Source organism: Hesperophylax consimilis, chromosome 24, assembly GCF_061612785.1.
Source record: "Hesperophylax consimilis isolate HC1 chromosome 24, BYU_Hcon_1.0, whole genome shotgun sequence".
Taxonomy (NCBI): domain Eukaryota; kingdom Metazoa; phylum Arthropoda; class Insecta; order Trichoptera; family Limnephilidae; genus Hesperophylax; species Hesperophylax consimilis.
Genome location: NC_142859.1, coordinates 320,830 through 609,187, shown reverse-complemented (window position 1 = coordinate 609,187; position 288,358 = coordinate 320,830). Strand labels below are relative to the sequence as shown.

The 288,358-nt window shown below is 33.9% G+C and overlaps 1 protein-coding gene and 1 long non-coding RNA gene across 2 annotated transcripts; both read right to left on the bottom strand.

Moving 5' to 3' along the window:
• Positions 1 to 30,398: 30,398 nt before the first annotated feature.
• Positions 30,399 to 75,228, bottom strand: LOC149411784 (zwei Ig domain protein zig-8-like). The gene is made up of 5 exons (XM_089646239.1): positions 75,182 to 75,228; positions 72,325 to 72,461; positions 43,115 to 43,274; positions 32,557 to 32,693; positions 30,399 to 31,169 (listed from the first exon to the last, which is right to left on the bottom strand). The coding sequence occupies exons 1-5, from the start codon at positions 75,226 to 75,228 to the stop codon at positions 30,994 to 30,996; spliced, it is 657 nt and encodes a 218-aa protein (XP_089502365.1). The 3' UTR covers positions 30,399 to 30,993.
• Positions 75,229 to 92,883: 17,655 nt separating this feature from the next.
• Positions 92,884 to 241,940, bottom strand: LOC149411783 (uncharacterized). The gene is made up of 3 exons (XR_016304728.1): positions 241,655 to 241,940; positions 94,212 to 94,381; positions 92,884 to 93,730 (listed from the first exon to the last, which is right to left on the bottom strand). It is a non-coding gene; the product is annotated as an uncharacterized LOC149411783 (long non-coding RNA).
• Positions 241,941 to 288,358: the final 46,418 nt, after the last annotated feature.

Here is a 288,358-nt window from a genome sequence, read left to right as displayed (position 1 = left end):
CTATAATTTGTACTACGATATCAGTTACAATATAATGGTAAAGACAAGGAACATTACAGTCGTATGCGAAGATTCACCACTATGCTGTCTCGTTTATGTATATGCGTATTCATAATTTTATACTTATTTTTCCTTTCAGATAGAAAGTGTACTGTTAGCAACTATTGGACAAAAGATCACCATTCAGAATCAAAACGTTGCTGAAAATAGCCGTAATCTTATTAGAAAACTGATTTGGATGGACAGGTAGGTATCTACATCCCAATCTTTATTGTCATGCATTCAGTGCTAATATAATGTCAGTATCAATTCTTTTATAAACTGATTTATACTATGCATACACAGCTTAGCTAACCAATCTACATAATAAGAAGATTTTTTTAAAAATAGTTATTAGCTTACATTTTGTTTCCTGTAGCCTGATTGTAAAATTGAGTAATCATATTAGTATGTTTATACTGCGTAACTTTTTATATTGTAATCTTTTTTATTAAAATAATGTTCATTATGAATAACTGCTTCAGCCTCTACCATAAATAAATGAATAATTTCTTCAGCCTCACACAATAAATAAAAGAATAACTTCTTTAGCCTCACACAATAAATAAATGAATGAATTCTTCAGCCACACAATAAATAAATTTATACCTTCTTAAGCCTCACCTAATAAATAAATGAATATCGTATAAAGTATAAATAAATGGTTTCTGAGAACAACTACATACTTAACTCAATTACAACTATTTTATTTTGAAAAATTGCATTTCGTTCATTCTTTTATAGTTCATTTTTTTATATTATTAAAAAAAAAAATTACTGAGTCCACTATTGTGGGTGTGTGTTACTGTTTGGTATTGGAAACGGTAAAGACAAGGTTAGGTTCAAAGCGTTGCCGTTTTTTGACGATTTAGTGTAGTCTCTGATTATAATTTGTTATCTAATGCCAACCATCTGTATGAAATCGTTAGTACGAAAAATAATAAATGTAAAACTAACATTTTTCATATTTTTCCGATACAAAACGCACATAAGTTATGTAATATTATGGATATCTCACTCTCGTATATCTGCCGCTTCATGTTTTCGGGCAAAACATTTATTTTAGCTACATCGTTGCTTCAAAGAGCCCATGCAAGAGAAGGCAATAAAGGTGTATTTCTCTATTAAAAATGATTTTTTTAATATGATTTACAGCAATCTAGAATATTCTATACACTTTTCAGAACCATTGAGGTTTTCTTGAATTCTGAGAATATTGTAAATTTGGGCAACGATGAAATAAATACGGATTAGTCTATTTGTTAAGTCCAAATTGGGGCAGTTATTATATTTACACGTGTTTTTTTTATATCACTACAAAATAATTCATTAACAATTCTAAGAAGTTCAAGAGAATCTTTCAACCCATTTAAGTTAATTAGATAGATACTAAAATACATACTCTGTACTAAAAACCACGTCGATCGGTTGCTACATTGCGAAGTGAAAGAAAGACAAACATTTTTCTTTGATCATTTTATATTATAATATATGTTGCTCGTTATTTATTTTTCTATGCAATATCTAACGTATCTTTGTGGACGTTTTGTAAATGGATTGATTGATATTATATGTTGTTACTCTGTTACCTGATAAACAATAACCAATTATATATTTTTCTTTGCTTTGTAGAGAAATGGGGTGTGTATAAATTTTTTTCTAAGTATAACATGAAATAGAGTTTTAAAACCAAAAAATAATACGATAAAAGGACATTTCCAACCTCTTGTGATCACTTGTGAATATTTTAATTCCAGTTTCCGTACGCGGCTTGTTCCTTTTAGCGTCGTGGTAAATGAAAATATTAATTTCAGATGTCCGTTAAGAGTTACTGCATCTCCGGACACATTTTATATTCCTCTAAGAGCAATACTAATTATCTTGAAAATATGTTTATAAGAAAAAGCTGCAGCACGTTTAATAGATTATGCTCTGACATTGATTTGTTTAACACGAACCACACTAAATTCATAACATTCTTTAAAAAATAACATTCGATCGAATATGTCAGAAGACCATAGACTAAATTAGACTAGACACGGCATATTCATTTAAAAATAACCCCCAAACAATTTTGGTTTGGTTCACGTGCACATTTATGAAAAGACCCACGCATTGCGTTTTACCTTTTGTTGGTCAAGAGTAAACTATTTTGCTTCTCAGCTATGCTGGGCAAGTTCATTTTTTCAATCACAAAAATAACCCAGTTCCAAATATTTAAATTTGAATTATGTCCATATTACAACACCTCTGACAACAAATTTTCCGTGGTTTCGCTTACGAGTTTGAACGCTTGTACAAGGAGTTTAAACAGAGTTTGGTTGTTAAGTTCATCTCCATATTTTTGTGAGGTACGCTACGTGGCGTTATTTTTAAAATGAATTTAACTAGACATGGCTAATCTAGTATAATACATCAATGCAGAAGACTGATTTCCTATTTTGTTCTGTTTTTCCTATGCTGTTTCCGTTTGAATTGAATAGCAGAATAACAGCACAATAGAATAATAGCAGTTTCAATTGAATAACATCACCTTCTCTCATTATCGTTATGACACCCCCTCCATGTTTAAACGTAAAATTATAAAATATTTAAAACAGTTAAATAAAAACTCCTATTGTATATTTAAGCAGTTGCACTTTATCAGAACTGCTAAAATTATATTGTTAGGATTTTTTTTTAATTTGGTCTTATTTTTTACTGTCGTTATTTTATTGGTCAATGATATAATAATTTTCTAATACTGTTAAACATAATGTGTAAAGACCTATAACGCAAATAAATAATAAAATGACAAGGGATTTTTATTAAAATTGACAATTCAGTATCAATTTTAGTCACCTTGAGGCGGATATTAGAAGCTTAACTCCTTCTCATATGTAGTACGTTTTAATAATGTCATTTTAGATTTTTTGTATTATAAAATTGTATGAAAACTAGGAAGCGATTTTCGCGAAGAGATTATTAAATCTAGAGTGGTAGATCCCATCAGTATCGTTCTGGTAAAAGATCATCATTAATAATAAAAACTTATTATTATTATTATTATTAATAGCCAGATATGAATAGCCGTGAACTTTACAACCGTCTTCTTTCTTGTCTTCACCCCCTCCCCACTTCTTTAAGCCTTGAAACACACTCAAATTGGGTATGGCGTAGTCCCACTAGTCTAGGCAGTTGGGACTTTTGTGCACTGAAGAGATAAACCTGTGAAAGTTGTTACCGAGCGTTTCTGTAAGCTCAAATTAACCTTACTGAACAAACATTTTAAAATAACTAAAGTTCTTATTGAAAGGCTACGCTGGTCGCACATGAACGGTATACTCTCATAATATATATGAAACAGGCCGACTGGCATAAATGAATTTCGTTTCTCTGTCTGTGACCAAGAAGTCAAAAGGAGTGTCGCTGAGCTACGACCAAGCTCATGACTATCAAAGCTCTAAACAATGGAAGTGTGTAACACATTGGAACATTACACCTGGCATTACAATAATATCGACATAAACGCTGAATATTGATCAAACAGCAGTCAGTATTGGTGTGAACGGGACATTAACCATGACTTTAGCGAGCGGGTTCTCCGGGAGTAAAAAAACCTCACCCCATGATCCCAAACGTAGAGAATCACTTGGGGTGACCTATGGCAGGGTGTTGGATATCAAATAAATGGTTCCAGGGCGGCGGTACCCTACCTGCCTCCCAAATTGAAAATCATCTCCTGTCTAAATATGTATTTTTATATTACGTGGTTCATTTTTAACTCTTTCTGATCAGGCTGTGCTTAAAGCTAAGGTTTTATTTATCTGTTTATTCGTATCCTTTAACCGTAAAGGTTCTTGTCCAATAGTTCCTCCCAGAATCCTTAGGCCAGGAAAATTTCAAGATATTTTTTAATCCGACTCATAAATTATTCTGTCTTGTAAAGCGAGTGTTCAGAGGCAGTCTTTGAGAATATTTAAATGTTCTAAAAGAAAACATTTAAAAATAATGTACTTTTCAGAGCTATTAGCGTGAATTATGTAAATAAATTCGCTGTCGAGTTTTTTTGTAGGTAAACTAGGTGTTCAAATATATAAGAATTTTTAAAGTACTAAAATTATGTGAAGGAATTAAAAGTATTAAAGAATGAAGTCATTCTCATAAAAAAACTTTAACAGTTTTATATCGGGTTTTGTTCTGACCAGAGATTATGCAAGAATCTAATAACTAAAAAAAGTTATATTTATTTTGAGTACTTTATATACACCGAGAAGATAAACACTGGAGTTAGCTTGGCCACATTTTGACCAGTTTGTAAAACTCCCGAGCTTAACCCTAGAAGCCTTATCTATAGGTACATAAAGCCTTAATATACGTCTCAGAGGCGTACACATGTAAATGACACCCAGTAGGCCAAAATATACCTACTTCTGCCCTATTTTTCGATGGAAAGTTAAGGTTGGTATGTAAACTAATAATAAAACACAGTGTTATCAATGAAAACTACTATCACAGGTATTTATTACAACGAATCAAAACATTATGCTTATATTCAAACAAAAAAATCATCTTCTTAAAAATCAACTTGAACAAATGTTTTTTTTAAATAATCATATATTTTTTTAAGATTAATTTTTTATTCTTAGGGCAAACATTATGAGTAACTATGCTTTTAATTACTATTTATAATTTTAGAGCAATCTACACAGACATCAACTTTGTGCTCAGAAAATAATGACTTTTTGCACTTACATCACACTAATTTCGATATTTTCTTTTTTTTTAGCAGCAAAAAGGGCAGTATTTGGGATTTTCGGGCTCTGGTTCTCCTGCCTGAATTTTATTACCTGAATCAGTAGGTTTTGCGAGAATTTGGCTTATATTTTTAAGTTTGAGCTTCAAGTCTGAATCTAAGGCTTGACTAAATCTGTGCTGAGTTGTTTAATGAATTTTGTTTTGTTTTGAGAGTTTATTTGATCATGTTATGGCCATAAATTACAGCAGCATTTACAAAAGCTATGTTTAAGGTGCCATAGAATACACCCAGGAGCACATTTTATCAAATGCACTGCTGAAAACCAGCTACATTCCCGGAGAAATCCGGAATGTACAGCTGAGCAGTTGCCCTTTTGGCAATATAATCATCTAAATGTATGTGTACAAACTATATGCAAACATGTAAAAAAAAATTATTGTCAAATAAACGTTTTTATTATTATTATTATTATTATTATTATTATAAATAAATCTACTATCTTCCTTTTGGTTGATTGTAGAAATGAATCATGTCTGGTTTGCCACTTGAATTATTAATTATTGCATTTTTATCACAAGAAGATAAACGGTAAAATATACTTGCAGGTTTTGGCTTGTACAATAAAAGTGTCAGAGGGCCATCGAAACAAAATGCAGAACTGCCAACAGGTCGAGATCTAGAATTCTACAATTATTCGTGGATTTCTCGCCTATTTGATCGGAAATTGCCCACTAGATTTAATTTGTAATTTGAGCTGGTCTTCGAGAGGTGCGGACTTTATTCATAGCTGAAGTTCTGTGGCATTATTGACCCTTATTAGTTGACCAAACATCCTGAGTCCATTCTTACTGAGAAGAGTATTTCTAGGATTATGATAAATTCGCCCTGAGTTGGCAGATTGCGAAACATGAGCAGAATCAGATGCTAGGTCAGATTCTGCAATTTAGAGTCGGCTTCTTCAGTGGGAGAAGATTCTTGTTAAGAGAAAGCCTCTTCAGTTACATAGTTATTCTCATCTTCTTTGAATTTCGTCCACAAACTGGCTGTCCTCGTCTTCAGAAGCTGATTTTCCCAAAGAAAGACAATCTTCTTGGTCTAAGATTTTCAAAATATCGTTATTGTTTAATATATTAGACCATGACATGTTGGTATCTGAAACAATGTCAAAATAATCATAAAATGGACGAAAAATTAACGGAAGTAAAAACACACAATCTTAGTTAAAAGTTACACAAAGCCTAAACATACGTCTCGTAGGCGGACTATACCTCAAAAACTCAGAAATGGCTGGACTTACCTTAGTGATACAGGTACCATCGGCGAGCTCCCATCGGCCACTGGGTTGGTTAAGGAGCACGAGGCGGTAACTTCAACCGTTAGAAAGAGAAATAGAATTTAAGATTTTGTGTACGCCTCGTAGGCGTAGATAAGGCTTCTAGGGTTAAGCTGGCCAAAATGAGGCCATTTTGAAGAGAAATATATTTTTTAATTAGCTAATTTGCTAATTCTAATTCACTGAGATAACCGTTATACACAGCGGTTTCACAGCGGATCAAGATATGATCTAAAAGTGCAGTTTTATTTTTACCTATGAAAAATGTTCCTTTCGGTGCCTTACCTAAATTATCGTTAAAATGACATGTGATTTTTTTTAAGTATCATAGTTAGATTAATTCATAACAAAGAAAAATGTACATTTTTATTATTCTAAGCTAAGTTTTAGTCGCCCTATAAAACATATTAGAACAATGCATTCATTTTTTTAAATTAAAATAGTTTGACGTAGTGTTTTTATAAATATTTATTTTTAATCGTTGTTTTTATTTTTATCGAATTTTAAATAAAATATCGCAAAATTTCCTTTAATGCTACGTATACATACCCGAGCCGAACTAGCGAAAATTTTGCATTAATGCGTTCTACGTAAGAGTCGGCATACATACCTTGGTTTTACAGTTATACTAGTTGAGTCAAACCCCGGTTTTACTTCTGACTTCACAGGGCAAGCTTAACCTGCTGATCGCGTTTTTCCGAATACCGCTGGAGGTCGCGCAGCAGGTGTTTCATAACTCTTCTTTTGACTTAATTTGTGTACGAATATTAAAATACACATCTGCCTTGGTAATAGAAACTGTAATGGTGTCCGAAACGTTGGTTAAAGAAGCATAGCGTAGCACCGACATAACACAGTCATGAAAATCTCAAATCATATCCAAATATTAAAACTTTACATAGCGTAAATAAATTGCAACATTGCAATCATTAAAAACAACTTCATACAACCATTCAAAATCCATTTTTTTAAGGAACTCGTAAATTTACACATAAACAGTTTATTGTGAAATATAGGATTTATTGGTACTTCTTCATTAATTTGGTGATAAGCTTTCTTCCATTTTTTTCAGAAAACAAATGTGTAAAAAACGAGTCGACAGCCAATTAGCGACTGAGTGTGAGAGTGGACAGGAAGTACTATGTAATAATATATTTTACACCCCCCAAACCAATACTAAATTAATGCAGACGCATAGCAGTTTCATTGGTCCTCGTACATTTAACCTTCTACCACTACAAACTCAAATGATAAATAAAAAGATAGAATATATTAAAGAGGTAAAATTATGGCTGATTGACGAAGATATTGAAACGCTTTTACTATAAATTTGTTTATCCTTTCTACAACTCACTTGCTGAAACTTTATAAATTATTGTACATAATGTTTTTCTCTTTACTTTTTATAATAACTATAAACAAAAAAACTTTTTCTACTAATGTATATTATACTTTAGGTACTTGAAATATAGTAATCGTTTTATATTACCCACACTCAGGCAGTCAGTGCCTTAGTGGGTTTTCATTTCTTTTGTAAACTATTTGGTATTATATATTATGTTATTTTATACTATCTATTAATATGTATAATATGTGTAAAGAAATGAAAATAAATAAAGTAAAAAAAAATATATATATATATATAATAATTTGTGATAAGTTTGTATATCCTTGAAGGGCAAATGCGCTAAAATGTTAAAACTGAAACAGCATTAAATGCAAGCTCCCTTTACTTGGACAAGAAATAAGCTTTAAGGTACCCAGTGGAATTGGTCCATTGCTCTCTCTCTCTCTCTCTCTCTCTTCTCACATTATGTTTCCCTAATTGTATCTAGAATGTCATCTGGACGTCTTTCTGCTAGAAATTCCGATATAACTAATAACATTTCTGATCGTTAGTCTTCCGTTGTTCTGCCTCCCTCAACCTGCGAAAATTTAAAAATATATATTTCAAAGACAATATTATCATTACTCATTGATTCTGCGCAAAGGAAGACGGTCTATCTGATAGATAATCAGTTGTTAACTAACTAACTAACTAACTAACCATCACGCCGTTTCCCCGCAGGGGTAGGCAGAGATGACGGACCGCCAAACAACTCGGTCTTGGCACACACTCCTTGCCTCATTCACATTCATACATCGTCTCATACATACTCTTCTATTATTCTGACTAATCAGTTGTTAAAAGACCGAAAACTATTTCTAATGCACAGGCGCAATAAAGGCATGCTGAGTCAGTTCTACGAGTATTTCAATGCAGCCTGCTCGAAGGAGATAGCAGCATTTATTTTCTATCTACCGGTATAGTTTCCGTCTTTACTAATTGTAATTTTCAACCTCCCTTCTTTCTGGTTCGAAAATTCATTCTTCTGAAAAAGATCCCTATCTTGAGCTTCTGCGTGGCCTCAGTCCAATATAAGTTCAGTAATTTCGGTAATTTGGTAATTAATTAAATAATACGTTTCCCAGTTTTGTCTGTACGAAATATCAGCACAAGTATTAAGTTATTTAAATGATGGCCAATAGTTTCTCCGAATTCAACATCTGTAAAGTAAACAAGGGCTTTATCTTAAAAACTAATACATTAAACTGGATTAGTTTAGCCATTAAAAGACAATAAACTTAATAAAATCTTTCCGAGTTCATATTTCAATGGCATGTTTACTTTACTAATAATGTGATTTGGTAAAGTACACTAAATTAGGCGAAGATAAAAAATATAAACGGTACATCATTGTATTGAGAATTTCACTTTTACAGCAATCGAATTTAATCGTCCAAATAAAAGTCAATCTACTTAAAACACTGTAGCATTTTTTTTCAAACTGCTGCATAAATCTTGGATTGCCAAGTGTTTCAAATTAACGAGGAGTCGTTCATGAGCCATCCGCTCAATTGAGCTAGCTCTTTTTGATGAGCTTATTCGTACGACTTCCAGTAAAGCGTACCACGGCTCCATTGAACGGTTAGTCTTTTTTATCGGGAGATATTTTAGAAAAATAGCGTCATTAAATTATCAAAGTATTATTTGTTTTTACTTACTACCTAGCATCGAATGATCTTTTCCGATACCAAGAGTCATACGCTGAGAGCTGGGAAACCGGATGGTGGGAGGAGCCGTATTGGGGGAGCCGTACAGGGGAACCGTACTGGAGGAAACATATCGGGCGAGCGCAATTATCTCATTGCTCTTTGAGCCGTACAAAAAGATTGAGCTGGTGCCGTGGCTCGAGTTCTTAATAAAATGAGTCATTCTCAGTCACCCATCGCTATTTAAAATACCTTTTTGTGAAAAACAGCTCATTCAATATTTTAACCTTTAATTTAAACTTTTCAGGTCATTTAGCCCGGCTGTAAAAACTTTCATTCCGGTCCAACAATTTCTTAAATCGAAGTCATTGTTAAGCAGGCTATTCATAAAATACATATTGAAAGTAATATGTCCAACTAGAAACGGAAAGAAAATGAGATAAACGGGGGAGAATTAATTTTATAAGACATTTTCTGCTTGATTTATTCAGTTATTTTCGATATCTGCATGATTAAATGTAGTTAATAGGTGTAATTCAGATCAAGACTGATATTGATATCTTGGGGATTTTGAACAACCTTTGCATTGTCGTGATTATGGTACATGGTGTTTGCTGCTTAACTATTTCGGTGGAAGTCACGTTAACTGACTAACGTTAGGTAATTCTTTGGGAACATGGAAGTCAAACTTATTTCTAAGCCAATGAAAGTTTTGAATTCGATGTGAATATAGATAAAAAAAAAACTAAACCGAGGCGCCGCCATGTGTAGATGCAATAATATGCAATAGTAAATATTGTATAGGTTGTTGATGTTAGCGACACGCATTGTGCACGCAATTTAGTCCTTTTTTAGTAATTAAAAAAAATATATTATTATTATTTTTTTATTTTTTTTTATTTATTTATGTCTATTCTTGAATACACATTTTACAAATGATTACAGTGGTTTATATTGTAGTACAGAGAAAAAAGTACAGAAAAAAAGGTATAAAAAATAAAGAACGTAGGTTGATATAGGTAAAACTGTGTGTGGGTGATATTGTATGTTACGTGAACACCTCACTAGGAGAACCTGTGCTGAGGTGGTAACGTGTTTGTGATTAAGTGTGACAGGTATTTTTGTGTCGTAATAGAAAGTTTTTTTTTTCACAGACATATATTGAAACATGAAAACACACATTTATATGTGAGTGTATGTATTTTTGGATAATTCTTGAAGAACGTGTATAATATTTAATTTTACTTTTCATACTTTGGTTCTGTTTGGTTTGGAATTATAATCTTTTGAATAAAATGAGTATCTTGATTTTTTATCCAGGCTACGATACGTTTTTTGAAAAAGTTTGTAAATGTATTTGTAGTCATTAATTGTTTCAAAGTAATGGGCATACTGTTAAAAAGTTTGGTTGCGTAGTATTGAAAGTGTCTTTGTCCGTGTGTGGTGTGTGTTATCGGAATGTTCAGTGTTTTATTTGTTTGACCTGGTTTTTATTATGGCTTTTGGTTGATTTGTAATATGAAGATTATTATGGATGAGATGTAGGAGAGCAGTTTTGGCGTAAAGTTGTCTTATTTACATGACGTTTTATAATGGTTCATGTTCCATCTCCCTTGTTTCAATAATGTGAAACAATCTAGCAATCCCGCAGTTGCGGTTTTAAAGCCCAACGTGCAATTTATTTTTATTTGAGTAATTATTAGCACATTTAATTAATTATTTAGCACATTTTTTGCGGAACGTTCCAGAGTGGAAAACACGCTCTGTAAATTCCTGGTGAAAGACCACAGAATTCAAACGTTATTTGAAATAGCTTAAGCTGTGTTTACGGAATAGATCTTAAGAACCAGGCATTTCCCCATCTTCCTCTTCTTCATCTTCTTTCTCTCCCCACTGCCTTCATCCACTCAAAATGCCCCACTTGGGGAAGCCGCAGATGGCAGACGTGCTCCAGACAGTTGAGAAAACTTGAGGCTTTTGTCCGGTATTTACATTTTAAAAAGTAATAAAATAATTTGTCCAATGTTGCAATTGGATGAACAAAATTGACTTAATTTGTTTTTACAGCAGATTGGTTCATAAAGTATGGAGACTGAGTATCCAACTATGTACCGTCTGGCAAATAAGTTCAAATAAAAATGAAGCTATAAATTTTCGCCCGCCACTCTTGGAGAGTCCGTAATATCACGCGGGCGAAAAATTAATTTAATACGTGAAAGACGAAGATGTCACACTTCATGGCTTCGAAACTTACGTGACTGGTACGAGTGTACTTCCTCCAAGTCGTTCCGAGCGTTAGTCAACAGATTAAAGATTGCTCTGATTACAGCCAACCTCTGCCAAAAGAAATGCATTTCAAGAAAGAGATTAGGGGAGTAATAATAACACTTAGATATAATATATTTGTACGGCGCCCTTGAGGTGATTTTTCACAAAAAAACAGCGCTATACAAATCATCCAAATATTATTATTTTTACTAAGAATAATTCTACCAAAAAACAAAATCACAAGAGAATTGACATAAATGAATTGTCTATGGTTATCAAAAAAATGAAACCTTTGACTATAATAATATTATAATATAACATCAAAAAAAATAATGTTTTCTAAATTATCATTGTCAAGAAATATTTTTTTATTGTCATTGGTTTTGTATATAATTCTGTATTGAACTTAATTAAAGTTAATTTTTTATTTTTTTTATTCTTATTTTAGTCCGAAATTTATTTGTACAAAGTATAAACATAGTACAGTAATAATTAATAGTATTATTTCATTTTCATAATAATTATGTATCATGTTTCTATTTTTTTAAATTTAAATATGATTTTTACTACTGCCACTGATTTATTAATTTATACTTAAAATTTATTTGAAACTTTTAAAATTATTATTGTTTTTTTTTATTCTTTTAAATATTACACGATTTCCCTAAAATTAATAAATAAAATTCAAATAAATTTCTTGTTCTGGCAAAGAATTTTTTGAAAAATTTATAAAACCCAGTTTAAAACGCAAAAAAAACTATGTCACTAAACAGTTTCATTACAATACCGGTGTGTATTTTTTCTATATGAATCCTTTATTAGAATTACGTAAAAGTAAGACATCGTATTAATATTTTCACTTCTTACACACTTTAAGGCATTTTAACATAGATTATTATATACAACTCGGTCTTGGCACACACTCCTTACTTCATTCGCATTCATACATCGTCTCATACATAACCTTCTGGTAATCTGACTCTTGAAATGACCCGACTCAAGTACTCACAGTTTGTCTGGCGTTAACGGGCGTCCCAGACTACCGTTCACGTTCGCATTCTAAAATATCCTCTTTACAATCCTTTTCCCGTTGATCCGCTCTACATGTCCAAACAATCGAATCGTCGCTTTCTTAATCTGACTCACTATGCTTATATCAACGTTGCGTTATTTGTGGATCTTTTCACTATTCACACTGTGATACATGGTTTTAACCCTTCAGGCTTATTTAGTCGCTTTTGGGAACAACACACACCAACACACGGTCACATGGTCACAGAAATCCATGTATCTCCCTTACTATTATGGTGAAAAATATGATCTATATGGTTTTAGATAGAAAAAACTCCACGTTTTATATTCAAATCTAGATATGATCTTTATAAAAAATTAATTGTGCAAGCCAAAGGTTCCAATCACAATTTGAAAAAAATGAAACTTTGTAAATTTTTCATGAATGATTTTTTTATTAAACGCCAAAAAAGTGTGATGATAGTAACGTTTGTAATTCAGTTGTGTAATAAAATAAGAATGTTTTTTTCCTTATCAGTAATTTTAGATACAAAAAACGTAAGGTGAACCATTTTATTTTTTTTATGATCTTCTTTTTTTACGTTTTTATTTACAACAATATAATTTGAAACATATTTTACATTTCATAGCAATTTTAAGTATTCGGATGCGTTCAAAAATATTCCAATTATTTGGATTTTATCCGTCCGTCCGACTTTCTATCAAAATATGGCTGAGGCCTGAGAAGTTAAAACACGTTCACCTCGGGGATTTAATTTCTACAACATTCAGTCTATGTTCATTTTTTATCTGCTAGTTCCACGTCCACTGCCATACATCAGAGTTGGCATCATCACTTCATTGTGAACAGTTAATTATGCCTGGTTGGATTTTTTTGGCAACATCTGCTTTCAATCCTCAATTAATAGAGTTTCTGCATTTACCATTAAATCAATATAATAATCAGTCTTTTCATCTCTTGTAAACATACTTCCTAAATGCCCAAAAGACGGATCCACCTGCCCCAAATATTCACCGTTCAATAGTACACACTAGTTGCACACTGTTTTGTACTCTTTTTTTAAAACACCATTGCTTCATCCTAGACGATAAAATAAAATATGAAAATGCTGGTCTCTGTCCAGTACATTATACACTTACATATCTATAGGAACCTGTGCACCGTTCATGACTTTATAATATCCTGAACGACGTTCTAAAGAATTATGTTAAAAGTCCTGAAAGTTTGCAGCGCGGATAAGGGGATTTTGCGAAGGCTTTTCCCAGGCTAAAAGGATGAGCCCGGTAGTATAAATGTAGCGGAGCATCAATTGATGTGACGACCCCCTTATATTGTGGATAGCCAGAGTCACTTGAAGTTTTGTCTGGGACGATGGTGTCAGGTTAGGTTCGTGACAAAACATTCAATAGAGGTAAATAAGCAAACATTTAAATAATTCTAATAAAATTCAGTAGAGTGTAAGATAATTTTAAAATGGCATTAAGTACCCATAACTCATACGTTGTATTACCCGTAATTCAGATTTGTTAATGTAAAGAATTCATTTTATTCATATTACCATTTTTATGTGAATATTGCATAGGAGTCCTCATAGGAGTATAAAATGAAGTTTTATCACTGCCGTCTGGAGATAGCGATACTATGGCGGTAGTAAGGTGGTAAGGAAACCTGAACTTAAAAATTCATTGCTCTATTCAATTAATTGGGCATTTTAATAACTGTCCCTCATTGGAAAACTTTGACCATGTAACTTATCTAGGTGTAAAAATTGATGAAAAAGGACTGAGCATATCAAATATATTTATCTAATAAGAAATAAAATGTGTAATAAGAAATAATTACTGTAATTTGTAATAGTATAGTTGTGTATTCATCAGCAGGTGTTGTTATGAAGGAAACCATTCTCGTGTTTAAAGTGCAGTTTCAAAATTCTAGTTGCGAACTTTGTGCTGCAAAAACCAGAAGAAACCATTTTTGTGTTCTGTGTGTAATTTTAATTAAAGTTGGTAACTTGCAAAAGTATGCACTCTTAACTATTTAAATAATAAAATTTAAAAAATGAAGTTATATCTTCAAAAACATAAGGAATGTTTTAGGTAAAAGGGATTTAATAAAGAACTACATTGCTCTTTGCCGATCGCTCCAAGGACGGGTTGTTTCGGAGAATTTGAACAATTCTTCAAATTTCAAAGTAAATTTTTTGTTCTAAAAGATTTTTTCAAGTTGTTATTATTTCAGTTCGGTCAAGCAACTAGCCTATAATGATATGGTAACAGAACTCGAATAGGAATTTCACAGAACCGGAAAATGAACGTTGAAATTTTATGAACTGTTCAAATTCTCCGAAATAACCCGTCTCACGAATATGGTATTATAGGGTGGGGCAGGGCAAATGAGAATATACCAAAATCACTCATTATAACCCAAAAAGCCATAATGAATTTATTATTCTCAAAGTCTCTGTACGAACTGTCGATGACGAAATCTTCAACATACTTAACATCATGTCACTTATACAACTCTATTCTAAAAAACACTCTTTTGTATTCATAAATACAAAACACTAGAAAAAATAACTAACACACATATCAGAAACACTAGATCTCAGGGTTAAAAACATATCCAACAAGTAACTGTAAATAGAACATTTGGGCAAAAAAGGTTCCTTTATTATGGTACTAAACTCTACAGTAAAATCCCACTCTCATTCAAAACTTACAAAAATATTGTAACATACTGGCGTGTGTGTTTAATATTGATGGTGTTTTTTATGTCAAATTACTCAAAAGACACATTTTAATAGGATAACGTAATACAAAATCTCATCACATACTTTTCGCCGTTATAATTTGTTTTTATAAACTTGTTTTTTTTCTGGATAAAGACGAAAGTCGGAAACAAGGTGCACTGAGTTTTCCTTCTTCTCAATAAATCAACATTCAAAAATTTATTGTGATGATCGTTAGCTAGTTACGGTAGCCCAGTGGATAGGATACTCGATTATCTTTTGTACGGAAAGAGTAACTCACTCTTTCACAAATGCGACCCGAAGAAAATACGTTTTATCTTTGGGGATATTGTGTGGAGCGTCTTTTAAGGAAATGGATTAAAGCAGATTCTGGGAAGGAAAACGGTAAAAGGATAGGGTAGGAATCTGGGGTTAATGTGTCCACGAGTGACAAGTGTGAGAAGTATGAATCCACCACTGTTGCGGTTCAAGGCAATGGGTTGAGAGTCTTCTGCTGTAGAGGTCAAAGGGTCTCTTTCAACCTCTCCTCATACCTGCCAAGTCACCAAACATAGCGAACTACTCAAATGGTCTATGGCAGAGATGTTGATTGTCAAATGAATTGTTCCCGAGGGGGGGCGCGCGGTATCCATATCAAAATGTTCTGCATATTGAAAAGATCTTCTGTTTTATAAGTATATAAAATTCGCTCAGGGAATTTTATAGAACTCTCAAAACACTCCCTGCAACTAAAACTGCGAGTTGCAGCAGTTTGATAGTCCAAGTTTTAGTTTGTATGTGTCCCGTGTCGATAGGTACTGCGAGAAATTTATTGCATTCGTTCGGAATCGGTATACGTACAATCCCCCGGCGAGGAGCGTACCTAGTGTACCTACGTGTTCCTCTCTCTACGATCCATTACCTCCAATAAATATGCAATATTACTGACATGAGAGGTGCTGCAGATTGCAATGCAATTTAAAAGCTGATATAGAATATTGTAGTCACGCCAGCCCGGAAATCATTTCATTGAACGCTAAAATAATAATAGTCTGAAAATTGCTAAGCCACTGAAAAAATTATTACGTAGGTAATGTAATTTGTGTAATACAATGAAGTCATAAATTATACGTTTTATGTTTGGGGCACGATCGACCCAGTATTGCCATATACTCTCAGTAACATTCAAAAGTGAAATCTCTTTTTAAATTTAACCCCACACAGTAGGCCATAAGGAAAATAAATTCCCACGGGGTCTATGTCATCTTTGGGGATGCTATGTGCTGAGCTTTTTTAAGGAAAGAAAGGAGATGAGGTTCTGGAAATGTAATGGGTATGGGGGATCTGGGGATCAGTGTGTCAAGGAGTGACCAGTTGAAGAGGTCACTCCCCATTCCAGCCTCTCCCGATCTGGCATGCAATGCAGCAGTTGGGCAGATGCATCCTCAACACACCTCACCCGATGAACCCGAGCACGCCTGCTACATCACCAAACGTAACAAACCATTTAGGGTGACCTATGGCATAGGTGTTTGTTATCCAGTAAATGGTTCTCGGGGAGGCAGTACCCAAATTTAGTTGCTTTAAACATAACGTGTAAATGGATATTGCCGTATTTTGTGACAAGATTTGAATCCCCATCTCATGCCCTTACCCACAGCTCCAGATGCTTGGGAGCAGTTTGGACAAAATAACCGTTTTGCGCTTCATCCTCCTTTTTGGGAATAAATTCGTGTAGCACCGCTGGGCATTTCGTCCGAACGTCTGCCGTGAGGATGTATGTTACGTGGCTGTCTGAAACATTTGCTTCAAAACGCAGTATGGATTTCAGCTAAGAAACGTAATAATTTATTGACTCTACTAACGGTCGAGTATTTATCGTACATAACTAAACTGCCTCAGTAACAATATTTTGTATTTGTTTAGTAATAAATTGAAGATGTCCACCGAGTAAGTTAAATTATTGGCTCTATTAGTTTTCGCATACATATTATAATGATAATTATTTGTTCAATTATTTTTGTTTAACATTTTTACCCTAAACTCTAAGCCGTTGTTGGTCTTCAGATTATTGGTCATTTACCGAACGCCTCATGTAACTTTTCTAAATTATTTTGCAGAGGCCATTTGAAATTGAATTATATGGCGCAGGCACCATTAATATATTATGTTGCAGATCGTTGAAAACAGCACTCCTCGTATAGATACGATAGAACACATAACATACCAAACGATACGGTCAGGGGTTTGGTTACCGAACGAAGCTATGTCTTTGTGCTGTACAATTTATAGAAATGGTTTAGGAAAAGAATAATGTAACCATTAGCACTACACCATCAAACGAAATCTTAAAATAATATATCTACATTTTCATATCTCAAACAAATCAATTAATTTTCTTAAACATTTTCCCTGTTCTTTTCAGTATTTTATGCCTAAAGCGGGTTTGTATTGAAGTATTATTAACCACTTTTTATGTTTGAATAAAATATGAATTGGTAAAGCACGCCGGGTCTGAAGGTTGCAGCGATAGCTCAGTGGTTAGACCAGAATGGCTGAAGGTCAGAAGATAAAATCTCAACCGCGGTAAAAACGTATTTTTGTTATTAATTGGTGAGATAGATAAATTAACGCATTCGCAAACCGAAGATTATTTTTTGTGATGTTTATTGTTTTGATACTGAGAGAAAATCAAGCATTTCTTATAAGTAACTCCAGTAATTTTTTAAAATACTTTTTTATCAACCTTCTAACTTAAATAAAAAACATATTTTTAAATACATAAAATGATTATCAATGTTTTAATTATTTGAGTATCCCAAAATCGCACTAAATCTATGGACGTGGCGTGTGACTTTACCAGTCTCAAAAGGACAAATTTATTTTGGATGGGAATCGAGACAATTTTTATTCTTAAGATTACCCGCTTTTAACATTGAAGAAAACTAGGCATACTGTTAGCATCTGGCCATTGGTATATCACTCACGTAGACTGGTTGTGATGTCAGAAACAGCATTCGTAAAAACCAAACGTTGATGTATTTTAGGGCCCCCGCACGCTAGAGACTTTTAAATCAGTCGATAGTTTGGTCGGATTGTACTGCTAGTGCTCACACTGTGTCAACTAGACAGTCAGGTTGGTGGTAAGTGCGAAGACAAGTCTTCTCTAAAACGATTTGCTAGTGGATAAGCGGCTTTTGAAGAGAACGATCGCATAGTAAAAGTTAATACAACATTGAAGAAATGTTTTATTGCTTTTATACAACGGAGGAGAAAGACCAAGAAGAGAAACCGATAGTATTGGGTGCATCTCATCCACTGTGATAGATTATTGCTTGAAAAATTTTACACGGGTGATTTTTTCACCAGTTGAGATGTTTTCAGGATGTGCTTGTCACATGCCAGATCCAGAGAGGCTGGTTTGGGGAGAACCTTTGACATCTTCTACTTGTCTCTCGACCCATTCATACGTCCGTCACTCCTGGACACACTGATTCATAGATTCCTACCCACCCCTCATACCCTTTTCCTTCCCAGAACATATTCTTCTTCCGTTCTAAAAAAGATCCTCCACACAGCATCCCCAAAGATTACATAGGCCCTGAGGGAAATTTATTTCCCCAACCCCTCCTGTGTTGGGTTAATCTAAAAAAAAACACGATGCATCCCAAATTCCAGATGAAACGAAAAAATGTTTATCGAATGAGCATAACCAGCTTCAATGAACTTGTCAAATTAGGTTATTATTATTATTTACTATTATTACTACTATTATTAAACTATTGGCCAAGGTGGCCTATTAAACAATTGGCAAGATTTGGCAGTGCTGTTGGCTGATAGTATAGTTTGAAGGCAATCGTGTAGTCACTGTAGTCCATCAAACTTATTCATTGGCCGATACCGAATCGTTTCAGTTTGCGCACTTGCTTACTTCTTCATACTGGTTAAAAGCCCGACTCGGCTGATAGAAAGTCCGTAGTGTGAGGGTACTCTTAAAGTGATGGTGTTTTACTGTTTTTTAATCGACGATGTATAAATTATACTTATAATAATATAAAATAAAACTTAATTATTCTAAATCAGAGCTTATTGAGCCGCATGAGTATATATTTCTTAAACCATAATATTTTTTAGTGCAGTTGGTTATTGAAGTAATTTCATTGTTAAAATAGTTCGTTTTATTATTGCAAACTAATGTAAAACATAAACATAGGTGTGAGTTTACATTCCACCTATCCTGAATAGATAATGCATGGAGTCTTATTTTATTTATTTTGTTATTTGTTAAAAATAACATATTACCATAAAATAATAAGCCGCTCATCTCACTTGAGAATTCCTGTGTTGAGATGTACAGCTCAACAAGTAATTTGAGAAAAATATATTTTTAATTTTGAAAAATATGTTCAAGTAGACTTAAAAACATCGATTCTGAATAAACAAATATAATTCTATATTTTTAGTATCAAAATTATTAAATAGTTCTTGAAAATTTATTAAAGAATTATACTCTACAAATGCTCTTGTATCAAACGTCATAAAAAATAACAATATCACCATCATATCAATATAACATGCACATCAAATATTTAAAAAAACACAAAAAAATGCAATCACATTTACCGCTTGAAAACTATTTAAAACCTTCCATAAACCAAGGCTGAGCCAAAACGACCCTTACCTATAACGGGAATCGTTAGCTTTGGAACAAACTTGACAGAAACGGCTCGCTCCAACGAAAGTGAGAAGAAATCTGCTTTCATCAAGTTTGTAGAAATCAACCTTTGAAAGCATTTCCTCTTGATTGAAATTGGCTAAAATATTAGCTAACTAAGTTCATACAAAGATACTAACATGTTAATTAAATAAACTGGCATAGAAATATATAGGTCAAATAATACAAAATGAAACAAACACTTAGTTTTAAACCACTTTATTTTGAGGTATATTCGTCGACCGGTTTTGATTGGACTCAATCTTCTTCAGGACAATAAAATTTATTGTCCTGAAGAAGATTGAGTCCAATCTAAACCGGTCAACGAATATACCTCAAAATAAAGTTTTTTAAAACTAAGTGTTTGTTTTATTTTGTATTATGTCAAGCCACAAAGTGTTTGTTTTCTTCAATAATTTAGGTTAAATAATAGGTTACACATAAAATATTTATGTACTCAGCAAATTCTCAAGATGTTAAGAGATTTGACGGCTTATCTTGTGGAGGGTGATTTATTATAACCAAATTAAAAAAAATTAAAACACCGTTGTTTTAGCAGGGCGACAGAGGGAGATGAGGACTGATATTATAAAATGTTTACTTTTTTCTGAGATTAACTGAGTTCATGCTACAGCGTAGCAATAGCGAAAAACCTAAAGCTTGTTACAAGACATGAATCTTGAGATTACAAACAAGGGTCGGTGGTGCAGTACTAGAACTTGTTATAAATAGTCTAATAGCCTCGCATCTTTGCCTCGAGCCCTGACCTACCGCTGCTTTCTCTGCCAGCACCCACCTCACCACTTGCGATCCAACTAATTTCGGTGCAAGAAGTTTCGCTCGCAATAGAAAACCAACCGTCTTTATAAAGGCGTTTTTATTTTATGCAAATAACAAATATCGAATATGTCGTCTTTCTCAAGACGTATACGCAAACACTACAAGAGTCGAAAATCCCTTTGTTTTCTTGGTGGTTTAAATAATTTTGTAACCATTCAAATAAAATACCTCAAGTGCTTTATTGAGATCATCACAAAGGAAGAAGGTGAATGTATACCAGTGCTTACACATTCACTTTCTTCCTTTGAGATCATGACAAAGGAAGAAGGTGAATGTGTACCAGGCTTACATCTTAAAGTGTTTTCTTGTGCAGGCCTACAGGTCCCGTACAGCTCCCATGATTGGTCGAACGAAATCTGACGTCAAATCTACTCCGTGTTAATTTTGCACCTACAATATAATAACTAAACATCTCTGTGCATCTCTGTATCTGGCATAGAGTACTTTGTGAATAAGCGGGAAATGTTGTCTTACAGTTTTGTGTTGTGTAGCTTTATATTTCGTATTTGTATGATTTGAAGTTTTGAAAAGACTTTTTGTGGTTGTGTTTTCAGATTTATCGATGGTAGTGACTGTGATCTTCAAAGTGTCCATTAAAACACACAATTATTGTAAAACAAAAATTACTGTTAAAGACAAGAAATACAAATTTCAAATATGGAATTATGATTTATAAAATAAAAATGTTATACCTACTTTATCGCTTGGTTAGTTCCCACAATTGGTTTTAAAAGCAAAAGTTAAAAAAAATACAGTTAAAATTTGATTTAAAATCATTGAACGCGGATATTTTAAGAGTGCTTAGAGAGCTTTCATATGGAAAAATCGTCCTCCTTGCAGGTACCAAACCCAGAAACGTTTATGATTTTCCCCAAATATTAAAATAACAGGAGTGTAATTGATTCAGGACAGATTCAATAATTTGACGGTGGAGTCACATAAGTGGTATTATAATAATAATACGCGGCGATGTTTGACAAATTTTAACATGCTTTACATTCGCTCATTCATTAGTTCTATAGCCCTTTGGGTCGCCATGGATCAGTTCGTGTGTACAGTGAACCCTTCGTAAAAATATAAATTGACAAGTAAATAACTTCTTTTCAAGTTTTTTTTTATTTGATATAACCTCTGTTACCGATGGATTATATTATGAACCACTTCTCCTGTTTTTGCTCTTCTTGACTTGCTGCCTTTGATTTTGCCCTCCATTTCTTTCTCGGACAAGGACGGCCATTTACTACCAGCGACTGCAGAATTGACCCTGGCCACTCCTAGCACCGTTTCATAATCCAACAATTGTCAATGCGGTAATATAATAATAATATTTGGATTATTTGTATAGCACCGTTTTTGTGGAAAATTACCTCAAGGGCGCTGTCACCTCAATAGCAAAACATCTCCATCAAGTTCAATCGAAGGCAAACTAAACGTCTTCCTGGAGGTGTTTTCTTTGTGTAATTGTAAAAGTGGAAACCTTTTATGATGTTCTTTTTAACATTACACAAGTCGGAAATAATCACTTTTCTCGAGGCTTTCTTGTATTTAAATCATTACATAAGTCGAGTGTCACTGTGTGCCAGTGTTATTATTATTTACAGTTTTTTTTTACTTTTGCAGGCCTACGTGTCTCGTATATTATGTTTAAGCAAATATACAAGTATACGCAATCGATGTGGAAGCTTTTTATACTCCTCATTCAAACGAACAAAAAAATAAATATCTAGGTGTACTTTTTTAACACAAACATCGCAATGTCAAAATTGCGTACTATTTCCCCCACGAACTCTAATTAAATTTCACAATTCATTGTGACAGCCTTACAGTCTGAACTGATAGGCCCATCGAGTGATGACATGATTATTATGATTTGTTGGACCATATTGGAAAGCAATTCAAAACGAATTATGGCTTATTGGTGCGACAGCAGTTAACTTTTTAATGGCAATTAGGACGTCATTGTATCGAGTTGCAGATGATTCCCAGTGACAGAAATTTGATGAAGGGTGACACATGACGTCATCGCACTGTATCTTATCTGGTTACTGTGACAAATGCAATATCAAAACCATTGTTGGAGATATTATTTGAAACATAAAGCCATACGAAGACTTTATGTTGGGCTACATAAAAGGATGGTTATAAATCAACACAATCTTCAATGTGAAAATGCACTGGTACACGAGGTTTTTTTAAATAACTGTAAAATACTGAAATAATCGTTTTTTTTTGTATTCGCAATGAATTAGTTTAAAGTACGACGGCATAAACTTTTTGTTATTGTTCTCTCTTTTTGGTTTAGTAAATTTCTTTGACGGTTTGTGTATATGTAATGCATCTCCCTGTTCATTACCTGTCTAACTCTAACACTGTTGGAATACATACTTGAGTGACTACAAGAATTGTACCGACCAGTCTTTAACAGAAACATATGCAGTGATCAAACCAGTGATCAACAAAAACGCGTAGGTAGTGTAAAAAATAAGACATGTCAGATTCCTTCCAAAATCCACCGTTGTGTCACTTTTTGATTACAGTTCACACAAATGAATGAAAATCACAAAAAAGTTCCCAAAAAAACATTGCGACTGGAAATAGTAATATTTGTAGGTAGTTACTTTTATCCATTTGAAAATTATACAAACTTAACTAACATTCTAAATAAGAGTAAATATCATATATTAATAAAAATGTTGGCCTTCGAACATAGATTGTGTATTTATAATATTTATCCCATACGTAGTAGGGGAGAGTGGGTAAGCATTTAATGAAGTACAGATTCTTTGCTTATTATTCTAGACAATTCACAAACGTCTAATTTTTATATCTATGTGTTTAAATTTAAACTGGGTTCTTAGAGATATTTTCACTAACTTGATAACAATGCAGTTATAATGACTTAGTTTCTACAAATAGGTGGGCACATAAAATTACCAAAACCTACTCATTCAAGATACATAGTACCTACAAAAAATAACATAATTATGCGAACTCACTCAAAAAGACTTATAAGACAAATATAAGTAAGAGACATGAAAATTATACATAATATAAAAAGCTCAAAAATTATTACAGATTTTTAGCAATTAGGAAGACATTTTTCTGAAACTGTGTAAATAATCGATGAAAATATCTGCAATTATTATTTAAAAATTATAAACTATCATAGTAATTTTTACTTCCATATTTTTTTCTTAGTAATGTAGATATGAGTCGCACTAACATAAGCCTCAGATTAGGTTTTATAAATAAAAATATAATGCTCTTTTATCAGTTTAAATCCGCATCTCTAGTGGTCGTTTCCACAACATCACTTCAAACATTGCCTCAAAAATTCGAAAAGTTGCGTTCCTATCCACATTTTATTTCGAAAACGCAGTGTTCGTGTTTTCAGTGTCCGATGTAAAACATTATCCGCGCGAAAGGAAAAGGGAATTCGAAAAGCGAGATAAGGGGGATTATTTATTTTTTTTACAGCCGTTATAATTATGATTTTAATTAATTGTAATAAATAAATAATGTCATATGGATGATTTTTTTTATCATGAACTCATCTACAAAATACTGACAAAATGTTTATGGGCACGCCGCACGCCCACCATGCCCCCATGTTTCAACAAAGGAGACAGATTGCGAATGAACACAGACATGTTTCAGGTAATGTTTGACGTATTGTTTCTGGAAACGTTCGCAGGAGAGCCCGCTTCGTTTGGTTCCATTAATCGGATGAGAATTTGTTTTTATGATAATGCTTTGCTTAAAGTGTTTAAATAAAAAGTTTCAAATTGTGTTAATTATTTATTAACAGAAAGGTTGTAGCAATATTCTTATATTCTTACCAGTAATTAATACTTCCATATAAGGAACACGACGATTCAGGTGGGTAGATTAAATGCTTGCACCAGTAATAAAACTCTTATGATAAATTTAACATTTATTATATAAAAGCGGTTTAAAAACACATAGCTCTAGGAAATTAATAAATGAAGCAAGAGACTCATTATAAAAGATTATATCTCAAAGCGTGTCGAGATAGAAATCTCGATAGTTAAAAATGCAAGTCATGTCAGTTGAAAATTATGAAAGAATAAATGATGCTATAAGAATTAAATGGGCGCCAGCTTTTGACGGCCGGCGTGGTCTAGTGGTATACGCTTTTGACTACAGATCCGAAGGTCGCGGGTTCGAACCCGGCGTGCGCAAATAAATTTTATTTGATTAATTTGTGTTATTTCCCAATTAATTAATTAAAAATAATATATAGTATATTTGCGGCACGTTCCAGAGTGGAAGATACTCTCAGTATCGCCCTGGTGTAAGACCACCATTCAGAATTGAAACGTTGCTTGAAATGGCTTTAGCCGTGTTTGGTGACCAGATCTGAATAGCCAGGTACTTCCCCACCTTCCTCTTCCCCATCTCCCTCCCCTCCCCAATACCCTCAGCCTCACAACATACCCCAATTGGGGATGCCATAGTCTCACTGGCTCCAGACGGGAGCAGTTGGGACTCTTGTGCGGTAATACTGTAAAAAAAAAAAAAAAAAGCTCAGAATTAGATAATTCTGAGCAAATTTATAAATTATAAGTGTAATCCCTAAGAAACTAAAGTATATCAATCTCAATTTAAAGGGCCTCTTACGTATATTCAGGGTCCGCCAAAGTCAGCAAGTCTTTCAGAACGTCTCGTGCCACCGGAACTCGAGCCACAACTGACAGAACCAAATCCAAATGCTGCGCAACGCACTTCAGACTCGATCGCCAAACAAGACGGCAACTTGAGAATGATGACTATCAGTGCGGTAGGTACTTAACGGGCGAGACTGCTACAAGGTGTTTTTACACCAATACCATTTCGGAAAACAACTAATTCCATAGTTCCATAACTAATTGTCACTGAAAAGGGGTAAGTCGGAAGAGATCTTGGAATAAGTAGTTATCGTGAAAATTGACTGAGTTCGTACCACCCACTGTATAGATAAACCGATAAAAGTATGTTGAGGTGGTGTTCGTGAGTATAATTTTTCCTTACTGCCATGCTCTGAAATTGTTTGAAGATCTTCAAATATCGACGAAAACATACCTTATCAATTTCATTGGTCTTTCGGGGGATTTTCTGTTCAGTGATTCCGCCAGGCTATCAACGATCGCTTAATTACTTATTCCCTATCAAGAGATACTCCGGCATTCTGGTACAAACTAAATTGAGTATTTGTATTTACATTGGTATTTAATAATTCAACTTCTTATTGGTCAGAAATTATTAAAGAGGTGCTTTTACAACAAACTCTGACAAGTCGATTTAATACTTGATATTGCTTGGCGAGCAAATGTTTTACTTAAAATTTGAAGATCTTGTGATAGATAGATATCAACAACTTACCGTTATATCTTCTAAGAATTTGCTTGGATTCAAAATATTATCTAACTGCAAATTGACACAAAAAAGCGTAATTGCAAATATATAATATTTATTTGTTTGATGTATTTTCATTTTATTTTTTATTTTCTCCTATGATTTACCGGATGTCCACCATTGCACAATTTTCAAAACTCTTTTGTCGAAATTCGAAGTTGTTTTTTTTTGTGCCAGTGAGGGTTTGAATAAGTTAATTTAATTAATGAATCATACATTTTATAACAGTTTCTCCGAAAAATGTGTTTTTGGTATTGCTTATTAATTATATCGTTTTTATTTTTTTCGGAAAAACATGATTTTTACGAAAAAAGGTAATGAAATTAAGTGAGGATTTTTAAACAAAGACGAGCTCTCAGCGTTAAAGCAAACATGCTTAGTAGAAGATTTCGCCTTTGCAGAACCGCAGTAAAAAGGACGCTCTTCCTTTCCTTCTGCGCAACGTTGTACACGTGTGAACTATGGGTAAACTACAAAAAGAGTAGCATAGAAAGACTACGGGTCCAATACAATAACGCCTTCCGCACAATGTTTTGTCTCCCCAGACACTGCAGCGCTTCCCGTATGTTCACGGAGGGGCGAGTTCCCGGATATGCAGCCCTTATTAGATCCAGGGTGACAGGAATCAGGGAAAGGATAAGCAACTCTTGAAATATCCTCACGATGGAAGCCCTACTCACTCCATCCTCCAGCATTGACGCACACTGGAAAAAATACTAGCGCCTAATATAGTTACGGCTCCCTAAAGGCTGCAACTTTCTATTATTCTATTATTTTCATCATTTTATGTTCAATTCATCTGTTTTTTTATTTCTATGTTTTCCTGTTCTATTTTTTGTTTTTGTAAAATCTTTTTTGTATCTCTATATGGAATGTGTGGGACTGCACTAACCTCCCCACATACCTGAATAAACATTTATTATTATAATTATTAAAGTTTATTTTTTCTGTCATCTGATCAGAGTCTATTTTCCATTTAAATAAATATGAGTGTCTGTGATGTGTCTTTGATTTTTATGCAAATCTACAGTTTTATTCTAAACCTATAGAAAGGTCAAAGTAACCACCCTTTAGCAACCCCTTATAGCAGAATTTCGATTACATTTTGCACACTTGATATGGGAATAAATATTTTTTCTAATCGCTTTTCAAATTTTTGGAAGTATTTGTTCATTTTTTATTATACTTCTTTCCTTTGTCCTAGTTGGGCCAGTGACATCGTGGCATCTTGCCTCCAGGCATCCTTGTTCATCGCTTCTTTAGCAGCCTCTCCTCACATACTGTACAGGGCACAGTACTGCACAGCCCTTGACGTTGCTTTGATCAATAATGCCCCAGGCGGAGCCCCCGGGCGTCGTTTCTCTCGAAATGTAGTTTGGACTGGGTCTTCTGGCGTTGTTAGTACATCACTAAGCGTCCTCAATTAATTCTAAATTATTCAAATAATTTACTTACGAGTATTTGAAAGCACAGTTAAAAATGTGTTATTTATTTAGATTTTTTATAAGAATACTGCACAAGAGCCTCAACTGTCCAGAGCCAAAGATTTAAAGCTATAGCATTCCCATTTGAGGTATGTTGTGAGGCTGAAGATAGCATTTTGAGGAAAGAGGCGGAGAAGAGGAAGGTGGGGGGAAGTTCCTGACCATACAGATCTGGTCACAAAACACGGCTAAAACTTCCAAGAAACGTTTCAATTTCATATGGTGGTCTTTAACCAGGGTCATACTAAGAGTATCTTCCACTGTAAAGCTTGCCGCAAATTTAATATTTATAATTTTTGATGAATTCTTTGTGAAAAAACACAAATTATTTAAACAGGTTGCTAGTCAAGCGCCATAAACCTTCGACCAATGAAGCCGTCATTATAGTTTATAAAATTGTACCTTATTTTTAAGACAATAAATAGTTTTCTTAACCCTTTAACTTTTATTTCACATATATGCCATATTTTAAGCTTGATAACACCTTAAACAATTATTTGAAAATTTTGGATGAATACATATTTTTCTAACTTGATTTTATTATTTTTAGGGTTATTTTTTTACTTGTATGGAAAAAATATGTCTTCAAAAAATTATGTAATTTAATTAAAAATTTAAATTTATATTTTAACTTGCATAAACAATAAAAAAAATAATAGATCTCAGTCAAAGCAAAACTGCCAAAACGGGATCTGTGATAAAACAGTATTTGTGGATGGAATAAAGGTTGCAACTTAACATAAAAAATAGATACGGTTGAGAAATATCCTTCATAAGCGATACGCAAAATACGAGGTGATTTGTTTGACAAAATCAAGAGATATTAACTTTTCTGTTAATGTTTCTTATGAAGAACTTTGATTTGAAAGAATTTAACCCAAACCGTAATCGAAAAATGATTTTGTCAAAGTTATTATCAGCATAATATTATATATAATATTATATATATTATATTATAGACTGATATAGAACACTACCTACCAGCAAACCACATGACAATCACCTCTCTCTTTTTTTCTGCATTCCCTGTTGGTGGCCTGTTCAGTTTATTCCTTCCGTAATCAATTGGATTATCTATTCAAGTTCAGTCTTGCATACTGTTATGAAATGAACTTTCTTACAATTAAAACATTCAACCCCGCAATATTTTCTTAAAATCAAGTACTTTGTATTTTTAAATATTTTCATATAGTAACCCCTTGGGGGCGTTGACCATTATCGGGGAGGCGGGGCGAAGGCCAGTCCTCAGCTCCGACGGAAGAGAGACCTGAGCGCTTGGGTTCTAGCTTTCGTAACGAAAGGTTGTTACGCTCTCCGTTGGGAATTCGAGATTTGCTTTGATAAACAGTGTTTTGAAAGTGTTTGTCACCAAAAAATTAATTACTAGTATATTTCGATTAATTTTTTCTTCTGCCCGCCACCCTGGACGTCTACGAAAATCCCTGCGGTATCGTTCCATGCTTTATTCTATTAATTTCTGTCTCTGCTCTCAACCCATGAATTTTACATCATTTTTCATTCTTTTAACCGTCCACAAAGAGATTTAAGCTTTTCCCATGCGTAGATTCAAGTGCTGTAATATAGGTCTTCTTGAAGGCATTTAAAAACACCATAATAATAGTGTTTTATTTCCAAGAAACCCCTTTGTTCTATCCACTTCTAGGAGGCGTCTGTTCTCTCTTAATACAAACGAACTAAGAACACGGAACTTGCTTGAGCTAGCCATGTATTCTTGAATATTGTATATTACATTTCCTATGCGGTTCGATTCCGTGGAAACCCATTATCTAACAATACTTACCACGACTTACTTCACTATGTTTCGTCATAATTTCTCTGTCCTCTCACAAGGCAAGGAAACTATTTTCCTCTCAATATCTTATTTACTAAAATTCAAGAGGGTTAAAAATAACACACACTTAAAAATCGTTATTTTTATTCGTATTTAAACATATTTTTATTACAAATCTTCTCAAAACATTTATTTACAAAACATAATTAATCTTTTAAATCATTTATTTAAATGAATCATTTAAAGAAAATCAACACCAAAGTGCACATTTTATCAAAAAATATTGAACCGCCTTATTCCATAAACACCGTTTTATTATTAAGTAATTATTAATATTCATTTTTGATATATTCAGATAGTGATATTGTATTATAATATACTGCTGGAATGAAAATCTATGTTAGGCCTGATTTAACATATAACTATAAATTATGTTTATGTTTTATGGTAAAGTTCCTTATTACGTAATATGTATGTATTGTTTGAAAATTATTTTTCTTTTTCGGAAACAAAAAATAACTTTTTTTTAAATGTTTTGTTTGATAGGGAATTTTGTGAATTAATCTCAAAATTATAAAAATATAATATAAATTATATGATGGTATGAAATACGAGCAAAAAATTTAGTCTTTAAAATTAATGATGCTATTCCACCACGGAGTGTTTAGAGGTTGTCTCAATAGCTTAGTGGTTTAGATAAGTTGTTCGGCTATTTGAGGAAGCCGGAGTTCAAATCACGTTCTTCGCAAAAATAGTGGTTATAGATTTTTTCTATATTCTAGAAATATTTTAGAAGTGTGAATTGAGATGCGTAATACACCAAAAATAAATCACAATGAAGTAATGATAATTCGCTTCGACTTGTAACCAAAGAAAGAATTTAAAAGATAAATTGAGAATTTGTCAAGAAATCGGATTATAATACACGAAAATTCCCTTAAGTTACATGTTATATGCAAAAATTAGAGCATTTAAAACATTCACTAATTTAAATAGTTTATAGTTATATATCGATGATTTAAAAATAAAAAAATTCACTCTAACGGATAATATTTTGAAAGGATCACATATTTATAAGTTGCGGCAAGGAGTTGAATGTGTTCATTTTATTTCACAAAATCTCGACTCACCTTTCTTCCTTTTGCACAAAGATTTTTTTCTGAGTAATTTTGACCAAAACCATAATATTTTTTGTTTTACTTTTTATTCAATGATGAATCATTCCATCTCCACCAAACAAAAGTGAAGAAATGATAAAATCCAGTATTATAAAACTAACATTTATTTTAAAAAATTGTCCTTACAGAGTACAAAAACGACTTCACAAGTTTTTTTTTCTTGATAAACTCTCACTGTGATCTTATAATAAAGTGGAATAATTTAATGAAATAATAATCTTTCTTCATGGAATTATAGAAAATATCATTATTAATAAAATATAACCATCCCATACATTTCTCTATTTTAGATTATGGGCATTTTTTTGGACTCAAAGTACGTAAATGGTTATTACCTTCAGAAGTTAAAATAAAAACTACAATATTAAATAGATTCTTATTAGGAAGTAAAATTTAAACTATAATCTTGGACAGATTCTAGACACAGAAAAAGTGTGCGTATTGCTAGAATAGGATAAGTAATTCGTTATTTGCTGTAGCAGGAAACTAGTCAAAGACAGCAATGCCAAGGTTGCAGGCCGAAAGGGTCCAATTCTTGATACACCGGCCGTTTGCTGCAACTCTGCTAGGCTTTCTCCTAGGACAAAGTTCAATTCCTTAGTCAAATTCATACATTTTAAATAACTTGAAGGGTGAAAACCAAAAACATTTGAATTTTTTTGTTTATTTATTATTCGGTGAAAAATTAATAGTGTAAATATTCATAGTTTCTTCGATTTTCAAAATGCAATGCCTCCATATGAGATTTGTTTGATAATACATATTTTGAAGGGAATAGGGAGACAGTAAAGAATATAATAATATGTTTGGTAAAACCAATAGAACAAAGGTTTATTTTTACATTAATACTGCGCAGGCAACCCTGGAGGAAATACGTGATACGAGGTCTGTCTCATTTGTCTCAGTGCTGCTGGAAAGAGACGGAATGCATACCACTTGACTGTGACCGGTTAAATCATCACAATGATAATCACATCTTTAAAAAGTTATATAAAGCCATGGAAAGTGATGAAACAAAAACATTATTAACTGGGTTAAGTAGGGTAGGTTGGGTTAGGTTAACAAAAAAAAATTTAATCGTTTCTAATGACTTTATATCACTTTTTATGTGTCGAATTGTCACTGTGTTAGTTATCATGGAACCCACTTGACTCGCGATCTGTACCCAACTACCCAGTGGCAACCTGTGAAGGAATTTTAAATTTTATTTTAATTGAAAAAATATCAACAGACAGCAAAAAAAAACATTTAAGTTTTTAACTCAAAATATGCTCAGCAATCGCTGTTAAATTGTAGTATTTCACACTATTAAAATAAAATAAAACAACAAGAGGCCCATTATTATGAAAGTTGCTTGTTCACTGATTGAATGGATTAGAATTTTCCACAAACATACTTGGTGATGATCTGGCTTGTAATCACACAGATCATCAGGGAATATTTTAATTCCCTATGAAAAAAATGGATTGATTATTAAATTCACTCTGCAGTAAATGTAACAACTTATTAACCAGCCACCAAAATACACAAAAACAGAAGACTCACCAAAAAGTAGCACTCGCATTGAGTTTAGCTCCTTGATCTTCAAATTCGGCAGCAGACGGCAAATCGGCACAATAATATTTGCATTCGCACTATGAGATTATAATATGTCAACCAGCTCTCAAGAGAGTAGAATTTTTAATAAATGATGAATTAGCACATTGTAATTCCAAACGTACTGCCAAAAATATTTATATCGTTTTAGTCTTAAATCGACCTCTTTCGACAAATTATATAATTCGGATGAATCCATCTGATTAATGCAAAGATGACTGTAATTCGTTTTCACTATCTATACAAAACTGACAAGAGATGTCTCTTCTGTCCATTATTTTTAATTTTAAAATTTAATTCACACTAATTTTAAGTCGACTGCTTCTCCAATACTTGAGAGAAAACAGTGAGAACTGATAACGAACCATTGAGCACGTGCACGTTGACAGATGCCTGTAGCCCCTCCCTGACGGAACACGTGTACCTGCCCCCGTCGCTGGCAGTCAGACGCGCTACCTGCAGCGTGCTGTCCGCTCCTCCCGCTACAGCCTCTATCCGGACACTGAAACAAATTAAAATCAATTAAGCTGTATTCCTTAGAATTATTTATTTGCGATGCTACCATCATAATTGGTTTCATTCTATTGAATTCCACCCTGGACCAGTACGATAACTTCAAGACCATTCTTTTGAATTTAAGAATTGGTAAGGTCAGAAAATAACCTACTGTTCAGTAAATTTAGGGCGATGCAAAATGGTGTGTTTTCGGTTTGAAAATTCGCCTAGAAATGTTTCAGATGCTTTAATTAAATACTGCGAGTAGAATACATCCTGGCCTTTGAAATAATCGAGTATTTTTTAGTTAAGTCTTTTTATAAGCCCAGAAAAAATAATGTATAAGACCTATGAAAACTGCTTTAAAGTTCGAAATCTCCTACTTACGAAACCATTTCCGGTTATGGTTTTATTGTATAATGTGTCAAATTAAGTTATTTATAAAACGATTGAAAAAATTTTAAATATTTGTGCGTGAACATCCACCAAATAAAATAAAAGGCACTTTTTGGTCATGTTTTTTTCTTGCATAAATCAAAACAGGTGGATGGTGTTAAGCACGAATTTAAGCCTTATTGCCATCTAAGTAAAGTGTGTTATTGATAACGGCTCGATTCAAAATATTACACGACGTAGTGCATCGCCTTAATAGCATCTAATAATGGTTATAACTCCAAATTAAAAGACGACATACTAAACAAAAAAATAAGAAAAAATTTCATTTGTCCTACATTTACCCATTGCTTAGGGATAATATTAAAAAGCAATGGAGAAAAATATTGTTTGTAAATCATCAAACCTCTAATTTAATAGGGAAAAAAATTCCTATTACAATACAGCCAGCTTTTTATACGAATAATAAATTGAAAAATTGTATTCTAAATAACAAGGACAAAGACTTAAAAATGAAAAAATCCGGAGTTTACCAATTGAATTGCAATGATTGTAACCATTTTTACATAGTTAAAACTTGCAGAAATTTTGAAACAAGGATTAAGGAACATTTGAGATGTCTAAATAGCAATAATTATTCGGAATTTGCTAACCATCTAATTGAATTCAACCATTCATTTGACATAATACTGGTTTTAAAATTTTACACACTAATGTTAGTGGTTGACAGATTGCAACAATAACATTTGGCTGTCATCAGTTGTTTTGTTTTGCTCTATCTAAAATTAATTTTTACCATTCTTTTTTGTTTTCTGGCAAAAAAAAGTGTAGTGTGTTGTGCCTTGAGGTTTCTTCTCCCTCCTGATCTTCCAGGAGTCACTTTTCGCTGCTGATTTCCAGATATTTATAAACTTTTTTACTTCTGTCATTTTTCATACTATTATTGTAGTTGTTTACTGTTGTGAATAATGGAGGAAGATTTCCCTCCTGGACCCCCTACAAAGCCCCCAGATCCCTCTCCAGACCCCCCAGACGGGGAAAATGTAGAAATTTCTGACAGTGATTCTGTCATATTGACTTCTACCAAAAAAAGGAAATTTACTCCTTCTTCCCCAATAAAACTTGACTCGCCTTCGACTTCACTGTCCCCACCAGCACTTTCTCAACTTCCTCCAACAAACTTTTATTCTCCTCATTCCCGTGGCCCATTCATAGCATACGCCCAAAAAACTGAGCAAGGAAAAACCATCCACCCTCTCGAATTTGGCAAATTCCTATCAAATAGCAAGAATCTTTCAATCAAACCTGGAGGTGTAAAAGCCGAGGGTCGCTTCCGAATCTCCGTCGAATTCCTCTCAGGGCCAGCTGCCAACAGTTTCATCAAAAATATCTTCATTTCATCTAATTCAAAGTTCAAGGCATATATCCCTACTTTCAATGTCACTCGCATGGGCCTGGTCAGAGGTATCTCGACCGATCTGTCCATCGAAGAAATTCTGTCTTCACTTTCAACCCCCCATTACATTGGCAATCCCATAAAAGCCAGGAGGCTAAATTACAAGGACTCCTCTGAGGGTATAATTACCTGGAAGCCCTCCCAATCTGTTGTTATCACCTTTGAAGGTCAATCTCTTCCCTCCCATATATATTTATTCTTCAACTCATTACCAGTTGAAATGTATACATATCCCACCACTCAATGTTTCAATTGCTGCCGTTTTGGTCATACCAAAGCTGCATGCAGATCTCAACCCAGATGTTTTAAATGTGGAGAAAACCACGCAGCTGACCAATGTCCTTCTTCCTCCTCACCTAAATGTTTTAACTGCTCAGGCTCACATACAGCTATCAACACATCTTGCCCAGAACAATCTCGCCAAAAAAATTTTAAATTTCAATGGCCTCTCAGAACTTGTCTTTTCTGCAGGCTTCTAAATTATTCCCGCCTGTCAAAAAATCATTTGCTGAGGCTTTATCCAGCAACTCCTCATCCAACCCTCTTCCATCCACTACAACAACTTCTTCTCGTTCAACTAAATTCACATACAAAAACGCTATCTCTAAACCGGCTCCTGGATACGATCAGCAACAACACAACTCACTGCTCTTAAATCCCAATGGTTCACCTCTTTCAAATGCCACAAATGGGTGTGCAAATAATTATAATCCGTCCCCAATGAACTCTCTTAAACTTTCTGAAAAACTCTCCCAAGACAATTCTTCATTTATCCAAACTCTTATTATGCTTCTAATTGACCTTATTTCTTCTCAAACTAATCTACCGTCCAACGCTGCTACTATTATTTCCACATTAAAATCATTTATTCAAAATGGCTCTTCAGGATGTCAGAATACTTCAGTGGAATAGCCGAAGTGCTATTTCTAACAAATCTGATCTCCTTAACCTATTAAATTCCAACTTTATTTCTTTGGCTGCTATCTCGGAGACTTGGTTTACTCCATCCACCCACTTTAATGTGGGAGGGTATTCCTGTCTCCGCGACGATCGCCCGGAAGGTTCGGGCGGCGGTGCTGCCCTTTTTATTAAAAAATCCATATCATTTTCCCCAATAAATAATATCAAACCCCCCAATGCTGACTTCCAAATGGTTGCAGCTAAAATAAAGGACACATCCTTTATTTCAGTCTATCTTCCCCCAACAGCCCACTTCAATAAACAAACTTGGTTGCAAATTGTCAACTAAGTCAACTAAGCCCTCCTTTCTTTATATTAGGCGATTTTAATGCCCATTCCCCCGTCTGGGGTTCTGCTTTCTCCGACCGAGATGGTCGAAGTGTGATGGATTTCCTAGATCAATCCAACCTTTTCCTTTTGAATGACGGATCTCCTACTAGGATCTCACGCCCCAGCACAAACCCCAGTGCAGTGGATCTCTCGATATGTTCTACTAGTCTGGCTTCTCTCTCCTCGTGGGTGGTGTCCCCCGACCCTTGCTCCAGTGATCATTTCCCGATCATCATTACTTATCAAACTTCTTTTCAATCGGACAAGTCTCATATTTCGACAAAGATTAAAACGAAACACACCAAATGGGATGAATTTAACTCTCATATGGACAAGTTCCTACTAAATTCACCCGCCACCCATATATTTTCGGTCAAAGATGATTATAATAACTTCAAATCAATGCTCATAACTGCAATAAATAAATCAAATCCTCCCCCTAAAACTAAATCTCTCAAAAAACTCCCTCCAACTCCCTGGTGGGATGAGGAATGTTCCAAAGTAGTAAGAATTCGGAAAGCTAAATCTCTTTCCTATCGTTACAATATGACTATGGAGAACTATCTTATATACAAAAACGCTGAATCCAATGCCAAAAGGGTATTGAGGTCAAAAAAAAGATCCGGATGGTACAACTTTTACAGTTCAGTATCTCCGAACACTCCAATTTCGGAAGTTTGGTCTATGATCCGAAGATTTCGATCCTCCTTCAGTTCACCATCTCCTCGAGCGTCCCATTCTAAATGGATAGATGAATTCTTGGACAAAATTGCCCCCCCTTCTGTTCCTAACTTAGATGAAATAACGCCCATCTATAATACTCCCATGTCTAATCATTGGCTAGACTCTCCATTCACCTTAATTGAGCTAAAAAATTGTTTATCAACAGTCAAGGACTCATCTCCAGGCAGAGATGGTATACCTTACAGCATAATCAAAAATAGTAATGATAATGTTCTAAACCACTTCTCAAGCATCTTAAATAAAATCTTCCAGACTGGTATAATGCCTGATGACTGGAGTTCTCAAATAATCATCCCTATTTTAAAAACAAACAAATCTCCAAATTTTGGATCCAACTACAGGCCAATCGCTCTTTCATCCACCCTCAGTAAACTTTATGAAAAATTAATTAAAAACCGATTAGAATTTTTTGTCGAGAGTAAACAGCTTCTCTCTCCATCTCAATTTGGATTTAGGAAAAAAAAATCCACTCAGGATAACCTTGCCATCATCAGCACTGATATTAATTTATCAATTTCTAAACAGGAAGTTTGTCTTGCCGTCTTTATAGATATAGAAGGCGCCTTTGACAATGTTTCCATCCCAATCCTGAAAAAAAAACTTCTAGGCCTTGGCCTTCCCCCCATGTTTGTCCAATCAATTATTAATCTATTTCTAGATAGAAAAATTTTCATTGAACTTCCAGATATTTCTCCTCAAAGTAGGTCTATTTGGAAGGGTTTACCACAAGGCGATGTATTGTCCCCCTTACTGTATAATATATACACATATGATATGCATGTCACTATTCCCCCACAAATAAAAATTATCGAGTTCGCAGATGACATAGCTTTCTTCTTATCATCCAAAATCATCCCTCTTGCCGTCAAATATCTTAACGAAGCCATGAATGCCCTTTGCACATGGCTCACGTTACATGGTCTTGAACTTTCAATCCAAAAGACTCAGTGTGTCACCTTCTCAAACCGCCATAAAAACCCCCCCGTTCAAATTTTATTTAAAAATTCTCCAATCTCCAACGCTTCTGAAGTAAAATTTTTGGGAGTAACATTTGATAGGAAACTTAAATGGTCTTCCCATATTAATAATTTAGTTACTAAATGCGAAAAAAATTTAAATATCATCAGATCATTATCTGGCGTTTGGTGGGGAGCTCACCCTACTTGCATTAAGTTGCTTTACAATGCACTTATTCGAAGCCATCTCGACTATGCCTGCCCACTTTTTAGTACTGCCTCAAAAAATGTACTTAATAAATTAGACAAAATTCAATCTAAATCTTTGCGAATAATAACTGGAGCGATGCAATCGTCACCCATCAATTCCCTTCAAGTAGAATGTTCTGATCCTCCTCTTTATTTAAGGCGTCAACTATTTGCTGACAAATTTGTTCTTAAATGTTTAAATTCTAAATGTCATCAGGTTATCCCCAGCGTCTCGTTGTTCATTGACTCAAACCATTCATCTACAATCAGAGCTTCAACTAAACCTATTCCTGACATCTGTAAAAATTTTAAGTCTCTCTCAGAGCTCCACATCATCCAAAATGATCTACTTCCCTTATACAAACTAAAATATAGTCACGTCACCCTATCCCCAACAATATTAGAAGGGATTGGAATCTTTAAAAGTCATTCCAATCTCCCGGCCCGAACTGTCAATAATATGTTCAATGACATTATTTTATCTAAATGGCCCAACTTTTCTCTTTTATTTACTGATGGATCCAAATCTCCCGACTCTCCTAACTGTGGTATAGGTATTAACGTTTACCACAATAATTCTAATGATAGAATATTTCATTCAATTTCAAATCAATTTTCAATATTTTCAGCTGAGTGCATTGCAATAATAGAATCTCTCAAATATATAATCAAAAATAATTTTGAACATTCCCTCGTTCTCTCTGACTCTCTCAGTTCCCTCCAAAAACTTAAATCCAGTCCTCTTCTTCATCCTGATGATCATTTTGTATGCCTTATTCGAGAGATGATAGCATCCATTCAAAGCTCTGGTAAATCTGTAACTCTGATTTGGATTCCTGGACATGTTGGTATCATGGGTAATGATATTGCGGATGCCTTGGCAAAACAAGGAGCGTCCAACCCTGTTGTTACCCTCGTAAACCACATTCCCTTATCTGACATTTTTTCCATCATCAAAGAAAGATCCCGCAATGTTTGGTCAGAGTATTGGCACATTGCTAGTCAATCCAAGGGAGCCTGCTATGCCTCAATACAAAGGACTATACCATCAAAACCGTGGTTTCAGCAATTCCCTCATTTTTCCAAAAAAGAAATTTCTTCACTTATTCGAATGAGGATCGGACATTGTTCCGTTCCTTCCCATCTTTTTAAAATTCACGTCCTTGACTCCCCAGATTGTACATTCTGTGGTCTAGAAGTGGGAACTTTAGATCACATATTTTTTGGTTGTCCCTCTCTAAACAAATATCCTCTCTTCTATCAAGCCTTAAATAAAATTGCCTCCCCTCCATTCAACATTTCATCTCTTTTAAGTCTGAACTCGACTCCAATTTTCATTATAATTTTGGAATTTGCCTATTTAAATAAAATTAATATTTAAATTCACCTTTCAATACACCTTTCTCAATAATTTTAAATGATGGCCAAGAACACCCTTGAAGGGTGAAAGCCAGAAATAATGGAAAAAAAAAATGTTAGTGGTTTTCAGTTAGACCTTTTAGAAATATTAGAAATTAGGAAAAATGTCAATAGAAATTTAAATATTATTAATAATCAAACTAATTTTGTGAATAACCCTGTCTTAAACATATTTCCATTATAATTTTTTGTCTTTGATCTTCTAAGCACCTCCCCTTTCCACCTCTCACCCCTCCCCTCAACCCCCCCCCCCACACTACTTCCTTTTCTACCCACACCTGTCTCTATATACTTGACAATTTAGTTTTTAGTACATTAATTGTCCTGATGAAGAGAACATCGTTCTCGAAACATGTTGACTTTATATAAAAAATAAAGATTATCGTGGTAAAAACAAAGTCTTTTAATTAATTTATTAAAAAACTATTTCCTGAATTTTTTTTTTACCATCGACATTTTTTTACTGTGATGGCGTGAAATTTGGACAACTTCGTTTATCGGAATGGCCCGAAAATTACACAAACAATATTTAAATTTCACCATACCTATATTTAAAAAAAAATCTTTAATATTCCTGTTATGGAAAGTTGCAAAAATCATAAATATTCGTATGTATATAAAAAAAACTTTGCGCTATTTGAAATGTGTGAAATTGCACTAACTTGCCTCATATTCCGGAAAATAATAATTTAAATATCATTAAAACATAAGTAATGGCACGCCACTGTTAGATTTTTGTTGGACTAGTCCAATAGTGTAACAACAAAGAAAAAAAAGTTAGTGAAAAAAATCAAGATGAAGAAAAGAAGACAAGACAAGAAAAGAAAGAAGAAATGTTTGTATTTAAAAAGCAATAAGCAGAATCTTCATTTGATTGAAACAAAAAGAGCTGTGCGATGGAGAAAATAGACTTAAAGTCGAACTTGTGTCAATACATAGACAGAACTGGAAAGACTCAATTAAATTATCCGACAGTGGAATAAAGCAAGGATTTTTGTCAAAACATATACGATAACAAGACTCATAGAGTGAAGTGTTTATTTTTTATATGTTGCTAGAAGTAAGCGAGTTGATAGAGATGGATAAAATGAAAATAAATTGAGAAAAAATCTTACTGAATAAATAATATATTTTGAAAGAAAAATGATTGGATGAAAAAAATTTACCAAGAAGTTCAATATTATTCCGCTTTCTAAAGAGATAAAGATTTTGTTGAACTAAATATTGTTTTATGTTGACATATTATGTTGTAATAATGCATAATACATAATAATATTTCAATAATGATAGTCATGATATATAAAATTTTCGTCAAACAAATGGTTGAGTATTGGAGAGCTGAGCGCAGAAATAGAAGGATTTATGCTTGCCATTCAGGATAGAGTCATTAATACTAAAAATTATAGGAAGCATATTATAATCAAAGATACAAATCAAATTGATGATTTATGTAGAAAATGTTTGGCTTTTCCGGAAAATGTTCTATATTAGCACCGTCCGAAGATACATGAAGGCACAATCAAGTTTTAAAAATAATTCACCAAAGTTTGGTTATTAAACATAACATGATATATAATACCATATTATGAATACGAACCAAATTCATTTTTAGAAAACGAATTTTATAAAATATATTATGATAAAACTATACTAACAGACCAAACTATTAGTCATAATAGACCCGATATAGTTTTACATGACAAAATTAAAAAAAATAACTTATATCATTGATATCGCTATTCCAAATTCCTGTAATGTATTAAAATCTGTTAATGAAAAAATAAGAAAATACACAGATTTAGGAAATGAGATAAAAAAAATTGTCATTCTCAGACTATAAAAATATTACCATTTGTTATTTCGGCTACTGGCATTATACCCAGCACTCTCATTAAAAATTTAGGCTTATTAGATCTATCAAAAAATTTCTACATAAAAATGCAAAAATCATTCATTTTAAATACATGCAGGATAACGAAAGATTTTTTTAATATTTATGTTGAGGGATCAGTAGGATTTATAGGCCCTGTTAGGAGTTCTACCGAGCCGAACCCTCTTATATGAAAATATCTGGAGTCGGTGAATTATTTTCCCATTTGATCTCTGGTGATTTGACGTGTTGTTCTTGTATTGTTTTGTATTTATTTTGCTTATATAATGCACTTACATAATGTTGATTGACTAGATGATCATTTGTGGAAAAGTGTGTGGAAGGTTCTAGTTTTTCCTATGGGGAAGATTTAACCCGGACATAAAATCGGAAAGATATATATTGAAACCGGAATGAATTTGTGTGTCGATGCTTCACTGAAAACGACCAAGATATTATAAATAATTTAACAATAACGAGTTAATTGAACCAGGTCTAATGAAAGTGGAGAAGGGGAGGAAAGAATTTGGGTGGTATCTGGATTTTCAGATCTGGTCACTGAATATAGCCGTTTTTAAAGCAACAATGTATCGATTTTGAATGGTAATCGCTCACCCAGGATGTGCGGAAAGAATCTACCACTGCCACGCAAAACTGCGCATAAACAACTAAATACCTCCTACGAGTTCCTACGAAAACATTTCCTCCTATTAACGAAAATGATTTTTTTTAATAACCAACTTTACCGAAAAAAAAAATTAACAGCGGCATCCCTTGGGGCCATTGATTCAAATAAAGCCGCGAATTAAAATTTAGATTCCTTGTCGGAAACAAATCGACACCTTTACACGCTTATTAAAACAGAGAATTTACTGCGAATGGTTACTCGGGAGGGCTTTCAGGAATTAATAAAAAGTAACTTCTTTTGAGATTCTCACGACACTTTGGATTGACATATTTGTCTTGATTGCCTTTGATACAGTATATTATTCAAGTAGACCCTGGGCTTGACACAGTATATTATTCAAGTAGACCTTGGGCTTGACATTATATATATTCAAGTGGACCTCGGGCTTGACACAGAATATTATTCAAGTAGACCTCGGGCTTGACACAGTATATTATTCAAGTAGACCTTGGGCTTGACATTATATATATTCAAGTGGACCTCGGGCTTGACACAGAATATTATTCATGTAGACCTCGGGCTTGACACAGTATATTATTCAAGTAGACCTTGGGCTTGACTCAGTATATTACTTAAGTACACCTATATTATGGGACCCTGGACTTGATGGAAAAAATGTTTGATTTTTGCTTCTTCTTTTGGTTTTTACCAAATTGGAGGGTTAGCATATCCGTGCTCATCATAGAATAAAGGAGAAAACTAGAAGTGACATCCACACAAATTTAAATGAAAAAAATGTCGCAACTGTCTTAGTACCTTTTGGTTCTAGAACATTTAACAAGTCTTTCTCACTTACAATCGCCTGACGTCGTAGATATCCATTAAATTGAATTTGGTAAAGATGGTGAAACATATTTTTTATATTGGAAGTTTAACGCTCAATAAAATCGGCCAAATATTTTATTTACTAAACTTGTCCGCGAGACATTTCTTGTGATCTTCTTTATTCTATGATGAAAACTATCGAAGAAGTCTTTTTATTCTTCCTTAATTATGATAAGGATACGTGGCGTAGTTTATTCGATAATAATATATAATACATGGCTTTATTACAAGTCTTGTATTGCTTTGTTGGTCGTGTCACCAAGAAAGCACTACACTTTAATAATTGTTGTGCATTAAAATACTTCCATCAAATAATGATGTTCACAGTATTTGAATGAAACACCTCATGTGTTCATGGACGTAGTCATAAGGCACTACTTAAATTATCGCCGCGGGGTTAGAGATCATTGCCATAAAAACGCTCTACGATTGTGCGTTAAGTCTTGCTCGGTGGAAAGTTGTAGAAAGATGCTATTAGGCCTGCTCTTCGCTAATACAACTACACAACAATTAACAAATACAAATAGTTGTCACTGACCTGATTCCTCCTCTTTGAGTGTCATCATTAAGCACCCTAGTCTGATGAAGCCAGTTGACAGCCGTAGTGGGGAGATGTCTGACGTGACACCCCAACTCCAGGGTTGAGTTCCTTTCATAATACTTGTCCACCGCGGCCTCCAAGATCTCAACTACTGGAGCTAAAGAAGTTTAAAAAATTTTATTCAAATTGTTATATAAGATATGTTTTTCATACCTCCTCAGACACAGTTGGGAGAAACAAATTCAGAGGCTGTGCGGGGCTGCTTTGGACTGTGGCCGCTGAAGTAACGCAGGGCCGGGGCGCCTGGAGGTGCCTTACTGCCTTGTTGAGGTGATGGACCGACCCGATCCGAATAGTCCAACAGTCCAGGGAACTAGATGTTTGTATGTTACGTACATATTAACGAATATTTTTTCTTCCTATGAATGACATGAAGATGTTGTTAGTAGCTCATAGTCGAAGTATGATATAGTTAAAAATGACGGATGTTGTTATGTTCTAATTAGGTCAGTAGTCAGAGAAATACAAAAGGTTCTGGGTTAAATTCCCAGATGCGACAGAATCTTATTCACGTTTTTCGTTTGAGTGGTTAATATTGTCTTCAATGATTAATAATGGCAATTTAAGATTTTACTCAATAAGTTATTCCACTATACAAATATATAATAAATAAATCTATTGGTTCTCCAGTTGGTTTGAAGTGTTATGCGCCAATGAGAGCTATGATGTGACATTTGTCAAATCCGCAATTTTGAAGCGTTCGCCCCCCGCATTCAGTTCGTCAAATACCTCTTGCTCTGTGAGGTTGTTCAGTCCGACGTTAATCGTTATGGAATTGACTGACATTTCTAGCCTTGTCATTCGCCAGGAGATGATAAATCTTCAGAAGTCTCTGTGATTTGATGAGTGCAAGTGAACTATCCTAGTGTGAGCTCCACAACAGCATGAAGATTTTCTACCTGTGTAATACTCTCTTTGGTGTGGAGTATTTGGACTTGCATCGGATTCATAGGTATTCAAATGGCAGAGAGGAGAATCAAGTTTTTTGCTCTTGAGTTGTCGTGTTTTGTACTGCATTGTGCATATGAAATTGATAATTCCGAATTCTCCATCCAATCGTTAATTAAGTTTAGATAAACTACATGTCTAAATAATTTTTTTTTTAATAATCTTAATTTACTTAAACATGGCGATTAGGTTAATCTTGAGTTTTTCGCCATCTTCGAGTATAAGAGAGATTCAAGATTATGGTGAGACGAATTAGATAGCATTATTGTTCATGGCAGTGACGGCTTGTAAATTCTGAAGCACCTATATATAGATGGTCGTAGTACACTACGGGTCAAGAGGTGTAAATTTTTTTTCACCTCTCACTTACATTTTGGAAAATCTTCCCTTTTCAAACTGATTTTTTATTTATTTATATATTTAATTCATTGTGATATCTATGTTGTAAGAAAAAAATTAATAATCGTAACAAAACCAACATTTTTAATTTAATTCCCTCGACTAAGATCAAATTGATATTAGAAATAGAAACTGAATTGAATCACGAAGTTTTGAAAATAATAATATGACAACATGTATTCATAGTGTACTATGCACGATGTGAGTCAGAATCTTCTAGCTAAATATGTATAAATTTAAAATGTACCCAGGTTTGTAAAAAGAACTTAAACATACATGTACTTTACGACAGTGCGATACTACTAACTCATTGATTATTATGCAGTTGATTTATTTTTCACCCTAAATTTATACTCAAGAACGAGTCATAAAAACGAGGCTGTTGAACGTTTGCACATACCGTGCCATAAGAGGAAGCTACATGCCAAAATCTCTCAATTCTTGATGTGCCTTATATTGTCACGAATATATTGTTTATTGTTTATCGCGGTATTTTAAGTAGGTACATAGTTATCTATGTCCTAATACAATCCTTATATACATTTACATATAATTATAGTAACACGTTTAAAATGAATCAATCACATATTTTCGTAATTTAATTTTAAATTTTTTTATGTTTTCTACTGATTTTATTTCTTCTGGTAGCTCTCCAAATATCTTCAACGCTCCGTACATCAATGACTTTTGACTCTGTGTTTTTTCCTGAAGGGGAGTCTCAATTCATTTCTTTTTCTCGTCTCATGTGTGTGTTTGTTCTGTAGTTTATCAATTTTTCTTAGGAATTCACTAGACGTATGGCCATTAATTATATTGTAGATTAAAAATATGGTATTAAAATAAATAATTTGTTTAAATGACAAGATATTTAACTCCTTTAACATGTTCTTAATTTTTGTGTATCTATTTTCTTCAATATGGTTCTCATTGCTCTATTTTGTAGAATTGTCATTTGTTTCATTAAACCGTCGTTGGATAAGAATAGGATGCTGCTACTAATATAGGTAATAGGCATTAAAATCGCTTGGCCAACGGAGTCTAGAAACGCTCGATTTCAAGCGCAAAAGCGGTTTTTTATTAATTTTGTAAACAATTTTGTAAGAAAGCACAAAAATTAATCAAGAAAAACTGTCACAGATAATCTTAGCTATTATATTGTATTTTTAAATTATTTCATTCATGCGTTTATACATTTCTATTGAAAAAATACATTTTTTAGTAGTTACATTTATGTTTTATATTGAGTAACTAAAATAGTTATTTGAATTCTTTTCAAGGGAAACGTTTCATAATGTAAACCAATCCGTTATAAAAATTAATCGAAAATAGAGATTTAAAATTAAGCTTCGCCATAAGGATCATGTTTGTACGAGATAATAGAAGTAATAAATTGTCATTCGAACAATACATCACGTTTGCGAATTGTTAATTTCCATATTTCCTTTGTCTGACTTATATGTTTGTCCTTGCAGCCCACCCAAAAGCATTTTATTATTTTGTTAAAATGTTTCTCAATTTTTTATTTGAATATCCTTTGTTCTTTATTCTATTTGCTGTTCATTGAAGTAAAATTATTAGCATTTGTTCTTAAGATCTTACTGATTGCCAATAGACTAACATTTTTAAATAAAAGGGTACTTCTGAAGTGAATTGAAATCCCGAGAATTATAGTGAACTATCTGAAAGCATTTTACTCTTATTACTAATACTTTGAAAAAACTAGTAATGAAAAATATATATATACAGAAAGAATGAAAATTTATATCGTAACAAACAAGCTCACTAATTATCACAATGTTTCCCCGCAGCGGTAGTCATTCACATTATCTGATTTACTTGTTCGTGCCATGTCTTCCACGGACGTCCCCAACGTCTCTACCATTCACGTTTACGTCATATATTCTCCTTTCACACTTTTTTCGTTCATTTGCTCTACATGCGTAAACCATCTAAGCGTCCCTTTCATAATCTTTTTCATTACGCTTACATCAACCTTTCATTTTTGCGATCAATTAAAAATTAGAAAAATCAAGTAGAAATGAGATCTCCGAGGCGTGTGTGTTAAAACCATAAATGATCGTGTGGTAAATGTGGAAATCTGCAAATAATACAAGACTGGTGTAAGCGTAATAGTAAAATTGATAAAGGGACTCTTAGATAGTTTGGTTATGTAGAACAATTAAACGAAGAAAGAATGGCAGAAAAAATCGAGGATGCACAAGGAAGACATGGAATGATCAAGTGAATCAGATACTTGTCAGAATAATGGAAGAATATGTATGGGACGACGTATAAATGTGAATGAGGCAAGAAGTGTATCGTGTGACCGAGTTCTTTGGCGGTCCGTCCTCTTTGCCCACCCCTGCGGGGAAACGGCGTGATGGTTAGTTAGATGGGTAGGTACTGTGAATTCTGCTTTTAATGCATCACGATGTGAACCCTATTCTACCTCTTCCTTCTAAGTGCTCCTTATTTCACAAGACATAATAAATTGTTACACTAAAACCTATCTTATGCGAGGTACACTTTAAGTACAAAGTCGTTTATGGGGAAGCATTACTAATAATGAAGATAGGAAACAGCACCTATGTTTATATCACGCCGTACGATAATAATGTCGTGGTAATAAACACATTGGGATAGTCCGATGCTATGTACGGAACCTGCTTGCACAGCGCGGGTAAAAACTGTGCGTCCTGTAGTTTAAAAGGAAGCTACAAGCCAAAAATGTATATATTCTTGGTATACCTTATATCGTAGGTAATAAACATTAAAATGGCTTGACAAACGTAGTCTAGAAACGTGCGATTTCAAGCAAAAAACTGGGTTTTATTTATTTTTTAAATAATTCTATAAGAAAGCAAAAAAGTTAATCAAATGAAACTGCCACAGATAATCTTAGCTATAATACTGTATTTTTTAAAAGTTATTTCCTTTATGCGTTCATACATTTCTATTGAAAAAAAAAATTGTTGTTGTTTGTATTTGTATTTTTTATACAGTAATTAATTTTTTTATTTGTATTCTACTCAAGCGAAGCAATAGGAAAACCTTCAATTTATCTAAAGCATATTTCTTGGTATTCATAATGTACACCAATTCTTTTTAAAAATTAATCAAAATAGTGATTTGGCACTAAGCTTCGTCTTAAGTTTAGACTTACGGGATTCAATACTTTGTTTGTGTACAATACATTTTACAAGGAGCCAATCATAATATTCTGGCCGAAGAGAAATAGATTGATTTGACTAAGAATTATTTTGAATGCTTTCCCGTGGAATGGACACACAATTTAAATTAAATTAAAACAAAAAGTTCTAGCTTTTTAATTTTTTAAATTTAAAATTTTAAAAATTAATTTTTAGGTTTCTTACGGCCAAGTCTTACCAGTCACATGTTATTTAAATAATTTATGTGTATTTAATTATTTTATTAAATACTTTTTTTTTAAATTATTTTTATCTAATAATTTTTGAATATATTTTTTAATTCAATTATTTAAAGTTTATTATTTTTATTTAATAATTTTAATTTAATTATTTTAGTTTAATTATTTTAATTTAATTATTAAAATTTTTGTATTTTAATTTTATTATTTTGAGTAAAAAATAGTTATAATAGAATCATGTTACAGTTACATTTTAAAATTACATAAGATAAGAAAATATAAAGGTAAGGTTGAGTTAAAAATATATGTTCCTTTTTTTTTAAATTTAAATTATTTAATGATTACAGGAAAGAACCAAATGTTGATTTATTATTAATTTTATATTTATTTTTATAAGCAATAATTATTAGCCTGAAACACTCAACCACATTGAACAATCTCCTGATAAAAGATACATGACGCCAACGGGACTTGAACCCGTTTCCTTTCGATTTCCGGTCGACAGCTCTGACCACTGAGCTATGGCGGCTTATCTCTTATCCGCGAAATAATTCAATATATACTAGTGTTTCATTCAACAATTACTGCTTGTTACATTTTTTTCACCTGAAACAACCAATTTTATTTTATATGAGAAAGGCATTGTAAGTGCTAACTCTCTCACTAGATGGCGTCGAGACAAATTGTCTACATTTATTGTACCGTTTATCACATTTTCTTGTTTTTTTTAATTTCACTCTCTCGGATTCCCGAATTCTTGAATATTTTAAATAAGCATATTAAACATTTTCAAGCATAGTACAGATGAAATATTTGCATTCATTTTTTTACTATCCAATTTTTTTTACTAATTACTTTCAACTATTCCAAAAAAGACGTGACTGAATTAAATGGATAAAATAAGAAACGGTACTAATTGCAGGAATTGATTTTTTTGTATTCTGGGCGCGCTAGAAAGCGCTCTGAAAAATGTTAAGTAAGCTATCAGCTTTCAACTCTTACATTTTAATAAGAAAATCTCCAAGCGTCGCCAAAAGCGTTTCTTAATTATTGTGTTTATTCATTATACAAATTGTAAAGCTGTATTCAAGTAAAACCAATATCAAATAATTAAAGTACAAAAATTGGATTAATTACCAAGACGCGGTTAGACTAAATATTATTTTAAAAGCGTAGAGTAAGTACATAGCCTTAAGGTGGTCACCTATTTCTAGAATTTCAACATTTTTGACTCATCCTTAGTAAAACTCACAAACCAACAAAAGATTTAACAACTTTCTTTTCGTAAGTACAAAAAACCTTCGGTAGTATCAAATTATTAACTCTGTGAAATTGCTTTCAAACTGCTTAATCCAGTATGTTTTATTATATTACAACATGCCAAATTTAGTTCAAATCCCTATTCGAAAATTGAATCTGAGATTTAGGCCAGGCGCACACTTGCAACTTTAGTTGCGACGACAGTTAGCGACTGTTTCTAAACCCATACAAACTTAGAAAAGGTCTCCCTAGTTTCGCGTCACACCGTGTGCCCAACTTCATACACAGCAATGAATTTCGATGCAACAACTCAACAGTTAGCGGCAGCTTTAAAAAAAACAATATATGTCACAAATCAGAACAGCGCCCCTCTCAGCTCAAGACAGGAGAACTACGAGTATATCGCCACTCGGTTAAGATATGGGCTGTAGGAAGGAATTTATTGATGCGGGTCAGATTATGAATTATTTATTTGCCTTTTTTATTCCATGTCTCTATAATATATACAATATAAAGTTATAATTAAAATATTGTAAGATAGAAAATAAGATAAAAAAATACATACAAAATAATATTATAAAGAAAATTAATTTACAGTTTAACTTTTAGACATCTATGGCATCAGGAATCGGCCCCATCGCTTGTAAATAGAATCCTGGCAGAAGTTGAGTCCTGCCATCACAAGAACTTTTTTGTTCGTAGCTAGTCACGTGATGTAGCTGGTTATCCATTTTCTGATTAGGGCATGGAATCCGGAAACGCGTCCTTCTTCGAACATCTCAGTGGCTTTGCAGTAGAGGGACAATCCAAAATGCATTTGATTGTATTGTATTCGTATGTATTGAACTCCACGGTGTATAAACTGGTGCAGCATCTGGTGAAAAGTTGCCATTTTTCTTCTGGTCTACACTTGTTAAATCTCGGAGAGACCATATTTGCCCTAATGTACAGTAATCCTCCCTGTCGCTCAATATCCGAATCATTGTTGAGCTGCTCCGCTACTATGATGCATCCCAAGTACTTGAACTCGGATTTTTCTGTTATTTTCGTTTATTTTAGGCTGATAGGTAATAAGTTTAAATACTAGCAACGCAGATTTAATAGCGTTGTAGACAATGTAATGTTTAGCGGCAAATTCTTCGCATATCTGTAAGCTCATAACTTTAATGGTTGGCGACAAAAGTATCATATCATCTGCATTAGCGATGTTATTTACGCGTGTGTTTCCCAGTTGACCTACATATGCCAAAGTGAGATTATATGAAAGATGAAAACCCGATGCCGGTAGCAGGTGCATTCCGCATGCGAGCCGACTTACACAAAAATGACTCGAAAAAACGAACCATTCTCATGAAGCTGACATCAACAGCTGTGAACGGTGTACATAGAAATCTCAACTGAAATACCTTTAGAATAGACTCAGCATGCTTACATTGCGAATATGCATTAGGGATGGCAATCAACCTCCTTTGCACTAACTACATAGTTAAGTACAGATTTTCAGGTATTTTGAGGCAGCAACCAAAGTTTTACGTAAATTTTAAATTAAACGTAATTGAGATTTGTACAGCATTAGCAGCTGGTCACTATTAAAAAAATCAAGAATCTTAATTCAAGTCAGATTTTCCCGGGCTTCTCTGGAACACCGATATTTGAGCTAGTATGGAAGCATTTCAATTGAGTCTATTGGGGAGGGTAAACCCTCAAATAAACAATAATACGCTTTTTATTCTACCTTTTTGCTGGCGAAAAAACACAATTTTTTAGTAAACAAAGAAATGAGTACGTGGCCGATTATTGGCATCAAGGTAATTTCAAAAAATCTATCTTAATTTTTATTTGGAAAAATCATGGTAAAATATACGTGCGTGTATTATACTTCATCACAAATTAGTAAAAAACTAATATATTATTTGAAATAAACATTATAAAATAATAAGTTAAGAATATGCCTGGCCAAAAAAAAATTAAGTATTATTCTTCAAAAAGGTTTTAGGAGCAAACATTGAAATTAAAAATAAAATTTCTGAGGAATCAACACAAAGCAACAAAAGGTTTTTGTAAAAGTTTTGAAAGGTTTTTAAAGAAAGGCACCATTTGTATTTAATTTCCAGGTATTGTGGAAATGGCTTTCGTTTGTTTATTCTAACAGAAAACCGGGAAGTTGGACCGTAGATCTAATTAATATCAACTGTTATGTTTGCACAAAGCTTGCAAGAGCTAACTGCAAAGTTAAGTATATGCTCACGCGTTGCCGGAATTCGATCATACACCCAGAGCGTGTAAACACACTAGTATATACGCATCTCGGCATGTCTACAATCGGGTGAACACCAATACATACACGTACATCCGCGATGTCTCCGACCTGATATTGGTCACGTAGGCCTATAAGTACCTACAACCAATCATATGGCTAAGATGCAAAACGTGTCCTTATAAGGGCATGGGGCACGCGCCAAAGAGTGGGACAAGCCCCCCCCCGCGAGCGACCAAAGCAGGTCAAGTACTCGCGGCCAGCTACCCACGCCTCAGTTCCCTGGGAAGCGCGCGGATTGCAACATGCTGTGTTGGTTCCGAGTTAACTTTTGCCGCTCAAATCTGTGACGCCGTAAAAATGGACCGGCGGAATTGTTTCACCTTGCGTGTCGCCTCTCGAGTACCAGTTCTCCACTTCAAAGGGATCCCCCGAATCACCAGCACCATTACATTGTAGAGCTGTGTCATGTCTCCTCCGTCCGGGCCACATGCTGTCTACGGCCCAGACACCTCTGCTCACCACAGCCGGGTCGTGAAGAACCCCTTGGCGAACCGACCCGTGCTCCAGCTCTTCCTCGCCTGTTGATGCCGGCCGCCCTTCCTACCGTCCACGCCAGGCTGAGAACAGTGAACTCATAGACCCCTGCCTCAGTCCTGGGCGTCTGCCGCTCCAGCCTGTTTGTGTGGAGCCCCTTGGCCCTCCAACCAGTGCCCCCGCCCTGCTCCATCGTCTCTGCGCCTCCAGCCGCCGCTCTGGCGTCCTTTGTCGTCCAGCGTGGCGTGCCCCGGTGGCAGTCCTTCGGCTTCCGTCCTAGGCCCCTGCCTATGGCACCTGCTGACCGTCTCACCGCATCCACCGTAAAGTACACGTGAGCTAATATTATACCTTTGTCAATCAGAGCCCTTAGAGTCAATAGATTGCTAGAAACAAGTCAGGCCTTAAAGAGCTATGTACCTTTTGTAGATCTGTTTGATAACCTGTATTACCTGTATTACCTGTACAATAAAAACTCATATCAAGAGACTTGTTTCATTTGGGAAATTGACTATATATAAATCCACACCCTGAAGATTGGAGTACAAGCTCAGCTTGTGTACTCACTCATATATAGCATATTACTTGGCTGGAATGCTAATGTAACAACTTATAACTATAAGTTACGTTAATAAGCCCTAATGTAACACTGGACGCCCAACCTGGATAGTCAATTACCCGATGGAATGTGTCTTTTCTTGTTATGTGTTACTGTAATATTCTTGTGTATTAATGTTTTTATCCACAGCTGTATGTTATAATTCATTTCTGATCCGGGAGTGTTTGTTCCGTCGCCCGGTACACGTACGCAGTATATAGGTGCCGTCGGTAGTCGTAATGCGCAGTTCCAATTTCTAAATACGCAATAAACAAATACGAGAAATTACGGCGTAATAAACATTAAATGTGGTTGTTTCCAAGAGATAGAGGTGTTATTTCAATTTTGAAATGCAATTTAATTGTTTCGTATAGAAATAATTCCTTTTGTCAGGTTAAGCTTTGCTTATCTGTTTCATTATAATAAGTTGAAATAATTCAAATACTATAAAGAACTTCCAAGTGTCAATTTGCGATAGGATTAAATTCAGTTATTTTAATTCACATTCTTTAATAAATATCGTATTGGTTGTTTTTAAATTAAGATCCATAGACTTTACCGGTCGTTCCCATTATTAAACCATGGATCCTCACAATATTGGTAGAATTTTAAATTTTGAAAAAGCGACGGCGTCATCAATAAAAAAATGGTTAATAGAAAGAGGGATTGTTCCAAAAAGAGCCGTGTCATCTCTAAGAGAACAATGTGTGGCATATAATGCATCTCTTAATTTGAACACAGAAACTCCAATTATTTCCTTAAGTTCGCCAGAAGTTAGTACGACACCTAAAACAAGCAGTTCCGGTTCCCACGATGTGATAAACCCGATTGTGGTGCACCATAACGTTGATAGAACCAATTTAAGATACGTCGAAAAGAAAATCGTTAATTTAAATAATTGGAAAATTTCCTTTGATGGCAATACGGACGTTCGTGTTTTTTTGGATAGAGTTACTGAGTTACAATATGCCAGAGGCGTGGATTGGGAAGACCTAGCTAGAGGGTTCATTGACTTGCTGACCGGTTCCGCTTTATTATTTTACAGGAAAATTTTTAAGACTAACCTGAAATGGGAAGAAATTAAGATAGCTTTTTTAAAAAGATTTGAAAACCCGTCATTCCAAATAACTGAGAAGTCGAAGTTATTTAATTTAAGTCAGAAAGTTCATGAGAGGGCGTCAGACTACATTCTGGAGGCATTAGCGATAAATTCTAAACTAAATATACCTCTTCCGGAATCGGAACTTCTATCATTAATCACAAAAGGTCTCCTGCCGGTATATGCGCAATTAAAAATCGGTCGTGAAATCTCTAATGTTACGGAATTGCAGTCGTTATGTGACGAGATGGACAAGATTAAATTCAATTCCGTCTCGAGTTATGTTGAGACCGATACTGCCTCGGGCTCTAAAATTCTCGAAGGTGATTCCAGAATTAAATCTAAATTACACCATTACAAACAGTTATATAATGTATCTGTTAGACAATATGTAAATTTAATGTCGTCTTTGAATAATAAATTAACATCTCCATTGTCCGAGGAAGACTTGGCTTTAACAGTTAAAAATGGTTTATTACACAAATATAATAAACTTTTCTCGTACAATGCACCTAGCTCTTGTAACGATTTAGTTAAAAGTTGTGAGCTCATGGATGAAACTCATCATGATAATTCTCAACTACGTAACAAAAATAGATTGTTTGGCCAGAATAAAAACTCTCAGTTAGCAATGATTACACAAAGGTCGACTGACTTAGCTAACCGTGCTTGTTTCAGATGCAATCAAAATGGCCATTTTGCAAAATATTGTAATGCAGTTAGCAATAGTAGTGTCCCGCGCCGTAGCCCGCGATGGAAAAAGCCGGATGACAACAGAGCAAATGTTATGCCGGATTTGTCAAAACCACCCCCGTTTCAATGTAATAGGAATCAAAAAAACTGGTAGACGGTCATTCTAATTCAAAGCCATCTTTAAACACTAGGAAAAAAGAATGGAATGACTGGCTAAATTATGTAAAATTATTTTCGTATACTGATTCCCTAGAAGCTTGGAATGTAACTTGCAGCGGTGATGGTCGCCCGCATGTAACATTTTATGTCAAAAATCGAATGTTATCAGGTTTATTAGATTCGGGAGCATCTTTGTCTTGTATTGGAGGCGATTTACACAAACATTTCTCTTCTTATACGTTGTCACCCTGCAACTTGTTAATTACAACGGCAGATAACAAGAGACAGGAAGTGTTGGGAAAAATATCACTTCCAATAACTTATAATGGTATATCACAAACTATAGAGTTCGTAATAATTCCCTCACTGGGTCAAAAAATCATTTTAGGTATCGATTTCTGGAAGAAATTTAACATTGCTCCGAATTTATTCACGTCGGAACAAAATATTTCGTACACTTCTATCTCAGAGGTTAATGTTGTAAAATCTAAAAACGATCTTACACCGGAACAAATGAAATCACTTAGTGATGTAATGGAGGAATTTCAATCCATATCTTTTGCTAAACGCGGTTTGGGTAAAACGAATTTAATCGAACATGTTATTGAAACCGAAGGTTTACCAATTAAACAACGCTATTACCCCTTATCTCCTGTGAGGTTGAAGCAGCTAGAAAACGAAGTTGACAAAATGTTAGAATTAGGCGTGATCGTAAAAAGTAAATCTCCTTGGTCAAATCCAGTGATACTGGTACCCAAGAAGGATGGAACTGCAAGGTTTTGCCTTGATAGTAGACGTCTTAATATGGCTACCAAAGCCCAGGTTTACCCACTTCCAAATGTGCATCGTATTTTGGACAATCTTCGTCATGCAAATTTCATAACATCGCTAGACTTACTTAAAGCCTTCTGGCAGATTCCATTACACATGTCGTCACGCGAAAAAACCAGTTTTGTAGTACCAGGTAGAGGTACATTTATGTTTGTAAGACTTCCTTTTGGTTTACGAAATGCTCCAAGTGAGTTACAACGTCTGGTAGACACTCTTTTCGGTCCAGAATTTGAACCAAACCTTTTTGCATATTTAGATGACTTAATTATTATTTCGCAAACTTTTGAAGAACACATTGAACTTCTTAAAAAAGTATGTGGTATACTTAAGAATGCGGGATTAACATTAAATATAGAGAAATCTGAATTTTGTAAATCAAGACTAAAATACTTAGGTTTTGTTATAGACAGGGAAGGTCTCCGCACAGACCCGGCGAAAATTGAAACTATTAAGAATTTTCCCCGTCCTCAGAATACAAAACAGGTGAAATCATTCTTAGGTTTATGTAGTTATTACAGACGTTTTATTGACAATTTTTCAAACATTGCCGCACCTTTAACTCATATAACTGGGGGTAAGAAGAACCTACCTAATTATACATGGAATGATGAAGTAGAAAAGTCATTTTCCACCTTGAAGAATGCATTGATCTCGGCACCGGTATTAAGTTGTCCTGATTTTAAATTACCTTTTATAATACAATGCGATAGCTCAAATTTTGCAATCGGAGCATGTCTCTCTCAACAGTTCGAAGACGCAGAACACCCTGTAGCATATTACTCGAGAGTATTATCAAAAGCGGAAAAAAAATTATAGCACCACAGAGCGCGAATTATTAGCCATTCTTGACGCCGTGTACAACTTTCGTTCATACGTCGAAGGGTCGAAGTTCACAGTAGTCACAGACCACTCGAGTTTAAGGTGGTTGATGTCACTAGAAAATCCTTCAGGAAGACTTGCCAGATGGGCAACTCGTTTGTCTCAATTCGATTTTAATATTATTCACCGTAAAGGTTCTCTGCATATAGTACCGGACGCACTTTCACGTATAGAAATTACTCAGCTAGACTCATTATTAAGCGCGCCTAATACTAAAGACAAATGGTACACAGAACTTTATAAAAAATGCGTTGATACCCCACAAAATTGTCCTAACTTCCTGATACAAGAAAATAAGTTGTTTAAACATTGCAAAGCTGATTTTTCTTTACAAGAAGATTACGAATGGAAATTAGTGTCCCCTGTAGAAGACCGGCAAGCTATAATATCGGATTGTCATGATTCTTCCACGTCAATACATCCAGGCGTGTTTAAAACCTTTAAAAAATTATCATTAAGAAATTTTTGGCCCGGTATGTATAATGATGTGAAGAAGTTAGTGTCTCGTTGTAATACTTGTAAGGCTTATAAACATTCAACGAAACCAGCTTTAGGGTACATGTCGCATCCCAAGAACGTCGACCGACCAATGCAGAGTTTAAGCATAGATTTGATAGGTCCATACCCGAAGGGTTATGACGGTAACTTTCACATTCTAAGTGTGGTAGACGTTTTCACTAAATACTGTTGGTTATTCCCACTACGCCATGCTACGGCTAAAGCCATAATAGAAGTTTTAGAATATAATATTTTCTTACCAATCTCTGTCCCTAGAACACTGATAATGGACAACGGTCGACAGTTCATATCAAACACCTTTAAAGCCTTCTTATCTCAGTACGGCGTCCCAGATATTTATTACAACACATTCTATACGCCTATGAATAATGTAGTGGAACGCTATAACCAAACAATCGGTACTACATTGGCTATTCTAGTAGGCAATGATCACCGTCAGTGGTCAAAACACGTCAAAACGGTTCAAGCGGCGATAAACAATACTGTCAATCTTACGACTGGTTTCACCCCATTTTTTCTTATGCACGGGTTCGAGAAGACAGTACACGGAACTTCACATTGGCGTATCTCGTCTGGTAGTCGAAATGACGAACAACCAGATACAGTAGCAGAATACGCGGAAAAATTACAAGAACTAATAGCTATTTATGACAAAGTGAGTGATTCTATGGCGGAAGCATATAAACAGAGTGCCGCTCGGTACAATACAAGACACAAGTTGGCTTCTTACGGAATTGGTGACATCGTATGGAGACGTAACTTTGCACAATCGAAAGCTGGGACGTACTTCTCAAATAAACTAGCGCCTCGTTTTGTAGAAAATCGGGTGAAACAAAAAATCTCTAGCACGGTGTACCAGCTAGAAGATTTAAACGGAAAAACTGTAGGAAGGTTTCACATTAAAGACATAATAAAACTAGGTAACAATGTCACTTAATACGTGTCACTAATCGGGCTGAATTTGTTGTTATATTACAGAAAATAAAATCATTGAACAGAATAAAAACTCGCAACAAAAAATATTACACAGAAAATAAATGTTTGGTCAAAAATAAAACACGCTACGAGCAGTAACTTGATATATCTTAATAATTCACGACTATTAAAATACCGACAAAGGATCCATTCCCGCGTCGCAACAGACAATATTTACGCATAATAATAATAAATATGAATTCGTCAAAGGTCGCCGCTTTCATGTTGATACGTATATTTCATTCTCGCACCCAGTTTAATGCGATATATTATGTAAACTATAATACATATTTCGTGCATTTCTAATAATATTATTTAAATAAACAGGGTGCTATGTGTCATCCAATGTTATAACTCAAAGACGTCATGAATCTTTGAGTACATCTATTATTGGCTGGCATAGTAGCCACTCTGTTTATTCTATTGTGTTTCTGTGAGATTCTGACTAGCTAGCAGACATCTTATAGAAATACAATATAATTTTTTTTTTTTTCTCTCTCTCTTTTCACCTATCTCTTCCATAACTATAACTCGTTTTAAAGTAATAATAACAATAAATCAAAACTCAGACACTTTTATGTGATATAGAAGATATAAGTTGTAGTTATGAGATAACTACATAAGTTATATAAAATTATATTTAAAAATATACATTTTTGTATATATTTCGTTACGAAACACGACACGTTACATTGATTGAGGGTTAAATTCAAGAACCTTAAGTTTTAGTGGAATTTTTTTTATTATAGTAAGGAAAAAACCGCCTTAAGCATTCAATATCCTGCCCGGGACCGAAAAATAAACTTAATTTATATTTCGTGGAATTATTGTACTAAGAATATATACCAATTTTTAGTACAAATTAAGGTTATATTTGTATATATAATCTTCTTTTCGTTGACAGGAAACGGCGTAAGAAATGTCCTGTACTTTTGAAGTGATGATTTCGTTCTTCATCACTTAAAGTTATCAGTGGTAGATTAGGAACCCATTTTGTAAATATAACTCAAATATCTTGTGTTATAAATTGTATAGTTCAAATGAGAAACCCCGTATGTGGTTTTTGTTCAGACATTCTCTTATATAGAAAATTATGTCAAATGTTTTTGTATTTAATTGGTTACATACCAATTATTTGTTTTTTTTTCTGAAATTTTTTTTCTTTTCTCCTTCTTGCGCAGTGAATACGTGTCGTTATTTTTAAGGAAGTCAATCTCTAGAAATCGGATTATGTAGTTCTCGATTTTTAAATTAAAAAGACTCGAATAAGTCTTATATAACAGAAATTGAATTATCACACACAGTAGTTGTTGAGTGGTATGTAATATGTTTGTAAATTAAAATTGTGTAATTGTTCCCTAACTAATTATTAATTAGTTATGGGTTGTGTATTGTAATTTCTTGTAAACACGTAATTGATTGCCTCGGTATCAATATGGTAAAAAACCAGCGTGTAAAGTCCTTCATAAAGTTGAGACAAAATAAAATTGTGTTTTTGTATTATATGCTACACCATGTCAATTATGGTGTGAATTTTTTTTTGTAAACACGTATTTGATTGCCTCGGTATCAATAAAAAGAAATAGCGTGTAAAGTCCTTCATAAAGTTGAGACGAAATAAAATTGTGTAATTGTATTATATGTTATGCCATGTCAATTATGGTGTAAATTTTTTTTAATTGTAAACACGTATTTGATTGCCTCGGTATCAATAAAAAAAAACCAGCGTGTAAAGTCCTTCATAAAGTTGAGACGAAATAAAATTGTGTAATTGTAATATGTGTTACGCCATGTCAAGTGCGGTGTGTATGTTCTCATAGGAAGATGAATTATAATATATACCCGGTAAGAAGAAATAGTTTTTGTAAAGATAACGTAATTATGTCTTAGATTTGGAAATCTAAAATTGTTGGTCATTAAGGACAAATGGTGGTTGCATATTTATGTCATTTTGGGACATTATTGAATCTTAACCAATGAATTGGGTTAATAATTGCACTTAAGGTCATTTTGGGTTTTGTCTGGTCATTTGGTGAGAACACTTTATGAGTGTTCTGAAAATTTTGTCGAACGTTTTCGTTACGACGTGCTGGTGTTTCTTGTTAACACCTGGTACAGCGCTGTACGGTTTATAGGAAATAAATCGTTAAATGTCATAGGATAATATTAGCCTTATAATTAATTACATGGTAGGTCTTGGTAGCGTTGACCTGTATAATCAATATGCGATACGAGAGGATTGGTCTATATGCCTAAGAATTATTAGCAACCAGACAAACCATGACTAAATGAGAATATATTGTTAAAATCTTGAGTAGAATTTTTGTTGTTTTCCGTTTTTCAAAATTATCAATGGATAATAAGAAATAACATAACATGTGTATTGATACTTGTGTTGTATAGTGTCAAGAATTTCATTGTTAAAGACGCAAATATGGGTTGATTTCGATCAATCGCATGATATAATCAGCGTACACATTCCATAACAGGAATTTTGTGTATAAAAAAAAAAACATGTCTAGTTTAAGAATTTCATTGTAAAAAACGCGAAATATGGGTTGATTTTGGTCAATCGCATAAGCGTATAATATTCTCTAACCAGAATATCATTTTGTATAACATTGTACAATTGTGAACATTGTTAATTGTTCTTCTTTTGTGGTTTGATGGAAAGTGTAGGCCTGGTGGTAAATTGTGTACATCCATTCGGTAATACCACGTTGTATGCTACATTTGTTGTTTTGGTATTGTCTTTTTTTTAAGAAAAAAAAAAGGAAGCCAGGTGTATTCTTTTTGTTTGGAAAGAAGGTGATGTGTAGTCTTTTCTGTTTGGAAAAATCGTATGTATTCTTTTCTGTTTGGGAAGAAGGCCATGTGTTTTCTTTTGTTTGGAAAAAAGTTGTGTATGTAAATCATAGCGTGTTTTGTATCGCGCCTTGGAGATCATTTCTGCAATTATTTTTGAAAGAGGTTTGGCAACCCTTGTTCAGTGTACTTGTTAGGATTGTTCAACTTGGCTCTCAGGTAGTTAAATTTTTGTTTTGGCTCGTTAGGGAGTGTTTAAATCTTTGTGAAATGAGGTAGCTTTGTACCTCTCGTACGGCAAACAAGAGGACGTTGCCCTGCTTCAGCCACGTTGCCTGGGATCTTGTTTCATCGACAAGGAGGGTAGTGTTATGTTTGCACAAAGCTTGCAAGAGCTAACTGCAAAGTTAAGTATATGCTCACGCGTTGCCGGAATTCGATCATACACCCAGAGCGTGTAAACACACTAGTATATACGCATCTCGGCATGTCTACAATCGGGTGAACACCAATACATACACGTACATCCGCGATGTCTCCGACCTGATATTGGTCACGTAGGCCTATAAGTACCTACAACCAATCATATGGCTAAGATGCAAAACGTGTCCTTATAAGGGCATGGGGCACGCGCCAAAGAGTGGGACAAGCCCCCCCCCGCGAGCGACCAAAGCAGGTCAAGTACTCGCGGCCAGCTACCCACGCCTCAGTTCCCTGGGAAGCGCGCGGATTGCAACATGCTGTGTTGGTTCCGAGTTAACTTTTGCCGCTCAAATCTGTGACGCCGTAAAAATGGACCGGCGGAATTGTTTCACCTTGCGTGTCGCCTCTCGAGTACCAGTTCTCCACTTCAAAGGGATCCCCCGAATCACCAGCACCATTACATTGTAGAGCTGTGTCATGTCTCCTCCGTCCGGGCCACATGCTGTCTACGGCCCAGACACCTCTGCTCACCACAGCCGGGTCGTGAAGAACCCCTTGGCGAACCGACCCGTGCTCCAGCTCTTCCTCGCCTGTTGATGCCGGCCGCCCTTCCTACCGTCCACGCCAGGCTGAGAACAGTGAACTCATAGACCCCTGCCTCAGTCCTGGGCGTCTGCCGCTCCAGCCTGTTTGTGTGGAGCCCCTTGGCCCTCCAACCAGTGCCCCCGCCCTGCTCCATCGTCTCTGCGCCTCCAGCCGCCGCTCTGGCGTCCTTTGTCGTCCAGCGTGGCGTGCCCCGGTGGCAGTCCTTCGGCTTCCGTCCTAGGCCCCTGCCTATGGCACCTGCTGACCGTCTCACCGCATCCACCGTAAAGTACACGTGAGCTAATATTATACCTTTGTCAATCAGAGCCCTTAGAGTCAATAGATTGCTAGAAACAAGTCAGGCCTTAAAGAGCTATGTACCTTTTGTAGATCTGTTTGATAACCTGTATTACCTGTATTACCTGTACAATAAAAACTCATATCAAGAGACTTGTTTCATTTGGGAAATTGACTATATATAAATCCACACCCTGAAGATTGGAGTACAAGCTCAGCTTGTGTACTCACTCATATATAGCATATTACTTGGCTGGAATGCTAATGTAACAACTTATAACTATAAGTTACGTTAATAAGCCCTAATGTAACACAACACTTTCCCGTCTAAATCATTACTGATTACAAATATACTTTATTACAACTATAGTGAAAAACTACACATAATTTTTTTATTAATATTCAATATATAGGTACATATATTATATCATTCTCTTCAAAATATTTCTAAAACACGTGAGAAAACAACTGCAGTCGGTGCACTATCTAAACATTATACCGCGGCCAATTTTTCCAATTTAGATATATAAGCTGACGGGCAAGAAAAGATTATTATGCAATAAGTATTGGTGTTCTGAAACTGCGACCCACTCCATTAGTTGATGTTGCTGGAATAAGCCCTACGCAACACACCCGAAGGACCAGTTTCAGAACTATTTTAATCGCAACGTAATGTGGGACAATTTTTTTAATGCATCCGCTTAACTTGACAGACAGTATTACTCAATGTTTACATCTGGGCTTCTGGAACATAAAATGAGCCCAGATTGGATTATAGGATGAAAAGAGAAATCACGCGTCGCAGTTGGGGCCAGCCTGCCAGATTCTGGATGCACTCTAAATATGAATATTAAATTATTTTCACAATAATTTATTCCACGGCTATGGTTATATTATAGTATTATAAATACAATTAATTGCATGGACTTTCGTTACATGCTCGCCCGTCTGGCCGCCTTATACAAAAACGACGGGCGTTTATAATAATATTGATGTTCCACCCACACACACACAATTCTCTAAATGCCTATCCCTTTCTAATGCGTTGCACGCTAGGCAGTCTGTTATACGTAAATATTTCATTTATTCACGCGTTTTTTTCTTATGCGTTTCGTTATTTGGCTTTGCATCTAGAAACTGGAACGTGCTATATTTATTGTTCGATTAGTATGAACGTAGCACGTCTTTGTATGTTTGTCAATTTGTGGGCATGCATATTGTAGAAGTGCAAAGCATAAACCATTTTTCATCTTTCCTATTGTGATAATTTAAAATTATTGAAAATTCTTTGAAAAGTGCATCGACCTATCTGAGGTTGAGAAGTCTTAAATTTGTTATTTTTTATTTTTTATTTGTTATTTTTTTATTCAGGTTATTATTATTATGGTAACAATTGGCGGGTATAGTATGTATATGTATGTATGTACATATGTGTACTATTTTATATATTTGTGTTTATTTTATAGAAAACTTTTGCAATTTTTATGAGCTATTGAAAACATTTTTTTACCAATTTTCATAATTCTAAAAAAATATGTTTACACTAGACTCAAATTAAAACTAACCATTCCTCCATTGGGCACTATGAAACAGTCAGCTGCCTATTATTTGTTAATCATGTAACATGTACTTATAAATAAATTTAAAAAATAGGTACCGGAACACTTTATTAGAAAACCAAAACCCCTGCCATAGTTCACCCAAAGTCGTTCGCAACGTTTGGTGATTTAACAGGGGTACCCGTGTTAACGGGGTGAGGTTTGTGTAGGTCTTGGCTGCGGATGCGTTTACTCACCTACTGCATGGCGGGTCGGATCGGGAGACTCTTTTTGATAGAGACCTTCTGAAATCTCCAGCCGTACTCTCTATCAACCCATCGCCTTTCACCTCAGAAGGAGGGATGGATTTATACGTCCGTCACTCGTGGACACATTGACAGATTCCTACCCACCCTTCACACCCAGAAATTTTTTATTAAATTTTCATTTAAATACGTTATTTACAGCATTTAGGAAAGAAGGCAGTCAGAGGGATTTTTTCCCTATGGGCCTCCTGCTTGGAGCTAATGTAAAAATAAGATATAATATAAGAGTACTTGTATCACATTGATACATTACAAAAACATTTTATTGTTTGAAAAATTCTGCCTTCGGATTTGCTATGTTAGAAAGTCGTAAACTATGTAAATCGTTGCCCTTAGTTCACAATATCAGTAAAGTCATCACCACCACATGCCGCGCCGGACAGATATTATCTATTCAAGTTAGAGGTTAAAAGCTTTCTATCGTTTATTCAGATATATGAGAGAAAAAATCCTCCCACAACATCATACACGATCAGATCATCGAAGGGACTTTGTAGACAGTCAATAGTGTGCTGGATTGGTAGATACTCTCAGTCTATAGTGAACTGGATTGGTAGATACTCTCAGTCTATAGTGAGCTGTATTGGTAGATACTCTCAGTCTATAGTGTACTGGATCGGTAGATACTGTCAGTCTATAGTGTGCTGTATTGGTAGATACTCTTAGTCTATAGTGTACAGTATTGGTAGATACTCTCAGTCTATAGTGTGCTGGATTGGTAGATACTCTTAGTCTATAATGTACTGTATTGGTAGATACTCTTAGTCTAAAGTGTACTGTATCGGTAGATACTTTCAGTCTATAGTGTGCTGTATTGGTAGATACTCTCAGTCTATAGTGTACTGTATTGGTAGATACACTCAGTCTATAGTGTGCTGGATTGGTAGATACTCTCAGTCTATAGTGAGCTGGATTGGTAGATACTCTAAGTCTATAGTGAACTGTATTGGTAGATACTCTCAGTCTATAGTGAGCTGTATTGGTAGATACTCTCAGTCTATAGTGTACTGTATCGGTAGATACTTTCAGTCTATAGTGAGCTGTATTGGTAGATACTCTCAGTCTATAGTGAGCTGGATTGGTAGATACTCTTTGTCTATAGTGTACTGTATCGTAGATACGTTCAGTCCATAGTGTGCTGTATTGAAGATACTCTTAGTCTATAGTGTACTGTATTGGTAGATACTCTTAGTTTATTGTGTACTGTATTGGTAGATACTCTCAGTCTATAGTGAGCTGTATTGGTAGATACTCTTAGTCTATAGTGAACTTTATTGGTAGATACTCTCAGTCTATAGTGAGCTGTATTGGTAGATACTCTCAGTCTATAGTGTACTGTATCGGTAGATACTTTCAGTCTATAGTGAGCTGTATTGGTAGATACTCTCAGTCTATAGTGTTCTGTATCGGTAGATAATTTCAGTCTATAGTGTGCTGTATTGGTAGATACTCTTAGTCTATAGTGTACTGTATTGGTAGATACTCTCAGTCTATAGTGTGCTAGATTGGTAGATACTCTCAGTCTATAGTGAGCTGTATTGGTAGATACTCTCAGTCTATAGTGTACTGTATCGGTAGATACTTTCAGTCTATAGTGAGCTGTATTGGTAGATACTCTCAGTCTATAGTGTACTGTATCGGTAGATACTTTCAGTCTATAGTGTGCTGTATTGGTAGATACTCTAAGTCTATAGTGAACTGTATTGGTAGATACTCTCAGTCTATAGTGTTCTGTATCGGTAGATAATTTCAGTCTATAGTGTGCTGTATTGGTAGATACTCTCAGTCTATAGTGTGCTAGATTGGTAGATACTCTCAGTCTATAGTGAGCTGTATTGGTAGATACTCTCAGTCTATAGTGTACTGTATCGGTAGATACTTTCAGTCTATAGTGAGCTGTATTGGTAGATACTCTCAGTCTATAGTGTACTGTATCGGTAGATACTTTCAGTCTATAGTGTGCTGTATTGGTAGATACTCTAAGTCTATAGTGAACTGTATTGGTAGATACTCTCAGTCTATAGTGAGCTGTATTGGTAGATACTCTCAGTCTATAGTGTACTGTATCGGTAGATACTTTCAGTCTATAGTGAGCTGTATTGGTAGATACTCTCAGTCTATAGTGAGCTGGATTGGTAGATACTCTCAGTCTATAGTGAGCTGTATTGGTAGATACTCTTTGTCTATAGTGTACTGTATCGTAGATACGTTCAGTCCATAGTGTGCTGTATTGAAGATACTCTTAGTCTATAGTGTACTGTATTGGTAGATACTCTTAGTTTATAGTGTACTGTATTGGTAGATACTCTCAGTCTATAGTGAGCTGTATTGGTAGATACTCTTAGTCTATAGTGAACTTTATTGGTAGATACTCTCAGTCTATAGTGAGCTGTATTGGTAGATACTCTCAGTCTATAGTGTACTGTATCGGTAGATACTTTCAGTCTATAGTGAGCTGTATTGGTAGATACTCTCAGTCTATAGTGTTCTGTATCGGTAGATAATTTCAGTCTATAGTGTGCTGTATTGGTAGATACTCTTAGTCTATAGTGTACTGTATTGGTAGATACTCTCAGTCTATAGTGTGCTAGATTGGTAGATACTCTCAGTCTATAGTGAGCTGTATTGGTAGATACTCTCAGTCTATAGTGTACTGTATCGGTAGATACTTTCAGTCTATAGTGAGCTGTATTGGTAGATACTCTCAGTCTATAGTGTACTGTATCGGTAGATACTTTCAGTCTATAGTGAGCTGTATTGGTAGATACTCTCAGTCTATAGTGTATTGTATCGGTAGATACTTTCAGTCTATAGTGTGCTGTATTGGTAGATACTCTCAGTCTATAGTGTGCTGGATTGGTAGATACTCTCAGTTTATAGTGAGCTGTATTGGTAGATACTCTCAGTCTATAGTGTACTGTATCGGTAGTTACTTTCAGTCTATAGTGTGCTGTATTGGTAGATACTCTTAGTTTATAGTGTGCTGTATTGGTAGATACTCTTAGTCTATAGTGTACTGTATCGGTAGTTACTTTCAGTCTATAGTGTGCTGTATTGGTAGATACTCTTAGTTTATAGTGTGCTGTATTGGTAGATACTCTTAGTCTATAGTGTACTGTATTGGTAGATACTCTCAGTCTTTAGTGTGCTGGATTGGTAGATACTCTAAGTATCTAGTATTTTGAATTGGTAGATACTGCCAGTCTTTAGTGTGCTGGATTGGTAGATACTCTCAGTCTATAGTGTACTGTATCGGTAGATACTTTCAGTCTATAGTGAGCTGTATTGGTAGATACTCTCAGTCTATAGTGTACTGTATCGGTAGATACTTTCAGTCTATAGTGAGCTGTATTGGTAGATACTCTCAGTCTATAGTGTACTGTATCGGTAGATACTTTCAGTCTATAGTGTGCTGTATTGGTAGATACTCTAAGTCTATAGTGAACTGTATTGGTAGATACTCTCAGTCTATAGTGAGCTGTATTGGTAGATACTCTCAGTCTATAGTGTACTGTATCGGTAGATACTTTCAGTCTATAGTGAGCTGTATTGGTAGATACTCTCAGTCTATAGTGAGCTGGATTGGTAGATACTCTCAGTCTATAGTGAGCTGTATTGGTAGATACTCTTTGTCTATAGTGTACTGTATCGTAGATACGTTCAGTCCATAGTGTGCTGTATTGAAGATACTCTTAGTCTATAGTGTACTGTATTGGTAGATACTCTTAGTTTATAGTGTACTGTATTGGTAGATACTCTCAGTCTATAGTGAGCTGTATTGGTAGATACTCTTAGTCTATAGTGAACTTTATTGGTAGATACTCTCAGTCTATAGTGAGCTGTATTGGTAGATACTCTCAGTCTATAGTGTACTGTATCGGTAGATACTTTCAGTCTATAGTGAGCTGTATTGGTAGATACTCTCAGTCTATAGTGTTCTGTATCGGTAGATAATTTCAGTCTATAGTGTGCTGTATTGGTAGATACTCTTAGTCTATAGTGTACTGTATTGGTAGATACTCTCAGTCTATAGTGTGCTAGATTGGTAGATACTCTCAGTCTATAGTGAGCTGTATTGGTAGATACTCTCAGTCTATAGTGTACTGTATCGGTAGATACTTTCAGTCTATAGTGAGCTGTATTGGTAGATACTCTCAGTCTATAGTGTACTGTATCGGTAGATACTTTCAGTCTATAGTGAGCTGTATTGGTAGATACTCTCAGTCTATAGTGTAATGGATTGGCAGATACTCTCAGTCTATAGTGAGCTGTATTGGTAGATACTCTGAGTCTATAGTGTTTTGTATCGGTAGATACTTTCAGTCTATAGTGAGCTGTATTGGTAGATACTCTCAGTCTATAGTGTATTGTATCGGTAGATACTTTCAGTCTATAGTGTGCTGTATTGGTAGATACTCTCAGTCTATAGTGTGCTGGATTGGTAGATACTCTCAGTTTATAGTGAGCTGTATTGGTAGATACTCTCAGTCTATAGTGTACTGTATCGGTAGTTACTTTCAGTCTATAGTGTGCTGTATTGGTAGATACTCTTAGTTTATAGTGTGCTGTATTGGTAGATACTCTTAGTCTATAGTGTACTGTATCGGTAGTTACTTTCAGTCTATAGTGTGCTGTATTGGTAGATACTCTTAGTTTATAGTGTGCTGTATTGGTAGATACTCTTAGTCTATAGTGTACTGTATTGGTAGATACTCTCAGTCTATAGTGTACTGTATCGGTAGTTACTTTCAGTCTATAGTGTGCTGTATTGGTAGATACTCTTAGTTTATAGTGTGCTGTATTGGTAGATACTCTTAGTCTATAGTGTACTGTATCGGTAGTTACTTTCAGTCTATAGTGTGCTGTATTGGTAGATACTCTTAGTTTATAGTGTGCTGTATTGGTAGATACTCTTAGTCTATAGTGTACTGTATTGGTAGATACTCTCAGTCTTTAGTGTGCTGGATTGGTAGATACTCTAAGTATCTAGTATTTTGAATTGGTAGATACTGCCAGTCTTTAGTGTGCTGGATTGGTAGATACTCTCAGAATCGTCCTCCATTATATTTGGTGACCAGATCTGAATAGCCGGGTACTTTCCAATCTATATCTCTCCAACTTTTCCTCTTTTCTTCTACCTTTAGCATAAAAACAAACCTTTAATTGGAGATTGTCACTTTTTTCTTAATTTTCGCATTTTTTTCTCAATGTGAAATTATGTTGCAATCTACAAATATTTTTCTAAAACTAGAAAAATCAAACAGAAAAAAAATCGGTTTACAACATCTCATCGTTTAAGGATTCTTTTCTGATATATTAAATTATGTATGATATGTTTGATTGTTGTTTTAGTTGAATTTATAATCTTATTATAAAAGCCCAAAAATCAACAAACAACAGCTTCATTCACAGTGATCTAACTAATTATTTTAATAATGTTATTATATTATTGTAGCCCTTTGAAACAAAAGCGACTAGCTAACGATCGTTTTTCTCTCTTCTGGGGTTAGCTGTAAGGGTTTGACCTTCTATCGTATATATTTAACCATCGTGAAAACAAAAAAAAACAATTATCACTGGGCCTATTAGAAAACAGATTTGGAACGTAAAAAGCAAGGATTATATCGATGGGATTTCCGCAAAGTGACAGGGTGATACGGAAATAACTGAAGGAGCTTATTGGACGTACCAGTGACAGCTTAGCACACATGAACACGGTGTTCATAAATACGAATTTTCACAAAGTAGATAATGTTAACAAGGGAGGAAGGATATCAAACGTTTTTAGTATAAAACAACGCTCACAAAAGTGTCGCCAACTTAGCAATTTAGTTACCCATTCTACAATCTAAGATGTTAAATACGGAAAACTTTCCATGTAGTTTGATCGTAGTTCGGCTACAATCGGCACTCATCCATGCCATATCTACTTATTTTCTATTATATGTGCTTTACAAACATAACACAATGGTTTACATACCTGTCAACATATTTTAGCAAATTTTCGTGTTATAACCATCCCATATAATAATAATAATAGTAACATGGCATTTATATAGCGCAGTTTAGTGTCATTTCACTTCAAGTGCGCTTTACTATAACAAACTTAAAAACGGTAATTCTGTATAAGTGGACATATTCTTAAAATTATTCCTACAGTGTGCCTTACCCAATACAGATCTAATTTTATAATACTAAATATACTGTTTATACAAAGTGATGACAAAACTTAGAATAACAATAACAGCAGGACAGGACAAAACCAGAATATTAAAACTAAAACATAATATAAAACAGGAGGCAGTTTGTGTTCAGAAATGAAACAATATTAAATATGGCTTAGTATAAAATATTGAAAAGAAGTTTATAATTTTGTTTTTAAAGCCCGTTTAAATTAAACCAAATTATGGAGATAAGTAAGAGCTGAGGGAAATCTATTCCAGATGAGTGGGCCTGTTACAATAAAAGAGCGATCATAGTAAACGGCTCAATTTGACCTAGAAAGTTCGATTTATTTTCCAAAGGTGTTAAATGCCAAAAATTATTTTTATTACAAAGGGGTTAATTTATTATGCAGTAAAACAGAAAAGAAAGCTCAAAGCTTTAAGCTTGGAGCTTTGAAAATAAAGTTTTAAGGTTGGAGCTTTGAGCTTGAAGCCTTAAGCTTTGACCGTTAAGGTTGGAGTTTGAACCTGTGGACAGTCCATCGGTACAAACAATTCACTGTCCATAGGTACAATTTATCACAACGTAACCGAAAACCACATTAGCGTGTATTGAACAAGATAAAAAACTTAATTTATAACTACAACAATCAATGCCACAGTGAATGCACAAAGAATAAATTTAGCTTCGTTCATTAAAAATAATTAGAGTCTTTGAGAAGCCTGAAGGAATGAGCATCTATTACTTATACCATGGCGGAAAATGGTAGACAACCTACAGTGTATTAATTGCTTAGTGCCTTTGAATTTTCCTGTCCTCATTTTATCTCGGACTTTTATTCCAAATGTGATTTTTCTCTGATTCTGAAATACATGTAGAAAATGTTTCATTTTGTATTGCCCGGTAGCAGCGGATTGCCTGAGATTATTTTTCCTCTCAAACAAAATAAGTTCTAGTTAAAGAGTTTTCTCCTAAAAGTCTTCTGGAGTTTTTATCCCTCGCAAATGCCAGACTTCTCCCCATATCGAGGTCCTTAGTGCCAGGATGAGCTTTTTAAGCAAACGGAATTTTTTCTTGGAAATCAACGTTCTGTGTTTGACATTTGGCTTATGAGTATATGACCTTTACAAATTTTAATAACTGTAACGACATATTATAGATTATTCTATTTATTATTATGTGTAAATTAAATTATGGTTTTGGCGCATCGTAACCACAGAATATATACAATGGCAGTGTAAACAAATAGTTGTCGTTGATTTCTGTTGGTCTATAACATACTTTATTAAACAAATCGTTTTATACACATTACTTCTATAGTAAAACATGTTTTCTGATTTGCATGAATCCGTAACGTTATAACAAGTGTATTTGAAAAAAAAACACGATGAACTTTATTTATTTTAACATTTTCAGAAAAAAAAATATTAAAAAGACAGATCGAAGTATATTTGTTTACATCAAAAGATAATGTAAAATTAAAGTTACATTATAAAATAATGTTAATATAAAAAAAAGATCAATTGAAGTATCAGCATCTGAAAAGACGTTGTTTTATTCTGTGCATGTTGTTATATGCTGTAATAATGTTGTGTGTGGTTATATGCTGTAATTATGTTGTGTGTGGTTATATGCTGTAATTATGTTGTGTGTGGTTATATGCTGTAATTATGTTGTGTGTGGTTATATGCTGTAATTATGTTGTGTGTGGTTAATTTTTTTTGAAGTTGAGATGTTGAATCTTAGTTACGTCTTTACATGTAAAAACATACAAATTGAAAAAATACGTATAAGTTATTACGCGGAGTTATACTCCGTATGACCCGTATGTTAAATGCGTAGTAAATCCCAGCTATTTGGATGGTTTTTTTATATGTTCTTTTTATAGAGAGTTTGCCAGATACTGTGAAGGCTTTACTTCTCCTTTCTGCACAAAGGTTTTATGATATTTTTTTTAATATTGGTTAGAGTAGGCGAAGTACAGTACAGTTTCCAATCTTGATATACGTAAAATAAGAAAAACCCAAAACAGAAGCGTCACACGTAAGTATACGTAACCCGTCACTCAAATTGGGTAATAGAACGAGCGAGTGAGATCACCAACGAGGGAGTCACTGTGCGCATAGAATTTGTAAACTGTGAGATGGTTTCTGTGTGCAAGTGTACAGTACAAATTAAAAAAAATGATTCTATTATCTGATACATTTTATGTGGTTTAAATCTTATCGTAGATTATGTATTTATAGGTTTTGAAGAAATGAAAAAAAAACGAAACTATCTGGTCTCCATTTTAAAATTATACACGAAGGATAGTCACTTTGGAGGTTTTGTGTAAGTACCCCCGTTGGGAACGGAAATTTTAATGTATTACATGTCTTAGAAATTTCGGATTGCACTTCATATAATTACTGGAATCAAAACCTCATTCTTAAATATATCTACAATTTATTATATTATTGAACTTACCATGGACGATGAGTTGATGCCTTGATATGAGAGGGGGGTGGGTGCTTAGTTGGCACTCGTAGTTGCCAGAATCTTCTACCACAGCACGTCTCAGCACCAGTCTCCAAGTGCTGGGTTGAAGGAAGTCCACTGAGAACCTTGCAGGGAAAAAAAGTTGATATAAGTTCACCGATTTGAAAATAATTCGGTGATGTTTTTTTATTTTGCCATATTTCAAAAATTTCCAACATTTTTTCTGCTAATTTTTTCTTTGGTTTTGTAGGAATCGCACTATTAAATGCGTAACTCTGAGAGATACATAATTGATTGGTAAAGCATGAAGTGTAATGCCTCGTAAAATTTACGTTCACAGGTCTATTGATTAGTGATGGGAAAAAATGATGCGGAGGTGATTACTAGCTGCCACTATTGCGGGTCGCCTAGGAAATCCATGCGCAATTACATATCGCTGACCTGAGAGTTTTGTTATAGTCAAAAATGGGACTTTGCTGAGGGGGGGTAATTTGCCTTTTTTTGGTCGCTGCACCAAGGGTTTATTGTCCTAAGGATCGATTTTAATTGAAAGTAAGGAACTCCAGTGACAAATATTATGGCTTCAAAAAATATTTTCATATAGATCAACAAACACTTATTCTGAATATGTAATAATCTGATTGTGTATTATTATCCGTAGAATTTATGAATCGTCAATAAAAAATGAATAAAATGCCATCAAATTGACTGAATCTGTTGATTCATCACAACCAGTCTACGTGAGTAATATATCTATAGTCTACAATATCCACATCGGGTTGCCAATTCGTGGAGAATTCCTCAATATACGGAAATTTTCTAAAATTTTTTTAAGAATTGAATTTTTTACTGGAGAACCTTATTGTGGCGACAATGAGGAGATTCCGGACATTTCTTGAACCAACCGTATTTAAAAATTATATTTAAAAGTCTTCTTTCAGAAAAAGTCTATTTTTATTGCCTGAACGATTTGAAAATGACTAAATAATACAAAATAAATGTTAATTTCAGTAGAATTTTTTGGTGAATCTAACACGTCTTCATCTTTTGTAAGTATTTTAGAACATATGAATTGGCAACCTTGGTCAAAATTCACATAAGAACCCATTAAAATGTTATAAAGAAGGTCTTTTAATAACTACCTTTAAATTTTCCAGGTGTTGTCAAGCATATATTTTTGCACTTTGGTTCAATACAATAATATTAGTGTCGAGTAAATAACATATTGCTTAGTGTTTTTCAATGTTAAATTATTAATAAATAAAAAGGTCTTTGGCCTGAAGGGAGATCATTTAAAAATGGCTCAACAAACATTTTTTTAATATTATTTTATTTTAAACGCTGAACTAAAATTACTGAAAACGAAAAAAAAAGTCACCGGAAAAACGTATTATAACCATTACAGCAAACCTCATTATTTGTCGTTTCATAATTTTTTCTCAAATTGCAGTTGGAACCTTCTGAACCTTGGTTTCATGGAGGTGAATATTTGATTATTCTGTGGTTAATTTCTATATTAAATAAAAAGGTAGTTATTTTTTCTTTCTGGCGCCGTTTAGTATATGTTTCTAACTTTGACGGTAGGGAAGACACAACGATTTTAAGGATAATACAGATAGTTCCCAAAGCCTAAAAAAATTAGCCTGAGGAGTTAAAAATAAAATAAAAAATGTCTCAACTCCCATATAAAATGCAATGTCGAAAAAAAACGATAGGCATAGAGACATTCCGAAATATTAAAAAAAAAACAATTGAATAATATTAAATATTGACCGCAAAAGGTTGCTGTTGCTGTGGAAATAGAGAAACAATAGCGCCTGTTGCTTTTAATTCCAACAAATGGAAAAGTCCAAAAAGAAGTTCTCCGTTTCTTTTTCTCATTCTAATTTCAAAATTATTTACAATAAGTAGGTAAATTGGTACCCATGTGCTCATGAGAATCAATATTACGGACAATTGAATCTTATAAAACGCTTTAATGTTAAAATTATGAAATTTATGTTTTGTCTGGTGAAATAATTTTGTGTAACAAACATCACCCTTCCAAGAAAACAGTTCACGTGAAGTATTTTGATTATATAATGCTAATTTTATTATGATAGTATGATAATTTTATTGTAATTTAGTTTGCATAAAGTTTATTCTTCTCATCTCAATATGATAACCAGATTCGGGAGAAAAACGGGTGTGTTTCTTACATACCTAGATAAGCAAACCAGAACAAATCCAGATGCTCTAACTGGATTTGTTTTCGTAATAATATTATTTTATGACGTAAAATTCATAATTGCCAAAATTATAAAAATGTGATCGTAGTTAATTCGTCTTTCCAATGCTAGTTTTGTCATAAGCAGTCATGCTCAGGCACGGTGACAAGTTACTATCATTATCGATGTTCCGGTGCTAGAAAGACTGGAGATATATATATTGTGTGGAAATAAAATCAAATTCAAACTAACCAACCACATCCCAATGTTACCACTTATGCAGTAAGTAACTCTGTTGGAAACTGCGATAAGTAATACGTACTCGAATGCCTTTGTTCTTGTATATTGTTTTGAAGTTGCAGGTAGAGTGTAAAGAATCGGGTGGATTGTGACATTGTGACAAGGTTAAGGCAGCTCTAAGCCAAGGTACGCTGCTTTGCACAATACGGCGACTAATAAAGTTTTTTCATCGAAATTTGAACTCAAGTTTCCTTTTTCCTGTAGTACTTTGGGGAAAGATTAACTATCCTGTCATGTTATGTTAAAAGTTAGTTGTTCTGATTTAAGTACTAGGTACTACGTTTTGAAGAATACATTTGAAAGAACGCCTTGTAAAATGTCATACGTTAATTAATTACCTGGAATCAGCGGTGTAGGTTTGTTGTCCAATAGTTAGTATCTCCATTTTATCGTAGCCAGGTCGTTTTCTCACCCAAGAGACCTATAAGAAGAAGAGAAACATGATTAAGAAAATAACTAAGAGTTCTGGTCACTATATCAGTTTAACATGCATTTGACATCCTACGCGATAAAGTGAAAAGCCACTTTCCTATATGCCTGGAGATTACGAATTAAAAACCAAGCATAGAAGTTCGTTAAAATATTATATATTGCTTTATGTGCTGCCAATATAGATAAATTGAATTGAAATCCCATTCATGCAGCTGGGAAAAAAATGTCATAATTTATTTTGTTAATTTTAATTCACTATGTAGTGTTATTTAATTCTCGTTTTATCTAAAAGCCTGACGGGCGTAAATATATAAATATACCTACATTTTACAGACAACACCAAAAAACAAACATTCCCGAGTTACAAATAACCTGATATTATTTGAAAATCTCCCACTACTATCACGGCAAGCGGAAAATGTTGCTTGTGTCGTGGTGGAGAATTTAGCCAGCCGAGATATTGAACTCACGACTCCTTCTGAGTTCGATATTAATAAAATCGGAATGCGGAAAACTTTGAGCCAAGTTTCGCTGCGCATAATCGCGTGCCGGTCACTATTGAGGTTTACAAATGAATTCATGTTTTTTGAAATCATTATATTTATTTAAATGTTTTTTTTTTGTTTTCATACCGACCCAAGTGGGACTGACTTTACTGTCAACCGATAAAACCTAAGTACGTACGTCGTCATCGGTACTCCGTCGAATTTCGATGAGGGCTTTGATAAATGCCTTAACTTTAAAAATTATTTTAACTAGTTATAATCGAAATTTATAAATAAACTACTATTTCATTTAGAAATTGAACATTCATAATAAAAATGACTGAAATTCTTTCCTATTTTTATCTGATAGTATTATTACGCTTTCGTCTGGACGGTTTCGGCCCTCTGACTGGTCGAATTCAAATAGTTTGTTTCGGGTAAATTCCGCATAGCTCCTCTCAATTTTAACTGACCGTAAGGTTCATTTCGGTTTAAAAGCGACCGGACCCAAAAAATTAAGACTTGAAAATTAAAAACCGGTTTCAGACTGAAATACGGTTACAAAATTTACCTGTGACCCCACAGCGAACAGAACTGGAACCTTTCATAACTCACCGAATAAATTCCGCCGTAGTTACATTTCCAAGTGGCAGGTTTGCCAGTAAAAAAAATAAGTTTTAAGAAGGAAACTTTCATACCAAAAATATATTTAAAACTCAGTGAAATCAATATTTTTCAAAATCGTAAATGCAAAAAGTTGTTGTTTATTGTCATTATGTTGAATCAAATGTTCGTTTTTTTCTAAATGTGTATTAAAAACGATAGTTGTAGGTAAAGAATTACCATTAGTTGGAGTAAAATAAACACCTTTTAACTAAACCGACTGCTAATCTTATCACACAATTACGCTCCTTTTATTCACAAACACGGGAACAATTAATCAATATGTAATAATCTATTATTTCAGCAAACTTTGTTATCACTATCTTTAATTACTATTTGATTTACTACTTAGCTTATAGACATTGACGGTTTGTAACATATATTTAAACTCTGCCAGTCTCCTATGAGAGCAGATTCTGTAAAACATATAGTGAATAATAGTGTTTCATTTCAAAGAATCCATAACAAATACGTTCAATTTATTTTTTTCAAACAATTTTCATTCTTATTTTTCCGAAATTTAACATGTTATTATTCATTAGCTCCTTCCTATTCCATGTTAATGCAACAATATATACTCACCTTCTCTCTGTAAATGACTTCATATCTACCTATTAAATGTAACTGTTGTTAGTATCACTTAAACTTGGCGAAGCCCAACTAAGTGCCGCCCGTAAGGCCTAGCAGCAAAAAACCTGCGGGTGGGTTTTTAACTGCTTTGTTATTATGTATTTATTAATTTTCGGGAAATGTTTTATCAGTTATTATATTATAAAATATAATGTACTACGTACTTTGTTAATTATTTTATAAATGTAAATAAATACATTTTTTAATAAATATGTAACAATATCAAAATAATTCTACATATTAAGTTGACGATTTGAAGAATTGACACCACTACCGAATAACGTTATTTCGTTATATTTTACATTACTCAAACTACCTTCATTTATTCAGATACCTACTTAGTATTCTTGTGGCTCTTGGTAAGTTTTAATTCACGGAGACTTATAGAGACTTTAAATTTAAACTCCATTAAGATGCTCGGGGTATCTCAGACCGGCTCAAGTAACCAGGCCCCAACTTTGAGTAAATGTGGATTGGTAAAAGCTGGGCGTTGTTTACATGACTAGAAAGGACACGCTTCTCCACCACCACATGGAAAGCCTATGGCGCTGACTACGCCAATCAAATAACACATCATCATTGCCACGGTTGCCTGGATGGAGTCTACACTGATGACCCGACAAGAGACGGGAGATGTTCAAATATCCTCCGTTAACGGCTGTTTGCACATATTTTTTACTTCTATTCCGCATTGCCTATCTGTGTATTGTTATTAATTATCCGCTATTTAAAATATGGAATGTATTTCATTGCTCTATCCCTGAATACATTCAGAAATAAACTCTTAATATTATTATTATTTAACGACTCTCCACATTAGCGGCTAAAACTATTGCAAAATCAAGAAAACATAATGATGTAATAGAAAAAAACAATGAACGAAGAAATTAAATAAATCGATTAATTATAGTTTCTATACTAATAAAAATATTGAGTTAATTAATCAAGTGAGTTATGTTTAAGTTGTTTAGAGATGGTGATTTATTGTATCTAATTAAAATTTATTTTATGTAATAATAAGGAATATAGGATAACGATAGGAGATGCTCACGTATTAATTTATGATCGTAGGCGTTCTTTATGTTGGATATTTGTAAAGTTATATTGCACACATACGAGCATACCTACAGGGAATTGAGATTTTTTCCTAAAATTGGTTCTACTTGTGGGCAAATAAAATAAATTGGTTTGTCGTGTTGACCTTGAGGTTAAGTAAAACTATATAAAAAGTAATACGAAGGAAATGCGGCTCTGTTACTGTGATAAAATAAATCATTTTTATTCCGATCACTGAACAGAAACTCCGAAGAGGTTTGATCCATAACGACTTGAAAGAAAACTGAAGTCGTCAATTAACATAAAGCTTTTTGACTCCTAGGCCCTAGACAGTCCAAAGAAATAGTTTATCATTCTAGGAAATAATTTCAGCAGTTGCTTCAATAAGCTTCATGATTTTCACTGAAAGTAAAAGAAGTTGAGCTTTATTTTGGCTGACACGCCCACAACACACTTTTGCCGGCTCAGAGTGTTTATAATAAAATTCTTTATGTTTAGCTCTGTCAGTTGACAAAGATGTACATCACACTGGCAGGCGTTTAATGTTTTGAGTATTAATAACATCTTCAATATCTATTTCACAATAATTCTATCTGTATTTGGTCGTCAGTGTGGAGAGCCAATAGTTTCCAGCTGCTGTATATTATTAGTTCCCACCTCTAAGCTGAAGACGAATAATCCACAACTATCTGTATTTGGTCGTCAGTGTGGAGAGCCAATAGTTTCCAGCTGCTGTATATATTAGTTCCCACCTCTAAGCTGAAGACGAATAATCCACAACTATCTGTATTTGGTCGTCAGTGTGGAGAGCCAATAGTTTCCAGCTGCTGTATATATTAGTTCCCACCTCTAAGCTGAAGACGAATAATCCACAACTATCTGTATTTGGTCGTCAGTGTGGAGAGCCAATAGTTTCCAGCTGCTGTATATATTAGTTCCCACCTCTAAGCTGAAGACGAATAATCCACAACTATCTGTATTTGGTCGTCAGTGTGGAGAGCCAATAGTTTCCAGCTGCTGTATATATTAGTTCCCACCTCTAAGCTGAAGACGAATAATCCACAACTATCTGTATTTGGTCGTCAGTGTGGAGAGCCAATAGTTTCCAGCTGCTTTATATATTAGTTCCCACCTCTAAGCTGAAGACGAATAATCCACAACTATCTGTATTTGGTCGTCAGTGTGGAGAGCCAATAGTTTCCAGCTGATGTATATATTAGTTCCCACCTCTAAGCTGAAGACGAATAATCCACAACTATCTGTATTTGGTCGTCAGTGTGGAGAGCCAATAGTTTCCAGCTGCTGTATATATTAGTTCCCACCTCTAAGCTGAAGACGAATAATCCACAACTATCTGTATTTGGTCGTCAGTGTGGAGAGCCAATAGTTTCCAGCTGCTGTATATATTAGTTCCCACCTCTAAGCTGAAGACGAATAATCCACAACTATCTGTATTTGGTCGTCAGTGTGGAGAGCCAATAGTTTCCAGCTGCTGTATATATTAGTTCCCACCTCTAAGCTGAAGACGAATAATCCACAACTATCTGTATTTGGTCGTCAGTGTGGAGAGCCAATAGTTTCCAGCTGCTGTATATATTAGTTCCCACCTCTAAGCTGAAGACGAATAATCCACAACTATCTGTATTTGGTCGTCAGTGTGGAGAGCCAATAGTTTCCAGCTGCTGTATATATTAGTTCCCACCTCTAAGCTGAAGACGAATAATCCACAACTATCTGTATTTGGTCGTCAGTGTGGAGAGCCAATAGTTTCCAGCTGCTGTATATATTAGTTCCCACCTCTAAGCTGAAGACGAATAATCCACAACTATCTGTATTTGGTCGTCAGTGTGGAGAGCCAATAGTTTCCAGCTGCTGTATATATTAGTTCCCACCTCTAAGCTGAAGACGAATAATCCACAACTATCTGTATTTGGTCGTCAGTGTGGAGAGCCAATAGTTTCCAGCTGCTGTATATATTAGTTCCCACCTCTAAGCTGAAGACGAATAATCCACAACTATCTGTATTTGGTCGTCAGTGTGGAGAGCCAATAGTTTCCAGCTGCTGTATATATTAGTTCCCACCTCTAAGCTGAAGACGAATAATCCACAACTATCTGTATTTGGTCGTCAGTGTGGAGAGCCAATAGTTTCCAGCTGCTGTATATATTAGTTCCCACCTCTAAGCTGAAGACGAATAATCCACAACTATCTGTATTTGGTCGTCAGTGTGGAGAGCCAATAGTTTCCAGCTGCTGTATATATTAGTTCCCACCTCTAAGCTGAAGACGAATAATCCACAACTAAGCTTTTGCTAGACTCTGGACAGAGAAGGATAATTCGTCTGATTAACAATGCGTTATTCAGATTGATTTCCATATGTAATGCACATACAGTTTGTACGGACATTATGTAGACAGACTGAGTCTGTTTAACAGGGATTGATCCACTGCGCAACGGTGCGTTACTGAGAGACTCGGCGAACACGAGCAAAACATCCGTACACGCATTTAGCATTCCTCCTTCATTTAATCCCGGTCCCTTTGAGACTTCTTACGATTTGAGTGTGCTCTGTGGTAAGGAGAGTGGGGGGCGGAAAGCGATGAGATAGAGAAAGTTTTTGGGTATCCAGACCTATTCACTACAGAAGGCCAAAGCCATTTCAAGTAACGTTTCGTTTCTGTGTAGTGATCTTTTACCGGGGCGTTACTGACAGTATCTACTATCTAAATCTGTTTTATTATGAATTTTTTGAACCCGAGGAAAATAATTTCCCTCTGGTTGTAAGTATTCTTTGGAGATGCTGTATGGAAGGACTTTTTAAGGAAAATAATGAGAGCAATAGGTCAAGCTAAACTGGCCTCTACCGATCTGGCCCATCGCCAATACCTGAATACTCCTCACCCGATGAACTCGGGCACCCCTGCTAAGTCACAAAATATAGCGAAACAATTGAAGTGACCTATGGCAGGGGTGTTTGTTATCCAATAAATGGTTTCCGGGCAGTCAACATTAAAACAGCGAAATAATACCATTATCACCAATGACAATACCCGAACATCAAAAGAATGATTGACTTAAATATCTTTATGCTTTATCAAAAATATTTGCAAATCCACATCCACATTTTTACACACGAATATTTTTTTAAATTTCTTAAATAACACTTCTTTTATTTGTTTTTTTCTAGTTACATGCTTCTGTCAATATTTATTTATTTAATTTAAACAGTCTTTAAAATAAGATAATATTCAGAAATAGACGACATTAAATATAAATTTATTAATATAACATAAGTTAATTTAGGTATGCATATAAAACTAAGCAATGAAGAAAGACTAAAATATATAAAAATAAATTTAAAAAAAACAGAACTAATTATGAATTTTATGTAAACAGAAAACAATGAGAGTGTAATAATTATGATATACTTCTCATTATTATTTTTATTTTTTTATGGTTTTACACCAAAATAAAGTAATATCATTTACAATGAAATAATAATTTTATAAAATATAATAAGTCATACCCCCATAATTAAGCTGATATTGTGTTTATCAAACAACAATGCAAATGATTATAACTATTAAGCCTCCAGCCCAAGTTGGCCGAATGCATTGAACATTTTTTCTTCAACATAAAAAATAAACTTAGTATATATGCAGTAATATATTCCACCTATATTGTTGAACTACAATATAAATGGAATATATCAATATAGATTGAATATAGTAATATATTCCATCTATATTGTTGAACTACAACACTCTTTTAAATAAAACGTATAATATGCTTAAAATTTCTGACCAAAGGATTTTCACTGAGTTGGTATTTCTATTTTAAATTTTAAATTATGCGTTTTATAATTCAGCATTGCTTGTTTTAAAATGCTTTCAGATTTCACAATACTAGAAGTCGGATTTATTTCAGTGCAGAAATTCTGGTACTAATTATCATATATATTCCTAATTGTCCAGAATACTCAACCAGCCTCTTTTTTCGCTCCAATATATCAAAAGTTTACATAAAGCTCACTTTGGTTGCAAATACTTTTTTCAAAAATAAGACTGATTCGAAAATCACGTGGATTTTTCATAAAAACATCGCAAAATTTTCAACGCTATTAGACATTAGACCAGGTCGTCGAGGTTTTAAATGAAAAATCTCAAAATCATTTGCATTTCCACCGCATAACTTCAAGTGATACCAAGCTTGTATGCCTGCATACATACTATGAAATTATACGTATACCCACCATTACTATGCATAATAAGGCATTAAGTCTCCATTATGGCCCGCTGCAGTTAAGGTTACGGTCCACGCGGGGCTCATGGTAATATCGTCATAATTCTAATACCTCTTTCCACTTCTCGTCATTTTCGTTTAAATATTTTTATTCGTTGTACAGTTTGAAACTAACTTAATGTGTTTCAAAGGATAAAATTTGCATACCCAATTGTAAAAATTAAACCATCGTTATTTGAAATAGCATACCTAAGTGCTAATTTATTCAATGAAAGCCTATATAAAATTATAATAAATTAAATTAGAGGTTTGACTGTGATTGTAATTTTGTTATATCGATATTTAACCTAGCAAAGTCCCGTTTAATCTCGACCGTTTAACATATCTGCCTGTAAATTTGTGTGTGTGTTCCGTTTCTGGTTCAATATGGCGGTGGTGTTAGATACTCCTTTTTCATACCATTAGAGTTCACGTGAGCGTGGATTCTACTACGAATAATTTTCAAATCGGAATAATCAATACTATAGTACCAATATGCCAAATAAATAGAAAAATAATTGTAATTGAGATAGTGATTTTTGAAATAGTAGAAATATACTCCCGGATAGAGTAGAAGTTCTGAGTTCGAGTTCCGATTATGTCTTGTTCTGTTTCACATTTTCAATAAAAAACAATATTAATTAAAACTTTTTCAATAATATTTTAATTTTACTTTGGGGTGAGATTTTAATTAAATTAAAATAATAAACTTTGTTTGACCCACTATCACATTTATTCAAAACTGTCAACATAAATTTTTATTTTCATTTAATAATAAAGACGTCTGTGGAAATAATGTATTTTTTTGATATCCTTAAGATTTTCTTAATTTCTATACCACAAGAAATATCGCCATCGCAGATTACGAGCAAAAAAAAAACTTACCAAACCGAGAGGAAAAAGATCTCTATCGAAGAAAAGAAAATATCTTTCTTTCAAGAAAATGTCTGCCCTCGATGATAAAACAAAACGATAAGATCCCATAGATACGATAAATGGAAACAACATCAGCCTTAAATGATACAAAAACCTAGATGTGCCCAAATTGTTAGCAATTTAATATTACTGGCTAAGATATTATATTATGTTAGCCGAAGTCCCCGGCGTTATTTGGGCTTTATGCAGATTTTTTTAAAATTAGATGTAGATAGTAATTTTCCTCTTATTTTGAACGTCAAATACTAAAAATTTCAACTCCGAGTATCAACATCCTTCTTTAACCCTCCGCATGTCTGGTAAAATTATATCACGGGTTATGCCTGGTAGGTCTGTAAGACCTGGCGAAAATAGTTAGATGATTTTTATTTATAATTTTCATTAATTTTTTGTTTATTTAGTATATATAAAAAAAAAAAAAACGTTTCTGATTATAACGCACTTTTCACCATGACCCAAAAATTAAACCGCAATTTTTTGTCTAAAAAACATGTTACGCTTTTGTTATAATTGCTTCATAATTAAAATATAGTAAAATAAAAAACCAAATTATGCATTGTGTATTTTACAGGAGTCCTTTTTCAAAATTTAATTAAAAAATATTTTTTACGTTTGAGTTTGGTTAGAATTTTTGGCCTATTTTTTACAAACAAATATTGAGTGCTATGTACTAATATGACAACTGTAAGAGAAATATACCTAGCAAAGCACAATCCAAAGACAAATCTTGCGATATTTTTTTGTCAGGGTATGTTATACACCTGTGCAATATATCAAGGAGGTGTTTTACAATCAAACTTAACACTTTCTTTGCAATCATGATTTTCTTCAAATAATAGTACTTCAATCTCCTCTGAGGTTAGTCCCGAGGACATTGTAAATGTTACAATTCTTGAAAAAATATGAAATTTAGGAAAAAAAGAAAAAACTATTAAATAAATGAAATAAAACAACCATAACATCATCAATCACTTCACTTCATGCCATATTATAAATTTTTAACGTTACAACATCCTAGTATTTAAGATTATATTTACTGTATACTATTTTATAGTGTCATTGTACACCTATGTAAATGTAGTAAATTTATGAAAAAGCTCTTACACCAAGCCTAAGAGCTAGCTCTCTTAATTGGCGTAGAATCCTTGAAAATGTATTTCAATATTTTGTTTTTGCCATATATTATGTTTATTACTGTTACAATGTTATAATTTTAACAATAAAAAAAAACGGAAATATAAAAAAAAATGTAGTTAATTCCAAAATAACTGCGTTAGCTATTAATTATAGTTATATATCAATATAACTATAATTATAGTTATATATTAATTATATTATAGTTAGCGTTAGTGTAATGCCACTGCCACTGGCAGCTACTGAAGTTCACGCCAATGTTTACAGCTGTTTATAAAATGCCCTGGGTCTGTCAGACTATACCAGGTATGCGTGGGGTTAAGGGTTAAGAAAAGAGATTGAGGATTGTTTTCGAAATCTTATATAATCAGTGACCTTCCTAATGTTTTATATAAATAATAAATCCGTGCCGTCCACCTACCTGCCCGCCCGCCACAGACAGTCTTATCATATTATTAGATTATATAGATATAAAAGCATGTACCTTCGCAATAACGATTAATATATAAAGATGCCAACTTGCCATCGTTATTTTGACAATACCGAGACGACGTGCATTTTGACAGACCGTGTCTCATCGCATTTCTTCCGTGATACGTGCTCTGGCTACGGTCTGTAGTGTCCTCTTTCGCAATGACTTCATATGTGCTTCAATATTATTAAAGTGAACATGTTTTATTAAGCACGCATCTTGTATCTTATAGGTAACCGTATACTCATTACGGCAGATGTATTTATAATTAATATTATTCTTTGAGTAGTATTTTGTCCGGTTTGCAGCTAAGTCAACAACGTTCCCACCCAGCGGTCGGGGTACAGTTCTTCTGCTCGCTGAAGTAGATATTGGTATGATTATGTTAACAAAATATTTTTTTACTCACCAGTTTATCAGCCAAAGAAGATACCTTGCAATCTAAATTCGCATCGGCTTCTGTATCCACGGAAACTGTTGTTCCTGGCGTCTCGAACCTTGGTCCTCCGAACCTTAAAAAAAGATTATAAACATAAACCAATATAATTAATCAAATAGTCACTTCACGAGTATGTGAATAATGCTTTTAAGCTAGTCTAATTTAATATTTCATGAACCCAATCATGTTTGACAATCTCCATCAACGGAAGCGATCTTCCCAACAAGCCTTTCATTGATGTGCTTCGTATATCTCGAGATGACCAGCTCTTATGTATTTACACGGCAACCTGTCGACTTATGAATACGAAAATAAATGGTACATTTCGCACTTTATTTACTATGAATAATTATTATAATTGTCGAAAATGCCTGAAAATATGATGTTTTTAACATAACTTAACAAAATTATGTCTTACAATTTATTTTTTTAAATATTTGTTTGCTAAAAATTATAAAATATTTTATGTAGTGACATTTCTGCAATAGTTTTTTACTATTTTTTATTGATAAATAACAATTTGTTTTAAAAAATGGTATGTTTGCCTAAGCTTTATATGTAGTTGGGTGAGTAAATTCATCTCTGCCTTCAGACCTAAACTTAATTCCTGTGCATTTCAATGGGCATTTCAACAGCTAAGGCTGACAGCTTCATTACCTTTATTACAATAATCTGCCTTAGGTTGTCACAACTAAAGATCAGAAAATACAATCTGCCGTAGGTTTTCACAACTAATGATCAGACGTCACAATCTGCCGTAGGTTGTTGCAACTAATGATCAGAAGTTACAATCTGCCGTAGGTTGTTGCAACTAATGATCAGAAGTCACAATCTGCCGTAGGTTGTTGCAACTAATGATCAGAAGTCACAATCGAATATAATTGGTGCGGTTATCACCTCAGATAATGTCTCTAATACAAAAGAAGGTAAGGTGTAAGACCTATTTTCACTCCGTCCTCTCCTCAAAGGGACCTTTCACACACCATTCCAAAGATGACAAAGTCTCTGATGGTAATTATTTTACTCGAGGCCTCCCGTGTTCAGTTAATGTAAAAAAATTAAAAGTTATGTCGATGGACATTGTTTACAAAAAATAAAAATTTTACAATAAAAACACATAAATTTGTTTTTGACCACTATAGTTTTATTTTCACTCTACCGGTTTTGGAAGAACCCTTCCTTTGTCAGGAGAATATTAAAAACATCAGTAAAATATTAGTTTTTAATATTCTTCTGACGAAGGAAGGGTTCTTCCGAAACCGGTAGAGTGAAAATAAAACTATAGTGGTCAAAAACAAATTTATGTGTTTTTATTGTAAATTATGATGAGCCACAAAGTGAATGCTTTTTACAATTACGTAATAAAAATTTTATTAATGACAAAATATAAAAAAGTTACTTATTATCAGAAAGCACAAAACCGTAAAAAAGGATTACAAATCTCGTGAAAAAGAGAAAATTATAACTGTATTCACTGTCAAAAATTTTTCAAAATGATCAGTTTAATCAAAATCGTAGCAATCGAAAACTAAAGATCCGGCTGGGATATTATAGTATTAGTCAGCATTTCAATTAGATGTTGGCATCGACAAATCGATATCATCATTGCTGTTGCCGTTGTCTTTTTGTGTTGCCGCCCTAATCGACTTTGACCATTTCCGAGCGATTCATTAGAACCGTATTTCGTTCGCTAAAATCTTTCGGAATCAGATAGTACGAAAATAAAAATGGTTTAGAAACAGATTATTCGAAAATAAAAAACGTTTGGTTATTCCCTTCACCAAAATTTTTGGAGTAAAGATGTAATGTTTTTTGTTCAGTATGGCACTAAACAACCATTTTTTCTCTTTAATAAATTATGTATCTACTAACTAAAATTTCCGCAATCATTCCGGTTTCAGATGAAATGAACCAACAGCCCTACTACAAACGTCTAAACGAAAAATAGGACTCCCCAAGCAGGTACTCTCAACATCGCCTTGATGAAAGTCATTGAAATAGCTATATCTGTATTTGGAGATTTGGTCAGAATGGATACCGTTCTTTCTCTTTCCTATTTTCATACCCTCCCCACTCCCTTCAAAGTGACTCCGTCCAAGTGACTTGGACTCTTGTGCGGTGATATCCATACAAAAATAGGAAACGTTTTCTGTCTCAAGTCAGCAGGTAGGTAAATACTTTACCGTTAGTATATTTGCTACAAATAATTGACAATGTTTATTGTATTGAAAGGATTCCTATATATAAGTAAAGAAAATTAAATCCAATAGTTCGAAGTAATTTTATCCAACGTTTAGGGAACATTTCGGTGCCTTGCCTTGCGAAGTGACATTTTACCAAATACCAATCAGCATTATTCGGAATTCACTACGACTCTACCGAAGCTAAGAATTTCGGGAAATACGACGTATTTATTAGATACCATACACAATGAAATGGAAAGGGCGCTGCGATAATTTATTTAATATAAATGTCCTTAAAGACAGCACAATGGGGATTTTGAAAAGGATAAAACCGCTGATCACAATTCCGTGACTCGAAATCTCTTTAGAAATCTTGAGGATCAAAATTTTTTTTTATTTAAAATTTGTATGTATTATAAATCATAAGTTCTTTTTTATAGTAATGGTGCTTTCGATGGAAGATGTTTCTTCGATGAACTCGTCATTCTAGTACGGCATTATTTTATTGATTGTATTGTATTGTAGTGAGGAACTGGGAAAGGACAGATGAAAGTAGACTGAATGCATATGAGGACCTTGAAGCGTACGTGTGTAAAACAATGTATGAATTGAAGCTCGGGAAAAAAAATGCAGGGCTGTTGTAAGCGTAATGGATACATTTACAAAAAGGACGCATAGATGGTTTTGGCATGTGTATGTGCATAAAGTGCAACAGTGAAGAAAGTCCAATTTATGATGCGAAGTGAATTGCAGAAGAAGTCGGCAACGCCTGAGGATGAAACCATATGTTAAGATTTGTTTGGGCTTGATGATGTCTTCAATAACAGACGAATGGTTTTTTTTTGTTTTTACTGTACAAAACTGCATTTCACTGTATTTAATGTTACAAAGAGTTATATTATTCCCGACCCGGACAAAACACTTTTACTAATGGTCTGTAGACCATAATGACTGCTTGTTACTATTTTATAGGAGAGAAGAAGGAGGAATCCAGTCGGCTAGGCTTTTTATAATCTAACCAAGTAAAATACATTGACAAGCTAATTGTAAACAAACACTGTCAAAGAAAGCCAATTGATAATGCAAAACATCTGTTTTATCTGTTAGCGCTAGTTTTACCTCTGACCGCTAGGTGCTAGGCAGGAGCCTGTAAAGTAACTGGTGGTGAACTTTGCTAATGGTTCGTACATTTTTAACACCATATAATCAAGTGAATCAAATACTTGGGTCGGGCAATGGCAATAGTCAGAATATTGTATAATTATATTGTGTTAGGGGATTTTTGTTATTTGTTTTTGGGGTGTCATGCCGTGTTGAGTTAACTCCTTCTTTAGCCAACGTTTCGGACAACGTTACATTGTCCATCATCAGGGCAGATGTGTGATGACACATCTGCCCTGATGATGGACACTGCATAACACACCAAAAACAAATAACAAAAATACTTTTGGCCGTGAAAATCTTAAATTATATTTGTATGAGGGGATGTTTGAATGTAAATGAATCAAGCAAGAGAGAAGTGAAGCAGCGTAGAAGATACTTTCAGAATCGCCCTGGTGTAAGACCACCATTCGATGTTGCTTTAAATAGCTTTGGCCGTGTTTGGCGACCAGATCTGTACAGCCGGCTATTTTCCACCTTCCTCTTTCTCATCACCTTTCCTTCCCCACTACCTTCAGCCTCACAAAATACCCCAATTGGTATTTCAATAGACTAATTTGCTTCAGACGGTTGGGAGCAGTTGGAACTATGGTGATGTTTCACATTTAAAAAAAGTAATTGTTATTGTAGAGTTTTCGGGCCGTCTAACCTCTCTGCCGACTCATTAAAAAACCGCGAGATGGTTAGTTAATTAAAATTAAAAAATATACCGGTCAATGGCACGAACATCAAACTTTTTTATACAGTCATTATTTAAAGGTAGGTACTTTTTAGGTAGGTGTGTTTATCGAAAAATGTGAATGTTATGTCGTCATCATTATTAAGCAATTCACGTCCGCTTCCGGGCGGGTCGGAAATACTTCCACTGAATTCACAATGGCCAACACATTCGGCGTATGAATTTAATTTCAGGATAAGAGAATTATTGAGGTGGACAATATTAATTCACGAATTTGCTAACATAAATAACCCAATTAATAATTTTGTTTTTAATTCGTTTTTATCACTAACATTAAGGAAAAAAATATTTAAATCATTTTAGTAAGTATGTAGGTTGGTATGTTTGATGGTTTGAATTAATCGTTAACTTTTTTAATAAATTTTCAGAAAATCATTGAAACTGATGTTCTGAATCATCTTACCACCAATCCAAACCAATATCAATAAAAACGTACAAGAAAAGACATATAAAAAATCATCTCTAATGCTTTGTAACTAAAAATTTTTCTCAAGAAGTTATGTTATAAAATCAAAAATTGACAACTTCACAATTTTGATTTGTGTGGGTAGTTAGCGCCAAGATTAGGAAAGTTACACAGTATTTTTAGATTTCAAATTTACCCGAAAACTGATCTTTTCAGTAATTTGTGTGGAAAATGTCGATTCAAACGGTTACCGATGGTTTCGAGTCTTCCTCTGACTCAATAAATGCTGGCGTCCCATAGAAATTGGTTCTGTCTCTGAATGACTTGTTGTCATGTGCCCCAATTCATTGTTACGCGAATGACAGTACAGCCCTGATAGGTTTTTGTTTGACAAACCTCCAAAGGATACACAAACTCCAACAGATATGAGGGCTTTGTAGCAGGAATTGGAAGGTTCAAAAAGGAATCAAAACGATAATTTTGTCTCCTTCAACGAAAGCAATCTTTCCAACATGCCTTTCATTGATATGCTTGATGTAACTTCAAGTGACCAGCTTTGGCCCGGAGGCTCTGTCGAGTCAAGTTAACCTCTCATAAGCTTGGCTGTACTGTACATATACTTTGTTATTACACTGTTGAATTTGGAAGCTACCTCTGAAATAAGTATAAAAATACCTGAAAAAACCCTTGACTCTGTGCGGAAACGGGCAGTTTTTTTGATGGATTCCCCCATCTTAAAAAGCGGATTGCAATCTTTGAAGCACAGGCATCAGGTAGGTATTCTATCCTTTTTCTATAGGTATTACAATGGAATATGCTTCAAGGAACTACCATTTTTGAACCCTTCGGCACCGGTGCATAATCGAAAAACATGCTAAACTCGCGCCGAACATTTGAACACCGTTGACATTTGTCACATGAGAACGGATCACTTCTTCGACTCCTTCGTGAGTTCAACAGCTTGGCTGTGGAACGATTTGCCAGCCTCTGCGTTTCCTTCTATGTTCACTATTTTCTTTCCTCAAAAAGTCCGTCCACACATCATCACCAGAGATAAAAAACATATTTCACATGGTGTAAGTGAAGACCTAATTTTCAATTTTTTAAACGCGCGTTACAAACATAAACATGTAGATATACAAATACTTCGGTATTTCTTATGTGTAGTCGCAGAAATACGCGTCAAACGAAATACATTTTGGTAATATTTCCATTTCTAAACATACTTCGTTAGTTCATTGCATTGCTTCAATCATGTAGTGCAGGAATATAAGATTAAAGTTTTAGTTGGTACTCTATTTTTAAACTTACTTCCTCTTTTCTAAGCATCGCTGGTTGGTAATAAAGAAAACACTGTATTACCCAATACGTTTGAACACAGTACTGTAATCGAGAAGGTACAGAACAAAGCAAATAACAAAGCTAGTTTAAGCTAATTCTGGTCCCAGCCTGCTTCCAGTTCTAAAGTCTGTTTTATAACTCAATTAAAGTAACAGGTACAATCTGGTACAATTTCGGATAAAGCTTTGATTTCAATGTTAAACCATTTATAAATAAGTTCCGCAGAATTTCGTCTATTTTAATTTCAGAAATTTTAACTGGGACGTTTCAAAGCAATCGTTTCTCTTCTTGTCAAAAGATGTTACGAATTTATGCTTAGTTTAGTAAAGTAATGAATTGTAGAATTTACAGGTTTAACGGTCAATTATAACACTGAAATATTATTTACTAGTTATAACGGAAACATTGTTTCAATTGTGTTATTTGAATTTTTATGAATTAACTTCTAATATTTTTGAAAAATTAAATAAATTGTCGCTCAACAAGTCTATTGGAAAAAACACAAATTTGTAGTAGGAATTGTAATACTAATTTCATTCCTTAATAAGCTTTTCCGTAATGTATCTTTCCAATGTATTCGTTCCACATACCAGCCGTCTTACACAAAAACAGATGCCGGTAGTTCGTTCCACATACCAGCCGTCTTACACAAAAACAGATGCCGGTATTCGTTCCACATACCAGCCGTCTTACACAAAAACAGATGCCGGTATTCGTTCCACATACCAGCCGTCTTACACAAAAACGAGTCAAAGAAGCGGCCCATTCTCATGAAGCCAACATCAACTGTGAACGAGTGTTCACGCCGAGTTTCACGCACGTGCACCGGTGCACCGGGGATAAATGCTTCTAGCTCCTTAGAGCAGTCTCCATTTAAATACTTCTATAATAGACTCAGCAAGCCCAAATTGCGTCTGTCCACTAAAGATGGCCATCGGTCTGTTTTGACCGCCCTCCTTTGAACAGAATCGAGTAGGTTTATGAAGATATTGTGGGGCTTCAGCCCAGATGTGGCTCTCAAGTTTAATTGATCGGCATACTAGAGATTTGTATGGGTTAACAGTTGATACTATTGAAGAATCTGTTAGCCCTATAAAATAAGCCCAGTTTCTTGGAAGCAATCTTCTGTAAGACCCGGTAAAATTATTCGTAAACAGCGAATGTGTTTCTTTCTTTTGTGTGTATAATATTATCCCTTTCTATCTTATAATTTGTGGACATACATGAACTATTTTAACTCATAGAGGAACATAATAATGTGTAAATATTGTTTCTTAAATGTACACTAAGTGCTTGCCATATAATTTCTTTCTGCATTATAAAAAAAAGATCCTGTTTGGATTTTTGTCTTTTTAACAAATAAGAAAATGCAATAAAAATATGGAATACAAAAATAAAGGGGAAATACGTTTAAGAACTTGATAAACAAAAAATCTTCAGGATTATTTCCGGTCTAGGTAAGTACAAGATGTGTTTTTCAAATAAAGGAATCATCCGTTAGTTTAGAAATGACATAATCGATTTTTACAAAACACGTGACATGGTTCAACAGTGTTGTCAAAGCCGCCCGAAAGCAAAGAAAAAAAAACGTTAACAAAAAAGCATCATTCTCAAGTGTCAAAAAAGACACTAAATACATATTTTTAAAATATCAATGGATCACCCACCTGTCATTCCTATGATGATGTTTGTTCAGGGTGGAGTGCGTATCGAATATGTAATTCAGCATGGGAGAATCCGTCCTCCCGAGATGAGAGCTGCTCCTGTTTCTTCCCATCTTATTCCCTTCTGTTACCCTGCTGAAATTTAGATCGTTTCTACTTGGACCTAATTCCATACCCTTCAAACTTGGAACCATGACATCCACAGACCCTAAAGGCTTCAAACTTTCATTTCTTGACAAAACGTAATTATTTATTTCAAGTTTAGTCTTCGCGTCATCGTTGACACTAAAAGAACTGGAGAAGTTGAAGTTGTAGACTTGAGAAAGCATTCTAATGTCATACTTTTCACTTGGTTCTATATGTGTAGTTCTAATATTATCGTAGATTTCGAATTCATCACTTTTACCACTTCTAACTTTTCTGTTATGATTTGAATCTACTTTCTTATCTCTTAATACATTTATTTGGATTTCTTTATCCACTGAATCCACCTTACTGTTTTTGTCTTTGGTATTAAAAGTTGCACCTTGTTTAAAATTCACCACGTGATCCGTATCTAATTTAACCACCACTTTTGTATCTGCTCTTACTTTTACATTTTTTTTTTTATTTTCTTGATATGCACCACTTTGATTATGTATTTTTTTAAATTCTTTATGTTTTGGATTATTTTCTTCTATTTTTGTTTTAATCAAATCAATAAAGTCAATTGAACTATTTGGTAGTGTTACAGAAATTGTTTGATTCTCGATAACTGCCACACTTGCAAATTCGGTAACATTTAACATAGGTTTAGGTGAATTTGATTTAAGAATTGAAAGTGTAGAAGATGAATACTCTGACAATGGAGTTGAAGTAGTGACAACTGAAACAAAAACAAAGAAAACTATTTAATATAACCCAAATTTGATATTGGGGTATCACACATTTTATGAATAACCTCTTTCTTTTTGGGTCAACGTTTAGATAGCCTTTTAGTATCCATTATTTGGGCTGACGTGTAAAGGGTGTAAAGTTTGTATGGGTTTTTATAATACATTGTCAGGAATTAATTCTAGTTGATATTGAAGTTGAGGAAATGCAATAGAACTTATTACATTACAAGGTAAACAACATGGCAAATTTTGGCTGTGATCATTTTAAACCTCAAAAATTAAACTGTTTAAAAAAAATTGTGAAAAAGATTACGTTGCTGTCAGAATAAGATTCTGATTCTGAACAATGTAAACTGAACCAATTACTTATGAAAGCAGGAGAGCTTGATATCTTTAGTGTTTTAAATAGTTCAAAGCCTGTGAATTTGAATAGTAAAAATATTTCAGAATTTTTATTTGAAAATGACTCACCATAAGCAGCAGTGATATCCAGCAAAAGTGGCAGTAGAGAGAGAAGGATGGGTATCATGCTGTATTCTTTCCTCCAACTGCTCTCCCTCTCTCATCTACTTGTTTCCTTGCACTTCTCCTCAAATACATCACCTTGTCTATTTTTGTCTCTGCCCCCTATTCTCGAGCACCTGAAAGATAGAAAATAATAATTTATAACCAAAATATTTAAAGTTGGAAATTTGGAATTGTTCGGTTCAACGACCGTTAGAGGGAGATATCAGAGTAATATTCAATCACGTATAGCAACGCTCCAGTTAGCAACATTCATTTTGCAGCTTCTACGAGATATCCTTACAGAAGATATGAAAAATGTGTTGACATAAGAAATAATTAGTAATTAAAAAATAATAAATTATGTGGAACGATAAAGACTAGCTTTTAATCAGTTGACACGTGCCGGAATGCTCTCAACGCGGTTTCACCACTACGGCAAAGAGATCAGGAAAATACTTTTTAATATTAAAATTAAGTATTTTCATTGATAATTCATAATCCTAATAAATCTAAATGAAACATGAAACAGACCAAAACACAGGAAAATAAAAATACGACGGTCACAACAAGCATTTGAATAATCTTTTTAATGATATATTACATTAATGGGTATAACTTTCAAAATAAGTTAAAAAGTAAAAGTTATTCCTAAATTACTTTGCTAAAAGGTTTTGGTAGATGCTCGATATTTATTTACAAAACCTTTATTCTCACCTCTACTGTAAGTCGTCTCATATGAACGAGTAACGACAACAATCCTTGATCGCTAATTTGCTCGATACTTAACAGTCACGATCGCATTGAATTAAAATGCCTTTGATAAGTAAAGCGAAGCTATTATAAGAAATCGCAGCTTCCGAGGAAATATCTACACTAGTGGAAGATTCTGCAGTTATCTACTTACAACATCTCGGCCAGGGATGGGAAACCTTGTTAACATTAATACTCCTCATAATATTTATTTGTACGGTGCTGTTTTGGTGAAAATCACCTAAAGGGCGCTGTATAATGGGTCATTGTTTGAATCAAATTACGTTTAGTAAAAGTGTTCCAAGGGTTCGAAGAATAAACTTTTTTTTATATTCGAATAAAGAAATAATGCTTAAACACTTCTTAATGGTTTTCATATCTTCATGCTTTCGAAACTATATCATATTTACGAATCTACTTAATGTTCTCTTCATAATTGATGGTAATGTCTTAATCATTTAAAATATAATAACACGATATTTTTAGTCTTTTTATCGTGAAATAAGTAAAACACCCCGCGGGGAAGAAACATACAGATTTTTGGGATAAGTTATTTTTAGATCACATTTTTTTTTTTTTTATTTTTTATTTTTTATATTTACTCCACACAGGAGGCCCTGAAGAAAATAATTTCCCTCAGGGCCTATGTCATCTTTGGGGATGCTGTGTGGAGGGTCTTTTTGTGGAGAGGAAGGAGTGAACATGGGTCTTGAAGAGTCCCATGTTGTAGGAGGGAGGAAACACAGAGGCCGGCAGTTCGTTCCACAGCCAAGCTGTTGAACTTAAGAACGAATCATAGAAGCGACCCGTTCTCATGTGACAAGTGTCAACTGTGTACAAATGTTGGGCGCGCGTTTGGCGTGTATCCCGACTACGCACCGGTGCCGAAGGGATCAATGACGCTAGTTCCTCAGAGCATCTTCCATTGTAATACCGATAGAACAAGGACAGCATACCTACCTGACGCCTGTGCTCTAAAGATTGCAGTCCGTTTGTTAAGATTGGGGAATCTATCAAACGGACCGCCCGTTTCTGCACAGAGTCAAGGGTTTTTTTCAGGTATTTTGGGGCTCCAGACCAGAGATGGCTGCCAAATTCGACAGTAGAGCGCACTTGCGATTTGTACAGGGTGAGCAGTTGTGTACTATTAAAGTATCTGCGGGCCCTGTACAGTACGCCCAGCTTCTGAGAGGCCAACTTTACTCTAGCTTCGATGGAGCCCCCGTACCTGAGCTGGTCACTTATAGTTACACCAAGCATATCAATGGAAGGCCTGTTCGGAAGATTGCTTCCGTTGAAGGAGACTAGATTATCATTTGGATCCCTTTTAGACGTAATCAGACAGGATTGGGTCTTTGAAACATTAAATTCGACGAGATTATTTTTACCCCAGGAGGAAATACTCTCGAGATAACCGTCCATTCTCTGCTTCAAAGCCCTCCGAGCCGTTGGAGTTTGTGTGCCCTTTGGGGGCTTGTCAAACAAAAAGCTATCATGAACTGTACTGTCATCCGCGTAACAATGAATCGGTGCACATGTCAAAAGGTCATTGATGTGCAACAAAAACAAAGTCGGAGACAGAACCGATCCCTGTGGGACGCCAGCATTTATGGAGTGCGAGGAAGAGGTGAAACCGTCAGCAACCGCCTGAATCGACCTATCCCTTAAAAAGTCAGCAATCCACGTACACAGGGATGCGGGAAGTCCGTAAGAATGCAATTTGTTGACAAGTCCTCGGTGCCAGACCCGGTCAAAGGCCTTGGATATGTCTAGTGCGACCGTTTGGGTCTCACCGTGACGTTCCAGGCACCGCCCCCAAACATGCGTCACATACGCGAGAAGATCACCGCACGAGCGGTTCCGCCGGAATCCGTATTGACGGTCGTTGATAATTTTGTTCTTCTCGAGGTATGTGAGCAGTTTGTCGTTGATCACACGTTCCATCACTTTGGACAGAACTGATGTGATCGCTATGGGGCGGTAGTTGGCCGGGTTGGAGCGGTCACCTTTCTTGGGAATAGGGTGAATTACCGCTTTTTTCCAACCAGAGGGCACAGTGCCACACTTCAGGGACATTTTGAAGAGCTTTGTCAAAACTGGAACTATTTCCGCAGCACACCTCTGCAATACCAGGGCAGGTATTCCATCAGGTCCACTAGCTTTGTTAACATCGAGCCCCCGTATGACGTGGAGTACATCCCGATGCCGGATCCTCAGCTTTTTCATATAGAAGCCGCAGTGAGGAACCGACGGCGGAACAGCACCAGCGTCGTCGAGGGTCGAGTTTTCCGCAAACATTTTCCCTAAAAGGTTTGCCTTTTCGGTGGCGGTGTTTGCTAGTGAGCCGTCAGGTCTGGTAAGAGGTGGCAAACTGGGTTTGCAAAAATTTCGACCTATTGAGCCCGCAAGCGACCAGAATGCTCTGCTGCCATGCGGGCAGGCAGCCAGCTTTTTGCTGATCTGCAGGTCGTGTTCGAATTTTGACCTATTGATGATTCTCTTGCATTCCTTTGCCGATTTGTTGTATGCTGATCTGCTTTCGGGCGTTCGAGATGTGTTGTAGGCTCGGTAAGCCGCGTTTTTTCGTCGAACTGCTTCGGAGCATTGTCGACTGAACCACGGCTTTGAGCCTACACCAGTTTCTTTAGTAGTCGATTGTATGAAGCCATCCATCGCCGAATTGATGACTTCACCAATCTCCTGGGCACATCTTGAAGGGTCCGAAGTCCGAAAACAAACAGCTGTCCACGGAAAAGCATTGAAATGGGCCCGCATACCGAACCAATCTGCTGACCTATAGTGCCACACTTTTCTCCTCAGCCTCTCATTGGTTGGTCTGAGGCTAACGGGGATTGATGTCGTCACTAGGCAGTGGTCAGATGATCCCAGAGGCGCTGTGACGTCAATCTTATAACCGTGTGGCACAGTAGTTAAGAATAGGTCTAACAGATTGGAGCGGTGAGTCTGGACATCAGGAACCCTTGTAGGCTCCTGAACCAATTGCTCTAATCCGTAGCAAATGGCAAAGGATTCCGCCTGTCGGCCAGCCGAGTCCGTTGGGCCTGAGAACTTCAACCATGGTTCGTTATGAACGTTGAAGTCCCCCAGAACAACAAACTCGGCCGAAGGGTAGCGGGGCAAGAGATCATCAATAGTATCGCTCAAATGTTTGAAGAGCTCGGAAGTGTCTGATTCGCTATGGTTCGGTGAGCGGTATAGACATGCGTAGAATCTTGCCGTACTGGCAAGATTGACGCGCACCCACATTACGTCGAATCTGGAGTTTTCCAGACTCAATAGTCGCACACAGTTGACGTCAGCTCGACTATAGAGGCAGACTCCTCCTTTCAGTCGGAATTTGCTTGCGAGGGTAAAGCCCGGGCAGTCCAGATAGGAGGAGTCTGGCGGCTCGGCTATCTGAGTTTCGGATAGGAAAAGAAGGTTGGGACGTTGGGACAAAAGATGGTGATGGACGGAATTTAAATTTGTGTGCAGGCCGCGAATGTTGGCAAAATTTACCAACAGTTTTGGCCCGCACCGGGGACGCCTGCTACTCGCCGCTGTAAAGATGTTAAGTTTGTTTTTATGTATATTCATGATTTTAATTTTTTTTTTTTTTTTTTTTTTTTTTTAAGGGTATGAAGTGAAAGGAAGGTCTGGAATGGAAAGGTGTGAGGGGTGGGTAGGAATATGGGGTTCAGGCTGTCCAGGAGTGATGAGCGTTTGGTTCCAGCCCACCCACTGCGGTGCTAGGCGATAGGCTGGGAGAGTCCGGCTGGAGAGGGCATCCAATGCGCCCCAAACGCTGCTGCTGGGTCCCCTCCGGTCACGAACCGGCACAACAGCAGTGGCGGGGTTTTTTCACTCGCAGATGGGGCAGCCCACCCTTAGTCGTGAGCCTGAGGGTCGGGCCCCTGTACTATCGAGCGGCCCGGACAGCGGTAACTGGTTGTAAAGGGTCTCCCTCAACCAGCATCTCCCAACCGGCCCGCCACGCAGAAGGTGGGCCGACGCACCCGCCACCAAGACCTGGGCAAACCTTAACCCATGAACCCGGGCACCCCTGCTAAGTCACCAAACGTAGCGAACCACTTGGGGTGACCTGTGGCAGAGGTGTTGGTCATCCAATAAATGGTTCCCAGGGCGGCGGTACCCATTCCCGCCTACCAAATTGCAAATATACATAGTTTAGAAAATTTGATAAAAACTTTCCGGTTACCAATTGTATAAAAAGTATGATCACCTTTATATTTATTAAAGATATTGAATTGACTTTTAAATATAAAAATAGCATTTTTGAACCCTTTAACAATTGCATCTCGATGTTTTTTTGCAAAGCATTAAATTGTTTTTCTATATTCTCGCACGATAAGCTCATTAAATTCGTAAAAAAACAGCAAACAAAACTATATAAACAACAAGTAGCCAAAGCGATGACTTTTTGTTGCTTAAATGTCGAAAACAGGGTGTATAAATCTTGGTAGTATATTAAATGTATGCAAATTCAGAGGCTTGGAATTTGAACAAAATATTGAAGAAATCTACTGTCAATTTAAAACCATTAAAAAAGAGATAATATTAAAAACCCTTATGTTTGTCGTGAACCAATAGTTCTTCACCGCTATTCCCAGCACCCACAGTCCCGAGTCATTAGTAGAATTCTCCTGGCAACAAGACAGTATGTAGACGTTATCTGGAACGTGCCTGGGAAGGAGCGTCTTTAACCCTTATCGCATCGTATGGGCATTAGACGCCCGCCCAAGATATTGGCTCATTTATAAATCCGTTCCTGCAATTATTGGCCAAATTATTAGAAACTGTAAATGGGACTAAAGTGTTATTTGTTTTTAAAACATCATGTTATTTTTTGTGATTAACGTGTATCTAAAGGTATGACGGAGACATTCAAGTATGGGTGAGATGTAAATGTGCGTGTCTGTTTTGTATCTCGTTTTTTTAATTATTCTGATAAAAAACTTGTGTCCCAGTATAAATTATACCCACAAGAGCATATTATTTCAAAACCCATCAACTATAAATTTACTATATAACGAGCGATCATCACATTATTGCAATTGGATATTTGATGTAAATTTCGAAGTTCATAAATCAGTTGACAGAATCATTGAATTATTGTGTATTGAATAAAATTGAAATTAAAATTTTGTTTAAAATACAAAATTATTGATTGCAATGTGTAGATACGAGTATGGTATTCAAATTAATTGCATTATTGTTGGTGTAATTCTTTTAATTTTCACTTAAGGTTATTTTTCACGAAACATGTCACAATATAAGTCATCAAAATATTATTACAATATCAGGGTAACACAAAAATATTAAAAAAAACATTTCACAAAAATTTAAACTGAAAACTAGATGGGGTACCTACTTCTACTTTCCTATAAAGATTAAACCATTTTTTATACAAGACATACCATTATTATTATTATTCGTGCAATAAAAAGAAATAATTATATTATTATTTAGGTATATTGCTTTGGATCAGATAAGATATAAAATCCCTAAAATAAGGGTTGATAACGAACGGGTTATTTGAGGGTTAAACAAGATCGCACACTGAGATTGCGCAGGTTCTCTTTAACTTTCTAGATTATAGGACAATCCGCTGGGATCAAATCTTTAATGTTTATTTCCCTACTATGTACTGTACACTTTAGATCTTTTTCAGACAATTTCTCCTTTCTTGCTCTGTTGGCCAGCATCTGATAGGAGTATTTTATCCCGATTTAAAAAGATTTATTGGTTTCAGCCAGATGTGATAGTTTTAATTTTTTAAAAGCAGCCTTTAATTTTTGGAGAAAGAATTACGATTATAATGCATTATTTGGGGATTGCAACAATAACATTTGGCTGTCATCAGTTGTTTTGTTTTGCTCTATCTAAAATTAATTTTTTACCATTCTTTTTTGTTTTCTGGCCAAAAAAAAGTGTAGTGTGTTGTGCCTTGAGGTTTCTTCTCCCTCCTGATCTTCCAGGAGTCACTTTTCGCTGCTGATTTCCAGATATTTATAAACTTTTTTACTTCTGTCATTTTTCATACTATTATTGTAGTTGTTTACTGTTGTGAATAATGGAGGAAGATTTCCCTCCTGGACCCCCTACAAAGCCCCCAGATCCCTCTCCAGACCCCTCAGACGGGGAAAATGTAGAAATTTCTGACAGTGATTCTGTCATCTTGACTTCTACCAAAAAAAGGAAATTTACTCCTTCTTCCCCAATAAAACTTGACTCGCCTTCGACTTCACTGTCCCCACCAGCACTTTCTCAACTTCCTCCAACAAACTTTTATTCTCCTCATTCCCGTGGCCCATTCATAGCATACGCCCAAAAAACTGAGCAAGGAAAAACCATCCACCCTCTTGAATTTGGCAAATTCCTATCAAATAGCAAGAATCTTTCAATCAAACCTGGAGGTGTAAAAGCCGAGGGTCGCTTCCGAATCTCCGTCGAATTCCTCTCAGGGCCAGCTGCCAACAGTTTCATCAAAAATATCTTCATTTCATCTAATTCAAAGTTCAAGGCATATATCCCTACTTTCAATGTCACTCGCATGGGCCTGGTCAGAGGTATCTCGACCGATCTGTCCATCGAAGAAATTCTGTCTTCACTTTCAACCCCCCAACACATTGGCAATCCCATAAAAGCCAGGAGGCTAAATTACAAGGACTCCTCTGAGGGTATAATTACCTGGAAGCCCTCCCAATCTGTTGTTATCACCTTTGAAGGTCAATCTCTTCCCTCCCATATATATTTATTCTTCAACTCATTACCAGTTGAAATGTATACATATCCCACCACTCAATGTTTCAATTGCTGCCGTTTTGGTCATACCAAAGCTGCATGCAGATCTCAACCCAGATGTTTTAAATGTGGAGAAAACCACGCAGCTGACCAATGTCCTTCTTCCTCCTCACCTAAATGTTTTAACTGCTCAGGCTCACATACAGCTATCAACACATCTTGCCCAGAACAATCTCGCCAAAAAAATATTAAAATTTCTATGGCCTCTCAGAACTTTTCTTTTCTGCAGGCTTCTAAATTATTCCCGCCTGTCAAAAAATCATTTGCTGAGGCTTTATCCAGCAACTCCTCATCCAACCCTCTTCCCTCCACTACAACAACTTCTTCTCGTTCAACTAAATTCACATACAAAAACGCTATCTCTAAACCGGCTCCTGGATACGATCAGCAACAACACAACTCACTGCTCTTAAATCCCAATGGTTCACCTCTTTCAAATGCCACAAATGGGTGTGCAAATAATTATAATCCGTCCTCAATGAACTCTCTTAAACTTTCTGAAAAACTCTCCCAAGACAATTCTTCATTTATCCAAACTCTTATTATTCTTCTAATTGACCTTATTTCTTCTCAAACTAATCTACCGTCCAACGCTGCTACTATTATTTCCACATTAAAATCATTTATTCAAAATGGCTCTTCAGGATGTCAGAATACTTCAGTGGAATAGCCGAAGTGCTATTTCTAACAAATCTGATCTCCTTAACCTATTAAATTCCAACTTTATTTCTTTGGCTGCTATCTCGGAGACTTGGTTTACTCCATCCACCCACTTTAATGTGGGAGGGTATTCCTGTCTCCGCGACGATCGCCCGGAAGGTTCGGGCGGCGGTGCTGCCCTTTTTATTAAAAAATCCATATCATTTTCCCCAATAAATAATATCAAACCCCCCAATGCTGACTTCCAAATGGTTGCAGCTAAAATAAAGGACACATCCTTTATTTCAGTCTATCTTCCCCCAACAGCCCACTTCAATAAACAAACTTGGTTGCAAATTGTAAGTCAACTAAGCCCTCCTTTCTTTATATTAGGCGATTTTAATGCCCATTCCCCCGTCTGGGGTTCTGCTTTCTCCGACCGAGATGGTCGAAGTGTGATGGATTTCCTAGATCAATCCAACCTTTTCCTTTTGAATGACGGATCTCCTAATAGGATCTCACGCCCCAGCACAAACCCCAGTGCAGTGGATCTCTCGATATGTTCTACTAGTCTGGCTTCTCTCTCCTCGTGGGTGGTGTCCCCCGACCCTTGCTCCAGTGATCATTTCCCGATCATCATTACTTATCAAACTTCTTTCCAATCGGACAAGTCTCATATTTTGACAAAGATTAAAACGAAACACACCAAATGGGATGAATTTAACTCTCATATGGACAAATTCCTACTAAATTCACCCGCCACCGATATATTTTCCGTCAAAGATGATTATAATAACTTCAAATCAATGCTCATAACTGCAATAAATAAATCAAATCCTCCCCCTAAAACTAAATCTCTCAAAAAACTCCCTCCAACTCCCTGGTGGGATGAGGAATGTTCCAAAGTAGTAAGAATTCGGAAAGCTAAATCTCTTTCCTATCGTTACAATATGACTATGGAGAACTATCTTATATACAAAAACGCTGAATCCAATGCCAAAAGGGTATTGAGGTCAAAAAAAAGATCCGGGTGGTACAACTTTTGCAGTTCAGTATCTCCGAACACTCCAATTTCGGAAGTTTGGTCTATGATCCGAAGATTTCGATCCTCCTTCAGTTCACCATCTCCTCGAGCGTCCCATTCTAAATGGATAGATGAATTCTTGGACAAAATTGCCCCCCCTTCTGTTCCTAACTTAGATGAAATAACGCCTATCTATAATACTCCCATGTCTAATCATTGGCTAGACTCTCCATTCACCTTAATTGAGCTAAAAAATGGTTTATCAACAGTCAAGGACTCATCTCCAGGCAGAGATGGTATACCTTACAGCATAATCAAAAATAGTAATGATAATGTTCTAAATCACTTCTTAAGCATCTTAAATAAAATCTTCCAGACTGGTATAATGCCTGATGACTGGAGTTGTCAAATAATCATCCCTATTTTAAAAACAAACAAATCTCCAAATTTTGGATCCAACTACAGGCCAATCGCTCTTTCATCCACCCTCAGTAAACTTTATGAAAAATTAATTAAAAACCGATTAGAATTTTTTGTCGAGAGTAAACAGCTTCTCTCTCCATCTCAATTTGGATTTAGGAAAAAAAAATCCACTCAGGATAACCTTGCCATCATCAGCACTGACATTAATTTATCAATTTCTAAACAGGAAGTTTGTCTTGCCGTCTTTATAGATATAGAAGGCGCCTTTGACAATGTTTCCATCCCAATCCTGAAAAAAAAACTTCTAGGCCTTGGCCTTCCCCCCATGTTTGTCCAATCAATTATTAATCTATTTCTAGATAGAAAAATTTTCATTGAACTTCCAGATATTTCTCCTCAAAGTAGGTCTATTTGGAAGGGTTTACCACAAGGCGATGTATTGTCCCCCTTACTGTATAATATATACACATATGATATGCATGTCACTATTCCCCCACAAATAAAAATTATCGAGTTCGCAGATGACATAGCTTTCTTCTTATCATCCAAAATCATCCCTCTTGCCGTCAAATATCTTAACGAAGCCATGAATGCCCTTTGCACATGGCTCACGTTACATGGTCTTGAACTTTCAATCCAAAAGACTCAGTGTGTCACCTTCTCAAACCGCCATAAAAACCCCCCCGTTCAAATTTTATTTAAAAATTCTCCAATCTCCAACGCTTCTGAAGTAAAATTTTTGGGAGTAACATTTGATAGGAAACTTAAATGGTCTTCCCATATTAATAATTTAGTTACTAAATGCGAAAAAAATTTAAATATCATCAGATCATTATCTGGCGTTTGGTGGGGAGCTCACCCTTCTTGCATTAAGTTGCTTTACAATGCACTTATTCGAAGCCATCTCGACTATGCCTGCCCACTTTTTAGTACTGCCTCAAAAAATGTACTTAATAAATTAGAAAAAATTCAATCTAAATCTTTGCGAATAATAACTGGAGCGATGCAATCGTCACCCATCAATTCCCTTCAAGTAGAATGTTCTGATCCTCCTCTTTATTTAAGGCGTCAACTATTTGCTGACAAATTTGTTCTTAAATGTTTAAATTCTAAATGTCATCAGGTTATCCCCAGCGTCTCGTTGTTCATTGACTCAAACCATTCATCTACAATCAGAGCTTCAACTAAACCTATTCCTGACATCTGTAAAAATTTTAAGTCTCTCTCAGAGCTCCACATCATCCAAAATGATCTACTTCCCTTATACAAACTAAAATATAGTCACGTCACCCTATCCCCAACAATATTAGAAGGGATCGGAATCTTTAAAAGTCATTCCAATCTCCCGGCCCGAACTGTCAATAATATGTTCAATGACATTATTTTATCTAAATGGCCCAACTTTTCTCTTTTATTTACTGATGGATCCAAATCTCCCGACTCTCCTAACTGTGGTATAGGTATTAACGTTTACCACAATAATTCTAATGATAGAATATTTCATTCAATTTCAAATCAATTTTCAATATTTTCAGCTGAGTGCATTGCAATAATAGAATCTCTCAAATATATAATCAAAAATAATTTTGAACATTCCCTCGTTCTCTCTGACTCTCTCAGTTCCCTCCAAAAACTTAAATCCAGTCCTCTTCTTCATCCTGATGATCATTTTGTATGCCTTATTCGAGTGATGATAGCATCCATTCAAAGCTCTGGTAAATCTGTAACTCTGATTTGGATTCCTGGACATGTTGGTATCATGGGTAATGATATTGCGGATGCCTTGGCAAAACAAGGAGCGTCCAACCCTGTTGTTACCCTCGTAAACCACATTCCCTTATCTGACATTTTTTCCATCATCAAAGGAAGATCCCGCAATGTTTGGTCAGAGTATTGGCACATTGCTAGTCAATCTAAGGGAGCCTGCTATGCCTCAATACAAAGGACTATTCCATCAAAACCGTGGTTTCAGCAATTCCCTCATTTTTCCAAAAAAGAAATTTCTTCACTCATTCGAATGAGGATCGGTCATTGTTCCGTTCCTTCCCATCTTTTTAAAATTCACGTCCTTGACTCCCCAGATTGTACATTCTGTGGTCTAGAAGTGGGAACTTTAGATCACATATTTTTTGGTTGTCCCTCTCTAAACAAATATCCTCTCTTCTATCAAGCCTTAACTAAAATTGCCTCCCCTCCATTCAACATTTCATCTCTTTTAAGTCTGAACTCGACTCCAATTTTCATTATAATTTTGAAATTTGCCTATTTAAATAAAATTAATATTTAAATTCACCTTTCAATACACCTTTCTCAATAATTTTAAATGATGGCCAAGAACACCCTTGAAGGGTGAAAGCCAGAAATAATGGAAAAAAAAAATGCATTATTTGCAATACAAATTTTTTTATTGAACAAATAATGAGCCTATTTTTTCAAACTGCCAAAATTATGCATAAGAAACTGTGTACTTGAATTTTCCAAAAGAATTTCTGTGTTTTTAGTGTCCCAATTGGATTTTCTTGAATGGACTGTTTTCTCTTCTTTTCATCCACCTCTTCATGTCACCGTAGCCCTGCTCAATTACATGATTCAGAATTGCAAGAAACAATGAATGAATGTTTTTAATTTTTGGACGGTTTTTTTCTAATAATTGTCTGATGTATAATTTATACAACGTGTCCCGGGGTAAAGTTCACTTACTTCATGAGATGATTCTTTACGATAATACAGATGACTTGAAGATATTTTTATGAATCCGGACCCTAGAAAACTGCGCACAGCTCCAGAGAGACATAAATGCTATCGTGGTATGGAGTGAAATTTACAAATTAGGTTTTAATTTTAAAAAATGCGCCATAATGTGCTATACTAGAGCAAACACTGTAATTTACTTCAACTAAAGGATGTCCCAACGTTCTCTTAAACATATTTCTGAACCGAAAGATTTGGGAATAACCTTTGACGCACACTTAACATTTCACGTTCATATTGAAACGATATGCAGCAGGGCTTTGAGAATGCTTGGATTTGTGATATGTAACTCCAGGCATTTCTGCAGCTCTGCCGTGATTTGCTTGCTTTATTTTAGCCTAGTACGTAGTATTTTGGAAAGTGGCTCAATAATATGGGGACCAGGGGATGCAACGTACACTTCTATGGTAGAGAAATTTCAAAAGAAGTTTCTACGTTATCTTTATCTTAGAGACTTCAGGTACTATCCCTATTTATACCCATCAGCCTTCCTTTCCGGAATGCTAGGTATCGATAGTCTTGTCAACAGGTGGAAAGCTGCGTTGCTGATGATGGCCTATAACTTGTTGAACGGTCACATCAACAATCCAGAAATTTTGAAAAAATTTTATTTTACGTCCCTGATAACTTCGCAAGAGCGCGTAGACACACACCATTCATTCTTCCGAGATGTAGGACTAATTTATCATTAGCAATGCCTCTCGGAAGAATGATAGGAATTCTAAACTCACTAGCCTCTGACATCGACATTTTCCACCTGAGCATTATTAAATTTAAATCGCTAATTAGGCAATTATGATTGTATAATGTATCTTTGTTACTGAAATTTTTTTATTCTGTAAATATACATTTAAAATATAAATAAAATAAAATACAAGTAAAGAACATAAATAACTGTTTTCTAAATTCCGTCGTTTTATTGAAGTTTTCAAGTTGAATCGATTGTAAGCCATCTTGAATTTACCCTACCCGATAAACTCGGAAACCCCTGCTAAATCACCAAACGTATCAAACCACTTGAGGTTACCTATGTCAGAAGTGGTGGTTATCCAATAAATGGTTCCAGGGGAGGCGGTACCCAAACCCAATTCCCAAATTGAAGATTGTATTGTATAGTATCAATGAATAGTTTAAAATATGGCCCTACTTACGTTAATTAAAAAAAAGATTGATAAAGTGTTAGTTATAACGATGATAAGTTATGAAGGTTCTTCTAAACTACTCTCTTTCCAGTCTTTTCGCCTGAAGAAAACAACAAAAAGTGTAAAAGATTGGAAGTCTATCTCTCTGATTATGATTATCACATTAAAATATATATATTTTTTATTTTCATTCATTATAATTGATTTCTAAAGCATTCTAAAACTGCCCATTCTAAAACGGTTTCATATGGCTGCAAGACCACCAAAGCTGCCGAATCCATGAATAAAAACGTACCGTTTTCGCGGCAAATAGAAAATGTTCATTTTGAATTGCTTAAAATTAATTCGTTAACATGTTATTTTTAGAGGAAAAAAAACTACTGAAAACACACTTTTATTAATGGTTTTACCAACAACTTCTAACTGTGGTAATTCTTATGTCATAAATAAATAAAGCAATCAAGTTTGATGACAAACATTACTTGCACTATTTACGAAAGCAAATCAAAATAACATATGAACATAGTCCTATTGATATCAAATTTAATAGGGTACATAAAACCAAAACCTTTAAATACGACCATTCCAAATTAATCAGTAAGTAATCCAGCTACCCTCATAAACCATATGACATTCGAATGTGATATAAAAAATAAATAAAATTATCCAAGCGATCCAACCAATCTAGTACAAAGTATAAGTCCGGGGACCCTCGGACTAATTGGTTAAGAGTGAAATGAGCCTCAAACTTTGAAGTACGGACCTTGTTTCTAAAATACACTCCCAGCCTCAAAACATTACAAATAACAACATGGAAGTTAGCTTTATTTCAGTCTGTATTTATTTAAAAACCCTAAAGAAGCAGTTTTTTTATTAAAAAAATATAGGAAAAGAGTAGAGAAAAAGGTTTATGTATTTTTATTTTTCATTTCATTATTTCTTGGAAAAATTCTGTTTCACTTTTAATTCTGTGATACAAATAATCCCCTAACTTTTCTTCTCCCTTAATTGATCCCGTCAAAGCTGATTCCTCTTCCGGTAGAACCCTTAAGCAATTATCCCCGGGAAATTGATACCTCGGACAATAAAGTTCCAAACATTCAAAGTTTATTCGAGCATTTATCTAACCTAACCTAAACTAATCTGACCTAAGCAAGCCTAACCTATCATAACCTAACCATAAGAGCATTTTGTTTTAAATATGCTTCAACCCGACGAAACGGGGTCAAATTTTCGGTGATCATTAATAATTGATGATCACCAAAAATACGACAATTATTGTCGGGGATCCAATAGTCGGTGGACCACCTATACCGTTTTGCTGCGTGTGCAATCAGACTTTATTTTTCAGCGATAAATACGTGTCAAATAAAATAAGTAAACAAACATACTCGTATTTTACTGGATTACGTCTTGAAGGAAAACTTGCTTTGTTGCTTTTCACATCTGCAGTGGGAGCCGTTTTCGAGGTATTAACATTGACAGTCTATTCCAACTACTTCAATACCGTATTCCAGGAAGTTCAGGTATAACACATTCAGTATTCCAAGAATGATGGAATAAGATATGATGATATTCGCCACCTAATTGTATTGCAACCCAATCATTACTATCAATAACATATCTGTATATCCAAAATAATGTACATCTACATATATTTTTGTATATTTTATCATTGTAATTTTGTACCTATAACTCTAATGATCTTGTTGCTTGTTTTATTATTTACACAAATCTTATCTCATATTTTAAAAACTTTGCAGTTTTGCACGTCCATAAAGGCTCTTTATCATTTAGGAAATTCTCATATAATAGTTTGTCTACAAGTTATATTAAAGGCAAAAGGCGTTTATCATACAAATATATTAATCCAAAAATTAACTTAGGAAACTGTAACACCGTCTAAGACGCTGACTTACATAACACTATGCAATTATTCGTACTTTATTAATTGTGTCCGTGGTGTATACTTGATACTTCCAGTATCGCCCTGGTGAAAGACCATTATCGTCCCTTAGCTAACAACACCGCATAAGTCATTTTTACCAACTTTACAGGAGACGAAAAAAACTGTTTATTTTAAAAACTCGGTGGATTTTTTCTGTTATTACTTAATAAATACCCTAGTTAGAGGTTAAGAAATAATTATTTATACTTACTTTGACAATTTACTTTATTTTAACTTTTATTTTATGACTTGAGCTGTGTTGACTGATATTTTATTAGATTTAGGCGGTGTTGCTTGCGGAAATGTTAGGGAATAAGGTATCAAAGATGATTTACAAAGAAAAGTTTTTATCAAGAAATATTTCAAAAATAATTAACAATCGTTATAAATAGGTATTTATAACCTAAATCTTAAGAATAACATTGTTGAGATCAATTGCTTAAAGTTATTTGGTGACACACGAACCTTTAGAGCGTACCTAAGTGCAATTATTATTATTATTTTTTTTATTTTACCATGAAAATATTTAAAACATAGTCTTCAATAAACTCCAACTAAACAAGATATAATAGTAATAAAATTATAAAAATAAATAAATATACTCGAAATCTCTAGTCTAATAGTTAGTTGCAGTCTTTAGCGATTGCTGTGCGGAAGGTCATCATAAAAAGAGTGGCAACTAGATGGTAATACACTTTTTAGGTCTTACAAATCTTTATACTTCCGATTTGTAATTGGTATTCTAGCTGCATACAATTTCTGCAGGTGATTTATTTGTTTAATGCTGTTAATTGGCGTGGGACGATGTGGTAACGGCTGAAGCTCGTCATCAAAACCAATTTTTTACCAAATTGTGCTATTTGGTCTGTATTCTAGCATACGTACATCTGTGACGACTGGGTCACCTGCTTTTTTACAAGGCCGTATATATTTATAAATTAATTCTTTCGAAAAGTCGGTAAAAAAGGTATAGTCCAAATAACGAGCTTCGTAAGTCATAGGATCACTCCTAGCGGTTTTAGTAATAGCCATGTATTGTTGTGGAAGGTAAATTTCTTTACCTTTTAATTTAAACTCTATTGCACTGTGTACGGAATCACATTCCATGTGGGTATGGCCTTTTACCAGGTACTTTTGAGTAATTACAATTTTTTTTTTTCAATCGCTAAACGTAATAAAGCATTGCTTAAGGTATCATAGCGATTTTGAGCACAACAGCCATCGGAATATAAAATCACAGGCAATAATTTCTGGCTCAAAACTTTCTCTAGATAGTCTACTAAGCATGAAGCAAAAACAAAGGCTTCAAGTCTGCTATTTGACTCATCGAACCAATAACACATTACTTCTTTAGTTGCTAAATTGTATAATGTAAAATTATGGATTCATAATTTAGTTTTATAATAAATTGCATTAGCTTGAAGATACGGAGCCAATTTTACCGATTCAACATCCTGTGTGAATACATGACAAGCTCCGGACTGTGCAATATCTTTGTCAGTATCTTTCTCTCTCCTGGCTCGATCTTTCTTCAAAACATGTTGTGCGTATTCTTCATCCGTAATGTTTCCAGTTTTATGACTGCAACAATCGTTACATTGATCTTTCTTCGGGTAGAATAGGCTCAGATTGAGTTTCAAAAATAATTTGTCGAATAATTTACGACCAAGGCATTCTCTACCCTCTAACTCACAATTCTCTTGATATGTGTGATAGAGCTGTGTCATGTTCGAGAAAATTGGTTCTAAGTATTCTCGTGATGTTTTAGCACGACAGTAATGCGACGGCATATTTGGAAGACCTGCTAAAAACTTTTCAACATATTTGTGGTCTTCAATTTTCTCTGGATTTCTGCGGTTACTGGTTGAAGTAGACAAATCTGGAGGCATGGCACAGTCTGTTTTTGTCAGCCAATATCTTATAAACGAATCTCTAATGCCAAGAGTGGCCAAGAACATTTTTTTAAAGACTTGGTGACGTACATTATCAATCTTGAAAACGTTAGTTCGACTATCAGTTCTTTTGGATGATTTCTGGATTTTTTGTAATTTTCTTTGGTACTTTATTAACATGAGAAGTTATAAATGATCTTTGCTGCTCCCAGTTCATGTTCTTCCAGAAATTTTCAAATAAATATTGCCGCTTTTGTTCGTTATGTTGTCACATGATCTGAGTTTAGATTTCTTGCAAAACACCATCATCACCTGAACTCCATGAATCAATTTCTTCTCCATCCATAGTGTATTTCAATTATTGAGCTTCCTCAAAGAAATAAAATACATTTTGAAACACCGCCCAAGTTAAAAAAGCTGGTTAGTAAACACCGCTTAAGTAAATGAAGATATTCAATAATGATTTCTTTCTATATGAATATTATGTGATAATCAATAAACATTACTGTATTATATAGCTTACCTCTTAATCTTCTATTAAAACATCTTGCAAAGACCTTTCAGCGATAAAACTCACATAAAAATATAATAATCACGGAGCGCGAAGTACTCTTACGAGAAATGTATGACAGACTAACGACTTGTGCGGTGTTGAGAGGCTAACCGACTTGCGCGCTGTTACTACTTTTTGAATTAAGGCTTCTAATTGACTGAAATCTATATCACGTGACCAATGGTTAGACGCGCAACGAGCAGCTCTATCTATCGGCATTAAAATGTGAAAACCGCCAATTTTCGACTTGAGCGGTGTTGTAAGCTATGGGACGTTATTCCGAATTAAAACAACTCGTTTGGTTACCAGATCTCAAAAGCTATATTACTAAATCCTTACCTTCATCTCCCCCATCTCCTTCTATTACCCACTCCATTTAGTCTCCAATTACAAACTCCAATTGGAAATGCCACAGTCCCACTAGATTCGGACAGTTGAGAGCAATTAAAACTCCTATTTTTAACACATTTCGGTACCTAAATTTTACGAATACGGATTGAATGGGTTTTAAACCTCCCTTACAAATATAGTAATACGCTGAAAAAATGCGTTCATCCAGAAATTCTTAAAAAATATTTTTATCTGAATTTTTTCTGAAGCCAGGTAACGGATTTTTTTCTTAAAATGACATTTTACGCAATTAACTGAAATAAATGTGGACATAAAACAAACTTCCTACGTATTTGTAAGGTTCTTTGATTCCTTTGTAACAAATACAAATAGCATTTGAGTTATGTCTACAATTATTATAGTAGTTTTTCTTCGACTTTCAGGAATGGAGCCAATAAATGGTTTGTAGACAGTGAAAATGTTTGACAAAATAGGAAATAAAGGTATCAGTAAATAATTCATATGCATTTATCCTGATGAAGAAACCGTTGGTTTTGAAACATGGTCGATGTTTTTGGATTAAATAGTGAACATGCTAAAATATATCATGATAAAACAGAACTTGATAGAACAGGAAATGATAAAATAGACCACGATAAAACGGAACATTATGAAACAGGACACAATAAAATAGGTCATGATAAAACAGAACATGATGGAGCAGGACATGATAAAATTGAACATGATAAAACTAAACATTATGAAACAGGACACAATAAAATATCATGAAAAAACAAAAGAGTGATTTAATAGAACAGTCATATGTATGAACATTATTTTCGTCGTAACTCAATTACAATATATGAATAAATGGGTTAGGTTAAGTTAAGGTCTTTTTCTACAGTGCTATTTGTCTTCACTGTTCTGTTTTTATATTTGATCTGTTATATTATTGCTTAGGTTTATCACGAAACCATTATTTTAGCAATTAATACTTGCATAATATTATACAAACGCTTTCTTGAAATCGTCCAAAAATCTCATAATTTTCAAATCAAAAACATTTATTAACAAACTTATGAACACACAAGTATCTTATAATAGCGTGCGATATTATTATTATTAGTATAAATGTACTGTTCAACTTATTCAGAACAACTCCATGTTTCATAAATGAAGGATTGTGTTTTCGAGGCTTCTGTGATTGTTTTAGTTCTGGCTAGGACACAAACACACAACACCAAACTGAGTGTTCCGAAAAACAGCGGCGACAGTCATTTTTGCCATACATCACATTTCTGGACAATATCTCTTCGCATTTAAAACTATTAATATCTAGGTACTGCCACAACTATTACTTTATGCATTACGTATAGGGTTACCTGCAGGGGCTGTTGGAGTTCTTCTCAGCCTAGCAAGCAGCTTTTAAATTGGCTGGACGATAGGGATTGGTAAAGTGGTAAAACTTTTTATTAGTACGTCCAATATGGGTATAATCGTAGTGGATTCTTTAATTGGGTTCCAACAGAAAACAAAAGTGACATAACAGAGTATTGTAAAAAAGTGAAGTAAATTGTGAAAAATAAACAAACAACACGTATTACCTAACCTAACCCAATTTTAGCAACTAATACTTTATAATATCTTACCGACGCTTTCTTCAAATTGCCCAAAAATCTAATAATTTTCAAATCAAAAACATTTTTGAACAAACAAGTATCTTATAATGGCGTGCGATATTATTATTAGTATTAATGTACGGTTTAACTTATTCAGAACGACCGCATATTTCATAAATGAAGAATTGTGTTTTTCTTTAAAACCTTTTCCCTTTGTTACAATAGTCAAATTAGAGTGGCCCGAATTTTTCGTAACAATGTATTTTGATATGTAGCTTGATATAAATAAACGCAACTTATTTGTGAATATTTATATGTTTATTCAGAAAACAATGTTTTTTTGTGAATATTTTGCAAAATAAATAAACACGCACACATTCGAAAAGTACAATAAACTAGCCAAAATATTTCAGAAATGAGTAGGTACGTGACATTTCCTTCAATTAGTAAAGTTATTTCGTCGGGTGTTCCGATCCTTAAAATCCCAACGGCGGAGATCGACATAAATGTCAGGCATTTGGAGCGCTTGAAACAGTAACATGTTAATGTCGTTTTGGAATCGCGGAGTGCGATGCAAAAGTTCCGAGACTAACATTACCAAACAACTAGACTTCGAGACTAACTAAACATTAGACCGTGGCGGGCGGGCACATTGTTTTGTTCCCGTGTTTACAGCTTACATTTATAATGAAAAGTTTGGGTTCTAGAAACATTATGTTTGTTTTAATCAGGGACGTATCGTCAGTGAGTGCAATGGTTGCTATGCACACGTGTGGCCGAACCAAAGAGAGGCTTCTTGATCTGGCAACTAAATACATTATGTTTGTTGTAATCAGGGACGTATGGTCAGTGAGTGCAATGGGTGCTATGCACACGTGTGGCCGAACCAAAGGGAGGCTTCTTGATCTGGCAACTAAATACATTATGTTTGTTGTAATCAGGGACGTATGGTCAGTAAATACAATGGGTGCTATGCACACGCGTGGCCGAACCAAGGGGTGGGTTCTTGATCTATTTGGTGGTAATTTTTTTAAAAATATATTAACTTCCCATAAGAGGCCCTGTCAGACATAATTTGGGTTTATGTCACCCTTAGGACGAAAACTTTCTAAAATAAACCTTTCAATTTATAAGTTACCAAAATGTGGTAGCCTCGGCTTTTCATTCAAAGTGATCGATTTGAATTGATGAACTATAAAGATAGTTTGTAATCTATTTAACTCTAAATAATCATCACACCATTTCTCCGCAGGGTTAAGCAGAGAGAAAGGACAGCCAAACAACTCGGTCTTAGCACACACTCCTTGCTTCATTCGCATTCATACATCGTCCCATACATACTATTCTATTATTCTGATTCTTGACTTGGCCTGACTCAAGTATCTGGTTCACTTGATCATGCCATGTTCTCCTCAGGCATCCTCGACTTTTTCTGCTATTCATATTTGCATCATATATTCTCTTTACCCCCCATTCTTCGTTCATTAGGGATACATGCCCAAAACATCTGGGCGTCCCTTTCTTATTCTTACTTTTTTGCGGATCTCGACATTTCTCATAAGATCATACATGGCTTTACCACATACGTGCCTCAGGGATCTCAATTCTACAGCATTGAGTTTATTTAATCTATTTAAAACATGTCACTTCAAATTATCAATAATTGAAGTGCGACGGGATTAAAGAGAGTAGCGATAAAGAAGAAAATGATAAAATAATAAATTAAGTTATTTTAGTTCATGTAAGGTTAGGTTAGGTAAGGTTGGGTTGGGTTAGGTAATGCGCGTGTTTATTTTTCAAAATTTTCTTTATTTTTTTTTCAATACTCTTTTATGTCATTTTTTTTTCTCTTGGAACCCAATTAAAGAGTCCACTACGAATATACCCATATTGGACGTACTAATAAAAAGTTTTACCATTTTACCAATCCCTATCGTCCAGCCAATTTAAATGCTGCTTGCTGAAAAGTACTCCGACAGCCCCTGCAGGTAACCCTGTACGTAATGCATACAATAGTAGTTGTGGCAGTACCGAGATATTAATAGTTTTAAATGCGAAGAGATATTGTGCAAAAATGTGATGTATGGCGAAAATGACTGTCGCCGCTGTTTCTCGGAACACTCAGTTTGGTGTTGTGTGTTTGTATCCTAGCCAGAACTAAAACAATCACAGAAGCCTCGAAAACACAATCCTTTTTTAATGAAACATGGAGTTGTTCTTAATAAGTTGAACAGTACATTAATACTAATAATAATAATATCGCACGCTATTATAAGATACTTGTTTGTTGATAAATTTGTTAATAAATGTTTTTGATTTGAAAATTATGAGATTTTTGGACAATTTCAAGAAAGCCGTTTGTATAATATTATGCAAGTATTAATTGCTAAAATAATGGTTTCGTGATAAACCTAAGCAATAATATAACAGATCAAATATAAAAACAGAACAGTGAAGACAAATAGCACTGTAGAAAAAGACCTTAACTTAACCTAACCCATTTATTCATATATTGTAATTGAGTTACGACGAAAATAATGTTCATACATATGACTGTTCTATTAAATCACTCTTTTGTTTTTTCATGATATTTTATTGTGTCCTGTTTCATAATGTTTAGTTTTATCATGTTCAATTTTATCATGTCCTGCTCCATCATGTTCTGTTTTATCATGACCTATTTTATTGTGTCCTGTTTCATAATGTTCAGTTTTATCATGGTCAATTTTATCATGTCCTGCTCCATCATGTTCTGTTTTATCATGACCTATTTTATTGTGTCCTGTTTCATAATGTTCCGTTTTATCGTGGTCTATTTTATCATTTCCTGTTCCATCATGTTCTGTTTTATCATGATATATTTGAGCATGTTCACTATTTAATCCAAAAAGATCGACCATGTTTCAAAACCAAAGGTTTCTTCATCAGGATAAATGTATATGAATTATTTAATGATACCTTTATTTCCTGTTTTGTCAAACATTTTCACTGTCAACGAACCATTTATTGGCTCCATTCCTGAAAGTGGAAGAAAAACTACTATAATAATTGTAGACATAACTCAATTGCTATTATTATTTATTACAAAGGAATCAAAGAACCTTACAAATACGTAGGAAGTTTGTTTTATGTCCACAATTATTTCAGTTAATTGCGTAAAATGTCATTTTAAGAAAAAACTCCGTTACCTGGCTTCAGAAAAAAATCACAGTTTTCGCTGTTAAGAATTTATAGATGAAAACATTTTTTTCAGCTTATCACGATATTTTTAGCATGATAAAGGGAGGTTTAAAACTCGTTTAATCCGTATTTGTAAAATTTAGGTACCCGTAGGTGTTAAAAATAAGAGTTTCAAATGCTCTCAACTGTCCGAATCAACGAAGTCAACTATTTTTACCATACCTTAAATAAATATCATCAATGCAATTTACGCAATATAATTTATATCGGCGATAACCTCGTTCCTCAAAAGTACCATAATTTCATAGCTTTTCTTCATCATAGCTACGTAATTGATATTTGGACAAATACATGTTGGAATTTAAGGCAAGGCGAATGAGATGAAAAATACATCGGAATTAGTTTTCATCTCCGTCCACTGGCGCTGGTCGGGGGAGGAGAATAAAACGCTAAACTTTGAAGTCGGAACGTGTTCCGTATTTGCAATTTTGGTTGTGGTTTTGGTGGGATTTGTCTCTTAATTATAGATGTTGAGAATGCAGCATAGAAATGAAAGATTACAAAAACAAATCTCAATGAACACTGATGAATTTTTTCTGGGTCAATTAGACTTAGGTATTAACTTCTTATAATTAATTCGACTTCTAAAAACGCCATTCTAGTAATCTCGGTTCCATGGCAAAACATTACAACAGAATATTCTATTAATCTCGATTCCGCGGCAAAACACAAAAAATATAAGTCAAAAGAATATAAGTCACTTTTAAAGGACGATATTTAATTACACGAATGTATCGAAACCAGTAGCGCATTAGCAACAAATACACATTAAAAAATAAACTCTTCTTAAATCGAATAACCTTGTGGAGGAAACTTTACTTCGTGTGGTGTCGAAGATACTTACGAATCTTTCAGGAAGGATCATGTGTTCAGAGATGAAATCAAAAGTTCCTCGCACATTTAATAATTTATTGAACCTAACCTAAATTAACCTACGTCTGGTTCTGTTTTGTCTCCGTTCTCTTTTTCCATACCGTTATTACTGCCTCATCATATTATTTTTGTCTACGTTCACTTTTTCCGTACAGACTGCTTTCGTACTGCCTTATCGTGTTCTGTTTTGTATCCGTTATCTTTTTCTCCATACAGTCATTACTGCCTCATCATGTTCTGTTTTGTATACATTTTGTTTTCCGTACAGTTATTACCGCCTTACCATGTTGTCTTTTGTTTCCGTTCTCTTTTTCTGTGCAGCCATTCTTGCCTTATAATGTTCTGTTTTGTCTCCGTTCGCTTTTTTCCTACAGTCATTACTGCCTTATGAAATAAAATTTTATAGAAAAATTGCTAGCTAGTTCAATTTGCCTACCAATTATTAAAGTAAGATCTTATAAACAACTACTCGTAGAACAAAATTAGTTCCATTTTCGTTGGAAACGAAACTAATTCAAATTTTTAATAATTCTGAAGACATTATAAGATTTTCATAGTGCAACATTTTCTTAAAGGATACTATCAAGGAAGTTCGTATTATAACTAACTTCCTAAGTTAAATATTTACTTGTAATATCGTTATCCATTTTATTACGCTCTTAAAATAAAAATTCTAAAAGAAACCAATCACTTTGTAGTTTGACATAATTAATATTGTTAATAAAACAGACACTTCGTTTTTAACCGCTAATTTATATAAATTTATTCACAAACCGGTTTTGCTTGGCTCAAGCTTCATCAGGATAATTTAAATTTTAAACTAAAACTGTCTCATTTAAGATTCCCAAATGCGCCGCTGCAGCGTTGATACTAGGAAAATCTTGGGTTAAAATCATTACTCAGGATAATATTCATGCCAGATTTTTTTAAACTGGCATCACTTTGTTCCAAACCTAAAAAACGGTATTTTTCGCATTTCAGGTTTCTTCAGTCTGTTTTTATTTGCATCGAGATCCCGCCAATTCGAGTATATGTCTAGTATTTACTTTGTCAAATTATTATTATTAATGGATATTTCTGATTTTTATATTTTCATTATGCGTCAGGTCAATTTTCGTCAAACTTCGCCAAAAAACGTCAACAAATTCGTTCATTCTCCGTATTGCCGGCGCTATCTTGACGCTATACAGAGAGGCCAGCCGATCATTATTACTACTAATTAGTAGTTTTCAATGGAATTCTTGGAAACTAAGAAATGTTTCGTTAAGCCCAGGGTAATTTATTATCCCGACCGTCGCCTTTTATTGCGGGCACAATGCACCACTAACGCAATCACCAGGAACAACATTACATGGAGATAAATGATGGACTTGCCGAACGTCACAGTGGTGCTGCCAAGGTCTGTTATCTATGTGAGGATACTGTGTCAGCGCTTAATTAGCAGCAGACACAAACCTAGATGGATGACGAACCTCTTGCTGGCACTGTTGGTGGACGCGGTGCGCTCTTTCGCTGCAGCAGCTAGTCCAGTTTCCTCACCATCTAGGATTCTTGCTGGAGAGTCTCCATCTTCTATCTTCATATAACCTGTTCATGTACTTCTTTTTATTTAAATTAATTTCACTTATTTTTAAAATATTTATATTTTTGTAATAGCTGATATCAACTGTAAAGCGTCCCTGAGGTGATCTCACAAAAGCGGCGCTATAAAAATTTTCCTAAAAATAAATACTAAAACGGTCGGTATTTGCATCCGCAGCGATTATGAGTAACGTTTTACACTATCCCGACCTTATAATCTACCCTATATAAATGATTGTGTTCCAGTTGTGTATAATTTAACAAATCTTTGATAGTGAATAATTAGTTCCTAAGTGTTTGTTTTACTTTTTTATAAAAAAACTGCTTTCTTTCTTGTTATCCAACAATTAATTTGTTGCCATTAAAATAACAAATACATATCCATATTAAATTTAAATTAATGAAAAGATAAAGATTTAATGAAAAAATAAACAGAACTTCAATTTTACAAAACAAAATTAAACGGAACACACCGTTATTTTTTGTGAATTCTGTCAAAGAGCAAAATGAAACAAAACAAAATAGTTTTAAATATATACAGTAACAAAACCCATAAAGTTACATAATCACTAATGCTTTGTTTGTATTTATTCTAATGCAGTTGGAAAAACCCATTTGAATAATTACCTCAAAGGAATCCGTTTGCTTTCTTCTCTGTTTGTGAAACGTCAACTTTCATAGACGAAAATGAAATAAACTCAATTTTGTCCCGGATTCCCGGATTGGAGGAAAGTGAGTTAACGCTCATTAGAAGTTTCTCGAATGTACGAATTGTGAAATATCGAATGAACTCGTTCACATTGGCTGTCTCTCTTGTAAGAGTCGAAGGAAAAATTGTATGTTTTATTGCTGTGGACGCTGAAGAGATATGCTGTGTGTGACAAAATTAGGTTAATTTTTTTGACTTCAATAAAATTGATCAAACATTTTTGAATAAAAAAATTTATCTCACAAAATCAATTGCACTGGCCCGGCTGGGGCCTAGGAGTCAAGAGGCATTACATTGATTGATAGTAACAGTTTTCTTTCAAATAATAATAATATTTGGTAAATATCAAACTTCTTGATACTTGGAATCTGTATAGTGGTGACCTCCGTTACGAATCCAGGGGTCGTGGGTTCAAATACTGGCGTGCATAAATAATTTTTATTTGTGTTTGTGATGTTTATTTGCTAGTAAATTAAAAAATACATATATTTATATACATTACCTTTATAGAATATGTTTTCAGCACGTTCTGGGTGGTAGACTCACAATATTGCCATAGAGAAAGACTACCGTTCAGAATCAAGATGTTGCACTCAATTGATTTTATCGTTTTCAGTAACCCGATTTAAATGGCAAAGTAATTTCAGACCTTCCTTCTTCACTCCATTTCACCTATATATAGACTAGAAAAAAAATATAAATCTTCAAATATTGATTCAAATTGACACTGAATACAGAAATTTATCATAATTATCTTTTTTTTAACGTCTTTCAGATATTTCAACATATTCATTCGCCAATTCGTTCATAATATCCACTGTTGCGATCAGTGTCATATATGTACATTTACCATTTTATTTAATTAATACCATTCCTCAATATGTTAATATGGAAACATACGAAACTGCTTACTGTGACTTTAATCCAATGAATCCACCTAGATTTTGCCGTCCATCTCATATTATTACGTTCTATATGTAAATATGGCACACTATGACAAGCGATGGCTCAAAACATTTTGCAAACTTGGAAAAATATGCCAAACATCACTTCAGTGGATATTACACGCAATTAAAAATAAAATAAATTGACTCATCCAATTTAAGTGAAGGGTCTATTTCTTTTGAAACGTTAAACAACCGAAATCATCGTGATACTTATATTGTTTCATATAAATATCTACCCAAGATCACTTTGAAATACTTTCTGAGATCTGAAATCACTTTTAAAATACGATAGATCGGTCTACTGCAAATGAATTCAGGGAAAACATTAAATAACATGTTGTGGGTAGCGCTTTCAAGTTAAGCAATACTCCAGAAATCTATTATTACCGAAAAATATTACGTAAAGTGTGAAAGCTTATAATTAAAAAACAAACAAAAAATATCATCTAATATATTAATTGGAAAAACGATTACAAAAGGTGAACTGATAAAATTTTATTATTATTACTTACAATTTACTCGTTAGTATGTAAATTCCATCTCCAACCCTATAATAACATTTTAACGCATCGAAACACAAATTTTTCACCAAATCGGGAAATCGTTTGAAGTTTATTTATTTTGCGATAAGTATTCATCATTTCCTTGGAAGGGATGAAAAGGAAAATAAATTTTCTGAAATCTCAATATTGCCTCGTTTCAGACAAAATTCTAATAAAACATTCTTCCAATATTTATCTAATCAAATTTAGTGTCGATATAGGAAATGTGTACTCAATTTAAAATTTGGATATTTCGTTCCCTCACAAGACGTGACGAAAAAGCTTCCGTCACAGTTTTTATTATTTGTTGGCATAATATTAGACTAGACACGGCATATTCATTGAAAAATAACCCCAACTATTGAAATTTAGTCTATGACCCCAACACAATTTTGGTTTGGTTCACGTGCACATTTATGAAAAGGCCCATGCGTTGTGTCGCAATGAGAAATGGGCACTGTGCATTGCGTTTTGCCTTTTGTTGGTCTAGAGTTTTCTTATTTCGTTTCCCAGCTATGGTTGGGCAAGTTCATTTTTTCAATCACAAAAATAACCCAGTTCCAAATATTTTAGATTGTACTTCTTTATTTTAGAATATGTAATCAGCTATCTGAATACAAAAAAATATAAGTACCTTACAACGACGTCATCAGTAAAACAACTCCTAATCATGACGTAATGCAGTTTGTGATACACTTTTAACGAATACATATAAACAATACGACATGGTACAAGCCTGGAACATGATAATTATTGATGTGTTGGTCAAAATCACGCGTTTTTTCTTGATACGAGTAAAAATTAAAAAAAAAGTATGGGTTATTTTTTTGGGCATGTCTGTAATTTGCGTATTAAATTATTTGAAAAAATCGCGTCGTTGAGTAATTTATTTTGTGTGTACTATGTTAATTACAATTTTATTTTTACTGAAAGAAAAATATTACAAAATATACATATATATTACACATACCTTTTTTATTATATATTGAGCAATTTTTTAAATGTTACCATGTGTTGTTTTTTGTCATATTTATTTATATAATTATAACTATTGCTGTAGAGGTGATGACTAATATTACACGAAAATGAACGTTCACCTAGGCTTACAATGTTAGGTATAGGAATAAATATTTTCCATATACATTCCGATAATTATTCTTAAAATGTCTTATTTTTGCTTAGGTTTCCCCACAAACCGAGAAAAAATTGAGAAATGGCTTTGAGCAATCCGGATCCAATTATGTGAAAATAACTGGGTAATATTTATTATTATTTATTGTTATTAAGTTTAATTTGTAGAACTCCATTTTATTTTTTATTTTTTATATATACAATAATATTATTATTGGGTTAATAAAAACAGTTTATTTTTAAACAAGTTCTGCTGTGTAATTATTATTACGCGTGACAGCTGTTTCGCCCTCTGAAGGCATTATCAAACTGTGGGTAGCCCACTTACAGACGATACATTTATATTATTTCTAGGTAGGTATTTTAATTTCATTTACCTTTATCTTTAGCAAACACATAATATACTATGTTCGTTATGTTGACGACATTTTGGTCTGTTGGAAAGGTACCAACAGACAATTAGATCTTTTTGTCACATTTGCTAACTCCATCAACCGTAAAATCTGCTTTACGGTTGAAAGAGAGTGTAATAATAAAATTAATTTTTTAGACCTAACTATCGGTAGAGAAAATAATAAACATACGTTTGAAATTTTCCGTAAGCCTACGTTTACAGATACGACCATTAATTATAAATCTTTACACCCATGGTCACATAAATTATCTGCCTACCACTCAATGGTACATAGGCTTACTAATATCCCACTCGACAAGAAAGCATACGAGAAGGAAAAAAATACAATCCTAACTATTGCTAAAAATAATGGCTTCAAGGGTAGAGACATTGAAAAAATAATTAATAATAACAAACACAAAAATAACCTTAAATTAATTTACCCAGCGACTAATAATAAGACGAATAATAAATTCGGGTGTTTAGAATTCATCGGACAGACATCTAATAAAATTGCCAAAGTCCTCAAAAAGTGTGGCTTAGATATTGCCTTCCGCACAAATAACAACTTAGGATCATCTCTTAAAAACTCAAAAAGTAAGGTACTCAAATTACAAAATAGTGGCATTTATAAACTCCAGTGTGACGAATGCAACGCTGTTTATGTTGGACAAACGGGCCGGTCCTTTAACACTAGGTTTAAAGAACATATAAGATCTTTTAAAAATAATAATAAAATACAATCTCAATTTGCCAAACATCTCCTAGATGAAAATCACTCACTTAATGATAATAATAAACCAACTCCGTTACACGTACAAAATAAAGGCCGTAAACTGAATCTTTTAGAGCAGTTAGAAATTAACAAAAACTCTAATAATCCGAAAGCTATTCTAATTAATGAACAAACAAATATAATTCGTTCACCCCTACTAGATATCTTCAAACCTAATGCAAATATGAGTGCATTATGAAGTACTTAATTATGCTATTAAAATAACCCTATGAGTCATCGTTTGGGAATAACTAACATAAAGACATTCAGTCAAATTTAAACATTACACTAATTGGGGAAACTTTGCTGGGGTAATAACCATTAATAATTTTTAATATTTTACTTAGAAATCAATTAAGAAATCAGTAAATGAAATTAAAATACCTACCTAGAAATAATATAAATGTATCGTCTGTAAGTGGGCTACCCACAGTTTGATAATGCCTTCAGAGGGCGAAACAGCTGTCACGCGTAATAATAATTACACAGCAGAACTTGTTTAAAAATAAACTGTTTTTATAAACCCAATAATAATATTATTGTATATATAAAAAAAACAAAAAAAAAAAATATATATATATTTATTATATATTGTAGAGTTACAAATACGGAAAAAATGAATATTTGCCAATTTATTTTAAAAAAACGGATTGCTGGCCTTTAACGAATGAAAGAACAGGTTTCTGGTTGAACGTTTTAGTAAATTTCGAATACATTAATTATCACAATGTTGGAACAGAGTTTTTCTAATTTATTTAAAAAAGGGATTGCAGGCCCTTAACGAATTAAATAACAGGTTTATATATTTCACAAAAATGGCACCACAAAAATAAACCGAATAGGAATTTTTCTGAAATCGTATTACATTACAGCAGTTAATATGAGAAATAAATGTCGGTCCTAACAGATCGGCATGCATTTGGCAAGGTTGTTGGCGCGGTTGCTTCCAGTCCCTGGGAAGGAAGATACAATCATATTTTTTTCCGTAGATATGTAAAGTTGTGCCATATTCGAAAAAAGTAAACAAACACAACAACAAAAAACACAATGTAAAAGCTTATTTAATTGGCATAAATAAATTGATATTATTACCATACAACCCCAACCCTCCCTTGTCCCTCCCCACAACACCCTCTCTGAAGTTCTGTCCTCGTCTAATGTGATTTCTCTCGCTTTATTTAAATATTATATTTTATACATTATTAATGTTTGTACCTAGACTAGTTTTCTATAATGCTGTCTTATAAACCTAACAAAGTGGTTATAAACAAAATAACTTTTCATTTGAATAGTGTCAAGCCACAAAAATCAAAATAAATTCATAAAACTTCTGGTCAATAGTAAATATGTGTACGCTTCCCGTTATGGTTCATATGTAGTGTATGAATCCAAAAAGTAAAAATGTGAAAATAAAAATCATTTTATGTTATTTATTAGTCCTTTACCTGATTCAGACCTGGTTTAGCAAAAAAAAAATGGTTTGATGACGGCTTTGTATTCAAATTACAGCAACACCTCGGTAACAAAATGAACGCTGTTCCTTGGTTTCGCTTACGAGTTTGAACGCTTGTACAAGGAGTTTAAACAGAGTTGGGTTGTTAAGTTCATATTCATATTTGTGACGTACGCTATGTGGTGTTATTTTTTAAATGAATTTAACGAGACAGGGCTCATCTAGTATAATACATCAATGTTTTTTGGGTTACTTTTAAACTCAAATTTGCAGGGTAGGCTTTTTATGTTTTGTTTCTCAGAAGTCTGAATTTATTAACGATTTATTCGATTCCATAAGTGTCTTGGCTTCGAACCCAAGGTTCGTGGTTTCGAAAACCGGTGTGCGCAAGTAAATTTGGCCATTTAGTCTGCAATTGGTCCAAAACGTTAGGTTCGCGTTTAAATGATATCGTCTTTAGTTGCTTAGTTGAGGTTTTCTCCTCACCTTATCCTCCTTATTCAATGCCATTAGTATCAAATGAAAACCAAATAACTTCATTATGTCATCAAATATTTTCCTGCTCTTTTGTTATACTTAATAGTTAATTCTAATAATGTAATAGCCAAAATCTTTAAAATGGTATAGTTTGCTAATAACATTTAATTATTATAAAATGTGTGTGTTAAAATGCTGTTTGTGAGTCTTCGCGGCTCATGAAAACATACTATTATAATATACATAATAAATACATATCAAAGTTTTATGCTAATTTTAAAGTTGACTCTGATAAAGTTCGATCCATGCGAAACCGGTTTGGTTAGTTCATTAGTGAGTAACAATAAAGTTATTGTTGAATGTTTGTATCTAGCATTGTTACATTCCTTCTACCTATCCTTTTGATTCATTATTATTTTTTTGGTAAACTAATGTTTAAGACAAGATTTTTTATGCATAGCACAAAGGGTAACAATTATTGCTTATAAAATAATTGTTACCTTTTGATTCCTACCTACAAAAGTATTTTTGTCCGCCTGCCTAATCCCTACCTCCCTTTGCCGACAATAGTATGTGTAGTTCAATTAAAAGTCAAAAGACACCCCATCAACACCAAAGCTGTGTTTGATTTCGGAGCCCATATTTGACCGTGTCGATCCTAAAAAGCCAATGAGCTCGCGAGTTTGTGGTTGTGAAAAGTGAACTGAAATGAACCAGCGCAATTAAAAGAAGCAAAAATGGACCAAAAACGGTCATTCCAGATTTCCTCTCCTCTTTTATCCGCTGTGCAACGGTGCCTTTCGTGTCCGTCCACAACATTAAAAATTGAATTAAATAATATGTCAAACAACAAAGTGAATCCTTTCTGCAAGAATGAATAATAATTTTTTTAAATTTATCTGTTATTTAATAAGTTAGTTGGTTATTTTATCATTATATAAGGTTAGGTTATTTAGTGGTAAGCCAACTTGAGATTTTACTGCTATACATAGATGAACTTTTATTAATACTATTATTTCCACAACCTTGTCCATTATCTGCTAGCATACTCCGTCAATGCATAATAAGCTAATTACCATTTGCTATGATTGAATACTTAATATTGTATGTGATTACTCGTTAATTTTTACGCCATGTTCCAGAGAGGCTGTTAGTAGCCACTACCACTGATCTAGGAATCCCTGCCTAGGAGGCTCAGTTTCGCCTCAGTGTAAGACGACCATTCAGAATTGAAATAGCTTTGGAGGTGTTTGGTGAATAGTCAGGTACTTTCCTACCTTCCTCTTCCCCATATTCTTCCCCTCCCCTTAACCTTCAGCGTCACAACACACCCCAATTGGAGACGCACATAGTCTCACTGGCTCCAGACGGTTGAGAATAGTGGAGACTCTTGTGCGGTTTCACGAAAAAAAAACCCTGGTAAAATATCACCAATCGAAATAATGTTAACCCTAGGAATACGATAACCATATCTGACTAGCCAGGTACATCCTAACCTTCCTCTTTCCAATTATCTTCCCTTCCCTACTATCTTCAGCTTCCCTACTATCTTCAGCAAAATTCGTTTGCTACATGTTGAAATTAGTTACATGACAGAACTGTTTTATGTTTTATAGACTTCTTCAAAACATTATGACCAGTCGGTGGCCGAGTTGACATCGCGCTTGGGTCCCACCCAGGCGTAGTGTGTTCAATTCCTCGACTGGCTAAGTCTTCCATCACAACACAAGCAAAATTTTCCGCTTACTGTGGTGGTAATAGAAGATTTTCAAATATTGTCAGGTTATTCGTAATCCGGGAATGTTTGTCTTTCTTTAAAAAAAAAAAAAAAAAATTTTAAAAATCGTGGATCCGTCAAGATTTTAGAAATTGAACAATCGGCAAATTACAGAAACAATATTCGAAGCGGACGGTATTTTTAATTTTCGCTTCTGTTTTCATTCACAGGGCTGATAATGTTTTAGAATGTTTTTACAATATCGTATACTTAGGAGTACTATAATTTTCTACCCCTTGAATCTTATCTACTTCCTAAAATAACGTGCAGAAATGAGTCGAGGTCACAGGTTGGTTAATCACGGCTGGTTAAGTTTAAGTTTATTAAATAAATTGTGTTTGCTTTAAAAATAATAAAACATTGTGTTGGAAAATACGTTTAAAATGAAAATAAACGTCATTTTTGATTTAGCCATGGTAAGTCTCGTTCTCATTGCGTGTAACGTACCCCTGTTAGAGACATGTCCCCTGCTTGGGAACAGTTGGATTCTTGTGCGGTGCTTAAAAAAACATTGCTTGGATTCGTAAGATGAAAGAAAAATCCCAATCGATGAATAAAAATATATAAAACAAAAATAATTTCATTTCATAAAAATGGTTTCATAGTCCCTTTGAAAACCGAAAATAATCAAAACAGAATTTCTTTACAAATAAAACAGAAATTCGCCTGTTTTTGGCGTATATTAGGGCCTAGTGTTTTTTTAAGTAGTATTTTGATATCTATAGCGCCCTTGGAATGATTTTCCGCAAAACGGCGTAGTACAAATAATTATTTTAAAATGTAGATTTTAATATAAAGTTTGTACCTACATAAACCACATTTTAATATTTTCAGAATGTGATATAGATACAATCTCAGTAATGGCGGTGAGACACAAAATATTAATTTTTCAAATGTGCAAACTCCCTTAAAATGGATTTACTAGTGTCTATTAATTACTTTTTAATTTTCCTTTTGTCTTCTCTTTATCTTGCACACATCATTTCAGTTTCAAAACATTCCCCTAATGGGATATATATTAAAATAGAAGCGGTACGACGTGAAAACACAAAACTGAAAATATGGGTATTTTATTGTTGATACATTGACAGTATTTAAAAAAAAACATTATTCGGTAATATTGACATCACTGGGTGCTTACTGCTTACCCGTGCTGAGACCTCAATTTACATTTTATAAATAGACATTCAAACAAATGGACTGTGAAATGTCAACAAATAAAAAGATCAAAGTTTTTATAGTAAACTTCTATTTTTTCCATTTATCATAATATTTAACGTGTATCTAAAAAAACTAGTTTAACCATTGATGTATTATACTAGATTAGCCCTGTCTAGCTAAATTCATTTTTAAAATGACCCCACATAGCGTACGTCACAAATATGGAGATGAACTTAACAACCCAACTCTGTTTAAACTCCTTGTACAAGCGTTCAAACTCGTAATCAAAACCACGGAGAATTTGTTGTCAGAGGTTTTGTAATATGGACATAAAGCCAAAAAGAAACTAACACTTACAGCAAATAAGGGCTGAATCAGGAAAGAATTGATAAATAACACAAAAATGATTTTAATTGAATTTATATTTTGTTTTGGAATTCTATACAGGTCCTACAAAATCAAAAACGTTCACATTTTTATTTTTGTGAAGAGGTTTTTTTTTAATTTACCATAGTATTTAGATAGAATGGTATATAATTATTGAAGAAAACAATCACTTTGTGATTTGAAATCATTTAATTTAATTTGGTTTTATGCCCGGTCGGGCTTTTGCATGCATTTTAAAACAGAAGATATCTAGTAAGCTGTCGAAAATTATACAAAATAATTAAAACTGATGAATATAAAATAATATTAGTAAAACATTTAACAGTAACATAAAATTATAGAGTCTAGAACAACACTATCATTTAATAATTATACTACTATCATTCAATTAAAAGTTATTTTGTCTTCGACCACTTTGTTAGAATTAAGACATTGTGTCAACTAGTTTTGGTCAGCTAGTTTCTCACCCTTCTTCAAGATAGCATTATTGAAAACTAACCTAAGTACTAAAACTAACCTAACGACTTTACATTAAACATAATGTAAGATTAACATAAAGAGAGAGATAAATCATCAAATATTGCGGGTTCACAAGCGAGCTGAACCACGACTTATGGGAAAGGAACGAAGCAACCTAATTGAATAAGCAACAATGATGAGGACAGAGCTTCAGAGAGCGTATGGGTAAGGGGTAAGGGGGGTGGAGATTACATGATTACAATATATACTTATTTATTTATTTACGCCCGTTAAATAGGATTTTACGTATTATTTACGGCATTCACGAACATCGGTTGTTGCAATTCTGATACAGGAACAACCGGCTATTCGATTACAAAAGAAGTTTCAGCAGGATTGAGAACCAGTCTTGTTCGAGAAAAAACAATGGCGGTATCTATATTCGCAGGACCTGTGGCCATGGTGGACAGCGACTGTCCAATATCAGCCTGAAAACAACGACATTATCAATTAAAACCTGATCAATCCATAATAAACTTTCTTAAGTCTTTTATAATTACCGGAAAAACAGGCAAAGCTTTGCAGTATACACGTCGGAGGCCGCTTTCAGTTAGATAAATATGTTTGAAAATTCTTAGAGCAAACGTGGTTTCCTGCTGATGGTACCCAGTTATTGTCACATAATTGAATTCGGATTGTTTCTAACCATTTCTCCATTTTTTCCGGTTTGTAGGGAAACCAAAGCGAAAATACCCATAAAATAAATGAATTCATTAAATGACGCAAATTTATTTCTATCAATTCTTCTACAAAAAATCGAAAAGGCGAAGTAGATATTACCCGAAAGGCAATAACGACTTAATACAACCCTGATTGGCAAAATGCACAGACCAAATATATCACACACTTGAGTTGTCGCGCGTGTCAACGCTAGACGACTAATACATCAATAATTATCACGCATTGGTTGCGTGATATTTGTATGCTCCCCACGTGATAATAATTAACAGGAATCACCCAATTGGTGGATTCCTTGTGGGTGTGTTATTCATGTGACGTCAGGAATTTTACCAGCAAAAATAGCTGACAAGCAAAATAGCTTAACTCTAGACCAACAAAAGGTAAAATACAATGCACAGTGCCCATTTCGCATTGCGACACAATGCGTGCGACTTTTCATAAATGTGCACGTGAACCAAACCAAAATTGTGTTGGGGTCATTTTTCAATGATTATGCCGTGTCTAGTCTTATTTAGTCTATGAGTTTAACCCTTAGTATCGTTCCAACTACCATAGCAGTTTAGTAAAATCATAACTACCTTCAGGTGCACTGCAATGCGCTGTGAATAGAGATAGGTTTTAGAAGTTTACAACACATTTTAATATTATCAATGAAAATTCCCAAGTAAAAATTTGACACAGAAGCCTGTCAATTATTTCAAATATAATTTTCAATATTATGTTTGGTTTGAGATATTAACAAAATATTACCCGTCTTCTAAGAGTTAAGCCGCATATGTGTTACTTTTTGATAATAAGCATATATGTGTAACCATTTTTCGGATTGTAATACGAACCCTATCCCTGACCTTAAAATTAAGAATTAAAAATTTTCTAATTAGGGAAGTGGGTTTGGGTACCGTCGCCCCGGGAACTTTTTATTAGGTATCCAACACCTCTGCCATAGGTTACCCCAAGTGGCTCGTTGCCTTGATGATTTATCAGGGGTGTTCGGTTTCCTCGGGCGAGGTGTGCTTAGGATGCACCTGCCCATCAGCTGTGTAGCGGGCCAGATCGGGAGAGACTGGTTTGGGGAGACCCTTTAATCTCTGCAACACGCCGCAGTGGGAGGGATATATACATATGCCCTTCTCTCCTGGAGACACTAATTTCTAGATTCCAACCCAACTCTCATACGTTTAAGCTTCCGAGAACTTTCTCTCCTTCCTTTCCTTAAAGAAGACCACACAGCATCCCAAAATATGACATAGATCTTGAGGGAAATTATTTTCATAAGGGCCTCTTGTGTGGGTTTAATTTTTAAAAATAAATATCTAACTACAACTACAATCAAAATGAAAACCACACCCCAGCATATTTTTTTGCGTTTTCTAATCATTTTAAGGCAAAATTTTTATAGGTTATCTTCTTATTTCTGTAATAAAATTAACACTTAATTTATCTTGAATGTGTATCAATAAAGTCTTCAATTAAGTTCTAAAAGTCCTAATAAAATGTTCGCTTACACTACTACAGATTGATTTTTTTTATTAAAAGTTGTGGCAACAAAGTTTGTAATTTTAACGAAATGTATTTATTTTCTTAAAAATTGAAATTACACTTTTTTGCTTGAATATATTTTTCGCGTGTTCGCCGTAACTTATCTAAATTTTCTCGCATCTAAAGTTTAAAAAAACTCGACGTTATTCAGAACTTTTTGCTGGTCACAAAAATCATACCGGTAATTTCCACATTATTACATTTATAAAAGAAAAGAAAACACGTCATTAGCTGTAATTTATGTCAATTGAGCAGAAATTGGACACGAAAACAACAACACCCAACTGGGAAGTGCGTAGGTTTCTTCGGTACCAACACAACGGAGGTGGTTATTTATTTTCTGTCAATATTTCAGTTCACTTAATTTTCACTCCACAAAATTTATTTCATAAAATTTTTAATCAAATTTAAAGTAGCTTTTGAAAATATTTTCGCTCCCAGCAAAGACTTGTTTGTTTTTCAGACAAACCACAATTCCGTCTTGGATTAAGAAAAAGAGCAATCAAAAAGGCACAATTTCGGCCGTGGAAGAAACTTCATATTTTGCGTTTGATAATAATTGAGTGCGTGACCATATTATCAAAGAACATCAGGTATAAGATATAGAGAATGAAAAACGGGAGGAATATAAATAAGGAATAAACAAAAAACAAAATCCTTCTGCCACCCAGCATTATGTTTCGCAGTTTAAAAACATCGTAAAAGTCACGTGAGATCCGTCAAAGATCCGTTATAAGAGATGTAGAAAGTGTCGGTATCGCCCTGCTGACCAGGTCTGATTAGCCCGGTTCTTTTGCCCATCCCACTTGAAGTAAAATTACACTAAACTGCGCTATATAAATGCCATGTTATTATTATTATACGTCCTTTTCCCCATCTCCTTCTCTCTACATCTTCCTGCCTCACAACATACCCGAATCGGGGATTCCATAGTTCCTCTGGCTTCGGAACTCAATTCACAACACCGTAATTGCAGCTAGATAATACTAATATATATATACCTAAAGGTGACTGACTATTCTTACATCGATATTTTTTATCCGACTCGATAAAAGTGTCTGACATTCTGGTATATTCTCTTTTTCTCGTTTGCCTAGCCGTAAATACGGCTAGGTGAAATTGAAACTGGTTTTTATTGTATAATATTATAGTTATTTAGTTTAGAGACAAAACACTATTTTATTTTCTTGTATTTGTAGTCTAATAATAATTTGCTTACTACAAAGATATTAAAGAATTAAGAGTAACGATAGTTATCACAACAAATTATCACAACAAATAAGTACCTACCTAAATAATAATAAATAAACTAGATTCCATTGCTAAATATAGTTTTAGTTTCATGTAATACAAATAAGATTTTCAAAAATATCATTAAACAACACAATGTTTCAATATGATCAAAAGTTAAGCCTAGAAATAAATCTACAAATGACAAAGGTTCAACTGAAAGACCTCAAATCTCCCTAAAAGTTCTTTATATTTATTTGTTGCTTAAAATGCTCCTAAATTCTTTACTTCATCATTTGATATGTCATCATTTTTCGGAAAAGAAAAACCTTTTTGTTGGGATAAATAGTAAGCATTGTTCTCGTGTCTCAAGCTTTCTTTAATAGCATCGGGTTTCTTAAGTTTCTTATATTTTTCTCTCATTTTGATTCTATTCAAAGGGGCATTAAGAAAATGACAATTTCTCGAGTGAGAAAAGCAGTGTGTCATTGAAATGTTATTTCATAGGAATCAAATGAATTTTATTTTGTATCTGAGCGTTGTGAAGAAAATAAATATTTTTTAAGTACCTTGTGAACGTTTACTAATAGCTTTAAGAGAAAAAAGTATAATTTTTAGGAAGTTTCATAAATATCTTACAAAACTTGTAAACATGTGTACATTGTTCTACTGTGTTGATATCTGGAGTAATATTATATTTTATACCACAGATAAGAGAATCAAGGGAGATGGACCTTGAACTACTAGTATGAAATAGCATGCACAATGCGTGTCACCAACCCATACGTCACAAAGCCATTACATATAACACACAAACACACCAATACACCAACACACCAACACACAAACTCACCAACACACCAACACACCAAACGCATGACTCGAAAGTTTGACGATATTTTTATGTAGGTGTATCAATCTTAAAGATAAAAAATTTAAAAAACCATAATAATACAATTTTCAAAAGCCCTATTTTTAAAAGATTTTCAAGGCGAATCCTAATGGATCTCATTTTTAATTTCTTTAAACTTCAATATTATTTTTATATAACGGTTGTATCTAAATTATTTTTCAAGGCGGATCCTAATGGATCTCATTTTCAATTTATTCAAACTTAATATTTTTTCTACGCCAGAAACATTGCCGACATCTCAAACGCATTATATAAAGATTGGTATGAGAACACCATTATGGACTGCTAGCGTTAATTTTGCTAGAACTGTTAGTTAACACTAAATTCAATTTTAAATGATTTGTATAAGTAGCGCGGAAAATAGAAAACATTTATTTCAAGAAAATAATACTTATAGAACTCCCAAATAATAAACGAGTGGGTAATTGTAGTAATATAATACACAATCAATAACAAGGAAGAAAAAGCGTTGGTAGCAACTTCAGCTTGAATGAACATCATCAAAATGAACTAATGACGACAACAGAAATCAAACACATAAAATGCATGAAAATATTAATCAGACAGGTGTGAAGTTTACCTCGAAATAGTCATTTTCTGTAGAAAAATAGAGACTAGTATTTGGATAAGCAGGCTTCGTGCAGACTTGACTTAAACCATTACATACCTACTCTTCGGTCCACTAAGTTTAGTCATCAGGGGTTTTCAACAATTTTGTGAAAAGGGCATACGTAAATATTCGAGATTATGCATGCATAAAGTAGCAGGCAATTGTACTTAATATTTTCGTCAGTGGAAATTATTTTTCTTATCACATAAGAATTGGGAAGGTGGAATAATAGATAACAGATTGTTATGAACAAAAGGTATTACCTCGAGTAACAAGTGATGAAGAAGAGACGTTGGACAATATTGGTTTCACCTTGTCTATAAAAGTCAATACATGCACAATGATTTTCTACTCTTAAAGACACGTTCTCTATATAATCATATGATTATGTATTTAGATATGCGGAGAACAATCATATTTTGAAAAAAAAAAGCATGTACTATAACTCTAAATACAAAAACATGTGGAGTCACAGTGGAACAGTTAAGAATTTAGAGAATTTAGTTGGTTGGAAAGTGGGAACCTGCCTCTTCCCTATTTCTTTATCTTACTTCATTAAGCAACATTCCCAAAATGGGGAAACTATTGTCTTGCTGGCTCCGGACCAGTGTTGCCAACTCAACTACTTCAAAATATGCTAGAGTGATGGGAAAAATATACCAGAAAAATGCTAAATTACTTTAAAAAGTGCCAAAAAAAAGCTAACATAAATTTAACATAGAAATAAAATCAGTGATATAAAATATCAATATCTTCATCTTCTTCTTCTTCATTAACAGCAGCTGATGTGGAAGGCTGAGAGACGGAGTCGTAACTTTCTTTGGTCCCAATGCAGCGTAGTACTTCTTCAGGAACAGTGTAAGAATAACAGCACTTTCCTGCTCTCTTTAGGCCAAATCTCACGTACAAAATGGCATTCAGGGTTCTCACGATTCACGGTCCAAACGATTTCGGAGTTTTGTTTTGACCAGACTCATTTGGCTAAATACACGTTCAATGTCCGCATTTGAATGCGGCAATGTTAAAATAGACATTGCAAACTGACATAAATCAACGAAGGGGTTATTATTAGCTGCATCTTTATATTGCATGACTTCATTCCAAAACTCTACAGTGGAAGTCAAGGATTCCCATTAAATGTGAACTATGTTTCTCCATTGAGACACCAGTTTTTCAATCGATATCATTTTTGTTAGTTAAAAAATTGGTTTTTATTATTTTTATGTTTCTTTAAAAATAAGCCAAATAAATATGCTATATGCTAAAAGCATAATAGTTATGCTAAACATGGAGTAATTATGCCAAATTTAGCATATAATATGCTAACTTGGCAACACTGCTCCGGACAGTCGGAAACAGTTGGGACTTGTTCACGTAAATAAATTAAAAGTAATTATTTACAAACAACTCAACTGAATTGGAACTCCTGCAACGTGATTGAAAAAATATGTTATGTGTTCTACCGAATAAACTCAAAAAATATTTTCCACGTCGGTTAACTCCAGACCCTCGCAAACCGTCAACTGACTTGGGTTGGTATGTTCTAATGAACTTCGCAATCTCCTATTGAAAGAATGGAAGGATATCCTGATAAACTTATTAGAACCAGAAAATAAAAATAATTAATACACGCAATGGCTAATATAACTATCAGGAAAAGGACAAATTTGGGACCTTTTTGGGACACATTTCGTATAACTATGAGGTTGTTTGGCTCGCTTAGATCCTTATTCCATATCAGAAACCAGAAGAAGAAGGAAATGACTTTCAAGAATAATCTCTAGGCTGTGGTCATTGAGTCGTGGAACTGGAAGGGAAGGAAGAAAGTATACTGGAAGCAATACAAATAATATGTTCCTGAATCGTGCGTGCGGTACAACCGTATTGAAAATGTGGACACCCGGAAAGAATGCAAGGTAAATAAGCGTAATGGGTAAGATGAATAAAAATATGGGTAAACATAGTTTAAAGAATCTCATTTAACAAACACAATCTCAAGGGGGAAATATATTAAATTACATCACTAAGAGAATGTATAGCAACATACGTACGTTTTCTGAATATTTGACATATATTTATTTATTGCAGCTTTTTAATTGGTCAGATATGAAAAGGACACATTACATACGTAAAACAAGTTAAAACGTTAAAGTTACTAAACAAAAATTAAGCAAAATTGCCAACTTTTCAGAATTTTTTATTTCAAAAAAATTAATTAGCTAAGCTATTATTTTTAAGAAGCTATCCAACTTAACATTACTGACATAAGCAAGTTTACATTATTAGTGAATTAAGTCTTCCAAAAGATTTTTTTTCTCTTTTCTACTCAAAAATCAAATCTAATTTAACAAATTCTTTTTTTTTTCCCGCAATCCGTCTAAATTCTCGGAATGTATCGATTGCTTTAGGTCTAAAAATGCTACCAAGTTTTAAAGGCTAGAATTTCACCTAACATTTTGGGACGTACGTACATAAGTGTGTTTTCTCACAGTAATATGTTTTTAATGATTTAGAAGAGAGGTCAAAAACAAAGAGGTAAAATGTAGAAATAACCAATGAATGCCGTCCGTGACAGAATAACGTTTTCCCATATCCCATTTATTACACGATGAAAGAACTGTCGAGGATGATGTAATAAGTTTAAATTTACCGTTTATATTTTCCTGTAGCCATTTATTTACTCTTTTTAAGGCGATGGGTTTTATAATTAGACATTTAGATGACCCAGAATTAATTAAGATTCTTCAGTAAATACAGTTTATATTTTTAATATTTTTTTTTTTTTTTTTTTTTTTTTAACTTCCGATTTAGTTGTCCGGGTTAAATCTTCCCCAAAGGAAAAACTTAACCCTTCCACTCACTTTTCCACAAATGATCATCTAGTCAATCAACATTATGTAAGTGCATTATATAAGCAAAATAAATACAAAACAATACAAGAACAACACGTCAACTCACCAGAGATCAAATGGGAAAATAATTCACCGACTCCAGATATTTTCATATCAGAGGGTTCGGCTCGGTAGAACTTCTAACAGGGCCTATAAATCCTACTGATCCCTCAACATAAATATTTAAAAAATCTTTTGTTATCCTACATGTATTCAAAATGACCGACTTTTGCATCTTTATATATAATTTTTTTGATAGATCTAATACGCCTAAATTTTTAATTAGAGAGCTAGGTATAATGCCAGTAGCCGAAATAACGAATGGTAATATTTTTATAGTCTGAGAATGCCAAATTCTTTTTATTTCATTTCCTAAATCTGTGTATTTTCTTATTTTTTCACTAATTATTATTATAATGATTGGGGTGTAAAAATCATTTAATAAATTATATTTCCTACTTAAACAGTAGGTAAATTTATTTTTTATCACATGAACTAATTACCTGTGGAAACTATTTCATTTTGTAGTATTATTAATTGTAATGTGTTTATTTTGTAACTTTTTTTCGGAATTAAAATGCACTAGGCACTGATCATAAAATACAAAAAAAATTGTGTGTGATTTTCAGTAAATACAATAAAACACGTTACGCAGTAGGTTAATCTTATTTTATTTAACTGTTATCCACTCTGCCTCCCGACTCCCCACCTTGTGATTAAACACTCAACGCACCTTGGGATTAAAATTTTTGATTTTCTATCTGAATGTAGAGATTCTCCTTTCTTATAGAAAAGAAAGAGGCAAAAATACCTGTTTTTTTTATTTTACCTATTTTTATCATAATATTTTACGTTAGAACAATAAAAAAACAATTCACAGCTGCAGCACGAGGATCACGAATATTTAGAATCAATGTAAACCCTTTACCTAACTTGTTACCAATTCGTTTATTTCCTGACATCTCAGGAAAATGCGTTCATCGGAAACAAAACCATCCTGAGTAAAAACTATTTAGTACTATAATCTCCCGTTTTCCACGCCGACTGACGGCTTCCAGTGGCGTGAACTATTATGGCCCCACTGTCCTGGCACTGGGCAGGCGTTGAGGGACGTTAATTCAACTGGCCGCCATAAAAGAAAACATCTACCTCTTTGTTGAAATACAACTCGCGACACTGGCGCCACAGTATAACTCTAATAAAATTACTCTTATTTTGTAAACAAGGCGTTATAGAGCAATAAAATGCTTTGCATATTTTAGAACAGTTTTTTTTTATGTGAGCATAACAAACCCGACAGCTGGTAGCAGATTGGACTGATCATTCCCAATTCTGGGGTGAGGAGAGGAGTGAGATGTAAAAGAGGAAGGTGATGAAGTATCTGACACTTCATATAAAATAAATATGGGTATGAAATAATATGAACTCATTTAATTTATCTCAACCCCTCGGCCCAGGACATGTCGATGAAATTGATTATAGGTTCACGAAAGAACCTGGATATTTGAAAATGTTTGATAAATTAAAGGTAAGTTTATAAGGCAAAGTTGACATTACTTCGGACAAAACAGATACGATTTACTTCGATTTTCAAATTCACGAAGAGCAATGACTTGCAATTTTATATTTATTTGTCGCTTTTCATAAAGTGAGAATGATTTTTAAGTAAAACAATTTCGACCAGTCAATAAAATAGAATATAAATATTGTATTATGACATTTCAATACATAATTATTTATTCTATGTAAAAGTTTTAACAGATATTAACTATTTTATGTATAAATTTGCTTTCATTTTATCGCACCGCACTGAAAGAATTTTCTCCAGCTTCTACCTTCCTCCACGTAGAAAAAACACTTTTCGTGTCAACATTTCATTTATTTTCTGACAAAGTCTATCGCAATGAGACAAAATCCTAACGAAACATGGATGAGTTATTTCAAAGGTATCGAAAAGATGTTACTAGATTTGTGAAAATACTATGAAGAACTTGAATGAACTTGAAAATTTCTCTCCCTAACTAAAAGTCATATCTAGAGCGTTCTGCAATGCTGGAAAATTAAAAGTAGACTTGACAATGCTAGTTAGACATTTTCACAATAAAACAAATAAATTTGTAAAATTAACAAATGAAAAAGGGTCGGACTGTTTAAGAGGAAGAATATTAAATTGAAAAGATTTGATATAAGTAAAAATACAATCACTCGGCTAATACAATCTCATCAACTTCTGTCATATTTAACTGCATCATTCTTTGACCAAGAACTGCAACAATTTCTTCACTTTCCTAAAGCATGTTTTTGGCTGCTAGCGTTATACGTGATTGCAAGATTCTACCCAATTGCAATCTAGATTGTGTCATGGTTAAGTACCTGTATCCATTTTTATATTTAATATGCGACATATATTGATTAATTTTGAGGTACTGGGTTCAATTCTTAGATGCGACCGTATCTTTTTTGATTTATCTGTTAAACATTTTTCATTTTTCCACCATGAAAATATTAAATCTTTTCAATTAAAAAATGATTAAAGTAAACAATTCATATTATTTAGCTAAAATTGTTCGCTTAAGCATAAAGAATACTTAAAAACAAATAAATTTTACTCAATTCATATGAAAACTATTACTTCCGTATCTGAGTGATGCATTAAACTAGGAGAAAACAACTGAATTAGACTTAATACTTTGGCTATTTTAAATTAAATACGGTTCTATAACAAATGCGGAGAATTGAAGATATTCAAGAATATGTACACGCAACGAGCACGATAACGGAAACGACGTTTTGATATAGGAGTATCAGGATATGATAAATGGATTATGATGCTTTGAATAGAGTAAGCAGTCAAGGTCGTCTCACTAAGAACTCGGATACTTACGTTTGATAAAGAATCATCAGGATATGATAAATGGATTATGATGCTATGGATAGAGGGAGCAGTCAAGAGCGTCTTATTAAGAACCTGGATACTTGTGTTTGATCTAGGAGCATCAGGATATGATAGATGGATTATGATGCTATGAATACAGGTAGCAGTCAAAGGCGTCTCACTAAGAACTTAGATACTTGAGCTTGGTCATGCCGTAATAAAACAAAATAACAGAAGAGTAAGAATACATTATGTTCCTCTCTGTCGACATTGAACGGTTCGATTAAAAGTTCCCTTATCTTCTTTAGAGCACAGCAATGGCGAACTTGTTCTACCGGTATCTCAATAGAAGATCGTCATTGATCTCTTGGGCAACCTGTGCATAGTTGGAAAATAATACAAATACGTGGTCAATATTTCTGCATGATTGATTTTCCTCGGACAAAACATGTATTTCCAAAATCTATTTCCATCCTTCCAGACCATATCCTTTCCCCAAAAATACCTTGTACACAATATTTCTGAAGTTCACACAGGCCTAAGGGAAATCATCCATCTGCGTTAAATAAATACTTTTCTAAACTTCTGTCGACAACTGAAAAGTAGTATAACGATGTAACAACTCTTAATAATAAGTTAAATAAAAAATTTCAATTGAAATAAATCAACAACAAGTTGCTTGTCGTTTAAACTTTTTTAATTTCAAGGTTCAGAAGGCGACTAAAAGTGTGAACGAAACATGAAAGAGTTCGTCATAGATATTCTATGAATGAAGGCACAAAAAACACATCAAGTAAGAACTAATGAGGGTAGTGTTGCAATTTGGTAGGCGGGAATGGGTACCGCCGCCCTGGGAACCATTTATTGGATTACCAACACCTCTGCCACAGGTCACCCCAAGTGGTTCGCTACGTTTGGTGACTTAGCAGGGGTGCCCGGGTTCATGGGTTAAGGTTTGCCCAGGCCTTGGTGGCGGGTGCGTCGGCCCACCTTCTGCGTGGCGGGCCGGTTGGGAGATGCTGGTTGAGGGAGACCCTTTACAACCGGTTACCGCTGTCCGGGCCGCTCGATAGTACAGGGGCCCGACCCTCAGGCTCACGACTAAGGGTGGGCTGCCCCATCAGCGAGTGAAAAAACCCCGCCACTGCTGTTGTGCCGGTTCGTGACCGGAGGGGACCCAGCAGCAGCGTTTGGGGCGCATTGGATGCCCTCTCCAGCCGGACTCTCCCAGCCTATCGCCTAGCACCGCAGTGGGTGGGCTGGAACCAAACGCTCATCACTCCTGGACAGCCTGAACCCCAGATTCCTACCCACCCCTCATACCTTTCCTTTCCAGACCTTTCCTTTCACCTCCTACCCTTATAAAAAAAAAAAAAAAATTCATGAACATACAACACAACAATTTTAACATCGTTACAGCGGCGAGTAGCAGGCGTCCCCGGTGCGGGCCAAAACTGTTGGTAAATTTTGCCAACATTCGCGGCCTGCACACAAATTTAAATTCCGTCCATCACCATCTTTTGTCCCAACGTCCCAACCTTCTTTTCCTATCCGAAACTCAGATAGCCGAGCCGCCAGACTCCTCCTATCTGGACTGCCCGGGCTTTACCCTCGCAAGCAAATTCCGACTCAAAGGAGGAGTCTGCCTCTATAGTCGAGCTGACGTTAACTGTGTGCGACTATTGAGTCTGGAAAACTCCAGATTTGACGTAATGTGGGTGCGCGTCAATCTTGCCAGTACGGCAAGATTCTACGCATGTCTATACCGCTCACCGAACCATAGCGAATCAGACACTTCCGAGCTCTTCAAACATTTGAGCGATACTATTGATGATCTCTTGCCCCGCTACCCTTCGGCCGAGTTTGTTGTTCTGGGGGACTTCAACGTTCATAACGAACCATGGTTGAAGTTCTCAAGCCCAACGGACTCGGCTGGCCGACAGGCGGAATCCTTTGCCATTTGCTACGGATTAGAGCAATTGGTTCAGGAGCCTACAAGGGTTCCTGATGTCCAGACTCACCGCTCCAATCTGTTAGACCTATTCTTAACTACTGTGCCACACGGTTATAAGATTGACGTCACAGCGCCTCTGGGATCATCTGACCACTGCCTAGTGACGACATCAATCCCCGTTGGCCTCAGACCAACCAATGAGAGGCTGAGGAGAAAAGTGTGGCACTATAGGTCAGCAGATTGGTTCGGTATGCGGGCCCATTTCAACGCTTTTCCGTGGTCAGCTGTTTGTTTTCGGACTTCGGACCCTTCAAGATGTGCCCAGGAGATTGGTGAAGTCATCAAATCGGCGATGGATGGCTTCATACAATCGACTACTAAAGAAACTGGTGTGGGCTCAAAGCCGTGGTTCAGTCGACAATGCTCCGAAGCAGTCCGACGAAAAAACGCGGCTTACCGAGCCTACAACACATCTCGAACGCCCGAAAGCAGATCAGCATACAACAAATCGGCAAAGGAATGCAAGAGAATCATCAATAGGTCAAAATTCGAACACGACCTGCAGATCAGCAAAAAGCTGGCTGCCTGCCCGCATGGCAGCAGAGCATTCTGGTCGCTTGCGGGCTCAATAGGTCGAAATTTTTGCAAACCCAGTTTGCCACCTCTTACCAGACCTGACGGCTCACTAGCAAACACCGCCACCGAAAAGGCTAACTTATTAGGGAAAATGTTTGCGGAAAACTCGACCCTCGACGACGGGGGTGCTGTTCCGCCGTCGGTTCCTCACTGCGGCTTCTATATGAAAAAGCTGAGGATCCGGCATCGGGATGTACTCCACGTCATACGGGGGCTCGATGTTAACAAAGCTAGTGGACCTGATGGAATACCTGCCCTGGTATTGCAGAGGTGTGCTGCGGAAATAGTTCCAGTTTTGACAAAGCTCTTCAAAATGTCCCTGAAGTGTGGCACTGTGCCCTCTGGTTGGAAAAAAGCGGTAATTCACCCTATTCCCAAGAAAGGTGACCGCTCCAACCCGGCCAACTACCGCCCCATAGCGATCACATCAGTTCTGTCCAAAGTGATGGAACGTGTGATCAACGACAAACTGCTCACATACCTCGAGAAGAACAAAATTATCAACGACCGTCAATACGGATTCCGGCGGAACCGCTCGTGCGGTGATCTTCTCGCGTATGTGACGCATGTTTGGGGGCGGTGCCTGGAACGTCACGGTGAGACCCAAACGGTCGCACTAGACATATCCAAGGCCTTTGACCGGGTCTGGCACCGAGGACTTGTCAACAAATTGCATTCTTACGGACTTCCCGCATCCCTGTGTACGTGGATTGCTGACTTTTTAAGGGATAGGTCGATTCAGGCGGTTGCTGACGGTTTCACCTCTTCCTCGCACTCCATAAATGCTGGCGTCCCACAGGGATCGGTTCTGTCTCCGACTTTGTTTTTGTTGCACATCAATGACCTTTTGACATGTGCACCGATTCATTGTTACGCGGATGACAGTACAGTTCATGATAGCTTTTTGTTTGACAAGCCCCCAAAGGGCACACAAACTCCAACGGCTCGGAGGGCTTTGAAGCAGAGAATGGACGGTTATCTCGAGAGTATTTCCTCCTGGGGTAAAAATAATCTCGTCGAATTTAATGTTTCAAAGACCCAATCCTGTCTGATTACGTCTAAAAGGGATCCAAATGATAATCTAGTCTCCTTCAACGGAAGCAATCTTCCGAATAGGCCTTCCATTGATATGCTTGGTGTAACTATAAGTGACCAGCTCAGGTACGGGGGCTCCATCGAAGCCAGAGTAAAGTTGGCCTCTCAGAAGCTGGGCGTACTGTACAGGGCCCGCAGATACTTTAATAGTACACAACTGCTCACCCTGTACAAATCGCAAGTGCGCCCTACTGTCGAATTTGGCAGCCATCTCTGGTCTGGAGCCCCAAAATACCTGAAAAAAACCCTTGACTCTGTGCAGAAACGGGCGGTCCGTTTGATAGATTCCCCAATCTTAACAAACGGACTGCAATCTTTAGAGCACAGGCGTCAGGTAGGTATGCTGTCCTTGTTCTATCGGTATTACAATGGAAGATGCTCTGAGGAACTAGCGTCATTGATCCCTTCGGCACCGGTGCGTAGTCGGGATACACGCCAAACGCGCGCCCAACATTTGTACACAGTTGACACTTGTCACATGAGAACGGGTCGCTTCTACGATTCGTTCTTAAGTTCAACAGCTCGGCTGTGGAACGAACTGCCGGCCTCTGTGTTTCCTCCCTCCTACAACATGGGACTCTTCAAGACCCATGTTCACTCCTTCCTCCCCAAAAAAAGACCCTCCACACAGCATCCCCAAAGATGACATAGGCCCCGAGGGAAATTATTTTCTTCTGGGCCTCCTGTGTGGAGTAAATATAAAAAAAAAAAAAAAAAAAAAAAAAAGTGGTGCGAAAACAGAAACGCCTATTTTTATAAAAATAAATTCACTTTGACAATCCAAGCATCCTCTCGAGAGACGACAAACATCGTTTCCAACATTTAGATATTTTGTGAAGATTTTATTTCACACAAACAAAGAAATCTGGGACAGTTCGGATAATTTTAGCCACATTTTTAAGCCCTTGAATGGATTGTAATGAATAAAGTCTAAAAATCTGAGAATTTTAAAAAGTTTTCGTATTGTACAATTTTTTGCCGAATTCCCGCCAGATCAATAGTTGCCATCGGTTGTTCCTTATGCGAGCCAAATCGGGTGAGTTTTTCTAAAGTTCAGCCAGCTTAGTGTTAATGTGCTTTACTGAAGTTTTGGATTGTTATAAAATTTACATTAGACCGGAGTGACATTGAATGGAACTTTTTTTTGGATTTACGTATTGTAATAGCAAAAATATTTCCTCCAAATTCTCGTTTTTAAAATATATACGTATCTGTCGATTTATAAATGCGAATATATTATGTTCTTATCAAGGAGCTGTTGGTGACGTCTCCATATTCAGAAACATCATGGATTATAATGTAATCAATAACATGCACGACTCTGATTTCAACTTCTTGTAGATATCTGTATAAAACCTTAGTGCTCCCAAAATTTCTTAGATAAACTAAGCCCTCGAATAGAAGCACACAAAAGGTCTATAATCTTTAAAGATTTTTACATAAATTTAATTGACCCAGCAAATAGACAAACCAATAAATATACAAAAACAATAAAATAAAATAATTATTACATTTTGAATAAAATAAACAATAAACACGCGACACGCATCATAGAAAATACTAACACATCATGGATCATGTACTCTCCGATATCACACTATCTTACTCACTCCGGTAATGCAATATCCTATCACAATATACTACTCTTTGATGTCTTTCACACATTTATTAATACTTTATCGATGACATCTTCAAAAATGACGATTCGATGTCAATTTCTAACAACTTTGCGAACGACTTCATAAATAAAATATACTCAAATAGTAGTAGTATAAACACAAAAAGATCAAAGAACTCTTAAAACCAATTAAAAAGAAAAACAAACGTCAAATTTGTCATTGAAAACTGGATTCCTAATGTACGAAATAATATTATAAAAAAAAAATGAAAACAAAAACACTTTGCCGCTCCCGAAAACGTGGAATTTTTAATAACACACTAATAAACAAATCGAAAACAATCAATAAATCTTGTAGTCAGTCAATTAACAATAATGAAATTATATTAAATAAAGATGATATAAAGAAGCATTTCAACGACTACTTTTGCAACATTGGGTCCTCCTTAGCTGATAAAATAAAAAAAAATAAGCCTACACACTATCCAGTTAATGAAAAAATTTAGAGCGCAATAGCAATAAATCACCTTCTTTAGCCCACCACGGAGCACGGAGAAAGAAAGAGGATTATTAAATCTCTTAAACCAAATGCAAGTGCTGGCTACGACAAAGTAAATTGTAAAAAAATACTTAGTCTGTCCAAACTACTGGATTCTACGATATCAAAACTAATTAACCATTGTATTAGAGAGGGATTTTTTCCAGATTGCTTTAAAATTGCGAAGGTAGTACCAATTTACAAATCTGGATCTAAAAACGATACCTCAAATTACCGGCCCATCTCCATTTTACCAATTTTATCAAAAAAAAATATTTTGTCATTTATGAAAGACTAAACATGTTTCTATTAAAATAAACTGATCTATGATAAACAATACTGTTTAAGAAAAAAATCGAATACTCTTTGACAGAGCAGAAACAATGAAAATTATGCTAAAAGCAATCCTTGTAGACCTACAAAAAGCGAGTGAGTCATGAGATACTTCTAAAAACATGAAAAATAGGTGTAATTAGTTCTGCTCTCCAACTCATTTAATCGTATTTAAACAACAGAATGCAAAATTATAACTTAAATAACAAATACAGTCAACACACTAACATTAACTATGAAATTTCTCAAGGATCCATATAAAAACCTCCCCCTTTTCAAATATATATAAATGATTTATTTCAATTAAACCTAAATGACGAAATTGTCTTACACGCAGATGATAATGCTATATTTTACTTAAATTTAATACATTAAATTGAAAAAATACAGCTGGATCTTAAGATATTAAACAACTTGCAAATTAAAAATAAATTGACAATTAATCTTTTTAAAAAACGAGTAACATGATCTTAAGCTCACCAAAAAGAAAAACACAATCTCATAAACCGTTGCAAATAGAAGGAAAAATCCTACAAATTTCAGATGATGAAGAATATGTGGGACTACAATCGATACACACTTATTATTTAAGTGTATTTGGTAGAATAGCCCATCTTCTACCAATACAAGTAAAGAGGGGTTATTTTTTAGTTTAATCCAGTCTCCTCTAAATTAGTGTATTTGGTAGAATAGCCCATCTTCTACCAATACAAGTAAAGAGGGGTTATTTTTTAGTTTAATCCAGTCCCCTCTAAATTAGTGTATTTGGTAGAATAGCCCGTCTTCTACCAATACAAGTAAAGAGGGGTTATTTTTTAGTTTAATCCAGTCTCCTCTACATTAGTGTATTTGGTAGAATAGCCCATCTTCTACAAATACAAGTAAAGAGGGGTTATTTTTTAGTTTAATCCAGTCCCCTCTAAATTAGTGTATTTGGTAGAATAGCCCGTCTTCTACCAATACAAGTAAAGAGGGGTTATTTTTTAGTTTAATCCAGTCCCCTCTAAATTAGTGTATTTGGTAGAATAGCCCATCTTCTACCAATACAAGTAAAGAGGGGTAATTTTTTAGTTTAATCCAGTCCCCTCTAAACTAGTGCATTTGGTAGAATAGCCCATCTTCTACCAAAACAAGTAAAGAGGGGTTATTTTTAGTTTAATCCAGTCCCCTATAAATTAGTGTATTTGGTAGAATAGCCCATCTTCTACCAATACAAGTAAAGAGGGGTTATTTTTTAGTTTAATCCAGTCCCCTCTAAATTAGTGTATTTGGTAGAATAGCCCATCTTCTACCAATACAAGTAAAGAGGGGTTATTTTTTAGTTTAATCCAGTCCCCTCTAAATTAGTGTATTTGGTAGAATAGCCCATCTTCTACCAATACAAGTAAAGAGGGGCTATTTTTTTGTTTAATCCAGTCCCCTCTAAATTAGTGTATTTGGTAGAATAGCCCATCTTCTACCAATACAAGTAAAGAGGGGTTATTTTTTAGTTTAATCCAGTCCCCTCTCAATTAGTGTATTTGGTAGAATAGCCCATCTTCTACCAATACAAGTAAAGAGAGGTTATTATTTAGCTTTATCCAGTCCCCTCTAAATTATTCAATTGAAATATTGGAAATAAGATTAAAGTGAAAATACTTTTTAATTATAACCCACGAAAAAAGTAAACCAAGAAACGAAATAACTGAGAATCAGAAATTAGTACGAATATAACATATGCTTATAATCTGCACATGAACAATACACAAGACAACATGATAAACAACTATACACACATTCAGCAAGGACTGAAAGTTAAAGGAAAGTAAAGGAATATAGGCCACGAGGGTGTACACATATACAATCTGTATAAAATAATGTGAAATTTGTGTTTTATCCTAAAATAAAAAAAATGAATTTTAATAAATAAAAAATTCAGTACCTTGATTGAACCTTTATATATTTTTTTTTGTTTTAAGACTTGCATAATGTTGGATTTAACGAAAATTTCTGTGCGTAAGGGAGGCAAACCGGCTTACATCGTGCGATTTCTTTTCCATCACTATTTTCAATAAAATCGTTCTCAAATATAGTTTTTGTGAAGATATTTTCTGAAATTATTATCTGGTAGATTTATATCACCAATTATATTCGATTGTGACGTCTGATCATTAGTTGAGACAACCTACTCTAGATTTATTATCGAAATTGCAATGTTCTGGTTCATACTGTTTTTGCAAATAAACAATAAATAAATAAATAAATTATTTTAAGCAAAAATAAGGCCTAAAGGAGTAGATGAATTTACTCTCGCAACTATAAAATCTAGGCTATCTAATCTCTATTTTTATATGAAAAAAAAATATTATCAATACGACACAAGTTACAAATTAAAAATTTACTAACTATTATATAAATTTCACGACCTTTTCGGTTTCAGAGTAGCTTTTATTAATTTTACCAAACTTGCATTTTGTTATATTTTTTTTGTTTTCAATTATTCTCCTACAAAAAACGAAAGAATCGAATGTCACTTAGCGTTTACGTTTTTAAAAACCTTGAAGATAATGTATCACGCATCTTATTAACATAAAAAAACACCAAGAAAATCGTAATTTCGTTAAACACGTCGAACATATTTCAAAAGAATTCCTGAAAATTGATCAGAAAAAAACAATTTTATTCAGTACCCGAAATTTGTATTCAATAAAATATATTGATTATTTCTTATAATCTGTACAAACAACCATTGAACGTTCACTTATAAATATACACATTCACACAGGTTTGCTCTCGGTGGAAGCTAGAGATGGAAAAGCAATCGCACGATGTTAGCCGGCTTGCCCCTTCTGTGCTGGGAAATTCTCGTTCAATCCAATATTTGAAAGCAAACCTTCAAAAAAAGATTTTCATAAGACGTACGTACAGTAAAGGTATCGAAATTTTTGACAGATTTCGGGAAAAAAAGGGCGAAATTTATGATTTTTCATTCATAAATCGACAGGTTGCAATATAAACACAGACATATATATATATATATATATATATATATATATATATATGAAAACCTGAAAACGTGAAAACCTTAACCATATGTTATGGTTAAGGTTTTCACGGGTGTAAGATGTAGAATAATGTTCTCGGTTTACCCGCGTAAAGTAGTCCTTAAAAGGACTTTTTAATTTCTGACGTTTCGGACAGATCTCACTGTCCATCTTCAGAGGCCTTATGTCCTGAATTTCGTCTCAAACTGAACGCTTTCGCGTGTCTGTTCGGTCCGGAAGTCAAGATACAAGTGGGTGCTTATCAATTCTTATGTCTAGGACGAAGTATGCGTGTTGATAGTGATTTGACGGTAGAGGGGGTGGGGGCGGGGTTGGCAATATCAAGCAGTATGTGTGTAGCGACCTGATTGGGTTGTTTTGAACTTGTTGGAAGTGTTTCTGAGAATTTTGGAAATGTCGGTTTTGGGTTATTTTGGTCAATTATAACTTTCCAGGTGTTGGGAATTCTAATTGAGTCATTTCTGGTATTCATATTATTTTTATGTTTATGAATTTCAATTGCTTCGCGGTAAATTCTTTTTGGCTCATTGTATATTCTAGCTATTTTTGTGGTATTATTAAAGTCCATTTTATGACCTTCATTAAGGACATGTTGTACTATGGATGAAGTTAAGCGTTTATTAGTGACATCTACCTTGTGTTCTGCAATTCTACATGATATTTTTCTGTTACACCGTCCAATATACACCTTTTCACATGCCCCACAAGGTATTTTATAAATACCATGAGACTCAAGTGGAATGTGGTCTTTCGGACTTCTTAATAGAGATGAGATTTTATTTTACGATTTATAAATTGTTTTGATTTTATTGCTTTTGAGGATACGACTAAATTTATCTGTTGAGCCTTTGATGTATGGGAGAATCGCTATAGAAAGGGGGGGTTCTTCTTCCGTTTTAGGATCAGTTTTTTTGCGTCTATTTATGGATTTGTCTATTAAATATTTGGAGAAGCCATTTGCTTGAAGAGCGCTGCTAAGAAGATCTAGTTCTTCGTGAATATGATCTTTGTCCGCTAGTCGTTGTGATCGGGTAACTAAGGTATTTATAACTGATGATAATTGAGATGGATTGTGATTTGAGTAAGCGTTTAAGTATCTATTTGTATGTGTCGGTTTACGATATACGGTATGGCCAAGGCTGCCGTTATTTTTTTTTTTAACTAAAATATCGAGAAATGGGAGACAACCGTTTTCTTCGATTTCCATGGTAAATTTAATATCTTCGTGGATACTGTTCAAATGAATAAGAAAGTTATTTAATTCTTTAATTCCGTGTTGCCAAATAATGAAGGTATCATCTACGTACCGACGCCACAGTGAAGGTTTCAGAGGAGCGCTCTCTAGTGCCTTTACTTCAAAGTACATCATATAAATATTAGCGATTACTGGGCTAAGGGGGGAACCCATGGGAGCCCCAAGGATTTGTTTATGTATTTGTCCCTCAAACTGAAAGTAGGTATTTTTAAGGCAATGTTCCGTCAAAGTGATAAAATCAGCAGGAACGTCTAGTTTTGTTTTAATTAACTCTAATGCTTCAACGATTGGTATTTTTGTAAACAAAGAGACTACATCGAAGCTAACTAAAATGTCCCCTTTTTTTAGAGTTATATTAGAAAGTATTGAAATAGAATTAAAATTAAAAAACTTTTTCACTTTGTTCCACTTATTTATTATTACCAGGACCGGTTTCATCCTACTACGGACATTTTCAGACTGGTAGTTGAAACTCTTATGCTACTGATTTTATACAAACTTAGGCAGGGGTACACAACATTATTTATATATAATGAATGATTCTATTTTGTTAATTTGAGGTAGGTATTATGAGTTATTTTGTTAATTTAGGGTACATTAGGTAATTATAAAGTTTATTTTTACAAATTATGAATGATGTTACAAAGCAAGTAGATATTTATAGTTCATATGAATATAAAAGAATTTATATAATTAAAAAGGTTTGTGATTTCTGATATTTTATTTTTGTAATGTTGGGATATTCCCTCCTTGTTGCTTAGGGCTTATTGTCAAATATTGATAGCACTTAAATAATTATTATTATTAGGGTTCCCCACATATTTGGGTTATTACATCTTTAAATTGCATACTTAAATTATACCACTGCTCTCTGAAGTAAAATTATTCTAAGTGAATTATAATGGGTAAATTAATGGTGATTGAGCATTATGTTCCAACTGTTTATTCATAACATATTTACGATCTATTTTCTTCGTTAAGCGATTGATTTCTAGTGACTCTAATCTGTCTAATTTTTGTCCTTTGTTGCAAACATGAAGGATTTTTACATCTCTATCTTTGTCAAAAGTATGTTGGTTTTCTAGTAGATGCAAGGCAACGTTCGATAAATCTCCTTTTTGATTAACCCAACTAGCGAAATGTTCTTTTATACGGGTTGATACTGCTCTTCCTGTTTGTCCTACGTAATACGCGGGGCAATTCGAGCAGTTCACCTGGTAGACTCCAGAGTTTTCCAGATTACCTCTTTTATCTTTATTGTTTATAAATATTTTACCCAAAGAATTTACATTATAAAAGGCTGTCTTACATTTTTTATCACTGTCTATTAATTTTGAAATTTTATTTGATATTTTGCCAAGGTACGGTATTTTAGTCCATTGTTTTGTTTCTATTTCCTTGTCCGGCGTAAGGCCATATGTAATTGAAGCTACGGTGAGTTTTTTATTCTTCTTCTTTATTAGATTATCAATCATTATGCTATCGTAACCATTATTTTCTGCAATAGTTTTGATAACTTTTAATTCATTATTGTAATTTATGTCGTTTAGTGGTACATGTAATAGTCTATGGATTAAAGAATGGAATACCGACAATTTATGTGAAATGTGGTGTCTTGAGGAGCTGTGAATAATATTATCGCTATATGTCGGTTTCCTGTATATCGAAAATTCTAATTTGTTATTAACTATATTCATTCCTATATCTAAAAAGTTGATTTTATCTCCTCCTATCTCCATCGTGAATTGAATTGACTTATTGATTTGATTTATTTCTTTGATGAAGATATCTAGCTGTCTCTGCGTACCGGTCCATATGATCAAAATGTCGTCTACATATCTCCGATAGAAAATAACATTTTTAAATGATTTTAACTTTTCGATGGTTTCTTCTAAGTGGTCCATCATGAACTCTGCTAATATTGGTGAGATAGGACTGCCCATGGCCAACCCTTTTGATTGTAAATAGAATTTATTATCAAATCTAAAATAGTTTTGTTCAATGCACGTATTTATTACTTGATTAATTTCTCTCTTTTTTATTATATTTAAATTGATTTTCTCCATGTAATTATTGATTATTATTTTTAATTCATCTGTGGGTACGCTTGTAAATAGACTAACAACATCAAATGACACCAGAGAGGCGTTGTTTGGTATATGTATATCCTTGATGAGGTCTATTAATTGCAAAGAATTTTTTATTCCATATTTTGGTTTGAAATTTAAAGTGTTTTTAATGATTCTATTTGCGTATTTTGCTAACTTATAGGCTGGTGCTGAGTTATATCCTAGAAAGTATTGAAGTAAAGTGCTCAGCATTACGCACGTAAGAATCAGCTTTTTCAACAAAAGGCAGAAAGCGTTGGGCTAGAAATTTTGCTAATTTCTGGGTGGGTGAACCACACGAGCTAACAATAGGCCTGAGGGGTGCGTTAGGTTTATGAATCTTTGGAAGACCATACATTTTTGGACAGCGTGATGACTTTTCTCTAGGGATAAGTATCTTCTTGATTTCATCATCGAGTTCGGAGGCCATGATTTTACTTTTTGTTGTTTTCTCAAGATATGTAGTGGGGTCATGTTTATTTACTTTGTAAACAGGATCAAGTAATATTTCGCGCATTTTTGAGCTATAATCATCAATCATCATATATATAAATCAAAACAATTTATAAATCGGAAAATAAAATCTCATCTCTATTAAGAAGTCCGAAAGACCACATTCCACTTGAGTCTCATGGTATTTATAAAATACCTTGTGGGGCATGTGAAAAGGTGTATATTGGACGGTGTAACAGAAAAATATCATGTAGAATTGCAGAACACAAGGTAGATGTCACTAATAAACGCTTAACTTCATCCATAGTACAACATGTCCTTAATGAAGGTCATAAAATGGACTTTAATAATACCACAACAATAGCTAGCATATACAATGAGCCAAAAAGAATTTACCGCGAAACAATTGAAATTCATAAACATAAAAATAATATGAATACCAGAAATGACTCAATTAGAATTCCCAACACCTGGAAAGTTATAATTGACCAAAATAACCCAAAACCGACATTTCCAAAATTCTCAGAAACACTTCCAACAAGTTCAAAACAACCCAATCAGGTCGCTACACACATACTGCTTGATATTGCCAACCCCGCCCCCACCCCCTCTACCGTCAAATCACTATCAACACGCACACTTCGTCCTAGACATAAGAATTGATAAGCACCCACTTGTATCTTGACTTCCGGACCGAACAGACACGCGAAAGCGTTCAGTTTGAGACGAAATTCAGGACATAAGGCCTCTGAAGATGGACAGTGAGATCTGTCCGAAACGTCAGAAATTAAAAAGTCCTTTTAAGGACTACTTCACGCGGGTAAACCGAGAACATTATTCTACATATATATATATATATATATATATAAATTTCACAAGCAAACTATGCGTCTTAGATTGCCTTTGTAGAAACTTGGATCAATATGATTGGTAAATTTAGTTTTTTGTGATACCGTGCAAGAGTCTTAACCATCTAAAATAAGTGGGATAAAGACATCCTCAAGTTTGTAAAATGTTTTATCTTTTACGGTACATGTACGTACTAACAAAAGCATTCGAGAAGTTGATAAAATTAATATTTGAAAATTAACCTTTTCGTATATATGTACCTCAACTTAAAAAATATTCATGTTCCGAAGGGGAGAACTATGGTCCCCCGTAAATTCGCCAAGCGATCGTGTCTCTAAATATTTATTTTGATCTTTCTAGTTAAAATTAGTTATATTAGTTTCTACTTACCGTTTTAACGACAAAAAGTTGGTTTGTTGAAATTTGATAGCAACGGAACATTTTTTTAATGTAGCTCCATTGCCGAAGTGTTTTTCTAGGATTTCCCAAGAATGTGAAGTAAAAAGAAACATAAATATCACACAAAACTCTCAATTTAGGGAAGTGTACTACCCATTTCGAAACAGGAGTGTTGTGTTTATATTATGGTAGAAGATGAGTACAGTAAGGAAGTGCGGGTTCTTTTTTTAATTTTTTTTTATTTATTTGGAAAACCAACAGTTATAATTATTACAAGGTATGGTGTAGTAAGTGTTAAATTATTTAACCAATAATAGGTTTTCACTAAGGTATTTTAATTATTAAGTGAACATATATAATATTTATGTTAGAAAAAAAGTTACAATTAGCCTATAGGGATGGGATGGCGGAAGGGAGGGGTATGGGATGGATCTAGTCTGTGTAATGTGTAGCATGTACGTATGTGTATTAATAAATAATAATGATGATAATATAATTATTTATTGATTTTAGGTTTGAAATTGTGGGGTGCTGAGTTAAATAAGTCTAATTTACTGTATGAAGTATTAAAATTGTATAAAGCACGGTGAATAAAAGCATTTTGTTTTGAGTTAGTGTTACATTGAGGGATGTTTAATGTGTGATTTTGTCTGGTTTGTCTGATGGGTACTCTTGATTGAATTCTTTCTAGTAATTCCGGGCAATCTATCACAGAGGTGGCAATTTTTTGTAAAAATAGTACGTCTGCGGAGTTTCTACGACTTTCCAGTGACGAAATCCTGAAAAACGCTGCTGACTCCGTTCTTCGGATCAATTTACTCAGTAATTCAGGCAACGCATACGTTTAGTGTCATATTGGGAGACTCTTACCTAGGCGATACAGAGGCTAGCTTTCTCATTTAAAAAAGTTTATTTTGTAGAATTCCTTTTTTCATATTTTTTTAAATATTTTTTACTTTTTTTAAATGGTTTATGTTCTGTTATTTATAAACAAAATAGATTTTTACCTTTACCATCTTCGAATTTCTCAAAAGTACGACCACCTACTCTGGTAGCGATGTTAACGAAAACTGAGATGAATTCTTTCACAATCCTCGCCAATTATCTCTTGAGACATTATGTTGGCCTGAATATTATTCATGCTTAGTTGATATGGTGATCGTAGGATTTTTCTGTTCCTCAAACTTTGTAATTGAATTAAAGTTCTACTAAGCTACCAACATATATTAAAAAAATCGCAACCAAGAGTTGATGCAAACATAACAGGTAGGTACTCACACAAGATATTATATCATACATCATGTTTCTAACTTGTTATGTATCAGAAAAAAGATAGAAATATCACATTAAAAACTAAAAAAACACTAGTAAGTCTTTTTTAGAATAACATTTTGAATGCTGAAAATCGGTTGAAGTATATATCTAGTTGTTGTCCTGATTTCAAGCATAAAATAGACAAAATACTGTTTTCCAGTGTCATTCCACAAAAAAATAACTACCGAAAGTGTAAAATCATACATGCATAGGTATTGTAGGCAGCAAGACATTTAACACGTAGTGTGTATGTATATTGTTTGAATCAGCTCTAATTGATTGACCTACGAAACAATACGCAAAGTCGTGGGCGAACCAGATTGTAACAATAGTTAATTTAACTATTACAGGACTCAAATAGTTTGACTGAAGTAAAAATATCAAATTCAACTAAGTACATACATTAAGCTGGAGCGAAATTTTCAAAATCAAAAATCAGCGTTGTAATGGCAAAGAATCATCCAAATTCTCCTAAGAATACTTTAATAATTTTATATTTGGGGGTCGATGGTGAAGGCACGAAATAAAAGGCGTGTCGTGAAGGTCACTGTGTTTATTGGTGAGTCAGTTTTAGCCGTGATGAGGAGATGACGTAGGACAGATGTAGAATATTCCGGTTGCTGCGATGATGTGCTGGTCAGGCGCGGGTCAGTCAGTCGACGCCGGGCACTTGTGACCGGGACTCGATGACTGTCAGGCCCTGGCGATCTGGGAAATCAATACTCCAGTGCTGACGGAGGCCGAAGGTGCGGCGGAGTGGGCAGTAGAGCGGGAGCGGAGTAGACCAGTGAGGATGCTGCGTGTCCTCGTGGTGGTCATGGTGGCGTGGAAGAAGCGTTGGTCAGAGACGCTGGAACCAGGGCGCTTGTAATCCGAGTGGCGCTTGCCAGGGACGGCGATCTGGATAAGGCGCTACAATGTCCCAATGGAGTCCATGATGGTACGGGCGAAGCCGGGTACGTTGTCCTTCGCGCTAGTAAGAGGAGCGCGTGTGATCACTCGTAGAGCCTCGTTGACTGACGGCTGATAGATAACTGACTGACTGACTCGCTGCGTCGGGCTTATTTATACTGTTCGGCCGACTGCAACAGCAGGTAGTTGGATTGCAACTAAATTCGAGGCACTCGCTCAATCTGGGCCTTTCGCGAACTTTCGGCGGCGCGGCAATTATGCCTAGGCGGTAGACTCGAACCTTCTGGCGAGTTCTCGTAATGTGAAAGACGGACTTGCGATATTATTTTGGTCAATAAACAGGTAGGTGCTTGTAGTACGTAGGTTGCTCTGTTTTGATTCCGACTGCGAGTTCGTACCTAAGTAGCAAGTAGCAAGTACGTACCTAAGTAGCGTCGAGCTGCTTATTATTAATGAATTAATCTGAATTCTTCTGCTACATATATATATATATAGCAGAAGAAGAAGAATATATATATATATATATATAATATGACACTAAACGTATGCGTTGCCTGAATTACTGAGTAAATTGATCCGAAGAACGGAGTCAGCAGCGTTTTTCAGGATTTCGTCACTGGAAAGTCGTAGAAACTCCGCAGACGTACTATTTTTACAAAAAATTGCCACCTCTGTGATAGATTGCCCGGAATTACTAGAAAGAATTCAATCAAGAGTACCCATCAGACAAACCAGACAAAATCACACATTAAACATCCCTCAATGTAACACTAACTCAAAACAAAATGCTTTTATTCACCGTGCTTCATACAATTTTAATACTTCATACAGTAAATTAGACTTATTTAACTCAGCACCCCACAATTTCAAACCTAAAATCAATAAATAATTATATTATCATCATTATTATTTATTAATACACATACGTACATGCTACACATTACACAGACTAGATCCATCCCATACCCCTCCCTTCCGCCATCCCATCCCTATAGGCTAATTGTAACTTTTTTTCTAACATAAATATTATATATGTTCACTTAATAATTAAAATACCTTAGTGAAAACCTATTATTGGTTAAATAATTTAACACTTACTACACCATACCTTGTAATAATTATAACTGTTGGTTTTCCAAATAAATAAAAAAAAATTAAAAAAAGAACCCGCACTTCCTTACTGTACTCATCTTCTACCATAATATAAACACAACACTCCTGTTTCGATATGGGTAGTACACTTCCCTAAATTGAGAGTTTTGTGTGATATTTATGTTTTTTTTACTTCACATTCTTGGGAAATCCTAGAAAAACACTTCGGCAATGGAGCTACATTAAAAAAATGTTCCGTTGCTATCAAATTTCAACAAACCAACTTTTTGTCGTTAAAACGGTAAGTAGAAACTAATATAACTAATTTTAACTAGAAAGATCAAAATAAATATTTAGAGACACGATCTCTTGGCGAATTTACGGGGGACCATAGTTCTCCCCTTCGGAACATGAATATTTTTTAAGTTGAGGTACATATATACGAAAAGGTCAATTTTCAAATATTAATTTTATCAACTTCTCGAATGCTTTTGTTAGTACGTACATGTACCGTAAAAGATAAAACATTTTACAAACTTGAGGATGTCTTTATCCCACTTATTTTAGATGGTTAAGACTCTTGCACGGTATCACAAAAAACTAAATTTACCAATCATATTGATCAAAGTTTCTACAAAGGCAATCTAAGACGCATAGTTTGCTTGTGAAATTTTCACTCTAAGCCAAATAACAAAAAGAATTTACATAATAATATTTTACGATGTGGAACTTAAAAGTTATGAACATTCTATACGCAGGTACCTACCAGACTCTATTATTATCCGTGCAAACCTGAAGCACTGATCACAAAACCCTAGAAGTGTATTGAGGCCGTTTGACTCCCAGACCCATCCGTGAATGAAATGATTGTTGTGAGATTTTGATATGGAATAAAACTTCATGAAAATACTTTTCTTGTTTACTCCGCACCTGCGAATAATATTTTTCTTTTGTGGTGAAATAGGAATACGATTTTGATTTTATTGAGTTTAATAAATAAAACATTCTTTTCGACAATCGTTTAACAAGTGCTTGACAGGAACAAGTTCAGAAACAAAGAAGATCTGGGCATAGATAATAGACAAAGATAATAAGTAGACAGTGTTACCATATCCAACACTATACGCAGGTACCTACCAGACTCTACTATTATAACTAATCACAAAACCCTAGAAGTGTATTGAAACCCGATGACGCCATTTACATGAGACCGTTTGACTCCCAGACCCATCCGTAAATGAACTGATTGTTATGAGATTTTGAAATGGAATAAAACTTCATAAAAAGACTTTCTTTTTTAAATCCGCACAGGTGAAAAGTTTTTTCTTCTTCGTTTGACGTGTTTCCCTTTAAGGACACCATTCCCATATGACGCCTGTGCTTTACAATCCTTTTGTTAAGACAAGGGTGGCCTGTTTCTGCACAGAGTCAAGAGGTTAGAGCGAACTATTAAAATTGGATTCCGCCAATAATAGAAGGTTTCATTTTTTTATCTTTTCAAGAACGAAATTTAAAAAAATGTTCATCTTGTTCACCAGAAGTTGGAAAGATGTCATAAACCTTATTTCGGGCACTGAGACACCTCTATTGAATTTTCCTATTCAGTGGCTTACAGGTGGAACATCAGAATACTGAATGACATCGTCAAACTTATATGATGCTCTACGCCTGACAAAATGCTAAAACAACAACTCCATCCCACCAAAGTACCTACTTACCATCTACATAATATTATAATATGTATATATTGTACCTATAGCTCTTGTGTCTCTCCCATGGTAAGAAGCTTGGGTATACATTAAATAATCCTATAAGACTTTAATTTATACCATAAACTTACACCGAATTATTATATACTTTTGATTGCTTTTCCGGTTATCTCGACACAACACGTTTCGTTATTATAGATTTGTCAACTAAAAACCAAAAATAGTCACTTATTATAAATACGTATATAGTAAATAGTTTCATGAAAAAAAAACAAGCGTATACCTGAAGTACTGGTAATTACTAGGTAATATAACAAAGTTGTGAATTTCACTTAAAAATATTAGAATGCCAGAATAACGGAATTACAAACGGATGAAATTACACATGGAGTGAAATAGACCTACTGGAATATATTATGTAGCGAAAAAAAAATTTTTGTTTTTGCGGCGGCAGACTGTAAACCGCTGCGAACGGCAGAATGTAAGTCATTGCGGGAGGCTGACTGAAAACCGCTGCGGGCGGCAAAATGTAAGCCGCTGCGGGCGGCTAACTGAAAACCGCTGCGGGCGGCAGAATGTAAGTCGTTGCGGGAGGCTGACTGAAAACCGCTGCGGGCGACAAAATGTAAGCCGCTGCGGGCGGCTAACTGAAAACCGCTGCAGGCGGCAGAATGTAAGTCGTTGCTGGAGGCTGACTGAAAACCGCAGCGAGCGGCAAAATGTAAGCCGCTGCGGGTGGCTAACTGAAACCCGCTGCGGGCGGCAGACAGCCGAATTAATTTGAAATGTTAAAATATAATATCCTTACAGTGAATTAAACCGGTAGAATTGTGTCTTACTTTGAAACACTACACTGGCATGAGGTAATAGAGTATTTTTTTTAATATTTCTTATAGTTCAAACCAGATTTTTCTTGTGTTTTATTTATATTGGTTTTCATAAAAAGCAGGAATATAAAAAGACATGTTTATTTAAATTTCACTTAAAAATTCTTTAAAAATAGAACAATAAAACTATAACAAACAGCTATAGGAAACAAATTACAATAAAATAAAATATATGTTTTATAAATGAAATTAACAATTATGACTAAAAGGATTTTAAACATTACCAAATTAGAAATGTTTGCAAAAAAATACTTTGAATATGCATTAAAAATGTTTTTTTTTTAAATTTAAAACTTCTGTAAGTGATGACCAAGTTGAGAAAGTTCTATCAAAAAATGATAATTACAATTAAAGCACATTGCGTAAGAGAGCTCTCAGAGATATCGAAACTTCACGCCTAATTTCATCAAATACTTAATTTCCTTTCAACTGTCTTTTATTATTTTATAAGCAATAATAATTATTGCTTATAAAATAATTGTTACCCTTTGTGCTATGCATAAAAAATTTTGTCCTAAAACATTAGTTTACCAAAAAAATAATAATTTATTTTATTCATCGTAAAAAAAGCGAATCAAAAAAATTGAATAGTGAACATTTTGCTACACAAACAATAGCATCGGATAAAAAAGAGCCAGGAGCTTTTTACACATCCATACTGGCCAAACAGCGAACTGAACGAGAACGTGCCATTACACATCCGTTCGAAGGTACTAAGGCTGAGCTTTGAAATAATCTTAGATATCATTTTAGAGTGACTTAAAAACCATATTTCTTTAACCATCGCGAGTGCTGAGGCGTCAATGATAAATCCAGTTTCACTTTATAATATATTTAACAAATCACAATTCATAATGTAAGGCTAAATTGTAATATTCACACCCTAAATACCGATGCTGGTATATGTGTTACTCAGGTAACCAAACCATACACTCGCGCTCTCATTCATGCATCCTTGTCTACCAAACTCACATTTAAAATATACTAAATACTACAATTATCATGTCTTGTATTAAGTCGTATTGGAATCGTACCTCTAATCTCAAATTTGTGTTTATTTCTATGTATTTTTAAACTTCCGATTTTATGTCCGGGTTAAATCTTCCCCATAGGAAAAACTAAACACTTCCACACACTTTTCCACAAATGATCATCTAGTCAATCAACATTATGCAAGTGCATTATATAAGCAAAATAAATATAAAACTGTACAAGAACAACACGCCAACTCACCAGAGATCAAATGGGAAAATAATTCACCGACTCCAGATATTTTCATATCAGAGGGTTGGGCTCGGTAGAACTCCTAACAAGGCCTATAAATCCTACTGATCCCTCAACATAAATATTTAAAAAATCTTTCGTTATCCTACAAGTATTCTAAATGACCGACTTTTGCATCTTTATATATAAATTTTTTGATAGATCTAATACGCTTAAATTTTTAATGAGAGAGCTAGAAATGCATAATTCTTTTTATTTCATTTCCTAAATCTGTGTATTTTCTTATTTTTTCATTAACAGATTTTTGAATATTACAGGAATTTGGAATACCGACATCAATGATATAAGTTTTTTTTTTTTTAATTTTGTCATCTAAAACTATATCGGGTCTGCAATGACTAATCGATCGGTCTGTTAGTATAGTTTTATCATAATATAAATCGTTTTATCGTATTCATAATATGGTATTATATTACGGCAGTCAATCAAGTAATGTTAAATTACCAAACTTTGGTGAATTATTTTTAAAACTTGATTGTGCCTAAATCTATACTCGGACGGTGCTAATATAGAACATCCCGCTATATGTTCTATAGTTTCCGGAAAAGCCAAACATTTTCTACACAAATCATCAATTTGATTTGTATCTTTGATTATATGCTTTCTATAATTTTTAGTATTAATTACTTTATCCTGAATGGCAAGCATAAATCCTTCTATTTCTGCGCTGAACTCTTCAATACTCAACCATTTGTTTGACGAAAATTTGTCAACATAGTTTGGTTGAGATAATTGAAGTGTTTTGCGTGTAATTTTTTTTTTTGACCAGGAATCTAATAATTCCTAGTTGGGATTTATTAAAATGTTGGCATTCTCATCGTATAAATTTAAAGGTGTAATATTTCTATCTGCATTGCAAATTATTTTGTGCATATCTGAGCTATGAGCTTTCCTATGGAAAAAAATTCTTAGCATTTCTACCTAATTATGTTTTAAAGGAGTTATTTTGATTATTCCTCTACCTCTTAAATTTCTACGTTAATTAATTCGTCCTATTGCTGAATTTGGATGATGCAATTAAACTTTGTGAGAGTAGTTCTAATTAATATTTCTATGTTATCTAAATCTGTATAAGACCATTTAATTATGCCAAATGAGTACGTTAATAGAGGTATTGCCCAAGTATTTATTGCTTTTACTGAATTTTTAGCAGATAGATTCCATTTTAAAATTTTCCTGATCCTTGTTTGAAATTTAATCCTAATATCATTTTTAATACTAGTATGGTCTAATCTATTTGATTGTGGATATCCTAAATAATTATAAGTCTCATCCCTTTTCATAATAGTAATTTGGAAATTTCTAAATATATTCTCGTCCCCATCTACAAATTTGCCTTTCTCTATATGGATCGTTCTACATTTATCTTAACCAAAAGTCATTTTGATATCATCTGAAAAGTTTTTAACTACCTATCTATATGTATTATTATTATGTTGTATTATTTTGTATTATAATTGAAATTTATGTAATATTACAAAACAGATTTTTTGTCGTGTTTTATTCCAAATAAGAAAGAAATAAAAACAAATTTTGTGCTTTTTGTCAGGCTGAAAGAAATAAGTTGGAAGAGATTTAGAGATTTAAGATGAAATGGAAAAGGGGAGGGTTTGGAAGAACCTGGCCATTCATATCTGGTCACTAAACACGGATTCTTTAGTGGAGGGGTAAGGCTCTCGACTAGAAACCGGAAGGTCGCGGGTTCATATCCCGGCGTGCCCAAATGAATTTTATTTGTATTATGTCAAAAATTACTAATTAAAAATAATATATAGTATATTTCGCGGCACGTTCCAGAGTGGAAGATACTCTCGGTCTAGCCCTGGTGTAACCTTATTTTGTAACCAGATCTGGATAGCCAAGTACGTCCCCACATTCCTCTTTCCAATCTCCTTCTCCTCCCCACTATCTTCAATCTCACAGCAGACTCCAATTGGGGATGCAACAGTCTCACTGACTCCAGACGGTTGGTGACATCGTTCGTACTCTTGTTTTATATTAAAAAAACATATATTAAAAAATTACCGTATATTGACCGGTCAGTGTCTGAGTTGGCATAATCCACCTTGGCGTCGTGAGATCAGTTCGTCGGCTGGCCAAGTCTTCCATCACAACATAAGCAACATGTTCTGCTTACTGTGGTGGTCGTAAGAGATAGTCAGGTTATTCGTATATTCGACTTTATTAAAAAAAAACTACCATTTCAATCGCTGACGTTTCTATTCCGTATGGTGGTCCTTTACCAGGGTGATAATTAGAGTATCTACTACTTTGGTTAGTAAGATATATGTATTGAAAACGTTAAACCTATTAAATGGTCCTACCTCCTTTCTATTAAAAGACTCAATTCCTGAACCTGATTGAAACCTTGTTCGAGTTATGATTTGACATTGCCCTTTTGATGAACATATTTGTTTTATTTTTATGTCAATGGTATTTATGCATGTAAGCCCTACTTTTTAAACCATTTCGTTTTTCATTTATAGAACACAATGTTAAATTATTAATGGAAAATTTAAAAAATAATAAATACGTCATAAATGCATTTTATTATAACCACTAATTTGCAACTACAAACCGATTAATCAACCATGAAAAATATGCAACGAGTTGATTAATGAGTGTGATAGTGCAAGTAATAAATCACAAAAATAACGGTTATATTGTAAAAATATTAAAAAACAGTGATTGCAGAAATATTCTTTAAAAAATACAACCAAAAATTATCTTCTTCGTTTTCGAGGAAAACATAACAAGGGGAAGACGTGGCATGACCAAGGAAATCAAATACTTGGTCGGGTTGCGTCAAGAGATGGATTAACAGAAGAGTGTGATGTGATGCTGAGGATTAGATGGACAGCCAGACACACTAATCAATTTTATTTTTTATTTATTTATTCGAGACACAAACAGGATATTTATAAATACATTAATTATGGATTACAAAATAAGAAAGTACAATTATAAATATCCCTAGACTAATGTGTCTGCAGCAATCACATTTGCACATTCACATAAGCAAACATGTAAAACAATGACAGTATTTATATACAAAACTTAAAACTTAATTACAAAGATTGAAGCACATAATAAGTAGAAAAATTTAAAGAGTATATATTAAATAAATTCTAAACCGCTAAAATTTTTTTTTTTATTTATTTTTCTTTTTTTTAAGTACAGAAATCGTGGAGATATTTCTTGAAACAAGTTATATTATTTGCAAAAATATCTATGACAGTGTGTGTTTTAGCAAGATCATTGTATGATCGAGACATTCTAGACATAGGATTAAAATCTGCAGTGTTATTGGCAAAAATTTTGGTCCAAAATATGTTCATATTTCTAGTATATTTGGGCCTAGCGTAAAAATTGATTTGATTGACTAAGTTACTTTTTACACGATTAATCACAATTTTGTAAAGCATTAATGTGTCCATTCTGGAAAAGCTAGCCATCCACAGCAGTCTTTCAACTATTTGCCAATATTATGTTTAAACACATATATATATTTATATATATATATATATATATATATATATATATATATATATTTGCTTGACAAACTGAGAACTCCAACTTGGAGAAACTGGTAAAGTATTGGGCAAAAGATGTAGAGAAAGGTGCCACCAATGCTCTTGAGTGACCATATATCACTGACGCCCGGTACTAGGGTGTCCTCGACTCTCCATGCAGCCCAGAAACGCGAGGAAGATCCTTGTCCACCATGGAAATTGGATCAAGGGTCACGGTCTTCAGCAATGAGTAACCGGCAAGAAGAATGCATGAGAAAATAAATTAATGTGAATAAAGAAAGGAGTTTTTTCCAAGACTTTTGGCAATCTAGCCTATCTGCACACCCCTCGAGTAATGTCTTCATGTTTTTTAGTTACTTAGTTTGAGCCGAAATGCCATTACCATAGTGTGTTATTTGTGATAACGCCATTACCATAATGTTTTATTGGTGATAACTCCATTACCATAATGTGTTATTTGTGATAACGCCATTACCATAATGTGTTATTTTGTGTATTACGATACAACTGTTTTTTTTTCCCCTGTGAAAAAATACCTGAATTGATTTGTTTGCGGCCTTACAAGTGAATAGTGAAATCAGCAAATGTTGGAATTTCAACTTGACTATTACAACTAAATGACGAGTGTTTGACAAAATATAATAAAATTACTATTAAAGACCAGATTAAACAACAAAAATGGCATATTTCTGTGCTAACACAAAAAATAAACCCTTTCAAAAATCACAAAGCAATCTCGAAATTGTGATATGAAAATGTCAGAACAAAATGAGTTTTTTTTGGAATAAGCGGAGTTTTTGGGGGAATAATCAAATTACGTGGATTATTTCATTCATGATACAAAATACCTCCTCCGTGGAAAATTACAATTTCCGTACTTCTAATCTAGTTATTCTTGGCATGTTAGTATATTCAAATGATTTAATTAAACTCTTGTAACTTAAAAAAAAAACGAAAAATGATTTAAATAACACAACCCGTTGAAAAATTTACGTTCGAAGATATTTTTTTTACTAATTCATAAAAGGTGTTAAGAAAAATATTTTTTTAATGTGCGTGATAGTTGAGTTCCGTCCTCAACTACCTGCTGTAATGGTAACGCGGTAAGTAGGTAATAAGCCGTATCGGGGATTTATGTTAAATGACATCATGTATACACTCTCTGTACCGCACAGCAGAACAGGTGAACAACCACCACTCCGAATCGAGACAGTGCTTGAAATTATTTTAACCAGATACTTCACCACCTCCCATTTCTCCATCACCTATAATCTAACATCCCTACTTCCTCTATCCACGCAATACCAAGTCCTACTGGCTCAGGACTGTTGGGATTACCAAGTCCTACTGGCTCATGAATGTTGGGATTACCAGTCCAACTGGCTCAGGACTGTTGGGATTACCAAATCCTACTGGCTCAGGACTGTTGGGATTACCAAGTCATACCGGCTCAGGACTGTTGGGATTCTTAGGCGGAATTCATATTTAAAAAAATACTTCGAGCTCTGACACCAAGTTATTAAAAAAAATACTGAATAAAAAAATGTCAGCAATCTTTTTCTACCTAATAAGATTTTAATCTCATCATAGTAAACAAGCATCCCACGAATAATCCAGTTTCAAAACGCGCAAGTAGTAAAGAAAATAAGTAGAACTTTTCAACATCCTAATATTTTATCTCAAAGTAGCCAATTGTGCACGTCATCAGGCGTGCAAAGCGAGGTAAGTCCTTACTGACTAAACTAAGATTACTAACTATGGAGGACACAAGAAATCTATTCGAGTTTGGTCTTGTAATCGTCTCTTGGTCCTAAATTTTTTGTTGTTTAGTAATTAATCAATTTACAGAGTATAATCATTTATGTTAGCTAAAATAATTCAAAAAATTAGTTTTCACTGCTCTTGATTTTTTAATGCTTATCTTTTATAGAAGCTGGCCTCTGTGTTTAAAATAGTGGTGAGCATCAAGTTGAAAAATATTTAGTGTTTGTAGTTATGATTTAAGGAAATGTGAAATATTAAAAAATATTTATAAAAAAATATAAATTTACAATTAATTAAGAAGATAGTTTCATCCTTTTGGTATTTTTAAAATATCAATCTGAGTGAAAATATTTCCCACAGGGCATTCATTCTGCCTGGAGCGATGCTACCAATCGATTTGAAAAATATTTACAATAAGTGATGAAAGTAATCATATTGTGAACCTCGTATAAAAACATAAAGTAAACCAAAAAATCATCTTAGACCTTAGACATTATAGTATAAATATGCTGGAACATAACATTTAACACATATATATATATATATATATATATATATATCTACAGGCGACAAGTCAATGATAAATACATATACCGTTACTTTTTTTGTATTTCCCCGACGACAAAGAAAGATAGGTAGCGTCGATAATAATCTAGAAGAATAAACAACTGAAAAACTCATTTAAATTGTATACATGAATATTTCACTACCGTAACCCACAGCATAATATCTCCAAAATAAAGTTTTTTCGTCTTAGCCTTTTTAGAACCAAAAGATATAGCCACGAAATTTTCATATAAACTGCCGCAACTATTCTTTTCCCAGGCATAAACTGTTGAAAGTCAGCCAAGGGTAGTTTTCAGGAAATTTCAGGAGTAAATAAGGAATGTATTTTTGAAACTTGAACAACAAAAATTAGTTTCAGGTAGTTTGATCTTCAACCTGTGTAGAAAGTTGATGGCGGTATTTTTGTTTATAGAAGAGAATATTTTAAAAGCAAAAGCAGAATACAGAAATCTCCATATCAATTCTAAATGTTTTCTATTTAAATTTAGATCTTAGGAATATATAAAATGTGATGTGATATTCTATATACAAACAACGTATCTTAGGGAGGGTGGTTTCGTAGAAATTGAACAATTAATCCAATTTTAACGTTCATTTGCGAGTTGTGTGAATGTACTATCCAAGTTCTGTTGTTGAATGAACTATTTCAGTTCTGTCAAGTAATGCATATAATAATATAACAGAACTTGAATAGTACATTCACAGAACTCTAAAATTAACTTTGAAATTTCACGAATTGTTCAAAATCTGTGAAACAACCCTTCCTTAGTGTGTTACTTTGACGTGCATACTCATTCGCACAGGTATCTGTGTGACTAATTAGTCGTGAGGTTACGGTCGGTCAAACAGTTTTTTCATTTGGCGAGCTAAGTACTGATATATGTACCAAGGGTTGTTATAAGTTTATAGTGTACTGTCAGTTTCGAGTTAACCTATAATACCACCCTAAAACACCCTGTATATTTGCTTCAATGATAAGTTTTGTTTTTTTTCACTGTGAGGGGTTCTTGAGACACAGGATTCTCTCTTTTTGAGGAGAAGACTTGAAAGTGGATCAGTTATTTGGAGACTACTTGGAATTCTGGCGAAATTTAAATGATTTCTATATTTATTTTGTCTGCCTGTAGAAGTACAATAGTCACCGTAGTAAGAAGACATTCCAGAGTTTACATTAATACATAATAATTACGATAGTCGCCATAATACAGATTGCATAGTTTACATGAACACATAATAATTATTCTGGCAAAGATGCATTACATTGTCTGGTAAATTGATCAATTATTGAAGAGCTTATGCGTTTGTGTTCTTAATATGTCGTTTTATCTCTTGGACTTAATTGACAATTGTCATATTGAACGCCCTGCGGAGAGAGATATTGTCATTAATTCGGGTTTCTTCTCTTAAATGCTCTCAGTATTGCCCTGTTAAATGACCACCATTCAGTATAGAAACATAACGTAAATTGCTCTAGCTGTATTTGGTGCCCAGATCTGAACAGCCAGCTTATTATCTGAAAACATTATTCAATCGAATATAACACACTTCTTGCTCTTATTATAAAAACTCCAGTCTAATGAAATATCAATAATTTTATGAATTTCGGGAATTCGCTGACATAATTTAATTTTTAATTTGTTTGTTTAGTAATAACATATTTCACGTCAAAAATCATCAACGTTATTACTAAAAAATAATATTATGTTCAACCCGGTATTTGTTCAATTACCATGACATGATAATTGAACAAATTCCTAGAACTTTGTAGAATATTGACTTTCAGTTATATAAATATTATCTCCGTTCTATTAGTACTATCGGAATTGTCTAAGATATTTCCTAGCCTCCCATACGGTACCAAGAAAGGCAATAGATCCTGATTAATTACAGTTAGTGGAGCACCGCCATAAACATAAGTGATACAAACAAGAAGATGTTTTTCTGTGGGATGTGTATATATTATATTAACCTGAAACTGCCGGATGCTGGGGTGTTTCATAAGAGATTACGATTGGATATGGGTCTAAATGAGCCGCATTAATTCAAACACTGGTATCGATTCAGGTTATTCATGTTTAACCATGTGAATATTTAATAGTATCCATGGGTTAAGTTAATCAAATATCGAAGTTTGTAAATAATTATCGATGTGGAGTATATTGCGGAAAAAAGTATTGGTGGCATAATATTACGATGGTTACAATTTTATTCCGAAACTTTAGGCATTTTCATAACGCCATAATACATTTAGAATTATCTGAATATTCCAGCGTTGTCTGACTTTATACAGAGTTTTTAAAAATCAGACAAAGTCCGAAAATATTTTCCTTTTATTTTGACATCAAGTGTGCAATCATTTCATCGAGAAATATCAACCTCCGGCTATAAGGGATGAGAAAAGTGAGTGGGTGGTTTCTTAAATCGCAAGAAGACGGTGATTTCCCCTTTGTTTGAAGGTCGAGTGTACAAAATTTTGAAATGAAACTGAAGATTTGTAAAAATAAAGCCAATCACCTACATACACTTTTCTTTATATATACAGGTTGATAATGTACCTGACCTACTTCAACCAATAATTTTTTTAACTATTGACATTACAAGGTATTACTATATATATTTAGATATTATAGATATACCTAATAGCGATTCGGAAATTCGATTAAATTAATATCATACTCCCAAATATTAATACTGAAACATCATATGAACTGCTTACTGCGGTGGAGCCAATGAATTCTCCTAGATTTCACCATTTATCCATTTAAGGTATAAGTTAAAAAAACATCATTTTATTCATTTTAGTTCATAAAAATCTCCTACCTTAATTTGGCTGGCTATCGCGCGAGTAATCCAATAAATTACTTGTGGTTTTGCTTGTATTTCAAAATTACTTTAAAGTCGATGTTTAAAAGCAAAGTGGCCGAGCCATCTTTTATCTGAGTAGAGTTTTAAAAAGTCCAAGGCATCATGTAAATTGTTCCATTGCAAATAATCTCAGACGAATACTTAAAACCGGAGTGTATTCTTCTTTACTGAAGTGACCTGGATTCTTAACAGCCGGTATATTTCAGTGCTGGCCTTTATGATAGTATACAATATACACTATCCTACAATTCTACTTTCTACAATCAATTATCTCACTTCATAATTTGTTAATATTAACAGCTTTTAATATCATCTAACAAAATATTGAAGTATATAAATGGGCTTATTAAGTTATTCACTAATTCATTTCAATATTCTAATGTTAAAAAATAGCCATCACGGGACCCCTGGCAGATGTGAAACATCGAAATTGATTTGTATTGACGAAAGTAAAAATGCAATAAGCAAGTATTTAATTTTTGATAGTAAACAATTTTTTTACTGTTTTTAAAATACACACAAAGCAATATATTATAAAAAATAAAACATTTTGTCATTTATACAATGCGGTTAAGTTATATCGTAAATGATTAATTTTTCAATAAAGAAATATCACAGATCACTTAAAAATATATTGATGATTTTAGTGAAAAAATTGATATTGAAGAAAACTTTACTGCGCAACAACAATTTTTCTTTGGAATGAAGTTAAAAATCAGAGACTAGCTACAGGACAACAACATCCCACAAAGTTTACTCTCCGATGAGTCTCTGAAATAGCTCTGACGAGTCACGAGGCTGGACCGAATGAAAGAGCAATCCGTGCAAAAGCGTCGTTCTATCTTGCCACGCTTGCTACTCAAGAGTCGGTTTTAACTCCAGAGGCGAGCGAAAAGATGATTCATATTGAAAATTGTCTGTAATTAGTTGATATCACAAAAACTATTCCATGACAACAGAAAGGAAATCCGGATAATTCCATATAAACTAAACCTGTAACATCGTAGCAAACTTATTTTTTTATGCAGTGTTTATAAATGATGTACGTTATTGTTTTTTAAAGCGCGAAGGTTGTAGGAAGACACACCCCGTCCAAGCGCCCGGGGTTAAGTGAAGAGCGTCTTAGGCCCAAGGCAATAAAGCTAATGGCGAGCATTAACACTTATTTCTCGCGTCATTTCCCTCCGCCCAGGCGCGAGCCCTTGCGGCTGATTTAATGTACGCCACTGGTCGAGGTTTGCAGCAAAAGCCTAATTTACCCACGGAAGGGGTTAAACAATAGAAGTACGTTGTGAGCGTATCTGTGTGCCAGAAATTAGCACAGTTTTTCAATACTTCTGGTGAAATTAATCAAATATTTTCATAATTTTAGTTATTGGTTTATTTATTTATTTATTTATTTAAACGCCCATTGGGCTTTTACATACATTGTTATTAGTGTTATTACATTAACTATGTGACATTGAAAAGTTTACGTACATATATAAATAAAATAGTTATTATATCTGTAGTACATAAATGTTTTACAAATAATACGGAATACCATTATGGAGAACAGTTTTTTTTTTCTTTTTTTACTTACTTAGAAAAATAAATGGATTGAAATTAATCAGCATTTATAGGGACTTAAAATCATATTCGAATTGTTATTTAAATTACAATATTAATTTGTAAAGTTAAAACATATATATTAAAGTTAAAAAGTCATAAAAGAAAAGAGTGAAAAAACAGAAGCTAAAAAATGGGTTTTTTACTATGGAGTGGAGAAGTCATACATATCAGCAAAGTATGATTTAAGATTTTCACGGCCAAAAGTATTTTTGTTATTTGTTTTTGGGGTATTATGCCGTGTTGCGCTAACTCCTTCTTTAGCCAACGTTTCGGACAGCATTGCAGTGTCCATCATCAGGGCAGTCCCTAAAGTATGGTGGCGCTACGTCGACGATGTCTTCGCCATTTGGCCTCATGGAACGGAGAAACTAAACGAATTCCTGGACCATCTTAATTCTCTCCACAGCAAAATTAAATTCACAATGGAACTGGAAAACGAAGATAAAATCCTGCCCTTTCTAGATGTGGAGGTGATGCGGAAACACGATGGTAGCCTAGGGCATACTGTATATAGGAAACCAACCCATACAAATCGGTACTTACACGCTGATTCGCACCACCACCCAGCGCAGAAGAGAGGACTTATCCATACATTGGTGACCCGAGCGACCAGAATATGCGAAGAACATAAAATCGGAGCGGAACTTACGAAGCTGACCGATGCACTGGAGCGTAACGGCTACCCAGCAAGTCAGACAAGGCAAATCATAAGAGCCAAATCTGCACCAAACGAAGACAGAGTTGAACAAGAGTCGAAAGGCTGTGCCTTCCTGCCTTATGTGCACAATGTGACAGACAAAATTGCCAAGCTTTTGAGAAAGGAAAATATCAAGACTGTCTTCGGAACAACAACAAAGATACAGGACTTACTGAGGTCTGCAAAGACTAAGTTTCCTCTGGAAACAGATGGAGTGTATAAACTCAGCTGTTCCGGATGTGACAAGGTCTATGTAGGCCAGACAGAGCGGACTATCTCCAAAAGAATTTCGGAACACTTCAGAGCTTGTAAACTCGGCCACCCTGACAAATCGGCAATTGCCGAGCATTTGATTGACACCGGGCATTACTTTGGATTTGTTCCTGAAATCCTGGGGAGACCGAAAACTTATAGAGCACGGCTGATTACGGAGGCCATTGAAATTCATAAAAATCCCGTAAACATCAATAGAGACGATGGAGCTAAGCTTAATAGTTCTTGGTATCCGGTAATTGACGGATACACCAGAGCTAAACGAAGAAAACCACTTTAAATAAAAAAATGATACGTTAATGTTAGCTCAGAGGGTTGGAGCTGGCAACACGGTATCACAACCTCATACTTAAGCTCACATTTTAACACAACCTCAAATAAGACATCTGCCCTGATGATGGACACTGCAATGCTGTCCGAAACGTTGGCTAAAGAAGGAGTTAGCGCAACACGGCATAATACCCCAAAAACAAATAACAAAAATATCAGCAAAGTGTTTATGTAGATTTCGTTTGAGCACTGCTACGGAATCTCTAAATATATCAACAACATTACCAAATTTATTACCAAAATTTTGTATTCGATTTAACGATATGTGCGCATGATAATTAGATTTGAAATTGTTACAGAAAAAGGTGGAATTTTGTCTCGTATTTTTGGAAGGTACAAATAATTTTATTGTGGCAAGAATTTCAGGGTTTATGGGGTATTATGCCGTGTTGGGCTACCTCCTTCTTTAGCCAACGTTTTGGACAGCATTGCAGTGTAAATTGGAAGTACCTGGCTAATTGGATCTGGTCATCAAGCACGGCTCAACCAATTTATTTTTAATATAATATTTTAAAAATATTTGTTGACATATTGGAACAGTTATACATTACAATAAAATATAAAATAAAAATCATATTAATCGGTTGTAGGCGCTGTATCTTTTAACTTACCGCATCTTTTTTTTAAACATATAAAACACAAGCACAGGCTTTGCCTTGGTGGGATTTTTTCTTTGAAGTGTATTATATTTTATGTCATTTTGTATGGATACATAATGATGTATCAAAAAAACGATGCAAATTAAAAAATATATATAAAAACCTTCAAAAATATAAGTTGATATACAAGAAATCTTAAAATCCCACAAAGGCAAAGCGTGCGTCGTTATAATGTATTATAAAACTCCCATAGTAAAATTAAAATATTAAGTATTTGATGCTATTCTTTTATTATGAATTGTGTTATTCCACCAGACATGCCGAAAATAAATCTAAATATTATTTTTAATTAGTAAATTGTAAAACAACACAAACTATTACGCCGGGATTTGTCCCGTGACCTCCAGAATCTTAGCCGAGTATTGTAACCACTAATCCACGGTTTGGGTCAAATTAGACCAAATACGGTTAGACAAAGTTAGACTGTTAGACCCGTAGGATACATACAGGCCAGTAAAACTAGTGATTGTTCGGGCACATTGAAACGCCCATAACACACTTCTATCCGTTTCTCTGTTCAGTAGTGAAAGCTTACCCTACACTAACACGCCCTTACTATGTTTTTAGTTTCAGCAGGAAAGCCTGAAAACCACTGAAAAGGTGCTGCTTTATTTATCAGCCGTTTATTCGCGTTCCCAAACGCATTTTTCATTGAATTGTTAAAAGATTTATTGAATGTAACCGTTTCAAATGTCAATGAACACAAAGGCAGTTAAATGTTAGTTTTAACAGTGAAACAGTAAAGTTTTAATATTAATCATTTTTTTGTTTTGTTTTACAAACAACACAAAGCTACGAAGGCTTAGTATTTTATTATTAATATATGCTTAGTTATTATAAACAGGTAACAGAAAATGTGGAAAAGTTATCAACTCTGCACCTACGTTAATATAAATTGTGGGATGGCAATCAACTTTGCGCCCGCGTTAAAATAAATTGTGTAAAGGTAATTAACTTTGCGCCCGCGATAAAATAAATTATGGAAAGGTAGTCAACACTGCGCCCGCGTTAATATAAATAGTGGAAAGGTAATCAACTGTGCACCCGCTTAAAATAATCTAGTTGTTTCTCCCATTGATTAATAATTTCTTTCTCGTCTCTCGCATTTGTTAAAAAAAGAGATAAATTGAGGCAATCACCATTGTTTCGTTAACAAATAACGTTCGATGGTAATTTCATCAACTCCGTGATAAAGTATTGGGGAACTCCGTGTAGGGTTTCCGTCTGTCGCGTGCTGTCTATAAAAAACAAATTGATGCATATTTTCAAATACCGTCGGTTCATTGTGTGAATAGTAATGTAGGTCTCTTTTTTCTGATTTCAAATGTTCAATACCTTTTCCAACATCAAGAAGAGAAGGTTTTATAAAACATATGTGCGTGTTTCACTGCTGTACTTGTAGGTACAAGGTCATAAAAAATATACCGTGGATAATTAAACTACTTGGAACACAAAATTTATTTTCATTAAATACGTCTATTTGATTTTCAATTTAGTTTTATTGAATTAATGGACGAATAAAGAAGAATATTTGATCTTTATATGTTTTAAATAATATATATTTAAATACATCTTTAATAAAAATGGATGTATTATTGAAAAAAAACTTGTTTTGTGTGTAATTTTTTTTATTATCAAGTACTGATATTGAATTTTTGCAGCTTTAATATCTTTTCATGTGACAGCTGTTTTTTTGTATTTTTGATGTGTAAAAGAAAGAGTGGATACTCTCGACCCGATCACTTCGGTAGTGGGTCGTTAGTGACCCGGGTCGTGTAAAATGATCGATCGACTGTAGCTGTAGTTGTTAAAGTCAAACCCTTTTCATTGATTAATATTTTTATCCTGTTAATTGATTGTACATACATAAATATAAATAATCGGAAATTACAGTGGTAACATTATTCTTATTTTACCTAATAGCAAATAGGCTGACTAAAAAGAATTGTTAATTATTAGTTATTTTCTATGGACCTTATATTTGTTGATATTTCGTTATGTTAAAGTTTTGTTATTTGGAAAAAGAGCCATCCAGGAATTATTTTTGGTCAATTGCCTGTTGAAGGAGAAAGTCGTATTTCAACACATCGCATGTACCTACACCAGTAATTTATATTCAGCGTGGAACTGAATCTCCTTTCCACACGTGCACTAATAAAATAAGCTCGACACGTGTGTACTTTAATATGACACGTGCACGTGCAGGTACGGGAACGCGCTTTAAAGGCGTGTCATTCCATTTACCGTAGGCCCTGCCGAGTTGGAACAATAGTTACTATGGTAACGGCCGGCACTTTACTATTCTGTCGACTGTCACACGTTTTGGCGCGAAATGTTTTACATACAATTTTCTGTCCATTTATAAATAATATGAATTTCTCCTATTACCATTATAAATAATATAATGATATATGAATTCCACATAGTACCATCAATTTCAATCTTTATGTAGTGAAAAGGATTTTTTTTTTACATGGAAAATTAAAATACAAGTATAGAATATGATCCGTTATGCTAGTTTTTCAAATGATAGGTATTATTTTTGTAATTTTGTCAGCCTGTGTCCAAAAATGATCAATACACGATGGAATATTCGGGGCACAACTGTAGTGTAATCATTTACACATGAAATAAAGTACATTTCAGGTATGCTGTCCTTGTTTTACCGGTATTTCAGTGGAAGATGCTCCGAGTAGCTAGCGAAATTAATCCCTTTGGCACTGGTGCATAATCGAGAAAAATTCCAAACGCGCGTCCAACATATGTACTCGGTTGACATTGTCACATGAGAACAGGTCGCTTCTACGAATCGTTCTTGAGTTCCACAGCTCGGCTACAGAACGATTTGTCGGCTTTTGTGTTTACTTTCTCCTACAACACGGTTCTCACTAACTAAGACCATACCTACAGATTAGAATAATATTGTCCTAGATTTTAAAAAAAATTTTCACCCATATTATAAAATTACTGATATTATTTATTCCCATTCTTGTTATTTTCTGTTCCTACTATAAGTAACTGCCGCTTACGTGGGACTAGCTGTATGGTTACTTTGTTTCTAATAACTACAAACGCCGCAGCGGGAAATTTGAGTCTCGCGTTAAGGCTCGTTTTGGCAGGAAATTACCGCGCGTCAAATATTTCGCGTCATTTACTCTCGCGGTATATTTTTGACTTGTTAAAAATAATTTACCTAGTTGGTTTCGTTCATTTGGATTTACACAAATATTTAGAATCTTTAAACTCCATTATTCGTATACTGAATAAAAACTCAAATACTTGGTAGATTCTCTCACAGTCGCCCTGGTGAAAGACAATCTTTCCGAATCCATACTTTACTTGAAATGATCTTAGCCATGTTTGGTGACCAGATTTAAATTTAAAAAATAATTTTCAATCTTCCTACTTACTTCTTTAGTTCTCCGCACTCTTACTCTCACAAAATCACCCAATAACCACAGCGGCTTGAGACGTTTGGGATCAGTTACATTTTGGGAGGCGGGTATGGGCAATTTATTGCGTAGCCAATACCTTTGCCGTAGGTCACCCCAGGTGGTTAATTTAGTTTGGTGACTTTACAGAGGTACCCTGGTTCATGAGGAGAGGTTTGTCGAGGTCTTGGCGACGAGTGCTTCTGCCTGCCAGCTGGGTGGTGGGCCGAATCGGTAGAGGTCCATTGAGGAAGACCTTTTGACCTCTCCGGCTGGAATCTCTTGACAAATAGCCGTGCACCGCTGCAGATTCGCACGTTTGTCAATCTTAACACTCTGACCTCCAGTTTCCCACCTTTGCAGAACCTCACCTCCTCAATTTACTTAAAATACTCTCCACACAGCACTCGCAAAGATAACATATATGCCTCGAGGGAAATAATCTTCCTCTAGGCCTCCTGTGTGGAACTAATATTAAAACAAATTCGGGCCATTGCGAGGTAAATAATAAAAAAAGTTAATTTGAAGAATTTAGTAGAACTTTTTAATCTTTATTTGTAAACGATTTTTTTAATTATAAAAAGAAATAGGCTTTAGTTCTACGAAATATAAACAAAAACCATAAAGAAATTATTGTATTTCCTTTATTTACTCAAAGATATCTATATAAATAATAAAGAAAAAGTAGAACTTCTAAAAACTTAAAAGTTCACGAGTGCTTCAAAATTAACTTGGAATTCCTTTCACCTGACTGTAGATTAAATTTTCTCTCCCCACGCTTAGGTAATCATACTTGGTGTAGTGTTCTGAATTGCTTTAAAACGTATATTATTACCGTTTGACGTTGATAAAATGTAACATCTATAATATGGTACAGAGAGAACTCTCCTCGACGCCTCCTTAAACTTCACAACTTACCCTAAATTGGAGACACCATATTCCCGTTGGGGCCGAAAAGTTGGGACTCCAACTGTTGTTGTTTTAAAACATTGTACCTGTTGCATAGTAGGCAATCTTCATCTCATATTGGTTGTAGATACACGACAGAAATGAAACAACCTTTAAATAAATTTTAAAAAACCTTTACAACTATTGAAAAAAATATAATAAATGCAAATATGTTAAGAGAATGTGCTATTAAAATAGAACATCATTAAAAACAATCATTGAAGAATTCCATAAAATGTGCAAATATAACGTTTCATTGTGACACTTCTATCAATGAAATCATCGATTTCCAAATTTACCATCAGTAATCACCCAGTACCACCGTAATCCTATGATCGTTTCGTGGGTAAATTTCAGCCAATAAGGCTTACTCTGATAAGCATCGACTGTTTGATCGAAATCGTTGTTTCTATGTGAAATAGTAGCATTACTGTGGATTTAAATAAATTACGTACAGAACAATCTTTTTAAAGAGGGTAGTTTGAATATATTAGCGCATACCGATGGCATCGAATGTTTCAGAAGTGTTTTTCGAACTAACTCGGAACACCCGCTCCCAGTCTGCTCTTGGTGGCGCACACACTGTGATTAAACGCAGTGGTTCTGGAATAGCTGGAAACGCCAAACAGCGTACAAACACGCACGGTTTATTTCATGGTGGTTCTAAAAGCTGCGTTTAATTATAGTCTAAGCCTTACCCCGTAAACGCCAAAAGATAGTGGTTCCGTGGCGACGCGGACGTTTATCAATAATTTAGTTTCAACTTAGATTCGCGATTCAATTCGAATATGTTTTTTGCTCCATTTTTCAGCTTCCTAACAAAAAAAAATTATAATATATTTTTTTTTACCCATCCAGTACTCACTACACAATCAAAGGTCCCTCTGAAATGATTTACCTGTAGACTATAGGTCCTTAGCTTAAAAACTTTAATGATGCACATAGTATGTATTGTCTTTATTAATTTGATTTGGTAGAAATCAAAAAAGTAGATATATCAATCAGACCAAGAAAAGCAGTGTTAACTAATGAATATCGGGCAATGTCAAGCAAGAGTCGATATAATAGAAACGTACGCATAATGCGATATACAAATGTGAATGAAGTAAGGAGTGTATACCAAGATAAGGTTGTATTCTTTCTCCCCACTAATGCGAGAAAATGACATGATTGTCAGTTTGTTTAGATCACAGTTTTTGTTATGTTTTATTATAATTTTCAATGTTATTTAAGTCAACAATTTACATCTTCAAGCTAATATTCAATAAAGAAAATAGTTTAAGTGAAATTATGTATATAGTGAGTTTAAGGACATTCTTTAATATTTTTACTTTTTTAAAAAATAAAAAACTATATGCGTTCAAAAATTACATACTAAAAAAATCTAAAAAATAATATCGGAAAATTATTATTTAATAACTTATTTTGTCTTCAAAGTAATAAATCAAATACGAACAACACCCTGACACCGAAATAAAAAATAGCGTTATTCACTTGAAAATAAATACCCAAGAAATGATAAGAAAATAACCTTGTTTTACGGGAGGTAATTTATAGGCTCTGTTTTTAATCAATGTATTTAAATTTTCAGTGAAAGTTCCTAATAATTTTCTTATAAAAAGACCTTGAAGTTTTGTGCAAATGTTTCTCGCTTTTATTATTCATTTTGTCAGGAATGTTAATTTTAGTTAAAGTCGGCTTTGAAGGTTTTTTACGGTATTAACTTTTTATACCGACGTCAGAAACTTACGGCTACATTAATCTATGTTTTAAAAGCACTAAACATATTTACATTTCCTTTTTATATAAATGAAACTAATAATTACGACATGATACTGAATTGTTTAAGTAAATTGGCGAAGTTTGTTTTCTAATGAGAAACCGCAGACCAGTTTTTTTATTAATAATGACCTTCTAACTTAAATACCTGTATATTTTTGTTTTTGTTATGATTAGTTTTAATAGTTAAAAAAGACTATAAAGTTATAATTTTTGGGGTCTCCAAAAGACGCATCTGTGGAAGGGACCAGTGACGTCACCAGTCAACTAGCCTAATTTTTTGGAGTTATATTTATAAATTTATTTAAGGCCACAATACCCAAGCAAACTGAAAAATATTTTTTTAATCCAAAAGTTTAGCCAACTTCTAGTACAAAAATGTTCTATGTTATTTATTTGTGCTTTAAATATCGTAATATACGCCATTCAAAAAATTATGTTGGTGTTTTTAGTGACAAGTTTGGAATTTGTATGCGAGTTTATTGAAAATAATCAATACATCACTATTTACAGAGTTAATGATAAATAAAATAAAACTTCCGAGAAACTCAAAGAGAGGAGTTTGTGTTGGTTGAAAATATAATAAATATCCAACAAATTTGTGTTCTGACGTAATTCGGTCGTTTGTAATTTAAATTTACGCCCATGAAAATATTGTTTTGAAACATCTTTATTTTATATTACGTTATATAAGTAGAGTACTTTTTTTTTAAATCATCTTCATTATATCACAAATAATTGTCTTTTAAATTGCTGTGAACGAAAACAAAATACGAGTATATTGGGCTCTCATAATTATTTTGAATATTATTTTTTTTTAATGATTGTATAATCAAAAATACCCAGAATCCCCGCAATTTCCACATCAAAAAGATTTTCCACGAAAAATACAACTCTTCGAAAATTTTAAAAATATCCTTAAATTTGAGGAACTCTCCACGAATTGACAACCCTTACTTTATTTAAGTAAGGGTTGTCAATTCGTGGAGACGACTTACCTAGACTTACCTTAAATTAAGAGCATGGATTCTGACTGCCGTAGACTAGTTGTTATTAATCAGCAAATTAGTCATACCAACCAAACGGTGTGTTTTAATTACAGACGGTTATTCGATTTTATTTGACGATTTATATATTCTACGAATAATAATATTTTACAAAATTTTTTACTACATTTAAATTTTAAGCTTTAATATTTTTCATCGCAGTTCCTTATTATTTCTTGAATAGATAATTTTACTACCTTTTTGGGCCTTAGGAGTCGCAAGGTGTTATGCGAATTGTAATTCCTTTTATATAAAAAAACTACACTTTTGGGATTATTTTTTCAGTGCAACCAGTCTTCTTTTACTTTACATACTCGCATTAAAATATATTATACTAGCCCTTCTGTCTTTATTATTCTGAACAAAAACTCAATCTCGTTCACATCGCTTTCTCTAGTTTTACCTTTTTCCCAGATGTCCACATTAGTTGCGTAAACAAACATGTTTTTAGGAAACATGTCACACATGTTTTTAGGACACATTGTCAAACAAGTTGTAGGACATATGTCAAATATGTTTTTATAGCACATGTCAAACTTGTTTTAGGACACATTTCAAATATGTTTTTAGGACACATGTCAAACATGTTTTAGGACAAATGTCAAATATGTTTTAAGGGTACACGTCAAACATGTTTTTAGGATACGTGTCAATTTTTATTTATTTATTGGAAAATTTGTATAGCGCCGCTTTTGTGAGATATCACATCAGTGGCGCTTTACAGTTGATGCAGGTATTACAAAAATATAAATATTACAAAAATAAAGTGAAGTTAAGTTAAGTAAAATGAAGTACAGGAACAGGTGACACGAAGATAGAAGATGGTGACTCTTCAGCAAGAATCCTAGGTGGTGAAGAAACTGGATCAGCTGCTGCAGCAAAAAATTCCACCGCGTTCACCAACAGCACCAGCACGAGGTTCGTCATCCGTCCAGGTATGTGTCTGCTGCTGATAGAGCGCTGACAGAATATCCTTTCACAGATACCAGACCTTGGCAGCGCGTCACAGCACTTTCAAAGAAGGTAGAAAATGGAGACTATGCAGCAAAAATCCTAAGTGGTGAAGAAACTGGACCAGCTGCTGCAGCTAGAGAGTCCACCGCGTCCACAAAGAGTACCTGCAAGAGGTTCGTCATCCGTTCAGGTATGTGTCTGCTGATAATAAAGCGCTGACCCCTAACGTTCGGCGAGTCCATATCATTATTGAAGCAGTGCATTCTGCCCGCAATAAAAGGCGATGGTCGGGATAATAAATTACCCTGGCCTTAGCTTGCTAACACTTGCTAGGCCCTTCAGAGTTTCCGAGAATTTCGTTGAAAACATCTGGGGTGCATTTACTGATCGACGTTTGTTTCGAATGTCGTATATTTTGAGCAAAATATCTGAATATTCACTTTAAACACACTGCACTCAAATCACATATAATAAAGTTCTAATAAATGTTTGATAAGTTTAATGTTGATTGATTGATTAAAAAATAATTTTAAAGGGATTTTGCCTCATCGCCCTTGAAAATACTAAAAAAACACAAAGCGGTTGACGTTTAGGACGCGTTAGGACGCGTCCGGCTGCCACGAAGGGCGCTGCACTACATGTTTTTAGTAAACATACACTTAGTATACTTTCATAGCTTTTACTGTACCTGCGTATATCAAATTGTTGCATTACTTTGCACGCGATTCAAGAAATTAAGTCAAGTCTTACTTTTTGTGGCTTAATTATGAACTTATTCCCTTGAAATGTACAAACAAAACAACCCCAAAAGACTTGAAACGCCAAAATACCAAATTTACAAAATTAAACGGTGCGAAGAAACAACATCCCCAACTCCGTCCTCATTACCTCCTTAATTAAAGAGCCTCCTTTAATTTATATGAATGGGTTCACATCCAAAACACTCCCCCATAAAACGAAATTAAGGCCTAAACTGGAACTGGCCCTCCAGGCCCACCACGAGGGATTAAAAAAATGCAATCCATGCTAAAAACAATTTGTTATAAATCAAAGGAAGCTATCGGACCATGGTATCCCCAAATATTTTTTTATAAATAAAAGGAAGCTATTGGACTATGGTATCCCCAAATAATTTGTTATAAATAAAAGGAAGCTTTCGGACTATGGTATCTCCAAATAATTTGTTATAAATCAAAGGAAGCTCTCGGACCAAGGTATCCCCAAATATTTTTTTATAAACCAAAGAAAGCTATCGGACTATGGTAACCCCAAACATGTTGTGAGTCGGAAAGAAATGTGAATGGTGAAAAAATAGGAAAATGGAAAGTTAGGATGATCGGAATGTGGTGGTGATTGACATGTCTTTCATTCTTGGATGCATGTGACACAAAAGCCATATTACACTTATTGCTAAAAGTCAAGATATTGTATCTCCACAAACTATTTTTCTAGATAAACGAAGTAAAAATATTAGAATATCTATAAAAATTTGATTTTAACGCCTCGAAATAAATTTGACAACCTGTTTGTAATGGAAGTGGTAATCGTTACCGTTTTCAAATTTTGATACTTTTTAGAAGATTTTAAACTAATTTTAGCCAAATAATACCTAACATGTGTTGTGGTTTCGGAATCATATGTATTCACCAAAGAAGCAGCTGCCGTATAACAATCAGATTTGGCAACAGCTTGAATATTCGTAATGAAAAAATTGCTTTTAAGAGAAATACACAATCTATAAAATTCTCAATTTTCCTTTCCACCGCAAATATAGGTTATAGGCATAAAAATAACTTGGGAAATGGACTCTAGAAATGGTCGATGTTAGGAAAAAAAATGTTTGACTTATTTTGTCAATAAAACCCGCATATTTGAGTAAAATATTTCATCTGACACTTAAGAATAGAAAAAAATGTTATTTTTTGCTATTGTTGTCAGTAAAAAAGCAAGTTTAACAGATCGCCCCTTAGATCCGACCGCCCGAGTGCACAGCACATATTGCGCATAAAGATGCGGCGCCCCTGTCAGCCTATTTTAAAACCAAACTGCCAACACCCGAAAAAACCAGCAGCTTAAAGAGGTGATTTGCTACGCGAGAATGACAATTATAAACTGGATTTAGTCCCGCAATTAAAATTATTAAGTCGAAAAGATAAGCTGGGCTTAACTATTAACATACGACTTAAATGCTGCCTCTGCTGTGGGCCAAAATTATTAGGCATAGCAATTTTTTACTTTTCCCTTGTTAGCTGCGATTTATGATCCGTTTAACTGATTTTTAACACGATATAAGAGATGTTGTGTGAAAAAATACAAAATAGGTTTCGTTAGGTAAATGCTCGTAAAAAAGGCAAAGTTTAGATTTTTTTTCAAATCGTTAGAAAAAGTTGTCTCCTCATAAAATGAAAATGACACTAAAAAGTGTACATAAATCGGTTGACATGTTTCGTTTGCTCGTACTTTATGGAAACTGATAAAATATAATTTTTTTTGTAAATATTACGTAAAACTTTATGCGTTTTAGTTTGTTTCGCTTATTTCATGGTTGAAAAAAGTTAAATAAATTATAGTATCCATATATTTCAATGTTTTCCTAATAATAAATAATTAATGGAATAATTGTTCATAATAGTTTAAAGTGGTATTAACGAGTGGCAAAAATTTGTAACTAGCTCAGATCCTTAGCTTGTAACTTTTACAATTTAAAATTTACTTTACCTCATTGCACTCACTATTATATTTTTCTATAGTCGAATCCATCCTTAGATACGAAATTCGAACTTGAAGACACGCAAGCACTATTTACATTAAATATATTCAAAATTTACAAACTGCCATAGTAGGAAATATTGTCACATCTAAAATTTACAATCAGAGACATAACATAAAAGTACTATATGGATCAAAGAGCCTACTTACAAGTAAAGGTCTCCTTTGGTTTCCCTCATGTTATTCATTATTATGGATAACATGGGGGAAAGCTCATACAAACACCCACTGGTACACAAACATACGACAAGATTTAAAGAAGAAAAGGTTCTAAAAACTCCTCGAATATTAAATACATATGGAAGCCGTACTCTTGAATATATAATTCCAGTGATTTTCAATAAAATCAATAAAAATCTTAAAAATGAAAAAAAATGAGCGACTATGCCCTAAAATGGTAAAACTGTGGCTATTGTATGAAAATTTCCTGTACCCTTGAATTTTTCTGATGTATCTATCTATATAACTTGTCTTTAGTAGAATGTTTAATTTGTAGAACCTACAGACAAGCTGCCATATGACAGCTTTGTGGGACTGCCCTAAATTTGTACAAATTGTTTCTATTTACTTAATAAATATATTTTTTTAAATCACTGCTCATCCTTATAATTTTTTTGTTTTGTTGGTCTAAACTTAGCTTGTCTCAACACGTGTGTGTTAATTTTTAGTTTTGATGAAGAAACCATTGGTTTTGAAATATTTTCAATATTTTTTTATTAAATAGTGTTGCAAACAAAGATTGTTATTTTATTTAGTTATAAACATTTGTAGTATTTCTTATAATTAGTTAAGGTGGATTTTTTAGAGAATTCCTTATGTATCCAATGATAGATATTTAGGAGGCATGCTTCCTGCTTTGTGAAAGGAAATGTTAACGATGTAGAGAAGTGGGTTTAAATTTCAAGGCTTATCTCGTTACTTAAGATAGCTCGTATTCTGAGAACGAATTAAAATTTTCCTTAACTCGTGGTTTAAATAAATTGTTAGGTGTATTAAAGAAGAGGAGAGAATTCCTGTAGTCTTGAGATAGGTATATATACTTTGAGCATCGCGCGGGCAATACCACAGTTTCCAATTGAAACTTTGTTTGAACTAGCAACAGCTATGTTAAGTGATCAGTTCTGAATACGTAAGTTTTCTAAACCTTTCACTATCCTTTCCCCTTCTCCCTTCTCTTTCTCCGTACAACTATCGATAATTTATTATTTTGTTATGCCACAGTTCAACTGCCGTGTTGGGACATTATACTTCATTGGCTGGACAGTGCGGATAAGTTGGGGATAGACCATCAGGCCAGATGTGCTATTCCGAGACATACCTGTGGCGTTTCGCATTTGTGACATGGTTTAAAGTTGTATTCACTATCAGCATCCAAACCTTAGGTGTAATTTCAAAAATCAATTAACTGCATAATTGAAAATAATCATTAAATACCAAAATATGTATATTTTGTATACACCTTGTTACAAGCTCATACCGCGAAACTTCATCGTGAAAACTGCATTTTTATTTTACAAAATGTTCGTAAATCTTTATAATAAAAGTGATTTTTTAAATTAATAATTAATTTTCTGATTATTTCTGCGTGCTCGGTCAGTTGTTTTATAAATTGCTTTGATTATTATAAATATTTTATACGGTAATTGGAACATGTTCATGAAGCCATGTTTACACTAAACAATTTTTTATATTATTTTAGATTAGTAATTTAATTATTTTTTTTTGTAATTAGACAGTAGGACTGCCTTGTTTTGAAAACTTTGTTAGATGCATTTGCTTATAACCCCCATGACATGAACTTTGAATGGATTTGAACACGGCTGGTTTGCGGGTGTATCTATGGCTCAGTTATTAGAGCATATTATACTATGCCCGTTAATCGGAGATCAAAAATCCGTGTGATTATTGATATTATAATGTGGATAATAATTTATTTCCTTTCACTTATTTGTACATATTTTATTCCGTTTCTTTTTCAACGAACCATCAAACAATTGGGAGTATTGTCCTATCTTATTTTGATAATGTGATTTTTAAATATTGTCTAAGTTACATTACTACCCGAAAACTTATGATCTCTCGGTTAGTCCGTTTTGAGGGTTTTCGCAAAGTCATATATTATATAAGTTAAAAAGATTTTCTATTTTACGATTCTATTTCATTCCAGAGTCCTTAATAATCCGTGCTGTCATGTCGCTAAGTCAATTCATCAATTGAAACAAACAATGTAGAAAGAGTCTCTGTCAAATTCATAAGTTATATTCGAAGATTTCCGTTATTTATTCGAATTTAAAAGCATTTCAAAATTACATGTACATTTTAAGAGGCGGGTATGGGTACGGCTGCCCCAGGGACCATTCATCGGATAACAATTGGTTACCCGAAGTGGTTCGCGAGGTTTGGTGACTTAGTGAGGGTACCCAGAATCAAGAGTGAGGTTTGTCCAAGACATTGCGTCGGATGTGTCTGCTTACTAACTGCTTGGTGGCGCGGATTTGGAGAAGCCGGTTGGCTTTTTCACCACTCAAGCCGAACTCTCTCGACTCATAGCCTAGCATCAGTAATAGATTCATACGTTTATCATTCCTGGACACACTGACCTCCAGATTCTCATCTCTCACATTTTTTTCCAAAGCTCCTCTCATCCATTTCTAAATATCCTTCACCAGGACCAGAGAAAAAATTTTCCTCAGAGCCTCTTGTGTAGATTTGTGTATTGTTTGATTTTCGCATTTCCTAATGTTTTTATACTAAATCTTGTGTATTAATCAAATATAGTCAATGTTGGAAAAAAGGTAAAAAGAAAACTATTAATTTTACTTAGCAACAGGGTTCTTCCATCGCAGCATCCCAGATTTATCTCGGTCCTTGCGACAGTCGATATCTCCGTAAAATCCTCCCTTAAATTACATCATCCTTTACTGCATACGGATAAAGGCCCGTCCTTATTTCATTCTACGTGACTGAAATGTATAATTTTTTTATAAAGAATCCTTGGCACCGGTCCAAGCTTTAAAAGCAAAGGCCTAATATTTTCAACTGGGCAAAAACCTTTTAAACCAATTTCGTATTCTGCGTCACCTGACACACGTATCCGCAAATTAATGTTGGCAGGGAAGAAACATTTTAAATGCAGTTAGTAATTAAAACGTCTGTTCTGAATATGAAGCAAATTATTATACCTAAAGTGGTTAAATTATTTTTAACAATGATTTTATTGGAATGCATCCTACGTTATCTTTAGCGACCTCCGTGGCCGAGCAGTGAAGATCCTGGACTGCGAATCCAGAGGAGGTATAGTAAAGTTTTATTTATTTAATGTATATTATATATATATATTATATATATATATTTATATATATATATATATTACAATAATGTAATGGTATTTATTTTTTATACTGGGTTTTTACAGACTTAAAACACAGTTAATATACAAACAGGTTCAACAATTCCAAAAATCTACTCCGAAACAGGATTCATTATTATTATTCATTTTTGTTTACTTCTGCACACTCCATATTATTATTAAGTCGACACATATGGGTCAGAGGGTTAAAATAGGCGATATTATTATTGATGTATTCAGGTGAAACATGCTATGGCGTCTTAAAAAATGAGAATTAAAAACATTTATTTCAATGTTGCTAAGACATCATGTTGTTGATGTGTTTATGCACATATATTGAGGAATTTATCCAACATTCTGGAAGGATTAATAAGTCAGGTTCTAAATATAATTCATTTATCAGCACAGTGAAATTTTCAAAATTTTTGTTTGATGAATTACGTTAAGGATCGGTAACTCGTCCTGGATTATACGGTTTAGCATGCAGGTATTTGTGGTGATTATTGGTTCAGGTATCAGTTTTTCAAGTGTTTCCGTTGAGAAAGAGGCCATTATAAAGATAGAGAGTAGATGAAGTATCTGTAGGGTTTTTTTGTTTTGTTTAAATCAACTTAGTAGGTATATCGTTAAGATGTTTTATTTCGACAACCTTTGAATCTTTAATTTTTCTTATGGGTATTTTTCCCGATTTCACCCAAACATATTTATATTCTTTTATTAGGGCTCTTTGTTTAGTGTTCCAAAGTAAATTTTTGTAATACTGGGTTAATGCCGGATTTAGATAGACGTATTGGTCTCCTTTCCCGTTGAATTATTTTATCGGGTCAGTTTGTTTCGCTGCTAACGTGATGTGTACTTTATTGTTGTCTACATTTTTTTTTGGTTATTTGGTTTGGAAGATGTAATTTTAAGTGTATCCTCAGGTGATATGGTAACTCCTGCGAGCTCAGCGATCTGGGTTACAGTATGGGCTGAGGTTTTGTTTTTTTGTTATTTAAGGCCGCTTATTTCAATACTTTTTTTATTTTTTTATAGTGAATACCTCACAAGAGTCCCAACTGCTCCCGTCTGGAGCCAGTGAGACTATGGCATCCCCAATTGGGGGATGTTGTGAGGCTAAAGGTAAGTGGGGAAGGGAAAGAGGAAGGTGGAGAAGTACCTGGCTATTCAGATCTAGTCACTAAACACGGCTAAAGCCATTTGGAGCAACGTTTCAATTCTGAATGGTGGTCTTACACCAGGGCGATACTGGTAGTATCTTCCACTCTGGAACGTGCCGCAAATATACTATATATTATTTTAATTAATTAATTGTGAAATAACACAAATTAATCAAATAAAATTTATTTGCGCACGCCGGGTTCGAACCCGCGACCTTCGGAATGGCAGTCCAATGCGTTACCACTGGACTATGCCGGCCGTCATTGTTTAACAAGGCTGATTGTTCAATATCTGCCAGGTGAATCTCCATGGTATCCAATCATTTCTCCTTTTCTGCCATATTTTCAGCTTTAATGCAGCGCGATTTCAATAAAATGAGTTTCAAACTTATCCTACCTAATCTAACCCAACCTTCAACCTAACTACTTAGGACGGGTTGTTTCGGAGAATTTGAACAATTCATCAAATTTCAACGTTTATTTTCGGGTTCTGTGAAAGTCTAATTCAAGTTCTGTTATTATATCATTATAGGCTAATTGCTTGACTTGAAACTGAAATAAAAATTGAACTTGAAAAAATCTTTCACAGTACCTACTTGAAAATGAACGTTGAAATTTGATGAATTGTTCAAATTCTCCGAAACAACCCGTCCTTAGAGTTGGCATGATGACAAAACGTAATATGCATGTTTATGTATTTATTTATTATACGGCACAACATGTGCCATTCACATACTAATTTACAGGGAATAGTACAGCAACATAAGGAATGCAACAATATAAATGTAAGTATAATAGTATAATCAGTAAATAGTAAGTAAGATTAAAAGTATGAAAAAACAAAGAGATATAAATATAATTTAAGTAGCAATCTGTAGTATAGTAAAAGTCAAAGTAAGAAATTATATGTAATAATATACAATAAAGTAGTATAAGGAAGAATGAAGTGCTTATAAAATGTCCAAAATGTATTTATTATATCAATTATTTTGAAAATTTCGTAGGAGATATGTGATAGTGGGTAACACAATGTAACAATTATATGTATTTAATTAGAAAACTTTTTTAGGAACTTCGTGGAACTGATTTCAGAAACAGTCCGCATCTGTTGTTGGACGTTGACAGGTACTTAAGAGTGCTATATAAATATATATATTTTTTAAATATGGTTTCTGAAAGAAAATCAAATAATTTGAAATTATTGATGGAATGGTTTTTCGCACGATTAATTAAGAAGGGGAAGAAAATGTGGAGGAGAGAGGTGTAATGACTATCTAGAATTGATCACTAAACATGGCTAAAGCCAACTTTACAATTCACTAGGGCGACACTGAGAGAAAACATTAAATTAATTACGTAAAATTTGAACCCACGATGTACGTTTTCATGACAAGAGGCTTATTCCTCTACAACGGATAGATTGACAACTAACTCTACCTTAATGTATCCCTTTATTGAATCCTACAAATTATGGTAGCGTCGAGTGTAGTTTTGGTGATTTGTCTTAGAGTATTGTTTTCTATTTTTTTATTATGTTACTGTTACATATTTTACTGATCGTAATGTTATGATTTAATTGTCATCAAAAATAAAAGTGGAGTTTGAAACACCTTTGAGTCGGAGCCTCTCAGAATATTTTTATTTATTTTCTATTTTTTGTATCAATACCGCATAAGAGTCTCAACTACTCGCAAACATCTGACGCCAGTGGGAAATATAGTAGGAAAGGAAAGAATACGGAAAAGAGAAAGGTTGGGATACGCCTGAAAATTCAAATCTACTCATAAAACATGGTTGCAGCCAATTCATGCAATTTTTCTATTCTAAATATCACTGGGGCGATACTGAGAGTAGGTATCTTTCAGTTTTATGTCTGTCTCACGTAACTCCGATTCAATGAACTCTAGAACTCGGATTTTTTTCGAATTTAGGTGCCATTTTCAACTGTTTGCTTCATGAATTCAGATAAGTGATAAAGTGCCTACCTATGTACCTCCAATGTAATATTTTTAAAAGAACAGGTAAACGTAACGTACGTTATAATCTAGGCGTTCATCGATGACGGTAATGCTTTAAAATATTTAGACGAATTATTTGTTTGTGCCCGTGCATACGTAATATGAATATATAGTTTTGTTTTAAAAAAAAAAACATTATTTTCGAGAAAGGCATACGAAAACCATATTGTATAAGCGAATCAATCCAATATTTTATTTATATGCCTTTCTTGAGAGAATCCAGTTATTTTACATTACAAACAAAAGTATTTATTCAAATTCATATTGGGAATGTAAGAACACAAACAAATAATTCGTCGTAATATTTTAAAACATTAATTATGAAAAGTGTATTTTAATAAATTAATAAATTAATTCAAATTATTAATTGACGCTTTCCATGAACGCGAAGATTATTGCAAATTGAAACTGATTTGTAGGGAACTCACAATATCCTGTGATTTTTCACGGGTTTGGCCTAGTACATTGTATTTACCACTGAGAATAATAATTTTAGATAGTTACGTACTGACAATCAAAATTTCCATTGTTTAATTAATAATGGAACAAAATTTAGACTGCAAGGCAACACAAAAAAAAAAAATGAAATCCAGCATAATTCATATCACGAATGCAATTCTGAAAACCCGTTTTTGATTTTTTTGCTGTTGCTTCGTTTCTTTCCGTGAAAAGGGCTAATTTTAAAGTCAAGATATTTTCTGGCATAACCAACCATACTGGCATCGCAGAACAGAGCGGTTAAATAGAGAGCGTTCTTCGAATTTTTTATTCGCTTCGATTAGCACACCACCACCCACCACCCCTGAGCAGCGCAAGAGAAATCCTAACTAAATCCGACGTTGTGGAATGCGTCAGCTTGGATTTTTTCAACACTCGTGACAGTAAGATAAAGTATAAAAAACACACCGTAAAACTTTTAGAAAAACTATTATAACATTTCGTACATTCCAATTCAATGATCGTGAAGAATTGTTATTCATTCCTTGCTAAAAGCTATAAGAAGCCGTTGGCCAAAAGGCTGTTTCTCATAGACGTTTGGCAAGAAAATCAAAGTCGTGTTATGTTTCGATTTGGAGAATATTTTAGATTTATGATATTATGTTGCGAAAGAAAGCGCAACATGGGAAATAAGAGTGTTAGAAAGTGTGTAGCTATTGAGGTTTATTGAGCTAGCCATTAACAGTTCAATATCCTCCTTGTCACCAGGACGATTTTGTAACCAAGTTTCTCTCCGAATTCACGGATATTATTAAGCGTCCATTACGCATTGCTAATGACACTACCCAAGCAGCCGAAATGAGATCATTATTATTTAATTATATTTCTTAATATGTACTTCGGTTTCCACAAAAACACAATCGTCTGGCATTGTAAAATGTTTACCAAGCCTCTCAAGAACGCAAGAATATAAAACCATTACTTTTAAAACTCCCTTCGTTATTCGGCTGTTTAATTTTCTCCCTTACCCTCGATATTAACAATTTCCCGAATCATTCATTTCCAAATTTCCCAAACACTAATTAATTTCAATAGCTGCTCAATTAATTACAAGGGGTCTCTGCAATGTAAATAAGACTCTCTCAACATTTTCTACAATTACATCAAATTGATTAAAAATTTAAAGATATTGGTTTTGTATTCAGTCCACATTGGGCCGCTGTTTACTTTAGTTACGATTCATCGAATAACAGATTATTCTGTTCGGATTTACCAATACAAAGAAGCTCTTTCTATGTAAACACCAACTGGGTAAAATATGTATATTTCGGAGCTTTCTTAAAGCGATGAATTGTACTTTTTCCTCGTTTTGTTGATTTTTCCTTATTTTCCCTCTAATTATTTCAAACGTATTTTAAATTCGTCTCCCTATGAGGAAAATATGTTTACAAAGTTGTCGAAGTAAAATACCAATGAATAAAAACATGCGTTTTGTGGTTTTATTCAACTCAAACTTGTGCATAATAAAGGAATATCAGATTGTCTCTTGTATGACATATTTTTCGTTCATTGAATTATACCACCATTAAGAATTGAAATGGCTTTGACCGTGTTTGGGGACCAGATTTGAATAGGCACATCTCCACCTTCCTCATACCCATCCCCTTCCCCTCCCCACTACCTTCAGCCTCACGACATACCCCAATTGGCGATGCCTTAGTCCAACTGGATTCAGGCTGTACTATTGTGTTCATATAAACAAAATAATAAAAGGTTTCTTTATAAAAACATTTTTGCTATTTTAGTTACGAAAAACGACCAAATCATTGGCTGTATTTTAATGTCTTACAGCCTTACTAATAAAAAAATCAACTTACAATCTTTAAACAGTATTTTTGTTACACATTGTATAAAGACAACAATACAAAAATGTCTTTAAATGGCTGCGAAACAACTGGCAACATTGAATTTTGGCGGACTTACGCATGCGCAATGCGCGAGAATTTTCCGGCAACATTCCGGTTTTGGTTTGGGATTAGTGGTGTGTGATTTTAATCATGATTTTTTTCTTAATTTGTATTCATATAACCAATTCACTAGTATATTGCTAAATTTCAATATATTTGTATTATTTTTTAGCTGTTTTAATCCATTAATGATGTCATGTTGTTAATTTATTTTCATTTTATTGAAAATTAGGGGTAATTTCATCCGATTATTTTTTAATTGAATATTACCGCGTAATTTTTATAAGAATCGCATAAAAGTGACGTTTTATAAATTACGTAAATAAATGATGCTCTTGTTGGTAAATGCAATTCCATGAAATCAACGTTTATACACATTTTTTTTTGTTATTCTCTGGGAATAATCATAACAATTTTGAATTGTATGAACGAGATAAAAACTGAAATGACAGTTTTCTTGCAAATTCTTTGATTAATTGAAATAAAAATGTTGGTCGAAAGCTTTTTTTTCAATTTTTTGCCTATTTGAATTTAAAATACAGCAACTTTTTAACATTAAATTAACTTTCAAATATAAAAATCTAAAAGGAAATTTTATAAAGTTTCTAAAGCGGTATTTTTTATGATAACTTCTAACATTGGAAAAAATCGGAAATTTGATGATAAATGATTATTATTTCAAGTATACATCATATAAATAACCATTTTTGGCAGGATAAGAAATGAAAACATAAGTTTCTAGGAACTTTTTATGTCAGTTTCTATATTAGTAAGGTTTTCACAAACATGGTCTTTAACATTTGAATAAAATTTTCACCACGTTTTTTAAATAAGGCAGTGTTCCACTGTATTGAAGGTATCTCTGCATGTTTTAAAAAAACTATTTTCCATGCAAAAATCCGTTAGAAATTTCAACACTCAAATATTTTCACTACGAAACATACCGTAAAATAGCATTCAACTTCTATTTCAACGACGCATAATGGTTTAATTTTTATTAAAACCGGCTGGCATTTATTTTTCGAAAGTAAATTACCAAAATGAGTTTCCAGTTCGTTCGGATTTCTTTTAACTTTACCCCCCCCCCCCCCTTTCAGGTCATATTTCATTATTCACAGAGTTGAAAACGCCGACGAATAGGCTTTGTGGAAGGCTTTTAGGGTGTGTTAATTACGACAAATGAACCCAGTCTTAATATGCAGAGGTGTGGAAGTAGCGCCAAAGCCTTTGGATTTATAAACTGCCTTTCTACCAACCTTTTAGTAGCGCCACCAATTTCACGGGGAACTAAATTACTATGTAGGTCGTGGCGCGTGAAGGTCTCACAGATTCTGAAATATTTCACATTGATTTTTATATCGAATTTAAAGTTTAGGTAAATTTGTGAAACTTCATTAATATTTTTGAGAAACTTTCATATTAATAACTCGGGCCACGTAGAAAGTTATTTACTTGTCATGAAACATCCACCACGGACCAATTGCCATTTTAGTCATCAAACAATACGTCTTCCTAAATGTTGTTATATCTCCTTTTCTACTATGTTCAAAGATAGGATATGATCAGTTTTATATTAAAAAATCGCGCCACATGCAAGATTCTTGTCACGAAACATCCGCCACGGACCAATTGCCATTTCATCATAATTGTCATCATATAATAAGTCCTCCTAAAAGTCGTATCTTCTCTTTCCAAAACCGTTATTTTAGAAAAAACCAAGCATATTTTGCGCATTAAAAAAAAATATCGTGGACACTTCTGAATAACTGATTTTCAAACATAATGTTTCGCCATAAAACGAAAGAAAGTGCAATGACAATTACCTTTATAATCTATTCGTATTATCAACAAGAGCTTATTTGTATATTACGATATTTTTACCAAAGACCGTAATTCAATTATTCGTGTGTGTGATGATAATGATGAATGTATATTAGGCGTGTTCATGATAGCTGAATTAATAAGCAAAAAGATTAATAAAATTTATGTGAAAAATGAGATTGGATATAAACTTTTTATATACTACCTCACAAAAGGGCCCCTGTCACACAGGACAAGAAAGTAATGCTCTGTATAACTAGGAATACACATTTTCATAATAGACCGGTCGGTGGCCGAGTTGACATCGCGTTTGGGTCCCACCCAGGCGTAGTATGTTCAATTCCTCGGCTGGCTAATGCAACATTTTCCGCTTACTGTGGTGGTAGTAGGAGTTTTTCAAATATTGTCAGGTTATTCGTAACCCGGGAATGTTTGTCTTTCTTTTTAAAAAAAAGAAGTAATATGTATTACATTTGCTTTGTGTAAATCATTCGCCTTCAATTCAAAGCCCAAGAGTTTTTCAATATTCAAGTTTCTGTCTGTAGAAGTTGATGTATGTTTCTGTATAAATATTTCCATTCATAATAAAAACGATTAAATATCAACCAATCTTGTATTTGAAAGGAAATTGAGACTTTGACCCAATTCGCTTGAATCAATTTCCTTTCACAATATTATAATGAAAGCGTTGAGGTTGAGCACAGGTTGACAGACCATTCATTTCATATAATGAGAACATTTTTTTCTAAGGATAAGTTTATAATACCATTTCAGACATTCAGGGGACTGAATAAGTTAATGTACTGAAATTTTACGTAGGTGTAGTTTTATGATTTCTGAAAGAATGAAATGGGTTAAAACCAATCAATAAAAATCCCGGTTTTAGTGTTTTTGTTTTTTTAACAAAGTGCTACAATTTACGAGTATTTTTTAAAGAAGCATTATGAAACACGCAAAATGTATCGTAAGTCTTATGGATCTTTACTGTTAATGAAAAGGTTAACATCAGTTACATATCAGAAGTCATGATTTATTTACACAAACGTGTTCTTACGAGGTACAATTGGGAGGCGGGTTTAGGTACCGCCGCTCCGGGAACCATTTATTGGATAATCAACACCTCTGTCAAACGTTTGGTGATTTAGCAGGAGTATCCATCTTCATTGGGTGAGGTGTGTTTAGGATACGCCTGCCCACCAGCTGTGTGGCGTGCCAGATCGAGAGAGGCTGGTTTGGGTAGACCCTTTGACCTCTCCATCTCTCCACATCTCTTATGCCGCAGTGGGTCGCACTGATCCGTACACTTATATTGTATATATATTATATGTAAATACCATATACAAGGTTGTGTCTGGAGGGTAAAGTGTCAAATCGTTGCCAGGAGATTCATACACGATCAATGATAAAATCATAAAAGATAATAACTTTTTTGATATTTTCCAGGAAAATTGTTAAATCTTACAATAAATTCTTAACGTCAAAACACTCGATTGTTTTTGTGTGGTTTCCATAGATACAGATCAGATGTAGATATGCAACGATACCACTCTTAATTCCCAGTTTATTTATTAGATAAGTTTGGCTTTAAAGAATGGATTTTGGTGAGGTGTTAATTTGTACATAAAAAATTAAAATGAAATTTCTTAAAAAGGGTATTTCACTTTCTTTATCAGTACTATCATGTAAAATTATCTCCCAAAGTCGCATAACTTTGCATAACCCACAAAGCATAATATCATTAAAATATTTTTTACCAACACTTGACCCAGCTTTCATAGACCGCAGTTGTCAATGGAGGGGTTAATTCAAGTCACACGTAAGAACGCTGAAAAATATATACGACTCTCAACAAAGTTTACAAAAGGCAAAATAACAACGAGACCCCAACAGAATGTAAAGATATACGATGAGCTCATGGCTCATAGTAAGAGATATATTTTAACCTTCAGGCAATCGCGTCTTTCGGAATACGGCTTGTGGTGGAGCAGCGGTGTTTACACAGCACTTTAATTTGACTTAAGTATTGTAGAAATATTTTTTTTATTTTATAAAATTTTCATTCAGAAATTCGATTAAATTGAGTTCATTCTAACATTTTTAACCCATAATTTTGTAATTAATAGTAAAATACTGGTAAACAAATAAAAGAACGAAAATATCTTAAATTAAAAAAAAACTTTAAATACGAACTAAATACCTGTAATGTAAAAATAAAGTAGTGACAGTGAATGACTTTATAGTCAATTATAGAAACTAAACGATTTCATTAATTTGGTTTCATACTTTGTTGCAATTTTCATAACAAACAAAATAAACATTTTTATAACAAACAAAGGGTGAGTTGGCATCGAGTCTAGGTCTCACCCAAGAATCGTGAGTACAATTCCTTGGCTGGGAATGGGTGAGTCCTCCATCACGATAGAAGCAACATTTTCCGCTCACTGTGATGGTAGCAGGAGTTTAAAAAAAAATGTTGTCAGGTTATTCGTAACTCGGAAATGTTTGACTTTCTTAAAAAATGATTAAAATTAAAAACTCGATGACTGCCACTTTGCAACTAACTAACGACGCTGACGGTTCCGAGTGAACAGGAAGTGCAATGCGTGCGCTATTAATCGAATCAATTCGTAACTTATAAATAGCAGATTAATTTGATAATATTTTCTGATATAACGCTATGCTTGTCGAATATCAATTCCTGAGAAGTGCTGTCTAAACACCGCGAGTGCGAGCGCCAGAAGGTTAAAAGTTTTACTCGGCTGAGCATTACGCTGAGTTCACGCGATCGTCGGGAACTCAGCTCGTTCGCTTCTTCGAATATTTAAAATACAACTAGTACTTTATCAGAGTTATGCTGATGATGGTGACAATGAACACTGAACCGGTAGTCCGTAGAATTGTGATATATGTAAATACCGTTAAGGTAAAAACATAATCGGTCGGGCATCCAAACTAGGTGACGCCTGCTTTAAATACTGCGCTGCAAACAACGAAAGGTGTAGTAGCGTTTTAACATGTATCAGCTTTAAAATTATTTTTCAAAATCACTTGGCAAGAATCTTCAGGATTTGTTTTATCTGAATAATTTGGTGTCGTGATAGTTTTCACTGGCTGACAAACTTCAAATTTAGGCTGCTCTTTATGCAGTCGGCAGCATAAAATTATGCCATTAAATTGAAATTCGTTAAAAGGTCGGAAGCATTTTTTTCGTCAAGCCTAATTAAATATCAATAGACCCTTCCCTAAGAATGTGTTTTTCTAAAAATATAATTGACGTATGCTAAGATTGCTAAGCATGAGATATGTAAAAAGGAAAAAACGCCACTTCATGGTTTTTCAATGCATAGTTTTTTACAACTTCAAATTCTAAAAACCAATTGAATTCATCAATTTTGCATAATATTTTGAGAAAATATTAAATTAACAATTGTGTACATACAAAAGTTGGCAACTCATGGTTATCGAAAAACGAATGGCAGACAGAAGTCAAAACTGCTCGGAGCCAGTGAAACTATGGCAGTCTTATTTTGGGTTGGTTGTGAGTGAAGAGTAATGTTTTTAAATTCCGGGATAGTCGGATCTGTTGCCTAGGCATGGTGGTATTTAGTGACTCCCACTATACTGCTTAATAGCCAGGAACACAGAATAATCATCTCACCCCTGTGAGTAATTTTCTTCCCCACGTTAGGGAATGCTATAATTCCACCAACTCTCGGTTTTTGTGAAATTGTGTTCAGTATCACTAAAAAAACGTAACATTTCGTCAGTTCTGCAAATGTGAATTACATGATTTTCGGAAAGCGACTTTTTGTACTGTTTCGATTTAATTCAAATTGCTACCAGTGTATTATTTTATGTTGATTCTGTTATTTTAGCATTCCTACTTCCATCGTCTTTGTATTCTTATTTGCTTTTATATTTGTTGTTTCTTATATAATGTTTAATGTATAATGTTTGGTTTATGTTGACAAATTGCTTGTTTTAAAATAGCAACGAGATTTTTTTAAAAAGGAAAATACCATTATGTTCCCATTTAAAATTCTGTCTGGATGGGTTCACAGTTTAAGATTTTTTATAAATTTAAATATTTATATAGGAGAAATTACTATTCAATTAATTTTCCCAGGGGAGTGAAATATCCGGGATGAAAAGTATCTTCCCGGTACTCCAACTAAGCCTATGTAAAAATCACGTCAATCAGTTGCTTCTTCAAAGAAGAACACACAAATAAACAAACACATTTTCTCATTTATAATAAAAGTTAGGATTTACGGCTTGTTCTCGAGTTGTATATTCTTTAATAAATATTAAATTATTGCCCGGGTGAAAAACCAAATCGAAACATTTCTTGTTATGCATTAAGCAGTATTATTATTTGACGATGAGGTCTAAACAACTGGGTTCTATCTGACCTTCTTCTTTCTCGTCTCATTCTATTTCCCGTTTCATTTAGTCTCACAACTTTCTCAAAACGTGAATCCCATAGTCACATTAGTTACAGACAAATAAAAGCAGTTAAGACTCAGTGGTATTCAAATAAATAAAATACCTCTTTCTTTTTAGCATTCTTACTTTATGCGCACAGACTATCCTACAAAACTCTTTAATCGGTTTATCTTTACCAATGAACACAATGAACTATAAACCTAGAAAGTCTTTCAAATGATGTCATCTAAGTAACTGTTTTTGCGCTATTTCTAGAATTGGGGAGAATTATTGCTTGGTCTAGATATTATTGAGCGGCTTCAATAATATTTGCAGTAGGTACGACATTCCAAATAATCCATTTCCGCGCAGAAATTAAAACGTCCTCTATCTTAAAATCCAATTAAAAGCGAAGATCAATTTCCCAATGAAAATAAAATGATGAAAATGGACAATATCTGCAGCGTTGTGCTGCTAACTGTTTTATTGCTTTAAGCCCGGCAGTAGATCTAGTCCAGAGAAACTCCAGATAACTTTAGCTGGTGCAAATTTAAACAAAGCTGAAAGAGTTAAAGGCATCAAATTAATTAAATAATATCATTAAAACATATTTGAACTCTAGGCTTGGGCTGTTTCACAGAAATTCAAATGTAATATTTTCATCAAATGGCCAATCAGAGCCAATTTGGGAAGCAGGTATGTGTGCGGCCGCACCGAAAGCCATTAATTGGATAACTGACACCTCTGCCATAGTTCATCTCAGGTGATTCGTTACGTTTGGTGACTTGGCAGGGGTGGCCGAGTTCATGAGTTGTGTTTATTTAGGATGATTCTACCTTTCAACTGCGTGATGGGTCGGATTGGGAGAGGCCGGTCGAGGGATACCCTTTGAACTCTCTAGCAGAACTCTCCCGTCCGATGGGAAGGCGATGGTATTTCACCACAATTGGAGGGATGATTCATACATCCGTCACTCATGGTCACGCTGACCCTCTGATTATTACCCATTCCTCATATTCTTTGCCATCCCAGAACTTTCTCACCTTCCTGTCAAAACACCCCACATACAGTGTTATTAATTGTAAAAAAATAATTTATTAGACCTTTTAATGTACATTAGTACATAATGACTAACGGGGTAATGTAAAACTATGCTAACCACGTATTTGTTGTTTTGCGTTCACATAAATATTATATCTATTTATACGTTGTTTTTTTTAGTCCTAAGCTATCCTATTTTGGCATTTGTTTCAGTTTTACATTCAAAATTGTCTTTTATTCTTGCTAGATCATATTTTTTTAATACTGATAAAACTAACAATACAAAAATGTTTAGACTTATACAATCACATGATAGAAGAAAAACAGTTTTGGGTTAGATACATTATATATTAGTCACACTTTTATACGAAATCAGAAAAAACGATCTCTTGGCCATCTTACCGAATTATGTTTAGGACTGTTATACAATAGATATTCGATTTGCGAAAGACACCAAATCCTTCACTAACCTTTCTTGTCTTTATAGATCATTATTTAGGTAGTCATAAAATTATTAAATAACAAAGTCAGTTTTATTCTGCATCCTCCAATTATTTAATTATCTTAGCACGAATACTTCAACTACTGTGGTTAAGACGATTTTTATTTTCATTAAAATTTTTAATTCGGAATAGTGGCCGAGAGTTGAGATGTCTTAAAAGGAGTTTTTAATAGGATTTATTCAGAAACGTGTTGGCTTCAATCCCAGATTGTGGAACGGAAAAGAATTCAGATTTATTATAAAACAATTATTAAACGGTCAGACTTGTTCCGTCTGAAAAAGATTTAAAAAGTTGATAAAGCTGAAATATTCGAAAAAGTTCATAACTCAAAAAAAAAATTAAAATTAAAGGGTGGAAAATGTGGTGGAAAGAAGCTGAAAATCCGAAGCAACACAATCCATTGAATGGTTATTTTATTGTCATGTACTTCACTGTACTCGTTATTGGTACTCTAATGGTTATTTTAACAAGTTTTAGGTTGTGCAACTATTTTCAGTTTGGAACCGTAATTTCACTATCGAGACACGAGACGCCATTATTTTGTTTGTTCCCAAATCAGTCAATTTAAAACTAAAACTTAAATTAGTTACTTGGCCAATAAAACAAATAGAAAACTGTTTTATAATTATTCAATGTATCATATTATGACAGGTCCGTCATAAAAGGATTTTAAATATCTTTTACTTAGGTTTTATTTTAACAATTACCAATATTTTATCCCAAGGTATAAAACTAAACTGAGTATTCTGTTTGATTGTTAAGATTTCTATGTCTGTTTCTTGTCATTTTAACATAGGTTTTCATTTGATTACACTGTAGATATTATTATTGGAAGTAGGTTTTATTTTAAAATTGTTAACATTTAACGTTAAATTTACTTTGACTTGGATTATATTACTGTACTGTATTATTATAATTTGGTTTTATTATGAATTGTGAAACAATTATTTATTTAAGGTGCGTCAGTTTTTCAATTGTGGTTTACTGGTTTTTAAAATTCTGTGTTCCAAAATGAATCCAGCGTTAATTTACCCTAATATTATATATGGGTAGCACCATTGTTTTATTTGGCACCATTGTTTTTATTAGTCTGAAATCAATTTAACGAACGAATTTTTATCAAATATGTTTTATTTTATTTAAGTTTAAAGTTTTTTATTAATTAGATGAGCATATTTAAAAATCAGTTTAAAAATATCATATTATTGTTAAAGTGAATATAATAAATAACCCTTAATTATAAACCTTTGAACAATTGTAAATCAATAAAAGAACCAATGGCCTTTATATTACAATTGTTAATAAAGTAAGCTAAATTGTTTATTTCCCGCTTCTAAGTATGTTCACAAAACCTAAACACATTTAAATAAATCAATAGCAGCCACATTTAAACAATTGAGATAACATTAATGTGGTGAAAACAGACTTCAAAATACCCCCACAGAATATGAAATCTATTATAACAATTATTTTAGTAGTCAATCGGTTTAACCGGTAATAAATCATTTTAAATTGGGAGGAGGTAAAATAGAATCATATAAATAAGTCGTCTAAACGTGGTTAAAACCACAGTTTGAAAATGGCCTTGAAAGCCAAAAGAGTTATAACAATAACAAAAACCAAAAAATGCCTGCAGAACTTAGTGATTATATTATTAAATTTGATTTTAATTAAATGTAAAAAAAAATTAAATGGAGTTCTACGAATTAAACACAAGAACAATAAATAATTGAATGCTTTTGGCTGTGAAAATCTTAAATCATAAACTCAGTAAAATTTAGCCATCTATTCAAGTAGAGAAAATAAAGATAATGCAGCAGATTTTCTAAACCGGAAACGGGAAGTACAAAAAGATGAAATTCCAAAACGTCGAGATAAAACAGAACTTCGCTACACTCGTAAGTCTCGTAGTCAATCAGTTTCGAAAAAAATATTTATTCCAATCAATTTTATACTTTTTGTTATTTGTTTTTGGGGTATTATGCCGTGTTGCGCTAACTCCTTTTTTAGCCAACGTTTCGGACAGCATTGCAGTGTCCATCATCAGGGCAGATGTGGACACTGCAATGCTGTCCGAAACGTTGGCTAAAGAAGGAATTAGCGCAACACGGCATAATACCCCAAAAACAAATAGCAAAAATACTTTTGGCCGTGAAAATCTTAAATCAATTTTATACTAATTAAAAAATTTTGGCCTTAAATTATGAACCATTATAAAACTTGTAATCCTAACCATGTCAATAAACATTTTGATATTTCCTATTATATTTCAGGAATTACAATTTACTTTTAAATTAAATGGTCAAATTATTCAATATTTAGTTTCTACGAAACGATATCTTTGAAGTTTTGTAAAACAGTTTTTACTCAATCTTCATAAAATCACTTTATGAGATTTCCAATGGTTTTTGTGTCAATATACGATTTTTATAAATCAGAATTTTTGGTAGTTAGCATTTAAACCTACTTCGCAGATTTAAAAACGATAGAGTATATGAATTATTCGTTTGATCTTTGAGTTAATTTCACACGCATTTTCGATTCGATCCTTTGAAGTTTTTTAATACGGGAGGCCAGAAATTCAGAAAATGAATAACAGGTTTGAAGGTGACCCTTGATTCGAAAACACGAATTATAATATGATTTTCCTGTGCAAACGGATTTAATTTAACATAATGAATTTGGTTTTGGTTTAGGATTTCCAAAATAAAACTGCAAGTTTTGCGCGACTTTACCGACATTGTGCTCACAAGCCACTCTTATCCTTACCTAACTTAACCCAACTGGGTTTTCTTTTTATTTCCTGCATATGGTCAGAAACGATTTAAAAGAGAAAAACGTCAAACTGCATGGTTTTTATATCTACGTGAATAGGTTCGTCAAGACTCTCCACGTAATACACGCGAGCCGTTCCTATCTAGCAAGAAAGAATTCATTATTTCGATCACAATTGATTCCATACACTGTTTTAAATTTTATATTGAGAAAAAAATTGTTTGAAATTTTTCAATGTAACCTTGTTTTTCTTATACGCCTACAATATTCTATGCAAACCTATGTCAATTCCTCTTGTTCGGGAGAGTAATGAGGTGCTATTGGTTGTTGCATTACCGCATTAAATCCACGCCGTCGGGGGCCATTAATCAAATTACCTTTTTTCAATGTAATTCATCAGGCTCTGGGGATTACTCCACGTAACAAGACTAGCAAGCCCCACAGGAAATTTGAGTTGTTTTTTTAGATCAATTATCTTGTACCTACATAGCTCGTTCCTGGGCGCGTTTGGTTTACTGTTTCATTATTAATTGTTACCTATTTGGCTATCTTTCATTATTGATTGGTATCTATTTGGCAATCTTTCATTATTGATTGGTACCTATTTGTCAATCTTTAATTATAGATTGATACCTATTTCGCAATTTTTGATTATTGATTGATACCTATTTGGCAATATTTAATTATTGATTGGTACCTATTTGGCAATCTTTAATTATTGATTGATACCTGTTTGGCAAGATTTCATTATTGATTGGTACCTATTTGAAAGTCTTTCATTGTTAATTGGTACCTATTTTAGCAAATATATATATATATTTCTGGAAAGTATTTAACTCCTCGGGCCTAGACAAAATAGTATCGTGTCATCGAAATATTCCCGCTTCAAATTCAATTTAAAATAGATTCTCTGTTTGTGAACGTATCCCAAAAAGGAACACTGTTTTTAAGATTCTTTCAGATTTTGGTTTCGCTGACATAAATATTATGCTTTTGCAATTAAAAATATTTAAATTTTGAACGCAACCATAGCCAAAGTTTTTTTTAATCGGTTACTCATTTTTTTTGTAAACGTAATTTTCTGTTTCATAAAATTATTTCGAATTAAAAGGGAGCGTCAATGGTAATCCTTGAAATGCAAATCACCAGGTCTTTGTTTTTATTAAATCTGTTTACAAATGACTTTATAGCTGACCATAATAAAAAAAGATAGAAAGAGTTTTATTAGGACTTAAGTAAATTGATGACAAATAATAGCACTAGTGGTATAATATTAAAAATAAGGTTCTCATAGTATTTTCCTGGTTAGTATGTTTTCAAGACTTATTCTCTTAGAATGTTCTTACGATTTTTTTTTTCTTTTTCAGTTTTAAGGGGTAAACCAAATATTTTTTTTTTCGGAATAACTTTATTGAGTAAAACCTCAAATTGTAATATTTAAATATTGAAGACAATATTAGTGATTTCTAAACGAAAATCTGAAACAGAAAAATCAGAAAAGGAAACGGTCACATCTGTGACCTATATAGACAATATAATATAATATAGACAATATTAGTGATTTCTAAACGAAAATCTGAAACAGAAAAATCTGAAACAGGAAACGGTCACATATGGGACCTATATAGACAATACAATATAATATAGACAATATTAGTGATTTCTAAACGAAAATCTGAAACAGAAAAATCAGAAAAGGAAACGGTCACATCTAGGTCCCAGATGTGACCGTTTCCTTTTCTGATTTTTCTGTTTCAGATTTTCGTTTAGAAATCACTAATATTGTCTTCAATATTTAAATAAATTTTAATCAGAAATATCGATTGTTTAAAATGTCGATCAATAAAAACACACTTCGACCATTACATTCTTATCAGGTTTTCCAATATATACAATGTAAAAAAATAATCAACCGTTAAAAAAAGTTTTTTATAATGTAACCACTCTAGCGATTATTGTATTATACTTTATACATTTACCGTATTATTTGATTAGAACCAAGCTGCTGACTGTAGTAAAAAGCCAATTAATCCCCCTAAATTGCATCGTTTATCAAATATTTTTAGGTTCTATTAGTCAATAGGTGTTCCGTATGTGACAAGGTTAATGTAAGCCAGACATAACCGGCAATATTCAAATGAATATCAAAACACTTTCGAGAATTTGAACTCTGCCACATTGACAAATCAGCAGTTGCCGAGCATTTGATTCAAACCGGATATTACTTTGAAATTGTTTCTTAAACCCTGGGAAGACCGAAAAGACATAGAGCACGCCTGATTACGGAGTCAATTGAAATTCATAAAGAATCTCATTAATATAAAGACAAGGGGGCTTAGCTCTCTTGGTATCAAATGATAGACGACTACACCAAAACTAAACGCAAAAAACCATCTTAAATTATAATGCGTTACCAGCGCTTAGAGGATTGGAGTTGGAAAAACGGTATCACAAGTGTATACATAAGCACACACTTCACAACTATCTTTACACATTTGCCCTGACGATGGACACTTTATATTATTATAATGCGTTACCAGCGCTTAGAGGATTGGAGTTGGAAAAACGGTATCACAAGTGTATACATAAGCACACACTTCACAACTATCTTTACACATTTGCCCTGACGATGGACACTTTATATTATTATAATGCGTTACCAGCGCTTAGAGGATTGGAGTTGGAAAAACGGTATCACAAGTGTATACATAAGCACACACTTCACAACTATCTTTACACATTTGCCCTGACGATGGACACTTTATATTATTATAATGCGTTACCAGCGCTTAGAGGATTGGAGTTGGAAAAACGGTATCACAAGTGTATACATAAGCACACACTTCACAACTATCTTTACACATTTGCCCTGACGATGGACACTTTATATTATTATAATGCGTTACCAGCGCTTAGAGGATTGGAGTTGGAAAAACGGTATCACAAGTGTATACATAGGCACACACTTCACAACTATCTTTACACATTTGCCCTGACGATGGACACTTTATATTATTATAATGCGTTACCAGCGCTTAGAGGATTGGAGTTGGAAAAACGGTATCACAAGTGTATACATAAGCACACACTTCACAACTATCTTTACACATTTGCCCTGACGATGGACACTTTATATTATTATAATGCGTTACCAGCGCTTAGAGGATTGGAGTTGGAAAAACGGTATCACAAGTGTATACATAAGCACACACTTCACAACTATCTTTACACATTTGCCCTGACGATGGACACTTTATATTATTATAATGCGTTACCAGCGCTTAGAGGATTGGAGTTGGAAAAACGGTATCACAAGTGTATACATAAGCACACACTTCACAACTATCTTTACACATTTGCCCTGACGATGGACACTTTATATTATTATAATGCGTTACCAGCGCTTAGAGGATTGGAGTTGGAAAAACGGTATCACAAGTGTATACATAAGCACACACTTCACAACTATCTTTACACATTTGCCCTGACGATGGACACTTTATATTATTATAATGCGTTACCAGCGCTTAGAGGATTGGAGTTGGAAAAACGGTATCACAAGTGTATACATAGGCACACACTTCACAACTATCTTTACACATTTGCCCTGACGATGGACACTTTATATTATTATAATGCGTTACCAGCGCTTAGAGGATTGGAGTTGGAAAAACGGTATCACAAGTGTATACATAAGCACACACTTCACAACTATCTTTACACATTTGCCTGACGATGGACACTTTAATACTGTCAGAAAAGCCACTTTTAATTTTCTCAAATATATCTGACGCTTTGTATTATTTGAACCAACTCCACGTTTCGATTCTGAGATGCTTTTCAGAAGGGCTACTCTGATAATATCGACCACTCTGTTATTTGCTACTTCAACTGTATACAGTTTACGAGAGCAATTTACTTAACAGAACTTAAATTATTATCGAATAATTTACTTAGTTGATGAAATACTACTTCAATTTTTTTGTTGTTAATTCTATATAAGTATCTCATAACTTAAATATTGCTTACTTATGTACCGTAACTTTAAATCGAATAAGAAGATAATACTAATAAATATAAAAGAAACATGAAACGCAATAAGACACTTAAAAATAAAACAATATATTATAATTATAATATATTATAGGTAATAGACAGTTGCTTCTTAATTTTTCTGCGTTTTGTTCTGTTTTTTTTTCGTTTAGATTTATAAATATTGTCTTATTCTTCAATGATATGTTACATTTTTTTAAATTTTTTTTATTATGTACAATATTTTTTACAAATCAGATTTTCCAGTAATGTAGGCCTCACTGGGTGGCTTGCCCGTGCTGAGGCCTTCATTTTATAATATGAAATATAAACTACATAATACATTTAATGAGAAAAATTATACATTTAAAATTAAAAATACATAATAATATATTTAAAATATATATAATATATACGGTTTCCCATCCCATACTCCTAGAAAGGCTATCTCAAATAGGCATCCGGGACTCAACTCTTAACTGGTTCTCCTCATACCTAACTGGTAGATCACAAACTGTAAAAATTAACAACACAGCTGAAAGTAACCCTCTACCAATTCAATTCGGAGTCCCACAAGGGAGTGTCCTAGGCCCTATTTTGTTCCTCATTTACATCAACAAACTCTGTAACCTACCCATAACCGGAAAACTAATATCCTTTGCAGATGACACTGTGCTCATAGCTCGTCATAAAAACTGGAAAGGAGCATTTGACATAGCTCAACACGACATAGGCCTTGTAAAGAATTGGTTAGATGACAATCTCCTGACACTCAACGCTGGTAAAACAAAATTCCTAACCTTCAGTCTATCTGTTGCAACCCAACCTACTTACAATCAGAAAATAACAATTCACTCTTGTCCAAGACCTTATTCTTCCTGTACTTGCCCAAACTTAGAAAAAGTATCCCATATAAAATACTTAGGGGTCCTAATTGATCATCATCTTCGTTGGGATCAGCACTTAGCCAGCCTAACTCCCCGAATTCGCAAGCTCTGCTATGTTTTTCGAACATTAAGAAATATCCTTACTCCTACAATAATGAAAACAGTCTACTATGCTCTCTGCCAATCCCAATTAGCATATGGCATCATAATTTGGGGCGGTTGTGCACATTATCTTATTGATCCATTACAAAAAGCCCAAAAACCGATAATACGTACTATCAACAAGCGACCGACAAGATACTCCTCCACTCGACTCTGCACTGAATACAATGTCTTAAACATACGGCAACTCCACATAAAATTTACTCTAATGCATTTTTTGTACAAATATAAGAAAAAAACCCTCGTACACCACAATTACACCACCAGAACAATAACCAACCGACACTACAACGTCCCTACACTACATACCACGTCAGCTCGAAGACATTTCATGTACCTAGCTCCCAAAATATTTAACCTTCTCCCTGAAAACTTAAAAACCGAAACCCAACCCCATAAATTTAAAAAACTAATATCAAAATGGATAAGTTCACTTGGAGACCACAATATATAAAAATTGGTACATAAATTAAATTATATTATAATTTTATCAACTAATTATCAATTATTATTAATATTTAATACCATTTTTATTACTATAAATACATTTAGAAACCATGATTTTAATATTTGTAATGCAATTAAATTTGTATAATTTAATAACTTTTAATTTAATTTAATTTGTATATTTTTGTTACTTTAATCTAATTGTTTAATCTAATTAACTTATATTTCAATCTAAATTGCATAACTTTATAACTTATAATTAACTTATTTTATAAATCCAATCTGTAAATATCACCCGCCATAACACAGGGACATCCCTAGCATGGCGGTTGAATTATCAAAAATATGAATAAATGTTCAACAAGTTCTTATAATAAATAAATAAAATAAATAAATAAAATTTTAAAAAATAGTAGATTGAAAATAATCTTGTTTGTTTGTGAGTGATGTGTGTTTATATTGGTTTTGTGTGTTACGTGAAGGTTTTATTGGTATTTTATGCTATGAAATTTTGGTAATATTGTCTTTTTTGTTCTTTAATCCATTTTGTAATTTTGTGTGTGAATTTATTTTTATTTTCTTCAATTTTAATTTCAAGTTTTAAACAGTTGAAAGCTTTTATTGCATGGTATTGGTTATGTTTTCTTTGTACGCTTGTCTAACTGGTCTGTTTGTGTTATTTTGTTTATGTTGAAAAATTTTTTTTTGTCAAAAATGTAGTTTAGTAGTGTTTTAACGTATAATTGGCGTATATCTAGTACGTCACAGCTGTTGAATATTTGGTCTGTATCAGTCAGTCTATGTTTTTTTAGTATTACCTTTAAGATCACATTGATTGGTATACGTTTCAAAAGTTATCAATCGACCCATAGGGAAAGTTATTCCATTAAAATGCTTGTCTTGCTTCAAACTTCAAAATTTCTGTTTTAGTCCTACCTCCGTCAATACTTAAAAACGTTATCTTAACTTATCTAAACGGATCTACAAACAACGGATCACATAAGCGGCGCGTTACAATTATCCAATAAATAATAATAATAATAAAAATTTCGTAAAAGACAACGAATTTCTTGTTGTTATATTTTTTTAAGACATAATTTTAATTCATTACTTATATTCCACTGTCTGTGAGCGACACAACATTGCCTATGCTGGTACCCACTCCACTTCATTCGAATTAATAAAGCTAATACCAATCCAATAGGAATACATACAATTCATCATTATCATTAATCCATGATTTAATTATTTTATTCTATTCTCTCGCTCGCGTATTCTTCGTTATTTCATTATTTGCTCCTACTTAGCATTACCCAATTTTATATTTATACTTTTTACATTTTATACATAATACTTACTACTTACTACTTTCTTTATGTTGTTTTACTTCCACTATTCATATTTATGCTTTGTTCAAATATGAAAACAAATTAATAACATTGTAAACTATGATAATAAAATACGTATGTAAAAGTACCATGTATTATATTCTGGTTCTATTGTAAAAACTATATGAAAAAATATAAGAACAATTATTTTTGATTTAAAACTAGTTGACCCGGCGTTACTCGGGGTTGGGAATGGTTTGGAGTTTTTCTGAAAACTGGGTATGTTTTTAAGGTCGAGATAATATTATTCTAAAGAAATGAAAAGTTAGTTTTTCTTTCACTTCCACCATTAGCTACTGGCTACCACATTGGTACTACTAAAAAACTACAGTAAATGATTATTTTTGTCATATTTTACTTTTTTAATGTAATTGTTTTTTCTTCACTTCTTTTCAAAATAATAAGTACCATGTTGGTAACAATATTGTTCTCTTAATATATAAACTTTGTGTTATTTTTATTATTTTGTAAAATTATTAACCTCAATATTGGCTTGTCCGAGTGAGGATGAACATTCTAACGTTAGAAAAGATACAATGTACATAAACAATAGACGTACACTTTACACTTTACATACAATAATTATACGCTTTTATTCGACTCCGTATCAGAGATGATGCTTTAAGCCTTCCTCGGGCGTCTCCAACCTTTTCTACCATTCATTACTGTATACCAAATTAAAACTTTAAAAAAAAAAACTTTAAAAATTTTCAGCTATATCAGTCTACAAATTTACATGGGACAAACAAACAAATAAACGTTTGTATATATAGATGAGACAATATACAACATTGTTTGTTTCATTATTTTTAAGTGTTCGATATGAAAAAATAAAAGGTTTTTAGATAACCGCCTTTAATCTCTGGGAAAAGTGGGTAGAATCTAACAACTAATAATCAGAAAACACCAATGTAACGGTTCTATTATATATTATCTGGTTAATTCGCTACTCTTCACACCTTAAATTCCGCTTCATTTACCATTTGTAACATTCTTCCCACTGATCAGATTTCATCTATTTTCATTTCCTTTGATACATTCAACACCCCAGAATTTAGCAAAATAAGAAAAAAAACCTTTTTTTGGCACACCCAGTATTGTGCGTGAAAGGTAGTAGTAACGATTGTGCGTATTTTGCGGGGACACCCGTTGCTACTGGGTGGCTTGATTAATTACAGCTGTAACGGTTACGGACTCGGAATAACCAAACCTCAGTAATCAAGACACATTTAGAACCAATCTACTGACAGTTTGCATTGTTTGATAATGGAACGTTGGGGAATTTATTCGCTTCAAACAAAACTCGTGCTTTCCTTCTGATTATTTTAATAATAGACAGAGTGGGTTTTAACCTTTACTGTTCAAGGTTCTAGGTTTATATATGGTGGTCTAAGATAATATAAGAAAAACCTTTAATCTGGTTAGATTGTCGAGCATCGAATTCGCTAGCTCAGTTCTCTGCTATCTAAATCCTTCACCATTGCACAACCAACACAACTATAATGATGGTAGCAGTAGAAATACTAATATTGTAAAGTTATTCTTAACGGGACACTGCCATCTCAGGAGACACATGCAACTGTTGGGAGTGGAAAATACCAACATCTGTAGGAAATGTGAAGAGGAGGAAGAGACTCCAATTCACCTATGGTGCCAATGTCCCGCTCTGCTGGGAATAAGGCTCAGATACCTGGGAAGACACAGTGTGGGACCAGATGACATCGCCACATATCCAATGACAGCCCTGGTGAACTTCATAAAAGGGACCAGGTTACTGGCAAGGGAATGAGGTAAAATGGGAGATAGTACAATGGGCCTATGGCTTAAGTGCTCGCGGGGAACGTAAGTAAACCGCCTCGGACTTTAAAAAAAAAGTTATTCTTAATATTTGGAATGTTTGTCTTTCTTTTTGAAAAAAATAAAGGTTTTTAGAAAAAGTCAAAAATTCTAAGGTACGTTGAATAGACCATTAATTGCGCGTCTTGTGTTGGAAAAGGAGTAAGTCGGTGGTCAGCTGTGAATATCGACATCGGTTCGACATCCGTCCGAAGGTCTTTTCCTTCTTCATCCCCATTCATAAACTAGTATATATTCTCAGTATCGCTCTATGGTAGAGTACGACTGTGTTACATCATCCGTGTTCGGTGATTAGATCTAAATGGCCAGATAATTCTAGTTCTACCTCTATTTATCTCCTTCCCATCCCTACTCCATTCAACCCCATAACATAACTTCATTGGGAATGCATTAGTCCTACTGGCTCCGGACACTTGAACAAAAAGAATAAATTTTAACATTGGACAGAATTGAGAAATCAAAGGATTTGAAAGACTTGAACAAACAGAAAAAAACGTAGAATTCAGTCCAGGAGTAAAAACAATTGATGATTTTTTAGACTTCTAAGAAAAATATATCGATTTTAGCAATTATAGCAGATTATATAAATATACATATATATATATTTTTTAAATAAAGTTGGTTGTTAACAGGTGGAAAAAATATAATAAGCAGTAATTGTTGATTGAAGTACTAGTACATATTGAATCATTTGGCGGGTTAGAAATAAGCCGACATAGCTCAGTGGATACAGAGCACCTGAACGGACATCAGAAGGCACGGGTTCAATTCCCGTTGGCGGCATTTATTTTTACTCGGGAGATATTTTCAATTTGTATTGATATTTCGCGCGACTAATTATTGCGTATAATTCTTTGTCATCCTTTATGCTATGCATAAAACCTTGTCTTTTAAACCTCAGTTTCTCATTAAAAAATAACACATTTATTTATTTATTTGAGAGTCGTTCATATTGTCTTCAAAGATTAAACATTAATTCACATCACATACTATTCTTTTAGTAGCATCATCAGCATGACGAGATGTCATTAAGAATTCAACAAGTCATCGTTTAGTTACCACGTAACCGCAAGTCACTGTGCATCAGAACTCAAAAATTTCCAAAGTTTCCCAACCCTAATTGATAAACAAAAAATAACTTCCACGAATAGTAATGTAGACAGACGTATCAGATAAGTTTTTGATATTTTAAATCGAAAAAAAATAGCTGAAGTACCCAGCATTCTTTTTAGGGGGTTAGGAATGAGGATGTGACTTTTCTGATACTTACCTTTTAAAGATCAAATGAGGAAAATTGTATTACTCACGGAATAAAACTGTAGATTCGAATTTAAAATAAAAACACGCGGCCCGGGACACTCTTCTTTATATATAATATATCTAACCAGGGCTTGGATATCAGATGAATACAGGAATTTTCCACTTATACTGAACGTCAAGCGTACAAAATTTCATCAAGAAGTATCAACATTCTTTAAAGGGTGTGAAAAGGGGATGATCTTTTTCTTGTTTAAGATCATGTTTGCAAAATTTCATCGATCTTGGAATAAAATTCTAGGTTTGAATACAAATCCAATCGCCATCCGTCACAGACGCTCACCTTTATATAAGTAATAATATTGTAAAGGAAAACCAATTTCTCCTTTGCTCTAGTATATATTTTCATCTTAATATTTTTTTAACGACTCAGCTAACTCTTAATAATATATAAAATTGGCTAAGTTAAAGATTAATCTAACTTACTGGTCATGACCATAATGCCGTTTCCTCACATGGATAGAAAAAGATGACCCACCTCTCGGTCTTTGCACACACTCCTTGCTCTTTTGTTTTTACTCTTGATTCGACCCGATTCAAGGAATTTTTTAACATTCCTGTAAATTTATTGAAGTTTGGTTTTCATAATGTTTCAGCTATGTGAAGCAACTAGGTAATAGTGATATAATAACCGAACTTTAATAGAACCTTTACAGAACTATAAAACTTGATAAATTAGCTAGGTACATATACCAGAACAAATAATGTTTTGCGTCAACAAGTATCTATCTAGCTACAAGCTCACGATTTTGCCACCTTCACTCACGACCGTGTGTTTTGTATTGACATTTTTGGCTAAGAGGAACATTTTTTTAAGAACTTTCAATATTGCCATAAATTTTTGCTTTTCCTTACAGAAGTTTCGGTAAAAATATGATATTCAATCTATGTATACCTAATGGCCAAAACTCCGCTTTCGACTTTAAATAGTCAATTTTAGAAACTAAACTTTGGGTAGCAGTGCCGGTAATGGATTTTCGTAGAATGTGTGAAAGCTTTTTCACAACTTTCATTATTAAAGGGAACATTTTAAACACATTTTATTACTTTTGTCTTTCACGATAAAACTTAATCATTTTAATATAATAAATTTGATTAATAATTCATTGGAACACTTTGGAAAGTCTATTTTACCGCGCGGAAAACTTTTTATGGCAATCAATATAAATACTTTCTTATAGTTAGTTAAAAGTTTTCTGTTATATGTAACAGAATAAATTACTTATTGACATTTTAAATGTACCAATTTTTAAATAGCTAAGTATGTTTAGGACAGATGCGAAAGCTGGATATTTAACTAAGTGAAAACGCATGACTGAGCAATCTCAACACTAATAATTAGTGTCCAAAGACGAGAGGCTCTCAGTCCACAATGGAGTGCTGATACCAATCCTAATGCATGGCAATAGGGCATGTAACTTGTTTAAAAAGCATAATAGTAGACTTAATACTGTCAAAATGAGATCTTTGAGGCGTATGTGTGGTAAAACTACAGATAACCGTGTTAAAAATTTGTAAAAATTTGGATGAATCTGGAGATGGTGGGAAAGATCAGATGAAAGCAGAAATAAGTGTTACGAATATATATAATACTTACAGTAGAAGTTGAACTGTTTGGTGAAAGAATTTGGGGACACGATCGAGTGAATCAAGAAGAAATGGGAAATAGTCAGAACAGGACAAACACTCAGGTCATTTCAAGAACCAAAATAATAGAAAATGTGATAAGTATGAGACGATGCAAGAATGTGAAAAAAGGAGTTATGCCAAGACAGAGCTGTGTGGCGGTTTACCTGCGGAGAAATGGGGTGAAATAGTTATTTAGTTAGTTACTAATACAATATTAAAGAATTCTCAGGATTTCGTCTGCTTTGAAATAGATTTGTGCCCTTTTTTTATAGTGAATACCTCACAAGAGTCCCAACTGCACCCGTCTGGAGCCAGTGAGACTATGGCATCCCCAATTGGGGGATGTTGTGAGGCTGAAGGTAAGTGGGGAAGGGAAAGAGGAAGGTGGGGAAGTACCTGGCTATTCAGATCTAGTCACTAAACACGACTAAAGCCATTTGGAGCAACGTTTCAATTCTGAATGGTGGTCTTACACCAGGGCGATACTGGTAGTATCTTCCACTCTGGAACGTGCCGCAAATATACTATATATTATTTTAATTAATTAATTGTGAACTAACACAAATCAATCAAATAAAATTTATTTGCGCACGCCGGGTTCGAACCCGCGACCTTCGGAATGGCAGTCCAATGCGTTACCACTGGACTATGCCGGCCGTCAGACGACCCGACCCGGCCCTTAGCGGACCCGATCCTTATACAAGTTTCTTGCCATCGAAAGTAACATTTATAAATAATTAGTTCAAGTAAAGTTAAACGAAACCTTTCGATGAATTATGATTTTTTCCAACTTTGAAAAATAAAGAATATTTATATAACATCTTGTCTCTATAAATTAAATAATCTTTTTCTCCATTGAGTATTTTGGAACGACAAAACTGTGTATTTTCTAATTTTTTACAGTTATTTGGGTTCTTAGAGTTCCATAGCTCATAATTGAAACGACTTTGAAAGAAAAACACAAATTAATACAGTTTCAAATATAACAATATGATATAGTATTAATTGTATTATTTAAAACTAGCTGAAGTCTTTCGGATGTTCTGGAATGTTGTGGAATGGTTTTAAATGATCTCGAATTTTCCGGACTGTTCTAGAAATTTCTAGAGGGAGAAACTTCTAACCCTTATATCTTCAAAAGAACGCCCTTCAGGTAAAAACGGGAACTTTCTTCATTGATGAGGAATAGAGGGCTACTACACCATATAACTCCTTTGATCGTAGCGGGACTCGTTTCTGAGTTTTAAGAGCACGCACATTGAACCTATAAATACTTAATATATAAATTAATTCTCTAATCTTCTTAAATGAAGGAATTCGTTTTACATGTACGCTTAGTAACTAAATAATTATCCATCACGCCGTTTCCCGAACATTAATAAAAATTACTTAATTGAATACACTCTAAAAACATTTAACCCACCCCGATAGCTAAGCCAGTAAAAATAAAATTTATAAATTGAAAAATAAATGGTTTCAACCTCACATAAATTACACAAAAACCTGACATTAATAATTGTAGCTTCCAGCTATCGAAAAAGACATTTATAAATAAATTAAACAATTTGCTATCTCTGTTCTGTCAACATTTTAAAATAGAAAATTACAGTACGTCTTCGTTATTATTTTTTATATCAAAATTGACATTGACGGGTTAAAATTCAAAGTGCCACTCACTTTTCCGGGGAATTTCGAAATTTAAAATTAGAGCCGAAATTTTTATTGCGTTTTTTATTAATCGCGGCGAAAGGTTGATACAAAATGTGTTTGTGTTTGATAAGCAATAATTTTATTGATCAAACAACGGTAAAACTTCAGATATTTTTTCAGATTTTTAGATAGATAATTATAAATAGGAGGAGAAGATGAAGGGTGTTTTTTAAGGATCTTTTTGATGTTGAAAAAGAAAACATAAATTATGACTATTTTATAAATGTGTATTTATATATATTAGATAGAATATCACATGAAATTGCCATATGAATATCATTATGCTGTTATTGACAAAGTGCATTCTAGACTTCAATTCCGGAAGAGTTTTACGAACACCGCCTTTTTATGCAAATACACAGGAGTCCCAACGACTCACAACTATCCGAAGACAGTCAGACTATTTCATCCCCAATGATGTTAAGTTCTGAGGCTAGAGGGAGTGCGGACGGGAATGAGATGAGGGGAATAAGGTTGGAATGTACTATTTTAAGTATACCCTGCTTTCATAAGTTTTTTAGGGTCATTGGAGGGCACTCACTCTTTCCCAACGACTGTGTGAGGAAACTGATTGTTTAACCTCCTTAGCCGCACACGGCAGGACCTTTATTTTTAAAACGATTCTAGATCTTCCAAAGGTTCCTGCATGCATGATTGTTAGTGCGAAATAATGTATGCATACTTATATTGATAGTAACTAAAAATAAGGACGCAACATAGGTGTGTTTGCCTGATGGGTCACCAAACACAGATATTTCATACAACGTTTTCATTCTGAATGTTGGTCTCTCACCAGAGCGATACTAAGAGTATCTTCCACTTTGCTGGCCGTACGTCACAAATGATACGAACAATTCAGTGACAGGAAACAATCCAGAGGTTTAAGTATAATTTATCGAAATCAACGCCTCTGGTTTCCTTCAATAGGTTGATCTTTGTAGTCTTCCTATAGCACGTAGTATAGTTCCGTTAGAAACACATCTGCTTCAGATCATTGTTGTTCGTATATATTTTTTTTATATTTCAATAAATATATACAGAAAGAGACAAAATATATATATTTACATCTCTATTGACCTTAACGCCAGTTCATTGTAAAAATCAGGGTCCTTTGCAATGATTTCATCAAAAGTCTTTTGCTACAAAGGTATTAATTCTCCAACCATTTACAGCTGCTCAGTAAAAAGATAAATAATCAATTAAAGATAAGCTTAAAACATAAAGTTCAAAATTCCTTATCTAAATATTAAATTACATATGTACATAAGTTGCTACGAGAAATAGTATATATGAAGCTTAAGCTTACAAATAAAATATATTTACAAAGACATTATTTATTTACGGATGTTACATAAAATTTAATTGAATTCGATTATTAAATTGTTCATCAACATTCACAAAATGTTATATGCCAAGAAAACAGCAATCGCCAATCAAATAAATAAAATTGACAAAGATTTAATATGTAATAATAATATAAGATGATTTTTATAGCGCCTTATCTCATCTAATATTCCATGTCCTTTTTGGCTTATGAACCCATCGCTTCCATGAGGCGTCTCTGTTCTGGGCTATTTCAGCAGCCTTCGTCCATTACTAGTCCAGCTTCTCGTCGGACAGCTTTTCCTTGGAGTTTCTTTGTCTGGTTCAGCCCGATACACAACTTTTCTCTGGAACTTCTTCCAGTATATTTTAATTTCTTATTAATACAGGCATTTGACATTTATTACATATATTGAATGTTTTATTTACTTGGTTGGGTTCGTCGATAGTGGTTTTAAAAAAATCGTTAAAAAGAAGGTCTCGCTAAGAGAACGCGTCAGTTTTTCTTCCTGAGAATCCTGCGAACGATCGATTGGAATTTTTATCGTCATCTATCAATGTCATGCGAAATTTTAAGAATTCATATGAAAGCGATGACAATGAATAATAATGTAAAAATGATATTTTACAAACACGAAATGTGTTTGGTATACCAAAGGTAAGGGAAATAATAATCGCAAATGCGTTATTTAAAAATCTTCCTAGTAAGTTAAGTATCGTGACAGTACAATAATTAACAAATAAACAATGTATAATTTGTGGCTTATCACGAATGCACTATTAGCTTTTATACTGTTATTGCTAAAGTCTTTATTAAGCAATTTCAGAACACAATAGAAACATCAACGTTATTAAGGCTTTTTGAAGGCTAATCGCAAGTTTGCTTTCAAAAGAAAGGAAACCAATTTTTAACTTTTTGTACACGCGATAGGAATTGAATTCGTGACCTCTCTGATCTAAAAAAGATATCTGCCAACCCTATTATTAAGGGCTTGTTAAAAGCTTTTGTTCATCGACTGTCAATCATCCTGAGGTGAGTTCTTTTGAGATTCTCAAACTAATACGTTAGGGATTTCGTAAAATTGAAAAACATGACGTTGCATAAAAAGCACGATCATGAATAAAGGTGTCGGTTGGTGGGCCTTTAGGTAAAGAGAGGGAATCTCAAAGGTGAAAAGGAAATACACGCCACTCGGGTTGTTCTACATTATTATTATTTACAACATTTTAATAAAATATACAATAGTTTTTTTGTTTAAAATACTGAGAGGTGTTAACTCGTAGCTGTAATACCCTCCAAGAAAAAAATAAACAAGTTTCCACTCAAAAACTGCTGTTGGAAATAAATAAATTTCTTTTTACGGATATTGTAGACTTGATGTCCAAAAACTAACAAAATAAATTGTGTGTTTGTAACAATAAATTGTATCGTTATTTCAAAATCTGTGAAAATAATAAAGATTTGCCAAATTTTAAATGTAATGTTTTATTAGATTTGTGTCTTAACTAGAAATCTATTCGTTTATTAATTGTTATCAAATTTTATTTGAAGAATTCCGAAACTTTTTAATTAACTTTTTTTGTATTCCTCCATAAAAGTAATATTCAATTTATACATAACGGTGTGTTTATAAACAAATTTTGCTGTGTAATTATCATTATAGATATCCTCTCGTAAGTGGCCTCACCACAAATTGTTAATGCCTTCGGTAGCCGAAAAAATCAAACGTGGTAAAAATTACACAGCCGAAATTATAAATTATTTAAAAGATTAAATAATATTATTACTGCATTTATTTTTTTTTAAATTTATTTCTTATTCATAAGTATCATTGAATTGCTGACAGCCCTGAATTGTTAATTCCAAGTTGCTATGCCTACTCAGCTATTCCAAGTACAATTAATTTTGTGGGTAACAATAAACTCACTACTGACTATTATCATAGACACCTGATACTTCGACTTATGGCAGGTCTTATACAAACCTAGCATAAAGTAGTTCAACTATTGTTACACTGGTATATATTTCTTTTGAATTATGCATTGTCTTACTGCACTTACATTAATAACTGCATCACTTGCAACAGTGTTTTTGTTTACACATTAATTGTTCTTTAATTTATTGCTATTATTATCCTGTTTACCACTGTACGCTTGTGATTCGATTATCACTGTATCGTAAAAGCCATTATATGGCGTTTGAATAAATAGATAAATAAATAAAAGAAAAACCGTCAATACTAATAAAAACCCTCAAACTGTAAGCTCTGATATTATGACTTTTCCAAAACTCTTCTGTCTAAAATTTCTTGATCAGTCCAACTGTTTTCTGTTGGGCGCATCATAAATAATTATTATGTTTAAAACGTTTGTACACATACTATAATAATAATAATAATTTAAATGCGCTATATAATTTGGCATTTATATATCGCAGTTTAGTGACATTTCACTTCAAGTGGGCTTTACTGTAAGAAACTTAGTTTCCGATAATTTAGTATTCTTCTTCTTAAAATAATTCCTACAGTGTGCCTTACCCAATACAGATCTAATACTATAACACTTGATATACTGTTTATACAAATTGATGGTCTAACTTAGAATAATAATAACAGCAGGACAAGACAAAACAAGAACAATAAAACTAAAACATAATATAAAACTGTAGGCAGATTGTGCTCCGAAATGAGAATCTTATGAGCAGATATAATAATTATTGTCGTAACGTTTGTACACATCTTAAAAGTTATAAGTTTCAATTGAACTAAATTTCAATATTGGTATTTTAATGGATTTGTCGAGAAAAAACAGGAAATCATAAAAGTTGTACGAATACATTTAGAAGTCGTAATAGAATACAATACCTTTTCTTTGTAGTTAACAGTCTTTGAAAATTAGTTTCCGATAATTTTGCCTTGACCTCTTAAATATTGCCTAATGAAATATTTCGGAAAGATTTTCATGTTTCTTAGGAATACCCTTCTTGGGAAATGAAGTAAGCTACTTGGTATTGGGTACCACACAACATCGTGATTGATTGAATATTTTCTTAGGAGAAAGTAATATTGTTAAAGTATTTTCCTGCCCGTCAAGTCGAGTCAATATCACAAAAGATGTCATGAACACATCTGATATATTGAGGTATTTTCAATATTATAACAATAAGCTAATGGTTTGGTATTTAATCCGGACTTACCTACAGGAGAGGGGGTGACAGGAATCAAAGAGAAAATAATAATGTTTCTTTTTACTGTCCATTATGACATGTGACAATTAGAGCCATATTTGTAAAGTTAATCAATCAAATCGATCAACTTTACTACACAATATTACTCAAGTCAGAACTACTCGTATCGCTATAAATTCAAGGTGAGAATTTAGTTAATAATAACGGAGGGACTACTTTGTGATATAATGTTATGTTGTGGAAACCATTTTGCACAATACAAACGAAATACAAGTATTACATATTTATCCTCTATAGAGTGATTTTTTACAGATATGTAACCGAATGATAATAATTCGTTTTTAATCTGATATTTTTATAATTGAATTGTTTTAATTCAATTTTATACTTCGCCAATCAGAAAAGGGGTACTTCATGTACGAGTGAATACGAGTGAATTTAAATCTATAAGAGGTTATAAATATTTATTAATTAAATAGAAGAAGATACATCAATTAAAAAATATTTTTTTTTTGGAGATTTCACGGTTTTGTTGCAAATTTAATAAAAAGCTCCTCATTTTAAAACTTTAAACGCAATTATCTCAGCTCGTCAAGTTTGTGGACTATGCCATTTTTGCGCTGACTGACCTAACTTCAACATACCTTCTGGAAAAAAAATTGATTATGTACATATTGCATCAATATCGTTCTTGAATTCTTTTGAAAACGGAGTACTTCGGAATCTGTTGCGATTGTTGAACTCGTTACGCCCGACCGCTAACCGAACGTTCAATTATAAGATTTTTCTTCATTAATAAATGTACCTTTTATTTCCTTATGATAATAACACAAACAACAAATTATTATATCAAATAATTATTCATATGAAATACTCACTCCAAAAAAAAGTTTAACTCTATCATTTTTTTATTTTTAAATCACTTAATTCAAATGTAACAATGTGACCATAATATTAATCTGTCTTAAAAAAAATTATTCAGTATAATTTGGGGCAATTTTGCATGTATTTTAATCTTATTTTTAATATTTATATTTCCATTTTCTATTAAATAATATGCATTTTTTTAATTTTTTGTTTTACCATAACAATTTCCGTTTCCCTTATTTTTTATTACTGTTCTACAATATATTATTTTGTTATTCTTACATAAATCATATACGACTACCATAATACGGGCATGAGCCTAGTATGGCAGTAAGAAAATCACCAAAATTGAAATGTTTTAAAATTTATAGAATAAAAAAATTGAAATCTTTTAAAATTTTTGAAAAAAAAATTGAAAAATCTCCCGAGAAAGAATAAATGCTGTCAACAGGAATTGAGCATTCTGTTGGTCTTACTAGCTAGGCTTGTTCCAAACCCGCCAAATAATTCAACACGTACTAATATTTTTCATTCAATAAGTATTATTGACTATGTTTTAAGCCATTTTTGGTTGAATACCGCACAAGAATCCCAATTGTTGCCAACTTCTGAAGCCAGTGGGACTATGGCATCAGCGATTCGGGTATGTTGTGGAGCTGAAGAGATGGGAAAGGGAATGAGTATGGGAAAGGAATGTGAGTTAGCACCTGGCTTTTATGATCCGGTCCTAAACACAGCTATTTCAAGAAACCATATCTTTTCTGAATGGTGGTATTTCACTAAGGCGAAATTGAGAGTTTCTTAATTCTCTTATTCTAGATTCTAAAAGTTTCTTAAGTAAATCTCTTATTGGCCTCTCTAAGGTCTAAAAGTTTCTTATATTATTCTCTTATTAGCCTCTCTAAGGTCAAAAAGTGTCTTATATTATTCTCTTATTGGCCGCCTTAAGGTCAAAAAGTTTCTTAAATAATTTTTTTTAACCGCCCTAAGGTCTAAAAGTTTCTTATATAATTCGAGTACATCTTTACATTTATTGGCCTCCCTAAAGATCTAAAATTTTCTTATATAATTCGAGTGCATCTTTACATTTATTGGCCTCCCTAAAGGTCTAAAAGTTACTTATATAATTCGACTACATCTGTACGTTTATTTTTTTATTTATTAAAAAAAAAATAATGTAACATAATTTACAGAAAATAAAGTAATTATTTCACATAATTTTGTACATAAGATTTACCATCATAATAAAACTAGGCTCGTGTGTATGGGGGATTTGTCATTGTTCGTTATTTTTATGTAATATGCCATCAGCCAAGTATTCAGTGTATATTTTAACGTGAAGTTTAAAATTTGTTTTTTTTTTTTTTTTTTTATTAAAGTTACTTTCTGGCAATTTAAAAAATAATTCTCAAGATGTTTATTGTCAAATTGAATCAATGAGTTTCTTTACATTTCGGAGTTGGGAGGAGAGACGGTTGTCTGAGTAATATATTGTTTTTAAAGGTGAATTGTGTTTTTATGGGTAAAGCGTATATGAACAAGTTTTAGAATCTAAATAATAATCACGACATAAATAATATCTCACAATCGAAATATAACCAATCTACTGCTGTGTAGATAATAATATCGTCGGTAATTAATTTACTGCTTTGACATGTGCTGTTAGTGCCAGATATTTTGCTAAATTATTAATGAATAGAATACAGTACATAAAATGATAATTAAGTACATGTATAGACTGTACTATGTAAGTAAAGTCAGGTGGGAGTTTATTTGCTTTGCTACATCTGTCAGTTAAATTAACATGATTATTAGAACAAATAACTTAATTAATACGAAGATGTTTCTAGCAGAGATAAGCAGATTTGACGTATTGATTTAAATTTTGGCACATTTCATACTTTATTCAAATCGATTTAGTGGAAAAAAGTCCATTTCTTTTGTAATTTCAACACGATAATTTGCACACCCATTCAAATAATAACAATAAAATTACGCGTAAACGTCTTTTGAGATAAAAATTTTACTAAACATTCAAATAATATATTGCAATTGATGTAAACTATTCAACTATGTATTAATAGAGACGCCCTTATAGATTCAGTTAATCCACTTCGCTCAGTAGATGGCAGTAATCATAATCTAAACATGATAGGGTATGTTTATCGTTAAAGGTGGGTTTTTAAATATTTTCAAATAAAATTGTTTAAAAGTGTGACGAAAAGTCAGGAGGTCTAGTTCGATTCGCAAGACTCTAGTGAAACCATTATCAAGGATTGCGCGTTACAAATAATATCAAACGCGTGACCAGGTCTCGACCAGCAAACATTCGCTTAGCAACAAACAACGGTCCAAAACAACGGTCAAATGATACCCTGGACTACAATTATTCACCAACCGGGTTTCTACAGGGCTGGACCAGACTCCCTTGGCTATTCCGTAATTGGGGACACTGATCAACAACGTACACCATATTACATCACTTTTTAATAATAAAACAGCTTCCGATTACCGTGGTATTTTATATTTAAAAAATATAATTTATATTTTAGAAATGATGGAACTTTTTTTGTTTTCAGATACCGATAATTAATTTTTCAGAAAATTTAATGATTGGGATATTTTAAACTTTTTTTATACATCACAAAAGTAGCAATTTTATATAAAATAAAAGTAGAGATTTTAATGGATCACAGTAAATGTTGGTAAAGTATAACAATAATAATGGCAATGAAAGTAAGTAAATGCAAAAAATCTGAAAACTAACAATAATATTAATATTTTACAGTCGTTAAATTCGTTTTCTACACTCTAACTAATAATTTATTTTCATTCATTTCTTGCTATTATTTATTAATAATTATTCATACTATCCCTCTTGTCGTTGTCAGTATGGTCATTCTATGATTGTTGCTGTTAAACCAATATTGGTACTTTGTAGTATTAATTTAGTCAGTAGAATATTATTGTTATCAACTTTAAACGTACTGCCTAGCTATAATTTTAGGTTGAATACCTGTAGTGTTTATTTTTCTAGGTTAATATTATCAATATTATATTAAGTTATAAGTCTTGGGTTTTTCAGGTATTTTGGGACTCCAGACCAGAGGTGGCTACAAAATTCAACAGTGAGGCGCACTTGCGTTTTGTACAGGGTTAGCAGTTGTCTACTTTTAAAGTATTCGCGGGCCCTGTACACTGTACAGTACGCTCAGATTCTGAGAGGCTAATTTGACTCTAGCTTCGATGGGCATTTAAAGTTACACCAAGCTTATCAATGGAAGGTATGTTGGGAAGATTTTTTCCGTTGAAATAAATTAGATTGTCATTTCGATCCCTTTTAGACTTAATCAGACATAATAGGGACTTCGCAACATTAAATTCGACTAACTTATTCTTAGTCCAAGAGGAAACTGATATATTTGATATAAAGAATATATACCTCGCAATAGCACAATCCATAATGGAATACGGCATTATTGCCTGGGGCTATGCCAGTAAAAATACATAGACACACTGTATAAAGCTCAGAAAACCTTAATAAAAGTAAAACTTAAAGTATCTATACTAACACCCACTTCATCCATATTCAAAAAATTCCCAGTGTTGAAGATTCAAAAATTATATTCAAAACAAATACTTACTTTCCTTTAAAAGAACCTAAACACATTTAAAACTTCACAAATTTCTCGCAATACTAGAACAAGACATGCACACCAACTACTAATACCAAAAACCAACACATCCTTTGGACAAAAACACTACAGATTCCAGGCTATAAAACTATACAATTCACTTCCAACACAATATAAAACATCTAATCTTACAGAATACAAAAAACACATATGGAACTGGCTACATACTTTTAATTTTTAATTTTTTTTATATTTCACTTTTTTGTTGTTGTTATAACTATGGAAAAATCGATTTGATATTTTAATTTTTATTGTTTCTCTGTGTAACTAACTTCACTGTATTTTCTTAGTATTATATAACTTTACAATTGAAAAAGTCCTCCACAACAAAGGTGAACTTCTATTGTGGGGGACAATATACTATACCTTTGTAATACAAATATATTTAAGAATAAAAAAATAAGTTAACTCTTTCGAGATAACTGTTCATTCTCTTGTGTATCCTTTGGAGGCTTGTCCAACAAAAAGCTACCATGGACTTTACTGTCATCCGCGTAGCAATGAATAAGTACACATGACAAGAGGTCATAGATGTGCAACAAAACAAAGTCAGAGATAGAACCGATCACAGTTTGACACCAGCATTTATTGAATGTGAGGAAGAGGTGAAACTATTGTGGGACTACTTTATTTCCCCTCACATGTGGCAATATTAAAGCGAATTAATCCGCTGCTTAACGCAAGCGAGCAAGACAAGAGGAATCTTCATTCCCGTTTTAGCGTTCGATTCAACCGCCAGTACTACCTTCTTTCTGCCACCGTCACCGCGTTCTACGTAAACTATAAAATTCGTCCTCACAAATAAACTAAATCAATTGTGCAGACAATTGTTTCAATCTCCCATCTCCTGAACACAATTTACGGTTCGGGAAAGCGCCGTAAATTACAGCTAATCACAAGCCTTACACAAGCCCTTGCCACACCATAAGCAACTGTTTGAATCTAACTTTCCACCAAAAAGTCGGAAATTCACGCAAGGATGCGGGAAGTCCGTAAAAAGACAATTTTATTGAATGTATGTGTAAAAAATATTGAGAATGTTCAGCCTAATTTGAATTAAATTACTAAGGGTAACCTAGGAAAGTATTTCCGACCTTAAACTTCAGAACAGATTCTCTAATTTTTCAATAGTTTTTTATCTCTTTCACCCCACTGATTTTCAGGCGCAGTGTGCTAAAGCCTATTTATACTGTTTGTAAATCCGGGCCTGGGAAACTAGCCAGCAGTATATGCTCGTTGAAACTATGTGATAATGCCTAACTACCCTAGGGAGGTAGGGCACATTGCACTAGAGAGTTTGCGATTTGGATTCGAAGCACCGACCAGCCAAGTCATTACCTGCTTGGGTAAACACTAACGTAAAGCTTAGAGTTTACACAAAAACATTGTCTACTGGACATGAGAAGATATTTTAGGTTTTCTCTTATCTTATCCTGTGCATTATTGCAATGCAAAAGGTACGAATTTGTATTATTTCTCATCGTACACAGAATTACACTTTACATAAAAAAATCTAGTCAGCAAGTTTATTTTGGTAATATAGCGAAAGGTTATACGTGACGTTATCGTGTTAGTATCTTCTGTCTTTTTTGTTTTCAAACAAGACGCGTGAGAAGGAAGAGGACGAACATCGATGGCATTCATATGAGCCCTTTCTGGGACTAGTTTACCCATAGAATAGAGATATCGAAAGAAGGGTTATGGTGGTTTATTTTCTGGGTCTTTAACCAAGTTGCGCTGCTTCCATATTTAAGCAACAGCCTTGCAGTATCAGCCACCAGGACAGATGGCATCAACCATCTAAAGGACATCTGCACTCTAGAATGCTGTTTTATAAGCAAAATCTGCAATGTTCAGCAAGACTGTTTAGTGCATCCCAAAAATAAAATACGTTATTTCTTTTATATAAAGAATATCCGATACATATTGTATTGTAGGCCGTTCTTGTGTCTAAATAACCATTTTTTCTCACCTTTGTTTAAAAAATCCCTATGTTTGAAAATAATCAATATCACTTAAAGTAAGAAGAAATTGAAACCAGTTTACATCCATAAAAGAATATATAGAACTGACTAACTTATTGTACAACTATTTGTTGTGTGCACAGCTTTTTTTTAAAAAACGGAGTGAAATAATTTCCAGTTCATATCAGGTGAAAACATATTTTTTTGCGATGTAAATATCTGATAATGAGTTTTCTTTTTCAAATCGTTAGAATGGGTTAGACTTACTAAAGTTATGCTTATCTCCGGTTCTTAAAATCTAACTTTCATCAGAAAATAAGGGCATAAGAAATTGGTTTTAATACTTACACTAATAAGATATAGCTACCATCTGGAAAACATTTTCTTCAGTTCAAAACTATACTTCATGGAAGTAGTTATGTATTTTAAATGGAAAAGTACAATATCTAGACTGTAATATTATGTAATTATATTAATTTCGAGATGGCTTCATTCTTAGAATATGCAAAGCACGTTGAAACTATGAAAACTTCGTATCTTTTATATTTACGCAACTCGTTAGAGTATGCGTTTCAAGTCTTGAATTCAACTTATGAAATATAATATGTGAACAGGATGAATACAAAGCAGTTTCTTACAATACCTTTAATTTTTGAGTAGTTATCGTTGAAGCACTTCAGTTTTATACTTCCTCTGCCAGTGCAATGCCTCTTTGCCATTTACCAGGGTTGGTATCAGCTCGCCATTATGAACTGCTATCGACTAACTCTTTCAGTTCTCCAACAATAGAATTTCCTACATTTATCATTCTTTTAATTTCCCTATCAACCTTTCCATCTCTCGTGAAAAATTCAATCTATTGGCAAAATTGTTAATTACATTCAAATTTTATAAAATTCCAACAAAGTTGCTTACCCAAAAAGTTACCTTGAAAAAAATGTTATTTTGCTTCGGTTTGATCAATCTTCTTCCACTTCAGCAATCAAAAAATCACGCATTGATTTTAATAAAAAATGTAATATTTTAAAGGAAATCTGCATTAGAATTTTTATTTAATATTAATTTGTTGGATTTTATAAAAAAAACCTGTATTTCTGTTTGATTTCTCAGATGATGGAATAATATTTTTCTTGGAAATAAGGTTTTAGTTCAAATAATATATTTAAAAAAAATACTGATGTGTTTCATGATTGATAAATTTTATATATAATAAGATGGGAAAATTGAAGCCTTCTAGATAAAACAAACCCGTTTTTCGTCTCAGAAACGAGTTATCTGTTATTTCTATAATTTTGTAATAATTTCTAATTCAGATATTTTTTGGAAATACAGAAAAAGAGTTTTTTTGTTGTTGGAAAAACAATCCCACGAGAAATCTTTACGGTTGTCGAATTACCGAGGAAAAACTTTTCAAAAAACTTCATTGAACATTTTCATGCATTTAATTTACAGTTCCCAGTTTTGAGGGCAGTAAAAACATTTTCAAATATCTCTTCATTACCTACGATTAAATTACCTTCGGATTAATTATTTTCGGATCTCCTAATTTACTATAAGATACATATTTTTTAAATGTGAAATCACACAAGGATCTGTAACAGATCAAGGAACAGATCTAGTCGCCAAATACGACAAAAGCCATTTCAAGCAACATTTCAATTCTGAATGATGGTCTTACTCCATGGCAATACTTGTATGTATTTATTCCTTTAGATTTACACACAGTACAATATGATACAAGATATAATTAAAATATTTTTAGTGATTATAAAATATTGTACCTTATCAGGTCGAAATTATTGGTTCCTGACTAGACAAATTGCCCGTTCCAAGGAACTAAAAATATGTGAAAGTAAGTGTGTGATTTGTCTGTGTCTATAATATATCTCATTAATGTTTTAATTTGTGATGTTTAATCGTTACAATCTTATGATAGAGTTGAACTTGATATTTTTTATATTTAACTCAGGGGGGATTTTGTTGTACAGTTTAGGTCCTAAGTATGTGTGTGTCTTTTGATACTTTGCCGTATTGCTCGTTGGGATCATAAGGTTATTTCTAGTGTGGCTTCTTGTGATATGTTTATGGTCAATTTTTTGAATATTGTCAAGATTTTTATGTACATGGATAATAACCTTTTTTATATATTTGTTTTTTATATTATTGTTTAATGAGCTCATCGCTAGAGAACCTATATAGTTTGCGCATACATACTTTAATTATTGATTTCTGGGCCTTCATAAGCGAATCTAGAATTGATCTTTCTGATGATCCCCAGCCAATGCAACCATACATTAAGAGGGGGTTGCTCAGTCCGAAATATATTTTATACTGAGAGTATCTTTTACTCTGGAACAGCAAATATGCCATATATTATTTTTAATTAGTAAATTGTCAAATAACACTAATACTGAGGCCGTCAACATAAATAGTCGTACTGGTATCCAAAATAATCTGCGCAGCTTAGGGTAATGCTTTTATGTTGATTTGGGAGTTAAAAGTTTTAAATAAATGCACAAGTCCATAGTAACGAACCCAACCACCTCGTTCATTTTGGTCGACTGCACACATGAGTATGTTTTACCCACGAAATACATAATCCCCGGATTTTTTTGCGTGAATACCGCAGAAGATTCTCAAACTGCTCCCAACCACCTGAAGCTAGTGAGACTATGGTACCACCAATCGGGATGTGTTGTGAGGCTGAAGGTAGTAAGGAGGGGAAAGATATGTATAAGAAGAGGTACCTGGCAATTCAGATTTAGTCACAAAACACAGCAAAAGCCATTTCAATTCTCAACGGTGGTCTTACATCAGGGTAATATTGAGATTGTCTTCCAACTTGGAACGTGCCGTACCACCGCAAATATACCATGTATTATTTTGAATGAATATATATATTTTGAAATAATACAAATTAATCAAATATTATAATTTTAACCTGTGACCTCCGGCTTGCTAGTCGAAAGCCTTACCCCTCGATCGTGGAGGATGTATTGAAAGATAACGGATATTGTCAAATTTCACAACTCCCAGGATTCAGTTAGACAATGCCGTTTGTTGATAATCTGTTCAAGAAAGAATTTAGACATTTGAGAAAGCTGGATCGATTTCATCAGAAGTAATTGAAATTTCCTTACTTGGAGAGACCAGACACTTGGACACTCTCACGACATACTTCTATCGGTTTATATCTTCAGTGGTTTTAGCACAGACGTGTACATCGACATGATACTTTGTTTCAATGACTTTTATTTTACATGTACTCGTACATTTGTTTCATGATTTTTATTTATTTATACCGGTTTCGACACATCCGTGCCAATCACCAGCAATCTTTAAACTAACTGTAAAATTATGCAAGTACAAAATGATTACATTTTATTAGGTGAGGGTATTGGGATGGGTAATTTTGTGGAGGGGGGGGGTAGAAAGGTGGGAGGTGTCAGCATAACAAGTGAACTCGGAATAGTTATTATTTTGTAAACTGAGTTCATGTTCCCTGATTCTAGTTTTAAAATTTCTGGTAGTCATACCTACAGTAGTCATTAGTCTATTAGGCATACCTACAGTAGCCAGTATAGAAGTTCTAACTTCAGTAGTCTAGTAATCATATCTACATACTGTGCGTGAGATTAATTAGAATTTTAAGTATATATATATATATATATCATTTTATTTGAATTTATTAGAAACATTCTGTTATTAATTTTTATTTTGGAATTATTTATAATTAAAGATAATTTGCTTTTATAAATAAGATTTTTTATATATAAGGTTGTTACTAGCTGTTATGATTTCTACATTTTTTATTGACTACGCGGTAGCAAATAAATAAAAATAATATACATGTGAAATAAACCTGTTCAAAACGAAATGTCTAGAAAATTTTAGATAGTTAATGACCAAGAAATACAAAAAAATGTGTAATTAATACACCTATGCATTATTCGAACATTCTGCAGCGTTTAGTTCCTTGAATTCTTTTTTTTCTGCCAGCTCCTTGAAACAATATCTTTTGAGCATAGGTATCAGTACTCCAACATAAGAACCTAGCCTGGCTTAGTGGTGCATTAAATAAACATTATTGTGGCAAACAAACTGATGACCTATGCATTATTAAAACATTCTGCAGTGTTTAGTTCCATGAATCCTTTTTTTTCTGCCAGTTCCTTGAAACAACATCTTTTGAGTATAGGTATCAGCATTCATAAGAACTTGGCCTTAGTGGTTCATTAAATAAATATTATTGCGCCAAACAAACCGATATCAAAATATTTCATACATATTCTCAAATAACACTGGTGGGCAAAAGTTTGGACGTGTACAGTATGTTACTAAAATAATTCAGACAGAAAATTTCCCAGAACTGCTGTGAATTATTCACAATTAAACAATTCATTATTGAGTTTTCGCATTAGCATTTAAGGTCACCGCTATCAATGCTTCCAGCGATTATGAGCTAGTTGCGATTGAAAACAGAAAATAATTTACTGTGCTGTAGTTTTCATAGCAAATCAAGTAAAAACTGAAGAGAATTTATTTTATGTCATGTCACGTTCTAGTTCAACCACGTATCGGTGACGGTGTGGAACTTAAAAATTTCTAATTAATGCATATTTTTAAGTGAACAGAGCTGGGGTGGTAAAGATATGAGAGAATAATGTTACTGGCCGGTCAGATTTGGTTGATAAACGAATACATTCCAAGAAATTCTTTTTGAAGAAGGGTGATAATGAGAGAATTTACACGGGATATTATTATCCACACGATAAGAAAAAAATATTGTTAAAATTGGAAATAATAAGAATAAAACGGAGCCTAATGTTGTATTATCGCTGAATGGAGTGGGAATGCGTAAAGAGATGGGGAAGAGGTAGGTTAGGAATAAACTAGTTTACAGATGCAGTACTTGAAAATGACATTATTATTTTTTAATGTGTGTATCACACAAGAATCCTAAATGGCCCCAACTATTTGGAGCCAGTAAGACTATTTGGAGCCGGTAAGACTATTTGAAGCCAGTAAGACTATTTGGAGCCAGTAAGACTATTTGGAGCCGGTAAGACTATTTGAAGCCAGTAAGACTATTTGGAGCCAGTAAGACTATTTGGAGCCAGTAAGACTATTTGAAACCAGTAAGACTATTTTGAGCCAGTAAGACTATTTGGAGCCAGTAAGACTGTTTGGAACCAGTAAGACTATTTGGAGCCAGTAAGACTATTTGGAACCAGTAAGACTATTTGGAGCCAGTAAAACTATTTGGAGCCAGTAAGACTACGGCATTCCGAATTATTTGGATGCGTTTGTTGCGAGGCTAAATGTAGTAAGTAAGGAGAAGGGGTTGAGGAAGAGGAAGAGAACGGTGAAGAAGTACCTGGTTATTGAGATTTGGTCACCAAATACAACTAAAGCCATTCCAACAACGGTTTGATTCTGAATCGTGTTCTTTCGCCAGGACGATGCTAAAAGTATTTACCCTTCTGGAACGAACGGCAAATATAGTAAATATTGTTTTTAAGGAAGAAATAGCATAAAATTTATTACTAAAATTTACTTGCGCACGCCGGGATTTGAACCCGTGATCTCGGGATTCGTAGCCAAGGATCGTAACCACTTAACCACGGTAGCTGTCAAATATAGCCATTTCAAGCAACGTTCGATGAGCAGGTACTGAGAGAACATTCTGAGTGGCAGAAGAAGAGGTATGCTGGGAGTCAGATTTAGTCACTTAACAAAGATATAACTATTTAAAACTACAACTCGATTTCAAAGCCATAGCCGACACAGACTTGAAGTACTACTTAGTGGAGGGAACCATATTATATTAATATAATTAATACCGCACTGAGTGAGGCTCACATTACCAAATAATATTGAATTAAAAAATACTTATGTAATATCAACAATATTACGGAAGGACATTTCATTTAGACAAAGTGGAAAAGAAATAAATATATTTGTAGACCTCAGAACAGGTATCAGTAATCAGGGGTTATCTATATAACATCATTTATAAATTTTTTTTAAAGCATTCAATAAAAAAAATACATCGTAGTGTATTTTCATTTTGGGATGAACCATATTTTGTTTTCATTTCGCTTTTAAATTCGTAACCCCAACCCATTCCACGGAGCTCAAAAAATAATATCCATTCTCTGTGAGTAAAGATAACTCTAAGTATTTGACCTTTTTTGTCCACTATTTGCCAGTAGCTGTAATTTCTAAACACAACTATCGATAATGTTATCACAACAGCACACAAAGTAACATCAACATCTCCAACATCTAGGTAGAATATCCCCAACATCTCCAACATTTCCAACATCACAGAGAAAATTATCCCATAATTCCATTATCAGGAGAATTTTCCGTATCTCGGAACACATGGGACGTTTTTCTTCTTACAGGTTTCTATTTGCTTGGGAAAACTTTTCAGGCGAGAAACTACTTGAAATATGTAAGGCTTTCTTTGACGTTCAGATTTCCTCCTTTGACTTCATTAGAGATCTTATCTCCAACAATTATTCTTTCCACTTCGTTTAACAAAAACTTGAAGAAATTTTCTTCTGTAAGTTCCTCGTCGATCCACGCTACCACAATGGAAAAAAGTGGAACTATAATAATTATTATCGTGAAGATAAAAATTGAGAAAAAATTTACTAAGTTAAGTGAAATGATTAGAATAACCAGATTCAACTTTACCTTTTCTCAAATTCCAAACAAAATTCTCCTCATTTAAAGGTGTCACAGTCATATTGACAATAAGTTAAAAATTTCAATAACTACTTATTACGAAAATGACGGATTTTTTATGTGTTTATGTCGACGAAAATGTATTTTTGCGAAAACTTTATGTGCTTCTTTAAAAATGCCTCAAAAATGAAAGAATGTTGTAGAGAGCGACTGTTACGTCACATCCTCCAACCTCTCTAGGTGATCCAATATCCCAGTGACAGTTATTGTTGGCGGCCAGCAAATTATACAGGCGGAACCTACGTCAAAACACCAAACAAAATACAAATTATTCAGGAAAATGAAATTCGTTTTTCAGCGAATTATTTTTATAAACTAACAGTAATATTTAAAAGAGTGTTTATGTTTCATTATAACCTCAATTATTGAATTTTATTATAAACAAATGCTTATTCCCTATTAATAGTGTCTCTCTCAGGCGCCTCCGACTTCTTTCACCATTTTATATACTACTGTTTACCACAATTTTACTGTTAAATAACTACATAACATCACTATTTGCAAAATAAAGGGAATATTGAATTTCGGTTTTTGGTGATTTTTATCATATATCAAGAAATAAATATCAGCAGATTCGCCTCCACTCTTCCCGCCTCGACCCTTATTATGCAATGTGGTGTGTACCAAGTGGTACAAGTGGGCCTTGAAAACAATCAAACTTATCAGTGGGAGCGTGTGAGAGAAATCATGTTTTTGTTTGGATGTCATATAAAAAATAAAAAAAATTCACCGGAGACCAAATTGTCATTTACATTTTCTACTTCCAGTCATCAATTAGGAAATCTGTTGGGTAAAACTCACATCACTAAATTTCATCATCATAAATCAATTTTTTTTTTCAACAGTTTTTTTCCAAAATTAAGTTGTTTTTTCCACATATATAAAATATGTAATGCTTGATATATACCTCAGAAAAAAATATTTGAAAAGTTTTGTTTTTTTTTTTTTTTAAATTAGTCAATGTTAATTTGGATTAATATTTGGCATCAGAGGATATTTTTAAAATAGTAACGTAAAATAAACATAACACTAATGTAATAAAAATAAATGTTTCATGTCAAAAATGCACATTTTTAATGTATTGATAATCTCTAAGGTATAAATGTGCCTAGTAGAACGGTTCGTCAGAAGGTACCTTACCATTGTAACATTGCAGGTACCAAAGCAGAAATAAATTCAGTAATGAACCGACTACACAGTGCAGGAAATAAATATTGCGTGAACACTAACGGTACTGAATGTCTATCAGCCTATAAACACATTATTATTAAATCTGTATGTCAAATATGAACTTGGCAATCATTAAACGGAGTATGTGCGAACTATTTCTACTACTCTACAAAATACGTGTAAATAAATAAATATTATATTACTTAGTTTAATATTATAGTACTTAACTTAATATTATAGTGCTTTGTTTAATATTATAATACTTAACTTAATATTGTAATACTTAGTTTAATATTATAATGCTTGGTTTAATATTGTGGTACTTGACTTAATATTGTGATACTTGGTTTAATATTGTAATACTTAACTAAATGTTTTTCTATTAGACTTTTTGTCGATTCTTATCCTAATCTTGCGTAATAGAGATTGTTAATTAGAGTTACATAGTTTATAGGCTAATGTGAACAACAATTTCATCCTTTTTTATTCAATTGATTTGGAGGATATTGGCAGATCATATATTTTTATTTCATTTACTTAAATTTCATGTTACCTAAGTTTCGTAAACTCTTGTTTCATGTTACCTATATTTTGTTAACCTATGCATTGTTAAATCTTATATTTTATGTAATCTGTATATTCTTATATATTATGTAAACTCTTTACTGTTATTCTATTTAAAAAACATAATTGCATTGTATGTAAAATCCCTATGGGCGTTTAAATGAAATAAATAAATAAATAACATTTTAACTTAAATTCATTCAAGAATAAAGAAATAATCTAGAATAATAAATCTTTAAAAATTCGCCATACTAGTCGAAAACATGTCCGTCACTACCAGTGTTAATTTGAATGAACATTGAAATTCATTTACAATAATCTGGGAAATGACTGATCAGTGAATTGAACTGATGTTATTATTATAGAACACATCTTAATGCGTTAAAATATTTATAAGTCGAGTATAAAATATTGATATCTCACCTTAAATTAAGTGATCAACGACGGCAGAAATTCGATGAAACTCACAATCAGAAGATGTCAAAATATTTATCGTTTTTGTGGCGAGAATAAGGATTTCAACCGAGCAGAAAAAAAAGACGACACAAAAAAGACTACAAGCTATAAGAAAACAAAAACATGACTTTTCTAAATCACCACCGTTACGGTAAAAAAAATCACATAGTTCATGTTAATTTGAATTAACACTGGGGCTGAAAGGCTGAAAGCTAACAACGGTGTCTGAAGATCATTTGAGAATTTTTCTAATATTTGTCAAAAATCTGCATCAAACAGATTTTTTCCGTATGCGGTATAATTTTTTTTTTACATCAAAAATATTTTTTTAAATAGTAATAATTGCAAAGAAACATATCATACAATAAAGGTGTAATTGTATAAATATCCGATTTGGTCTTTTTACACAGCAAATTTGGTGAATTCTCGGACATTTCAGCATTTTTAACTAAAAAATCGCGATTTTCGCACATCTGGTCCTTTTAAATTACATGAGCGAAATGTGCTTTGAATACTGAAAATATTTGATGACAACTATGTAGCTATGTTTTATCTCATAATGTTGGTTTCCTCCTTGAACATGACGTATCAACATAAAACAGGATTATATAAACGATCCATCAAAAACTAGCTCCATGGTCGAGTGGAGTCTTAGAGCATCCCTACAATTAGGATAATGGATAAATAAAACCTACTTTCTTCCGGACAGAAACAAAAAGACTCCTTTTTCCTCATTTACTAAATATTATGCTGAAATAATATGTGCTAAAAAACCTTTTTTCTTAAAGTAATTAGTTTCACCGCCGACTTTACGTGCAAACGGCTAATTGCATTGAAAATAAAATGTACACAATACATTGATTTATTTCAATGGCAAAGAGCTTCTTTTAATGAGCCAACTAGATGATCGAGCTTGCCAAAGCGTCTGGTATCCGCGACGGTGTCACATGTTCAATCATCCGCTAGCAATGTCTTCCAAATAATAATTTCCGCAAATATTGATAGTACAAGGAAGTATTTTCGGATGATTCGTTATAGGGGAATATTTTTTTCCATTTAAAAAGGTTTCATAATTTCCACGGATTTCTAATATCAGCTTGTTAGAGTGCAGATAGAATATATTACTTTTTTTAACTTTCTCGAAAAATTACTGAATAATACCAAAATAAGTAAAAAAGTATTTTTTAGAAAACAATTAATAGTTCAAAGTTCAATATATTGAGTTCAAACGTACATAGTGCCCAAATTCCATAAAATAAAATTTCATTCCTTACTCTTTGTAGAATTGCGGATCTTCTCTGGACTTTTAAATTACAATTTTAGTTTTCCATTCCACAAAACTGATCAATTTGCAAACCGCAACATCTGTCAATGTGTAATTAGCAGTTTTTGTGTGTTTTATTTGTATTTGAAATACAGTTAAAGTTATTTTGTAGTTTCACACTGCGTTCATGGCATTATTGATGGATCATTAGTATTTTAAGATTAAACGATCAAAAATGTAAGCATTTGAAGAAAATTATTATTATTTCATTACAGAGCAAGAGTACATGCAATATTTCGGTTAAGAAAAAAACTAAAAACAAAGAATACTATATCAAACACCTCATCACAGAATGAGGTTTTCACGAAACTCTATAATATATATAATTCATTAACAGTATACATTATTCTTACTTTAATATTTACTTATAAATTATTTGTATAGAATTAAAACTATGTGTTGATTATTTTAAATGAAAACGGCGTTTTTTCACAAAATGCGTTTGAAGAAGCGATACTATATAATATAGTTTATGTATTCCAGGCTGCAAACACCACTTACTCGGAGAAGTTATTCTATTTGATGGTGGAAGTACAAGCGATTTAAAAAAGGTGTTTTCACACAGAAATATATTTCCATAGAAATATTTTTTTCCACACCAAACATTCAACTACTTATCAGAACAGTACCTAAAAATGTCAAATTTCTAAAAAATGTATTTATTGTCGTACTTGTATTATCATTCAGAATCCCTTCCAGAAGTTAGTTAAAATGTATTTATTGTCGTACTTGTATTATCATTCAGAATCCCTTCCAGAAGTTAGTTAAAATGTATTTATTGTCGTACTTGTATTATCATTCAGAATCCCTTCCAGAAGTTAGTTAAAATGTATTTATTGTCGTACTTGTATTATCATTCAGAATCCCTTCCAGAAGTTAGTTAAAATGTATTTATTGTCGTACTTGTATTATCATTCAGAATCCCTTCCAGAAGTTAGTTAAAATGTATTTATTGTCGTACTTGTATTATCATTCAGAATCCCTTCCAGAAGTTAGTTAAAATGAACTCATGATCCCTCGGACACGTTGTATAATATTATTAAAAATGTATGTTTAATTGAACAATCTAACTGTTAAATAAATACAACAATCCGGTATTATTTCTGAATATGCAACGCGTTGTGAAAATACAAGATAAATTGAAACTGAAGGGTAAATGAATAAATTACAAAAATATGTTTGAACCCATTTTAATTTATCGGCAGCGAAAGAAGCATTTTAAAGACTTTTAACAAGTGCTTAAATTAATGTATTTATTGAATAGAATTGAAAATTGTTAAAATACTTGAAAAATACTATTTTATTTAGAATTTCCTTTTCTGCTCGATAATATTTTACTAGCTTCATAGCGAAATTCTTATGAAATATATTATTGTACTGAGTGAGCAGTACAGCTAGATTAACCATCTGTTTCATAATGAAATATATATTATTATTTTTTAAACTTTTTTTCTTCTTTATTGTTTTGTTTGTAAATTACAGCAAAAACTTAAACACACAATTTTAAAACGACCAACGAGGATGAATTAGAAGTTTTCAAGAAAATTAGACCTTTCGAAAAAATTTTAAAATCAATTTCATTTCCTAAGAATTCCAAAAAATATAAGAAAGAGTTATTCCCAATAGCATTATTTTTTTTTTTTTAAAGTTATTTTTGTATCAAGTTATTTACTACGCAGGTACGTACATTGCACACTATACCATTAACATTATAATGTGCAAATAACAATACAAATAACATTATAATGTGCTTGTAGGAAACATAAACATAATAGTGTTGAATTCTCTCTAATTCTAAAATTTTATACATATAATGAATTCAAAAATTTTAAAAGCTGTTAAAAATATAATTTAATGAAATCACTTACATGCCGTTTATTTTTGTCCTCCCAGTATCAGCAGCGTTCACAAACATCACAAGAGAACGTTATCATAAGTAAGTCCCTAAACAACTCAACTACAAGCGGAATAAAAGACTTCCACCCAAAAATATTTTACAATATATTTTTCTTAATTTATTTGTTTATATTTCAATTAATTTATAATTGCTTTCCAAATCACTTCAAGCACAGATAAAATAAAATTTTAAAGTTCGAAAATTTTTAATCTAAATTCAAAAGAAAATAGTTTGTTTTAAAAGATCGGAATTTTTGTGAAAGTTTAGAAGTGAGACTTTTTCCAGTTCTAAAGTTTAACAGTTTGTGTTATTAGAAATAAGTTAGAAAGACGTCCGCTTTGTACGAAACGTAGGGACCAACTGAAACTAACCGAAGCTTAAAGCTCGCCTCAAGTGTGGGAGTACTACCTTTGCGCAGGTTTCGCGATGGCTTTTTGCGCAAATTTGCGCAGCGATAGCTGTGCATTTGTATCAAAGCTTTTTACTGCAACGAGCTTTGACAAAAAACTGCGTTTTTAAAGAACTTTTTTTAAAGTTTGGTTATTCGATTATTGGGATGATAAAGTCGAAAAATTTATTTTTCTCGTTGGAAATGATAAAATTAATGCCGAACTTTTTTTTTGCGAATACTATAAATACATAAAATTCGATGTACTTTGCAAGTAAGGCCACGGCACGATCTTGTGAGCTATGTCGTCAGATAACATTAATAAAATTGGAATAAACTTTATATTATTTGACTCAAAAATTTAACACAGCGATTTTACATTTTTTCATGCGGGAACCTGACGCATTTGACTGAATCTCACCACCAGACCATAAGTAATTATAACTTTAATATACAACGCCTGGGAAGGAATCTGACGCGTTTGACTAAATCTCACCACCAGACCCTACTTAATTGTGAAGTTGTGAAAAACTAAACAAAAAAACATTTTGAAAGAAAATTTAATTTTCATCGTGCATTGAGAATTTTTTTTTTTAAATTCCAGTTACTAAGCATTAATTAAATTTTCAATAAAAACCAAGCTTACCTGGGGACAGGCATATGGTTTCTTTCGTTCATTTTAGCAAAAAATTCCTTTGTTTACCATGCTTGGTTAAATTCGTTTTTTTTTCTTTGTTTTCTCAGCAAAAACATATCAGGATAATATTCAGTCAAGAGGTTCAACGTTTTTCCTTTGAAAAGTTGCACTGCGTGGTATATACCCAGGCGTTGTGTGTTCAATTCCTCGGCTGGCTAAGTCTTCCATCACAACACACGCAACATTTTCAGCTTACTGTGGTGGTAGTAGGAGATTTTCAAATATTGTCAGGTTATTCGTAACCCGGGAATGTTTGTCTTTCTTTTAAATTTTAATTATAATTTAATTTAATATATTACCCTTCTCGTAACTTTAGTATTTTGAGGAAGCGCCAATGGATTTAGATTATTTCAAAAGCTTATATCTTCGGTGTCAATGCTATTTTAGTTTCTGATTTCCATGCCACACAAAATAAGTAAAAAAATGTTAAAGCACCACCATTCAGATTATTAAGGGTTTTTATGGCATGTTTATTATTCATATTTTCTTCGTGTTTATAAATTAGTTTCTAGTCAACTCAATTTCCTCTCCTTTTCCCGACAACATACAGAGAAAATATAAATTGAAAAAATATTTCTTTGTACGCACTATTTTAGAAAAAAATAATTTTAATAAAAAACTGTCGTATAGCCGAGTTGTTGAGCACAATAGCGAGTCTTAAAATCGACCAGTTCCCGTGAACAAATATCAACCGTGTACAAATATCAACCGTGTACAAATATCAACCGTGTACAAATATCAACCGTGTACAAATATCAACCGTGTACAAATATCAACCGTGTACAAATATCAACCGTGTACAAATGTTGAGAATGTGTCTACCGACTTTGCACCGGTATCAAAGGGATTGCTTGTGACAGATATTTGATAACCTTTTATCGCAATATCTGTAGAACAAACACAGTATATCTACCTGGCATCTTTGCTCTAAGGAAAATAATTCGTGTGTTAGTAGCCATTATAAGCTAAAACCGGTCACGGTAAAAAAATATCATAAAAGGCGATGTTCGCACTCATTATAGTTTCTCATTATTACAAACACACACAGCACTACCGAATGCGATTGGTTAGTAGCATGAACAAATGTGTGAGATTCCCGTCCAGGCGTCATTAATTTAATTTCTCTGCTGCATATTCTTCCATCACCGCACAAGAAACATATTGGTTAATATTTATGGTAGTAGGAGAAAATCAAATAGTGTCAGGCTATTCGGAAACCAGAATTGTTTGTCTTTTACTAAAAAAAAATTATATCAATTATTGCGAACATTGATCTGTCCGTTTTGTCAAGGTAACTAACTGCAAACCTCTAAATACTTAAGTTAAATGAATGAAATTGGTAGTACCTACCTCTCACAGGTTCTTCAAAACAATGTACTGTCAGTTAATAAGGGGGTACATACGGGTACCCATATTTAAACGTCTAATAATTAATGTTACCTTTCGGACATATTCAATCAGGCCTAAGCGATCTTACCTGCCCAAACAAGATAAAGCCGAGTGACTATCAGAAGGTTCGGACGCCAGAGATATGTGGTTACTGGAAACTGGATACCATGTTGGTCAGGTGTCGCAAACAGTAACCTACAATAAATGTTAAATTTAAATAAGCATTTTATTACAATTCTTGCTATTTTTAGAGAAGAAATAAGACTAATAAAATTTATTAAAAAAACAATGAACATTAGAGTGTATAGATAGCACCAGCAGAATTGGACTTCAATTGAAATAATGAAAATATAATTATCTCACAGATTATGGTTAAAACTGCCTAAATGTGTATTGAAAATAAAACCACAACAAAATATTACTGCAGACCAAAATTTCAGCAACACTTTTTATTCCGAATAATATTAGAAATCACTGTTTAAAGTAAATCAGTTACATATCTTTACGTAGGAAACCGCCCATTGACGTCTTAATTATGTAGATGCAAAGCCAATCAGTTATTAGGTTTGAAATATTTACTAGAGTTGAGTTCACTGAAATGCCATAGTATATTTTTAATATTATATTTTGTATATTACTCACACGCGATCCAATTAAGTACAGTTAAAACAATGTATATTGTATAATACAAAAGCATTTTTAAAATTTTGTTTTAAATACTATAAGATAGATTAAAGATAATAAAAATAAAGATTATGTAAAACAAGAGGCGAGCGACTTGTCGAAGCAATGAATTCTATGAAAATATTGACGAAAAACTTCGTCCTCTCCTTTCGGAAGACGGCTCTTATCGGAGAAATGTCCTTCACGAAACGTCTACCAGTCACACAAATTTTATACTACTAACAAAGTGGGGTTTTATTTCAAAAACAATTATATTTATTACAATTTAAAAAGTTTGAGAACTTCTGTTTTATTTAGAATCTAGAATTGTAGACTAATGTTTCTCAAACCAAGAGACGCGACCCCAAAACGAGCCTGGCAACTGCCATTATTCATTTAGAAAATCAGTAGGTTAAGCACTTTGCACTCTTTCATACAAGACACAGAAAACAAATTTAGGTTAACAAATTTACTTTGTGTCTGTAACATTATCACATTTTCAAAAATTGTGTTTAACTGATTTGGAATAAAATATTTGACATTTAAAAAATATATATAAAGTCCTAATCAAAGATCCCAAAAATTCGTAATTTATGAATGTTGTCGAATTCATTGATTTAAAATACCTTTTTTTATACCTTGATTTAACGTGCGCAGAACAATTTAGTTTTAAAAATCTTAAATTCGCATGGATTACATCGCAAACAGTTTCACAAAGAACAAGCTTGAATTTTTAATGGTTTTCTTTGTGAAACTGTTAATCGGTTTTAAAAACATAATTGTTGTGATCATAAACTGTCTTTATTGTTTCATTAATTATTTTCTACCAGACAGGTTTGCCCAGACAATAGCGATCATACTGGTATAATATATATTTTTAATAATTTCTTTAAAAAAAACATATCTGCATGAAATCTATCTGAAACTTTGAAATATCTGTACCGAAAGGTTAGGACAAGACGCCAATTATTTATGTGCAACTTATCTCAATGCAAAAAATGCAACAATTTTTAGTTTCCATGATTTTTTTCATCATAATATGTGGAACTTTGAAATATCCGTACCGTCAGATTAAGGTAGGGTGCAATTTTGTGTTTACATAAAAAAAATTGTTTTGATGAACGACCACCATTAAGAAATGACAAGTTGCTTGAAATTACTTAAACCTTGTTTGGTAAAAAGATCGCAATAGACAGGTACTTCTCAACATTTCTCTCCTCACCAATACTTTAAGCCTCACAATATATCATAATTGGGAATATAATATTTATTTATTTTAATTTCACACCCAGTTGAGCTTTAACCCGTTTATTTTCTTAATACAGAAAACATTTAAAAATAACAATATTACAAAAAAATACAGTAATGAAGAATACTACAATAAATAAATTAAATGGGCGAGCAGATCTAAGAATTTTGTTTAATTAGATTTATTGTTATTCATTCTATTAAAACCTGTTTATTTATTGATTTTGATTAGTGATTATGATAAGCGATTAAACATATTAACAACATCTTTCAAACACTTACAACATACTCAAATTATGTATGCTGCAATACAACTGTGATTCCGTATTGTTCCGGAGTTGTCCTAATAATACGGTAGATATTAATTTGCGAGGCACACGGAAAGATATAAAGTTTGGATTCTCAAATATATTTCAGAATTATTTTTATTGAAATTATTGTAATTAACTTATAAATAAAATAAATTTAGTCGACACAGTTGATAATCTGAATATATGATAATCTTTTCCTTCTAATTAATACCCATCTAAAGTGAATAAAACTTAAGAATATTTTGTGAATTGCGCAATCCAATGAATTGAATTCGATTTGACTCCTAACTATTGACATATAAAACTTTTTTGTTTGAAGGAAGCAAATAAGTTGGGGTGGGACATTATACACTAAACGTAAAAAGCCACTCTGTAATGCGCCACTTTTTATTGAATTAATAAATGATAACCTACCAGGTTTCGTAGATCTCAAGCTTTATCAGGGCTATTATATTATAACAGTTATAATAATATAATATCCCCGATGATGTTTGAGATAAGCGAAACCTATTAGTTTTTATTATTGCGATAAAAAGTGGTTAATAAGAATTTTTTTTTTTTTCATTTAATATATTTTATTGTGGTTTGAATATTTGTAAATTAGCTGAATATTCTTAATACAAAACCAAAAATTTTCAAAAGACTTATTTTATGAAATTTCAATATAATTTATAAATATTCCGACTGGTTCCAGATGGTTGGGAGCAGTTGAGACTCTATTCATAAAAATACAGTAAGAATCAGTACCATAAAGTCGTGGTAAATAAAAACACAGTGTTTTCCGTGAGACTTTTAAGGGAGACACTGTGTTTTTACTTACCTTGGCAGCATATATCCCATTATTCCGCAAATTTACAAAAACTATATATTTGGGAAAGAATTTTTTTTTCTTGAATAAATCACACAAAAATCACATTTTAAACAAAAAAAAATGTTGTACTGGGGACGGACGTTGATTACAGCATCGTACCTTCGATTTTATCTGAGATACTAAGGATATTATTTATGAGGTTCTAAAAAATAAAAATGAAGAAATGAATTTTTTTAACGTCTTTAATCTCCTGTTTTGCATACTACAAAACAGAAAAATGGCCTATTTACGACACCGTATCCTAAAACAACCAAACGTATAATTCACTGGTTCTTTGAAGCTGGTGCAAATTATACTAGATAGGTCCTCCCATTATCAGAGGAGAATGAGCGAAAATGTATGAAACCTGAACCCACCCTAATTGTTGATACACCACTGGAAAGGTTTTTAACAGCAAAACCTTAATTATTACGGTTAAGTTCAAAGCGTAAAAATTACCTCTCCATTGGCGTACGCTTTATTATTGCTAATGTGGGGTGGTCCCAAAAACTCTCCGTTTTTTCAAACAAACTTTGAGAAACTGATTAACCCATATGAGATTTTTGTGCAATATCTAAGTTGATTTTTATCAAATTCTGACAAAATCAATCTCCCGGAGATAAGGATGACTTCAAAAAAATTCCCACACCGTAAACATACATACTTTTTACCCCGATTACATATTTTCAGTATCAAAGTGCAATTTACATTTCGTTTGAGATAGACGGCATGAAATAGGATGAATAATGTAGGTTGTAGTTATATAAGTGAGTGCAAGTGTCTCTTTGTTGACATTGTAATAATTATAGTCTCTCATTCTTAGTCATTCTTTTTTTGTAAATAAAACAACTCACCGTCCTAATTCAATGTCTCTGGATTTTGTTCGCCGCAAAATTACCCCTAAACGGGGTTGAAATTGCGTGGTAATAGACCATTTCTTGGCCTGGCCGGAAGCGTGGAGATTTATAACCCGGTGTTACGTGAACCTCATAACTCGCCCCTCCGTAAGCCAATAAGGTGATACTATTGTCTCACCTATGCCTTATGCCTTCATCCATCGTCTGTGTCCAAACACCAACCATAGGTGGTCAAAAATACAATTTGATAAACATGTGTCTTTATTTTTGTTTATTTATGTGAACACCACCCAAGAGTTCCAACTGCTAAAGGCCAATGCAACTATAGCATTTTCAATTTGCTGGAGGTGGTGCGGAGATTTATTACGCGGTGTTACTTGAACCTCACAACTCGCCCCCCCGTAAGCTAATAAGATGATAATTTTGTCTCAACTATGCCCAATGTCTCCAACTTTCGAGTAATTTCATTAGGTGGACAAAAATAATACATGTGGACAAGCACCAAGTTAGATTCGTAAGATTTGTAGTTCGTAAAAATTAAATTTACTTCAAAATTACACCTTGTAATGTATTTTATTATTATCTTAGAACAATTAAAAAAAAAATTACATAAAAAATGTTTTTATGAACATGGATTAACAATCGAAAACAAAAATGTTTTCGATAACAGCAATGTTAAATTATTGAAATATATTCAATTAATATTAATACGAAAAGCCTTTACATTTTTTTTTTTTTGTATTAGGCAATTCACCCTAAAGAGAGTGCTTTGTGCCGATTGGGTTAAGATATATGGTTAAACTGATGTGAATTATCTATAAAGGGACTGGACATATCATATATTAAAGTCATTCAAATCTATAAACTTATAAAGAATAGAATATACGCGAGAGTTGTTGAGAGACAGCAAATATGGAATACTAAGGGGAGACTGGTGGGTGATTTTAATAAGCAATCGATACATGCCCTTGAAAGAAGAATGGTTTTTACAATTGAAGAAGACATGGTCAAGAGTCTCATCCTCCACACCACACTGGCATAATGAACTTTCGAGTACCCGAATTTTAAACAAATGAGTTGCTATAGAGCAGTGGCCAATTCTCATTCTCGAGATACAGGAAATAAATCTTTTGGACTTTTTTATTCCGTGGAACCAGGGTTTACTTGAAATATGATTTTGTATTCCAGCATAGAAAGATCCAGTTTGAGTTTTCGTGATTGTCCAATTTTCTTCCCAGGAACGAGACATGTTGGATTTAAGAATAGAGAAGACGTCAGAGACAGGAATTTTAAAATCTAAAGGAATAGAACCAGATACAGTTCCAAGTTTAGCGAGAGAATCAGCTTGCTCGTTACCCTCAATTCCTAGATGGCCAGGCACCCAAACCAGTATTGTCTCAAACATAGATTCGTTTAAAGAATCGAGGATGTTTTTAATATTACAAATAACATAGTCTTCTGGACTTCGAACGATATTAGAGGAAATTTTTAATACTGCACTTAGAGAGTCAGTACACAGTAAGGCTCGACGAATATTGAGGAGTTGGATTTGAATTAAAGCTTGTTCAATTGCGAAGCATTCTGCAGTAAATATGGAAATTTCATTAGGCAATTTATAAGACAGATTAACATTGAATTCAGGAATATATACCGATGCGCCACATTCTTTGTGGTCGGATTTGGAACCATCTGTGTATATGAGGGAAAATCCAGGAAACTTTGAAAATATAAAGTTTTTAAAATGTTCTTCAACATTTTGAAAGTTATTAGCTGATGATAAAATGTTCGTCCGGAAGTCAGAAATTATTACGCTTGGGATAAAATTAATAGCATTAAACGGGGTACTGTAAATAGGAAGGATTGGATCATCTTGTAGATTTTGAAGGTTAGAAGACAGAGATCTAAATGATAGAAAACTTTTTAGTAAGAGAGGGAACCGATCTCTATCTATTGCCCTCCTTCTGTTATTCAAAATACTGAACAAACGATCGAGACTCTGTTCCAATGAGTGACGCGATAAAGATAACGCTTTGAAGATATATCTATCCGCGAGGTATTGTCTTCTCAAAAATAAGGGAGGATCTACACATTCTATCTGAAGAGCATTAATTGGAGAAGATTGCATTGCCCCAATAATCATTCTGAGCCCTTTTGATTGGATTCTTTCAAGTTTCTTATCCAGATATTTAGGAAGTGGGTCGAAAAGAAATGTGCCATAATCCAAGTGACTTCGAACGAGGGAATTATACATTAGTTTAAGAGTAGTAGGATGGGATCCCCACCATACTCTGGAAACAGCTCGCATCATATTAAGCCCCTTTTCACACTTAGCAGAAACGTTCTGAATATGCGGGAGCCAGGAAAGCTTATGGTCCAAAAGCAGGCCAAGAAATTTTATTTGCTTAACGATTTGAAGGGGGAAATTATCAAAAGAGACTGTAAAGTGAGGCAGTTTTCTTTTGCGAGTAAAAGCCACTACCTTGGTTTTAGAGGTAGCTAAATTCATTCCATTTGTCAACATCCAAACTTTAATATTATGTAAGGCCAAATTTAATTCCTTCTCAGCATGTGATAAATTTTTGTGAGATAAATATATGAGAAAATCGTCCGCAAAATAAAGTCGCTTAATAGACGAAGGGATTACAATGTCTAAATCACTAATATAAATATTAAATAATAATGGACTGATTACAGACCCCTGGGGTAGCCCTTTCCAAAGTTTGCGCTTCAATATGTTTGAGGAAGAGTGGATAATAATGGATCTGTCTGTTAGCAAGTTGCTAATAAATTGAACTAATTTTATAGGGATTTTTATTTTAATTAATTTTTCCTTCAAAACATCAATTAATACATCGTCGTAAGCTGAAGAAAGATCTAGAAATGTGGCCAATGTACAAGAGTTAAGAGATTGAGAAATACGGATATCTGTTGTTAACAAACTTAAATTATCCATAGTAGATTTCTTTTTCCGAAAGCCGTATTGATTAGGAGGGATAATACTGTGATTTTCAACAAACCATTCTAATCTGTTCTTTATCAAATGTTCCACTACTTTAATTAAACACGACGAAAGAGCAATAGGACGATAGGATGAGACTTCGGACGGATTTTTTCCTGGTTTTAAAACCGGGAGGATTTTTTGAACTTTCCAGACATCCGGAATAAATCCTGTTTCAAACATGTTATTAATTAAGGATAAGAAATATTCAACCGACATGTCGGAGAATGCTTTAAAGAAGCTATATAATATTCCATCAGGACCCGGAGAAGAGTCAGAAAGAGATTTAATTACTCGTTTTAGTTCACTAACTAAGAAAGGAGAGTCTAGCCAGTTAGAGTGAGATGGATATGAAATAAAAGAGGGCATTTCTTCACATCTGGCAACTGAAGAAGGGGCAATCTTATCAGCAAAACCTATAATAATTTCCTCCGGAATATGTTTGGTACGCTCCGGAGCATATGACGAACCGAATTTTTTTAAATTAGTCCAAACAGATGACTGGGGAGTTTCAGGAGACAAGTTTTCACAAAATTTTCGCCATCCAGACCGCTTTTTATTTTTCAAAATACGTTTAGTTTCTGATTGGACGCGTTTTACTGATAAGAAATTTTCAAAAGACATGCATTTGCGGTAAATGGAAACTGCTTCTTTTCTAGAGTTAACAGCACGAGTGCATTCTTCGTCCCACCACGGAGTCGAATGTTTAGTTTTAATGTTAACTTTACGCTTTGGAATGGATTTTTCTGCTGCTTTTATAACTATACTAGGAAATAATTCACATTGAGTTCTGATGTTCCCAAGAGAAGATTTTACAGAGTGAACAAGAGAGTCTAATACAGAAGAAAAAAATCTCCAGTTCGCATTTTTCGTTTTAAATTTAAAATTATTGTTAATTGTAAAGGAATGCGAGGTGGTTAGATAGTGAAAGAGGATTATAATAGGGAAATGATCACTGGAAAGGGGGTCTTTAAGTATGTTCCAAGAACATTTACGTATCACCGAAGATGAACAGAGAGATAAATCAAGAACACTTTTCCTTTGTTGAGGGGGGGTGAATCGGGTTGGAGATCCGTCGTTTAAAATACATAAATTATGGGAATCAATAAAATCTAAAAGATTACGGCCAGAACGATTCGTTAATTCACTACCCCAAGAGGTAGAATGAGCGTTAAAGTCGCCCAGTAACATATACGGGGGACGGATCTGAGACATAAATGATGACCATTCGTTTTCATCAAAAATAGTGGAGGGAGGGACATATATTGATAGTATTGTAATATCACATACAACAGCTGCTACTATCTGAAAATTGTTAGAGAGAGTATGAAACATGATTGGTTTGAAAGGGATAGAGTCATGGATGATTAAGGCAGCGCCACCTTTACCATCCAGTCTATCATGTCTAAGACAATTATATCCCGAAATCTTAAATAGATACGAGGGTTTAAACCACGTTTCAGAAATAGCGGCAACTGAAATTTCATGTTCATCGAGTAATTTTACAAGTTCAAATTTATTACAGATTAGACTTCTGATATTCCACTGAAGAATTCTGTTCAGTTTCGGAGACATTAGGAAGACAGGATAGTAAAGATTTAATGCAATCGGCAGCGTTGGACGGTATATTATTGTTGTTTGAAAGAATAGAAATTAAGAGGGTAATTAAAGTCTGAATGAAAGCAGAATTTTCATTCACCACTTTCCCTAAATTAGGGGAAGATTGGGAACTATTTAAAGCACTCCCATTGAGTGTCTGAGATTTATAATTCCCATTTGGGTTAAACAAAATATCATTATGTTGATTTTTATCAATAGAAGCAATAAATTTTGGTTTTGGTTTTAGTGGTATAAAAATTGTTTCCCTGTGAGAAGATGATGGAGGAGATTTAGAGTAAGATAGATTGCAAGGAATTGAGGTAGATGTTACCTCTGCAAACGATTTTATTGCAGGTGGGAATAATTTTGATGCCTGGAAATAGGAAATGTTGTCTGAAGCCATTGATTGTTTAATATTCCTTTGTCTGGTCAATTCTGGACAGGCCACACTAACCGCTGTATGATTTCCCTTGCAGTTAATGCAACGTGGATCATTCGATGATTTTTGGCAAAGATCAAAGGGGTGGTCCTCTCCGCAATGAAAACAACGTGGAGGGGAACGACATATGGGTTTAGAGTGTCCGAAACGGCAGCAGTTAAAACACTGTATCGTCGGGAATTTATATACTTCCACAGGGAGTGCGTTGTAATAAATAAATACCCGAGATGGCAAAGTTTGGCCTTCAAAAGTAATAACAACCGATTGTGAGGGTTTCCATGTAGTGGTTCCATTAGATGTATCTTTGTAATTTAATCTACGTGCTTTTAAAACCTTAGGGGTCACTTGAGAATCATTAAGTGCATCAACAATTTCAGATTCTGAGAGATCGGTTGGTATACCTCTCACTCGGCCCATTCTAGTAAGGTTGTAAGTTGGAATATAAGCTTTAAATTTGTGGTGTGAAAGCGTATCAATTTTTTGGACAAATTCATTTGCAAAGTTTGCGGATTTAAATTCTAGGGATAACTTATAGCGGCCTTCCGGCTTAATAGATCCGTTAACTATGCCAAGGTTATTGTTTTTTGAACTAAAAATGAATTTCCCGAAATCCAGAGGATGAATAATTTTTCCTTGTTCAGTACTTTGGACATTGACAATGAATGGAGCCGAGGAGGATGGGGAATAACTTAGTTCAGTATTTTTAGATTCTGATAATATGGTATCCTTACGAATTTCCTTAGGGTTTGAGGTTTCATCGGATTGCGAAGGTTTAATTTTGGGAGGTACATTAAGACAGAGCGATGGTCTTCGTTTTCTGGAAGGGAGTATTAAAGAAACATCCGATTCATACTCATCTCCAATATTAAATATGGACTCGGGGTCAGGAGGTCGATCTTCATCTTCCTCCATATTTATAAATTAATTAACAAAAAAAACAATAATACAGTCTATTTGATTGACTGTACACACGAATTTCAAAACCTAAATATAACAAACAAATAATAGAAAAAAAAAATGTAACAATAATTTCTTATCTGTACGAAGTCCGCGACAGCAGGTAGGCAATTCGTCAAACACAGAGCACGACTATCCACTACCGTAGTTCGATGACTAATCCTCAGCCTTTACATTACTGTTAAAAATTGTAAATGAGTCCAGTAAACAAAAAGTGGTCTCACCTTTGCTTTTTGAGAAATTGAGTGAACGTTTTCTTCATATATTTAAAAGGAAAAATCGTCTGTTTTTGCAGAACTGACCTAACCATCAAAACATTCCTAAATTCATTTTCTAGTCTTTAAAATACAACTATTAAGACTCTAATGCAAACAAGGTTGACCAAAATTTTGAATAAACTATTCATTAAAGTATAAGTATCGTAGCAGAAAAAAATGACAAATTTCTTCGTTGTTTCCAATATGGGGTTACACAATTTTTGCGCTAGTGGCATTTTATTTTTCTTGAAAATCTCAAAAAAATTACACCATTAATGCATTACGGTGATGTTATTATCTGATATTTATTAAAAAAAAAAATTTTTTGCGAAGAAAATTTCCTCTGAAAGCTTCTCACTTTGTGATGTCATTATTTATTATATTAAAACACAAATAACTTTGTTTACATCAGGATATACTTGCTCCTGATGAGGTAAACATTGTTCATGAAACTTTTAGAGGTTATATATATTAAAGTGATGTAAAGAAAGTTATTTGTGTTTTAATATAGCAAAACATTTTTGACCAGATAATGTTGCTATTCGGACTACTTTGCTGTGGGTCTATCGCATATCCCCGGTATCTCCCGGAACACTCTCTTCCAAGGTAACTGCAGCTACTGGCTGCTACTTATACGGGAGAATGATTTAAACGCAGGCTGACCAAGTGTTTTTTAACCCGTTTTCTAATTTGGTATAAGTGAGGTATATTTTTTGCCAAAGATAGTGGCTTTCACAGACTTACGTGAAATATAAGCGATTGTTAAAAAATAAGCTGTCGCAATGGATTTTTACGGAGTTTTTCTGCCTTGCCTTCTAATAAAAGGATGATACAAAAATTAAACCATCATAAACTCTATGATATTACTTTTTACTCTTACACCAAACTCAAGAGCTAGTTCCTTTCATTTTTGTTCTATTTTATTCTTACGCCATTCAATATGTATTTTTGTAAAATAAAAAAATTGGAATGTTTGAAATAATAATTAAAATTTAATTGTGTAAAATTTAATTCGAAATAAAATAAATTAAATATTTTATTAAATTTAACTTTATTTTTTGTTTAATTTTTAATTAAGTTCTGCAAGTATTATTCATTTTTTTTATTATTACAGCTGTTTCGGCTTTTGAGGCCATTTTCAAACTGTCTATTATATTATTGGGATGCATAGCAATAAGGTTGAGTATTTAAGCGATAGATGGCGCTAGTTATAAAGCTTACTCCAGTCCGTCAGATGTCGCTAGAGTGTAACAAGTACTTTTAAGATGACAGGGAACAAGCTTCTGGAACCAGAGAATTACCAACCCTCGGGTAATGAACAGCGTAGCTAAATCCAGTGCTATTAATTGTAATGTAAATAAACACAATTATAATAAAGAACCTTTTACTTTTTACAAAGAGTTCCCAACACCGAAATCTGAATAAATAAAAAAAAAACTCAAAAATTAAATGGAGTTCTACGAATTAAACAAAAAAACAGTAAATAATTTTAAAATTAATTTTTTTTTTTGGTAAACTAATGTTTTAAGACAAGATTTTTTATGCATAGCACAAAGGGCAACAATTATTTTATAAGCAATAATTATTAGCCTGAAACACTCATCCACATTGAAAAATCTCCTAATGAAAGATACACGACGCCAACGGGACATGAACCCGTGTCCTTTCGATTTCCGGTCGACAGCACTGACCACTGAGCTATGGCTGGCTTATCTCTTATCCGCGAAATAATTATAATCCTAATGCTTGCAATGGGACCGTCTCGTTGGCGTCATGTATCTTTTATCAGGAGATTTTTCAATTTGGATGAGTATGTCAGGATAATAATTATTGCTTATAAAATAATTTTAAAATTGTAATAATTTAACAGGAAGTAGGTAAAAGAAGAGGAGGGGGATGGTTGTTAATCGTAGATGGTTGTTGTTGTTTGCCCGGCTATTCAGATCTGGTCTCTAAACACGATTATTCGGTTAATGCAACATTTAGGTTCTGAAAAGAGATGCTTAGACGGTTTGGGTATGTATACCAAATGAACGACAAAAAGAGAGAAACGAGAATACATACGGCAATGCGGAGAAGTCGGGAACGCTCAAGGAAGATCTGGCACGATCAAGTAAGCCAAATACTTGAGTCAACATGTAAGGAGCCAGAATAACGGAAAAGTATGTATGAGACGATGTATGAATGTGAATGAGGCAAGGATTGTGTGCCAAGACCGAGTTGTTTGGCAGTCTGTCCTCTCTGCCAATCCGTGCTGGGAAATGGCGTGATGAATAGTTTAGTTTAGTGGTTCGTCGGTTCTAAAAGGTGATTATTCGAGAGTATTCTCCACTCCGTAACGCATGTAAGTACATTTTTTTATATTAATATGACACAGGAAGTCTTGAGAAAAAAAACATTTCCTCAGGCCTATGTTATCTTTTGGGATGCTGTAGGAGGATATTTATGAAGGAAAGGAAGGAGATAAGGTTTTGGGAAGGTAAAAAGGTATGAGGGTTGGGTAGGAATCAGTGTGTCCAGGAGTGACGAACTTGGAGACCAGTTGGAGAAGTCAAAGGGCACCCCTGCTTAGTAATCAAACGCAGCGAACCACTTAGGGTGACCTATGGCCGTGGTGATTGTACGTGGTTATAATAAGACATATTCTACAAGATAAGTGGTCAAATTTCTGTAATATTTTCAGAGTTTTGCTGAGTACATTCGATCTTATTTGAGCTTATTTAATTAACATGTAAGTATCTTTGCATAAAACTATTTAGTTACCATTGTCTCCTATTATTACAGAAAGGGCTTGCAAATTCTGGTATTTTTTCTAAATCTCTCATTGCCTGTTGACGGAAGAGTCGGCTTTTTCGTTCAACCAATGAGCGTTAGCTTCGCGAGAGCAAGATAGTTGCATGAGTTAAGGCGAGACAACTTTACTGGTCTTCCAATTGTTGTGATAAAATTTACCGCTAAACGGCAGGGCAGGTTTTTAAACATGAGTTACCTATATGTAGAACAGGTTTATCAACATTAGTTTTATGGAAGGTTTTTACATAGTTTTCGACAATGGTAAATATGATGGCATTTTGTTGTGTTTTTTTATATTTGATGTACATTTTATATTGATTACATGCTGATGACGTTTGATACAGTGATTGTTACACAATAAATGGTTCCCGGAGTAGCGGTACCCAAATACGCCTCCCAAATTAAAAACATACCCAAATTGTACCTATTGCAAATAACAATACAATTAAAACTATATATTTGTAAGATAGATTAAACAGGTTTTATGAAATAGAAGGTCCCTCATAGCTTCCATGTGTCTGTCTGCAGATTCTGCAAGCCAAACATGGTGAGTATACACAAGATAAAATTGGAAGGAAAATTTCTTTATTCCAAAAATAATTTTGAGTAACACTTGGGCAAAATAGATTTACAAAAATAGCTGAAATGTTAAAGGATATATATATTGACTAACCTTTTTGAACATTAAATTATATTTTACCTATTACCGAAATCCTTAAAATTAAAAATTACGTACAACAAGAACAATAACACAAGTATGTGCAATGAAATTAGACTTTAGAAAAATGACAAAGCCAATACACAGAACAGTTTTCTATACAAAGGAATGCAATACGAAAACTATACTCAGCACGAATTATAACAGATTCTAGCTGAATTTTAGGAACCATATCAATCAAAAGAAAATGTTATTTTTTTTATTTTTTTTATAGTGAATACCTCACAAGAGTCCCAACTGCTCCCGTCTGGAGCCAGTGAGACTATGGCATCCCCAATTGGAGGATGTTGTGAGGCTGAAGGTAAGTGGGGAAGAGAAAGAGGAAGGTGGAGAAGTGCCTGGCTATTCAAATCTAGTCACTAAACACGGCTAAAGCCATTTGGAGCAACGTTTCAATTCTGAATGGTGGTCTTACACCAGGGCGATACTGGTAGTATCTTCCACTCTGGAACGTGCCGCAAATATACTATATATTATTTTAATTAATTAATTGTGAAATAACACAAATTAATCAAATAAAATTTATTTGCGCACGCCGGGTTCGAACCCGCGACCTTCGGAATGGCAGTTCAATGCGTTACCACTGGACTATGCCGGCCGTCAAATGTAATAATATATTTAAGGAATAATAAACTAGTCATTTGTAAACTTGCCTGTACAAATGGCTTAAATAATAATAATAAACAAATAAAAAGTTTTAGTTTGGTAAAAAAAATATTATTGGAAAAAATAAATGAACATTTTCAGTTTTTTGTATTTCTTTGGCATTCACTATGTAACAATTTCTAGACATTTTTGTTTTTAATGAGTTTTATTATTCCAATGTACATTTGTAACGTATAAATTTTATTAATTAGCGAACGGTTTCGACACGTCCGTGTCATTAACTAGCTATTTTAAAACTAAATTTTTAAGTGCAGAATTATGGGGTTTCATTTAGTTTGGTTGAGGGGATTTGAGGGAGGGGAAGAGAGGGTTGAGAGGGAAACGGAGGGAGGAGTCAACATAACGGGGAACAATGTCAATAGAGGTGATTTGCAAGGTGCTTTTATTTTATTAACTATATTAATGCTTGAATTAATTTTCTTGTTAATTTCTTATGTTTCTATTGCGCACAAATTAAAATATTTATTAATGTTAGAATATTTAAACTTAGTTTTTTCCCGGTTGAAGCTATGGCCTGTCTCTATCAAATGATTAGCGAACTCGGAGAAATAATTATTTTTTAAACATAGTTCGTGTTCCCTGATTCTAGTTTTGAAATTTCTAGTAGTCATACCTACATACTGTGCGTCACATTCATTACACTCTAAAGTGTATATCCCATTTTTATCTTATTCATTTGAAACATCATTGATATTAATTAAGTTTTTTTTATTTTAGAATTAGTGTTAAAAGCTGTTGAAATATTAACTGGTAACATGCGGGATATTTTAAAGGATAAGTCGCTTGTATAGAGAAGTTTTTTATATGTTAGATTTTAACTAGATTGATTGTTATTATCTCCACTATAAATGTACTTTTTAGTAAATATTTTGGTTTGTTTCTTATTAACTAAGAAAAATGGGAAGTCTAAATGCATATTTACTCTTACAGCGAGACCTTTCGTCACGAAAAAGTTTCGGCTCGCAGCATTCAATACAGTCCATCAGCTGGCTCACCCAGGCGTCAAGGCAACGGTCAAACTCATAACTGAACGTTATGTCTGGCCGGCCATTAAGGCAGACGCAAGGGAATTTGCACGCAACTGCCTACAGTGCCAACGCAGCAAAGTGTCACGCCACGTGTCGGCACCCCTAGGAACGTTTCCCAGACCATCAGCCAGATTCGAGCATGTGCACATAGACATCATCATCATGCCCTCATCTGAAGGATGCCGATACTGCCTCACCTGCGTGGATAGATTTACAAGATGGCCAGAGGCTTTCCCGATTAGGGATCAGGAAGCAGCAACTGTGGCGCGTGCTTTCTACCAGGGATGGATTACTAGGTTTGGTACTCCGCTCCGAGTTACTACCGACCAAGGAAGACAGTTTGAGTCGAGGCTGTTCAGGAAGTTAAACTGCCTGGCAGGTACGACTCAGATACGTACCACGGCTTACCATCCTGCGGCTAACGGCATGGTTGAGAGGCTACACCGCCAGCTTAAGGCAGCAATCAAATGCCATCAGAATGACCGCTGGACTGAAGTTCTACCCACAGTGTTAATGGGAATCAGGGCAGCTTGGAGGGATGATCTCGCTGCCACTTCGGCCGAACTGGTGTACGGCGAGCCACTCCGCCTACCTGGAGAATTCCTCGTTGCTCGGCCAGCGAACGACGACAGCACCAGCGATTTCCTCAAAGAGCTGAGGCAACATTTTAATAACCTAAGGCCGGTTGAAGGTTCCCGACACGGTGAAAGGAAATGCTTCATTTTTAAAGACCTTCCCGCAGCTACCCATGTGTTTCTAAGGGACGACACCGTAAAAAGCCCGCTTCAGAAACCCTACACTGGCCCTCACCAAGTGGTACGACGGAACGAAAGAACGTTTACGATTTTAAACAGAGGCAAAGAGGTAACGGTGACTATAGACCGCCTCAAACCTGCGTACATTGCCCAGGAAACTAAGGGAACTACGCAAGGAATAAGATCAACCCTTCCTATGCCCGCTACCAACCCGGATCGCACTCACACGACCACACATTCCGGTAGGCGTGTTCGTTTTCCGGACTACTTTAACGTCTAAAGGCACGTTCAATCCTAAATGCAAAATTATGTGTTTTGATGAAAGCGGAGTCATGTAGTGATCGGTTGAGGCATCGTGGAGCTGCGTGCACCAGACCATCTCTGCACAAGTGCGGATAATAGTGCTCACAATAGTTATTTTAGTGTATTCTCAGCCTGTGTCGTGAACAGTGTTTGTAATTTATAATAATTTTTTTTTTTTTTTTTTCTAACCATTTTATTTTAACGTGAGAGAATACTACAACAACCGTACAGTGGCCCTGAACCCAAGATAAATGCAACAACCCCAGGACCAACCCTTCTTAAGACCATCGATAAGCAAGATCTGACTCAGCTTTTCTTTCTATCGCGGCCCTCAACCATGCCGCTGGAAGGGGAGTACTGTAGCGGTACGCCACTACTTCATTTGAACGGAATTCCAGAAGTTTCGATATTTTCCAAACAAGATTCTTGGATGTTCTTTTATTATTTTTCATTTTTGTTTGGCAAATTATACATAGCAACCAAATTGTTCTAGAAGCTTTAACTTATAAAAGCGGCAGCGTGAAGGAACTCGCCAGTATTCCGTCTCCAAACCGCCAGCCAAGTTGACCTAAATATCGCTAGCATTTTATTGTGAATAATAAACGAGATTTTTATTTTTGTCGCCTAAGATAACTACACTCTGAAGGGTTGAACCACGAAAGGGACACGAGAGGATAAATCCAAACGTCCCACATTGGTTTACAGAAATAAGCGCTTTTATTATACATATATAATTTTACTATGCATATATCACAGCAATAAGCGTTTTTTATTATATATATACATATATATATACATATATATATATATATATATATATATATATATATATATATTATATTGTCCATATATATATATATATATATTTTACCTGTAATAAACGTGATGAAACAAAGCCAGTAACTTTCAGCATACAATTGTTCCAAGCAATGGTTTTGAGATAATTTAGTAATAATATGCATAACATTGTTTCCAAATAAATGGTATATCCGCATAACTTCATAAAGTGTTTTCATTATGATTTCTTGAGATATTCCTTGAGAGATGGCCTTAACTAGAGATCTCTGAGATTTTTATTAATAAAACTGGGTAAGTATTATATTTTTAACATCATATTAAAATTGCCCCCAAAGCACTTTAAAATGTTAATGTGGGGCTAATCTCCCACTGAATATTCGATACTGCCATGATTGGGAATCACTGTGTTACAAAATATAATGAAGAAGTATCTAATAAATGTAATGGTTTTCATTTTTAACTACAAAATCGAAAGCTTGTAAGAAAATTCAAAATTGGAAAAACCTCTTTGTCCCCCAAAGGCCCTTATTTTTTGTTTGATTGGTTCGTTTTTAATCCCACGAGTTGTAAAGGAAATAGAAAGTCCACTCCATCGAAGTCCCGAGTGCTGGGTTAAGGTCTAAATACTCCAAAATGCGACTTTGTATATAGAGGTCACAGCTTGTGATACTATTCCCCAGTGTCATCCAGCTTGAGGACGGTAGTTAACGTGGCTTAGAGTGACTACTGCAGGTCGGGTTTCTACTCCCTGGGCGATTGGTGCCCCCCCCCCCCCTCCCTACGCAAACTAACTAAAGTAATGCAAATGCTTATTTAACTGGTGATTTTTTTGCATCTTTGTAGCTTTAGTAGGAGAAACGCTAATAGAATTTTTTTTAACTTTTAAGAAGAAAACTGTTTTAGAAAACGGTGAGTTTAGACGCTACGCAATTTTCATAGCTATTTTCATATGCCTATTTTCCAGTTCAACCTAATTATTTTCAGTTTGTAAACTCATTTCCATTTATGTGACAAAAATACATAACGCATATCGTTTGTTCAGAATTTTCAATTGTTCCAACTCACTACCTTGTATATTTATGACAATGACACGATGAGATTCGATAAAAAAAATGTTTACAAAAAAATCATAAAACGTGCTGCTATATAATAAGTGGTAGACTGCTCCATGTTAGCCGCCAGAACAATATAATTAGAGATGTGGGATTTGAGTACTAGTCAATTGACATCACCTCGGATTAGCTCATTTGAAGGCACGATATCGATTCTCACCCAAGCCAAGAGGTCAGTTATAATCTTTTGCAAAGTAATTCAGAGCAAAAAGGGGGTTTAGTAATGACAAAAGAGTTTTCAACGTTATATTATGGTAGGACTACGTTCAACATACACAAAGGAGTCAACACAAAGTATTACATCTTATACGCACGGAACATGGTAAACATCACAAGTACAAATTATAGTCCTACCTAATGGTGATCTCTCTTTCTCTAATTTGTCGGCAAAATCGGCACTGAGTTAACCCTAGCACATGCATTGTGAGGCCGCCATTTTCAGAGTGCTAAGAGCACGTTGGAACATGAATGAGCATGGTTAGGTTCGCTGAGAAATCCGGTCAGGAGTTTATACTATATTCCTTGTCGAAAGGAAATGCTTTCAGGTAGTTTATCCAGACGTTGGTCTGGATAAACTACCTGAAAGCATTTCCCAAGAGACACGGCTTGGAGCAACGCGTTGTTGTCCTGGGCGCAGAATTACAAAGAGGCCTGTGAACGGGCTGCATCGGAGATGGCGTGCGCCGTTAGTTTCGATAGTCTCCGCGCCGGCAAGTTCTGCGTTTTGGTGGTGATTGCAAGAACCAGCTTGTGGCAGCGGTAATTATTATTATTTCGGACAATTTAAAACGGGTACATAATTGTGCAAAGGTGAAACCGTTTAGAAAACCAATTAAATTGGATTGAATATTAATGAGTAATTAGTGAGAATAATGAGTTCTCCAGCGTTTGAGAAATTCTGCTTTGGGGTGAATAAAGGAAAAGGGAGTAGTTTTTCTAAATCTCGTATAGATTTCTCATGTTTTGAAAGTTGAGTGTGAATAATTTTTCAGCCATGGAATAAAACTGTAAATTTATATTAAAATTGAGTCTCCGCTGTCTTCCACATACATACTTCTTTATAAAATTGATTTTGCGGATAAATTTATGTGATGATAAATGTATTTATATTCAGTGTCACCTGCTACCTGGCAGACGACAGACGTGACTGCCTATACGCTAGCTGCATCAACACGTTGAGATCCGAAGTATAACAATAACATTTTTTATAATTTATATTTATAACTAACAGTGGAAGAAACATTGAAGAAGAAATTGATCCACATGAGTATATAAATAAAGTCAAGATGGAAATAACCGAAATGATCTCGTTATTCGAGGACAGTTCTATTACAAAACTAAAGAAACAAAATAAAATGATGAAAGAAATTCTGAAAATAAAAAATAAAAGAGGGACATATGCGACGGCTTTAAAATCCAATTATCAAGAAACTGAGAATGTTGAAAAAAACTTCCCTATTATAATAACACCTCTAAGTACTAACTAAAATCAAGATCAACTCTAGGAAAATATGCAAAATAAAATAACAATATCTGCTCTGGGTATTGAAGTAAGCAGTATGAAAAAAATAACCAACAATCGATTTATTATAACATGCCCTAAAAAAGGAGATGCAACCAAACTGAGGAATGAAATCAACAAAATTTCCAAAAACGACATAAAGGCTGAAGAAATGCTAAAGAGAAAACCATGTGTAATTTTTGAAGGTATTGAAACAAAATATACTAAAGAAGAATTCCTAGCTGGCCTAATTTGTAAAAATGAAAACATTAAAATAATGGCAAAACCAAATCTAGAAAATTTTCAGGTGAAGGCCATGACTGAAAACAAAAAAAACCGTTGTAAAAAACAGTGTCATAACGTAATTGTGGAAACCAACGGAATTATGAGAAACTTTCTCATGTAAATTTAGGATTTTTCAGAATATACTGCAACCTTTTAACACAATGCTACCACTGTTTAAGATTTGGATATACTGCATGTATCGAACGTCATCAGCATCATCAATATAAAATGTACATCAATTATAACAAACACAACAAAATGCTATCATATTTACCACTGTCGAAAACTATGTAAAAACCTTCCATAAAACTAATGTTGATAAACCTGCCCTACATATATGTAACTCATGTTTAAAAACCTGCCCTGCCGTTTAGCGGTAAATTTTATCACAATAATTGGAAGAGCAGTTGTCTCGCCTTAACTCATGCAACTATCTTGCTCTCGCGAAGCAAACGCTCATTGGTTGAACGAAAAAACCGGCTCCCCCGTCAACAGGCAATGAGAGATTTATAAAAAACTACTAGAATTTGCAAGCCCTTCCTGTAATAATAGGAGACAATTTTAACTAAATAGTTATAAACAAAGATACTTACATGTTAGTTAAATAAGCTCGAATAGAAATATAATATGTTACGTAAGATAATTATGTACTCAGCGAAACTCTGAAAATATTACAGAGATTTGACCACTTATCTTGTAGAATATGTCTTATTATAACCAAATAAAAAATATTGCGACGACGTGGTTGTGCCAGGGCGACAGAAGTAGATAAAGCATAATATTGTAAAATATTCATTTGTTTCTGAGATAAAATTGGTCCATGTAATAATAAACACGGCAAAACTCACGCCGAAAAAATAAAGTTCCTAAAACACAAAACGAGCAAGCGACGAACCGGGCCGGCCACGCGGTCTTGTAGCGCGTTATAAATAGAGCGCTCACATTTGTACCGGCTCTCTTTCGCTTCAGACCCTTGAACCGTAAACACTTACTGTCCGCTCTGCCAGACCATTCCGCCACAAGCCCTAGACCGAGCAACATCTACCGCTGCCCGCTCTGCCATTACTCGTTTCGCTACCTGGGAAACAACTCGCTGTGTTTGATTTCAACCCGGTTCCCCCCCCGCTCCACTTCCACTGTCTACTGCACCTGCCTGCTAGCCAACCTTGGAGAGCGGATCTACTGTTGGCTACTGAGCTGTCTCCGATGTCGCGACGCCCCGACGTCGCAGCGCCTCTGCCCCGGGCTTCCTAATACCTCTGTCAGGATTCGGACCCGCAGTTTTATGATTTGTTTGATTCTCTGGTTTACGGTCTCTGTGGATAGAACGCCATCTCGCTAATTATTAATTCCTCCCTAGCCCGATCAACCGATATGTTAAACACTTCCTGCTGCTAAATACGTTCAATTTATTTATAAAACGCAATTATTATTATTATTATTTCTATGTTTTTAAGACAAGTAATTTAGTTTGAACTATTTACGAAATCACGTTTAAATTAACACATTTTATAATATAATCACAATCGCACAACTCTTAGCGCCGTTGAGGTGATTTTTCACAAAACGGCGCTCTACAACTTATCCAATTATTATTTTTTTTTAAACTTCCGATTTTGTTGTCCGGGTTAAATCTTCCCCAAAGGAAAAACTTAACCCTTCCACACACTTATCCACTAATGATCATCTAGTCAATCAACATTATGTAAGTGCATTATATACAAAACAATACAAAAACAACACGTCAATTCACCAGAGAGCAAATGGGAAAATAATTCACCGACTCCAGATATTTTCATATCAGAGGGTTCGGCTCGGTAGAATTAATATTATTATTATTATTTCTTTCCTCACTGAGTCCAACCACTTTCACTTCACCAGTTCAATAATATCTCACTTTAATTTAATATTTAACAATAAATTTCAACACCGTCTGAATTCACTAACTAAGCGTAATTTCACATCATCACCACTGATTTTTAATTGATTTCTCGAAGCTGTCCACATATCCAAGTTCAAACCCCGACTGACTTTGTCCTGCAATCTTCTCTCCCGGCATTCCTTCCCGTGGGAACGTGTTTACTTAAGGGCCTGCCTGTAATGTATTTTATGTTGTTAGTCTTAAGAAAACATTTTTTTGGAGTACGTTCGTCTCGTTTATTTATGTGAGTGTTCAAACCATCACAACCGATATCTCTAATATCGAATAAAGCAAAAAAAATTGAAAAGATTGTGTAGAAATAAAATACTTCACCGCAATCAATAATCTTCATATAAACAAAAAGCACACAAGATGCAATAGCAAATGTTACATCACTTACATACTCAGCACTTGATGAAGGCAATAAATGCGCCGGATTTTTTATAGACCTAACAAAGGCTTTTGACAGTATCTCTCATGTAAGGCATATTAAAAAACTAAAATCTAATAACATCAACGATAAAGTTACTCAGTGGATAGAAAGTTATTTGACAAATTGCCCACAATACGTTAAAATTTATGACACGACTAGTCGCTAGCGACCAAAAAACGTCATATTTTGGTATCCCTTAAGGCACAGTTCTGGAACCGGTACTTTTCGTTTTATTTGTAATTGACATATTTGTTCAACCATTACATGAAAAAATTGTCTCTAATGCTGATGATACAGTCCTTATAGTGAAAGAAAAAAACATAGGAAAATATTAATTTAAAAGCCACATAAGATATAAATAATCTAATAATATGGTTTAACGATAACCTTCTGTCATTAAATAGGGAAAAAAACACATGTCATCCCCTTTAAAATAAATACAAACTGTATACCTCTAAATCTTCAAATAATCCTACATGATCATTCTCTCACACAAAACGACGCTAACCTCTGTCGACAAACATGGTCATTTATGAAAACAGCTGATTAAATTACATATCTAGGAATAATCATTGATAAAAACCTAAAATGGAAAGATCACACCTGCCATACAATAAAGCAAATCAGGAAATTAATTTGTATATTCTTACAAATCAGAAATTTCTTATCAATGAAATATCTGTACTAAATATATTATGCATTAGTACAGTCTGTTCTGCAATATGCCATTATCAGTTGGGGAGCATCTTAAAAAACTAGCCTGACCCCCATAAAAATTGTTCAAAAAGTCATAATAAAAATAATACTAAAAAAACCTTCAGACTTCCCCACCAAATGCGTATTCGAAGAATTTAAAGTTCCTACATTTAAACGTTTATTAATGAAAAATTCAATTATTTTAAGTATTAAAGAAAAAGATAAATACTTATTCATAACTAAAAATCTAACCAGACTTAAATATATATTTGCATGCGATAAACTACACACTTTTTTTGCCCAGCACTATTGTACCCACCAAGAAAAATATTTCTTTAATAAATTATCAGAAGAAATTAGAATCATTAATGATAAAACAAATAGGTATTTAACTATATAAAAAAATATTTTAGGGAAATCGTTAACAAAAAAACTGATTCCCCTAGTTTCACTTGAAAATCTCACAAATTATCCAACTATACTCTACTTATCCTCAACAATATATATATTTTCTTCCTTAAAATACAATAATTTGTATTGATTTTAATTTTGTAATTCTTTTAATTTTGTAACCTAGTTATATTATTTTTTCGCAAATGTACACTCCTCTCCCATCCACAAACAAATGCTTTTAATGGAAGTGTAGTATAAATTAAAACAGTATTACTTGTAAACATTGTATATTTATTGTAAAAAACACAAATATTAAACAAATATTTTTTTTTTAAATGTGATCCAATATTTAATATATATACAACATCACAGAAAAATGAAAAAAACAGAGATGAAAGCAAAATATAATACTACACACGACGAGACGATGAGCAAATCACCATGAATGAAAAATATGTAAGACAGAATTGTTCATTAGGACGTTTTTTTAGCTCCAAACAGGAGACCCTGGGCACAAGACCCTGGACCTGAGGTGGCCACAGCCACCTTGGGTCCGGAACCCCAATATACCTGAAACGGAAGGTTCGTTTGATGGATTCCCCTATCTTAACAGGCGGATTGCAATCTTTAGAGCACAGGCGTCAGTTAGATATGCTGTTATTGTTCTACCGGTATTACAATGGAGGATGCTCCGAGAAACTAGCGTCATTGATCCCTTCAGCACTGACACATAATCTAAGAACACGCCAAACACGCGCCTAACTTTTGGACACGGTTGAAATTTGTCACATGTGAACGGGTTGCTTCTACGACTCGTTTTTCGGTTCAATAGCTCGGCTGTGGAACTATTTGCCGGCCTAAAAAAGTCTCTTTACACACCTTCTCTAGAGATGACATAAGCCCTAAGGGAAATCATTTTCCTGTATGGAGTTAGTGGAAAAAAATGAAAAGGAACGAGAGGAAGTTTTGAGAAGGAAAAATGTATGAGGGGTGGGAAGGAATAAGGAGGTCAAAGTATCCAGAAGTGATGGACATAAAAATCCATCCCTCCCATTGCGGTGCAAGGCGATGGTTCGAGAGAGTTTAGCTGGAGAGTTCAAAAGGTCTCTCACGCAATAGGTGGGAACACGAATCCGCCGCCAAGACCTAAACAAACCTCACCCCATGAACCCGGGCACCCCTGCTCACCAGTCACCAAACGTAGCGAACCACTTTTGGTCTTCTATGGCAGGGGTTTTGGTTATTCAATAAACATTAACTCTTTGTTGAAATCACTATTTGCTTACCACCCTCACATTGGTTATACACAACCTCATTTCTGACCTTTCTCTATTTTGGACAAGATTTGAATAGCTAATAGTAATCCCAATGTCCCCTGTCTTATCTCTAATTCACCTCCGTTTTTCTCTCTATAAAGTTTCTATGGCAACGGGAAAATAAGGTGAAGTTGATTAGTTGGGGTGAAGTCGTAAATTTCAAGTTTTGGCATGAACTTAAATAGCCCTGAACAAATCACTTGTTTGATTAATATTGAAGCTAAATCTAAGATGAGGGAAATCGTCTGGCATAAATGATTTGTATGCAAAGTATAGTATGAGATGAACTATTTAATTTTTATGTTGTTAATGCAAATATATTTAATATTATGAGAGAGACTCCAAGGAAGAATACCTCTAACTCCATAAGATGGTATTTCATACTCCAAGAGCCTTAAAGAGTCGGCGTTGTGTGAATCCAGTGCGGTGCAGACCACCGAACATGTGCTCAAATAATGCCCGCTGAATTCTTTCCCCGGCGGTACTGATGAGGTCCACAGGGCGACGCCTGAGGCTCTATACTGGCTGCCTAGACCTAAATGTTCCCCTCTGACGACTTCACCATACGAAAGAAAAAGAATGCCACTATATATTTATTTATTTATTCACGTCTTAAAGGTTTTTACATATATAAATTGTAATGGTAAGGTGTTGAAGAATACAATAATAAGTGTATAGCACATAACATAATAATTTGAGTATGAAATTTATCCTAGATAGTTCTGTTGTACAAAGGATTTCAATAACTATATATAAATTAACAAGAATACAAAATATGTACTATGAAAGTAGCTACAGAGCATTGTATAGTAATTTTGTTGATATTTATACAAATAAATATGAACTGTTTGTTGTAAAGCAAGATTGTATTTAGCAAACCTTTATCACGCCAGATTGGGTGTTCTACACGACTCTTATAACGATTTACATTTTTTTTGGTATTTGATGAGACAGGGAACGGGACATGTCAAAAAAAATGAAGTAGGTAAAGGCCCATCCCGCGGCATCTAATTGTTCTCAAATACCTCTGTCCGGGTTTTTAGGTTTGATAATTTTAGCAGTTATACCACTACAGCTAATAAGGTTTAATTTTAAGCTTTATTACCGATTGGAATCTCCTGTTTGACAGATGCCCAACATATCACGACAGATCAATAAAATACGACAGTTTGAAATACTACATTTACGTTTAACGTTATTTATTTACGTTAATCCTACACTTGTGAGGATAAATGTTAAATTATGCATTTTGAATGGCGAAGTCAATCATTCCACGAATACAAAAAAAAGCTGTGATTCAGAAAATAGTAAGTACGCACTTAATTCGAAATATAAAGTTACCGTAACCATTTTTTAATGAAACTATTTCACAAGATAAAAAATATTATATTTTTGATCGACTTTACCCCAGATTACGTATGCCCAACCAAACCAGTGCATGGTATGTCCAACGACAGTGGTCAACAAAATCCACTTTATAAAAGCCTTCCACTTTTATTTGATTAACAGTATTCACATTGACCTCAATGTAACTTTATATGTACACTGTAGATTTTGGCCTTTGACACTGTTTTTCTGTGTTCAATCCCGGAACGACGCCATATTTGCACCTGTGAATATATTCCCGCCTGGGTTCTGCTTTGCCTATTGAGGAAGGAAGCTGTTGAAGCAATATCAAAAAGAAAATGGACCAATACGTCTTCAATTTAGTATCCAATTTGGGTAAACAGCTCGTGTGCACGGCGCATGGCATCAATGTAACGACATGTTTGTATTTTCAGATATTGATTTATGTTGTTTTGACAAAATAAATATTTTTTATGCAAATAAGATACTCATTGAAATATTTTATTTACTGTATTGTGTAGTTACCTATTGAAGTTGAAATTAACCTTTAACTTTCCTGTAATATATAGATACATGATCATGAAAGTCTAAACAGAAAGACAGACAAAGAAACTTCATTTATTTTACAACAAAACATCACAAAGTCTTCTTCCCTCCTATAAATAAAACTATTAGAAAAGTTTACAAGAATAAAAATCTGGCTGAAAAAGATCAATGAAAACACTCTTTAAAAACACTAAAAACAACAAAGAAGACAAAAAAAATAATTGCGGACATAAAGAACATCATCTTAGTGATTAATTTTATATAACAAATCCTATTTAATTCATGTACAATTAACAGTGATTTAAATTTGATAATAATTTTATCAAGAGGCAAAAATCTGTCATTTCATAATAAACATTAGTTTTGCAAACGCAAGTTTTAATAAAAATATATGATAATTCGTTTCATTTACCATATTGTGAAAATTTTATAAAATGTTAATAGTAGTGGGGCAGTGTACATTTGTGACTTACTTTATAACAGGGAGCCTATTGCTTGCTTTTTTAATTGGCTAAAAATATATATTTTCAATAAATAAAATTATCATGTATTTGGCTAGTGAATATAATTTATGAAAATAACCTGATTCCACATGTTTTTTTTTTTAATGTCTACATATATTTTCGTACTCAATTTCTGTTACATTGAAAGTACATACAAAAGAAAAACAAACGTCAGCTCAAAAAAAAATCCTGCCTCCTTTTATAAATTGTATTCGATACCATGAACCTCAAAAAATTATATCAATTTTCTGATAAACAAAAACTTAGGTAATTTTTAATCATAAACAAAAACTTAGTCAATTTACTGATAAACAATAAATTATAATTTAGAGATAAACAAAAACATTTTTAAATTTGTAGGCATCAATAACGTAATCTTTTCATAATACTTCTGCCATGATTCAAAAACAAATAATTTTGTAAGTGGCTCATTCAAAAAAACTTCGAAGAATAATATCACGTAGTTTGAATAACGTTTTCACTGAAGTGAATAACTGCTAGAAGTGAATTGTGGGCGTGCTTCTCAATTGACCAAACATATACACATTATATTTACGCATAATTTTTTTTCAGATAGATAATCTCATTGGCCTATTTGTTACCTAGTCGTCGAAAGTTTTTACGTAAATTGATGACAAATTGGTCATACGAACCTTGATACAGAAAACAACAACCAGGTCTGGACATTGAATTATTTTGTCTTATTTAAAAACACAACAACCTCGAATGGAAATTCGATATAAGCTATTTGTTAAGAACACATTTATTTCTACAAAGATTTTTTTGTAATTTCATTTGAGAAATGCGGTTGATTCCCATCGGTCAGTTTAATTCCTCTCCTAGCTAAGTCCCACGTGTAAATCACACAAGTAACATCTCCGGCTAATAATAATGGTAGTAGAAGTTTTTCTAATATTTTCAAGTTATTAGTAACCTGGGGATATTTGCCTTAATATTTTTTATTGAAATATAGGTGGAATGGCTAATTACATAATTCTTTTAATGGGGATCTTTTATGAGAGGCCAAATTATTTAAGTGTTTTAGCCTGGTTTGGGCCCCAATCACCCCACCCCAAACTTTGGGGTGACTTAGAGATGCGTCACACTTCTAGGGATTATCCGTTCGGTGCCTGGATTATAGATAGCATGCATGTTTCCGTAGAAGTAATGTTTCTAGATAAAGGAATCCCTGTGGTTTGTCATTTTCCGGGTGCGGGAATTTATGACGGTTATTAGATTCCAAACCCTACTTTTCTGTATATTATCAAATACTATCGAATTGAAATTTTTAATTTATTGTATTTTCTTTTTATAGAGCTTGTATTGGATGAACATATTTCATGTTTCTCACTAAAATCATGAAAATTCAGGTGGTTGGTAGGTTCTTCAAGATATTTAAGTAAAAATCTATTTTTTTCTTTTGCCCGTGCCCAAAATAAAAGGAATATTTTTATTTGTCATTTCTTTGTTTCAATTTCAAGAGTTCCAACTGTCCGAAGTCAGTGAGATTAGAGCAACTCCAACGACTGTGAGATGTGTTGTGAGGCAAACAGATGTGAGAAGACTAAAAAAATGGGTATGAGGAAAATATTCAGATCTGAATACTAAATTCGTCTAATGTCATTTCAAGTAAGGTTTCGATTCTGGATGGTGGTCTTTCATCAGAGTGAGACTGAGAGTATCTGCTAACTGGGAATGAGGTGCAATTTTAATTGTATTTTCAAAACATTTAGATATGTAGACACCATCGATATTTTATAATAAGAATAGATTAGTACATTCATACCTAATTCTTACCTAAAAATAACACCACTTAAGTGTAATTTCACAATTCAAATGCCAATCGAATTTCGATGTCTCTCTTCGAAAGCCTAGATATAAATGCAAGTTCACTATAACAAAAACACATGTCAAAGTTATCGCCCAATTGATAATCGATACGCTCCACCTCAAATCTATTTTTTTTTTTTAAAGAATGACAAACATTCCCGGGTTACGAATAACCTGACAATATTTGAAAATCTCCTACTACCACCACAGAAAGCTGAAAATGTTGCTTGTGTTGTGATGGAGGACTTAGCCAGCCGAAGAATTGAACACACTACGCCTGAGTGCGACCCAAGCGCGATGTCAACTCGGCCACCGACCGGTCTAAATATATATTTTTTTTAATTATTCATATGGCTGATTAAATTACTATCGACGAAGTCCGTGAGAGTTTCTACATAAAATATTACTTCCTGCCTCAAATTCGTGTTGGGAAAATGATCTTCACAACACACATGGGACCAACTTGCCGAAAGACAAATTTGTTCTGTGTAGACCAAACATGACAAAAAGCAATGCTTCTTCTAATCTTTCGACTGCGAGATAATGCACTTTCTTTTTGATAAATATTTTTGGTTTCGGTGATCATTTTAAGGTTCACACTCCCTGTCTAGATAATTTGGTTGATGGTAAGTACTCGTACCTACGAAAGCATGTGACGAAAAAATAAGATTACAAAATCTATCTACACACAAATCTTGCATTTTTATTTCATTGCCTCAAAGTTTTCGTTTTAGATTTCACCCGACAATAAGAGTTAGTACGAATATCTAATGTAATAAATACCTATTTTTAGGGAGCTTAAAGTTAATCCGAAATTAGAATATTAGTTCCTATTTGGTATGTAAAATCATTGGTGACCTATTTCGCCAACACTCGAGAGCTTTGCGTAATTTTTAGGAGTAAAAAGCATGAATCAATTTATTTTTAATGACTTACACGTACGTGTGCCGTTTCACGATAAAAATTTTCAAAAATCAAAATTCTCTGAAAAATCATTAGAACGTTTTCTTTGATGGTTTTACTGTTTTTTTTTGTTCATGCTGCTGTTATATAATCACAACCTTCCGAGTATTTCTGACTGAGCAGCAAAGTCAAGGACGTTTATGAAAAATAAATAGGTATTTTTTAATGTAAAGCAAGAACATAGTTTGATAAATTACTTCCGATTTTCTGTAAATCTGATTTGTTTTTACGTATCAATATTTTAAAATATGTTGAACGATTGATAAAGTGGAATTCTAACTCCTTCACTGATGTTGTGTTTTACATTTTACACGACCTGATAAACAGTTGGGGAAGCGGGTATGGGTACCACCTCTGCCAAAGGTCACCCCAAGTGGTTCGCTACGTTTGGCGACTTAGCAGGATTGCCCGGGTTCACGGGTGAGGTTTGTCCGTGAAAGACCCTCCACACAGCATCTCCAAAGATGACATAAACGCTCATAGAAATTATTTTCCACAGCACCTCCTGTGTGGAGCAAATGTAAAAAAATCATACATTAATGATTGTGTATTAGTTGTCTAAAATTTACAATACACTTATTAGTAAGGCCCTTATTAGCAAAAAATGGATGGCATATGGTGTACCACTATTCAACAACCTCCATGGCCGAATGTTTAAGGTCCTCGAATACGAATCCGTATGTCAAGTTGTAACGTTGATTGTCACCGCATGGCCTTTATCTTACCGTATTCCAGAATTACAGCACTTACAAACCATTTGTGATTAAAGACTCAAGTGATCCACCATAGCTTGCAGCAATATCATAGGAATTAAAATGACAACGCGGAATATCAATTGAGATATAAATAATATGTGTATATTTAATTAAAATTTTAATACATGAGCAAGGACTCACATTTAGTACAAAAAGGGGTGGTTGGCTACTTGTAAGCACAAACGTAATTTAAAAGTTGTCAACGACATTTACCTGTAAATTTTATTAACTAAATCATCATTAAAATAAGACATCACCAAATGAGCGCCAGTCTAGAATCTATTCTAAACAAATTAATAGCATGGTGATATTATTAATAACATAAGAAAGCAGTGCAAAGAATTGTCTAAAAAATGTTATAATGATTATATTAGTTTAATAGAAATGGAGGTTCATGATAATGTTAAAAAATTGTGGAACTTTTCTAATGCTCAGCGAAAAAATGATTGTAGTTTACCAAATATTATGTATCTGAATAACAATTGTGCGGATAATACCGAAGGCATTGTCAATCTTTTTGCAGATTTATTCAAAAGTGTTTATGATGATAATATTACCGATAATGAAATCCCAAATGATATATCACTTGAAGAATCACTTAACCTAAACCATTGTTTTATTGAAATAAACGCTATAGAAAAGGCTATAAAAGCATTAGATACTAATAAATCCGCTGGACCGGATGGTTTCCCTCCAATATATTTAAAATCTTCTGTTCGCAGTTTGACTTATCCATTATTTTTACTATTTAATAAGTCTTTGTCGTCAGGGTGTTTTCCAAAACAGTGGAAAAAAGCTATCTTACGCCTATTCATAAAAAGGGAGATAAAAGCGATGTATCAAACTACAGACCAATATGTATATTGTCCGCTATTCCCAAACTATTTGAATCGTTAGTCCTAGATGTAATATGTAAACAAATTAATAATATTATTGTACCCAACCAGCATGGCTTTATTACAGGTAAATCCACCCTAAGTAACTTGATCATATACGAAAATTACATAACTGATTCTCTTGCCTTGAAGCATCAAGTGGATTCAATATATACTGACTTTTCCAAAGCATTTGACAAAGTTAGGCGACATATCCTTGTACAAAAATTAAGTATGTTGGGTATCAAGGGTAATCTGTTAAGTTGGATTGATAGTTATCTTAGTAAAAGAGAGCTATGTGTCAAAATAAAATCTGTGGAATCTTACATTTTCGAAGCCACAAGTGGGGTCCCTCAGGGGTCTCACCTGGGACCAATTCTTTTTTTGTTATTTATTAATGATATTGTTAGCATATTTAAAGATGTAGAAGTTCTTCTTTTCGCAGATGATTTGAAAATATATAAAACAATACGCAGTTTAGACGATTGTTATACTTTGCAACTTAATTTAAATAAACTATATCGTTGGTGCATCATCAACTCTCTGTTTCTTAATATTAAAAAATGTCAGGTCATTCGTTTTTGTAAAATACGAAATCATACAATTTATGAATATTCGCTTAATAATGTAAAATTGACAGCTGTCACTCAAATCAGGGACTTGGGTGTTATATTTGATGAACAGTTAACATTCAATCCGCATATAAATGAAATCACAAATAAAGCCCTAAAAATGCTTTGTTTTATATGTAGAACCGCATGTGACTTCAAGTCACTAGAATGTTTGAACACACTGTACACATCTTTAGTAAGAAGTCAAGTAGAGTATAATTCGCCTATTTGGTCCCCGTTTTATAAAGTACATTCCAACAATATTGAAAGGGTACAACACAAATTTTTAAGATTTATTAACTTTAAACTAAATATTCCAATCCAAAATATAAATTATATCCAACTCATGCATCAACTAAATTTGATTACGCTATCAGATAGGCGAATTATCTCCGACCTTGTTCTACTAAATAAAATTATTAATTATAGAATCGACAGCCCTGAAATTCTTGCCACAATAAAATTATTTGTACCTTCCAAAAATACGAGACAAAATTCCACCTTTTTCTGTGACAATTCGCAATTTGCTATCATGCGCACATATCGTTAAATCGAATACAAAATTTTGGTAATAAATTTGGTAATGTTGTTGATATATTTAGAGATTCCGTAGCAGTGCTTAAACGAAATCTACATAAACACTTTGCTGAAATGTATGACTTCTCCACTCCATAGTAAAAAACCCATTTTTTAGCTTCTGTTTTTTCACTCTTTTCTTTTATGACTTTTTAACTTTAATATATATGTTTTAACTTTACAAATTAATATTGTAATTTAAATAACAATTCGAATATGATTTTAAGTCCATATAAATGCTGATTAATTTCAATCCATTTATTTTTCTAAGTAAAAAAAAAAAAAAAACTGTTTTCCATAATGGTATTCTGTATTATTTGTAAAACATTTAGGTACTACAGATATAATAACTATTTTATTTATATATGTACGTAAACTTTTAAATGTCACATAGTTAATGTAATAACACTAATAACAATGTATGTAAAAGCCCAATGGGCGTTTAAATAAATAAATAAATATCTAAGAAGGCAACCAAATTATGGGTCTATTTCACTATGGATTATTAAAAATGTGTGAACAATCTCCCGACAATCTAGCAGCTCGTTCCCACGTGTTGTTTTCACCGGCCTCGAAACCCAACTCCCGACTTCTCTGGAACTCAAAGCGCAGAACAAATTTTGTATCCTCCGAGTGACTGCCGTAAACCACTGACAACGCGTGTCTAGAAGTCATACTATGGAAAAATATGTAAGCGGACGGTTCCTACCGCTACAAAGTACGGACGCGTACGTGACATAATGAACAGCTGTAGTTCCACGCAATGCGCGTATGTAGACCATCGATCCAGCTCATCAGCGCTACATCGTCGGTGAACTATTTCCACCCTAAGGATTTCCTTGGTGGCAGACTACCATTCAGAATAGAAACGTTGCTTTAAATGGCTTAAGCCGTGTTTGGTGACCAAATCAAAATAGCCAGGTACTTTCCAACCTTCCTCTTTTTCAACACCTTATTCTTCTTATGGTCCGATAAGATTGATTCTCGTCTGAAATTCACTAAATTAAACGCATCGTATTTTGCAATGTTAAGTAATATTGACTATAGGTAATATTATCACTTTGGAAACGGAACGCTCGTGTAACGAAAAATAATGTAAATTGCACCGTCTGATTCAGAACACTATTTTGGTTCTCCTGAGCAATGATGGATTTGCTTTACTCAGCGCTTGGGCTTTGTAAGGCCAATTCACTAACTCACCAACTCACCATCTGCTACTGCTTTAAATTCACACAGAATTAGCATTTAAGGAGATCTGTAAATGCATTGCTGGAGCATTCGGATCATAGCCCGCAGGTTGTTTTAGTTAATGCTTGGTTCGTGTATTTAGATAATCGTAATAAAAAATACCTAATTAGCCAAGGATTTACAAGAGATGATGTTGTGCCATTTATTTCTGTACAATATTCCAAAGATTTCATGGCATTGTCAAAACGATTATTTTCCGCAGGACTTTCATTAAAAAAATTCTCTAACTATATTAGGTATACTGTTAGTTATACTTCAAATTTGGTTGATGCGTAAATCATAAGAAATAAAAATTATTTAAGATGCTGGGAACTTGAATACGGTAAGAATAAATTGAAAATAAAGTAATGTTACGTATTATGAGGTTATCTTTTATTTTCCAGTTTTATCTAAGTCTAGTCTTAGAACTTAATCGAAACTCTATGATTTATTTTCTTTTCAAAGCACTGCAATAGCGATGAATTACCGACGACTTTTTTAGTTAATTTTTTAGAGATAAATACATAAATATAACAAACCACATGAAACTCCATAAATAAATAACATGTATAAATCAGTCTAGCTATTACTAACTCCTTCTAGTTTGAGAGAACGAGGCTCTGAGAATGTTATCTGAAAATTATGGTCTAAGTGATTCACATTCCAGATGCTAAAGTTAGTCGTTTGCGAGGTGCAACGGCCTGAATGAACTTTTAGCACAATGCTTAGTTCAATTCATTAACTGACAGAAGGATTTTAGAAATAAACTTGCTTTATTACATTGGTTGGAGATTAATCGTTACTATCTTGGTTACCAACTACCGACAGTGAAACTTACATCCATAATATCTTATACAGAACCCACTTTTTGAATAAGTATTCAAATTCTTAAAATACCAATACCAAATAATCCGTCCCGTCGGAAAATTCAATTAGATGAAATTATCATAATAACCCCGCCAACGGAAACTTGTGTGTGTATTTTTGAATAAGTTTACCTACATTTTGACTGGGTTGTCCTTGTGAAACGTCACTGAGAAATAACCTTTTTGTCTTGCTTACGCCTACTTATTGTAATTAATTAGAAAGGGATAGATGGCGTGAATATCAAAGAATTGGAAAAGTATTCTCATATATTTTCTCAAAGGATTATTCGAAAAGCCTTGTAGTTCATAAGTATCATGTAGCTGAAATACGTTAATTATAAAAAAAAAATGTAATTATATATTTTAATAAATGTCATTCCAATGCCCAAAATAAATTTTATTATGTACACATTTTAATAAAACATCTGATATTACTTACTAAATTCCAACAAAATCATTTGAAATCCACATTTTTTACTAATTTTATACAAAGTCGAGATCTGTTGTAAGTTTTATAGTATTCAAAGTGCGTTGATCATCTCAAATCTAGGGGGCTTAATAATTCTTAAACAATATTCTAAAATAATCGTCGGCAGTTTTCTCGATCGGGTTTCTCCTTCTTGAAAACATTTCCTTGCCTGCGATTGTAGTGATTCAGTGATACAGTGAACATTGTACACTTTTGTATTCTGCCACTGAAATTTCCAAGCAAAACGCGCTGATTTCAAAAGAGAATATGTGAATTAATTAATTTTTCACAGAAAAGCTCGAATAGAATTTAACCAGCACCCGTTAACCTTTAATGACCGCTAAGTGACTAAGTCTTCCACCACGATACAAGCATCATTTTCCGCTTACTGTGGAGGTAGTAGGAGATTTTATAATTTTGTCAGGTTATCCGTATCCCGGCAAGGGATTTTCTTTCTTTTATGAAAAAAAACCGCTAAACTGCAATCATGAATTATTTTACAAGCAATAATTGTTCGCCTGAAACACTCATCCACATTGAAAAATCTCCTGATAAAAGATACATTACGCCAACGGGACTCGAACCCATGTCCCTTAATCGAACTCAGGTTCGAGTCCCGTTGGCGTCATGTATCTTTTATCAGGAGATTTTTCAATGTGGATGAGTGTTTCAGGCGAACAATTATTGCTTGTAAAATAATTGTTACCCTTTGTGGTATGCATAAAAAATCTTGTCTTAAAAACATTAGTTTACCCAAAAAATAATAATGCAATCATGAATTTTGACACATCTTGTATCGCATCTTGTAGGAGCGATTGCTTACTTACATTATTGTGTAATACATGACAGATGTGGTTATTTGCTGTCCACAAAATTGTGAACACATGTTCGAAAGCCGAAACAGACGGAAATTGATGCTCGCCCGTCAGTGGATCGTTTCTCGATGAACAACCGAGCGAACTGAGCAGTACAATACGACGAACGTACTGTCAATAGGTTGTCTTTCATACACTTATGTATTTCTGCGTTCGTTGTGTCACTTTATTTTATTTGACGTTTAACGTTTTCGGGTAGCCAATAGCATTGTGAATAATTGTGTTTATTGGATTGTTTATAGTGTTTATGTGCATATCTCAAAAGCACGGGAAAGCATTATTTTTACAAAAAAGAGCGTACAGCGCGTATTTGTGGTTGTCGGTGATGGCTTGTATGACCGCAGAAAACGCAGTAAATCACAATTTAGTCCACTGGACGCAGTGCAGTGAAACCTCGCGCGTTGTCTTAGTAACATGTTTTCCTTCTTAATTCATCTGAGTATTTTACAGACATTTTATAACCCTTAAAAGTATAAAAGATTATAGTTTGAGGATTGTTATCACTCGAAACATTACACATTTTCCGTATAGATTTTACAGATAAATCATTATTATTTTTAGTAGGTATTGCTTGAGTTAGCGGACTACAAAATTAGGTTCCAGGACATTGTTTAGTTTAACCAGAGTGTTGTTTGCAATTTTAGCTAGAGAGCTACATCCTCAACTATTATATGATATGATAAAAGCACCTTTGCTTGCGTAATTTTATTCATGAATCCGTACAACTCCCGCGGAACGGAATGGTGCGGGACGGAATACATTTTAATACTAATTAAAACAAAATGGGTCGCTTAAAAATAACATTATAGCACGACTCGAATGAATATTATTATATTTCCGAGGGTAAGTAAGCAAAAATTAAAACATCGCTTGATATCAAGCCATTTTTGAAGAGGGGCAGGTTAGGTAACATAGGTTAAGTAAGATTATGTTGTGTAAGTATTTATCCTAGTTGTGTGATAGATTTGGTTGAGTGGGCTTCCGTAAAAAAATGTTAGAAAAGGATCAAGCTAGGTTAGGTAACATAGTGTTAAGTTAGATTATGTTGTATTAAAGATTTATGCTAGCAGTATGGTGGATTGAGTTGTGTGAGCTTCGGCAAATAATGTTTGAGAATCTAGGTTAGGTAACCAAGATTAAGTTGTAATAAGTATTTAACCTAGAGGTATGAAAGGTTTAGTTGTGTGAGCTTCGGCAAATATTTTTTACGAACGATCAGGCTAGGTTTGATATCAAAGGATTAAATTAATACGATGACATTATGTATACGTAAAATAACAATTTAGGAGCGTTTTTACAACAAACAATATCTATCCCAAACGTTTTTTTTTTAATAAATATGGCTTTTCAAAAATGATCTAGTTTTATCGAAGAAATCAAACACTTTGTGGCTTGACATTATACAAAATGAAACAAACACTTAGTTTTAAACCATTTTTTTCGAGTTATATTCGTCGACCGGTTTCGATTGGACTCAATCTTCTTCAGGACAAATAAATTATATTATATTTTATACTCATAGTATTTTATTTTATTGTCCTGAAGAAGATTGAGTCCAATCGAAACCGGTCGACGAATATAACTCGAAATAAAGTGGTTTAAAACTAAGTGTTTGTTGAACTAGTTTTCTTATAATTTATCATGTCGAACCATTGATGTGTCTTATTTAGTCTTTATGTCGAACAGTTAAATGAATTTGCATTTAAAGATTATCAATAAATATTAACCCGAGTTATTATTCACTTAAACGTTAAAGTTATCGAAGATAAGTATTTCTCTTTGTGAAAACGCTCCTCAATTTATCATAGTGGTGCGATCTGTTCGATATAAAATGAAAAATCGGTAAGTAACATTTACCTAGATGTGGGATAGGTTTTGAATACGTATATATTAGTTGCCATCCCTTTTGTACGTTAGGTTTAGTAATAGTTATAAGGTTTTGATGTTAAGTTAATTTTTCACAGGAGTGAGTTAATTTTTGCGGAATAGGATTTTGTTTTGTTCGCTGTGTAATAAGCTTCAATTATTTTTGTGGAATGGTTAAGTATTATACAAATTTAATATTTAGTTGTTTTTGGTCAAGGTGGGTGTGGTTGGATGAGAAAAGGTAAGATTATGTTTAGTTTGTTTTTCACAAAGGTAAATTAGACAAGGTTTAATTGTGTCATGAAGTTTGTTAAATAAGAAAACGTATTTGTTCTACCTACCTATGTAATATTCGTTCATTTTTGTGAGGTTTTGTAATAAATACCATTCCAATCAGCCAAGATGTCTGGTATTGATCAGAAAGCGTTCCAAATATTATACTCCTCCGCAACGCAACATTTCTCCTGAAACTACTAAGGCTGTACAGAGACTCTGCATTACCGAGATAAACGCTGTTGGAAATAGCCATGGGTAAAAACCAAAATTTGATATGTAAAGGTGCATAATAGTATACTTAAAAAAATCTTTTTTCTACCATTTGTACATAAACGTGTCCCTCATACGTGGGGAAAACCCTAAAGTAAAGCCGCCCGATAATTGTAAGGTTGATTGATCAACTACTTTGAATTCTGTATGACAAAGCCCAACATATCTGTGGCTGATTAGCAGATCTTTTCAATATGAGCATGAAAAGCGTAACTACATATTTCATTTTTGTTATTTGTTTTCGGGGTGTTATGCCGTGTTGCGCTAACTCCTTCTTTAGCCAACGTTTCGGACAGCATTCCAGTCTGCCCTGATAATGGACACTGCAATGCTGTCCGAAACGTTGGCTAAAGAAAGAGTTAGCGCAACACGGCATAATACCCCAAAAACAAATAACAAAAATACTTTTGGCCGTGAAAATCTTAAATCATATTTTACATATTTCATTTCCAAACGTCAGAATGTATGTAATTTTATGATTGTCTCAAACTCGTTATACTGCGTATACACAAGAGAAAAAAACGCAACCCGTGATTACGAATTATGGGAAAGGAACAAAGCAAGTACAAACGGCGCTAAATGCCGCTTCTTTTCTTACTTCGTGGCTCAGCTCGTGCTTTTTTCTCACATGTATACGCAGCGAGAGGTCTGATGTTTTTATAAAACTTTAATTTATTTTTGCAGTCTGTCAGAGCATAAATCTTATTTGGTTTACTGTGTTGAATGTATTTTCTGAAAAATCTGATAGTTTGTGTGAAGAGTAAAATATGTCGTAAAATCCGAGTGTCTCCACGAATGTGACAATCTGGTGACAATTTCTAAGATGCAGTGGCAGATTCGTTGGACAAATGTATTTTAGTGATATTGGATTGGCGAGAACTTTGAACGATAAGTTTAAAGATTTTACAACTTGAAAGCTTTCAAATTAAAGATTTACTTGTGTTTTATTGGGTTTATCAGGGAAAAATAGGATGGCTGAAAAAATGGTTTACAGAAAGCGAGAGAAAGAGAGATAGAGGAAACCACAGAGGAGAGACCACCATATGCGTCTAAAGTGACACGCACTTCAGCTTTATTCAAATTCACACATCGTCTCTTAGGTACATTCGCTTCTGTTGTTTATAATAGGAATAATAGATCATAATTAGATTATTTTCATATCGTTGGTTTTGTGGCAAATCACCTGAGGGGCACTGTCACTCTTGATATTACCCGCCTCAAGCATTTGATTCACTTGATCGTGCCATGTCTTTCTCGGGCATCTCAGACTTCTTCTACCATTTGCTTTGGTATCATATATTCTTCTCGCACATTGCATATAGTCATCGTTTATCCTCTCCAGGTGTCCAAACCATCTAACGATCCCTTTCCTCGTTCAATACGTTTAGACAAGTCCGGAATTTTTTTCCGGATTGCCACCAGTAACAAAGGTTTATACTTCATGGTTTTAGCACAAAAATAAATCAAGAATCACATTTATATCTAAGTCATTTAGTCTGTTCAATAATCACAACTGTTTCTGATAAATCAAACCATAGCTACCCATATTTAGGTCGCATCGCTCTATGATTTGAATATTTGCTGCCTAAATTTAGGTAGACGATTTTATAGAATTTATTTTAATTTATTTAGAATTTCCCGCAAACAGCTCAATTATAGAACAAACATACATGGCATAAACGGAGATATATAGGTGGATTCATCGGCTTTAAGCCACAGTAAGCACTGTATACTTTTCCATGATCATCATAGGTCTTTAATGCACACAAAACAAAATGTTGCACACACCAGAACTGACTTGGTTGGTCTGTCTGTCAATGAAATCCAAGTCAGCGGTGAAAATTGCCTAAAAATATATCTCCATTATTAAACATTTATCTTAGCAATGTACCATTTTCTATGTTCATAATATATTTCATCTTTCTTAAAACCATTTTTTTACTGATTCATGTAATATTAAAAATTGTTTTATTAACAAAAATATTCTGCCTGTAACGGACGTAGTTGACCACATTATTTAATTTCATAAAATTTGTTTTACTTTTATAAAATGTGCCTACCCCACGCCACTGGCAAAATCACCACTCCCCGCCACTGGCCATTTTGTTCCCGGCCGCTTGAAAAACTTTGTCTACGAACGGCATCGATACCGCGTCGCCGGCTTACCTGCCGCGTGGATCGATGTCCAGCATTTTTTCTATGTAAAATTTACTAGGAAAAATCAATTTTTAAATATTGCAAATGTTTATATTTTACTTGTTCATCCCCTCGGCGGTAGTCAAATAAACACTATTTTCGATATACTACCGCTGAGGAGATATTAAAGAAGCTGTTTTTCACACATATGTACAACCAATTTTGAACAATATTTTTTACCTTTTTTGCGTGTACAAAAATCCAGGAACCTCGTAGCATAGCGAATCTTATCTCTTTTTGAGCGCTATGTTACGGGGGACCTGGGAAAAATACTAACTTAACATGTTTTACAAATTTGATCGCTTTGAGATCATATTTACACATTTATTTACAAACTTTTCTTATTTTTTGTCGTATGTTGGCAAACAAAAAATCTTGTTGTCAAGATACACATTCTCATAACTACTATGCATTTAAACAATGTAATTGTCATTCATGTAAGCGTTCAAAATCTTTTCTAACTCGCAAATTTAAGCCACTACTTTCACCAGTGCTGCCGACAAAATGAATATGCAACATTTTGTCGGGGCCTATAAACTCATTGTTGGCGCGGGTACAATCCCCCACCACTTTTAGGCTCCCAACCCAATGTCGGGCGCGAGTCAGGCTAATCAAATATAAGCAGCCACATAATTGAAAATAAATTAGTTCATCTTTACCACCGAAACCAAGCGTTTTATTATCTACAAGTGACTCCTGCCCAACATCTGCCTCACCTCGCCAAGTCTTCTGCTCCAAGATCTTTTGGTGTTACCTCTTCAAGACCAGCCGGCCCTCCTCTGGAAAACCGCCAACGCCAGAAGCGAGCAGAGACGACAGCACACCCAGTGCCCACTATTCACCAAGCCTGGGTGCGGGAGGCAGATTTCATTAAATATACTACTATCATCATCATCATCGGCCGTAAATGAGCATTCTCATCGGTTGAAGACACGGTTTGGACCCGGCGCCTAAATCTACAGTCTTGTGCGGACTCCCGTCCAGTACACTGCCCACAAACTAACATCCACAATACCATGAATATCTAAATACGCTCTCATACCATGGAATTCAAAGCACCATAAACACTCCTACATGTGTGTTTCATATGATCTTTGGTCTGTATATATTAAACACTTGGCACTGTTTAAATATTTTATTTAGATTTCTTATACAGCAGAAATTTTAGAGATGAGATCTTGCTCGCTGACAATACAAACATAGATTTACCATAGACACTTGAGAATAATAATAGTGATGGCATTAACATAGTGATGTGACATTTGCATCAAAATTATACCATATACTGCACCTCAGCTAATATAGAAGTCAAAGTTTATCTCGGTAATAATAATATTAAAAATTTTGGATGATTTGATATTTTTGTACATAACACTTGATGTTTTTGTACAAAATCATCTCAAGGGCGATGTAATGAGAAGAAAACTGTAGCTTGTTTGTAAATCTTTATTCATTCGCCTTTATAGTCGAGGCTTATTCATGTCCGGGGAAACTATTTTAAATATATATCCAACTTCCTCTTCCCCATCTCCTTTCACTACCCAATCACTTCAGTCTCACACAGAATATGACAGTCGGGAGCATTTGGGGCTCATGTGCGGTATTTACATAAAATGGTTACCAATAAATTGTGAAATATCAAACATTATTTTGTTTAGTATTGCGTCTTGTACAGGGCTAGGAGATTCTTCAACAGTGACCAGCTGCTGACCCTGTACAAGTCTCAAGTCCGCCCAACTATTGAATTTGGGAGCCACCTTTGGGCTGGTGCCCCAAAATACTTGATAAACCTGCTTGAGTCTGTGCAAAGGAGAGCGATCCGTCTGATTGACAATCCGTTGTTAACAGACCGATTGCCTTCTCTGATGCATAGACGCAATGTAGGCATGCTGTGTCTGTTCTACAGGTATTTCAATGGAGCCTGCTCCAAGGAGCTAGCAGCATTGATTCCTGATGCACCGTTGCACGTGCGCGAAACTCGACGGACACGAACTGAACACCCGTTCACGGTTGACGTTGGCTTCATGAGAACGGGCCGTTTTTCGACTCGTTTTTGTGTAAGTCGGCTCGTATGTGGAACGAGCTACCGGCATCTGTTTTTCCTCCCTCCTATAATCCGAGCCTCTTCAAGGCCCGCATTAACAAATCCCTTCCTACAGCCCCTACCTTACTCCGCCTCACAACGCCGCCCAACCGGGTGATGACATAGTTTCCCTGTCTGTGCACTGCACAGGCAGGGACACTCTTGTGAGGTGTCACATAAAATAAAAATTATTAAAATAAAAATTTTAAAGCATAAATTATTTTATATTCCTTGTTGTCCCTTGTTACCGGGTCAAATGATGAAAGAATAAGTAAGTACTTTGAAAACATTAGTTAATATTCAAAGTAAGCGTATCTTTACTATTCTCAGCGTATTGATTTTCCTGGCCAAGTAATAAATTAAAATCTCATGTAAAATTCCCATAAATTGTTTTATGCAAATTCATATATTACCTGATGACGTTATTATTACAATAAATCAGAAAAAGCCACTATAAAGCCTTCCAATCACACGGCTCCTTTTCGTTAGTAACTTTCACATTAAGTTAAAAAGTCACGTTAAATAAATAGTGCTACAGAATTGCAAAATCGTCATATTGTAACAAAAACGCTTCATTAATTTACGTATTTCTACTGCAAATCAATAAAACGTTATTTCATGGAATATAGATTTTGAATTTTTGAGAGTTTACGACAATGTTCATCACCGTATAATTGAAATATAACACATAATAAAATTATACAAGGCTTTCCAATAAGAGGTGTTATTTTGAAATTCAATCGTGAAAGATCAATGGTTTTGTTGCTCGTGTGGCACATAGCGCCGTGTTGTTGAAAATAAACGGTGTCGAGATTAATACCATCCAATTTCGGCCATGAAAAATCATTAATCATCTCTCGATAGTGCAATCCATTCACCGTAACTGTTGCTCTAGCTTCATTTTCGAAAAAGTAAGGTTCAATGACTCCGTCGGACCATAAACCGCACCAAACAGTGACACGTTGAGAAAAGAGAGGTTTTTCAACAAAAACTCTTGGGTTTTCCGAGCCCCAGATGCGACAATTTTGCTTGTCGACGAAGCCACCGAGGTGGAAATGGGCCTCATCACTCAAGATGATTTGCATTTGATTCACTCAAGTGAATTTTAATAATTTCAATGCGTTGTTGAAGCGTGTATTGTTCGGTTTTTATTAATGGCGTAGTTTTTAC

Bases quoted from the DNA above. Each gene is read 5' to 3' on its own strand.
- LOC149411784 (XM_089646239.1), bottom strand. From the start codon at position 75,228: ATGGAGATACTAACTATTGGACAACAAACCTACACCGCTGATTCCAG. The intron at 72,462-75,181 runs GTAATTAATTAA...TTTCCCTGCAAG, and splicing joins ACCTACACCGCTGATTCCAG to GTTCTCAGTGGACTTCCTTC. The intron at 43,275-72,324 runs GTAAGTTCAATA...AAACTTCTTTAG, and splicing joins GCATCAACTCATCGTCCATG to CTCCAGTAGTTGAGATCTTG.